Genomic DNA, 232,295 nt, shown 5'->3' with positions numbered 1-232,295 from the left:
GAAAGGTAGAAAACTTGGGATTGACAAATTGTTATTGAACTTTACTGCTGTAGACAGGAGGCATGTTGGGCTTTTTCCTTTGTCCTAGCTCTCCTGTGCCATCAAATAAGGGCTGCATAGTCTCTCCCAGCATATCCTGATGCCAGTTTTCTATCCCTTGTTTCTATGTAGCGCTTCCCTCCACCACATCCCCCCCATGATCTGTTCTAATTACAGTAGAACATTTTGTTCAGAAATGTCAATGCATCTTAAAATATTCAAATATAGGCAAATTAAGACTTCTGTAAAAACACCAACTACACATACAGTGAGGAAAACAGACAATATGTTGCTATAAAAGTGAAAAGTGGGTCATCCTAATTCACAATTAATCACGTTGATTTAATCCTCTCCCTCTACTTAGGAGATTGTTTCTCTCACACATCACTAACAGGTCAGCAAATCCTCTGAAAGTTCTACCTACCTTGGGTTACATCACCAAACGAACGTCAACTCCAAACCTAAACACAAAAGTCATCGCTGATCAATACAGCTTCCCTCAGCTCAAAATCATACCTTCCTAATCATGCTCTCATGACACACATGCCCACATGAGCCATTGAATAATCCAGGGGTTCTCAAACTTCATTGCACCATGACCCCCTTCTTACAACAAAAATTACTACATGACTCCAGGAGAGAGGAATGAAGGCTGAGCCCACCAAACCCACCCCACCCCGGGCGGGAGAGCCAGAGCCAAAGCCAAAGGGCATCAGCCCCGGGCAGGGGGGCCTATAACCTGAGCCCTGCCACCCAGAGTTGAACCCCACAATGTGGGGCTGAAGCTTTAGCCCAGAGCCCCAGCAAGTCTAAGCCAGCCCATGCGACCCCATTAAAACAGGGTCGCGACTCACTTTGGGGTCCTGACCCACAGTTTGAGAACCACTGGCTCACTTGCATGCATACATCACTGACTGACTTGTTTTCCAGTGTCAGAAGGCAAACACTTATTCAGGTAATGTCGTAAGTAGTTCAAACTGTCCATATATGGATTTGAGACTTCATTTATAGCTGTTTCCGAGAGGGGTGAGTCCAGCACAGATCATACAATGAAAATAAAGGGAGAACATAACTAGTTTTATTTCCCAAATTTAAATTCTCAAAGAATTCTATTAAACCTCATATCCATAACAGTATTTCCATGACTTCAATTTCAATGATGTTGAAATAAGCTTTCCTCAGCAGCGCTGTGAACCTAAATGTGACGCTGGCAGACCAGGTCACGCTAGAGTGTATTCAGGTCAATTCACTTGTGTCTTAGTACAGATCAAAGTTTTGGGTGTTTAAACTTCATGAAAACTAATGGGACGTTACATGCATTGTTTTCACTTATCTGTCCATGTTACGATGTAATAGAATTTAAATTGTGTATTCCATGTAACTAAATAACTCAAAGAAATCTTGTGAAATGCTAATGAAGGATTTAAGGACTTTAACAGAAAATGCTAATTTCAAAGCAAGTGGCCATTATGTATTGTGGTCGGAAGTCAAAGGATTAAATGCATTCCTCACACATCATCATCAAAGGAAAAGCCCATGTGGGTAGAGACACTGTCAATTTATGTTCTATCAGAAGAAGTTAATATGGATTCAAGGAAAAATCCTTCATCTCCATTTGGACTCTTACAGGGAAGCGTGCCAGAGATCCTGAGACAATCTGGGTATCCTGAAGAGACTTTTGGGAGACTTGTAGTTTATTACAGCACTGCCATAATTTGAATTTACAAACAGGTGTGACTCACCTGTTATATTTTACCTGCTTTAACCTCTCAATAATTCTCATTCTTTTTGTTACCTAATAAACCTTTAGTTGTTTACTAAGATTTAGCTATCAACACAGTCTTTGGTAGAAGATCTAGGGTACCAATTGATCTGAGGTAGGTGGCTGGTCTCTTGGGACTGGTGTGATTTTTGGTTTAAGGGACCTTTTAGCACAAAGTCCAGTTTGTCTGGGTGGCAAGATAGGCTGGAGAGTCTAAGGAGACTGACTGTGACTCCATGATAAGACTGTTACCATCCAGGAGCTTACATTTGTTACTGGCTTGGTGAAATCTAATGACATAACACCCCACCAGCTGGAGTGGCCCCAGGGACCGCCCGAGCAGCGGCCAATGCAGCTGGCCCAGGGACCGCCCAAGTATTTATAGTATAAGTCACGGACAGGTCACGGGCCCGTGAATTTTTGTGTATTGCCTATGACTTGTCCATGACTTTTACTAAAAATACCCATGACTAAATTGTAGCTGTAGTTATAGGCACACTTCCTCAGGCCCAGATCCTGCAAATGAAGCATTTTGACAGACTGCTGTGCCCCTAGGGAAACCCACTGTCTTCTGTGGAGCTCCACATAGGCACAGCAGTCCGTCCACCCACTATCTGTTGCAGGATTGTAGGCTAAGAGAGACAAGCCATCACATGTGTGCAGTAAGTTTTCAGTATTTTGGCTGGTCTCTTATTTATATCCAAATTAACATGAATAGTGTTTTATTTTATCATTCCTAAAAGAGCAAACTTGGAGAGAGAACCACCCTGATAACCACTAAGAAGAGAGAGAACACGGATTAAAGGTAAAACAATCAATATTAACAGAGGATTTGTTAAAGTGTTACCTTTATTAACAGCAAGAATGAGCAACGGCAACACAAATGTGCTCTTTCCATACGGAACGGGTACAATTTTGTGGTTTGAATTAAACAGACTGTTTTTTCTCACATCAGAACTCATTTCCTTCCAGCCCAGTGTCAGCATCTGGATAACAGCGCAATGCTAATAGGGTTTTTTCCCCCTAGTGATTCTGAGCAGGTCTGTGATTAATCATGCTGTCACCCATGTCAATGAGAGCAGGAAGCTGAGCATTATTATTTATACCCAGAAAAGTGCTGGGCATTTGCCGTCTGGCGGCAGTGGCCACTCAGTTGGCACACTGGTTGTCTTGCACCTTCTCTGAAGGATTTACACAAGCATAAGAAAAGTCAGAAGAGAAACTGGGAATTTGGGAACACGTACATGGTGAAGAGAAAATGTAGACGGGATCAAACCAATCCTCATGACGTGCCTACAAAAGTCCCCATTACTCAAACAATAGTTTTAGGATTGGAAGAGAGCAATGTAACATCGCACTGTACATTGTAAAAGGAAAAGGGAAAATGTGAATCCCTTTTGTACCATGGGAATTCATACCAAAGGGGGCAAATGAGGAAATATTAACATTAATGTGTTCAGGAGGGGAAAACTCTAGGCCATGCGCTAATGAAAGGACAGAATGTGTATATAGAAAATTCCATGAGCACAGCTGAGCACAATTTGTAAACCAAGTTATAACACAGGGATATGTTTCTATGGTGATTCAAGATGTCCAGACCCTGGATACCGGAATTTATTGAGATACAGTAAAAACTGCCAAAAATGGGAAGAGTAGAAATGGAATTATTAGTTACAGACCAACTAATTAAACCAACTATTCCCCCTATTATCACAAGCTCACAAACAAATGTAAACTCCACTTCTGAAGTTTCCCTATGTCCAGTAGTAACACCAGGACCAGAAAGTGGATTAAAACTTTCCCCTCTCAAAAGCAAAACCATTGCCTTACATGGTAAGGTATGTTTGTTCATTGTTCCAATTATTCTTAATATAACCCAATGGGATTTCCACCAATATTGAAGTTGGTCAGGGAAGTCAAGTTGGGGGATTATAGAGAGAATTTAACAAACAACTTTGGGAAAACCCCAGAAGCAAAGGAACAGAATATTAGAAGAAAGAGAGATGATAGTGGGATAACAGGAACTATTATGGGTTGTTTGGGACAGGTATGTCCGTAGTAACTCACGTTGATATTAGAGGCACTGCAAAAGAAATTAAAAGAAAGTATTAAAAAAAAAATCCTCCATCCTCTTGCTAAGGCAGAGGGTAGATTAATTGAGGAACTACTACTTACGGTAATAAATGTGCATGATATTGCCCAGGCATTAAGAGAAAGCCAGGAAACAGTTTATCAGTTAATTAAACACAATAATGATGAAGCTGGAAGTCATACTGCAGATGAAGAAATAATGGGTATATATATATTCCTAGCCATTCAAGACGTTTTAAGAGATCTCCAAATGGGATAATAGCTAACCTCATCCACCAACAAATATTCGCTGGACTGATACAGGAATGAAACCGAGCTATTCAAGGAGGCTGACATCTTGCAGGATCTAGGTGCTATAGTTAGTTACCTCTTGATTACAGTTAATTTATAGAAAACTTGCAAGTCTATTGTTCACTTTCCCGCCAGTAATTGAAAAGAAGGTCATTAATCAGACAATAGCATGTGTCCACTCAATAGGTCGTAGAATATTCCATTTTTAAGGAATGTGCCCAGGTCCATCAGATACTGGTAAGAGTCACATGGAGAGTGACAGGCACCCTCTCTGGCCTGCTGCACAGAGGTGCAAGCCAGATGGATTTGCTGATGTGATGCCCTTTGGGCTATGCAACCCGTTTGTGGTATAGATCATAGTAATGAGACAGAAATCCAAGAAAGGACTCATCTCGACTGCCCAGTATGGCTGAGTACTTGGAATGGACATCAAACACGGGTGGGAAATGAAGAGTACCGTGTGGTCGCACACCAGTTAAAATACCATGATGGAGAAAAATCATGCCTGAGTAGTCAGTTCAGTTGGTGTTTTATCTCTAAACTGAAAACTGTAATTAGGTCAGTCAAAAATCATACCTATACCCAAATTTGTTGACCCTTTAGTATAAAAAAAAAAAAAAAAAAAGGTTGACCAGGCTCTGGTCCTGAGGCTATGCGATTGTTCCCTAACTTTACAGTACCTATTGCTATATTAAACTTGTACTTTGTTGTACTTGAAGTCTTTGTTAAGATTAAATACAAATCATTTTTCCTGCATGTGGATTAATTAGATCCAGTGAATAATCAAATGGAACAAAGTTTAAAACCAGTTAACTGGTGGGATCAGGTTAATACAATTGGGGAACATACAGCTGTGGCATTAAGTTTTAAGATGGGTTAAACAAACATGTATTATGGATACAAATAATTGTAGCACTGCTTATAACGCATTCTAAGATAAGCTGTATGTTAAAGGATCATCAAAAGAAACAGGAAAGCAAACAAGCGTTGGTGTACACCACCTTACTCCAGCATGTAAAATAAGCGAAACCCTTTGAAAATATATTTTCGAGGGTACTGGTGTAGGGGGATAACGGTTGGAGAACAATTGATTATTAAGGCCCTGAAATAAAGACACCCCTCAAAATGCAACACTGGGAAAATTACTAACAAGGTGGTCATGTTTTTATTTTTTGGTAGTGATTTGGAAACCCCACCACTCAAAGAACCTGTGTTTAAAGAAGATAAAGTAGTATTAACATTTTGAGATGGGGTGCTTTTTACTCCTTCCTCCCCCAGTGGGTATGATAATCTATTGAATTAAGATACTATTTAGCTATTTTTCATTTTTATATTTCTGTAAGATTTGTTAGTTATATTTTAATAATTTGTAATTATGGATAGCGATATCCCAAGGCCTCAGCCTCCCTTGCTGATATAAGCATAGTTTTGCCAGTTGTTACATAGAATTGCTGATCTGCTTTATATGATGTTATTGCTGACAGGACAAAGGTAACATTGTGCTGGAAGATTTAAGCAAAGGTACACAAAACTGAAAAGACTAAAAAAATCCCCTCTTTACTAGAAAGCCCAGGAGCACGATGACATGGAACAGAATGATACAGAAATTGTCTCAACAGCAAAACCTGTGTAAATCGAAAACTGTGCATTCGCAGTGTACAGTTATATAAGAAAATGCCTAATGTGCTTAAAGCTGAATGGAGAAAGGTTAAGAAACGTGTAATGAGGAAATGTACAAAAAGACTCAAGTGAACAAATCAGAGAAACAGCAGACCAGAAACCGAAAGAACAGGACTGAAAGATCAGACGAGAAGTCAAAGGCAGCAATGACCATCATCAAGTACAGCAGAACTTTCAAGGTCCCTGGAATGTAGTAACTTGGGTCCCCTACCTAAGCAGTCAAATATATGTATAAATATGTGTATAAGTGACAATAATTCTCTCTGAAATTGGATTAAATAAATGCAAAGATTGATTAAGCCTAAATTGGGTGGATTTGTGACTCAGTTTCCCATCTTCCACTCCCAAACAGACTATGAAGTAACGTATCACAGGATTTTGGGGCATCCTTACCTGACTGAAAAAAAAAAAAATCTTTAGCCTTAATGAATCAACCCATTTGAAATAGTTTTCACAGGGGTGCTGGTTAAGTTTCAACTTATTTCCAGATGTATAGCCTGTGGCACTTGGCAGCTGGGTCAGAGTTCACTCTCTCAGGCTTAGAGCCTCAGAATTGACTCTGATAATTGCTGTGATTATATTGCTAATGCCATGGTGACAGCAGAAAAGTAGATTGAAGTTAGTCTATTTCGCTGACACCACAACCCTCAGCCAATGTCAGACGACTTATCAGCTCCTTTCTGGTCAAAAAACCTAATCAAATTATAGTTCTGAATGTCATTTGATGTTAGCCTGCTAATCAAGGAATCATCTCATTTTCATGGGCTTTCACCCACACAGCATACATTCAGGACACTATCTGGCAGAGTTTCAGACGCTTATTATAAAGGCAGTGTTCGTGAAACCAGTTCCATACCTGCAAGTCATGCTTCCTTGGGCTGTGGTCTTGTCACATCTTAAATGCCGAGAAAGCCAATGGGAGATATGAATTTAAAACACCAAGGTGTGTCAGGTGACTGCGCTGGGTATTTGGTATGTGTATCTCTTTGCTCTAAGCCAGAGCTTTAGCAGAGTGCTGAAAAGCCCCTGGATAAAATTCCACCATTAGATGGAGCTCCATGTCTGCCTCTCCCACATTTATCTGTCAGGAAGAGATGTGTTGAATTAAAGCCCTGATTCTCCAGCCTCCTCCCCGAGGAGCCACATTTACTGCTGTTTGCTCTACAACTGGAAGCTATTACCTTTCTACCTGCTACACCTATCTTTGCTCCTCTGTTTCCCTCATTACATCATCATAAGAAAGAGTGGAGGTGCCATTGAGGGACAACAGCCACTTGCCACATATGCCCCAAACCCTTGTATTTTCCATCTGGCTTTAATGCTTCAGTGATGGGAGGATAGAGAATAGGACAGGGGTTGAGAAAACCCAGGACAGAATCTCAAGAGGGAGCAGGCAGGAGAGGGATACTCCATGGCCTACACAATATGGAGAAGGGAAACATTCAAGAGTTAGATGGAGTAAGTGACTCCTAAGGTGAGGTGGTAACTCAATGTGAGACAGATAGCCCAGAGTGAGAGAGAGAGAGCAGAGGAAGAGACCCAGGAGCTGGAGAAAGACTGAGGGGAAGAGACCTTGGGGAGGGAGGGGTGAGAGAAAGATACGTACAGCTAAACAGGGACTACAGAAGAAAGGAAGTGTAGTGGAAGAGGAAACAACACAGATGAGGACAGGACGGAGGCTGAACACCACAGTAGCAACCATGAGAATAGAGAATGAACCAAAGGGGGGGAAAAAAAAAAAGGAGATGTTGCTCTCTGAAGAAAGAATAAGGAGTGACAGAAAGGAGAAATGAAAAACCCTACCTGGGGAAAAATGGAGTGGCAGTAGAGGCATAGAACTAGTATATAACACTTGCATCTTTTAGGACTTGATTTCAGCATACTATGCCTTCGGGTTTCCTGGAGCCTGCTGGCTCTAGCTTCTATTTTATGATGCATAGTTTAGTGCCGATAGAGGACAGACGCACATACTCTCTCAGTGCTTCCACGTGAAGACTTTATTTTTGTTTTCTTGTTTTAGAAGAACTAAACCTCAATCAAAAAGTCATTCAGACTGAAAATACGCACTTGCTGTTTGTGTGCAGAGAAACATGATGAGAATAAAAAGAAACGATAAAGAGAGAACAAAGAAACTTTTAGTTGAGTGAATTTTAACTTTAGAGTCTCTTCTAGCTTTTCTAATTGTTATTGCACTCTAAATACGAGTGTTTGGAGGAAAGGGTTGGGATGGAAGGACTCTTTTGAGCACTTGTGTTAGAACAATGCCTCTGACTAGCTACCTATTCTGGTTGTTGTGGTAAAGAACCTGTGTTCTCTTGGTTGCTAGCCACTGTGCATTCTGCAGTTAAAAAATTAGTGGCTCAGTTTGCTACTCACCATTTCCATGTGGTTGACACTTTGTTTAAAACTATAACCTCAGTGTTTACATCTTTAGGTTTTTTGCATGCATATATGCAGGACTGGAACTAAAAAAATTAAAAGTGCTCCTGCTGAGGACAGCTAGGTAGTCTTTCTCCAGATATACATTTTCCAGGTCACAGAGAGTCCGCTTTTGCATGAAAGCCATTATCATAAATGTGCAATGATATCATTGCTACAAAAGCAATTGTTTTAGTAATTGGTTCGAATTCTTCCAGGAGATGAATCACATCTTTTATACAGATCTCAAATATTACAAGCCAGATCCTCAGCTTGTGTAACTTGTCCTTAAAGTAGCCACAGCAATTCACCTCAGCTGAGGGTCTCACCCTAAGTGCTTTAGCACACACGTAGCTTCATAGGATTCCGAGGCCAGAAAAGACCATTGTGATCAAATAGTCTGACTTCCTGTACAACACAGACCATAAAACTCCCCAAAAATAATTCCTAGAGCAGATCTTTTAGAAAAAAAGATCCAGTCTTGATTTAGAAATTGTCAGTGATGGTGAATCCACCACAATCCTTGGTAAGTTGTTCCAGTGGTTAATTAGTCTCTCTGTCAAAAAATGTATACCTTATTTCCAGTCTAAATTTATGCTTCCATACATTAGATCATGTTATACCTTTTTCTCCTAGATAGAGGAGCCCATTATTAAATATTTGTTCCCCATGTAGATACTAACAGAATGCTGTCAGATCACCCTTTAATCTTAATAGTGGATATACTATTCCAGCAGCAGTTGCGACAGAGCCAAATGCAGAGATTAAATAAGCTTTCTACTCCTAGTACAGATTCCTGTTTATGCATCCAAGGATTGCATTAGCCCTTTGGCCAAAGCATCACACTAGGAGCTCATGTTCAGCTGATTATTCACCATGATTTCTTTTTCAGCATCATTACTTCCCAGGACAGAGTCCTCCACCCTGTAAGTATGGCCTACATTCTTTGTTCATAGATGAATACATTTACATTTAGCTGTATTAAGACGCATACTGTTTACTTTCACCCAGTTTACCAAGTGATCCAGATCACTCTGAACCATGTGCATCATTAATTTTCTAAATATCAGACTGATGTCAGCTGAAGGAAAAAGGCACATTTGAAAAAGAAAATTACCAGTACCTTTCCCCACAACAGACCCCCCACCCCCCTATACACAGAAGCCAGAGCCTAGAGTGTGGCACAAATTATCCGAGCCCCCTTTGCAGTTGAGGGATGAGCTTTGCATTACAAAAATTACAAATTAAGTTTTGGTATAAACAAATCCATCTTTGGATGTGTCATGATGTATAGTACCATAAACAAAGTATCAGAGTCATTCTACTTACTGCAAATTTTAGTTATAGGATTTGGAGGGTCCTCTATCAAAATTAATGCAACTCTCTAATCACAACCTGCTTTATGACAAGATACATCTTGCATTACAAGGGAGCTTTTACAAAATTAAAAACAATATACAGGGAGCATATCATTTCTTTGAGCTTCCTCTGCAGTCTCAGGCAATTTGTAATTAATATGCAAGCACAGCAAATTGAACTCTGGTATTTAATACCACGGGCATGTCCTTCCTTTAAAAGCTGGCAATTTTAATGCCATTATTATAAATATGACTCAAGGTAGATGCAAAGGAACAGAGGGCAAATCAAAGTAAGCACTCTGCTTCTTTTAAATTCATACTGAAAGGAAAGTGAATGCTTTCTGGCCTGAGATTCCAAAAGGGAAGAGAAAACTCTAAGAAGTAGAACTGCTACTTGTTGAAGAGGATTGGGAGATGTCACCCTTTAAAAATGAGTTTGTTCAGCCCCACACACAATCTCTTCTCTGAATAATGCCATCAGAGCAGTGTGGTTCTGGAACAACCTTCGAACAGGGCTAGTGCAGGCAGACAACCTAACTAGTATTAAGATGGTGCTTGGTGAATTTATGAACAGGATTATATGATGAAGTTGCTTGCAATAGTGGGGGCCTGGGCTCCATGACCCAGGAGGTCCATTCTAGTCTTATGTTCCTAGGCTAAGATTGTGAAAAAGGCCTTCAAAGGATTATTAACAATGAACAAAAATGCTTGCTGTAAAGGACTTTTAGATTGACATCATCTACATTTTTGGGGGTGGGGGAGAAGAGGAAAAGGTCGAATTTACTTTTCTCCCTGTAGCATATGATTTAGGCCAAAATTTGAAGTATCCACTAATTCTGGGTGCTCAATTAATGACAATAATTTGGGGCCTGGTTTCCAGAAGTCATGAGACCTCCCAGGTGAAGTTAGTTGAGGCTGCAAGTGTTCTGCATTTCTGAAAGTCAGTCCCTCAGTGTTTCAGGTTGGGTCCTGAAAAACAGAAGCCCCCAATATTAGTGGATCTTTCTGAAAACTCAGTCTGAGTTGTTTGCATTTCACTCTGTATCACCAATGTGTTGTCAGTTTCGCTTTTGTTACTCCATAGTACTAATATAACATAATACTCTCGCACCAGAAGACGGGTGATATTGGAAACAGCCAGGGAATATCCAAAACTGCTTCTCATGGACTAAAACTATTTGGTAGTGACTTTTCAGGCACAGGTGATGAATGTGTATTGGGAGGTGGGGGTGGGGTGGCATGCAGGGTCACATGTCCCCTTGGCTTTGCATACTGAGCATGCTTAGTAACGTGGCTGAAGCCAGCTGCTCTGACTCTGCTCCCCCCTACCCCCACCACTATCGGCAGGCATGGATCCCCTCTACTTTCAGCTACCTTTGTTTTCTCCCTCTAGAAGCAGAGAGTAATGCTGGGCACGCTATGGAAGGATGGCAAGTTTTAATTTCTGCCTGGAAGGGGATTTTTAGGTCAGGATTAAGAAGAAGGCTGCATCCAAATGCCACCTGAAAGATGAGTTTGTTGTAAGATTTCTAGCTAACAGTTCTCAGGTAAAGGCAGAGTACCTAAATGGTCACCATGGGCCATTCACATATCCTCAGCCAATGGAGAGGGGCTGCGTAGCTGGAAGAACAGAATCCCGGGGAGTGCCCTCAGCATCGGGGAGGCTGGTGAGATGGCTCCGTTCCATCTGCATTGGCTAGGGAAGAGAGGGGTGCATCTGGGGGCAGTGGAGCTGCACTCTAGCTATTCTGTACTGTACTGACTCATGGAGACCCTGCAGCAGAGCATGATTTACAGCAGCCCCTGTTCTGGGTCCCAGGCACCTCCAGGATCCAGAAGGCTCAAAACCCACTTTTGTCCAATCCCCTCTGTATGGTGGGCTTCAGCTCTGCTGGAATTGAGAATGGGAGGCTGTGCCTGTACTTAGCTACAGAAGCGACACAAGTAGTGTCGGACAGCTGCCTACTCTTTTACAAGTGCAGTTGGGGCCCTATTTTGGTTTCTATTTGCTCTTTAAATATATAAAACAGCCTGGGCTGAGGTGACCCTCTAGTCCAGTCATTGTTTCTATTTGATCTCCACCCTTGAAAGCCTCTGAGGCAGATTTTCCCTTCCTCTCCCTGATGAAAAGTGGAGCAAAGAGGTTCACTTCCTCAGCAATACAGCTCTTGCCGGTCATTAAATTCCCTTCATTCAACCTCAAAGGGCCTATAAATCTCCCGCACCAACTTTATATATTTGTCATAATTGTATCAATCATCTTTACTTCAGGTGCAATTCCCCCCCTCCACTTTGATCTTCAACCTTACTTGACTTGATCATTGTCTTGCATTGTTTTTAGTCTCATGGCCAGAGATTTTGATTTGTGATTGGCACAGGACACAAGTAATTAGGAGAAAGGAGGAGGAGGAAACTTTCAGAGATCTTGCACAGGGCACAAGTTAGATGCAATGAAAAGGATTCCAATTACTGATGGTGCAGAGAGAAAGTGAGGGTTGTGTTGTTAGGCAAGAATGACAGCATTCAAGGAGCACACAGCACATATCTGAGGCAGAGATGCTATGCAGCTATAATGAATGTCATCCACTGAAGAATATTTGAAGGAAACAAGACTGTCAGTGCTTCCTTCCGAGGGTAGTGGATAAGAAATGCTAGAATCACTGTAACCAAGAAATGCATGAGATATCATTTAAATCTTTAAAAGTATATTTCAGGCAAGGTGAATGGCTCAGTGAAAAAGCAACGTGCTATGAAAATTTTCAGCCCTTCATAGCCAGTTAAAATCCTGCCCAGGTCAGTGGTGACAAGAGCTTTAACCAGCCAGTGACTAGGTCATTCAACATAAACACACACACAGTCCACTAGGCCCTTTCATTTAACAATTTTCATGCTCAGAAAAGCTTGCTTCACTATTTGAGAATTGATAACGGGCAATGTGGTACTAAAAATAAAATAACTTTCATTGCATCGCAACTTCATCAGCTTCCCCATATCAACTTCAGGGAGAATCCCTCGTCTTCTCTCACATCACTTGTCTGTTAGTCTATTTAACTTGTAAGCTCTTTAAGAACAGGGACTGGGGAACCTATTCTAACAGCTACCGCAATATTAGTAATAATACAGTCACTGCACTATCACTGCAATCAGCTGATATTCCCTTACCATTTGTAATCCTGATCTGCATCACATTACTTGAGCCAAGAAAACATTTTGTTTCTTACCAACGCTCCTGTGTGTCACATCTTTATTGAAGTCACCAGGGCAGACATGGAGGCCAGTTCCTCTACTCTTATTACAATTGCCATGGCAGTTTTAATGACAAGTAGTCTCAAAGATGGAACGATACAACTATAGTCCTCTCCAGTGCCATCCTGGGACAGTAGTTTAGTACAACCTCACAAACATGGCTGCTTCAGTAACCCACACACCTTCTGAGTGTGGTGTTCTGTCCCATCTAGTGACACCAAGACCACTTAGAGAGCAATTAATGAGTGCTCTACAGCCTTAGCCAACCAGTTGGCTTTTAGCTCATACAGTAGAGGCTCATTCACTGAGCTCCAGAGGTCCCAGGTTCGATTCTACCCGCTGACGAGCGGGGTCTGTTGGCGTACACTTGCATCATCCCAGGGCTTCCCTATTTGTCTATTACCTGAAGACCAACCTGGTCTCTGCTCCATTTAAGCTGAGAGATTTGACAAGTTCACAGCCCAAAGTGCCTGCAGTAGACTCTAGGATTAGGAGATATCATTAGATGTGATATGGTCAGTACGAATAAGAAAAAAGAGGAAGTAGCGTATCACAGTACACATGTAAAGAGACATGATGTGGAGAAAGAAAGAAAGAAAGAAAGCAATATACACAAGGTTATAATTGTGACTTATACTGACATGTTCCATAAAAATAAAAATCACCGAAGTCTAGAGAGCATAGAAACTACTGAGAATAAGAGCAAGATTCCCCAATGTTATATGAGTTTAACTGTCTAGAGAAGAAGGGTGTGATAAACTTTGTGTCTTAAACAACATACAAGATTTCATAGAGACCAGGGAGGAGACAGTCACCAGCAGTTGCATAACCAACTGTCCAATTAAAGGAAGTTGGTCATTTTAGGATGGAAAAAACTGCCGAGGAATGGCTAATGATCCGCTTCTATTGAAAGAGCAGCATTCAGTTCCAAAGGAAAAAGCAGCTGTAAAGAAAGGAGCCATCATAGCCACTAAATGTTCCCTTCTCCCTTGAGAAACAGTCCAGTGAAAAAAAGAAATCACTTTTTAAGCACATCAAGATCTTGAATGGGGAAGATGAGAGTAGGTAAAGCGCTTTCATGGGCTACTGTAACTGTAAATCAGAGGGATTTCACATCTCCCAAAGAAAGTTTGCTATGAAATGAAAAATCATTCTTTTAATGAGCAGAGAAGACAATGAGGTAAACCAAGTTGAAGTTTAAAAGGAACTAGGATGAACATGTCACACACAATGTGTGGAGATTAAAAGGGAGGCAACTGGAAAACATCAGCCTAATGGTGAACATAACCATAAAAGAAAGTTCAAAATTCTATACAAAAGTATATGAATGCCTTTGATGGGGACAGTAAAGGGAAGCAGAATAGTCTTAACTTCAGTGCCTAGTAGTGGGGGAGAAACAAGGGTTACTCACCTTCTCGTAACTGTTGTTCAAGATGTGTTGCTCAGATCCATTCCAATTACGTGTGTGCGTGCCACGTGCACAGTCAAAACTTTTTTCTCCTAGTGGCACCCTTAGGGTTGGCTGTGGAGCCCCATGAAGTGGCACCTTCATAACGCTCCATATATGACCCTGCCGGCCCGGTGTCCCCTCAGTTCCTTTTTGCCAGTTACTCCAACAGAGGGGAAGGCGGGAAGGTTTGGAAAGGATATGAGCAACACATCTTGAAGAACAAGAGTTACGAGAAGGTGAGTAACTGTTTTTTCTTCTTCCAGAGATTGCTCATATCGATTCCAATTAAGTGACTCCCAAGCCTTACCTAGGTGGTGGGGTCAGAGTTATGGAATCACTGATTGGAGTGCCGCTCTGCCGAAAGCCACATCATCTCTGGCATGCTGGATGATGGCATAATGAGAGGTGAACTTATGTACTGAGGACCAAGTTGCTGCCCTGCAGATTTCTTGGATCGGGACCTGGGCCAGGAATGACGCAGATGAGGCCTGGGTCCTTGTGGAGTGTGCTGTAAGAGCCGGGGCTGGTAGTTTGGCCAGCTTGTAGCACGTGCAGATGCATGACATGATCCAGGAGGATATTCTTTGAGATGAGACCATGAGTCCTTTCATCCAGTCTGTCACCACTATTAACAACTGGTTCAACTTCCTGAATGACTTAATGCGTTGGATTTAGAAGGCTAGCGCTCACCAAACATCGAGGGAGTGCATCCTCTGCTCATGGCTACTGGCATGAGGCTTAGGATAAAAAAACAGGTAGGAAAATGTCTTGACTAGTGTCGAAGTGTGACACCACCTTAGAAAGTAAGGCTGGGTGAGGTCTGAGTTGCACCTTCTCCCTGTGCAAAACCATATCAGGTGGGTCTAAGGTAAGGGCCTTTAACTCAGACACACTCCTTGCAGATGTAATGGAGACCAGAAAGGCTACCTTCCACAACAGATAGAAAAGGGGCAAGTCACCAGCGGTTCAGATGGGGGCCCCATGAGCCTGGAGAAGACCAGGTTAAGGTCCCAGCGGCGATAGGCTGTCTGATCTGGGGATATAGGCATTCCAGACCCTTGAGGAAGCAACCAACCAGAGGGTTGGCAAAGACAGAGTGATCAGATGCTCCCAGTTGGAAGGTCGAGATAGCAGCGAGGTGTACCCTTATGGAGGACGCTGCCAGGCCTTGCTGTTTCAGGTGCAGAAGGTACTATAAGATGAGAGGTACAGGGGCCTGGAGAGGGGGTGTACAATGTTGGTCACACCAACAAGTAAATCTCTTCCACTTTGCCAGATATGTGGCTCTAGTGGAGGGCTTTCTGCTGCCGAGGAGGACCTCCCTTACTTGTTCTGAGCACAGAAGTTCCATGGGGTTCAGCCATGAAGCTTCCAAGCTGTGAGGTGGAGGGACTGCAGGTCGGGCTGATGAAGATGACTGTGGACCTGAGTGATCAGGTCGGGAAGGAGAGGCAATGTGACTGGGAGTCCACTGAGTTCTAGGAGTGTGGTGTACCAATGTTGTCGAGACCACACTGGTGCTACCAGAATTATCTCTGCCCCATCCCTGCAGACCTTGAGTAGGACCTTGTGCATGAGAGGGAATGGGGGAAAAGGCGTAGCTCAGGCAGCCTCCCCAGGGTAGCAGGAATGCATCCATGATTGATGCTGGCCTGTGTCTCTGGAAGGAGCTGAACATCAGGCATTTCCTGCTGCTCTGGGGGCAAACAGGTCGACCTGGGGAAACCCCCACCTCTGGAAGATGGAGTGTATGACATCTGGCTGGAGGGACCACTCGTGCGTGCAGAAGGACCTGCTGAGATGGTCCACCAGTGTATCTTGAACTCCTGGTAGATAGGAAGCTTCCAGGTGAATGGAGTGGGCTATGTGGAACTCCCACAGCTGAAGCACTTCCCAACATAGGGGAGAGGACTGGGCTCCACCCTGCTTGTTGATGTAAAACATGGCAGTGGTGTTGTCCATCAGAACTGCTACACACTGACCTTGTATTCAGGCCTGAAAGGTCTGGCATGCTAGTTGCACTGCCCTCAGCTCCTTGATATTAATATGGAGGTAGAGCTCATCCTGCAACCAGAGGCCCTGCATATGGAGGTCTCCCAAATGCGCACCCCATCCCAGAGCTGACATGTCCATTACCAGGGACAAGGAAGGCTGAGGGCTGTTGAAGGGGACTCCTCTGCACACTGCTCAAGGGTCGAGCCACCATTGAAAGGACTCAAGCACCTGCCCCGGCACCGTGACTACTGAATTCAAGCTCTCATGTTCCGGGCAATAGACCGAAGTGAGCCACGCCTGTAGAGGCCTGAGCCTCAGTCTGACATGCCGGCTCACGTAAGTGCAGGCAGCCATGTTGCCAAGGAGACTCAGGCACCCCCTTGCTATAGTGGTTGGGTATTGGCAGAGGCCTTGAATAATGCCCATGATGGCTTGGAAGCGGGGCTCTGGCAAAAGAGCTCTTGCCTGAACCGAGTCTCTCACAGCCCCGATGAAGTCTATTCTATGAATCTATCCCAAAGAATAGATAAGTTGGTGATAAGGTTGACTTGTTCAAGTTGAGGAGGAGACCCAGTTGCTCAAATGTGGATCTAACTAATCAGATTTGAGACTCCACCTTCTCCCTAGTACGGCCCCTAAGCAGCCAGTTGTTGAGGTAGGGGTATACCTGCACCTGCCTCCAATGGAGGAAAGCAGCCACAACCAACATGCACTTGGTGAACACTCCGGGGGGCTGTTGAGAAGCCAAATGGAATGACCGTTAATTGATAATGCTTGTGGTCAATCACGAAACATAGGAACCGGTGCACAGGTCCAGTCGCTATATGGAAGTATGTGTCTTTCACATTGAGGATGGCATACCAGTGTCCCGGATCCAGGGAGGGAATAATGGTGCTCTGGAAGACCATGCAGAACTTCAACTTTACCATGAACTTGTTGAGTCCTCGCAGATCTAGAATGGGTCTGAGACCTCCCTTGGCCTTGGGGATTAGGAAGTATCGGGAGTAGAATCCCTTGCCCCTGAGGAACCTTCTCCACCGCTCCCATGGGGAGAAGTGTCTGCACCTCCTGATTAAGGAGTTGCTCATGAAAGGGGTCCCTGAAGAGGGACAGGGAAGGGGTGGGTGGGAGGGAGGGCAAGAGGAGAACTGGAGAGAATATCCCACTTCTACCATACTGAGGACTCAGCGGTCTGAAGTTATTTAGGATCAAGCATGGTAGAAGTGGGACAGACTATTCAAAAGAGATGGGGAAGGATCCGGAAGCGAGGCTGGTGCACTGTCCTCGGGCACCCCTTCAAAAGGCCTGCTTGGAACCAGACGATGGTTTACTCAGGCCCTGGCCCTGCTCGGACAGGGAGTTGGAAGTCTTTCATCTGCCATTCCTGCCCCTTCTCCTATAAAAGTCCTGCCTCAGCTGAGGAGGACAGGAGCGCTGCTGCTGCAGGTGCTTGAAATGTTTGCGTTGGGTTGCCGGGGTGTGCATACCCAAGGATTTCATGGTAGCCCTTGAGTCCTTTTGGCTATGCAGCCTAGAGTCAGTCTGCTCCACAAACAGACCTTCCCCATCAAAAGGCAGGTCCTGCATGGTCTGTTGAACCTCAGGTGGGAGTCCCGAGGCCTGAAGCCATGAGCTAAGCCTCATGGCAATACCGGAGGACAAGGTGCGCGCTGCTGAGTCTGTAGCATCCAGTGAGGCCTGTAAAGAGGTCCGTGCCACTGCCTTGCCCTCCTCCACTATCCTCCAAATTCCTGCCTGGACTCAGTTGGCACGAGCTCCTTAAACTTGAGCACCAGGAGTTGAAGCTGTGCCCACTCAGAATTGCCAGCTGGTTGGCAATCCTGAGTTGCAATCCCCCCGTAGAGTACACTTTGCACCCAAATAAATCCAGGCACTTAGCGTCCTTGGATTTAGGCCCTGGGGATTGTTGTCCCTCCCTCTCCTTCTCATTTACTGCAGCCACCACCACCGAGCAAGGCTGCGGGTGCGTGAAGAGGTATTTGTACCCCTTAGATGGGACAAAATACTTCCTCTCCACACCCTTTGTGGTGGGAGGGATGGAGGCCGTCGTCTGCCAAATGGTCTTAGCTTTGGCTTCTATGGTCTTGATGAGGGGTAGAGCCACCCTTGATATACCTTCCGGGGCCAGGATGTCGACCATCAGGCCCTCCGACTCCACCACCTCCTCAGCCTGCAAGCCCATATTTCTCACCACCCTGAGAAAGAGGCCCTGGTGGGTGCGGCTGTCTATAGGGGGTGGTCCCGAGACAGAGGTGTCTGCAACCGTCTCGTCTCGGGACGAAGACGAGGAGGCTACTGGGGGAACAGGGTCCTCCTGACCCTCTTGGTCTCCAGGGGCCTCCTGTCCTCCCTCACTGACTGGGCCAACACCATCTGGATCTGGCTCAGGAACTGGGGTTCGTTCCAGGGGAAGACGAGGAAACAGTACTTCCTCAGCACCCCTAGGGGTGGGGTGACTGGCAGAAGCCTCCGGCACCTGCGGTTCAGAGGTCGCCAACCTGTAACCTTTAGACTGAACGCCCTGGGCCTGGTGGTATGCCCACGGGGTCCAAAATGGCCACTGTGCTAGTCCCGGCCACTGCGCAGGCCATGGCCCTACCCCCAACTTCAGACTTTCCATGGCCTGACCGGTGCCAGCCCCGCTTAGAGTATCTAGACCCTGTCTCAGAGTCCGAAGATGGGGACCAGGACTGTGATGGCTAGGGTGGTGCCGAGCGGAGGAAGACTGGGGAGCGGTGCCGCGATTGGGATCTGTGTGGGGTCACAGATCGGTGCCGGGATGACCAGTGCCTGGCGTGGGACCTGCTGCTTTCCAACACGAATCAACGTGAGGATCAGCGTCATGAGCAGGAGTGCTGGCGCAACCTGGAGTGGTGCTGCAAGTCTGACCGGTGCCATGATTGTGAGCGGTGCCGGTACTCCAAGCGGTGCCATGATTCCTTCAGCAGTGCCCAGGGATGAAGCATCACTTGTTTGCCTTGAGACAGTGCCACACATTGCGGTACCGGAGGCTTGGTGTGAAGGGTGGGGGACCTTGGTGCTGTCATTGTGATGAGGTCCCTTGGAGCCTCAAAGGTGTCTAGGGTGAATGGCAATTCCACCTCCTCAATGACTTGACCCGGGGAATCCAACAGCACCAGACTCAACAGTCCCCCTTGCAGGGCCAAAGGCGATGGTGCCATCTCCAAAGACTTTGGCACTGGGTGCCCCATGTTGGGATGCGCCCTATTGGCCAGCTCCAAAGGGGTGGGTCTCTGAGCTGGAGATCCACTCCTCCCCTGCTTCTGGTGCCACTTCTGCACTGGGGTGTGGGACCGGTGCCAGGTCAATCCCTCTGGTTTCGGTGCCGGGAAGCGGTGGTGCCACGGGTCTCTCCCAGAGTCCTTCTGTGGTGCCACTTCTACCACTGCCGCCGGGGTGCTGTGCACCGAGGAGCTCGGTGCCAGGTCTTGCTGCGCCGACGTAGGTTGCATTCTGAGTGTCGCCTCCGTAAGGAGCTGCTTGAGGCAAAAGTCTCGCTCCTCTTTTGCTCTGGGGCAAAACCCTTTACAAATCCTGCACTTGTCTGCTTGCTGTGCTTCCCCCAGACACGTTAAACAAGCGTCATGGGGGGTCTTCCATTGGCATGGGCTTATTGCAGGACTTGGGCATGTAAGCCCCCGAAGGAGAATGCGGTTGGGGTGGAGGGTAAACCCCACAGCCCAACAGCTAACTATAAGAACTAAGAACTCCAAAGTATAAACATGCCAGGGAAATGTGGAGAGCTTGTGAAGCAAGACGCCACGGTTCCAACGACCATCACTGGCAGTAAGAAGGAACTGAGGACGTGCCGGGTCGGCAGGGTTGTATATTGAATGCCATGAAGGTGCTACTCCAGGGTGCTCCACCCAACAGGTGCTGCTACGGGAAAAACTTTCCAACGACCGTGCATGCGGCGTGCGCACACCTAATTGGAATCGATATGAGCAACCACTCAAAGAAGAATTTTGATTTATATGCAGTAGCAACTTTTACTCAGAAGGATCCCAAAAGTTGATAAATCACATAAAAATAGTTCACCCACTGCTAAATTTCAGCTCCCTTGAAATAAAAATGTAGCAGCTATTTAACCATGCACAAGAGTTTAGGACAAGAATTGAGAAATCCAAAATCTCTTCTGGGACGCCGGCTGTCCAAAGCCATAATTCTGATTGGCTGTTTGACCTTCTTGGTGTCACCACTGTGCACTAAGGCTGATCAAATTATTTTTTATTAATATGCATTCTGAATTTTTCTTCTTGCCCGCTCCTATGCTAGATACTAAGATCACTAGACGCAGCCATCTTTAGCTATGGTCTGAAGTTCAAAGTTAAAATGAGCACCTATGTTCTGTCAATTAAAGCTTTTGTCACTTTATAACAGGGAAGAAGCCAGGAGGGAAAAGAAACTTAGTTCACTGGACTCTCCTACCTCTGAGTCCAGTAAGCTAAGCAGCATTCCTCTCTTTTTCTCATCAGAAGTAACAGAAAAAAAAAGTTAAACCACTGTACTTAAGGTGTCATCATTTCTGTAACTCCTTGTCACAGTCGCTTCACATTTTATAAAAAAAAAACCCATATCAACTTCTGGTCTAAGCTACCAATTTTGGGGCCATTATGACTTTTGAAAGAGCAACTGAGTTTCCATAACAACTATGGAGCTTCTGGTCATCACTCATGCAAATAATTTAATAATTTTCCTGAATTAAAGGAGCCTATGTCCCAATTTCAAAAGGGACCCTAGGCACTTAAGACCCAAGTTCATTTGACTTTAAGTGAGAGACTCCTAACAGCCTAAATCATTTCTGAAAATAGGACATTGGTACTTGGAGAGTTTTAATCCTTAATTACATTTCAAATAGGCTTAGTTATGTCTTTGTTTCAGCCTTAAATGAGACTTTTCTCTAATTATAAGGATTCAGGCTAAGCTTGTCTGTGTGAAGGTTGTTCACTGAACAATCTCTACAGCTAAGATACCACTAGACATGGTCAATTTACACGACAGATAAAGTTATATAATTGTAGGGCATTTTGTTTTCAAGCTCCTCAAGGTGACAAAAAGAGGCAGTGTGGCTAGATACTGAAAAAGGACCAGATTGTTTGTAACAACTACTATAAAATGGTGGTTATGGATGCTAAGATAGGGGTATTCAAATCTGTTACATGGCTGGTCACCACTACCTCCACCATACTGCATTGCACAATTCTGTATAGATATCATAGGAGGGCCCTGCCTATGGCACCCTCCAGCAGCTAAGCTGCAGCATGACAGGTGCACCTGCCTCAGTTTCCTCTTTCTGCCACCCACAAAAAGAACATAAGACAAAAGCTAATGGACAAGACTGCCACTGGTTTTCGGTACTTAACATTTAAAAAAAGAGAAGCGACAAAAAAAGAAAAAAGAAACGAGGAACAGCTATGGAGGAAAGGGAAGGAGAAAAATATGAGACAACCTTTTGAAGAGAGGCCATGCCCCTCAGCACACAGTCAATTTGGACTGCTAGTACAATAGGTGAAGCTAATGACGCTTAGTCTGTCTATTCAACACTTCACTGGTGATCATAATAGCATAATCTACAACAGTTTGACTTTCCTTTGAACTAAGTTGATCTAATTTATGTTGTGTGGAGATCAGATGTTTTGCTGGACTTAATGAGAGAATTTGGACTGAAATCAGTACGTGACGTGCCAAGGTTTTGTTCCATCACTTCTGTGCTGCCCTGTGACCAGGTGCTATAGAGCAGTGGTTTCCAACCTGTGGTCCAAAAATCATGTCTAAGGGGTCCATGAAAGGTTGTCGTTACCCTAGAAGAGTGGTTTTCAACCTGTGGTCTACAGACTCCTGGGGGGTCCACAGACTATGTCTAAGATTTCCAAAGGGGTCTGCACCTCCATTCAACATTTGTTAGGGGTCCGCCAATGAAAAAAGTTTAAAATCACTGCTCTAGAGAGTTTTAAATAAACTAGAATAAGGAAGTATTCTACAGATTTCTATATGCTTTTCCCCACCACTTTTTACAAAATGTACACCACCAACCTCCAATATCAAGAGTACAAGTAAATTTGTTACTTTATATTGTGTAGTTACATTTCAATTACAGTGTAATTCAAGGGTGGCTGTGCCTCCCACTAACTACCACCAATTAACATAACCAGAAGTTTAGCTACATGACTGAATTGTAGCCTATTGGATAAAGCACTAGGCAGAGACTCAGGAGATCTAGATTCCATTCCTGGCTTTGCCACTGGCTTGCCAACTGACCTTGGGCAAGTCACTTCACCCCTATGTGCCTCAGTTTCCCCATATTTAAAATGGGGATAACAGTACTAACCTTCTTTGTGAAGCGCTTTGAGACTTATGGATGAAAATCGCTATATAAAAATTAGGTATCATCGTGATCTCTATGGTGTTATTCTGAATACATACATTTTAAAAATCCAAGATTATCAAAAGTGATCTGTGATTTTGGGTGCTCTACTAGAGACACCTTAAAGGAGGCTGGGTGCTCAGCAAATCAGGCCTCAGATTGAGTGTCCAAAAACAGAAGCATCCAAAATCATTAGTGTTGGCCAAAATGTATGAGCATTAGTGACGTATTTACACTAATTTTTCTCAGTTATGTACAGGAACTCCTCACTTAACGTTGTAGTTATGTTCCTGAAAAATGCGACTTTAAGCAAAACGATGTTAAGTGAATCCAATTTCCCCATAAGAATTAATGTAAATGAGGGAGTTAGGTTCCAGGGAAATTTTTTTCACCAGACAAAAGACTATATTTTATATTATATACACACACACACGCAAAATAAGTTTTAAACAAACAATTTAATACTGGTACACAGTGATGATGATTGCGAAGCTTGGTTGAGGTGGTGAAGTCCGAGGGTGGGATATTTCCCAGGGAATGCCTTGCTGCTAAATGATGAACTAGCACTCGGCTGAGCCCTGAAGGGTTAACTCTCACACTCTACAAGGAAGCAGGAAAGGAGGGAGGGCAGAGAGAGAGAGACACACCATGTGTGTGTGTTTGTGTGTGTGTGTGTGAGAGAGAGAGAGAGAGATGTGAATTTACCCTTTAAGGACACTGCCTTGTTAATTAGATCAGCAAGCTGAGCCGCAGCTGCTGCCTGGGCAAGCTCCCTGCCGCCTGTGATGTGTCCCTGCTCTAAGGAAGATGGGGTAAGTGGGGTGCAGGAGCTGGGGGAGGGGAACACCCTGACATTAGCCCCCCACTTCCTCCCCTCCCACCCCCCAGCAAGCAGGAGGTTCCTGGGAGCAGATCCAAGGTAGAAGGCAGGAGCAGCGGGGGAAGGGACACCTGAACTGCTGGCAATTGATAGCCTGCCAGGTGGCTGCCGCACAGGAAAGGTAGGGGGGCTGCTGGTCCACCCTGGTTCCAAGCCCCCACCAGCTAGCTGCAAGGGGCTGCTCTTCCTGCAAGCAGTGGACAAAGCAGGCAGCTGCCAAATGACATTAGAAGGGAGCACTGCGCAACTTTAAATGAGCATGTTCCCTAATTGATTAACCGAGAGGACTTTAACTGAGGCGTTCCTGTAGTTAGTCTTCTCTAGTCATGAGTTAGTGGTAATGATAGGCACCAAAAAAGCAATCCCACAGCAAGAGTACAATGTTATTGCTTTGCAATTACAATCATTGCACTGAAAATGAAACCTAGATTTCTATATGAGGGGAAAAAAATCTAATTACCGTTTGAAGTTTTGCATGGAGGAGAAGGAAACGGTTAACTGGGCTGGAACAGTGACAAACAGTACAATATATGGGATAAGCAAATCCTTGATAAATTGTGTGAGTAATGTGTCTTGATAAGGCTAAATGATGTTCCTCTGACACCTAAGATTCCGGGTCCAGATACAGTGCCACCACACTAACTCACATGCTTTCTAATCCTTGCAAAGATTTAAGAGCAGGTGCTGTGCTGTAGTGGGGGGGGTCTCAATATTATTTAGATTTCATAGGTTCTACAAAACTACTACAGTACATTTACTATAGCATGTTTAGGTTATAAAACAATTGACAAACTAAGGAGCAAAATACATTTTTGTCATGTGTTACCATTGTTTGCTTCCTTAACATTCACTCATCATTCATTTGGGGGATTCAGTAAATTGCAGGTTTTCCAGTCATTAAGTTAAAAATATCATGACATTTCCGAATCCTAGCTAAATATTTTATGAGGAACAAATAAAAATCGGTTGCCTTTCTGTATTGTGGCTTGAAGTGAATATGATTCAGTATCCCCTTTTAATGTTTTTAATTATCTACCCATTTAACTGCTTGCATTAAAAATTATTTACATTTCCCATTTACCTCCATTGGAAAAAAAAGTTCATACAGGGCTTTGTGCTACATTTCCCTTGCTTTCCTTTTAACATCTTTACTATTTTTTCAGGAGGGAACATTTGCTTCATCTTTCTTCATTTTTATTCCTTTCCTCTCACTCTTTGCAGCTGCCTCTGTCTCCCCCCTGCCACATTTCCTCTGATTTACAGTTTTGTTTTGTTTTTTAGGGTTTTTTCCCTTCCATCATTGGCTTACCACCAAGAGATGGATAATGTCTGCTTGAAACACTGTAATTGCTATGTCAAAAAGACAGCATTGGTAAGCTGGTATGATTTTAGTAACTGACTAGAGAGCAGAAGATTTGTCAGCTGTTTAACCAAGGAGGAAAAAAACAGCTGGAGAGCACTACTTTCAAGCCCACCCACCACCCTATTCCACAGATGTATAAATAAAATCCATTTGATTTTAACAGCTTTTTTCCTTCCATTAAAAGAGTTTGAGATAGTTTCCAAAAACTGATAAAGCCTTTCCACTATAACAAGAATGGCACTCACAAAATCAACACATTTCCAGCTCACTCTCCTTTTCCTTACCAAAAAATGAAAACCAACCATGTAGCCCCCCCACCCTAAGGCAGAGCTTTCAATAATCCAAACAGGGAGGAGAACCTGAGACTCCCTGTGGTCCACTGGGAACTGTGCCACTGCCATTGATTTTACATGGAAAACGTTCAGATACCACGGTGAGAGGCAGCAATACAAAACCCTAAGATAGATTGTTTAAATATGAATTGCAACCCCACCAAAACGAGAAAAAATGTTTTATAGTCAGTCATTCACCCTTCCCTGAAAATTCAATACTAATTACTAATGGGAAACTTTACATTTAACTGTTAGTATACAGAAAAGGTGCGAGCACTGAGGGCCAGATCCCAAATGTATTTAGGTGCCTAAATAGCTTTGAGGGTCTGGACCCAAGTTCTTATCATTAGGACTAGAGAGAAGCTATTAATACCTGCATAGGGCCATTGGGTGACACCCTCACTCATGCTGTGCAGTATCTTACTCCTCTAGTTATTCCAGTGAAACCCACGGGGCTATCAGAGGAGTAAGGTATTACTCTACATGTCCACGCATGACAACTCCTGATCCTTGGAATCCCTTATGGCTACAGCCAATAGAAGTCTAAAGTTTCGACACTGCTGCAAAGTTAGATGCTGAACTGAAGTCAGGAACATTTTTGGTGATATTTTCACCATTTTTTGCCCTCTCCCCAAACCAGCTGTAGCTTACCGAATATAAACTGGTCCCATCCCCACAGTTCTGTTTATCTTCTGGAAAAAGAGGTTTCTCTTCCCCAGAAAGCCCCTTGTTTCCCAGGCTGGCTGCAGTACTCAGGCCTTACAAATCCAGTTCCTTCTGATCCCCTAGCAGCCTTGTTTTCCCTGAGTAGGGCAGTCCCCTACAGGAGCTGTTCTCTCTTTTACTCTGTTACTTACCTGATTATTTACTGCAGCTGGTGGGCCCTCCCCTCCCTGCAGGCTTGATTCTGGCAGGTGTTGTGGGGGCTGGAGTGATTTAATTCCCTATCTCCAGGGCAGAAAATTAACCCTTTCCTATTCTGGCTCAGCCTGCAGCCTGTATACCCTACCATGGAAAATTAGTGTAGCTGCACAACACACTCAATATTGTCTCACTCTACTAAGCAAGGACCAGGTGCATGTACTGCATTACCAGAAGTGTTTGAGTGTATGGCTTCTGGAATGCTTTGTAGACATCCAGCTTAGATCTGACAAAGACCTGGGTGAATGTGGCAAGGGCCCGAAAAAGCAAGGGAAGATCACAACTGCAGATTTCAATAATAAAAGGAGTCACCTACGACTACACTCTTGGGATGCTCTTGGGCAGATGCGATCCATCAACAGATAGATCAACCTCAGTTTCCTTCCCTTACCAGTTATCAGGCCCATCTTTCCTACACTGAGCCACAGCCAGCTCATTCAAGTCCCTGCCTCAGCCAGGCCCTGGGAAAACAAAGAACCAGCAACAACCAGATCTGGTTAAAAGCAGAGAGAACGTAAGAGTCAACTTAAGAGTAAACAACCACCACAAATAACTTGCACAAGGAGACCCAAGAACAAGGAGGATCATAAAGGTCTCACCACCCATTGGCAAAATGATCCAGAAGTTGTACGTTACCTTCCCGCTAAGAGAGCTTTGAAGCATTGTTGTATCCACCAATCCCTGACATCAGACCCCTGAAATAAAGTATTTTATTTTGCCCTAACCAGTCAGGACAAGCACCCACCTCAGTCTAGTGATTTCATTTCAAATTAATGATGCAGCATGACCTAATGAATAGAGCACTGGACTGAGACTTGGGTTCCTTAGGTGGCTTAGGGCAACTCACTCCACCTCTGTGTCTCAGTTTCCCTATCTGTAAAAATGGGGATAACGGTACTGACCCTCCTTTGTAAAGCACTTTGAAATCTACAGATACAAGTGCTATATGAGAGCTAGGTATTACTATTATTAATTGATGTGTTTTATGAAATTAAGCTTTCCTTTCTCTTCTCCCCCAACACTGGAAATAATGAGCTCCAAACAGGTCTTGAAATATAGTAAAAGGTCAGATTTACATGTGACCCCTCCCCCCAACAGTTCAGGATACTATAAACCATGTTTGCAAGGCAAGCATCGTACTCTCTAATGCAGACACTGGCCATCTCAAACAAAAGGGTTGTTCCTATTGGGATTCTTCATTAGCTGTTTTGAGCATCCCAGAAATGTGCTAATTATCTCCCCCAAACAAGAAAAGACTCCATCCCTGCCTGGAAGAGACCAAACTCAGCATGACACCACCAGAGAGTTATAAATGGGGTGGGGATGAGGGTGACAGCAATAAAATTCCTCGATTAGACACATACACCTTTTGATTACTGTATTCTTTTCTAAGCAGGAGAGATTTGAAGGAGGTGACAGAGGAGTTCTGACAAACAGTTCCACGGGGGCATTCTAAACATAAAGGGGAGCACGGAAGGAAGCCCATAGGTGATGAGGAGGATAGCATGGCTAGTGTCATGGACAGAGGGAATTAGGAGAAAAAGGGAAAGGATCAGAAATGTGGACAGGTGTTGTGTGGTCTTGAAGATAGGCACCGGAAGTTACATACAAGGTAATAGTCAATGGAGTGACTCAAAGGTTGAGAGAGCAAGGAGTCTTAAAAAGGATTTTGCCAGCAACATTTTGGGTGGTCTGAAGCAGAATAAGATTGGTAGCAAAGAAACCCAAGGAGGAGGAGACTGCAGTATTTGAGGACAATGAATCAACAGGATTTGGCCCCAGCCTGAACATGGGGGAAAAGGAGAGGGAAGTGTCAAATACAACCCCCATGGGCCTGTGTAATAGGGAAGATTGTGGTGATAACAGCCATAATAAGGAATGTAGGTAGCAGAGAGAGTTGGGGGACACTATTTGGCCCTTGTTCAGTTTGAGATGATGGTGAGTGCTCTGAGAAGAAGTGTCTGAAAGATGGTATTTATGCAAGGTTGAATTACAGGAACAGGTCTAGAGCAAAGAGATATATTTGGACACCTGATGATACAAGCGCTTCCCAATCCTGGGAGTTTGGAATATTTAACCAGCAGATGAAAATAGGAATTCCCTATTGCACTTTTATTGTGAGGATAAACATTTACAGGACAATCTGAAGATAGTGCTATTATCGCTTCCAGTGTCTTCCTCCTAATCATTATACAGATGGATAGAGAAGGGCAAGCATATGCATCTCCCATTCTATCTGGGGAGAAAACTTGGCCCTTGGCATTGACCCGGGCTACTACAGGAGCTTGATTACTACGCACACTCTGTTCAGCTGTCCAGATGGAACAGATGTTTAAGGGGAATACAACAGCCTAGTTTTACTCCAAGTCTAATTCTTTAGCAGGCATTGGTTGAATCTCTTCCCCACTTCCACGTCATTCGATTAACATACACACAACCTACACACAAATCAATAAACTGAGCTTTTTACCAGGAGGATTTCCTCCAATACACCATATCAGGCTCCTGGTTATTTTGTTAGGATTTTCAGGTATTCTACCACTTGGCATTTTTGTCCTCTGATGCTTTTAATGCCATGACATTCTGTTGCACAGCAGACATCTCTTCAAAGAAGATCTCTTTGAGGGAAGATGCGCTAATTCAGGATTGGAGCATTTATGCCAGATATTCTCGAAGAGGTTCCAGATACTCAAGCATTTCAAAACAGTTCATAATGAAATATTTAAACTTGAAAATATGCCCATCGCAACAGCTATATTTTGTATGCATGTGAGAAAGACAGGCCTAGAAATCTGAATACAGGATTCTCCTTCTTCTGTGTGAATACCTTATCTCCCCCAGGCTGCTCGTTACCAAAGCAGTTATCTCAAACGAAAAAGGCCGACTAATTTATCTGAAACCAATGCCAATGTAGTTATATTGGCTGGTTCCGATATGGTGGCTCTATTACAGGCAGCTATGGGAAGCTCAAAGTCTCCTTTAGGATGAATTTTTTTCTTTTTTTCTTTGGTAAGTAGGCCTAGGGAACAACAGCCTCCTGCATACAATCTCATAGCCTTGAAATTCCTTCTGTCCTGCAGGGAGGGAGTGGGATTATTTATTAATTTTGAATAGGAACTCAATGGAATTTACCCTAAGGGGCAGGAAATATCCCTTAAGGGCAAGTGTAATTTTTAAAGCTCCAGGATTGCAAATTTTATTTCCAAACCTAACTAAATTGTCTTGCAAGCGACCCGCGGGTCCGACTGGAATGCAGGGTTGCAGTCATTTCATCATAGGGGATAAGTGGATCCAGTCATTTCATCCAGAATAAAGTGACTGGGTTTCCAACCTCAAAATCTCCCTAAAAGATTACAAGTGGCCTCAATTACTCACACTTACCAGAGGCAAAACATAGGAAGTGACCGAAAATGAAAACATGAAAAACCACTGCTGTTGTAAAAATATAAACCAAACTGGCTAATATCTTTGACACTGTATTCATACGGCCAATGAACTACAGCACCCTCTCCTCTGAAAATGGCTGAGTGCGTGCAGGTGGAACCATTGAAATATCCGCATTCCAGGCCTTAGCTTACCAGTGTAACTGGCAACGTGGCAAATGTTGCGTTTTTAATGGAGATCATCGCATTTTCCTCTCCGGAGTGTATCTCCTCTAAACATTTTCAGAATTTGAATGCTATGTAAAGGGGAAATCCAGCTCACCTATGTGCACGGGCTATTTTTTTCCAATGGAACCTGTGTAGTAAAGCAAGCAGGATTTGATGCTAAGATTTTATTTCAGCCACAATAGTGGTCTCTGATGCACTTTTTCTCAGCAAAAATCCAGTTACCTCATTGTGATAAAGTACTTTGCCTTTGGCCTTATAGCTTCTTCTCTTGGGAATTTCTTTAGCACCTCAGAAAACAGAATAATAAAGATGCTTAAATAAACCACTGTCTAAGTATTTATAATTCAATATCCTTCTACTGTACAGATACGTTCATTCTGTAGGGCTTTTAAGTTGTAAAAGGTCATTTAGGTTGTGGTTTTTTAATTAGGTTTTTTTTTTAATTTATTAGCGGAATTTGGAAAGTGAAATAACTGGAATGTAGTTGATACACGAGCAATGGGGGTGGTTCTAAATGCTTTGATTCACCATATTTTAATACCATTTCACTTGTCTTTCTGGCTTTTAAGACAGTGCCCAATCTCTATAAAGTATAATCTAGGATAACTATGTTCTTCTGAAGCCACAAGCAGCAATATTCAGGATCATAGCCAAACCACTGAAAATCAAGGACCAACTTGGTATTCTGTTAACATTCATTTTATAAAATATCTTACAAGAACAGATAAAGTACTCGAGGTTACATAATAACCAGAATTGAAAAAGAATGTTGAATAAAATATAAATTAATTGAACACGTCACTATGTTTATCACGCTAGACAAGTTTATAAAAGGCATTTTCTGATAAAATAGTTATTTGGAAGAAAACCCTTCAAAATGGAAACTATTGCAGTCCTTTTCAGGAAATCATTCCTAGAAGCACTAAATTCCAGGTCAACAAGCAGTACCTGAATCCATTTAAAATATACCATTCATCTGGTTCCAAATCTGTCCAGCTTTAAGACACAAATTCAAATGGTTACCAGTTCAGAATAATCAGTGCAAAGTAAAGCTTCAAGCTGAAATTATGAGAGGAAATGATTTGGATACAAAAATCTAAATTCACACTATGAAAAAGTCTTTGCCAGATGTGCACTTGGATTATGCAACATTGACCCATTTGATCAGTGGCCATTTTAGGTTTCTAGCCAACCCATTAATTGGCTAATCACATGGAATTCATTTATTTCAGCGCAGTTTCAGTTTTTAACCTATCATCTTTGGAAAGGATCCATGCCGTTGATGTTCATAAGTATTGCTCACCTTCTGATTCAGCAAATCTGATTAAAATGCAGCAATTTTGCATCAAGGAAATAAATGCAGATGTTGGCATGATGGTCTAAAGGAGGCTACTGTAGAAAATAGATCCGTAGGCCCCACTTTTACACACACAAGCATTTGCGCAACTTCATTCGAGTATACCCAGTACAGTCAGTCGTGTGCTTAAAGTTACATATGTTCACAGGCATTTGCAAGATTAAACCTTTATTTTTTAAATTGTTAAAGACATTTTAGGGAACCAAATTGTCAGATTTACCTCTCTCAAGCCTATTAAGTCCTGTGCAGTAAACATCAACAGTCTAGCAAGGCAATTTCACTCAATTTGGCTTTAAATCTATTAACTGAAACAGGTCTGAGGCATCTCATGTTCCATTGTGTAAGAGTATCTGATTCGCTTTATCGTCTAAAGATGAATGGAATTTTTAGAGTGTAAAGCCACTACCTATGCTATTACATTATAAAGGTTTTTAAACACATGTACAAAAAACAAGTCATGCCAAACAGGCTGGGAATGCTATTAAAAAAACTAGAAAGAGCTTGTGTAGAAATAATTTTAAAATATTTTACATGACTATTCTTCTTGCTTCTTAATTGAAACACGGTGGTGTCATTTATTCTAAGATCCTGAATAAAATTTAGAAAATAAGAGAATCCGTGCCAGTTTTATCCAATATGATTGGAAATTCCAACACATGATCTGCAGATTGTTTGCTTCTCTGTGCAATGCATTTTTTTCCATCGTTGCTATTACTGGCAGTTATGTTAGAGCTATAATTAAGCAATTCTAATAAAATCGCAACATTTATCTTAACAGCTTGTATCATTTTGAATTTATATTTGACTGAAATGCTAGAATGTTATCAATATGATGCAGGAAAGAAAGCAATCGAAAGAGCTGAAAACAGCATACTTTGTGACAAAAAAAGGGGGGGGGGGGGAGGGGATTTACTTAAACACAGAATACTGAGTAAAACTTCAGCCAAAAGCTTTTGTTATCCCTACCCAAAGAATGAATACTGAAAGGAAGCTGCAAATGCCCTTTTCTAGTACATGAAATCATTTGCTTAGATTGAAATAGAACAGAAACTCATCCCTGTAGCTCAAATACCTCTGATCATCTTGTTTCACTGGACCAAGACAGATTAATGATGGCCATCATGCCATGCTTTGTGATCCTGAAAAGGAATGATTTCTTTAAAAAAAAGAAAAAAAAAGAATAAGCTGTTAATGAAATGATATGATAATGGCAATTTCCACTGGGTTTTCTAGTGACTTTGAATTCCTTACTTGAGATGTTTGGTTGTCCACAAAACTTTAAAATAAATCCATTTGTCGCTGAAATTCGATCTTCTAAGTGGTGTAACTTTTACAACTTGCCATGAGTAAAGGAGAAAACCGAAAGATAAAAAGGAAATAAATATATACCACAACCTAAGTTTATCACAACTTGAAAGATCATGTACTGGCCATATTTTAAAATACTGAAACTACTCTACCCTCCACGTGGTTCATCTGTTCAACAGTAAGGGATGGGGGGGGGGGGGGGGGGGGGGGGAGGGGGAAGAGAATTTCAGTGTTTTCCACAAAAATAGGAAAGCAGCAATATGAGAATTACTGTGGAAAGTCTGGACTCTTAATTTGAGTCTCTAGTAAGAACAAAAAACAAAGGACTTGATTTGGCTTGCATCAATCCGTGCTTTAAATTAAAAAAAAAAAATAAAAATCAGACTGAGGTAACACTGTTCCATCCCGGGCAAAGAGATCTAAGATGTTTACATCTCTGCAGGGACAGTGAATGAGTGAATTTGGGTATGAAACACAGTCTAATGCAATAGTGTGAACAGCGAGATTACTAAAGAACATTGTAAAAAGTATTCCAACAGTAGCATTAGGACTTAACAGTGCATCACTCATGTCAATATGAACTGGTCCCTAAAGCCATGATGAACCAGAGGACAATCACTCGAACAGGAAATTAAGTGTCATCCACTTTTCAGAAGATAGGACTGTAATTTACCTGATCATTAATATAATTCAGAGAGATTCCCCATTATTCAGTATGCCTGAAGATACTTAAGGCATGAACAACAGGTGCCCTTGGTATGTACCTTAAGTACAACATCGACGTTTGCATTCAAATTTTTAAAAGCTGTCACGTCATGTTCTTTAGTTTCATTACTGCATGTGTTTTTTTTTGTTTTTTTGTTTTTTTTTAAAACTGGAAATTACATGGATCAAGACCTTGAAGACTATAGGTCACAAAATCCATAATAAAAATAAAAGCTGCCCAATGTCACTGTCAAAATACCTTTAAAAAGGCAGTTCATAGACAAAAAATAACGCATTATACATTCAGATTTTTCTTCCTCTCAATAACAAAGCAATATCAGAAGAAAACGCTCAGTAGTGAAGGCCACGTACTTTTTTTTTTTTTGCGCATTTGTTTGATAAATTGAAATGCAAAAACCACTAAAGCCTCTTATAAAAGGAGAAATGGAAATACAGAGCTTCTGGAAAAAAATGATTTAGTTGATGGGGTGGTCAGCATGGAAAATGTTGCAAATGCTACAGCTGAACTGACCACCATACAAGGGAATCTAAACAGGAACACAGTACAAGTGTCAACTAGAAAACGGTTAACTTGCCAACTTGTAAACAAGAAAAAAAGCAATTCACAGATTCAAAGTTCAAGGGAAGTAAACTTCTTAAAATAATTTTGTCAGTTCAACCCTGATTTTAAAAGTATGGCTAGCAAAAATACAGAAGCCTCAGACCATCTATGAGTCTTGATCAGAGCAGCCGTCTTCCTTTGATAAACTGCTGGAAACAGACCCTCTTCTAATGATGACAAGAGAAGAAAACTTCTCTCGCAAATTCTCTCTCTTGCTCTCAGTTCCAAACATACACACACAATTCATCTGCTGCAGGGACTTGCATGCTGCTATAGATTGAGACGTGGGGAGACTGGTGGAGGAAAGCAGGCAAATTCTCTTAAAATACTACGAGCCACATCGACATTATTCTGGGCTATTTCAAGTGCCCTCTTCACTTCTTCAAAGGAAAAGCCCTCTCCCATAAGTTTTGCAATTTTTGCATCCACATTTTCCAAGGAGGTGTCAGAGTTGTATGCTTTTCTATGGTGGATTTCTGGTGCAGTCCTGCGAGGAAGTGGTTTAGGGGGTCTGGCTGGTGCTTGCGAACCGTCTGTTTAAAAAAAAAAACAACCAGAGACACAATCACTACAAACTGGTTTAAACATGATGTAACGAGGTAGTACCCGGTAGTTCAGGCCTCAAATTTAGGGAGAACTCAAAACCAAGTTTTACGAAGCCTATTCATAGGACTGTTTTAATGATTCCCTTCTTTAGTTTTGAAAATCTTGTAGAAACTGTATTAGAACATTCGCCAGAAGTGTTCACAACCTAAACAGTGCAGCATTGTGTTAATAATGCAGTAAGAATCTGAAAGTGGAAATGACTAGTCTATATTTGCATTGTCCAAACTAGGCAAAAAAAAAGTTTAAACACAGCATTAGTGGTAAAAATTAAATCTGAATTTTAATTGTCACTCACTCTCAACAATCTGAGATTTTATTAACATGACCAACAAGGATTTTTTAAAAGAAGCTTTTCTTTTTAACCCCCCCCCCCCCCCCCCCCCCATCGTCTCACATTTTATGCACTGGTTTATTCAGGAAATTGCACAAATCAGTAAACTATGTAAAAGAAGACGTTCACCAAATAAACCTGAAGAGGAGAAACTAGCACTCACTTGTACATCATGAGAACATATTTCAGTCATTTGTAGTTTATTTCATGCATGTCACGGGTGCTTGCTACGTAGAAAAATCATTATTTCCTCATTCTGTTCCTCAAAAAAAACTAATAGTCCAATGAATTTCAGTGGCGAGAAAAAGATCCCTAAATCTTTCTCCCCAAGTATCACAGTTCATACATTTCAGATGTTGGCTGGGTATGCTACTGCCTTTCTGCAGTGCTCCATAAGAACGTTAACCTTCCCAGTTAACACTGCCGCTAAGAATCATGATGTCCTCATGCAAAGAGCGAATAACCACAGCTTCTAATCTTTTCAGAGTCAAGGGGTTAGGACTCAAGTAAACTTGGTACTTTGCCCAAACCTCTTTATCCTTGCTGAGGCTACACTAAGAAGCTTAAATACAAGATGGCATAGAGCAGAAATGCTTTGAGTGGGAAGTATGTGGTTGGGGTTTTTTTTATTTTTTTTTTTAGGCTTTCAATCCTTTGAGAAGAATTCTGAAAAGTTCTGCTGACAATAAATAGTGCTCCAATGATATGGAATTAGAGAAAGCTTATGGCAATAACATTTTCCAGTTTATTTACACTGGTGGCAATAGCATTTTGTTTTTTCAAATCTTCCAGATATATCTTGTAATGCAAAGGAGCATTATATTTTCATTATCGAAGTCATACAGCTATTCAGTTTTGTACAGGGAGACTATCTGGATTGTAATCCCACAGAGCACGTTAAACATCTCCAGTGGATCAGCCTAGTCATTCATATAGCTCAGTTGTTCTTAACTTTTACTGCAGCCTGCACCCCTTTGGTTCTCAAAATATGTTCTCGCATCCCTTATCAAGAATCCTTGAAGTAGGTCAGTTCTTTAAACCCAAATATGTTTTTGTTTGTATATTACAGTAATCGTTAAAAAATGTATAATGTTAATAAATACATAGGTTTGATGAAACAAAGCAGTTGTGCTTACGTGCCTCTGCTTAAATTGTGTTTGATGATTTACCTTCTAAAAAAATCTGGCATGTCTCACACCCCCAGAAAGGGCATCTTGCACCCACAGGGTGTGCGTGCACCCCAAGTTAAGAACCACTCATATAGATCGACTCAAGATGCATTTCCTGACTCAGTTTTTATGCATTCAGATAAGCTTGTTTGCATCAGTACAGGAATTCTATTGTTAAGTCAGACAAGATCCAGGAAATATTTTTCTAGAAAGATGGTGGGATTAATGTAACAAATAGATGAGAGTAATTTTATTCAGATTTCATCTTAAAAGACTGGGTTGAATCTTGTGCTGGAAACATTGCTTATTTCTGCACAACATGGTGATGAGAAAAACAGCAGATTGGATTATTTTGTCTTTATAAAGGACACTGAAGATGAAAAGTGCTATATAAATGCTAATGATAAAAAAACAACACAAGACAGGTTTGAGGCTACTAGGGAAAGGGGTGTGAAATACTTGTAGGATTAGATGATTAGCAATATTTCAGGAAGTTTAGTTACCAGTAAGAGAGGAATAAGTAAAATCAGGAATTCAGACTTATTTTACAAAACTCAATTTACAGTATTATTGAAGAATATGGTCCATAATTAAAATCAAAGTATGCACAATACTAGAAAATTGCAAGACAAATAATGTAGCATATGTAAATCTGAGGCTAAAAATATGACTATCAAAGCAATTTTAGAAAAATGATTATGGAAGAAAAGTATCTAAAGAACAAATAATACAATTAAATTTGATACAGTTTGGGGGGGGTGTCGATGGGGGGGGGGGGGAGAGAGAGAGAGAGAGAGAATGTGAATGAATGAATAACTAGTTCTGGCAGCTCCAATCTGAACCCAAAATTGGAGTTTTTTCTTGACTAAAAGCTTCATGCTGCCTAAAACCTGCTGAAACAAATATCATTTAGGGAAACCATTTTTAATTCTTTCTGAAGATTTGCAACACATATTTTCTTCTCATTCCACCGATGTCTCTATAGCACAGGTCCTTTTAAATCTCCAGCTCTCACTCTCTGTGTAACTCAATTCCCCATTTTTTTTAAAATGCTGACACCTCTTCTCAATATCTTCACATCCATATAAAATTTTAGCGGACTATGGGTATCCTGTTAGATTCTGAGTTTAAAAATACTAAGCTTAAACTGCACTTCCATCTGGACACAAAGAGTCAGAGGCATTTAAACAGGCCTTTCTTTCCTGCCACACACACACATGCGCCAGCCACCTTGGATTCTTAAAAAAAATAAAAATCTCTAGATGAATTTTCAGTTAATTGTATATTCATATAATTCAATTAATTGTTTCAGTCTCTGAGCAGGCAGCCTCAATCACTCACATGTCTGCTTCCATGCTGCCTTCAACCCTTAGGAAACTAGCTAATCCCAAAGGAGATAATGCCTGGGGACCGGCTAATTTAATAAACAACTATGGTTCACTAGCAGAAGGTTAGGGGGAGAAAGTCTGTGGTGGCGAGAAAGGGACCTCCTAAGCTGCTGAGAGGCAAGGATAAATCAGGACTCTCGCTGCCTGGGTAATGATGTCAAATAGTTTCATTTCCCCCTGCAGTGAGCCACCCACTCTGTTCCCTTCCTGCTTTTTAAACATGTCCCAGCTTCTGCTGCTGCCAGTCTGGGAAGCAGCAGGGATAAACAGCACCATGCAAGCACGCCTGCTGGAGGGTGAGAGTGAGGAAGCAAGCTTGTCATGTGAGGGTCTCTGTGGAGTGGAGGAAGGCAGACACGTCTATTTGGGGTAGAGGAAAAAACACCTTTGAGGGGATATTAGAGAGGCAAGGGGATCTCTCATTTTGAGGAGCTGAGGGAGCCTGAGTGAAGAACTTTGCTGCCTCACTGTAGAATGCTAAAAAAGTGTAAATCTTCCTCAGAGCCCTAAAGCCTGGGGCTCAACAAGCCATCACAGTTCTCAAGCAGATGCTTGCAGACAAGAGGAGTCTGAACTATATTTAAATCAACCTTTAAGTATGTAACAATAGCAAAAATGCACCAAGCCGGATGAATTTTTCCTTGGTCATTTATAAATAATTTGAAGAGGGGCAAGCACGATTTTACATTTATATTTATTAGCGCACCCCAGAGCAATGTGGACAATGGCATAACAGTGCATTAAAAAGGCCAGACTGTAGGCAGGGCTCCGAAAGCCACACAGCTTTGAACCCATTTCGCACAGAGCATTTAAGTGCAATACTAAGGAGATACAATAAATGTATACACATTCTCCTCTACCTTGCATCTTGGGTAGTCATTTACATTTGAGCAAAGTGAGTGTGGAAGTCAGACTGCTCCATTCACTCATACCCAGTGATGAGCTGCCAAAATCTTAATTGGTTCCCTCCTCACTGCATGAGGGGTTCATTGTCCACCCCCGGCCCCCAGGACTCCTGCCCCATCCAACCCCCCAAGTTCCTTGACGCCCCCCCCCCCCCCCCAGGGCCCTGCCCCATCTACCCCCCTCCCCTGTCCCGACTGCCCCCAGAACTGGGCAGGAGGGTCTCGTGAGCCACCGCAGTGGGTGCCCACCCCACCCAAGAGCCAGAGGGACCTGCTGGAGGGCGAGGTGGGGAGTCCCGGCGGTGCTTACCTAGGGCACCTCCCAGGAAGCATCCGGCAGGTCCTTCTGGCTCCTAGGGGCGGGGAAGCATAGCTATGGGGGGAGCAGCTGCTCCCCCCACTGATCACATCAAAAGTGGCGCCTTAGGCGCTGACTCCCTGGGTGCACCGGGGCTGGAACACCCACGGGGAAAATTTGGTAGGTGCAGAGCACCCACCGGCAGCTCCCCACCCCACGCCTAGCCCCAGATTACCTCCGCTCTGCCTTCTCTCCTGAAGGCACCGCCCTGCTTTGCTTCTCCGCCCCCCACCCCCAGCTTCCTGCAAATCAGCTGTTCGACAGGAAGCCTAGTAGGGCTGAGAAGCAGGCGGTGGCTTCACACTCAGGCTGAGGGTGGCAGAGGCGAGCTGAGGAGGAGAGCAGTTCCCCTGCGTGCCCCCCTGCCCCCGGGGTTACCTGCTGCAGCGTGGGCGGCCCTCCTCGCGCCCCCCCCGCCCCCGCTCACCTCCGGCTCCCTGGGCTTGAGTGCGAAGCCACCACCTACTTCTCAGCCCGCCCCGGTTTCCCGCGCAAACAGCTGATTCGCAGGAAGCCGGGGGGCGGGGGGGGGGCGAGAAGCAGAGCAGGGCGTTCAGGGGAGGAGGCAGAGCGGAGGTGAGCTGGGGCTGGGGGTGGAGTGGGGAGCTGCTGGTGGGTGCTCTGCACCCACCAAATTTTCCCCTTCAGTGCTCCAACCCTGAGCCTAAGGCGCCACTTTTGGCCAGTTCTGAAAGGGCTTCTAAATTTAACAACTGGTTCTAGCGAATTGGTGGGAACCGGCTCCAGCTCACCACTGCTCATACCAGTTGTAGCATGTAACACCCGCTTTCCACAGGTGTAATTGACTGCACAAATGTCCTAGGTAGTGGAATCACAGCTGAGCAAGAGACGAAAAGGTGATGGTGTATGTGAATATGAGAGAGTGTGTGTGTGTGTTCTAGAATCAGTGATTTTTCCCCTCATTCTATTCATTATTTTTACCTGAACTCCCTCAGAAATTATACCATCACAATGTTTATGTTATATATAAATCCTCTGGAACAATGAAAAAGTGAAAAATTGAGAGCCATTTTTGAAATTTTCCCTGCTACATAAATTGCTGTGTTTAGTACTTAGATGCCAAAGTGATAGATGTCAGAGACAAACAACATACTATATTTCACCATATGCAACCTACTTTCTTGATATTAAAGAATTCTAAAGGGCTGTCAAAATATACCTGATAGCTCTCTTAATAATGAGAGATACATTTGGCCTTACAAGTCAGCAGTCAAGTTGAACGTTATAGTAAGGCAGGTATTCCCATTTTAAAAATAGACAGCCTGAGGCACAGAGGGGTCAAGTGACAAGGTGTACCCTGAGTCAGTGGCAGTGTTAGGAATAGAATTTACTCTAATTAGTGGACTACATTCACTTCCTTTCTAACACAGGTCCAACAGCAATCCTAAAACAGGTTTGGAATGAACAACTGCTGGCTATCAGAGATGAATGATTAAGGAATACCTCAAACACGAAGTTATATTCTCCATACAAGGTTGTCTTTTTGAATCCTGGAGTAAGCTGAATCTGTTCATTCTGAAACTTATTAATTCCATAGGATGGAATTACAACCACTACAAATACAACTTTCCAATTATAGCATAGCATGATTTAACAAACAGTTGCATTTAATTAAAATTAAACTGAAAACTTTTATGTACATAGCATGCTGGATTAGTATATATATAGCGGAGGTTAAAGCATATGGATATTTTTAGAAGATGTTTATGCAAATCATCTAGGTAATGAAGTATTTACTAAGCAATACCAAGAAACTATTTGGATCCTAAATAGCAAGAAATTAAAAACTTCTCTACATCAGCTTCCTTTGTAGAGGGCTTTAAAATATACCAGTCCCATGAAAAAGGCATATCCATTAAAAGACTATGCAGAAATGTAAATTACCGTGTGAAAAGCAAGCAAATCCTTTCTAAGTGAGCTTTAAAGAGAAGCCTTAGAAATAATATAATCGATGAAGCAACCATTGTGTTTTTATATTGGCACAGAGGGAAAATGGTATGCCTTGTTGTTGTTGCTGTGTCAGTCCCAGGATATTAGAGAGACAAGGTGAGTGAGGTAATATCTTCTTCAGAAGAGCTCTGCGTAAGCTCAAAAGCTTGTCTCACTCACCAACAGAAGTTTGCCCAATAAAAGGTAATACCTTACCTACCTTGTCTCTCTAATACCTTTAGGGTAATCAGTTTATTATATTATCACATATGTATATTAAAACAGCACCCAGAAGCCCTTCAGTCAGAATCAGGGCCCCATTCTGCTAGTCAGAAAGACAAGAGCCCTTCCCTGAAGATTTTATAAACTAACACGCACTGTAAAACCCAGAGTGCTATCTAAATAGCGAGCACCAGCATTCTGTTAGGGGAATTGTAGTCTTGAAAACGCTATCGGTTGAGACATCAAACTGAGGTTCTAAACAGTGGTGATCATTAAAGATCCTCTGGCACTTTTCATGCTTAATCCTACCTGTAGTTTCAACTGGAAAATGTGTTCTTCACTTCCTGATCTATAGTGTAGTATACCGGTGTAACACACTGTTAAAGGAACAATGTCAACTTTCCCGTATTTAAAAAAAAATAAAATAAAAAAAAAAATCACACTTTGGTTGGAAAATCTATCACCTACTGTCGTGGCAAGTAACACCTACAATTACTAAAACTGACAGACAAGAGGGAAAAAATCATGTTTTTCAATGTGTTCACTTTGTACATTTGAGAATAGTTTGCATACATACAATTTCACTGTTTGCCCTGAACAGTTCATCATGGCCCAATCCTAACAGCTAGATGCACATGACTCAGTGCAACTACTCACATGATTAACTCAGGGCCTCTGTTGGCCAGTTTCCCCTGATTGTATGGGCTTTCATGCAGCAAAACGAGAAAAAATACATTTGTAAAGAACAGGAAAACTGACCGCAAATAGGCAAAGGACTCAGGGATTGGGGTAATAATGAAACTACTTTTACTTTATTTCTTTTTAAACTGACTAGGTTTATGGTTGACAGCGTCCCTTTAACTAGCTGCTGTGTTGTACTGCAAAGGCAAGTACATTCATTGGTGTATTAAGTGATTTCTACTGCACATAAAAGGATAGAATCATAGGACTGGAAGGGACCTTGAGAGGTCATCACTCGTGGCAGGGCTAAGTATTATCTAGTATTATCCCTGACGGGTGATTGTCTAACCTGCTCTTAAAAATCTCTAACGATGGAGAGTCCACAACCTTTCCCTAGGCAATTTATTCCAGTGCTTAGCCACCCTGACAGGAAGTTTTTCCTAGTGTCCAATCTAAACCGCTCTTGCTGCAATTTAAGCCCATAGCTTCTTGTCCTATTCTCAGAAGTTAACGAAAATTTTTTTTCACCCTCCTACTTGTAACAACCTTTTATGTACTTGAAAACTGTTATCACGTTCCCTCTCAGTCTTCTCTTTTCCAGACAAAACAAACCCAGTTTTTTCAATCTTCCCTCTTAGGTCATGCTTTCTAGACCTTCAATAATTTTGTTGCTCTTCTCTGGACTTTCTCCAATTTGTCCACATCTTTCCTGAAATGTGGCACCCAGAACTGGACAAAATACTCCAGTTAAGGCCTAATCAGCGCCGAGTAGAGCGAAAGAATTACTTCTCGTGTCTTGCTTACAACACTCCTGCTAATACATCCCAGAATGATGTTCTCTTTTTTTGAAACAGTGTTACACTGTTGACTCATATTTAGCTTGTGGTCCACTATGACCCCCAGATCCCTTTCTGCAGTACTCCTTCCTAGGCAGTCATTTCCCATTTTGTATGTATGCAACTGATTGTTCCTTCCCAAGTGGAGTACTTTGCATTTGTCCTTATTGACTTTCATCCTATTTACTTCAGACCATTTATGCAGTTTGTCCAGATCATTTTGAATTTCAATCCCATCCTCCAAAGCACTTGCAACCCCTCTCAGCTTGGTATCATCTGCAAACTTTTAAGTGTACTCTCTCTGTCATTATCTAAATCATTGATGAAGATATTGAACAGAACCCGCGGGAAACCACTTGATATGCCATTCCAGCTTGACTATGAACAACTGATGATTACTCTCTGGGAACAGTTTTCCAACCAGTTATACCCCCACCTTACAGTAGCTCCTTCATAGTAGCTCCTTATAGACTTTCAATCTGTCATTGGATCTGTGTGGGGGCAAGGGTCCAGCCATGTGAATCCAACTGTAGGATTGGATACATTATAACTGGACTGAAAATTTGAGGTTCCTTTTGGATCAGAGATGCTATATATTATGGCCATCTTTTTAATTTGTTACATTATGTTGACTGGGTTGTTACAAACTAGATATGCTATTTTAGTTGCTTTTGGGTTTCCTGTGTATTTTAAAATATTTTACAGTGCCCAGAGCTACGGAAGGCACATTGGTACATATCTGAGAGAACAATATATAGGTTTAAGTTGTATTGCTCTGTGGACAAAATAGAAGAATAAAATTGGAACCAAGAGGCACAGTGGCCCCTGCATGACTTCTGACCTCTTGTGATCCCCAAAGGAACAGGGAAAATGCCTTATCAAAAAAAAAAAAAAAGATACCAGAATTCACATAAGCATTCAATGTCTATCGGTAGGATTAAAAGGACTAATCTTTAAAAGGAAAATTCTTTTCACTTTTAGTCTACCCGACCCTTCAGATCATAGGATGGATGAGCCACTCTGGGACTTTATGTCCTTTCAGAAGATCCATCTCTATTGTTTCTCTGATGGTTACCTATCTGTTTTTCATAGGAAGAGAACTGCCAGCTTTTGTTGTGAATAACAGCGGCCTTTCCTCAAAAACAAGATAGCAATGCACTGGCTCATGTCTGCCAGTTTGTCTGAGCTAAGATTACTTGCTTTCTTAGGCTGCTACTTTGTCTAACCACGGTTTTGCATCTTACCTGAGGAGGATGGAAGCTGATCATAGTCCTGTGATGTTCTATTAGTTTTGACATTTTCGCCTGTTAATCTTCGAGCAGGAGGCAAAGGAATTACACTAGTAGCTGGATCAAAAAAGAGATCTATAAAAACGAGAGGATACTTAAAGTTAAAAATGATCGCAAGGTTCATGCACACAGGACCAGATTAGAGCTGTATGAACAAGCAGCTTCAGGAGAGAAGGGATTGTGAGTGCAAATAGGAGAGGGAGAGAGAGAGAGAGAGAGAGAGAGAGAGAGAGAGAGAGAGAGAGAGAGAGAGAGAGTGTGTCAAAAGGAACACACAACACACACACACACTTGCATTCATGCAGTGGGGATGTAACTATGCCTAGCGATAACCAGGGGAGGTGGTTAACTTAATATAGTCTCCCTCCCCAACATATATTAAAGAAACTAGTGATAGGGGTAAGCAAGCTTTGTGTCTGTCTTTGCCAATTACTGAAGACAGATTAAAAAGTCAAAGCAGAAGATTAGAACATTTCTCTTCTCCATTTTTAGGCCCCTATTGAAGATAGTACTCCAGCAAGTGCTTAACTTTAAGCAATGCTGAAGAGCTATCCTGAACAGGTTGCTTTCCTCAACTGAGTCTTCAATCCATTTACCACAGTGGGTGGAGGGATATATATATATTTTTTGTGATGATCAGGTCCTGACTGTACACTCACTAGATCTGTTGCATGCCTGTGAAATCACCTGAAGGCTTGTACTGTCACCAATCATAATATGGCTTTGGAAATCAGTGTCTAAAGAAATATTCAAAAAAAAGAATGAAACAGCAACCACACAAGTATGTGTCTCCGTGTAATCAAAGGCACTTATAAGATTAATGAACAGTGACAGTACAGATCATATCTAATATGTACATATGGAAAATGTTAAGTGACCATAAAATGTACTTTCCAGATTTTATGTGAACATTTATAAATTATATTAAATTATTATGTTATTTCCAAATAATTTTCCACATAACCTTGTAAATTGCAGATAACATTAGTTTATCTTCAGTACTCCATTTTAGAGTAATTTCTGTCCCTGCAATTCAAAAGCATGAAACTTGGATTCTTGTAACCTGCAAAGTCATCCATATCCAGTGGCTTATTTGACAAGATGGATGGTGAATTGAATTGTGTCAAGAAAAGTACAGAGTACTAGCACATTACTCAACTTTCAAATCTTGACAGATAGCAGAAAACGTCAGAAAGTGTCACTTGGGTTCATCTAATTACTCTCAGGTACTTGTACTGTAACACATTTACTTGAAGCTTTTAGGTGACGGGTATTTTTTAAATGAACTTGCCATTTCAGAAGAGTAGTTATGAGACAAACACTTCCTGCATTTTTATGCTTTGTTATTTTTTGCTATGTGTTATGGTGGGTTAAACCTGTCATATTTCATTACGTGATTGATGAAACTCCTTGCAATAGTGTGATGTGAACTGAAAAATGTAAACTTGATTTCTAAATGTTTCAGTTTTTTTTTGCCTCGTTTTTTGCTGAGCAAAAGGAATACAGCATTTAAATAAACAGAAAAAGTGCAACAAAACTATTTGTAGCATTCAGTCTGTAGAGATGTTAAAGGTATTGAAAATACTATTCTACCTGATGGTTTGGTAGACCCTGTAAATAACTTTGTGCTAAAGCATGTCAACACCTCTAGAGCTACATATCTTTCAACGTGGTATTTCACGGAGAAACATTTAAATATCCAATACATACACGACTTTTGGATTGACCCTTACAGTGATAGACTGGGGCATGAACTATCTTTTTGTTGTGTTTGTATAGCACGTAGCACAACAGGGTCCGAGTCCATGCCTGGGGCCCCTAAACACTACTGCAGTACAAATAAATGACAACACACTAATCACTGATGCCAAGATTTTCAAAAATGTGTTATCTTAGGCTCCTAATTCAATATTTAGGTACCTAAATTGACATTGGGATCTGCTGTGAGGTCAGTTTTGAAAAAATCAAGTCTGTTTAGAAGTCTAATTTTGCTACCTATGTTTGAAAAAGTTGGCTCACTAACTACTGTCCCTGGGAGACAAACAACCTACAGAAGGTCATTCCAAAAACAACAAAAACATTTCAAAACCCAGTTCAGGTTGCTAAGTGACAACATCCTTTACATATGACAACAGTAACAAAACCTGAGCCAGAGGTTCCCCAATTCACCCGCCTTAGGAGATTCATGTCCTAGGCATGCCTCCCATTAGCATAGGGGAAGGAGAATCTGGATAGTGCCGAGTTCAAAGCCCGCACGGGGGTCAGGATGGGTGTTACAAAATCTCCACGTGACCAGCACGTGTCGGGAGAAGGCTCATGTGCCCCACTTGAAATCCCGCTGCCAGGAGCGGCACTAGTGCATGTGGGAGGCGGCTCTGCCCTCTCCCTGTGTGCACAGGCGCACGCTGGGGGTAAAGACGTGCATGTGGTAGTGCTGCCACCATGCTGACTCCCAGCACAGCCAGAGGGTGGGAGGAGGGTGTGCGTGCACAGGTGTGTGAGAGAGACCATGTGCGTGGAGAAAGGGAAGTGAGTTTGCACGAGGATCTGCTGTTCCTGTGGGAGCTGGCCAGCACCAGGTCCTTTGGTCCCTGCTGAAAACTTCATCGCACCCCCTACAGCAGGCGCACACCCCACAGTTTGAAAAATAATGACCTAAGCACTTAAATATAAGGAATGAATACTTAAGGACATAATAAACCTTACACTGTCCACAAAATGAACAAGTTATTGTAAAGGAACCCACATTTAACACAACACCACCACCTCAACTCTGATCCATGGATTCTTATTGTGTATTCTATTTTATCATCTTGATTTTGGAATTTAACTATTTCCTTTTAAGTGATGCAGTTAAGTGGGAAATATTATCCAATTTTTAAAGTGTCAAATTATGGTAGAATTTTTCAATAAAGTATTTCTATAATTGCTGTTCCTGGAGAATAATGTTGTGTCTAATGTAATTTAAAAGGAAAAGTACATAAGACTGTCGATTTATGGTAAAAATTATGCACTTATCGACTTGCAGTTGAGGCAGAACAATATGTATTATTAATGTGGACACAACATGTTTCTTTTTCAAACAGATTTTTCATTGCGTTTATATTTTGGGATTACCAGTAAAAGAACAGTATTCTGTATCAGAGCTGTATCAGTGTGGGGTTGTGTTAAAAATAAAATAAAGTGTAACTAATTATCGATCTTGGAAGGATGGCATAGATGAGGTCCAACAGAACCTCTTAATTTGTGAGCCTATTAGACAAGAGAGGGACAACCAAAAACCTCTCTGACAGGAAAGCAAGCCATCTTTCAGAATCATTTATGCCACCCACTCGCATCACTGCTAATTTATCTGGCACCTCAGCCAGCTTGCTCTCAATCTAACAACCAATGTCATCCATATGCTGGGAAAGCAAAGACTACACACCAGCAGGGTGTGATGAAAACAAGACAGAACTGCCTGTCAACTGCATACCACTGACACCAGTGCCCAAAATGCCTTACTGTATCCCTCAGGAGCTTCACATACCTGCTGAAAGAAGATACGTGACAATACAGAGCCTTGCAGATCACCACAAAACAGAATCCTCAGGGTAGGCAGACAATTGGCCAGAAACATCCTCTGAAACCTCCCAAAGAAGAAAGAAGGGAACCCCTCAACAGCTATAGTATGTACCCCAGCCCACAAGTAAGTCCACAATCATTTTGGGAGTAATCTACATCAGAGGCAGCAAACAGAACCAAGTTAATCAGCATGGAGGACCAACCACTGTACATTAACAGGCCATCAATCAAGACAGTAGCACAGTTTCTGTGCCATATGCAGGCTGAAAACTGGACTGAAAGAGATAGACAATCATTTGGGGATATGAATTTCATGAACAATGGGATGAACTGAGTTCCTTGCAATCAGGGGGGTTTACAATTTTTATAGTTTAGAAGTAAGATTTGACAGTAACTGTTCTATCAAATATATGTTGTTGTTCTTTGCCCTTCTTTTCTAGTGTTGTCCCCATTCAAAAAGAAGTCTAAATTGTATATTATATTGTCCTAAAGAAAGAAATACTCTGTGGTGATCTGACAAATGATGCATACTGGCAACACAGAACTCAATGGAAAACTTGGCACTTCAAAATAACTGTTCCTATTAGAAAAATGTTATTTACCAAAATGTCATGTCTAGTATGAAAATATTGATTTTATCTATTACATGGGGAAAAGAAAAGTAGAGACTATTTTATATTCTCTGAGATGTTTCATCTCTATAGTTTTAAAAACTAATCTCTCCAGTTTTTAGACAGTTAGCTATGGGCAAAGGTATTTCTAACAGACAATGACAACTTTATCAGCTCAGATAAGCTTCTGCTGTAAACAAATACGTTAAAAACTTTGTTTGCTTGGTGACTCTTACCCGAAGGAGGAAGGAACAGTTCATGTCCTGAAGAGGGTCTGCTTCCTGAGCCCAGAGGTTTGGAATGCTCAGTGAGGCTGTGCCGAGCGGGAGGTGGTGGTGGTGGTGGAAGTGACGGTGGTGAGTTGTCAAACGTATCTTCGCCTGCATTTAAAGAGCAAAACTTCATTAAGAACAGTACAAAAAAAAAAAAAAAAGAGTGAAGCTTAAAATTGATTTTCCATGGCTGCTAACAGAGGCTCTCACTCCTAGCGTTTTCTAGAAGTTCAGTGACTCCAATAATTAAATTGTAAGACTGGCTCTTATTATGCACAACTGAATGCTTTACATGCTGTGAATGACCTTTCAGTTTTGAGGGGGGCGTTTTGGAAAAAGGTTTACTCTAGGTTGTAAAATAAGCAGCGTCTTGGTGGCCAATCTGCAGATGTTGCACTCGAGTGAAATAAAAGAGCACACTGAAAAGTACTGTAGGATGATCTCTATGTACCAGTGTGTATGTGTGTGGGGGGGAATGATGATGTACGGACCATGCTGGATTTGATATATACTGTGTGTCACCTTACATAGGGATAAGCAGATCTGGCCCAAGAGGCCAAGAAGTGCAGTCCTGGGGATTCATGGGAGACTTCACCCTCTACATTATGAGAGAGGAGCAGACAGGTGTAGTTCAGGGCTGTCAAACAGTGCAATTCCCACCTCTCCCCCTTGTGCTGCTCTCTGTTACTGCACTATGTAATTGGAGTGTGAGCTAATACACCTCATAATGCATAGTGGGTTAGCATGCCTAGTGGAGCCAACACTTCACAACTGAGGTATGGGTAGGCTACAGAAGGTGGCAGAGGGCAAGCATAAGACCCCCAGCATGACTGAGAGGGTGGCTTGGTTAGTGTCTGCTGAACTGGAGAAGTTGAGGGGCTCTAGGAGAGGGAACCAGGGACTAGGATTGGGAAGGACAACGTTTGATGATTCTGGGCACTGATCGTACTCTGCCTTAAACCTTAGTCTCTTGATATAAAGGAAACAAATTCCAGATTTATTATCTCCAATGGTGCTATTAGTCACTCCCTTTTATATGATAAAATGAAAACTCAAATTAACACACAAAAAGTCAGCGCCCCCCCCCCCCCCCCAATTTAGAAAACTTGAAATTTGACTAATTCCAATATTAAGTGACTAAAATCTGATTTTTAGAGTAAAAGCTTTCTCTGTTAACCATCAGAAGATGAATTTAAAACTGCCTTTGCATCTGTTTCTGGCATGACACTAAATCCTGATACAACCATGGTAAACTTTCCCATTTTGCAGGGAACGGGCACAGCACCTTCTATGACATGATCAGTCTTCACCAACTGACTAATGTAGGGACTTGCATGTTAATGTGTAAAGGTGATAGAGCTCAGTGCCTGGACTGAGACAGGCACTGACTGCAGATCACAGCATAATTACACTCACTTGTTTTCTTCAAATAATCTAGCTCACAGATCATTTGAAATTCTTAATAAACCTATGAATTTATTTTATTTTGTTTTGCAATAAGCTTGGTATTTGGTTAATCTTAACTATGTTAACCATTAAATATTTAACAGCAGAAGGTCGGCTACCTAAAGGGGGCACCAGAAGATCATAATCGGAGGGCGTCCTGTTGAGCAAAGAGCTGTGTTTCGGGTTGTCTCTGGTAGGAGGCCGTGCAGGTGGTAAAGATACTGGAGCAGTGGATGCATCAAAGGCATCTCCTGAATAACAAAGCAACAAGAAGTGAATGCTCTCTTATTGCACCTCTAAATGCGTCAGACTGGTTGTCTTCTTCTAGAGTTAAAAACAAATAAATAAAAATGAAAAAAACATACCTAACTCCGGGGTTTTGGATTTCTTCATCTCTGAAGTAGCATTGTGTGTTCCATTCATTATACCAGCACACTGACCATTCTCGCACACCCTCAAAGCAGAGATCAAAGGAAGAAATCAACCAACCACCCAAGTTTTCATCCCCCAAATCACAAAATGAACACTATAGCACAATAGATTACATCAAAACAAATGGAGGAATGCAAGTTATAAAAACTTTTTAAACACTCCTAGTGTTTTTCACTTTCAAAGCATGTTAAACACAGTAACAGATTAATCTTCACAACAGCCTTCTGAGAAATTACACTATTCTGCTGATGGGAAAATTGAGCCACAGAAATTAAGTAATTTATGCAAGCCTCCATTGCAAGATAATGGAAGAGCTGAGATTAGACTTTAGGAGTTCCTGACTCTCAACCCAAAGATCAGTCTACTAGAATACGCTACTTCTCCATATTGTTAACTTACATATGTAAATTTATCCTTATTTTATTACTGAAATCAAACAGTAAATACACAGGAAATAAAATCCTTTAAACAAGAACAAACCCATGGAAATAGTGCATGTCCATAATATTCCTAGTCAAACTCTTAAAATAAAATAATTAATTAACTCTGCCCAAAACAATTTAGAGGGTCTCCATTAGATCCTCTGTTGTCAAAAAAGTGGTGTATTGCTTTGTCTTTTATATTTAATTTTATCTTTTCCTCCAAAGGGAAACAAATTGTTCTGTAAAAAGAAGCCTAAGTCAAATTGGATGCTAAAACTTCCCAGTACTAGCAATCCTGGTGATTCAGGCAGTAAAGTAGAAAGCTACGGAAAATCCTGGCATAAAAATACAAATTATCCTTAATGGATAATATATGATAGCTCTGCTAAAAGGCTCAGGATACAAACAGGAAACTAAAATCACCCAATAGTGAATTATATGCTATTTGAACAAGTGTTTAAAACAAACTGAGGAATGGAGGCATCTCAACTCTATGACAAGAACTACAACGTTTATATAGGTAGGAAGGATCAAAATAAGCTTCTTCAGTTAGAGGAAGGCTATAGGTCACATTACATACACCATTCTCACAAATCATTGACCCTTTCAAGCTAGAGAGATCTAGAGTTTCACCATTAGCAGGAATGTAAATAAATCTATACACGCTGGCCATATGGAAGGGATGGATGAATAAAGCGTGTGCAATTATTTAAAGCATATAAACAGGAAAGAGGAAATGGAATTGTGTGTGGTCCCAGGAGCTATAAATAGGAATAAATGAAATGAAAATAAAGAATAATTATTTTCCTGACTAGCTGAAGAAAAACCTTCCTATTGGTGAGACCTATTATACTCTGGAACAGTCTTCCAATGGAAGTGGAGGAAGAAACATTGCTTGAGTCCTTTGAAGCTAAACTGATTAAGTCACCTAAAAATATACTATAGGGAATAATCCACCCTTGACTCCTTATCAAGGAAAAAACAAGACAAGACACTTCCAGCCCTATTTTATGAGTCTACTCTCCATATTCCATACGTTGACTAGCCATAGACGACAAAGTGCCCTAACACAACTCCCAGCCAATGAGGATGTCTTCAGTGTGACCAGGCACTAGAAATACGAAGTAAGCAAGTATTAAACATCCTACATCCCAGCTACTTTTTTTCCCTCTTTAAGGAAATACTTTTTGGAGAAACATTGTAAACAGAATGATACAATTGTGTTATATTAGTAGGGACTGTTCTACTGAGACACTTGTCTTTTCTCTCCTTTCCTTTCCATAACACAGACAAATCTGGGAATAAAATAAAGTCAGCTACAAAACAAATCAATTGAATAACAATCTAGACAGAAACCTACAATGCAATCCATTTGGTATATTATAATATGACTTTTGGAAGTGTACTATAATACTAATACATGGGCACAAAGTCTTAAATTAAACATGTTTTCATTAAGCGCAGAATAGGATGCTGGAATTCAATAGCCATGAACTACATGACATCCACAATAACAACTGCAGTCTCTTTGTCTCCTTTAAAGTATCTGGACTCAATCCAGAATTTTAATGAAGTCACCCCACGATTATTTTGGCCCCTTATGAAGTCTTTGTCACAGCCAGAAAACTAGACGCTCTCATGAAGCAGCCAGCCAGAGTGTAAAAACTCCAATTTAAGTTCAAAATGGAGAGGCCAACAGGCATACCCATGCTTACCAAACATTTGTGATGTGTTTTGAAGGTGACAACGTTAATTTGGTATGACTCCACAAAAAGTTACAAACTCTTTCAGCATATGCATATTACAAGTAAATGTATACTAGTTACACAGCTGAATAAATTCACATTTATGAAAAATGCATTGAAAAAAGCTCCTAATAGAGCTTGCTGAAAACCAAGAGGTGAGAAGGGGTGCCAATTTTTTTATTAAAACAAAAACAAAAATAATTTTTTTTCTAATTTTTGTGAAAAAACTGAAATTTTCAGGCACTGACAAACAAAAAGATTTCAGTTTTTGTGTTTTCAACAGCAACAAAAATTAAAGAGTGATTTTCCACAAAAATTGTCATTTCTACAAAATAAGCCTTTTTTTGTCAAAAACCTTTTTTGAATGAAAAATATTGCCTAGCTCCAGTTCCTAAGTATATGCTGTTGGTCGGAATCAAGGTTGTTTGTGAAACGTATAATTTTGAATGTTTACACTTCAGCACTGACATTAGCTAACAGCAGAAAGTTAATGTAACATTTGGAATATTTATATAAATTCATTAATAGATCATTTCTGTACTCTCTGAAGTGTCACAGGTTTTTATTTTAGGCCTCACTTTCTTGTTATATATGTAATTTGTACAAGGGTTATTACATGAAATCATTCCAGCAACTTTAACAATTAAGGAAGTTTTCTGTGTGGGATGTCCTGGATTAGTGCTAGGCTAGCACTGTTGGTCTAAAGGACCCATGACCAGCTGAAGGTAATCTCTCTTATGGATCAAGAAGGCTAAAAACAAATGGCCAGTTGGAATGGTGGGAAAGTCAGCTTTGAAATCTGTAACTGTGATGGTCTGCAAAATACTGAACAAGATTCTCAGCCCCACTCCACTCCTTTTGTGCCACACAGGAGGTACCAAGGGAGTGGAAACTTTCTATAATTCTTTATCTGGGGACTTCCCCTAGTGTAGGAGTCCTAAGCAGCTGTAGAGCCAATGGAGTTTATTCCTACGCAGCACTCTCCTTCTTTCTTGCATGTTCATGTTTCATCCATTCTTCCTCCACTCATATAGGCAACTCATCTCTCTACTACACGGCTGACTTGGTGGAGAGGTTCCCAAGTGGGACAAACAAAAAAGCCCCTGATAAACAGGTCCATAAATGTAAAGTCTTAAAATCCTGTCTGTCCCATAAAGTCAATTCTATTCAGTAACATCGAATGTCTATTAAAAAAAAAATCAAAAAATCTTTCCCCAGAAGAATAGGTGGGAGTTTAAGGGTACATGACTAGAAAACACTCAAAGACCAGTTGAACATTCACATCTTTGCACAGAAGGTCGTGTCAGCATTTCTGTTAATAACAATAGCCTATATTTCCAGGAATTTATAACTTCGACAGAAGTAGTGATCAGAAAGTGACCTTTTCACCACACTGGACTAAATCTCTTTTATTAAACATGTGTAAAATCAGACCTTAATTGGTTAAGTCTGGAATGAGGAGAATGTTGAGTTTTATTGCATTGACATCACATTCTGAAAGGAAAAAAAGTCCTAATGTATCAATGAATTTTAAGCTGCAGAAGAGTCAGAACTTAGTAGATCAATAATTGATTTTAAGATAGTACTTTTGACCTATAAGACTACTAGTAATTGGTCCCTTCTGATATTTCAGCCTTCCTCCTGATTATTATCTTCATTTCGCACACTCAGATTAGCTTTATGAGTCAGGGACCAAGAGGTTTGCCATGAGCCACACAGCCTTCAGCTGCAATGTCTCTTGAGTCCAAATCTCCTTGCCACAACCCTTTAATGATTCAGAGACTGGCAGTTCGCAGATATTATTTTAAGATATATTTAAAGTGAAAGAGAAATATTAAGCCTGAATGAAAAATGTTTTCTTCCTGTGAAACACAAAGGAAGGTCTTCTGTGAAATAGGTTCTAAATGTTTAAAGAAGTTGCTATAACTCTGGTACACACAAGGCAAGGAGAGAGTGCAACCATGGGAAGTACTGCTGTATTTTGATAGTCACAGTATATTGATTCAAATGTGTTCTGCATTTTGTTACTGAAATTCTGAACCACAGAGTTTAATGGCTTCTATTCTCCTTCAACTCCATCAGAGGAATAAAAGGGCATGAATAACCCAAGCATGAAAAGATTACACTTTAGAAGGCAGACAGCTTCACCATGATTATAACCAATTAGATTTTAGAAAACCTGTCAAAAGTTCATTCTGAAATGATTTTATTCTCCTCTCCAAAGCAGTGCAATGCTGCAAGCTACCTTACCTAGTATGAAGTTTTATATTATGACAGTGAGGTGGATGGGAGCTCAGGGATACAGGATGGGAAGAAGGAATCTTGTACTCATCTTCTTCTACATGTTCCCTTGACTTCTCAGCAAGGGAATTTGTTACAGGAATGACGCACCTAAGAGAGGGGGGAAAAAAACAAACAAACATGCCCAGCATCAGTTTAACTGTTGAAGAACCATGCTTGATCCAACACTAAAGAAAACAATTTCTCGTAAATGTCACCAGTTTATAAGACAGTTAACACAGAGAGATTTCCTGTCAGACTAAACAAAATTATGAGATTGTTTTTCCCCTTCCCGTATCACCCATTCTTAAGACTGTACAGTGGAGCAGTTGGTAAACCTTGGACAGCCAGAGAGCTACTCTGTCATCAAATGGAGTAGCAGAGAGCCATGCAGACTTAAATAGATTTAAAATACAAAACATCCATGTAAGAAGCTTAACCTGATTATATTTATCAAAGGAGCTAAATGAAGGTTACAGTAAGGCAACAATATTTTGAGGGGCTCAACAAGAGATCTGACATTCACCAAATCTGATTCTAGCAACAACTCTGCCCTGTCACAGGTTTGTCTGTGTTTTTTAGATTTAGTTTTTGAATTGTCATTTTATCTTCCTACACAACTGCCCTCATTGTTACAAGGATGTGGTGAATTCTTAGAATAGAATCATAGAATATCAGGTTTGGAAGGGACCTCAGGAGGTCATCCATCTAGTCCAACCCCCTGCTCAAAGCAGGACCAATCCCCAATTTTTGCCCCAGATCCCTAAATGGCCCCCTCAAGGTTTGAACTCACAACCCTGGGTCTAGCAGGCCAATACTCAAACCACTGAGCTAACCCTCCCTTCCATAGAATTCTAGTAGTCTATGAAGATGTCATTTGTAGTTGAGGAGCTACAGGTTGGAAATCAGTGCTGGTGTGCGGCCTGACTTACAAGATTTGGCTGCAGATCCAAACTTTCCCAGAATTCAGGCCTCTCTCGCTACTGAAGCAACAGAGAAACCTGCTTTTTCTGATCAGACTGAACACATGCTACACTGGAGTTAACAATAAAAATACAGGCACTTCTAGGACCCTGTCCCTTTCATCTGTCACACGCCTATACTGATGCAGAGGGCCCCGATCCCAGCAAACCCAATTAAGTCATACTGAATTGTGGAGGAGGAGCACAGAAGTACTTTCTGGGGACTGCACACTGCTTGTACTCTGCAAAGCCCAGCTCAATGGAATCTCCTTTTACACTCATGTGGAGGGGATTGGATCCGGCAGGAATAAGAAGGAACACTGGCAGTGGGTCAGTAGCCACACAAATCCAACAAGTCCCCTGCTAAAGGAAGAGGAATAAACACAACCAAAGCAATCGCTATTGCAGTGCTGGAGGTCGCAAGAGCCGTCAAATATTACCACTGCACAACCTGGGAAAGGTTTCCTCCCATACACAGTCAGTCCCATGTTCTTCTACCTGGCCGTGGTAACAAGTATGGGATTGGCTTTAAAAATACAAAAACGGAAGAAAGTACTCTAATCATAAACTGAGTATAAACAAAATTATATACAAAATGTAATTCCTCAGCTAGCAGCGACACATGGAAAGTGCCACTATGAAAAGAGAAAACCTTTACGAACAAGGCTGACATTCGGTCCTTTGATCTTGGTAAGTGATGACTGGACACGTTCTATCTCTAGTGAACAATTTTGTTTTGCTCTCCACTCCTTACTGTAAACCTATGTTTATAATGATTACATTCCACATCTAATAAAAAAATTCACAAAACACCCTCAGTAGGAAATGGTAAAGCTTTCTTATGGTTGTCATTTACTTCCAACCTTAAATGAAACGGTCATAGACAATGTTTAAGTCTTAAACTAATTGAATAATAATGGTAAGGAGTGAACTGCCTTAAAATAATCTGGATAACAGGTTATGAAATATCATGCAATCAATAATGGGTGTACCGCTCATTCTGAAAAGGTGCACAATTGATTTAAGAGACCTAGAACAAATGCACATATGGTCCTGACAATTTTTATGCATTGTATCACTTATATGGACAATATATTTGAGATTTTATAGACCTTCAAGCCACACTGCCAGGCACATCTGTTTAATAGGGTACTGCGGGAGGGCTGAGAGTCACAGAGAGACTTGAATTTGAAAGGGGAGTGGGCTTCATTTCTAGTCCTTTGGTCCAGCTGATTTTCTTAAGGGAATAGAGCTGAACTGAACTCCCTATCAAGCCATTCCTGGCTTCCTGTTTTCACAAAAAAAACCCCCAAAACCAAAACAAAAAGTATTGAAGCATCTGGCACAGTGCATTTGTACTTGATGGAAAGCAGTGTTTTTTACCGTTTATACTAAATAGTGTCTCATGACTACCAAACTCCAGATGCTACTTTAAAAGGATAAGTGTGGCCACTATAGATCTAGCAAATCACGAGTGTGCAAAAGCAGAGAGAGAAAGCAAAAGGACGGCTGCACTAGAATGAAGTATGTGGGACATTTGCTAAACATATTCAAAGTCTGGAGCCCCTTAGTTCTTTGAAACCTCTCAGATATCCTTTCCTGCAACCACTAATACTCTTTTGACTTTAAAAAAACAAGCTGTGAATGGCAGGAATCCAATTTATTTTGTGAATACACAATAACCGAGGGCAGATCTCTACTGAAAAACAGAAGAAGATTTACGGAACTAAATTCTATAGCTGTCTGCACTGTAGTTTTCAGCCACCTTCTGTAGAGGGAGCAAAAGGCCTTTTGTAAATATAATAGTTCAGGCTGACATGACTTTTTCCAATCTTTGATTTAAATATTCCTAGTTAAAACTGACAAGATGTTTGTGTCACTGCCCTGTGCCCACCACATAAGGGATGGAAAAATGTAACAGAAGGACGAGGAAAGGTCAGAATCCATAGAGAGGAAGTTCAAAGACCTGCACAAGAGGACTTCTCTCAGATTTGTGGATCAGTAGGTACTGCTACCTTGCAGCTCAAGTTCCTCTGAAGACTATTTTATTACTTGTTAACCTTTAAAGCCATTCTAAGTTAAACTCTTGCAACACCATGGTTTGAAAAAAAGATGTCCAATGCTGACCAGTATAGAAATAGTTTGCTATTCTTCGTTTTAAGAAATCATATTGGACTTCTGGTTTATACTCCACATACTATAAATTAACCGAGAATAGTATAGAAGGAACAGAAGGCTATTCTTGAGAAAGAAACTGCCTGTTACTAAGCCTTCATTATTCTACTATTAGCATAATGCTATTCTAATAAGGTAGATACACAGAAAGCAGAGCAGGCAGGTATTTCTATGGAATTTGTAATTGTTAGATAAAAATTATTTTGTGTTTCACAAACAGACGCTTGTGCTCAGAGCAGGATTTTATAATATGGATATCTATCATCGATTTATTTGAAGTTATCCAAAATTTGACACTTCAGGAGAGGCTTTGATTGCTTCCCTCAGATTAGTTCTAGACATTGTTCAGAGATTTAATTACAAAACTGGTTAAATCAGATGTACACTCCACTATATCCTGTGACACAAAGTACGTAGCGTTCCTATATTTGGAAACGTTATTTCTAAAATTTATTTTTGATATTTACATTTTTTAAAAATTACTAATACTTTGAAAGTTCTGGAAAGATTTGTGTACAGGTAAAAAGAAAAATAAACAAAACCCACTGAAGTAATTTTTAGTCTCACCCCTTCTCTCCCCCCCTCCGCCTCCCCATTTGGCAGTGTTTGAAATTTGAAAGGTTGAGTCAAATCCTTATCAATGGTGTCTCAATATTTTCTGGTTGTTTGAAAAGAAGCCAGATGTCACCCTCTTTTTCATGAAGAGTATTGATGGCCAAAGGCAAATCAGGGAAAGCTATTAAATCAAAATAGGTTTTTGTCACTAGTTGTCAAGTCATTCTGAGGCCAGATCAGTTTTACCGGAGGAACTCTGAGCACACTGACAGTTCACAATTATTTACATTGCAAGCTCCTGTGGGGCAGGGGTCTCTTTATTTATGGGTAAAGGGCTTCACAAACCTTGGACGTTGGGGGCTCAATCCTGCAAGGTGCTGAGCACTCTGGCCTTCATCCAGCAAATCATGCAAACCAGTATGACTCCTCAAATGCTTAAAGTTAAGCATGTGCTTAAGTGATTTCCTAGATCAGGGCTAGAGTGCTCAGCATCTTGCAGGCTTGAGCCACTGTATACATAATGCTACTTCCAATGCCATTGCAGGAACAATCACAGTGAATTAAGGGTGAAATCCTGATCTCCCTGAAATCAAAGACAACATTCCTATTTAATTAAGTGGGGCCAGGATTTTACTCTAAATATTTATTTTCACATATAAAACAATGGAAATAAATAAAAGTAACAAAAGAAAAGGTAGTGGTGGGGGGACATCCAGAGTGCTTTATGCTATTTTCCCCTAACACTCTCAAAGCAATTAGACATGTGAGATATATTCATTAAATAAAGAGCTCTTGGAAGATCGAAATTCTTTACATTTTATTACAATTTTATTGCCTTTTCTCACAGAAAAAAACCTGCTGTGGTATACCACATATTACTAGCAAAAAGGCAAAAATGACTTACTCACCTAAGTAAGGCAAGCATGATTTTGCTAGAAATAGGACAGCTTTTGAGCAAAGATGTCTTATTGTATGCATGATGTGAAAAATTACTTTCATACTTTTCTTCAGTGCAAACTAGCCAATTAGTCAAAATTGCTAAAAAAGAGAAAGCAGATTTTGAGAGTATGTAAGTCATAGGAAAGGGAAAAAAGTTCACACTAAATTCCACTTAACAAGGAACACAGGCATAAAAATGATGCAGTTCATTAGTGATCCATACAATAATATGGATTTTGAACAGTCCAATACCAACAGCATAATTATTTTTCACTTCGGGTCAGAAATTCAGTCGCAGAGTGGAAAATACAAATTAATACAAGTCATGTGCTTCATGAAGATGCAACCAGTGGGGTATGCATTTTACTTAATTATGAGGGGAATGTTCTTTTGCAATATAAAGTCAACTCAACACGTTCAAAGGCCATTAGACAAAACTTGAGATTCTGCAGGAAGATCAAGGACCTAAGATGAAGATGAATCAGCAGGACACAGGGAAATCACAAAGTTAACAGCAGCCCAAATGATATGGCACATCTGATAAAAAGAAAAAAAACAAAAACAAACCCACAGACAAGGAAAATATAAACCCTTCTGCAACTAGTGACAATTGTTTGCAACTGCAAAATATTGTTAAAGTTCTTTCAAAAGTTTTCCTGTACTTTTTTTAGAATACTTAAGACTACCGTATTCAAATATGGCAGAGGCAGGGAAAGTGAGACATATGGGAATATCTTCCCAACGCTGTAGGCAAGGTACAAATGGATGAGGGATATACAAAATATATGAAATTTCAGAAGGGAGACAGTGCAACCTAGTGGAGGAAGCACTGAACTGGATCTAAGGAGGCCTGGCTCCTATTCCTGGCTCTGCCAGAGGTCTGCTGGATGACAATGAGCAATACATATCGCTCCTCTGTGCCTCCGTTTTCCCATCTGTAAAATGGGGATAATGATACTGACCTCCTTTGTAAAGCACTTTGAGATCTACTGATTAAAATGCTACATACGACAACTATTATTTAGCAGCTTATTTTAATCACCTTTTTCTTTTACTGAATTAATCATGGCATTTTGGTTGCAGTAAGTATTTTAATCTGTTTCTAAAACAGTTATCCACAAGTTTTAAAAAGTCTTAATTTGTTCATTTTGTGCCCCCCAATATTTTTCTTTACTACTAGACAGTTTAAAAATTCAATCAATTTGTATTTAAAAAGGCTCTATCTCGCAACAAATAGCAGCGGTGATTTTTATCTTAATCATATTTAATACTTAGTAAAAATATTTTCAAAATATTTCCTGAATTTCTATGTAAATTTACTTTGATGTCTGATATTTCAGGTGACAAACATTGTGCCTGATTTCTCATTTACATTTGGAAGTGGAAAGGGGTCTTAGTGTAAATGAGATCAGGCTCCGAGAACATTGAATTAAAAAACCTAGTCCCTGACTTCGCAAGATCTGGTTTCCAACTGGGAACAGAAAACAACAAAAGGAAAGGATCTTAGTGTCCGTAGTCCTGATGCTGGAGTTACTTTTATGAAAATAATTGAAAAAACCCACTGTTCTGTATAATGTGACCTTGCTGCCAGCCACGGCTAAACAGAGGCTTGAGAATAGAAAAGATGGGGGATTTAGGTCAGACCGCAGCAGAACATCTATGGAAAGCTAGAATATCTTTGACCAAACAGAAAACAGTCTGACATATTTATGAGGGCTAATGGCTCTCAAATTTTAGAGAGAAAAAAATTTGTAAAAATATTCTCTCAACCATTTCAAATTTCATCAGGCTGAACCTTATCCATGTTATACGCTCAAAAGCGATTTTTGTTGTTGCAAATATGATCTGAGTTCATTAAGCTGATTAGTTTTAAAAAGCGCAACACCTATATCAACCTGGTTTCATATACTTTGTCAAGCTTGGGTCTAGATTATTAAGATCTTTAATTGGGTCAATTTGAAATGGGACATATGTAGTATTTGCTATTATGCACAATGATAATTTTTCTGCTTTAGCACCCATACCATGCGGCACAATTATAGTTGTATATCCTGAATTTTCTTAACATAAAACCTTATACACACCAAGGTAATATTTTTTTAACTTAAAGTGTGCTTGGCTTTTAAAACAAACAAAAAACAAAGTGAGTCATCATGAAAAACTAGAGCTGGGTGTGTATTTCTCATCAATTTTTTTTTTGGTGGAAAATGTTTCTGCAAAAGAGAAATTATCTATGGTAATATTTCAATTTTCCATCACTAGAACTGAAACAATATAGTTTCTGGTCAGATTAACTAAACTGAAATGTTTCTGTTTGTCAAAGCAAATTGACACATTTCATTTTGCATCAATTCAACAATTTTTGTCTGCCTGAGCTGCAGCGGTGCTTCCTGGGAGCTTTAGTTCGGACACTCATGCACCCATTTGCCTCTGTCCATTAGACACCCTGGTGGAACTACAACTCCCATGATACCCACAATCTCATCTCTGGCTGACCTGCTGTGGTGCACAATGGGAGTCATGTGGCTATGGTGCATCATGGAAGATGTGGTCCAGCCAGGGAGCTCAGCCCATAGAAGAGAATGGGGCCCTGAGGCAACAGTGACAATTTCAGCAGAAACAGATTAATGTCAAACTAAGCCAAAACTAAACATTCTGACATTTCCAAATTCAGTCATTTATGAACTTTCTGTTCAGGATGAAAATAAATGCTGAAATATCACAATTTTGTCTGGAACAAAAATTTCCATTTTTAACTACCTCTGAAATAGTCACTCTAGCCAATATTCTTTCTCACACAGACTGTGGGAATCAAACATTCAAATATATGCATGTACTGTTCTGTGTTTATTTGAAACCATGATTGGAATATATATGCCTGCGTTTATTACAATATACAGATGTCCAGTTTCAATATTGAGATATCTAGCTATAAGCAAGCTTCCCTCTCTTTCCCATGCTCAGACAACAATGAAAATGGCTAGAGCATATTGTGTTTAGAAACTACCCAAAATAAATTCACCTTTGAACTTGGATTAAATGCAAACAATTTCAACTCAAAGGGTGACTTTTCCAGAAAGTTGTGAGCAAATGAAAATGCGTTATAATTAAGGCTGCATGTTTGTCAGAGGTCACAGAAGTCGTGGATTCGGTGACTTCTGCAGCAGCCGGTGTGCCTGGTCCGGGGGCCACCTGAGCAGCTCAGGCAGCACATGGTCAGTCGCACTGGCCGCTGCTGAGGCAGTCTCGGGCTATCAATACCCCCCTCCCCAGCAGCAGCAGGAGTTTGGGTGTGGAAGGGACAGGGGTTGGGGCACAGGACAGGGTGAGGGCTCCGGGTAGCACTTACCGGAGGGGGGGGGGGGGCCCTCCCAAAAACTGCAACATCACCTGCCTCAGCTCATAGACAGAAGTGTGGCCAGGCAGCTCTGTGGGCTGCCTTTGCCTGTAGGCACCACCCCCGCAGCTCCCACTGGCCACGGTTCCCGGGGGGTGGAGGCAGCGCGTGACCTGTCTGACTTTTACTAAAAATATCCAAGACTAAAACGTAGCCTTAGTTATAATTAAAGTGTCTCCTGTCAACTGCAGTTTTATTATAACCTTTATGCTTTGGTAAAGAGTGGCAGAACAATGACATTCTGAGCTACATTCACCCTTAATGCTGTTCTCTTCCTGCTGTGCCTAAATGTTACAGCAAATTGGGTTTACAAAGATTTCAAAAGACTTGGCAATGTCACATTCTACTGTTAGCATCTACTGAAAGAAAAAGAATTGTAAGTACGTTGACAGATGTCATTATTTTATTGCACAACTACAGCTACGCTATTTCAGTGCCTAAGAACTACATAGTGTAGGGGGGCTGTGACATGTCATTCCATGTTCTTTATGAAAATATGCTTTTGATATTGACATAACTGAGGGATACTTTATGCAAGATGGCTCATGTGAGATATCATTGGAAAAGTTATGATTTAATGAATGTGATTATCCTATTTGTATGCATGTATCATTTCTGTATCTGAAATTAGGAATATTGACAACATATCTGTATTTCAGCTATGCTACTTTGGGTGACGCCCACTGCCAACCCTTCAGGTACAACAGTGGAAAAGCCAGACAGTGCTGATGGCCCATCAACAAGGACAATGGACAGTAAAAGAGCTTAGTCTTCTTGTGACCCTGTGGGTCAGTCTGTGAAGAATGGCTACCAGGGCCTTACAGAGTCAGGTGGTCTTGTCACCTGGATATGAAAACATTACCTGGGACTTCTTGTCATTTTCCCCGGTAAAGGACGGGGGGCCTAACTAGGGAAACAAAGGACTCCTATCTTATGCAAATCCTATTTAAGGGTGGGGAGTGAGGTAATCCGGGTCGTCAGGTCTCCCCTGCTACCCCACCCAAGAGGACTCCTGAAAACAACTAAGACTGAACGGGGGAAAGAACTGGGCACAGGTTAGAAGGGCATCTGGCCAGTGAAGATTATTATTAGATGCCATGTTTAGGGAGAGAACTCGCATGTAACCAGTTTCTTTAGTGTATTAAGCTTAGTTTGTGTGCTCTCTTATTTTCTTAGTAATCTGCCCTGTTCTGTCTGCAACCTCCTTAACTACTTAAAATACACCTGTAGAAGTGAATACATTTATTTGTGGTTTATAATATAACCCAGTTTATGTGATTTCTACCTGGGGGAGTGGGGGCGAGAAATTGTGCATACCCTCTTCCACACTGAGGAAAGAAGAGAATATAATATATCTTTGTGTTTGTACTCCAAGAGAGGTGGACATCTGAATGTTGGAGCAAGTCCCTTAAGCTGCGTCTTCCCAGAGCTGATCTGCAGCTGGGTGTGGCCCTGCCTATGTGTGTGTTAGAGGAGGTTTTAAGAGCCCCGCTCAGCAAGATAGGTAAAAGGGGGGCCCATGCTGGCAAAACAGATACACTTGGTGGTATCTCAGTACATCAGGTGACTTCCCGTCACAGGGGCCATCAAGTATTGTGGGATAATACGATTTACAAAGAAAAAAATCCAGAGAGTACAACTTATTTACAAAAGAAGGTTTGGAGTGCTGTAGAATCTATTGCTTCTGTAGAAAATCCTGGCGGAAATCACAGCCCAATCAGAAGATTCACTTGTTGCTGAGAGCAACATCTGGCATCAAACAACAAATCATACAACTCAAAGCTTAAGAGATAGCCTGCAACTTGAAATGACAAAATTCACCAGACCACATTCTGGCTAGTGAGAGGAAAGTGGCATCTGCTGATCCCAACTAAATGGGTGCCCATGCTGTACTCTGCAACAATGGCCATACTGTGGGATCATCATCTGGCCAGCAGGAACTGCAGGTAAAGCATTAGATGCAGGAATAAGCACAGAAAATATAAACACCATTGCTGGGTTGGGGATGATACGTGCACGCACACACACACACACCACACTCTTTACCTCTAGACCTTGTCCTATATCTCCTCTAATGAACGGCTTTGAGTAGCTTCTCCATGGGCTTAGGAGGGGAACTGAAATAGGAACGGCTAACTTCTATTCTGCACTCCCACTGCCAGGAGCCTATACACAATGCCTACCAGAATTCATGCCATCTTACTATAAAAATGTGTGACGTGTTAAATTAGCATTACAATTACTCCCATTTAGTCAACACAATTTACCTTTGAAAAACCCCATTCAAGTTCATGGGAAATACATCCACCAGGAGAACTTCGTTAATGCTCTTTTTTACAGTGGTTCAGAATCAGTGCGATTGTCTATGTAATTAATGCATTTCTTTTATAATAAAACACCAGATAAAGATAACTTACTTTATACTAGGGAGGATGGAGGCAGCTGTGAGAGGAGGTGAAAGTCGAGGAGGGACATCATATTCTTCATTTCCTAGATGGCCATTTGAAAATTCCTGAAAAATGGACAGAAATGTTACTCGGATATTGTTACTTATACAGCATCACAGGAGTGTACCGTTTTACAAGTTCAAAAAGGTCTACTCGCCCACCCCCCAGGAGTTTGAAGCCTGAACTGATGGACACAACGCAAACACTTGCTGCAGACTTGTGCTCCTAAATCTTAGCTTCCATTAAATTATACATAGAGATTGAAACATTAATCAAGTATTAAAACTCATGCAACGTTAACTTTGAGAACTGGCAGACAGACTTAAACAGCAATGCAGAGGTGTGAATGGCCTTGTTCATAGAAATGGGTTAAGCCTGAAACCTAAAGATGACAATTTAGATGCCAACTGGTGAAAGGGCCAGTATATGGCCTCTCCAGAGCTCAATGGCATGGCATTTTCATATTGGTTGACTACTCAGATTGAGTAACATGACACCTCTACTAGCCATGAGTCTGGACCCATGCAACATTACTACCAAGCTATAATCGGAACTGTAAATGTAAACCCAATACTCTTAAAATATGACTCAAATTAAAGGGCTTTCAACAAGAATCTAGCTGGATGTAAGGGTTGGTACTTTCTCTGTGTGAATTTGGATGGGAAAACAGTCACTCTATAAACAATATCATGGACTTCTAGAGCTCCTGTCACTGGATCATGTCAAAGCACTTTACCAGCACTTATTAAATTCCCACCTCACCCCTTTGAAGTATGTATAATATTCACTTTACAAAATGGAGACAGAGGTTAAGCAGCTTGCCCCAAGTCACACAGCAAACAGACAGAAGAGGCAACCCACGTCTTTCAACTGTAGTGAGTTAAATCACAAATCCATCCTCTCTCTCTTCATAATACAAGTTATATATTTTCCACGTAAAAGAAAGTTAAGTTACAGTAGAGCAGCTCAGAGTTAGACTGGTCTAAGAATCACTACTGAACCTCTTGATAAAACTGATTACAGTAGAATCAGGAATATTTTTCTTAGGTCATTGCAAAGGCCACAGCTAACTAATGTCTTAAAAATTATAGCTGGACAGCTTTAAATCATCGTCTTCTACTTATGGAAAAGATTTCTCAGTTTTCATGAAAACCAGGTGCAGATCGTTAAGAGTAAAAAGGTTTTAGGGCAAGATACAAAGCCCACTCACCCCAATGGCCTTAGGATAGGGCCGTCAGCCAATAAAATCTCAAAGCTATATGTTTAATTTTAAATATAATTAATATTTTTATGTTACAATACTTTCGCTTCACATTTGATAGCCAAAAATGTAGCAACATGTGCTAGCAATCAATATCTTCAACTTGTGTGCCTTCCTGCAAATAAAGAATACTGAAAATACAAAAATGGTAATTTTTCAGTTTTAAAAGGTAAAGCTATACAATGTTCAGGCAATAGATTTTAAGCCCCAGGGGCATTAAAAACACTTAACTCACATGAAAAAGGTAGTCTCTGATATCAGTAGGGAAGTCGAACATTCCACTCTGACGAAGGGCATGTTCATTGCCTTGATGCCTAATTTTAGAACCTACAGTGTTCAGGCGTATACAGCGGGTGAAAATCAACTCCTCAGAAATAATATTTTCCTAATTAAAAATACAACATTTTTTCACCTGCTTGAAAAGCAAATGGAGTAATTCAAACAGTCTTCATTGGAGAAAGTCTCAAATTAGTAATTTTAAGTACTTGAGAAGTTCTCTATTTTACAGTGTTAAAGATGATCTCCAGTAATTACTGGAAAATTATGCTAGTTCTCTTTATTCCTCTAAGGCACTCTATTACCACCTTAATTTTCAAATCCATCCTTTGGAACTAGCTGCTCAAGTACTACAATATAGGATTCTAGCTATTTGTTTTGTCTTGTTTTAAAAACAGAGTTAGCAAATAAATAATGGATATACTCTGTTTTCATGAAAGTATTCTTCTCACCTGTCAAAGGACCAAGAAATTCAAGCTAAAAAACCTGAACACAGAAATACCTGTTAATCAAAAAACAAAACCGAACACTAAAAAGGGAGGGACCAATTTAAGTTAGGATACACACTTTTCTAGTTAAAAGAAAAGGAGTACTTGTGGCACCTTAGAGACTAACCAATTTATTTGAGCATAAGCTTTCGTGAGCTACAGCTCACTTCATCGGATGCATACTGTGGAAAGTATAGAAGATCTTTTTATACACACAAAGCATGAAAAAATGGGTGTTTACCACTACAAAAGGTTTTCTCTCCCCCCACCCCACTCTCCTGCTGGTAATAGCTTATCTAAAGTGATCACTCTCCTTACAATGTGTATGATAATCAAGGTGGGCCATTTCCAGCACAAATCCAGGGTTTAACAAGAACGTCTGAGGGGGGAGGGGGGTTAGGAAAAAACAAGGGGAAATAGGTTACCTTGCATAATGACTTAGCCACTCCCAGTCTCTATTCAAGCCTAAGTTAATTGTATCCAATTTGCAAATGAATTCCAATTTAACAGTCTCTCGCTGGAGTCTGGTTTTGAAGTTTTTTTGTTGTAAAATCGCAACTTTCATGTCTGTAATCACGTGACCAGAGAGATTGAAGTGTTCTCCGACTGGTTTATGAATGTTATAATTCTTGACATCTGATTTGTGTCCATTTATTCTTTTACGTAGAGACTGTCCAGTTTGAGCAATGTACGTGGCAGAGGGGCATTGCTGGCACATGATGGCATATATCACATTGGTGGATGTGCAGGTGAACGAGCCTCTGATAGTGTGGCTGATGTTATTAGGCCCTGTGATGGTGTCCTCTGAATAGATATGTGGGCACAGCTGGCAACGGGCTTTGTTGCAAGGATAGGTTCCTGGGTTAGTGGTTCTGTTGTGTGGTATGTGGTTGCTGGTGAGTATTTGCTTCAGGTTGGGGGGTTGTCTGTAGGCAAGGACTGGCCTGTCTCCCAAGATTTGTGAGAGTGTTGGGTCATCCTTCAAGATAGGTTGTAAATCCTTAATAATGCGTTGGAGGGGTTTTAGTTGGGGGCTGAAGGTGACGGCTAGTGGCGTTCTGTTATTTTCTTTGTTAGGCCTGTCCTGTAGTAGGTGACTTCTGGGAACTCTTCTGGCTCTATCAATCCGTTTCTTCACTTCCGCAGGTGGGTATTGTAGTTGTAAGAATGCTTGATAGAGATCTTGTAGGTGTTTGTCTCTGTTTGAGGGGTTGGAGCAAATGCGGTTGCATCACAGAGCTTGGCTGTAGACAATGGATCGTGTGGTGAAGGCTACTAACCTACTGACCGCTATTCCTACCTACATGCCTCCAGCTTTCACCCTGACCACACCACACGATCCATTGTCTACAGCCAAGCTCTGCGATACAACCCTCTCCCCTCCCCGCCCCGACGTTCTTGTTAAACCCTGGATTTGTGCTGGAAATGGCCCATCTTGATTATCATACACAGTGTAAGGAGAGTGATCACTTTAGATAAGCTATTACCAGCAGGAGATTGGGGTGGGGGGAGAGAAAACCTTTTGTAGTGGTAAACACCCATTTTTTCATGCTTTGTGTGTATAAAAAGATCTTCTACACTTTCCACAGTATGCATCCGATGAAGTGAGCTGTAGCTCATGAAAGCTTATGCTCAAATAAATTGGTTAGTCTCTAAGGTGCCACAAGTACTCCTTTTCTTTTTGCGAATACAGACTAACATGGCTGTTACTCTGAAACTTTTCCAGTTATATTGGCAATAACCACAAGGCCAAGTGTGGTTAATAATTGCCAAAGCATTGTATTTTGGGAATGCAGTGTACCTAGTTTGTCGTTTTAGTCTTAAACTGCGTTTAGAGACTAAAAATAAGGGGAAGTGTCAAAACTGTGCATTACTGATATAGGTATAACACATTAAGTGCAAATGAGAAAACTTCATTAAGCCTCAAATTCCTAATGTCACTTCACAAATCAACTGTAATGTCCTCATAGAAGGACAATGCTAAGAAATCCCTTGAGGGTGGGGTTTTTTGTTTGATACCAACATTGACCTTTGGCAAAGAATTTTCCAATGTGAATTGTTCATTTTAATCCACTTTTATTTGAGAGTGGTTTGCTGATGTGTGACAACAACAATAATGGAACAGTACACAGATACAAAATAAAAAAAAAAGACATTGCTTAAGGGACAAATTTTAAGCCAGTCCTCCACATAATTTATTAAGTGCTGGTTCTGAACTTATTCATGTGCAAAACTGTGCATACATACATGCCTCTGCATTTTACAGGTGCAAACATTTGCAATGTATACATTAAAAATTCTAACATTGACATGCACCATGATTAGAATTTGCACGTGTAAAACCCAGTAGCACAGATGCATGAAAGCACCCACGAAATTTTCCACATGCACAAATCAAGGCCTAATGGCTGAAAACCATATCCTACTCTGCCAGTGGACGAAAACTCTGCATAATGTATTCATTTTCCTGAAGGATGCAACTGCACCTTTTGTGAAAGCTGTATTTTATGAGAGAGAACCACAATGATACTTGTGTAACACAAACTTGGACTTCTGACAAGTTTTATGATGTGCTCCACATTGATGTTGGCCACAGATGCTATATTTTTGCTTTAGGTACCTTGTAATAGCAGTCAACTGGGTAAATCCCTAAGGCTCTGTCTGATGTTCTATATTCACTGAAAGTATATTACCAAAAAGAGTTTTTGCTGACTTGTGTGAATGCAAGTTTGCCACAGGAGTCAATAGGAGTCATGGACATGCATCTGAGGGCAACATTTGACCCTTATGGAAGAGATATTCTATTATTTTGAAACATCTAAATATAACCTTACATCAAACCACTATAGAGGACAAGACTCTTAATCACACTGGAGCAAGAGAATTAAAATTCAATCATTACTAATGTAGAAGAACAGCTCTAATATGGGATGTTTACTCTTAGATAAGAAGCAAACTGTATCTGACCTACCTCCAATACCAGGAGTACCTGTGGCACCTTAGAGACTAACAAATTTATTAGAGCATAAGCGTTCGTGGGCTACAGCCCACTTCGTCGGATGCATAGAATGGAACATATAGTAAGATATATATACACACACAGAGATAAGTTGGAAGTTACCATAGAAACAGTGAGAGGCTAATTAGTTAAGATGAGCTATTATCAGCAGGAGAAAAAACTTTTGTAGTGATAATCAAGATGGTCCACTTAGACAGTTGACAAAAAGGTGTGAGGATACTTAACATAAGGAAATAGATTCAATACGTGTAATGACCCAGCCACTCCCAGACTCTATTCCCACAGTCTCTATGCAAAAGAATAAATGGACACAAATCTGACATCAGGAATCATAACATTCAAAAACCGGTAGAAGAACACTTCAACCTCTCTGGCCACTCAGTAAAAGATTTAAGGGTGGCAATTTTGCAACAGAAAAGCTTCAAAAACAGACTCCAAGGAGAAACTGCTGAGCTTCAATTAATATGCAAACTAGGTACCATTAACTTGGGTTTGAACAGAGACTGGGAGTGGCTGGGTCATTACACATATTGAATCTATTTCCCGATGTTAAGTATCCTCACACCTTCTTGTCAACTGTCTAAATGGGCCATCTTGATTATCACTACAAAAGTATTTTTCTCCTGCTGATAACAGCTCATCTTAACTAATTAGCCTCTCACAGTTTGTATGGTAACTTCCAACTTATCTGTATGTGTGTATATCTATCTATACATTCCATTCTATGCATCTGATGAAGCGGGCTGTAGCCCACGAAAGCTTATGCTCTAATAAATTTGTTAGTCTCTAAGGTGCCACAAGTACTCCTGTTCTTTTTGCAGATACAGACTAACACGGCTTCTACTCTGAAACCTCCAATACCAGCTACTGGCCTTTAGATGGCCCTATACATAACTGTTCTCAGGAACGATGCAAACAGTACAGTAAACATGCATCATTTCTTTTATGAAGCTTGTAAGACAATGAAAGGTAGTTAAAATAGAAGCACATTTTCCAACTTAACAACTGTGCTGGATATTGTTTCCTGTTAAGATTCATTAAGATATCAGCAGAGATCTCACTAGCTTTTCATTGCTTTGTGTACTTTTTCTAAAGCGATTTTTGATCACATCAGAATGTCAGCTATAACATGGCTCTGCCTCACCCACCAATTCCATAGCTTTCAGTATCAGGACTCTAGTACTAAAAAGCAGCATTAGAAGTTTGTTCCATTTTCAAAATTAATCACATTTATTTGGACATATTATATGTAATTTTCTAGAGTTCCTATAATGGATCTTGAGCCTACTTGCAATTTTGGAGGCAGAACTCACTGGCTCAAACTGCTTGTGGAGCTAGAAATAATTTGAACAGATTCGTGCCACACTTTGTGGATTGGGCTTAGCCACTTGATTCCCTTTCTTCTTGATCCTAGTATGGCAGACAGCCCAGGGAGAAGCAGCATAAAGCCAAAGCCAGCCCCTCCTGCACCTAGTGTATGGAAAGGGAGCTCTGCTAGTTTTGTGGACAGGGGAAGTTGCCCATGCCACACCATACTACTCAGGAGAGAATCACACAAGCCTCTCCCTCCGTCGGGCCACAAGAAAGCCAGAGCAGCCCAGAGCCTCGAAGGGAAGTTGCAAATGGCATCACCCTCCATCTTCCAATCCCCTTCACTATAGAGAGCCGATGAGGCATCCTCTGAGGCTGGCTCCTTCACATCAAAAATTACTATCTCCAAGCTACCCATGTCTGCCTTACCAGCCACTGCTGGTTCCTGCAGCTCCAACAGCAGGTGCCCTCTATCTCCCTGTTGAAGGCCACAAAAGGAGTACAGAGAACCAGACAAAGATCCAGCTGCCAAAATGGATGTTATTGCAATTAACTGCAACAAGAATGAGCAGAGATACAAGCATAGCTCAATTCTAGTTATCCTAATACTGCAACCTTATGGCTTTCCTTCAGTGAGGTTTACAGGAGTGATAATATCAAATTGAGGATTGCAGTGCATGAGGTTGTGACTAAGGGCACTTTGGGTATGTCTACACTGTGATAAAATACCTGTGGCACGGCGGCAGCTGGCCTGAATCAGTTGACTCAGGCATGCGGGTAGCAGGCTGCAGAGTTATACAATTGCAGTACAGATGTTCGGGCTCAGGGTGGAGCCTGGGCTCTGAGACCTTACGATAGGGGAGGCTCTCGGAGCTTGGTCTCCAGTCTGAACAAATACACTGCAATTTTATAGGGGCACAGCCCCGGTGCTGCAAGCCCAAGTCAGTTGACCCAGGATCAGATACTTGATGCTGTGGATTTTTTAATCACGATGTAAATGTGCTCTTTTTACTGTTAAAAAAGGCAATTTATACATTAGATTTATATGTATACACACATACTTTATATATATATATATATATATATATATATAATTATATATACACACACACACACACACTCATATACAAGGTATCTGTTTGATAATTTGTTCTAAATTTTTTAAAATGTATAAGCTATGACATGTGCATTTATTATTTACACATTTCGTGGTTTGCTGTGGTTACAGAGTCCGCAACTCATCTAAGACTGGAGCACTTATCAATAAACGTATGTGTAACTTTAATATGGTACTTCCAAAGCTGAATGCCAGACAACATATAACTGAGGTCAGTAACAGCACCAACTCTAAGGATCATTTGCGAACGGTTTTTCCTGCGCTGCCATTTTTGTGATGGCTTCAAGTTAAAATTAAATCCTAACTCTGAACCTCATTTACTGCTGCTTTAAATTACAGAATTTAACAAGCCTCTCTTATTTACAGCCTATTAAGTATCGACAGGAAAGCTTCAAATGAAGCAGATCGACATCAGCCAACATAAAATGGCACTCTAACCAACATGAGATCTTCGCATTGGATTAACACATAAAATTAGGCTTCACGCTCTGTGCCACGCATTGCTTACCTTGGCACCTTCTAAAGGCAAATCATGGCGTCTATGTTTTCTCATAAATCCTGGGTCAGAACCCATTCGGTTGTGCCTTCCATTTATATTCAAACTTGCAGTGAGTCCTGGTTTGGGGGAATTGTCATTTAGGATTCGACATCCTATTAATGGATTTGTCCCAAACACATCTCTGGGGCACCAGGCTTCAAGTGGCACAGGCTGGTCTCTGGAAGGCACACTTTCAGGATGATGCAAATGTCTACTTATCCTGTTGTCCGGCGGGATTGGAGGGGGTCTCTCAGGTGGAGGTGGAGGAGGATCTCGCAAGGGAGGTGGTGGTGCTGGGAGGGGTTTATCTTGTTTCCTCACCATACATGGAGAAGACTAAACAAAACCAGAAATTAAAATAAATTTAGTCTACGGATGCACAACTCATGAAAACGTACCGCTTTACCTTTTTCGTCTAAGGGACAAACTTCAGGCATAGGCTAAGCAGGCATTTGTCTAAGATGCGAGATATTAAGGTGGCATCATAATAGTGTTGGGATGCCAATCCCAACCCCCTTCTTCTCCAGCAGTGGGGTTCTTGATCAGCAACTCTCTCTTCAGAAAACATGTTCCTCTTTCTGCCGGGGGGGACGGAGGAGAAGAGCTGGTATCTCTGGGTTATTAAACTTCTCCAGAATCCTCCTTTGCTCTGGCTTCCACAATATCTCCTTTGAAGCAATGCTACAGGTCATGCAAAGGATTTGGAGACATATTTGGGAACTCAAAATGTCTTTTGCAGAAAAAAGCATTTTTGGAGTGGGGAATAACACCGTAAGATGGACTGGGTGGTGAGGGAGGGAGGGAGGGAAGGAGCATGGAGTAGCAGCGGTTAGGGACCAGGAGGCAGAATGGACAAGTCCCATTTTTGTTTAGAACGCATATGCACCTACGGTCAACTCTGCTCTTTACATGCTGTCATAAACATAAAGGGAAGGTTAACCACCTTTAAATCCCTCCTGGCCAGAGGAAAAAACCCTTTCACCTGTAAAGGGTTAAGAAGCTAAAGATAACCTCGCTGGCACCTAACCAAAATGACCAATGAGGAGACCATATACTTTCAAAGCTGGGGACGGGGACAAAGTGTTCTCTCTGTCTGTGTGTTGTTTTTGCTGGGACCAGAGCAGGAATGCAGGTCAGAACTCCCGTAAAGGGCTAATAAGCAATCTAGTTATGCATTAGATTCTGTTTTGTTTAAATGGCTGATAAAATAAGTTGTGCTGAATGGAATGTAGATTCCTGTTTTTGTGTCTTTTTGTAACTTGAGGTTTTGCCTAGAGGGATTCTCTATGTTTTGAATCTGATTACCCTGTAAGGTATTTACCATCCTGATTTTACAGAGGTGATTCTTTTACTTTTTCTTCAATTAAAATTCTTCTTTTAAGAACCTGATTGCTTTTTCATTGTTCTTAAGATCCAAGGGTTTGGGTCTGTGGTCACCTATGCAAATTGGTGAGGATTTTTATCAAGCCAGGAAAGAGGGTGTAGGGTTTGCAAGGATTTTTTTTTTTTTTGGGGGGGGGGGGGGGGGGGGGGGGAGACATTTCCAAGCGGGCTCTTTCCCTGTTATATATTTGTTAGACGCTTGGTGGTGGCAGCAATAAAATCCAAGGGCAAAAGGTAAAATAGTTTGTACCTTGGGGAAGTTTTAACCTAAGCTGGTAAAAATAAGCTTAGGGGGTTTTTCATGCAGGTCCCCACATCTGTACCCTAGAGTTCAGAGTGGGGAAGGAAACTTGACACATGCCATCTACTACTAGAACAAACTTGTTCAAGTCACACTCAGGTGACATGCTAACTATATTTATGCTTGCAGTTCACACACAGTACATTTCCTCTGTCAGAGCATTTTCTTGTTCAGATTTGAATAGCATCAGAAATTAAATAAAATATATTTTAAAATTGTTTGCAAAAATAATGAACCCAAGTATATTTTAAAAAGCAGGAAACCTAGTGATCAAAAGAATATATCTATGGAGTTACAAAGCTCCTATAAAAGTAGTATATGGAAAAAAAACCTTCATTTTCATAAGAATTAAATTATTAACACCACCTTGCAAAATTACGCTTGTCAAATCATCTGAGGTGTCCACCACCCCGGAAATCATTACTATTAATCATCACGGTAAAAAGTAAGCATATTTTGTGCCTGGACGGTATAGCATTTTGCAAGGCTGAACTGTTTTTCTGAAAGATATGCTCTAGGAATAATTTTGGGTAAGTTTTATAGCCTGTATTACAGTAGAACCTCAGAGTTATGAACACCAGAATTACGAACTGACCAGTCAACCACACACCTCATTTGGAACCGGAAGTACACAATCAGGTAGCAGCAAACACAAAAAACCCCCAAAAAACGCAATTACAGTACAGTACTGTGTTAAATGTAAACTACTAAAAAAATAAAGGGAAAGCAGAATTTTTCTTCTGCACAGTAAAGTTTCAAAGCTGCATTAAGTCAATATTCAGCTGTAAACTTTTGAAAGAATAACTGATGTTTTGTTCAGAGTTACGAACAAACTTCATTCCCAATGTGTTCATAACTCTGATGTTCTTCTGTATACAGCATGCCAGACTAGATCACAATGGTCCCTTCTGCCTGGGGAATCTATGAATATTAACACTACAAGAAAAATAACCCACAATTTTGCTGAAAGGAAGAAAGCACTACAGTTAGCCTTACTCTGCAGGTACTCCCTCAATGAATTTCAAGGGCAACAGTCTATCACACTAAATACTAACTTATTCCACTAGTAGACCCACAGAAATAAGTGGAACTACTTCTAAGGTGCTATGCAACGTGAGTAAAAGTGACTAAATCTAGCTTCCTCTTAATGAAAAAAAATTCAGTGATGAACTTTTTCAAGAAGGCTACAAGGTAGAGCTAGTCGAAAAATTTCTGTCAAAATTGTTTTTCTAGGAAAATTGGGTTTTTAACTAAATATTTTTTTGTGGAAAGTGTCTTTCTGTGAAAAATTCCAACTTTTTGTTGCAAAATTGGAAATTCAGTGTTTGGGTTTTTGTTTTTCGACTAAAAGTCAACTTTTTTTTTTTCCAACCAGCTTTACTGCAAAGTTTTTAACAAAATGTAATTTTCTAGTAAATAGTGGTATTTGGCTGCGGTAGCTGAATTTTTTTGATTTCACAGAAAAACAGTGGACTATATACAATACTGAAAAGTGCATTTTCAGTGTGGGGTGCAAAGAATTCAATATATACTCCAAAAAGAAGGAGCAGTGTGTCTCTTTCCCTTTGTACTACACTAAAGAGAGGTTACTGTGCGTCAGGGGTGCATGCACCTCTCGAGCCCTTGTATCACAGATTTTCAGTTAGAGTCCGTTCAGTCCATGCATGGGCCCTGTGCCTCCTTGTGACGGATACCCTAGGGGTACATAAGCAAATTGCCCGTAGTTCCTTCTCTACTTAAACATCCCCTAAAGAAAAGTCCAAAGCAGAGGGGAAGTAGGACAGGTAGTGGCGAACCCACAGGGCGACACATCTCAAGAACAATTATTGCACAAAATGAGTAACCTCTTCTTCTTTGAATAGTGTCTTTATGGGTGTTCCACTTCAGGTGACTTCTGAACAGTAACCACAGATGGAGGAGGGAACTTCACAATAGAGTGCAGAACTGCAGAACTAAGTGCCGCATCAGATGTGACAGCATGGATCAGGGAGTAATGATTTGAAAAAGTATATACTGAAGTCCATGTAGCAGCCCTACATATTTCAGATACTGGTACATTCTTCAGTAATGCCATAGGGCGGGGTGGCCATACTGGCTCGTGAGCCACTTGCAGTTTTTTTTCCATTAAAATGTGGCTTGTGGAGCTCCCTAGCAGCCCCGGCCTCCTTCCCACCTATCAGGAGAGTGGTGGGGGGAGGGGCAAGGCAGGGGTCCCAAGCTCTTCAGAGGGGTGGTGCGGTAGGGACTTCTGCCCTGCAGGGGCGAGGGGGAGTCTCGGGACTTCTGCCCTGCGGGGTGCACCTGCCAGAGCTCGGCGCTTCAGCAGGAGTGGGGCTGAAGCCCCAACCCCTGGCTCCCAAACTTCTGAAGATTGTCATATGTGACTTGGAGGGCCAGTAAGTTTGCAGTCCCTCCCCCCCCCCACCACGGAAGGGGTGGCCAGTCTGGTTGAATGTGCTCTCTCTCTTTGGGGGTGGGGAATGAATACTCAGCATCATACCGAGTGACAACAGATCCAGATATCCATCTTGATAGTCTCCGAGTAAAGATTGAGGACCCCATGGATCTATCCATGAAGGAAGTTAAAAGCCTAAGTAACTTCCTAAATGGCTTGATCCTATCTGAGTAGAAGACCAATGCCCTTCTAATACATAAACAGGATTCCTGTAGAGAACTATGTGGTTTTGGGAAAACCAATGGTAGATGAAAGGATTAAAGTGGAACTCCAATAGAATCTTGGGTAAGAATTTAGTGTGTGGACCATAAAGAGGGTGGGATTTGCCATCAAGGCTCCAATCTCCCTAACCCTATGGGCTTGCTACTAAAAAGGCTGTCTTCACAGATAAATGCAACAGAGAACAGGTTGCCATTAGTTCAAATGGAGAACTCATAAGGTAACTGAATACCAGTGTAGCCATTGCGGGGACCCATATAGAAGCGGAAGTGGCATGCAGGGTTGGTTTCACCACCCTTGATAATAAGCCTGATGGATTCCTGAAGGGATATGTTGGAGAATCCTCAAAAGAAATAGAGGATATTAACTGGAGGTCTCCTTCATCCTCCTCCACCTCATCTAAAGAAGGAGCACCCACAGAAAACAGTGGAGAGTCCTGTGGTACCAGATGAGGTAGTCCAGGGCTCCGGGTCTCAGTATCGAAAGACACTCAGTACCCAGGAGTGGGTTCATCCATTATCAGGAGGTCCTTAGTACGTATGAACTCCTGCAGTACCAAATAGGGGATCGGCACTGATTCGGAAGCCAAGGCCACAGTCACCAAAGCTGACGGTACAGCCAATAGTGGACATACCAAAGCAGGCACTGATGGTGTCTAGTGCCATTTCTTGCTCGGTGCAGAGGGTGCTAAATGCCTGGGTACAGACAACTGAGCTGAATGCATAGGTACTGACATTTGGCTGGACTCAATGGTGCTAGTTCCGAGTGTCTATGCTTGCTCTCCTTGCTGGTAAAAGATACTAAGGCCCTAACGGCGCCATCTCTCTCCTCACACTCTGGGATTTTACTGCCCCGGTCATACCAGAGGGGTGTCCTTAAACTCAACAGTACCAAGTTGAGAGATTAAGCCTTCAGAGACTGTATATCTCTCGAGGAACCTTGACTTCTTCTGAGCTGGCTCCTTAAAGAGACTGTCCGTGCTCCTCTTTTTGGAAGTCTTCCCTGAAGCCTCCAAAGTCTCATCTTTCTTAGGGGAAGTCTGCGCCAATGTAGAAGAGGCACTAGATCTGTCAAGAGACAGATGTACCGAGGGGGGGGGGGGGGGCGCTCTTGATGTGACTCAGAAGCTGGCCAAAGGGAGCAATCCATCATTAGGTATCTGAGTTTAATCTCCATGTTTTTCCTTACCCTGGACTTGAGGGCCAGGCAGAAGCTGCACGTCTAGGAGACTCCCCCAAGCAACGGACATGTTAAAGAGGTATAGCCTCTTGGCAAGAAAGGCAACATTTGAAACCTGACAAGCCAGGCATGCCCTGCCAGGAAAAAAAATCCTCTCTCAGCTTATCTAGCTAACTATAACATAACTATATATAAATATAAAGACAACTGTAACCACTATAGGAATATTAGAAAAACTGAGGAGTGCTCAAGGCGGACATGCTAGGGCTGCATCTCAGGCCAAGGCAGTTGAGAAGGAACTGAGGATGGTTCATCCTTACAACCCTATATAGCCTCAGTAACCAGCACAAGGAGGTATAGGACACATGCTTGGGTTGAATGGACACTGCTAACTAAAATCTCTGAACAAGGGCTTGAGAGGCATATACACACCTGAAGTGGAGCTCATAGGGCCGCTACTCAAAGTTTGTGCTACTGAATGAATTTGAGCACTAGCTGTAAGACCATAGCCTCTTTAGCTCCAGTTTAAGCTAAATGACAGAGTTAATTAAAAATGATAGGGACGAGGAAACATTTTTATATACCTCATTTGTTTTGGCTAAGTATTATGCTGCTAGAATTAAATTTAATTTCAAAAGAAAGCTGAGTGTCAAGTGTAAAGGCAAAATGCTGATAAAAGAAATAGCGTGTTTATCATTGGACTACCATGCACACAAACATGCGAATACAGATTTCAAAACAAGCCTTCAAAATTTAAGCTAATTCTTACGTTTGTACACCAATTACAATAAAATGGTTCTCTCATAATAGAGAAAATTCAAGACACTTAAATCCAGTATTTTATGTATGTTCTCCTTCAGACTTTCAAGTAAATAATTTTTAAAACTGTTCTAAATTACCAGTTTTCTTCATACACAAACTGTATGTATTCATTTTGTACAATTTATTATTTCCTTTTCTAAATCCACTTGAAACATGGATCCTAATTTATCACACCTTAAGTTTTTGATAGCAAGATATTTGCATAATTTTTTCTTGCTAGGACATTGTGTAAATCATCATTTGATTACAGCATGCAATTTTAATGCCGATAATGACCTTTTAGATGTACTTTTTTAGAGTATTTTCAGTTGCTGTTTAATATTACAAATCAGGGACTATTACAGGGACTTGTTTCATCAGAGTAGGTCAATACCATGGTTTTAAAATAGTGAAATATAAGCATGGGGCTAATCATGTGTAACATTGCCATCAAAAGAGAGAAATATAAGCTTGGAGCTAATCCTGTGTGACACTGACAAAGTAAGAAATCATGTTTGTGTGTCATTAGCTGATTCTACAAGATGTCCTATAGGGGGACGGCCATCAGGTCTGATCCAAGGTTCACTGAAGGCAACAAGTCTTTCCACTGATTTAAAGGAGGCTTCAATCAGGCCCTTATTTAGTGAATTCTGGCATGTTAGAATTACATAGGGACTTGGTAGAAGGCCTAGGGGATATTTTGGATATAACAAATTTTAAAAAAAAATGCACTAGCCAACCTTTAAAAAAAATGCACCTTTAAACTAACAACCATCATCTCTCATCATTCAGTTAGACAGAAACATAGTAAAATAAGATTTACCTTTGGTGAGCCAGTAGGGCTGGCACAAGGTGACCGTGCTACCCCCTTCTGAATGAGATCCAGACGGGGAGGCACCGGTGGAAGACTAATATGGGGAATTTGCCCGGGGTCTGGAAGTGGCTTTCTTCTCTGTGCAAGCGGAGAGGATCCTGGAGAAGTCACTGGTGAATTCTGTCTCTCATTGCACTTCAATACAAAAAAGAGCATATTACAAGTGTTTACCTGATCCATTAAGATTACAGCTTTCATTGCTTGATTAAGGCATTTGATATTGGAAGGTGCTTGCCATTAGCCATCTGCTAGAAGTGCTCACTACCCCACTTTTCTTGATTAACAGACACCCACTTTGCAAGGACAGCATTATTTAATGAACTGCTCTAATGTCACTCTTCCACCAAGTTTTACTGAGACCCAGTTTAAGTTAGATTATTGAAAGATTTAAAAAGAGACACAAAGAAATTAAATTATATATTATTGCAGTAGCTGAAACAGAAAAGAGGAGCAGGGATGGAAAGTTCACTATAGTACTAGTGTTTTCCTCTTGGTAAATGTTTATTTTATACGCAGCATCCCATTTAGGATTCTATTTATTATTTTTAAAAGCTATTCAATGAAGACTGAATCTTTCACTTACCACACTACATCATAGGTCATTTTAAAAATCACACTTCAATATAAAGCTGAATAAGTTCTTCTAAGCTTTCAGTAAACAAAATCTTCAAGCCGGGATGCATCAGAACAATCATTTCTGATTCATTTGATTTATAAGTTTCCCTTGACCAAATTCAATTTATGTAAACCAATATTACATTTAGTATAAGTTTTTTTAACGTCCACAAGTGACAAACGTTAAGCTGATTTGTCTCAGCCTGTTTCACAAAATACACATTGCCATTGAAAATTAAGTAGTTTTCTTTTAAAAGGCTAATCTAAATATAGAAAAAGGAATGCAAATGTACCTTGCAATCTAAAGATAAATCCAATTCCCCAGGTTTCAATCCTCATATTAGGCCCTGCCTGTGCTACTAATATACTCAGTTTTGCAACCCATTCCTGAAACTCATCTCATTTATAAACACAGACATTTTAGTTACATCTATACATCTTTACTCAAAACACAGATGTGTGTAATGCTTGTAACACCATATCCTGGAAGGAAAAGACAGAATACTTGGGGGACATGCACACAGAGCAGCAGCACCTGGAGTGCTGGTGCACTCTGGAACTCATACCACACAGATGGCCAAGAGCCTAAACAAGTTACAGACGCATAAACGAACACTCCCGCCCCACCTTTAAAATGAATACATAAAGACAAACACTTTCCAGCATAGGCTGCTGGCAGAAGTGAAATACCAAATTGCTAGGACAGATCAGTTAGCTGTAAAGTTGTTTTATTATGTTTTGTTTTCATCTAATCTGCGCTTAAATAAGAGTCTTGCACATGATGAGATACTGACAAAGGCTAGATAACCTATCTTCCGTCATGAACTCAGGACTTGACTACACTTGAAATGCTGCAGCGCCGAGACATGGTAGCTAACATGGTAGCTAGGTCAACGGAAGAATTCTTCCATTGACCCAACACAGTGTCTACACTGGTTAGGTTGACTGAACTATAAACATAGAATATCAGGGCTGGAAGGGACCTCAGGAGGTCATCCAGTCCAACCCCCTGCTCAAAGCAGGACCGATCCCAAATTAAATCATGCGCTGGGGTGCAGATTTTTCATGCCCCTGAACAATGTAACTGGGTCGCCGTAACTTTTTAGCATAGACAAGGCCTCAAGAACTTATTCAGGAAAGCACTTAAGTATGTGTTTAAGCTCACTAATTAAACAGGACTTGAGCACACGCTTAAAAGCCATGCACGTGCGTACCTATACTCCTCACTCTGGAACCATAATCTAAAAAATCCATTTTACTAGAACAGAGGTGTTCAATATTGCAGGAAACAAGTTTATTCTTAGTCTTTTTATCAGAAAATCCAGTGTTGTGTTAAAACTGAATTGTTTGGTAACTTCAATTGAAGTAGTCAACTATTGCGTATTGACCCCTGTACAGGGGCAAGGGATCTCCAATATTTGAACTGTCCAGGAACGGGCTGGGTAATGCTTTTTGGGAAAATCAGGGACTGAGAGTGTTTTGGGTTCATCCTGAAGGTAGTAACCAATGCTGTTGGGAGCCAGAGTGTGGCTGGTGTGTTGTTGACAGGCTGCTAGGGTCAGAGTGGTTGGATCAGGGCTGTAGCTATACACAGACACTCAGGGAATGACCTGCATGGTTTCAGAGAGGCCCAGGTTGGGAGCTACAACAGCATAGCATTGTGAGGCAACCAAAGTTGCAGGGCAGGTGGTGATAACCCCTCACTGGTCTGGATTGCACCCCAGAATGTGACACCTATGTGCCTTAAGGCCATACCGGATAGAACAACCATCTTTAGAATGCATCTCCAAGAACACTCATCAGTGTTTCTCTTGTTATGACCTTCTCTCACATAGTTCTACTCTGAAAATTGACTATGTAAAATGACTCCTCTTATTTGCTCATTGTGACCTCATCTGCATTACACTTTTTTCACCCTCTGTACCTACCTTCAGAGCAGGTCCACCAATCATTGCAGAAAGGTCACTGGAAGCTGATGGTGTTTTAACCACTGCATCATGTAGATCAACTCTGAGCTGTGGTCCCACACAACAGTTAATATGCCAGCAGTCAGTTAATACGAGCACTCATGCCTTTGCTACCATGGGGGAAGACTGCTACCCCCTATCGTATCAACAGTTGCAGGGGGGATGGTTAAGAAAGAATGACTAGCACAGAGTTTGCCCAAATAAGTGAGAAGAGTGTTGGTTTCTATTAGCCCTGCCAAACTAGCACAGCTAAGAGGGAGTGAACTGGTTACTCCGTTTGCTGGCATACCATACTAAACAATTATGTTTAAGTTCTAAACAATTATACCTGTGGAAACCAAACTGAAGATAATAGCGTTACACAAGCATCAATGAGAGTCTAATTTGGCCTGCAGAATCTTTATGGGGGGTGATGAAACATAACAAAGGAAGAACCCAGCTTGAATCTCAGATTTCAGTTTGCGCTTAGGAGTTATGGGGAAAAAACAACACCTGACTTGTACATTGAGCAAATGCATAGTTAAAATCAGTCAAACACAGAAACCAGGGTTAGAGTCAGTTTTCAGAGTTGCACTTTCAGTATACCATTACATTAACTTAGCTGAATAAACTTTTTAAAATTTTTTGTGCGAAAAGAACTCTGATATGAGGGTGATGAGCACTATATGAAATGCCTAAACAGATGAAAGCAGAAAATCTGAGTGCAGTGAATTATTTCTGATAGCAACGTGACCTGGGTTTTTTACATGCCACTTACAATCTATTATACTACATGAATCTTTTTCTAGTGCTTCTATGTGAAGTTTTTTTTTTAAGCACACTATTGTGAATGCTCCTCATTTTTTTCTTGACTCATCAGCCCAACACTTTATTATCTTCAGAATTCAAGATGTTTTCCCATCTGTTAGGTTATTGTCCCATTTCACTGTGTGATAAGCTTTAAGCTCCATATCTATTCATTATGTGACTATTTCTAATCCATATGCCATGGCTGGTAACTCACAAGTGTCAAAGTAATAAGGACTGTTTCTTCTGATCCTTCAGGCTTTGATCAGCTTGGCTGTTTGAAGTCTCTGAGTGGATAATCACTCCCTGATGGTGAGGGGCGGAGCTGAGTTGAGCTAAGCTAAGCCGGGAAACCTGGTATATAAAGTCATTTGCTAGGCAAACAAGAACTGTGAACAGAGGTAGCTACCAGGAGAGCTCCAGAGGAAGCTGAGAGGGAGTGTGAAAGAGTTTCCTTCCAGTTTCAGCTCTACATGTGATTTCAAGATGGACGGGGATGGAATAGTGATGATCACCTGCAATGGATACACCATCTTTTTTCCGCTGCCTGAAACCAGAAGCAGCTTCCTGTGCCTGAAGTACAAGGTGGTGACAGTACTGGAGGAAAAGATTCTTGGTTTGGAGGAGCAAATAGAGATGCTACTGAGAAACTGAAGAGTTCCCAAACTGCCAGGTTTGGGAAACATCAGTACCTCAGGTTCAAGGAAGAAAGGAGCTGGCTACCAAAAAGAGTCTGTGTGAGTGTGAGTGTGAGAGAGAGAGAGAATGTCAAAGAGGAGGCCTGGCAGTTTGTAAATCATATTGGCATTCCACATGGCTGGAGACAGGCAAGACTGGACAGGCTGTGCGCACTAGAAAGAAGAGAAGCAGGAGAAATTACACATAGCTGGAAGTTTCCAGTCAACAACAAGTCCTCACGTGGAAACTGTGGAAAATACTTCTCAAGATTCAGCTGTTCCAAGGAAATGGTGATATGTACAGAACACACCTCTCAATGGTAGTTCGGCCCAACCTATAAGAAACGCAAGCTTACTCACAAAGACTTCTCCAGCCATGCAAGGAAGAGACACCATCTTTGCTGGGGATTCAATACTCAGAAGAATCGAAAGAACATTCTGCAAAGGACAGGTCAATAATAAGACTGTGTGCTGCCTTCCTGGAGCCAAGACACGAAATGTCACTCAAAGATTGGATAGTATTCTGAAGCTGACGGGCCAGGATCCATTGGGGATGATTCATATCGGCACTAATGACACTGCATCATGGGATCTCTCTCAGATAACAGATGACTTCAGAGAACTTTGAAACATGCTGAAGAAGAACGTCTGAGTGATGTTCTTGGAGATCCTTTCTGTCCCATGAGCAAAGGAAGACAGAAGGTAGAAGATTCTGAAAGCAAACCACTGGCAGAGTTAGAGGGGGTTTTGATTTTGTGGAACATTGGTCCACTTTTTATAGGGAAAGGGAGCTGTATAGTTTGGATGTTCTTCACTTCAGCAGAATGGGAAGCAATCTCCTTGAGCACAGGCTGGCTAGAGTAGACAGGAAGGCATTAAACTAATAACAAAAGGGGGAGGATAAAACGAGGGAAGATATGAGCACGCAGAACCAATCTGACATATTGAGAACAAAATTAATTAAGGAACCAAAGGGCATGAAGAGAAGAAATTCCTTACTGCCCATACAAGAGGAATTGGAATTGCCCATTACTGGAATGTTCAAATCAATGGCAAATACCTATTTAGGAAGGACTGTGTGGGCAAAAGGGGAGGGAGAGTTGCACTCTAGGTCAACGATGACATTACGTGTTTCCAAGTCACTGGTAACTTGGAAGAAAATAATCTTGAATGCTTAGGGATCCATGTCCTAACAGATAAAGCACAAGATGGGCTATTAGTTGGTGTCCGCTACAGACCATCATATCAGGCTAGTCAACAGGATGACTGGCTCCTTACGCACCTGTTTATAATGTTTAGGGGGGGAAATAGCTGTGTAACCCTGTGGTACTTCAGTTTGAGTGATATAAGCTGGAGGTCTCATACTACCAGTACTAGAACATCCCTGGAATTTTTAAGTATTATAGACGGCAAATTCGTGACTCTGAAAGGGTTGCATTCAACATAGGTGAATTCTATACTAGGACCTTGTCTTGACAGATAAAGAGGAACTGATCAGAGAACTAAAAATTAATGGTAGCTTAAATACAAGTGATTGTGACTTGATAACATTTATAATGTACAAACAGAATAAAATCCAGATCAGTAATATTATTGACGCAGCAGCGCCATTGTAGGTAAACTTGCATCACAATATCTGTTTAAGGGTCAACTTTCCAAGCCCTCTAAAATGGGATTTCTTTGAAATTTCATGTGCCTCAGGAGGATGCAGATCAGTGATCCAAATGTGGAGTGATTTGACCCGGGGTTTTAGAGAGAAGCCCTGAAAAAAATTGCCATTTAAAAAAAAAGTTACAGGTGTAATGTGAGTCAAAAGAATAAGTTAATTACAAGCCCCCACCTAAGAGAAAAGGAGGAGTTTTGGATTAAATGGCTAGAGGTTGCATACTTTGAGTCATGGGTGGCAGTTTCTGAAAGCCAGGAAGTTCCTAGCTGAAGTGTCCATGCAACCTTAACACTGCCCCTCTTTCAGCAATGCCGCAATATGCCCAGTTAACACACATACCTTTGTTCTGCTAACTCCACAGTTGCTGAGCTGTACAAACCCTTTATCTTTTTCTACAAACCAATCAAAGGAAAAAAAAAATGTTGCCCATGCCATTTTCCCCCTCTACCCTCTTCAAACACCACCTTAATATGTGTGTGTCTCTCTCTCTCTCTCACACACACACACACTAACCAACCCTCGGCACTTTAATGTTCAGGGAATTCCAGGTCTTGGAATACACTCACGCATTAACCAACTCCCCAAAAAGCATACCACATGGATACCATTTCAGAATCTTTCACAACCTTTTACAACTCCCTTACACTCACAGGATACCATCTCAATCTACACTTTCACTTAACCATCCCTAAAGCACAAGAATCCTCTGATATTCCACCTCACCGTTGACAATGTCCTTAGTAATAAAAGCCCTACACCCGGATACTGACATAATCTACACCATTCTACACATAGAGGTGATGCACACTGGATCCTCGTTTATACGTGCACCTCTTCCCTTCGCTCACCCATAACAATCATAGCTCTGTCACAAACTTCAAAGTAATCCACACATGTCTTCATATCACTGACACTTTTACAAATCAGACCAAAAACTACTGCCTCCACTAATTAGTGTAGGTTCACCTAACACACTGACTACACGTGGAGTTTATGCAAATAACTCCCTCTGGCTACTTATTGTTATCTCCGAGGAACCAGAGGGAAGGTAGTGTGGGCCCATTTTGGTTTTTTCCCCCTTTTTGTTCTTTAGTAGTGTTATAAGAAGTCCTGTGGGTGAAGTGAACCAATTGAGAAAGGAAGTGAAGAGCCTGTACATTTCAACAACTGTGGGGCTGACAGAGCAAAGGTATGTGTGTTAGTGAGGCATACTGGGGAACTGCTTAAGGAGGACAGAGTGAAAGCTGGATGGGCAACCTTAACTGAGCATTTCCTGGTTTTCAGAAGTTTGAGTTTTGATCAACTTAACATTCTGCAAGGGGATGACAACACCAAGCAATCTTAGCTCTGTATTAATGCAGTATTTTTGCCACTGACTATATACTTGTTGCTTAAAAGGGCCAATTTCACAAAGCAGAAAACAATATGGCTAAAAAAAGGGAGATGGTTTAGAAGGGAACTGAAGGGAGCTATAATTTTATATATATAACAAATGGAAAAAAGGGGAAATTGATAATAAGATGTATAAGTGAGAAGCTAGGAAATGTAGAAAATTGAAAAGGGAACCAAAAGGGATGCAGGGAGAAATCTATGGCCAGCAGAGCTAAAGACGATAAGAAGAAGTTTTTTAAAGTATATTAGGAAAAGAGAGAATACTGGATGGAAATGGTAGAATCATCTGGAATGGCAGAATCGTCCATAATAATTCAGATAAAGGAGATGTGTTCAATAAATATTTGTTTGGTATTTGGGAAAAATGGATGATGTAGTCATATACGATAACACTATTTCCATTCCACCATTATCTCAAGAGGATATTAAACGTCAGCTACTAAAGTTAGACAGTTTGGGGATAACTTGCAACCAGGTGCGTTTTAAAGAGCTGGACCATTAATATTAATTTTCAATAAGTCTGGGAACATTGGGGAAGTTTCAGAAGATTGGAAGAAAGCTAATCTTGTGCCAATATTTTAAAAGGGTAAATGGGAAGACTCAGTTAATTATAGGCCTGTCAGTCTGATATCGATCCCAGGCAAGTTAATAGTGTGGCTGATAAGGCACTTGATTAATAAAGCATTAAAGGAGGGTAATATAATTAATGCCAATCAACATGGTTTTACAGTTTGATAGGATCCAACTACTAACTTTATATCTTTTTTTTTTTTAAATGAGATTACAAATTTGGTGGATAAAGGTAATAGCGCTGACATAATATACTTAGACTTCTGCAAGGTGTTTCACTTGGTACCTCACATGATTTTGATTAAGAAACTAGAATATAAAATTAACATGGCACATATTAAATGGATTAAGAGCTAGCTTACTGATAAGTCTCAAAATCTCATTGTAAATGGGGAATCGACAAACAGGTCCAGTTCTAGAGGGGTTGCACAGGGATTGATTCTTGGTCTACGCTATTTTACATTTTTATCAGTGATTGGAAGAAAAAATCATCACTGATAAAGTTTGCAGAGGACACTAAAATTGGGGGTAAATAATGAAGAGGACAAGTTGCTGAAACAGAGCCATCTGGATCTCTTGGTAAACTGGGTGCTCCTTTCTAAGCTGAACAGTCCCAGTTTCCTCACATGGAAACTATTCCATACCCCACTCCTTTTTATTGCCCTTCTCTGTCTTCTAATTTTCCAATTCTAATGTATCTTTTTTTGATATGGGGCAACCAGAGCTGCACACAGTATTCAAGGTGTGGTGTACCATGGATTTACATTTTGGCATTATATTTTCTGCTTTATTAGCTAGACCTTTCCTAATCATTCCTAACATTAGCAGCTTTTTCGAATGCCACCGCACATTGAGCAGATGTTTTCAGAGACTATCCACAATGACTCCAAGTTTTCTTTCTTGCCTGGGAACAGCTAATTTAGATCCCATCATTTTTATGTATAGTTGGGATTTTTTTTTTCCAATGTGCATTACCTTGGACTTAACACTGAATTTAATTTGCCAGTCTGTTGCTCAGTCACCCAGTTCTGTGACATCCCTTTGTAACTTCACAATCAGCTTTCGACTTAACTGTCTTGAGTAATTTTGTATCTTGTGCAAATTTTGCCACCTCACTGTTCATCCCCTTTTTCAGATCATTTATGAATATGTTGAACAGCATAGGTCCCAGTACAGATCCTTGAGGAATCCCACTATTTACCTCTCTCCACTGTGAAAAAAACGGTTACTCATCTTCTCGTAACTGTTGTTCTTCAAGATGTGTTGTTCATGTCCATTCCAATCAGGTGTGCTTGCGCTGTGTGCATGACAGTAGGAAGATTTTTCCCTTAGCAGTATCCGTATGGTCAGCCTGGGCACTCCCTGGAGTCACACCTTCATGGTGCTCAATATAGGGCCCTGCCAACCCTACCCCCACACAGTTCTTTCTTTCTGGCTACTCCGATAGAGGGGTAGGTGGATGGGTATTGCAATGGACGTGAACAATACATCTCAAACAGTTATGAGAAGGTGAATAACCGTTTTTTCTTTGAGCGCTTGTTCATGTCAATTCCAATCAGGTCACTCCCAAGCCCAAGTTCAGGAGGTGGGGTCAGAACTGTCTACGGATTGGAGCACTACTCTTTCAAAGGCTGTGTTGTCTCTGGCCTGATGGGTGATTGCATAGTGCATGGTGAAAGTGTGTATGGAGGACCACGTTGCTGCTCTGCAAATTTCCTGGGTAGGAATCTGTGCCAGGAATGTTGCTGAAGAGGCCTGCTCCCAGGTGAAGTGCGCAGTGATCATAGGAGCAGACACCCCGCCAGGTTATAGCACTCACATATGCAGGACATGATCCAGGACAAAATCCACTGAAAACAGACAGGAAGACGTTTCATTCTGTCCACCACAGCCACGAATAGTTGGATGGATTTTCAGAACAGCTTTGTTCTCTTGACGTAAAAGGCTAGCGCTCTCCGGACATCCAATGAGTGGAGCCTCTGCTTCCTACACTTGAGTGCGGCTTAGGATAGAACACCAGGAGGAAGATGTCCTGGTTGATGTGAAAGTGGGAGACAACCTTCGGGACGAAAGCCAGGTGAGGCCTGAGCTAAACCATGTCCTTATAGAACAGTGTAGGGGGCCTCTGATAAGGTCGAGATGTGGGGGGGGGGGAGGGGAGGCGGGGGCGGGCGCTGCCGACACCAAGGACAGTGTGGCAGCCGGCGCTGCTTTCTGAGTGCCCAATACTGAGGCCACCGATGACAATCTGGAACCCTGGCTTTGATGATAGGCCCACTGTGTCCACTGGCCCTGCTAGGGAGCCAGGTAAGGATGATGATCACAGCGGGAGCGGGAGGACTCCGCCTCTGAGGTCTCTGATTGTGATGACCAGGGAGGAGTGCAGCTTCTTTGTGCCTGGGATCGGTGCCAGCTTGGGGACCGAAGAGGCTCCCCCACAAAAACCCCGGTGCTGGTGGTTGATGTAACAGGGATGGCCTCATGGCAGACATCATCGCCAGCCTGCCCACAGAATGTACAGGGACTGGGATTAGTGCCGGCTACCTGTCCCTCCTAGGAGGTGAGGGCGGCACTGTGAGTGCCAATAGGTCTGCTGCTGCCTCGAATGCCTGCGGCATGGAGGGGAGTTGTATGTCTTCGTGGTGGTGGCCCGGTGAGCAGTGCAGGTCTGGACTCGACTGTACCCCTCCTGGGGCATAAGTCAACAGGATCCCGGCCAATTGAGCACCCAGTGAGGGTTTGCTCGTTACTTGGTCCTTAGACCTAGCTGGGGAGCGCCTTCTGTTGGCCTCCTTTTTCTTACGGGGCACTGGGGAGTGAGAGGAGTGCCGCACCGATACCTGCCCATGGGTAGAGCCGTGGCAGTGCAGAGGGTCTCTGAGTCCTTCCTCGGCACTGGCTCCCACATCGACAGTGTCAGAGTGCTGCGCACCAAGGATGCGGCGCTCGAGGCCAGGTCAGACACGGCATGCTCGACTAGGGCCGAAGAGGTGCCTCCGTGAGTAGGACTCTGAGGCACTGCTTTCTGTCCTTAAGAGTCCTGGGGCGAAAACCCTTACAGATCTTACAGCGGTCTCTGAGATGCCCCTCGCCCAAACACTGAAGGCACGATGAGTGTGGGTCACTGCCACAGACCAATCACAGTTTAAAGCACAGGGACCGAGGCATACCCAGTGCCAGGGAAAAACGTTGGGAGGGAAGACCCCCTGCAAGGAAACCTATATGAAAAAACTACACTAACTATAACTACTATGCTAACTATGTACATGGGGATAGAGATACTGTGAAGCACGTGCTTGCCAAGGCAAGAGCGGTACAGAGTTCCGGCAAGCTGTCACAGGTGGTAAGAAGGAACTGAGTGGGGGTTGGGTTGGCAGGGCCCTATATTGGGCGCCATGAAGGTGTGACTCCAGTGGGCGCCCAGGCCGACCGTATGGATGCTGCTAAGGGAGAAGTCTTCTGGCTGTCTGCATGCAACGCATGCACACCTGATTGGAATGGACTTGAACGTACACTCGAAGAACTGACCATTTATTCCTAGCTTTTGTTTCCTATCTTTTAATCCGTTACTGATCCATGAGAGGACCTTCCCTCTTATCCCATGACTGCTTAATTTGCTTAAGAGCCCTTGGCGTCAAGACCTGCCAAAGGCTTTCTGAAAGTCCAAGCACACTCTATTTACTGGATCACTCTTGCCCATATGCTTGCTGAAACCGTCAAAGAATTCTAATAGATTTGATTACTGTACTTGATTACTGTCCATACATACCTACATGGGGAACAAATATTTAATAATGGGCTCTTCAATCTAGCAGAGAAAGGTATAACATGGTCCAATGGCTGGAAGTTGAAGCTTGACAAATTTAAACTGGAAATAAAGTATAAATTTTTAACAATTAGGGTAATTAACCACTGGAACAATTTACAGGGGTCATGGCGGATTCTCCATCACTGGCAATTTTTAAATCAAGATGGGATGTTCTTCCTAAAATATGTGCTCTAGGAATTATTTGGGGAAGTTCTATGGCCTGTGGTAAACAGGAGGTCAGACTAGATGATCACAATGGTCCATTCTGGTCTTGGAATTTATGTATGTATGAAAATCTTCATACCATCATTAAGCCTCATAAAGGCTCTCATTAGTTTTTACTTAAATTTCCTGGTTGAAAACAGCAGAAAAATTATTTAGCCTATCTGAAACTGTCATTGCTTACAGCCTTACTATTACCACTACATACACGAGACTCCAGACTAAAGTGAGCTGGTGTTGGCCAGAAGTTGGATGATGACCTACAAGGAAAATCCAGGTGCTGCAAAAATACTGCTTCTCTTCCCTCCAAGGCAGCACTAAATCAACATTACTACATGGTGCTAAGAAAAGGGAGACTGGAATGTTGGATAAGTCTTAAAGTTGAGGTCCTGACTATTTACAGTAAAACATCCCAGGGTACTTTAGCCAGGACAGGCTGTGACGCTGAGTGTTCTCACAAAATTCTAATTTCTGTAATTACATTAACGGTGTTCTCTGGCTATATAGGTGCTTGATGTTAAACTTTACGACATTCCGCCACAGAGATGGCTGCACTGCATTTGCATGTGAAGTAATTATAGCTGTACACAGATATCCATGCATCTTAAATGAAAGCTGACTGGTATGCAGACCAAGGCTTCTTGGTCATAGCATGAGTACACATATGAAGCTAGTAGCTGAGCTCTTTCAAAATGCTTTCTTAAGAGTAGATACAAGGCAATGGGTTTTTGTGTACGTCTCTCACTGGAGATTTCTGTGGTGTATGTTACTCAGTGAAAGGAACAGAAGGAGTAATCAGGTTAGTCTAGGACAGGGGTAGGCAACCCATGGCATGCGTGCCAAAGGCGGCACGGCACGCAAGCTGATTTTCAATGGCACTCACACTGCCCGGGTCCTGGCCACCAGTTTGGAGGGGCTCTGCATTTCAATTTAATTTTAAAATGAAGCTTCTTAAACATTTTAAAAACGTTATTTACTTTACATACAGTAGTAATTTAGTTATATATTAAAGACTTATAGAAAGAGACCTTCTAAAAACGTTAAAATGTATTACTGGCACGCAAAACCTTAAATTACAGTGAATAAATGAAGACTTGGCACACCACTTCTGGACAGGGGTTGGCAACCCCTGGTCTAGGAAACAGTAAAGTAACTACAAAAGTGAGTTTTCCTCCCTTGGTATTCACCCCTTCTTGTCAACTGTTGAGAATAGCCTACTTCCACCTTAACTGAACTGGCTCATTAGCATTGACACCCGCCCCCCCCCCCCCATCTTGGTAAGGCAACTCCCGTCTTTTCATGTGCAGTGTATTTATACCTGCCTACTCTAGTTTCCACTCCATGCATCTGATGAAGTGGGTTCTAGCCCATGAAAGCTTATGCCTAAATAAATTTGTTAGTCTCTAAGGTGCCACAAGGACTCCTCGTTGTTTTTGCTGATACAGACTAACACAGCTACTCTCTGAAACCAGTAAAGTAACAAGTGATTAATAGACAAACAAGCACAGATAAATCTGGCAATGACAAACTACAGAAATCTTTACCCCTCAGAGGGCCTGCTGCAGTATAGACCTGTGCAATAAATATTCTATTAAGGAAAAGAGCACAGACTTCTTTATAACAATATGAGCTTCATCAATAAGGCAGAAATGCTGCAAAAGGAAAGCAGTTAGGACTTAATTTGCAAGAGTACTGCAGAATGGTCTTTCAGGCTTGCAGTGAATCAAAACTGTGCTTCTCAGTCAGATATGTTAACTAGCAGCAAAATGTGATGTCTATTCTCTTAGTGGATCCAGACCTAAGGAGAGAATAAGAATGCTACTATTACTGACTACTACAACTTCTGCAGGATCTCGTTCTGATCCAAGTGCTAAAGCAGGTGCTTTTGAATCCAAGAGTCTTCTTTACAAATCCTAGCATGGCACTTTTTTAAAGCCTGAAAACACGATTGATTCAGTACAATGGTGAGGATCACAATGTATTGCAAGGAGACAACAATATTTTAAGGATTGCATCAAGAAATGTCCAAGACGTTCTGAGCAGATCTGCACCAGCACTGGACTTTTTGGGATTCCTAAATGAGTAAGTTTCCTTGAATCTTCATTAACCTAACTGGAAACTTGGCTTATTTTAGAGCAGCTCATGTTGTTTTCATAAGGGTGATTATGCCCTAGTTGCATTAAATATCATCTGGAATTATTTCAAGGTTGTATGAGGACTTAAAACTACATAGAAACAAAGCAGCTAGGTACACATTTTTCTATGTAAATAGGGCTGCCTATTTGATCTTTCCCAGTCAGTCCAACAAAATGCATTATTTATAATGTCTTGGGTTTAGTATAAATTAAATTATTTCTAATCCAGAGTTTAAGGTCTCTTAACATTTAGCATTTCTGGTTAGAGATCACCTATATTTTGTAACTGAGCATTTCCCTCTTTCTGAATCTATAGCCATGTAGCCTCAGAATAGCACCACTAAAGTAGTTAACATCACTATTAATCTTAACTGGCTTGTGAACTTCAAAACCTACTTGTCACCATGCGAATCTAAACACTATTAAATAAGTAACAATAAAAATCAAACTATGCCCTCCCTTTTGAAGTAATTTAACTGTGAAAAGGACAGCTGGATCAGATTGTTCTATCTGGTCTAGGTCTCATGTGAGCAAAACAAAACCAGCACAAAATGAGATCCAGCTGTCTACTCCAGCCTGCCAGACCCATTTATTTATTTATTAAATAAAACCCTATAAAAGTTTTTAAAGTTGGGCAATTGATGTACAGGTTAGCCAGCCTGCAGTAAATGAAAAACAAGTGGCACAAACTTGCGTTTATGCTACATCAGAACGTGGAGAGGGTCTGCACATCTGAAATGCGCCTATTGAAATTTATTTTATTACCCCTTTCAAAGAGAGTATTTGAATCCTGTGCCCCTGGCTTTTTAGCTCAGAAGTCAGAATGGTCTGAGGGAGGGAAGGGGTAATTTAAAAAGTTAATTATCATTTAACTTTTATATAGCACTGTAAGTTTTGATGGGGCTTTAAAAATTAGGGAAAAAAGCAAAGTCCCCATCCGATGAAGTGAGCTGTAGCACACGAAAGCTTATGCTCTAATAAATTTGTTAGTCTCTAAGGTGCCACTAGTACTCCTTTTCTTTTTATCCTAAAGTATTTACAGTCCAACATCATGCACTTAAAGTTAAGCCTGTGTTGCAGGATCATGAGTAGAAACTTGGAAGTCAATGGAATTACTTACACACTTAAGTTAATACGTAAGGCCCAGATTTTTAAACGCATTTAGGCATTACTGTGCTCAGCGTCAGAATGCCCAGCTGACTTAGGAGCCCAAACCTCATTTTCAAAAGGTATTTAAGGACTTAGGAGTTTGAAGTCTATTGACAGTCCCTTTTGAAAATGAGATCTGGGCCTATGTGCCTAAAGGGTAGAAGGACTGAGGCCTAAATTAGACAAGATGGAGCAGAAGACAGAAAACAAATAAAGACAACCACCCAAAAAATAACAGGGGAAGGAGCGGAAGAAGGTTAATTACAAATATAAGTGGTGGGAGCCTTACAGGGGGATAAATTGAGCCTGTTAGTCAGAGTCCACTATAAGGGGCAGCACAATACCTACTGAAACTCCTCAGTTACTCTCAGACACTGTGAACGATGAAGTCAAAGATTTTCCAGTTCTTTGGTACAATCTTTGAATCAAAACTACAATGAAATAGGTGAGTCATCAAGAAGACACTGACCTGTGAGGAGGCAGGAAGTCAGCTAAGATAAATGTTTGAGTCCATTTTTTTCCCCCCAATTGTTTTCTCTTACACATTGTGTCAAAGCTGAAACTCTAGCATTATGGCAATAAAGCATTTCAGAACATAAATGTCACCGCAATTAAGATAAAATTAATAACGCACAAACAATAGGTTTGCCATCAGTTCAAGGGGAAGTAGAAGCCCTCCAAATTCTTGAGAGCCCAGATCTTTAGGTCATGCATGATTCATTAAACATACACTTACTCATCCTCTGTACAGAGCCTGCTCTCATGACAAATAGCAGCTTTCAGTCTTGCTGACTTCTCATAACTACTCTGAGGACAACAGCGTGAATCGAAGTCACTTTTTGGTGCATTGAGACAACTATCAAATTAATTCTAGAGAACTGCAGATATCCCCAGACAAAGTAACTTTTCACATGGTTTTGAAACAGGAAAATGTGCCCACCGTATATTAATTTATTTTGACCTACTAAAATCTGCATGGGGCTCCTATTCTCTTAGTGCTTTCCCTCTGTGGTTTACCATAACAGTAATGTTTTTATTCAGCTGATACAATTATCCTAGCATCAATAAATCTAAATGATTTGTTCCTATCCATAAACTTTATTTGGACTTTTTTCTGTTTCGTTTAATTTTTTTTTCCCAACCAGCCTGCAAATCAAGCCAGGTCTGGTGATGATAATATGGCAGATAACTCATTTTTATTTCATCCATTGTGACAATGGAGTACTAAAGATTATTCCCAACTTCAAATCATCTATTGGAGATTCAAGTATCTTCTTTACAGGGATTATTTATTCTAAATGTAAAAGGAGAAACAGCGTTTTATAAAAACAACAAGGAGTCCGCTGTTTTATGTCTACCCAGACGTGTATCATACACATTTATAAAGGTATATTCCCTGATATGCATCTAAAGAAGATACAGAAAAGAAAAAAAAAAAAGAAGTCGGACAAAGCTCAATTAGAACAAACAAAACACTGGTGAGAAAAGGAATGTCACAAGCAGTGACTGATTTAGTTGATCTGATTCCATGGAGACAGAGAGCTCCGTAGCCTAGAGTCACAATGGACACAGCATTATCTCCCATCAGCATTTCATAGTGATGTGATCTAATGATCTCAACACACTTTGGAAACATTAATGAATTAAAGCTTCCTGGTGAGACAGACAGACTAGGTGAACACGCAAATTTTATTGGATCTTTCAGCAGACTTTAGTACAACTGATGCTGACGATTCATTTGCAATACAGTAGATCCTCAATTTTACGAGCACCAATCTCACAAAAGACCAATTATATGAAGCATTTTTTCCTCCAAAGGAAAGAATAATAATTGCATGACAAAATTGATGTTGATAAACATCCCTTCACATTCCAGTGCCTTCAATGCAATTGGAAATTACCTTGCAATGGTTCGAAGAATATGAAGAAAGTGATGTAAAGCATCGTATGGCTTATGCACCGCACCTGCTGTAATTTTGAGATGTTCAATTTTATAAACCTTTTCAAATTATGAATTTCTCAATATCCAATTAGTTTGGAAAAATAGGAGCTCTCCTGTACCTAGCTAAGATGACTGGGATCCACAAAAAAGTGAACTGTTTATTCCACTCATTCCTTTAGAATGACCAAGAAGATTTGTGATAAGCAACTACTCTTCTTCCCCAAAGGATCTCTACTGAGGGGTTATTTTATCTTGCCACCTCCACCTGGTCGAAACATGTATATCAAAGCTGCTAGGTCATGGTGAGCAATTCTGCATGGCAGTATCATCAACATGCTGTTGACACGCAAGTCGGTGCTTCCTTACTCAACTATGATGCTGTGTTCTCTTTGCTTCCACCGTGCCCATCTGAGATAGGGCTTTGGAAGACAGACAGATGACTTACCTTCAATACAGATAAGATGGAGCTGACAATGGTGGGTAGGAAAATATATCTTGAGGGAATGACAAAGGCTATAATTACTACTGTCTCAGTTTAGAGGCCTTAGCAGATTCCCCCAAAACAGTTCCCAGTGTTTATCATCTCTGGCTGGCCAGAGACTGCAGACCTTGTCACAGCACACAGGCCTTTCTTACCTCTTGGCTGAACAACAGCAATGTGCTCTATTCAGAGTTCCCAAAGGAGACCACTCAGGAGCTTCAGTTAAATGATGAACATAGCCATCCATCCTTTCTCAGAGCAGGACGATATGAGCATATAGCATCTGTGATTCATGTTCTATGCCAGGGACGGCCAACCTGTGGCTCCGGAGTGCATGCGGCTCTTCAGAAGTTTATATGCGGCTCCTTGCACAGGTGGCGACTCTGGGGCTGGAGCTACAGGCGCCAACTTTCCACTGCTCAACCCCAGGCCCTGCCCCCATCCACCCCTTGCCCCAAGGCCACTGCCCCTACCCCTGAGCCTGCTGCATCCTTGCTCCTCCTCCCTCCATCCCAGAGCCTCCTGTACACTGCGAAACAGCTGATCACGGCAGGCAGGAGGCATGAGGAGGGAGGTGGAGGTGCTGATCGGCAGGCCTACCAGCGGGCAGGAGGTGCTGGGGGTGGGAGCTGCTGATGTATTACTGTGGCTCTTTGGCAACATACACAGGTAAATTCGGGCTCCTTCTCAGGCTCAGGTTGGCCACCCCTGTTCTATGCTATCTCCTAATATGCTTCCAAGTGCAATTCATGAGCTTCATCCTGACTGTGCTTAGCTCTAAGACTGGCTCTCCTTCTATACACCACCAGGACATTAGTGATCGAACAGAATATTCTTGCTGTTTATCCTCAGGGATGAATGCTGGGGCAGATGAGCCTTCCCAATGGAGTGGACATATCTCCGAAAGTTGCCTCCTCTGGTGTGCCCATCACAGCCCATATCTGGCCACTGCCAGGACATGATGCAAGATAGTTTAAAAATAAAATAACTGCAGCGTTCTCAGCTCGGTGAGCTTCACTGGCCAGTGTGTGATTTAGGATAGAGTCAATTTATTAGCTTTTCAGGGATGATGTGTTTGTGCTTTAATTTAACGGTGCACAAACAGGGAGCTACGGAGAGACAGCCCTTACAAATCCCCGTAATAAATGAGCATGTGTGAATGAAGTAGTAAGAGCTAGATTTATGCTGCTGCTTTTCATATTCAAAATAAGTACCCTAAACTTGCAGGATTCTGGATCAGCAATGTAGGTTTGTTTTAAAAAAAAAAATCATATATGCCGGGAGGCCAACCAACAAATTGAATTAAGACAATAGAAAAAACACAACAGTGTTAGTTAAAGAAAGCAAGTATCCCGATACAGCAATATTCTACAGCAGTAAGAAGAAAGTCTTTACTACCTTATGTGATCCACTGCAAAAAGCAAACAGATCATAGTGATTTTAAATTTCTAGGAGCAGACATAAGGAATGGGTGGTCACAGTTCAGCCACAGAGATGTGAACAACAGTAAAATCAGTTTCAGTGCCTATAAGTGGCTTTTCAATTTTCTGGAAATACACATGATCTGTTTACGGCGTTGCACTCTGTGATTTTATAAAAATATGCTAATGAGCGTGAATATAATGTAACTGGAATATGCTTCATTCAAGGGGTCTCTTGTAAGGCATCATTACAAAGCTTATAATCTACTGAGTGTGGTCATCCTATTTGTATAAATGTATCACTCTTATATCTGAAACTAGAAATATGAAATATAACTCTGAGGTCCTATTGTAGTTCTGCAAAGTGTGGGCCATTAATGGTAGTTTGGAATCTTAATGGCTCCCATTAACCAGGACAACTGACTGTAGAGGGCTCTGTTTTACTTGTAAGTCTTCCTGTATACCTGTGTGCTGGCAAGTGGGTAATGAAGTCTTACAGTGACATGTGATCATGTCACCTGAACTGGAATCCATCTTTAACCTGGTGCTTTTCCACTGAGGAGGGGTGGGAACCCAGAGGGACAAAGGATTCCCACCTTATGCAAAAGATATATAAGTGGGTGGAACAGAACAAATGGAGGGCCATCATGAGAAATCCCCTAGCTACCACCTGAGCTGGAACAAGGGCTGTACCAGGGGAAAGGATTGTGCCCAGACTAGGAAGGCGTCCAGTCTGTGAAAGAAATTTATTGAAATATCTGAGGGTGAGATTTTATCTACATTCAGTTTTATTACTGTACTAGGCTTAGACTTGCGTGTTTTATTTTATTTTGCTTGGTAATTCACTTTGCTCTGTCTGCTACTACTTGGAACCACTTAACTCCTACTTTCTGTATTTAATAAAATCACTTTTTACTTATTAATTAACGCAGAGTATGTATTAATACCTGGGGGTGCAAACAGCTGTACATCTCTCTATCAGTGTTATAGAGGGCGAACAATTTAGGAGTTTACCCTGTATAAGCTTTATACAGGGTAAAATGGATTTATTTGGGGTCTGGACCCCATTGGGAGTTGGGCATCTGAGTGTTAAAGACATGGACATTTCTTAAGTTGCTTTCAGTTAAGTCGGCAGCTTTGGGGCACGTGGTTCAGACCCTGGATCTGTGTTGGAGCAGACGGGCATGCCTGGCTCAACAAGACAGGCTGCTGAAGTCCCAGGCTGGCAGGGAAAGCAGGGGCAGAAGCAGTCTTGGCACATCATGTGGCAGTCCCAAGAGGGTTTCTGTGATCCAACCCGCCACACTGTTCTGAGAATATGGAATATGGGAAGGCACATGCATGGATTGGCTGGAAGAACTAATGAATGAGTTTACCATCTCATCTCCACTGCACAAGCAACTCAAGTGACATTGTGCAATAGAGCCATGAGGGACAGAGCCATCATGTAGCCTCAAACACATTAAAAAGCACTTACTGAAACCAAAAAAGAATGCAAAAAGAATAAAACCTATGAAATGCCACAGGGAAAAGTGTTTCTTCTAACAGGCTCGGAAGAAATGTTGAATATGAAGTGATTTGAAGAGAGAGACAAACTTTTGAAAGAGCAATACCAAAAGGCTCTGTATAAATCCTGAAGCTGTCCCCCCACAATCTCACAGGACCCTGGGACCCCCTCTCTCTTGCTCCAGAACTGTGTGGGTAACGCTCCAGACTGTTTCTGTAGCAGCTGTACTGATTTAGTTTGGGACTACTGCATAAAAGCGGTTGGACCATGTCTTGTCTCTGGCTCTGCAACCCAGGAAGACGGAGCAAGTGCTAAAACCTTGGGGAAAAGGGTATTTACACCCCTTAACTGGCACTGAACCCAAGCAGAGGCCTCATTTGCAAGAATACCTTCCAGATCAGGAGGGAACACTGGTCTGAAATTCATCCAACGCACTTTACAATTCTGCATTTGCCACTTGAAAGTTCAGGGGCAAACAAGAATGGAAAAGGCTGGAGTCACTTTGGAAAGACAATGTTTCCAGCCTTTAGAACTTTAAAATGATTAGCATCTGCCCTTTGCTGAATGTAAAGTAAGATTCACGGGCAGCGGGGAGGATGAATTTGAAAGCTTTTAAAATAGTTTTAAAGCAACAGAGTGAAATGCTGAACACGGACTTTTCAAATTAACTAATCTAGTTTATGCTTGCTCTTCACTGTACTATATACTACTGTAGGGTACTTAATGGTTTGTGATTGTTTTTTAATTAATTTATCTCTGATAAAAGTTTATTGTATTATACCTGGTCATAAAAGTAACATTATGAAAGCCGATCAACTTAAGGCTAAAAGTTCTTTAGTACCACATATAGAGGTTAGGGTATGGTTGGCAATAAAAAAGGCAGAGAGGTGGATGGTGAATAGGTTCCTAACATCAGGCAGTTTTTCAACATAGAGAGATGATGTTTCTGACACAAGAGGTCTGGAAGAGTATCAGAAATGGCAGATAAAACCCAAAACATACTGTACGTAAATGAGGACATTGATTGACGTACATTCTGGGATAAAAGAATGGAGTGCTCTTTAATAGAAGCAAACACAATGATTGGGAAATGATAAATTAAGATGTTATAGGTTGAAGAACTAATTCCAAAATGAATATTTGAGCTAGTATGTGGCCTTTGTACAAGGCTTTGTACGAAAAGCACATTGTAAAAAAAAAAAAAAAAAAAAAAAAAAAGACAGTGATGCAAAAAAGATAGCATTCCATTCCATGACAGTATCTGACCTGGACCACAGTATAGTAATGAAATCTGAATACTACCAATTTAAAGTAAATTTGCATAAATGTGTAAATAAAAAAGCAATAAGGTTCACAATATCCAGCCAACTATACCAAAAATGAGTACAGAGGATTCCAACCAAGTTCAACGATTAAGGGGGAGAAGAGCCAAAGACAAATCTGCTACAAATAATTTCTAAGTTGATTTTTTCTTAAAAAGCCTAATACCAAAACAGGGCCAGATTCTTAACTGGTATAAACTGATGTAGCTCCACTTTACTCAAATGAGTTAACCCAATTTACAAAAAAAGAGAAGACAACCCATTTTCCCCATTCAACAAACAAGAATATTCTACTCGTTTTGATTCATTTTTATGGCTACAGTTTTTATGAAATGCATAGTGCTTCACCATCCTGAGATCTATTCAGTAAACTACAAGAACTTTTAATGTGCAGTTACACTACTTACTTACTACAGATTACAAACGTATTTGATTCCACATGATGCACTTGTTAAACACTTACCTTTCGTACTGAAGCCAACCGATTCATCATTAAAGATTCTTCTCTGTCATCATCATCGTCCAAGTCTAGCATGGGCATACTAAAACTATCTATAATACTGCAGCACCTGGAGTTTTCATCCCTCGGATCAAAAGGGTCTACAATTATTGGTTCAGTTCCTTTGATTTCACATCGGCAGAAAGGACAGCCCTGACCATCGGATTCCTGCACAAAAGCAAAAGTATTCTTTTAGATAGAGGGTAATATTCTTGTTTATGCTAAGGTCCCTTTACTGGATTCTGGCAACGTGTAAAGAGGTCTTGGTGCAAATCAGAAACAGGTCCACCGATATTTTACTGGACAAAGTAATTCATTCCACTAGTGGCCTGAATTTTATTTTTATATATTTATAAATATAATATATATTTATATAAACCTATATATTATATATATTAACATGGTCATTATTGCAAATTAGTTTTTTTTTAAAGTTGACTTTTAAATAAAATAATCAAAACATAATTCTTTAAAATGTTAGCTTAAAACCACCCAAATGCCAAATATAACACTTTGCCTTTTAGGCTTACATTTCAATGCTCATTCACAGACATCAGAAAATCCAAAACCATAGTTCTCGGGGATGTTTGAATGCATTGTTAACAAACACATGAACAGAAGCATTTGTTAGCTCTACAAGAAATTAGGTCAAGAGCTTTTCATACACATGATTTGTGTGTGCAGTCATCAAAATCTTTGATAAAACATCTCTAAGAAATGCCAAGGTAGTATGCCAAGTGACTTTCAAAAAGCCAAATTCGGTTCGCCTAGTAATCCCACAGACTTCGTTGGTGAGTAAAGCAAGCAAGATTTGGCCCTTTAACTATATTTTAAGCTCTAGTGGACAAGATCACGTCTTACAGAGAAGCAGTAAAAGTAACTACAAAAAAAATTGCTTTTGACTGGCATGATGCATATGTGACCACTACTGTGTTGTATTGATTTAGATCTGCATCTGAACTGTAGAAGTCAAAACTAATTTGATTTAAATTCAGAAATTATGTCAAGGTTTCAGAGCTTCCTATCTATAATTTTGACACCTTTTATTTGTAATGTTAGATACAGCGTTGGCGAAAGAGCGATAAGGGCATCAGTATTAACTCACAGTTTACAAAAAATTACCCTGAAATTTCAAGCAAGCTCAATTCAATTCTTAAGGATGAAAGAACAGACCTTATTTTATCTGGCAATACTTTACTGTAGCCTATAGTCTGTCATCATTAGTACCCTGACAAATGCTTTACAGTGTATCAGTGTACCACCCCTTAAGGCAAGAAAACTAGAGTGGCTGCATCATGTCTGCAGTAACTTTTTCCCCCCAAGCGCTTCCATTTACAAGCTTCGTCCTGAATTTCACTTCTGTATCTGAAGATCCAATCCATTAATTACTAACTATGGGGATTAGGCATGTTACTCACCGACTTAACAGAGTTATGTAAAGCAAGCCTGTATATTTATCCTTTAATGCTAGATAAATAAATAAAATAAAATAAAGACTTTCATCCTTGGCCTATTTTTTGAGATAGTATCCCACACATTTCTTGATTTACTGGGCTGACATCAGTACTAGGGCCCAAAACCCTAACAAATTGCTTAAACCAGGGGTCTCAACAGGGGCCTAAACCAGGGAACGGGGAACTGCAGCCAATGGGAGCTTCGGGGGAGGTACCTGGAAGAGCAGCCAGGGCAACACACAGACCCCTGCGCCCCCTCCCCCAGGTCCCGGCTGCTTCCCGGAGCGGCACGGGGGCAGGGAGGGAGCCTGCCCTGACCCTGGTGTGCACCGGGCCGGAGCCACTCTAGGTAAATGCTGGGGGAGCGGGGGTGCCGCAGGGAGCTGGCGGGCTGCAGAAAATAATCCTGCAGGCCACATGTGGCCCGAGTGTTTGAGACCCCTGGTTTAAACCCAACTTCATTTCAGGGGAATTTCTTTTGTGGTTGGATCTATCACGTATTTCTTTTACTTTTCTAGGCAATTAACATGTTGCAGAGCAGACCCCCCAAAAAGTTTAATTACTACTCTGTTTTCTTTGCTACCTACCAATGTCAGTAGTTTGCACAATGGACTGTAGACACACTATGTGCCTCACCTAGTCAGGGGATGCTTCCGGTCAAACTAGTTTATCTTTGCCAAGCTAACTACAGTACAAAGTGTCAACATTTTTCATGTACAAAACTGCCCATGACTGTTGTGATGCTGAATATGAGCAAAGATTTATGAAAACTTTTAATATTAATATACTGTACAAAGTAATACACGTTCATAGCATTTACAAATTCAGCGTACAAACCCCTATTCAGGAAGGTATTTAAACACCTACTTTTACGCACAGGGAGTTCTCCTATTGAAATCAATGGCCCTAGTCATGTGCTTGAAGTTCAGGGTGTCCTTACATATCTTCCTGAACAGGGTCCCTAGAGACCCTAAAATTGAACATATTTCTGACTGCAATCAATCAGTTATACCAGAAAATTTTTTACACAAATGGTAATACCAGGAGACACAAGTATGGTGTACCTCAGTAATAATCAGCTAAGGAAACTGCCTTGAAATATGTAGCCTTTCACCTTCAGAACATTGGTTTCAATCGAATCCAATTTGTGTTGAATGTAAATTGTCATCTAAGTACCATTGGGCTGCCTTTGTGAAATAAGTTGAACTAATTACTTTTATAGCACTTGTGGCCATATCACAAAAGAAACCATCACAATTGTCATCACTGTTGAAAGTCTAAGAAGAGACACCATGAACTGTACGGACGTACAGTGGTTACCATTATAAAGTCAACAGAAATATCTTCCTAGGGCTATTTTCCCTTGCACAGTTATATCATAGAAGTAGCCCTACAGAACAGGGTTAGTGCATGCTAAAATGGCAGCGCTAGGAGGCTTCTATTTATGCTGCTTGTACTGTACTTGGCTTGTCAGAGAATTCCATTTTCCATGACTGCCTGTCTGCCCTCAACTTTTCCAAAATATTAACTCATGTCTAGTAACACAAAAATAAAATTACCATCAGCTGAGCTCTGCATGCTAAAACAGTAAATGAAAACAAGAAGTGATATCTACAGGCATACACACGTCAAAATATACCTACCCATGCATATACATGTAGATAGCTATGTTATTGCAAAAACTGAATATGCAGCTCCCATAATCTGCATAAGTTTAGACATGATGCAGAATAATGCAATTTTGTATACATATACACTCCTAACAGAACAGATTGTTACAGTTCAGAAAAAATAGTTTTCTGGGGGGAAAGAATTGTTAATCACGCTCTTACTGTCTGTGTAATGTAAAAGTAATAAGCTAAATTAAAGATTCCTAAATAAAAGACTGTTGCAAACTGACTTCCACTGTATCATATTTAGCATTCTATGAAGATTTGAAGTTGCTTATTCAATTTATTAAACAACACAGATGTTTCACTGAGAGGCAAAAAAGTATTGGAAATCTCTCCTGAGGCATGTCTAATGAGCCATTATGACAGCAATTAAACAATAACCCACTGGCAGCCTGTAACAACTGACATTGCTACAGTATGTTTCTTCATCTTCTCATTAATTATACAGGAGTTAAATCTGCAATGAAGTTTGATTAAATTGAAAATGTAATTGCTAATGGAAGACAAACCCAGCGCTCATTTTTTCATTAAGAGTTGGCTTGCTAATGATTACACTTTAGATGGGAATCTGAAAAAGATTTCTGATCAGATTTTGAGCCAGAAGGAGCTCCACTGAAGTTAGTGGAGGTATGCTGGCATAAAACCAATGAAAATGAGACAAGAATCAGGGCCTCTATTTCTATTCTTCTTATTCATTATTTGTATTACAGCTGCACCCCGAGACTGGCATCTTATTGTGGTATACCATGTACAAACACATTAAGTGACAGCAAAACAGAGGCAGAGGAAAGGTGAGGCAACTTGCCCAAAGTAGTAATACTGAAAAGATTCATTTTCAAAAGAACCATCAGGAGAAATCCTAAAGCTCCGATCTGTAATGAGGAATAACCTCTCTGCATTTTTAAGGGGTTTGCAAACTGCTCTCTCTGCAATTTTTTAAATCATCCTGTTTGTTAAATATGCTGAACTAAAGGTACCTATGCTCTTTTTCCACAGAACTGATATAGCGTGGGCAGGAGCTGGACACACTTCCCCAAATTGTGCCACCACAAGCTCTTTCCAGCACATTCACTTCTGTAAGTGAGAGGATAATTTCACAGATGGCCAACAACTGTAATAAAAAACTGTGGAGGTGGGTTTTTGTGATGCTGGCACTATCCACTTGGAAGTGGACCGAGATCATGAACTCATTTTTCACAGGCCAATCACTATCAGAAGGTAAATATGTTACTACCATCATGAGTGCAATCTGAACCAGTGACCTAGTGGTTAAAAACACTCAAACACATTTTGTCCCCTCGTTCAAGTGAGCTGGTCACTAGGGAACACTATAAAGACCTCATGCATCACAAAACCCTGTATAGTCAATCATACAACTCCCAGCTGCTGCCTGCCCTCACCTTTCCCTCAGCTCACTTCATAAAGCAACCCACGTGGTTGAGTGGGCAACCAGGGTCCCAGCATTCATCTCCTCACTAGGCCCTGATCTGGCAAAAGGTTTCCAATAGCAGCAATCAGCAAATGCAGCCACCAGGCCACTCAGCTCAGATGCTAAGGATTCCTGTATTAGCTTTCCCAGGTGCAAGAATTAAGCCCATAAATGTTACTGAGTTTACCATTTTAAAAGCGTATCGCTGGTTGTGACCTTACTAAATGCTAGAGAAGGATGAGGTGAACGGTCAAGACATACTGAAAACAGCAAGAGGAATAATAAAGCAATCTATCCTTACTATCTGCTGGTTGAATTATGACTGTACCTGCCATGCTGTAAGACAAGAAGTGCACATGAGATGTCCACAAGGCTCAATCTTCACATCTTTATCATTCTCTGCACAGATTTTACACAGCTGGAAAGTGGAACCCATTTCACAGTACAATTCGTATTGTTCCTGGAACAAGAGAAAGTCAAGGTCAGTATCACTAGTATGATCAGTAAACAGTGAAATATGCTTAAATTCTACTTATGGCAAGCACATTATACTGGACTTCCCACCTGGCTTACCTTTCTTAGCAGTACACAGCACTACTGTAACATCTATCTGACAGCAAAATGGAGGTTTCACACAATCCTATTTTTTTTGCTTCTTAAAAAATACATTCAATAGATCTGTTCTTCTAATGGCATTTCTATAAACATTATCAGTAAAACTTGTGTTTCTAAACTATCTCACTATTATAAATATATACAAATTATAAAAAAAGAAACATTTATTAACTCCATCATCAACTTTTAGAACAAGTTACTTTGGAAAATTTAACGGGGTGGGGGGGGAGAAAATCTAATAAGTATCATTAATAAAATCAGAAACATGAAAAACCACTGGATTGCACAGCTCTGTTCCTGGCTCTCAGATATTACATGTGTGAGTAGCTTTGAGGTTGCTTTAACTCCATCAATCCACAGCTTGGAGTTTGGGAAACTGTGACCTGGCTTCTCCCTGTAATCAGTTATTACAGGAGGCTGTGCCTTTCTCAATGGTCATTTCAATGCCAAGGAAAGAATACTGCCTTCCTTGTCTGTAATTTAGAAGAGGAAAATGAACAAGGGTCTGGAAGTCACAGGGGAGAGGATGAACAGGAGGTAAATTATGAGTGTCAGTAACAGTGATTTTTATATATTTTATTTTTAGTGTGAATCTAATGCTGGTGCAAACTCCTAGACTGACAGCTGCAAGAAGTCAATTCCTTTATTTATCCAGAGAACAGATACAGTATGGTCAATGAAACATGAGCTTCCTCAATCTGCCCTCACGTGCCTCAACACATATACAGAGACCACCCTTGAGCATAACAAGAAAAGCTCATTCTTCACATCTCATTCAGTCCTTAGCCTCCCCATAGGAGTGCCAACATGGGTGCCATTTGGTTGTTGGTGGTTATGGTGATGTGCTCACCATCTATTTGGGAATGGTGACTGAACTTCAGTTCTTGTATGCTACTGAACAATAACTGATGGCACAGACTCGCTGAATGGCATTTACCTCATTCCCTCCCACCTGTCTATTTCAATTGGAAGCTCTTGGGGGGAAGGGTCTCTTTCTAGCACTGTGTATTTGTTCAGTAATCATCATAATGGGGCCCTGATCCCAGTAGAGGCCACTACGAGCTATTGTAATACAAATAACTCACTTACCATGAAGCCATAAACTTATTTGGATAACGAGCATGCCAATTTTATGGCTGTGTGTGTGTCTGGAAGTATTATGTATGCTCGCTGTGCTGTTGGGGCAGGCAGCCAACTGTAACAAACTGTAAACTGATGACTTGGGCAAGTGTGTGTAGTTCTGGGAGATTTTTGCTGATTTGTGCAGGTGGCGAATGAAAGGTGTGTGCTGAGGTGAGGGGCTACATGTATTTGGTGTTAGTGTGTGTGTGTGTGTGTGTGGTTGTGTTCATTTGTGTCTGGGGAAGGTTGTGCTTGGGGATTTTATGTTGATTTGTCGTGGTAGCAAATGAGGGGTGTGTGCTGCAGTGAGGGAGTGTGTGTGTTTGGGGTCACTGTGTGTGTTAGTTCAGGTGATTTGTATCTTCAGATTGTGCTGGGAGAGTGTTGATTGCCCTGGGAGGTTTCTGTTTAGTTGTGCAGGTGGCGAATGAGAGGTGTGTGCTGCGGTAAGGGGCTATTGTGGGTCCTGGTTGTGTTGATTTGTGCAGGTGGCAAATAAAGGGGTACGCTGCAGTGGGGGGCTACTGTGTGGGGGTTATTGTGCTGGTTTGTGTCTGGGGGTTGTGCTGGGGAATTTTGTGTTGATTTGTGCAGATGGGGAACGTGGGTGTGCACTGTGGTTAGGGGCTACGTTTTATATATATATGGAGGTATGTTGTGTGGTTCTGTGGGTGGTTTTGGAGAACTATGGCAGTTGGGCCAAGTAATCCATCATTTGTGCAGTCTCGCTCATACAACCAATGCAACTGTTGCGTGTAAATTAGCTGTAAAGTGAGCATGGTGATTGGTTGAATTACCTCCGATATCACATTGGTCTAGGACTCTTGGCATGGCATAGATACATGCCTTACTGCAGCTGTTCACAACCCGGGTGTAATACTTAAGGTCAAAGTGACTGTGAAATTAAAAACTGTATGATAACAGACCACAAAGCCCACTGATGATTAAACCTGGTGATATGCTGAACAAAACACTCTCAGCCATGCTGGTAGCAGTTTCCATCGCTTCACACTGACTCAACGGACATTCTATCTTCAGAGTGATAAAACAGACAAGATAAGACAACCCTGAAATCTTTATATATAATAGATGAAAAACAGATGTAGCAAAAGCTTCCAGAACTGAGAAAGGGTTTGAAGGTTGGCAGGCACATTATTTACACTGTGATACAGTTTTTAATACTGAGAAAAGGAGGTACACAAGTGTAGGAGAAATGGAATAAATTAAAGACCCAAGTCAGATGTCAATAGCAGATGGAATAATGTAGTGAGAAAAAGTAAAGAGCATGCCCCAGACTCTCAGCTGCAGCCAGTATACACCAAGCACAGTTGTGGTGCTTCCCCACAGATGAGCCATGAGCAGCAACTTGGTCCTGGAGCCAGTTCTAAATCACCTGTGTCATAGTTTCTAGGAACCCCAGTGTTGCTCTCAACTATACCAGTTAGGTATGCTTGAAGGGATCCCATTAGCAGCAGCAGCATTCCAGCCACATCCCCAGTACAGTACTGGAGAAGGTGAGGGAGAGGGTTCTAGAATAGAGCCAGCTATGCTGGATTTATGCCACCTCGGGATTCCCTCATACCGGGGAATCAGCAGCAGTCAGTTAAACCAGCTTTCCAGCTGCCAGAGCCGAGCAATGAGCTAGAATAAGAGGTAAGGATTTGTCCTTTCAACTTCACTGACCTTTGGAGAAGGGAGGAACTATGCAGAAGAGCAGTAGGGGGTTCTTAAACAATCAAAAAGGGCAAGAATTTTGGGCCAGATGGCCTTTTCCCACACAAAAACATCTACATAGCCCTAGGCTTTATTCTTTCAACATTAGCATAAACAGGAGAAGAAGAGTGTCAGCCTTCTGGAAGTTTCCACACGTTCCTCAAACAATCATTTTAGATAGTCTCCTACTCAGGGATAGACATTTTAATAATGAGTTCCCACTAATCCAGTGTGTTGCAAACAACATTTTTCTTCCTGTAAATTCTGTAAACGTGGTATGCAAACAGCATTTAGAACTGCCAAAGACCTAATAGGTCATCTGAGCCTTCCTCTGCAGCCAACACAAGAATATTTCATCAAACATTGTATAAAGTTGTGTCTGGTCAATATAAAAGCTTTCCAGCACTTCCACAACTTCCCCGGAGACTATCCCAAAGTTTATAGAAGTTGCTGTCAAGAAGATTCTCCTAATAACTAGCCTATAATCTTCCTTTCCTTCTAATTGTGTACCATGGTACAAAGGGGTACCATTCCCTTTCCTCTAGTTTCAAATATCTGCAGACTGGTGTCATGCCAATGCCTATCCAAACTATACATATATTTAGGTATTAAGTTTCCCAAATATGCCATTCCCTCCAGCCTTTTAATAATGTGTTCCTTTCCCCTGAATTCCCTCCAGTTTGTATAGCACACATAGGGGAAATAAGACACACACTAGGAAATGGTAACCTTCTGATAATACCCCATGTATTTTCTTTCTGCAAGCTCTATACAGTTGGATATTCAGACTTCAAAGCAACTTCCAAGCCTTACTTTATTTCCCTGTCCCCACATCACTATTACAAAATATTAAACTTCTTAACCCTTCAGCACACAAAGAAAATGTTAGCAGCTGTGAAAATATTTCCCCCTCCCAAAACATGGTTAAAATCAAAACTTAAAAGAGAGACATCTGCATTACCATCATCTTTAGATTTTAAGACTTGCCATCCAGTTCCTTCTCAAACCCCTTTTTTGTCAATCACAATCTCAATAATTTTTCTCTAATATTTTAATAAAAAACCGTATCACTGCTGGATAGGGCAGCAAGCAAATAAGGAACAGAATTTGTAACATGCAACATACCTGTGTAACTTTTATGTGATCATGTGGAGTAGGTTCATTTAATCCTGTCAGATCAGGATTATAACTTCGTCCATCTGGGTATAGATAGCTGAATTACACAAATTATTATTAAGATTTATATTCCCACAACTTTCATTGTTAAAGTAAATTATGAAATTATGGTTAGCCAATAAGGGAAACATCAGATATTAATTAAAATGTATCTTATTTCTCCTGAGCCATATTTCCCAATTTCTTTTAACAACTGGCAATTGGTTAAACAGAACTTAATTATACTAAAATTATCCTTGGCACTATCTGAGGTTATCTTGCAACAGAATATGCTTAGTTGGGCCCGCATACCCACACAGAGTCGCAGTGATCTCAAAACCATCTGCATGGTTCTAGCTGCTCAGTGTGACGCATGTAGCTGAGAATTCAGCGCAATGGAACACAAATGACAGCAAGGGAAGAAAATTGTATCTATGTTTATATTTAAGTAAATAATGAAAATAAACTATATTTAGAATCCATGGGCTTAAAACGAGAATATCTAGGGATATTAAAATAGTAGGGTAAGGAAGAAAACTATTTTGATGTTAGTTAAGGTTCAGTTGAGTTTTATACCGAAAGCAGGGATTCAATCTCATTGAAAGTTACATTTTATAGGGACACGAGTTATTTAAAAAAAAACACCCACACACCCCTTTAAAAATCAGTTTAATCTCATCTGGGACCATATATTAAAATGGATAAATCATAATGATATGGTTATTGTATGGTGCCACTAAAGGGCAGAGTTAAGGTTGCCTGGGTTTCTCGACTAGGTATTTCCATACCTTAACATGTCTGGGTTTAAAAACTTCGATTTGGGATAATTACAACATTCCTGTAATGCACTCACCCTAAATTACTGATATGTACTCTCAACCTTAACTCTATTTTTCTGTCGTTCTTGTCTAGGAATGTTATAGGAGCAACAATAAAACATCTTCTGTTTTACAAGACAGGAATCCTGATACTTTGTTCAGATAAAACCACTTAGCATTCAAAATTTTAAATGATACTTTTAGGAATAGAATTAATTGGGTGAAGTAGAGCAGCAATCTCTGATTTACTTTTAAAAGTAATCCCAAAGTGTAAAAACACAAACATATACTGACCCTCTCCTCCCCCCCCCCCCCCAAGAGTGATACAGATGCCTATTTGTGGCACTCGCCACAAAGAACCAATGTACTCTTAGAAAAGTTACAATTTTGCACAGAACTTTTAAATTCTTGAGACCTTCATAAAAAGATCAAAGTTCTCAGGGAAAATCCCAGAAAACCTGAAGTTTGGTGCGCACATGCACGTGCGTACACACACACACACACACAAATAAAATATTAAAAACCTGGAACATTTTTGGCCTATAAAGCATAGGCAAAGCTATCAAATATATTTAATATCCATTTTCCAGTATTACACAGGAGCAATTAGCAGAACTAATTGCATGATCAGCTTATGCACTTATGACTTTTATATTAAACAAAATTTAAATTATAACTCCCCAATCTCATTTTCCCCTGGAATTTATCTGCCATAAAATATGGTCAACTTCAGTTAACTGAATTATCTTTAAGTAAGTGTTTTATAGATGAATAAAAGTAATAGTCATGGATTTCCAAACGACTACAAAACAGCCATATCATCTACTACTTCTGATGCTTTAAATTATGAATTAGCAAAGCAATACATCAATATTTTATAAAATGAAAAAGTTATCATTTGTACTCACAATCCCTCCCGGCTGCCATCAATTAGAGCTTGAAATAAAGGCTTATTGTGAGGTATAGTCTGCAAAATGTTTCCATCACCAGTTACGTATCCAATGGCCCACTGCCCCAGTCGAGTGCAACTCAGTCTGAAAATGTAGCTGGAGGACAATGGGTTACAAAGTCAATTCTAATAAAAATGCTTGGCAAAACAAATAGAGAGGAAAGGTGGTCTTGTGGTTAAGGCACTGGATTGAGACTCTGGAGATCTGGACGGAGTTTCCACCTCTGCCACAGACTTCCTATGTGACCTTGGGTAAATCATATAAACTTGTCTGTGCTCAGTTTCCCACATGTAAAATTGGGAGGATAATGGTTCCCTTACACTACTTTTGGTATGTTGTCTACTTAGGCCCCAATCCTGTAAAATCTTATACACGTTTAACTTTACAACTGAATATTCCCATTATATAACGTTATGTGTACACTTAGGTCTTTTTTAGGATCAGGGCATTACGTTGCCAGCTATTCATGGCAAGGATCATCTCCTATTTGTAAATAAAGGCCTAATGTGATAACTGATCTCACTTGGGTTCAGTAGACACTACTGAAATACAAATAATAAATTATATAAAATTACGAGAACATTTTGTATGTATAAGAGCTGTAAAAAATATAAGAGATATCATTGATATTTCAGATAAACGAATGGAAGTTCTTTTGTATTAACAGTTGGATTTTTCACTTTCTGAATTTTATGCAGGATTGTGTGTGTCTGTTAACAAAAAAGCATTTGCAAAATCTGTAATTTTCAAAAAGGATTTTTTTTAATTTTGGAAAAATACCATTATTAATATGTAAGTTAATTCAAAACAGGCAGTACAGACAACCAAAACACAAATCTCAAAAAACAAAAAAGAATAAAAAAAGTCACAGAGCAACCTAATGGAAAAATTTTTTAAAGGAAGAGAAAATTAAGGGGAAAACAAAGTTAATGAAAAATTCCTTAATAAAAAGGGCCTAATTTGATTTAAAATTCACTTCAAAAAAATCCTTATCAGCCCCAATGTTTATATAGCTTATTTTACTCTGAAGTACTGTACTCAAAAGAGCTTCTCTGATAACATATACAGCATGACTGAAATTCAGCCACTTTTGTGTAGAACAGGTGGCAGCCAGGAGTAAAAACCATGCACAGCACATTGCACAATAGAAGAGAAAGGAAAATTATAGGCAAGAATGCGGGAGCAAATTCTTGCTCTTATTAAAAATATGGAATCTTCAATGTCAGACATCACACCTCAGGTTTTTAATTGCTCAAACAGGAAATCCAGCCACAGAAAGGTGATCAGATTTGTAGTGTGAAATATCACTGCTTAAAGTTGTACATCCTCCACAACAAACATAAAATGTGAAATCCTGGCATTATTGAAGTTAATGACAAAACAGCCATTGACTTCATTGAGGCCAAGATTTCACTGGACGAGTAACTTGTTTCTATTCACTGGCTTTTGAACAAAAACTTCAGAATTGCCAGAACATTTTAAAGTGAACAAACAATTTCACTTTATATCAACTATTTCTCTCTGGAAGGTTCAGTACTTCACGTAAGTAACCTAACAAGTTCCCTAGTGATACTAATCAGAGAGAGAGAGAAGTTGGTCTTAAAATTAATTCTATGTAACAGGGAACATTAAAGCAGCTTTGGATAAGATTCTCTTTTGAAGTCTTCAGTTCAAGATTGAATACCTTTCTGGAAGATATGTTTTAGCTAATCACTAGTTATTGGACACTTTAAAGGGATAACAATGAAATTCTACGGCCTGTGTTTTATGGGAAGTCAGACTAGATGATCTAATGATCCCTTTTGGCCTTAAAAATCAATGAACTTTTAAAGACCTTTTTTTTTTTCTTTATAACCTGACAATCATTTTTACTTCATTAATGATCAACTAAAGCACACTACTCTGAAAATCATCATGACCTCTTTATTTGGGTTTTATCATACGTGCATGAGATCAGTATCAACTTATCTAAACTGGTAAAGCAAGATTCCTTTACAGGCCAGGTAACAAGATATGATTTAGGTTTTGTTAAAAGAGAAAACCCAATATTGGAAATTATTTTCCAATGACATTCTCCTCATCCTGCCAATTTTCAGGATATTTCTCCGGTCAGACATAAAAGTGTGCCCCTAAAGTGTTAGGGACCTAAACATTAGAACATGAAAAGTGAGAAAAAGAAAGTGAAACTGGTTTAGGGTGACCATATGTCCCGTTCTGGCCAGGACAGTCCCTTTTTTAATCCCTATCCCAGCTGGCCTGACTTTTTTGGCAAAAGTGGGCATTTGTCCCATTTGCCCTTGCTAACTGGTGATCAGTGGGCATGAGCAAACAGGATAAATGCCCAGTTTTGTCAAAAAGAGGTGCAGGAGGGTGAGCGGCAATGCCAGCTTTGCAGGGATGGGGAGAGAGGCAGGGCTCAGGCATGGGTATGGCTCGAGCGAGCAGTGACACCAGTCCCAACCCCATGCGAGTGGCAGGCAGGGCTCAGTAATGATGCCAGCTGAGGGGTGCAGGCAAGTGGTTCGGATCAGCCCCACGTGGGATGGGGGAAAGCGGGGGGAGAGGGGGGAGGGGTGCCTTGGGCTAGTCCCATGCAGTGTCCCATTTTTCCATTGGAAATATGGACACTCTACACTGGCTAGAAAATAACTGAACAAGAATGAAGTGACTCATGTATTTGCATTTGCCAAAACTGAGTGAAGGGGAAAACACAAATAGTACAAAGTATAAACATAAATAGGGAAAGTTAGCTCAGCTGAATAATTCAATAGGTATAGTAACACAAGTTTTTTAAAATTTACACACACACACAAATCTGATCATTTTTAACCTTGTCAATGTACAGTTCCTATGACATCAGGCAATTACTGATGAGCCAAGTATGTGCTTTTGACAACATATTGTAAGTAATACTGATTAAATTATGATAGTGGCACTGGAACACTTTTTACAGTGGGGGCGCTGAAAGCCAGTGGTTCCCAAACTTTTTACTTCGCAACCCCCTCCCCGTCCCTCCTTATCCGTCCGCACCTCCTCTCCCCAGAGCTGGTGCAGGACCGGACCATGGCTCCGGGAGGGTGAGGGGGGACACAAACAGAGGTAAGGGGGGGTAACGAAGCAAAAAGTTTGAGGATCACTGGCTTTCAGCACAAGTTGTCACTTTAAACTCCAGATGCAAGATCAGTCATCCCTCTTGTTACTAGCTCTCCTGATGTTATCCCAAGCCTCAAGATGTTACTATTTATTTATATTACACAAATACATTTGGTGTGTTTCTTAAAGTGAGGGGAATCTCAGCATTTTCTTAAAGTAAGTTTCTAGCCCTTGAGGGTACAGAGAAAAAAAAGCTTGAGGACTGACTCTCGTTTTTTGAGCACTCGGGGTGGCAAAACTGCATCCTGTTACAAAAAAAAGGGCTTGAAGTTTGCTTCAGCTACAGTCTTTATATAGAAACTGCTATATATTAGAGATCATACAGCTTTACTTTGACAAACGGAAAAAAAGATGTTGGCTAATCAAGTTATGAATTCACACCCCCAGAACCAGACAACAAATGGATGTGACCCAGGAGTATGGATCCAGTATAATTACTTAGCTTTAGAGACAGCCAAGTTTATTTGTAAAGCAGTAATCAGTGAAACCTCTTACCTCCCAGGTTTGGTGCTGTATTTCTGTAACCTTGCTTTGACTTCATCATATGTTAGGAATGCCATATACCCAGGGTGTGTCACAGCTAAGAAGTTCCAGTTCCTTAAGATTGAACCCCAAGGCTAAAAAGAACACAAATAATGAAATGATAAATCCAATTAGATAATTATAAGTATCTGTTAGAATAAAACTCAAGACTACTTGTGACAAAGACAAATTATTTCAGGCCATTTCACTTAAAATGTACATATCTGATTTCATATAGCTGTTTAAGGCGCTGCTCCTTCAAAGACTTTCACATGTGCATAACTTTATGCATTGTGAGGAGTCCTTCAAAGTTCTTCAATGTGTCAAGTTAAGCACTTGTGTAAGATCTTTGGAGGATCAGTATCTCAAGGTTCACTGATAACATATGTAGTCCCAGTAAACTTATTAAGTGTTATGACTGATAGTAAGTGTTCACAGAATTGGGCCCCGAAATAGCATCAAAAGTCTCTCATGAAAGCTGCACAGTTTGTATGAATGCACAGCAAAGAAGCATGTTACAGCTTTACTTTTTCAGACAAGACCCTGCATTATTATACTAATAGACTAAGTCTAGTGGAGCACTGATTTTTGAACTGTCATCCTTTTTATTACTCTACACTTCTTGATCCTGTCAGTTGTCATACCAGTATTATGGCCAGGGAATGAGATGAACAGTGACAGTGTTACTTTCAGGGTATTGACAAATCATCATTGCCATTTCACTTGAGTCACAATTACTTCAAAGAGCTGGCACTGAAGCACACCTGACATGTCAGATTATAACCTCAATCAAAAGAAAACATCTTTTATTTCGGTATTTAAGGTACCAACATAAAAAAAGTGAGTGTTCAACAACCAACATTTTGAAAGACAATAGTCCCTCTCAGTGGCTAAAGGATTTGTGTGTGGGGGGGGGGGGGGGGGGAGGAGAGAAGGAGTGCGCGTGTGTCAAGGAAGAGAATAGAAGAGGGAAATCGGGATGAGACAGTCTATCTTGAGACGTGTTCAACTCTCTCTTATGCAAATTCCATTTACAGGTGACATTTTTTAGAAACATGCTGCTTGTGCCGGGAAAGTGGGGATAAAATGTGTCAGTTATGAAGGTTTTTGGAAGCCCCTCTCTGTCAGAGTAACAATTCTTCAGGAGAGCTCTCCAGTTCACGAGTCAAAACAGCTCTTAACCAAACCTAACCTCCTAACAATCTACAAGACACCGCAGGGCCAGAACAAAATGTATTTCTCAGCTCACTGCCTTCACTTTCCATAATTATAGTTAATATATAGAAATTAAAAGAGCAAAAAGGTCTGTGTCGGATTTGTAAGCAAAGAAGGAAAAATAGGATAGCTTTCTTATAAAGAGTAATTGTACGTTACTCCAAACTATACTAATTTATGGTATAGTTAGTAGGAGTGTTCCTCTTAGAACCTCTTGTAATCAAACCCCCAAGCCAAGGTTTGGGTTTGTTTACTGTGATCCTAGGCACCCCTGTATTCACACCCGAAACACCGCTGCATATGCTGTGTGAGGTATTAGCTAGCATGTTACTCACATTGATATATCAATATCATTGTAAAATGCATGTATTAACCTTATATGTGAAGTTATGAATTCTCTCTGTACGATGTTACTGGAACATGTTTAAGACCTGACAGTCTAGCCTAGGTAAAGGTGATAAACACATCTGTCCTAGATAAAGGAATGTGGGTTAACCTCAATTTACGTATTAACCATAAACAAAATTATGAAGCTAAACCTGCCTGAACTCGAGAGACAGCGAATTAACATGGTTCCTTCACCCTAGACTTCACTCAGGAGACTGAATTCCCCAGGAGGCCTTCCTGACTTGTAAGACAAAGGCAATCCCTTAGGGAACAGAGAGAGACTCCTGTGACATCCTGTATCCCATGTTCACCATATTTATAAGGTTATGATATATTTTGTACAAAGTATGCCTTGTGAGGTGTGATGTGAAAACTCAATCTACTGAATATTAGTAACCTGTTGAAATGTGTGTAACATCACTGCATATAAAATTATGAGATTTTGCTGTATCATTACTGAAAAATGTTGTAACTCCGGGTAACAGTTTTCAGAGACAAAGACACACTAGCAACCCCAGACAGGTTTCACCAAAGTCAAGTGGGCTATCATTTCCTTAAGCAGCCATTCTTCAGCAATGGAGAGATGTTAACAAGAAATTTACATTTCATCCCAGACATAGTTCGACTCTCAAGTACAAAGGGAACTGTTTGTCTATACCCTGGCAGGGGTTAATCCTTGAAGAAAGGAGACTATGAAAATAAGGGACAGTGACCTCCACGTAACCCCACTCCGTCTTCCATCTCTCTGCTCATGAAAATGACGCTCAAAGCACTGAACAAAGGGGCGGGGGGGGGGGAGGGGACAGTGGTCCCAGACTGGAAGGAGATGCAGCATGTGAAATGTATTGCAGCTGATGGTGAGATAACCCTTTTTTGCTTTTAAACCTATGAGCCTTGGTAAAGTTTAGGAATTAATTTGTTTATCCATTTGTTTCTTTTGTAAGCAATCCTGACATATGCATCTCTACCTGTAATCATGTAATATCTATCTTTCTATAATTAATAAACTTGTTTTAATGTTTTATCTAAACCAGTGTAGTTTGGTTGAAGTGTTTGGGAATCTCTACTTAGGCTGGTGCATAATCATTACCCAGTGTTGGAATGATGGACTTACTATGAGCTTATATGGTCCAGGAGGGTACTGAACAGTGCAAGATGCACATTTCTGGGGAACAAGGCTTGGATTGAAGAATATGTAGGTGTCGCCCTGTCTGGAATTCATGAATGGCTGGGACAGCATTCATGTAACACAGCTGGAAGTGATTTTACATGCTGGTGGCTGTATATGCGCAGGCCAGGAGTGGCTGTTCTGGCTGCAAAGCAGTGCAAACGGCACCCAGGCTACAGAATTAAGGGGACACTGCTGTTCAATGTCTCAACTCCATCTTTATCCTTCACCTAGAAAACAAAGCCAGGTGATTTGATCTTTGGCTCCTGGCCTGGCTGGACCATAAAAAGCTGCAAAGGAGACGGCTGGTGAGAGAACCCATCTTGAACAAAAACAGTATCTTGCTAGACGAAGTTTTAGACGCGTTTTCACTTTTATTTGCTTGTAACCATCTCTGTCTTTATCTCTTTTACTTGGTATCACTTTATCCTTGCTCTTTTGTTGAACTTGTTTTATTTTTACTATAGGCCAATTCAGTGCTGTGTTTGAAGGGAAGAGCGTATTTAATAAATTGTGATGTACTGACTCTAAGAGCAGCAAACTTAATATATTCTGTAAATGCACAGCAGAAGGGGCTGAGGATTGCAGAGAAATATCTCTGAGGAACTCATGGGCTGGAATGCTGCAATTGTTACCTACTAGCAACATTTGGGCCGGGAGAGCCTCAAGAGGTTTGCTTGTGAGGAAGATAAACTGGAGGGACAGGCAGCTGACACAGTCTAATTGCCAGCAAAACTCATTCTTAATGAGGCAGAGGTAACAGAATGCCCCCACAGCTCTTGGTATCCCCAGGAACCTTTTACAGTTACCAACCTGAAAACCAGTTCAGCTTCAACAAAAAGGTTTCAGAATTTTCTGCTGAACACAGAATAAGTTTTTGTTTGGAATAGAAACGTATTCAAACCAGGCAAAGTTTAGGTGTTTCAACTGAATTTTGCCATGAAATGTTTTGTTTAACTCAAACCCCAAACTCAAAAGCAAAGCTTGGAAGGTGCAAAACCATATGAGCCGAAGATTCACACAAATCCTTGAAATCCAAAATAGCTGAGTTTTGCACTAGCTCTAGCAAAGGCACCAGTAAAAAAAAAAATAAATAAATAAAAAAAAAATCTTGAAATATAATGATAAAAGATGCATTTTGGTTATTTCTGTAAGGGGAATGCTTTGATTGTGTTTTGAGACTCTGAGTTTGGCCTCAGAACAGCCTAAACAGAGATGGGTTACACCTGAACAATTTTAACTTTGACTTTTATTGGTTCTGGCAATTTCACTTGGTGAAAATGAGATGATAAAGAAACAAAAGCCCTGGATTCAACATACCCTACTATCATCCAACTTTTGCAAATGGTACCTAGCCCTTTAATGGACTATACCAAATCCCCAGAAATGAACACGCCAGAATATTGTGGGTGTTCAAAAAAAAATCAGTTCTGGATCCAGATTTCACAGTGAGCACATCTTTAACAAAATAATTTTCACAAACAATTCATTAAATTGTCAATGTACACTTCAGACAAAGAAGAAAAACAGCCAATGCCTGAATAAGTGATAGACTTCATTTACCAGAATTGCATCCTAATAATTACTCCTATATACAATATATAGAGAGAGGCTAAAGTGAGCAGCCCAGGCCCGTATTTTTTGAGAGAAATCTAAATGCAGGAAAAAATGCATGAGTTGCCACAACTGCATCACAATTAGGGTAGCCATGTCCACAAACTATGCACATATTGTTTCATGGGTGTATCTTAAAATATAGGCTTTGATACCAAAAAACAAAAAATAAACAAAGTTAGGTCCACGGTCTAATGTTTGAGTCATTCACTATTTTCCAACCATCTGACTTTTTTTGTCCATTTGGTGACTCACAGATCTAAGTTCTTCCATAACGCTGAAAATTTTAAGAATCTTACCTGAAATAGTCTAGTGAAGATATCAAATTCAAAAATTGAAATGTAGTCATTGCAGGTCAAGTCAATGGTAGACTTCAGAGCCATTGCTTCCAAACCAGAGCTTATCTGATGAATCTCATGAAGGCACTGCCGGAACACTTTCCATGGCACTATAGTTCTGTGAGGGGGAGAGAAACGATTTAATAAGATGCCATATTGAAGAAATTTTCTTATTTAGACAGCACAACTCAAGCCTGACATTAATTTAATTATGTTTGATTTTGCTACAAAAACTGAAGCTCAGTTTTCTGCAAGGATTCAATCAAATGCTAGTACATCTTATTTTCCATTAAATGGATGTTGTTAAACTCCCTCTTATTTTATTATGCAAAATATTCAAGCCAAATTATTTCCCAAAATGGTGTGGTGGTGAGTTTTTTGTTAGTTTGTTTTTACTGTAAGTGAATTTTGTGCACGGGAAAGTTGATGGAGTCTCTGGTGCCAAGATTAAAATCCTCTATTTATCCACAGAACAGGTACAGCAAACCACCTCACATGATCCCAATCTTGACTTGAAGGAAACCTCTGAGATGGATGGGAAGTTCCCTGGCCTCTGTTCAGACTAACAAGTATGCTACTTAGTGCCTACCGTGATTGCAGTTTTTGTGATTAAGGCTCATTTATACCAGTTCACTATGTACAGGCCAACAACCTTCAGATAATAACTGCTATGACACCACTACTCAAGGCTCAGTTCACATCAGCAACCTAAGGAAGGGAAAGGCTCTTTAAGTCACTGCCAAAGAGTGTGGCTTGCTCTATTTGACTATACAGCTGTTCTCCCGATCCCCTCCCAAAGAAATTGCTTTTAGAAATAAGAACATTGTTACAGAATTGAGTAATAGTGACAAACAAAGGAAAAACTGCAGGATGACAGCAATGGTAACGGGTTATAACAGTTACATGGATATTAGAGTGCAGCTCTTACCATGTCTATATCTGCACAAATTTGAAAGCTCTTCCAATAAATAATCCAAACTGTACTTTTCTGAATCCAATTTAGTAGCTAACTTTGAAGCAACTTTTGAGACTTTATTGAATAAATGACTTTATTCAACATTTGAGACTTTATTCTCTTTTCTCCTGACTAGAAACAAGGTCTACCTGAGCATTTAAGGAAGGGATTTAGTACTTGAGGACTCAACAGTTCAAGATGCTACTAGGCTGAGAGCCTGCTGCTGGGGGTGGGGGGAAATCCTGCTTCCCTTCTGAAGAATGCAACGAGAACTGGGGGAAGGCACCTCTCAGCCCAAAGTCCTAGCAGCATGGAGAAAAAGAAGGAGCCTGTTGATGCAAATGAATTCAACAGAGGATGAATAGGTGCTACCATTAATGAGGAAGGGCAGCTGAAATGCACTGAAGGCCTCATTCAGCTAGACAGAGGCCGGTTGAGTGCTTTGAGTTGTCAAGCGTTAACAGGGAATGAGTCCCTTACCCCTGTGCCACTGGCAGAACCTGCCCCTACTTTTATTTGTAGCTCTGGAGCAGAGCATGGCAGGCATGGAAAGAGCAATTCAGAACGAAGACATACTAAACTGATCCTCTCTAGTAGAGTCACATTTTGTTCACCTCAGTTCCTCTCCCCATCCTTCTGTATCCCACGTCCCTTTGAACTCATCTGCCGCACAAACTGGCAGGTTCTTCTGCCAACCACTGTCAGTGAAGATGGTGAGATCTGGGACCCCACGCGATGCCCATCACGTGGAGGAACCCTTTACAAGCCATGGCAGACCACCCGTCAACAGCTACTGCTGCTGCTTCTTCACCAGACGTCATTATAAAGGTTACTATCTAAATTCTGCAAGGCATTAAACCCCTCCCTGCAAGGTGGACTGACTGACCTCAATGCCCCCTAGGAGTAGAGAATAGCCTACTTTACAGGATCACATTCTCGGTGATCTGTAGTTATATGCAAGACTTTAAAATGTGTACGATTTTGTGTTTCTAAAGCCAGTTTGTGTGTATGCGGATACTAAAAAACAGTCTAAAGAGCCAAAGAGACAACCCTCACACATGCTACAGATGCCTCATGGGCTTCTGCTGTTGACACTAACTTTAGAAAACCCCCACAACATTTTTATTCCACAAACATTTTCACATGTCCTTTTTACATGTACAAAGTAATTCAGATTACTTAGTAATATGGAGTTATAAAAGAAAATGATAGTTATATCTGACTGTTCCACACTAAATAAATACTTGCCAATTCACCTAACTTTAAAAAAAAGAGCTTTCAGCTAAAAGCAGAACGCTGAGGACTTGAGTTCATATTTCTGCTGCAGGGAAAAATCCTAATGTGGCCTTTACTGAATTCATAAAAGCCTTTAGACCTGGAAATCTAAATGTCATTTTGAAGCTTGTATTGAGAAAATCATAAATGATAATATATGATGAAGCTGAATAGATCTCCGCAGATATGTTCGTCTGTGTATGAAAAACAGGAAACCACAAAGAACTGAAGAGATACACCACATCAGATGCCATTTAAAAAAGAATGCACATCAAATTTTGATCACGGTAAAGAAAGAACAAAATGCTGCACTGACTTTTAAGTACAAAGATAGAAAACCTCTGTGCATCCGTGGTGTTAAAAACTACAGTTATATATGAATTTAGGTGTCACAATTACAGGAATTAAACAGGTAATCATAAATTAGACTTCCTCTTTGATTCTCTCATTAAACTTTCTGAATGGTGACAGCATCAAGATCACAGTACTAGAGTAGCAAGGGTTAGAAGAGGAAATCTAAACTCTTAAAGCTAAAATTAATCTCATATGCAAGTGTAATCTCAATACAAAGCAAGCAAAAACAAGTGATGTGACAGGATTGTCAGAACTCCCTCTTGGTTCTCCACCTGCGATAGTTTCATGAAGAAATTATTGATGTGACCGATACACAGGGCCTACCATCCTCTATTCACTTAATGTTATTACCCCTCACCTGATTAAAAAAATAAAATAGATACAAAATTTCAAGGTCAGACACCTTAATGCACAATTCAGCCCATCTGCAACTCAGCCTATGACAGACATGTTCATAGTTGAGAGATTAAACCAGTGAAATAACATCTGAAGTTTATCGCAATAATCTTCCAGGACAGGCGTTTAAAAAAAAAAAAAAAAAAAGGGGTGTTCCTCATCTATAGTCCACTGAAATCCATCTGAGCCCTTTCAGTGAGTTTTGGATCTGGCCTGTTGTGCCTTGACCATCATTTACTGTCCCCAGGAGAGCTGAGAACTGTTTGTTGCTGAAACACTCATTTCTGCTTCTGATAAAGTCACTCTGTAGCTTTTGGCACTAACCAGCTTGGGACCAGCCTACCTGAGGGACTGCCTCTCTCCCGGCGCCATACTGACAGCAAGTGGTCAAGAGAAGTCCTTGAGCAGGAGGCCGCCTTTCATAGAAAAGAGGGAGTTTGCTAGCAGGGTGTTCTCTGTGAGGTCTCCAGGACTATAGAACTTGTTCCTCCCCCATCTATCCTCCCCCTTTAGTCCAAAGTAGCCTGAATTTGGCATTCTCCCAGGCACACTGCAAAAGGTGTGGGTAGGAGTATTTAGAAAAAGCTGAGAATAAACTTCCCACAACAGTAAAGCGGTGGAAAGGAGCTTTGGTAGGTGGCTGTCAGATTGAGTTCCTGTTTGAATGATCATTTTAATGCTGTTGTGATTTCCGGTATATTATTACACGTTAGGGATCTACAGTTTTGTACAGGTGTCTTTATTATTTAAATCCAAACACATTACTTCAGATGCTGTTTATAAAACGAATGCTGAGATAAGGATTTATAGAGAACAGTATGTTTGTCAAGCCTACTAAATAATGTTAGAGAAAGCTTGTTGCCTTTACAATAAAAGAAGACAGGATCTGGTTTACAATCAAATGCAATCTGCCTCTTTTCCATCTTGAATTGTACAAGGTATTTACAGCTAATGGTTTCCAGGCTCTTTGTCCTTGTTTTGTTTGTTGCTTCATGCCACTAATGATGCCCAGCATTAGATGTCGGCAGGTATTTCTGCACATGCCTGATGAGATTAGGCAGATCAGTGGGAACTTGTCTGGAGAAGGAGGGGTACGCACCTCTGCTGTGTTCATCAGGAAGATGCAATATGACACCCCCTACCATGTAAGGCTTTCTGTATAATTAGGATGAATAAGTGCATTGTCTTATATTTAATAACTATATAAGCTGTCATTGGCTGTATGATGTACTGTTACTGAGGCATTATTCTGGGGAGTATTTCATATTAAGAATACTAAAAGATAGTACAAAAACGCTATCCTCGCTATAAATTCACTCAAACTGTTTGCTGCCCAAAAAACGGCTTTTTTCTTTTTTAAACATATGTTCAGCAACAGTTTGTCTCTTTTCTGATGTCTTCTAGGAAGCAGTACGAATTTCAGAAAGTATCAGGCTGTACGTTTGTTTTAGTTTGTTTTCATAAACATGTATTATATGTGCTATTTTATGATGCTCTTGGACGTGCTGTTGTACAATTAATTAAAATCAGAGAGAAAATATATAAAAGGAATAAATGTGAAGTGGCTTGAAACGTACACCTGAATTAAAACACTAGGGAGCTAAGGACGACCATCTCTTATGTATTTAGGTGTGTTTTATTTATTTGAGACAGAACTTTTCTAAATCGAAAGAATTTAAAGCTCACTTAGGGCCTGATCCTACTCACGCTGAAATCAATGGGAGTCTCTGCACTGATTTCCCTTTCAATTGCAGTCAAAGCATACCTATGCTGGTTTAACAACAACAAAATGGTCCTCTTTAAACCTTCAGGAAGCTTGTTTGAGACCCTAATGCAGAAAAAGTTTCTCACACCTAAACACTCTGTCTCTTGCTGCAGACCTGACTGTATCTGGATAATCACCTCTGGTCTTCCTCTCATCTGAGGCGCCCACCAGAAGAAAACATTCCCCGTGGAGACTGCCTTTCTATTTTCTCTGATAGAGTGACAGTAGTAATTGCATTTATAACAAATTGGTGGCATGAGGTCTGTTCTGGGCAGAGTAAAAGTTTTGTTTTAGACATCATCTTATGTAAAAAGCAGTTTCAATAAGCATTTGCCCCAAGGGTAGGGTTATTCAGGATTCCAAGATATATCATACTCTAAAACACCAAGCCAAGCTTCCTCCAAGCCATTTGAAGGATTAGAGCTCAGCAAGTAATTCACAACAAATAATTTAACAGATGGATTTAGCTTCTTTTTCTGCTCATGGAATATCAAAGAGCAAACTGGGATGTTCCTCAAACTTTTTAAGTATTTGCATGTTTTGCTTGAAAGAACCAACAACTATGGATTAAAAAAAATTATCTCTGTGAACATTCAATGTGCAATATCTGAGCTGCACTGGTCAGATGTGCACATGCCATTGTTTCTTCTCTCTCAAAGTAGAGGAGCTCAGAAGCACCTGTGGTGTGAATATGTATGTGTGTAACTTGGAAATTGACATTCTGCCAACATCCGTGCCAGTACGACTCTCTCAGAAATGCTGCAGAATGCAAACACAAAAGGGGCATGACTGTCCAAAGTGAATTTATTTAAAAATTCAAGCAGTCACCCAGATCTAAACAAAATTCTTTGAATGTCAGAGGCAACTGATGTGGGTTTCAGTTTATCATCACTGAACACAGCTTTCTTAGAATATTGCTCCAAACACCCTCCAGTATGAAAAATGGATCTCATGCTTCCTTTGGTTCTGAAGCCCAGAGCAAACAACTGTACAAGTCAATTCAAAAAAGGCCTGAGAAGATCAGTCACAAGGGGGAAAAAGCACTTCTGCTCCACCATGCCATCCCATTCTATACAACAGTTACAATAATGACCCCATGTGTCAGAAGTACAACTGACGCCTAACACAGGAGGGTAGGGAAGGGAAAGGAGGGCGAGACTCTGGGAATAAAGAAGGAGCAAAGGAGTACGTATCCCTTGCCTAAGCAGTCTCTCTTTGGAGACTACAGGTTAGTATTTCCTGAGGCAGCACATATCTGTACAGAGCTGCCTACACACCATGGCTTCATTAGTGAACAATGGGTTCCAAACACCCACAGTCATCAAGGACCACAACCATCTGTGGGCATGCATGATCTGGAACAGCAAGGGGCTGGAAAAAAAGAGCTTTCTATATTTATGTGGGGTCGGCCCCCATTTCTCCAAATTCCTTTCTCTGTCTGCATCAGGGATTGCAACACACGCTATCAGGGATCCAAGTTAGGCCTTCTGCAAAGTCAGTCTCAGATCACTGTTTTTCTGGCCATACTCCTGTTCCATTTGAAAGTATTTGGGGAAACCCATGTTAGAGGCTGATTTACTAATTCAGTACAAAGGTTTGTTTTTTTTTTTGTTTTGTTTTTTTTAAAGGTCAGGAAGAGGCAGTGCTAGCTGCCTCCATGCTAATTTACATGAACATGGCTGCGACAAGGAATCCACCCCATCACACAGAACTGACTGCTATAGGCCTAGTGACATCAAGACCTTAGTGCAATGACTGACTGTGAAATGGCATAACAAACCTAGTCTTACTTGTTCAAGGCTTGTCTCTCTGGTTCCAAACACCATCATTAAGATCATCTTTCTGCCCCATTATTTTGACCATGTCAACCCTTTGAGCCCCTGCACTGGCTCAACTTTCCCCATTGTGTCATATAAAAGATTCTGATCCTTACATTTAAGCTCCTTCATTACTTAGTCCTGATCTGTAATTGTCTTTATTATTTAATGTGCTACAAACCTTCCACTCACTTTGGTCCATGGAGGATGGCAGCCTCCATTTCCTATTTGCCTGTTTCTCCCACAAACATCTTCACACATTCTTCCATGCAGAAGTCTTTCGTGGCCCTTTATCTGGCCACTGTCATTTGGCAGTTTCCTTTAGGAACCACAGAAGAGGATTTTGAGGAGGGATTTGAAAGAGGAGGGAAATTAATGGAATGACCTCAATGAATAAATCTGTTAAACCCGGTCTTCCTTCAAATACCCCCGTGAGACCCACTTCTGTGGTGCCTAAGGGAAACTGTCAACTGATGATGGCTAGATAAATAGTCAGTAGGAACTTCTAATAGTTATCTTCGCTATTAATGTATTTTTAATTAAACAATTTGAAACCATCTGGCTGTGCACATAGCTGGCTGTAAATTCTGAAGGAAGACAAGCATGCTATGATGCATATATTGGAAACCTGCAGAATGTGCCTTAAAGTGGTTGTAGCGGCCCTGATGGTTGTAAAAGAATGAGTGCAGCAACACGTGTTCTTGGAAAAACAACACTGCTTATTATAGAGCAACAAAATAAAAAGTTTCCAATCCATTTGGGAAGAGCAGTCAAAGAGAAAAATAAGTGTTCAGCGCAGACTGGATGCCAGGAATTGATCTTTGAGAATTTACTGTACATCCACATTAAAAAAATAAAAAGCAGCATGCCTTACTTTGCTGCTAGACAAAGCCCAAAAGGCACAAAAATCTAAAGAGCAGGCCTAGGACATAATGGATCATGACTTTTGTTAAAGCTTCATTTATATTTCAAAATTTAGTCAGAAAAAAAACCCTACAAAACAAGGTGGGATTGTGGGATGGTTTCCAATTGTTTTTTCAGAGAAACTCGAAAATGTTTATATTTGTATTCTGAAAAATCGTAACATGATCAGCTATAAACAAAGAAATAATTGCATCTCTCTGCTCAGGGACACAAAACGTAACATAATTATTTCCATGTTTCTCATTTTAACCGCTTATTATTTCTCTAGGAGCCAAATCTCAAGGTAATTTACTTAGTGTTTACCTGAGCAAACTCCCATTGTCCTCAGAATAAGGACTGAGTAAAAATGAGAAGAAGATTTCTGGATAAGGTGTTCTATGAATTACGCACATACCAGAACCCTCGTATGTATCTGACAGCCCTAATTCAGGAAGGCAATTAAATAGATGCTTACCATGAAGCATGGGCATAAGTGCTGCTCTGAATAGTGCCGTTTTCGTAAATTTTAGTTTGTTTAAACAAAAAATAAAGATTTTTGTTCAAGAAGTTATTGGAGTTTTTCCCTCTGCAATTAGAATCTCACTCGCAATGTGCTCTATTTAAAAGTGCTGATGCAAAAGGAGCTTGACAGAGGAGGTCAATGAACCAGTATCCATCAAGGCAGCTGTATCTAAGTTGAAGCAACATACTAATATGCTTACAATGCATATATGTCTGTAATAGTTCTGAAGGGCACCTTAATGAAGTTGGATATATGGGCCAAAATTTTCAGACTTAGGTGCCTAAAGTTAGGCTTTTAAATCTGTATTTGGAAACCTAAATGTGTGGACTGTTTTTCCATAGGTCCTGGAACTCCCACTGACTTAAACGAGATTTTGGGTGGCCAACAACCCTGAAAAATCCTATCACTTTTATTGAAGTCTCTAAGGACCCAATCCTGTCCATTTGTTTTTTAGAGGTAGAATTTTGATCACATGTAGATCCCCATTCACTTCAGTGGGGTTCAGCATTGACACAGGAATCTGACAGGAGGAAGCCAGTAGCAGAATTGGGACTTAAATTTAGGTCTATGGGGCCAAACTTCAGCAGGCGGGTTTGAATATACTATCTATATTTGAGCAATTCAATATTGAACATATTTACCAGTATGAACACTGGAGATGTCATCATTTATTACATCTCGTCCAACACCCTAAAGCTTGAAGTATGCACTATGTCTAGGAAAGGGATATGTAAATATTTGCAGACCAATTTGTCAAAACACGCCCACCTTAAAAAGATGTGACCCCCAAAGGCATATCAGTGTGTGATACTCAGTGAATTAAAAGACAATTCATGCCTAAAAGGCTTCAAGCATTTCAATTCATAAAGAGATTAAATGGTAATGCAAGACAATAACTTTTACTCATCTATGTATTCAACATTCATGCTGTTACATGCTTTACAGTTACTTAAACACAATTAACTAAATCTGGGTGAATGCCAAGCCTGCTGAGCGCAAATTAACTGTTTACTACTGAGAAGTGAGGTTGTTAATCATGGGCAAGTGGCAGGTTCTTAAAAAGTCAGCCTACTAAAAATAGCAACTACTTATTGAGGTCTGTCTATGCTTGACACCATGCAAAATATAACACACATGGTCCAAGCCCCAAGAAATTTACAGTTGAAATTAGAATCCACCTGGAAAGGTGGTTTTTTGTTTTTGTTTTTTTTTTTAAATAGAGAAATTAGATCACCAGGAAAGTGTGGCACAAACAGAGGTATGAAGACAAGAGACAAGAAGGAGAAGAGAGGCACTAAGTCAGGTGGCTCAGGAAAAGCAGAGAAAGAGGAGGGGTCAGAAGGAAATGAACAAGCCAAGGGTGAAGTTCAGAGTTGGATTTAGATTTAGATTTATGGTTGCGATCTGTAAGTATTCAGCAAAGAAATAGACGTTGCAGCCAGAATAGCAGGTAAAGTTACCCAAGGATAGCACAAAAAAGGAAAAAGGGGAAGGGACCAAGGATCAAACTCTAAGGATAACTAAGAAAAGAAGGACACACGAAATGAAAAGTAGAAGACGTGTGGGCATTTAAAAAACTTGATATTTACAACTTGGTGTTTTTAATTGACTTTTTTTTTTTAAAGGGTGCTCTATCACAAGAAATTTTAAGTCACATGCCCCGAGCCTTGACAATAAAAATCCTTAAAAAAAAAAAACACACATTTTTTTTCTGACCCTTGATGATGTTTTGAAAGATCTTTTGAGCAGGGCCAATGGCAGCATAAAACATGCTCAGGTTCACTTCTCTTAACAAAAAGAAAAGGAGTACTAGTGGCACCTTAGAGACTGACCAATTTATTTGAGCATAAGCTTTCGGGAGCTACAGCTCACTTCATCGGATGCATCCGATGAAGTGAGCTGTAGCTCCCGAAAGCTTATGCTCAAATAAATTGGTCAGTCTCTAAGGTGCCACTAGTACTCCTTTTCTTTTTGTGAATACAGACTAACACGGCTGCTACTCTGAAACTTCTCTTAAAGAAGATCAAGAGATGGCTTGATCAGGAATTGATCAGAAATAAATACTTATATGGGGACAAGATTTCAGATAGAGGACTATTTATTTTAGCAGGCAAAGCCTAATGAGATCCACTGGCTGGAAGCTGAAACTAGACAAAAGTCAGATGAGAAGTAAGGGGCAATTTAACAGCAAGTGTAATTAAACACTAGACCCATTACCTAGGGCCATAGCGGACTACCCATCCTTTGAAGTGTTTTAAATCAAGACTGGGTGTCTTGTTGAAAAGACATGCCTTAGCTCAAGTAGAGATTAGAGGCTTGACTCAGGAATTGCTTGGTGAAATGCTATGGCCTGTGTTATGCAGGAAGTCAAACTAGATGATCATAATGGTCCCTTGTGACCTTAAAAAAACCAAAAACACAAACAAAAAAAACTATGAATCTCACCAACCTTTTTCTGTTCCTGCCACTATAAAAGTGTTTTGCAATGATAAATACTGATAATGAAGGCGTGACAAGACTGTATCACATATTCATCTACAGCCTGCATAAAGTCCACAAAGTATTTTTAAAATGTTACAATTTGTGTTTGAAGTGCTCTATTTAGTTGCCAGTTTTTTAAACAATCCTGTACGCTCACAATACCCTCCTTGTACAGCGTATTCTTCTAAAAACTCACTTCTTTCATTAAGCCTCCCAGAACTCATCTACACAGATATGTTGTTTCCATCTATTCCTGCACTTTAACTGTTATTCCACATGTCATATCAGAGTTGGACTCTAAGGTCCTCAGTACAGGGACTCCATCTTAACGTATTTGTTAAGTAGCGCACATATTCAAGAAACCAAATATAGTCAAACATTACTAATCTGAGAGTATGCGTTAGGCAGTAAACTTGTTCACTGAAAATGTAGCAATATGGGCAGGGAACATCAGATTCAGTTAAAGTTCCTAATTCAGTCTATGGTAAATCTCTTGTAGCAGGACATGTAGGCAAGAATATACATCATACAATGCATTGTGGTTTTGCATATCTTAAACATATCTTAAAATTCACCCTAGATGCAATGGCCCATAAAAAATGATAAACTGTATTTATTCTACTCCAAGAGTATCCATTAACCTAAAAAATATGGTTTAGACAATCTTTGGAGTGCCAGTATCTAATTAAGGTGAAACTATCTTTTTCTGACTGTACGGAGCAAGTGCCTTGTAGTTTACTAGACGGATAGAAAATATTTCTGGAGTGACAAGACAGCAGCTTCTTACCCTCACCTCCAAGGACCTAAATCATCTCACCTCCACCTGCGTATCTTCTCTCATTTTGACAAATTTAGCTACAGGTGTTTGCAGGATCAGAAGCAAAGTATTCATATTCACCTTCAAATTTAATTTCTCAGATGTAGAAGAGTGATGAAATAATTTAACGTACTGTGGTCAATGTTTAAGTGAAAATAATTCCTTAAACTGAAATGAAAGGGATTATGGACAGGAATAAGTGTGCTGTTGTTTTCAGGATGGGGCCTCTAATGTTACACTGGTTAGCAGAAGAGGATTTCGAGACAAGTACTGGTTTTAGTCAGATTAGAGATTACTGTAATTTATATTCCTATCTTGCTTGAAAATTTGGTCTTAGCTTATGTTACTTTCCAAATTTAAAATTTTGCTTAACACACAGAAGGACAAACTGGAAATGGAAACCAACAGGAAAGTGAAAAGCAGACAGGATTTGTTTATGGGATTTGGAGAAAAGGATCAAAATTCATATAATTTTAAGAAAACAAAAAAAAATTTCATCATGGGTTTTGCACCTTCTACAGCAACACAATTTGAAAGACTAAAAGGAAAACAAAAAACTTTCTTCCTAATTTTCCCTTCACGCCATCCATAGTTCATTTTTCTTTACATGTATTTTACCTACAGAAGAGAACTACTGCACCCAACCTTTACTTCTTGAAACTAAATAACCATAGAGAAACTAAATGCGAAATCATTACGGCAACTCTGGCAAAAAAAATTATATCTATTCTATTTGCATTATTTAAAACAGTACTTCTCTGTATGCCTGTTATAAGACAGAATTCATAATCCTTCTAACCAGCAATACTTACTTGTCTCCAAAAAATTTTCTCCAGAACTCTGCAGCATCTGCTTTTGTGATACGAAAGTTGTCACCCTGGAATTGGCCATTAGGAAAGATTGCTTTGATTTCTGCCAGCATGTGGCTGAAGATCAGGGACAGCTTTGTAAGGTTTCGCCTGCAATTATAAGAAAAAGAAAGAGGAAAAACCTTAAAACCATTAATGACAGGTTTCAGAGTAACAGCCGTGTTAGTCTGTATTCGCAAAAAGAAAAGGAGGACTTGTGGCACCTTAGAGACTAACCAATTTATTTGAGCATGAGCTTTCGTGAGCTACAGCTCACTTCATCGGATGCATACTGTGGAAATTGCAGAAGACATTATATACACAGACACCATGAAACAATACCTCCTCCCACCCCACTCTCCTGCTGGTAATAGCTTATCTAAAGTGATCATCAAATGGCCCAACTTGATGATCACTTTAGATAAGCTATTACCAGCAGGAGAGTGGGGTGGGAGGAGGTATTGTTTCATGGTGTCTGTGTATATAATGTCTTCTGCAATTTCCACAGTATGCATCCGATGAAGTGAGCTGTAGCTCACGAAAGCTCATGCTCAAATAAATTGGTTAGTCTCTAAGGTGCCACAAGTCCTCCTTTTCTTTTTGCAAAACCATTAATAGGTCTTTCAACTTGTGTTTATATAAGGTGTTTGTACCATCGGCTGATAAAAGGGAAACAAAGAACCCCCAATTCAAGCCCCAGTAAATAAGTGACTAACACGTTTTATTATTTTTTCATATTTAACATGTATTTGCAATGCAAGTATTCACATACATTCCACTGACAATTTATACTTAGCTTTAAGCTACAACTTTCAACAATGGAATAGAATTTGATTCTGTTTAGCACCTGTTTGTGATAGTTCATGGGAATCTCAAAGTTCTTTAATCAATAGAACATTGTATATCTTAGGATTGCCTACAAGCCCCATCCTTGTACTGTTTAATTGCTGAATATTAGACAACTACTATGGACTTGGATAATCACTAAATACATTTTCACGTGTGACGTACCACCTTTCAATCCAAAGTGTAAGGACAGTGTTAATTGTCCACTCTATCACATCCCACTCATTCTGCCCAACACTTTTATTCTCTTGATTCTCTTCAACTTTTCTTTACTGCAGATGCTTCCTATTTCTTGTTTTCTTTAACATGCCTCCTCTAGTGTTAACGTTTCCTTCAAGTTTTCAGTGGCAAACAAAATCAAGACTTTTGCTACTAGTTCACTTCTATAAATTTTCAGGCTTCACATCAGTTCGTTACCAACAGCAATTTAGTTTCGGTGACAAAAAATCCCATTTAGTGTAGTAAAAAGAACAATGCATCCTTCAACTCAGATATCCTTTCTGGTGAAAGAGTTTGTCAGAAGAGGCTTTGGGAAGAAAAACTCCCACAAGGCTTTCATTGTGGGAATATCCTTGATCACCCTAGCTAAGAAAGAAACAGGGTTTTTAAGGCCTCAGGGCCAGCCCAGATATGTAGCAGATAAGCAGATGTATCTGGATACATTTTTGCATCTAATTTATCTTTAAAAATTAAGGCAAGAACCATTTTTAACTACACAAGTTAAAAACCTCCCTTATAACTCTATAGTGCTGCAAGCAATTAAACCAAAACATAATAAAATGTTTACTATTTTGTAATTGCTTGTAGCTTTTTTTTTTTTAAAAGAGAAAAATTCAAAGTTACTTAAGTTACAAAGTTCCTTTTTAAATACATGAGAAGTACAATTGATGAAGTTACCCATGACAAAATAAATATTTTTCAGAATAGGAAAAAGTATATTTTCCCTGCTCACCTAACTCAAATAGCTGCAACTTAGGACTGAAAATAAACATGGAAAATTTCAGCCCAAATAGAAGAATACTGAAGAACTCAGGAGCAACTGAAAATAGAGTTAGAATGGAAGCTGAATTGAAGCTTTTTCTATAGGTTTTGCTATCAGGAAAGCGATGATAAAAAGAATTACAATAAAACCACAAGTCTTTAAAAAAAAAAAAAGTGTAATTAATATACTGCATTGCCTCCCCCACCCCTCCAAATGGCTGTGGGGTTAGCTCTTCAGCAGTCTTTAATTAATCCAGTAAAATCAGATGCCTATAATTCGGGTGTCCAACTGTTTCTTATTTTCTGGATTTGTTCCTCACCACCTCCCCCACTCTGTTTCCTTTGTTCTTTTTAATTAGGCCCATATGTTCTTTATTTTTAAATCTCAGGACTCAGGCCTGAAACACAGTGCAAGCAACCACCATCTTACAGTGACTTTTCAATCACCAGGGTCCACCTCAGACTAACTTATATTTTTTAAGTCACGTTCTCCTTCCACTTCCCATCTGCTCTCCACATCTGGAGGACTGTTGCCCATACCATTACAGATTCAACCAGTTCGGGAAGAGCTAACTGGACAGACAGTTTGACGTGGTCAAACAGTACATTGATTTCAATAAGACAAGTTGCACTGAAAGTGAGGCAAGTGATAAAGTATCATGCTGAACACGGGCCAAGTATTAGTGTCTGTTCTATGATCAGGCAGCCACTTGAATTATACAACAGTGGCTCTGCCCTGCAAACAACTCAGCTACAAAAAAATTGGGGAAGTAGTCAGAGGCATTATTTTCAAAGGAAAAAGTTGTTCTTTGGTTTCATTGAAAATATATTAATGCCCATCTCTTATTTAGTGTTTTCATCAGTAGACCTCAAGCACTTTACAAGGGGAGGCAAGTATCATTATCCCCATTTTAAAGATGGGGGAAACTGAGGCATGGGGTGGTGAAGTGACTCTCTCAAGATCAAGCAGGCCAATGAGAGAACCAGGAATGGAACTTGAGTCTCTGTCCAAAGTCCTATCTACTAGACCATGCTGACACCTACACATTTGCTATCTATCTGATATCCATAATGAAGCCTCCCGAAAACCTGAAGTTATTGGTTAAAGTTATAAAGCTTCATATTTTTACTGAAATAGATTGGACATAGTTAATAAGTAACATGGATATGGTGAATTACTTAAACTGAGAACTAATCATCTGTAAGTATTTTAAAAATATACTTACAGATCATTATTATTAATCAGTGGCTAAGTCACCGAGTTCCAATTTCATAAAATAAACTTTTGAAGCACAATTAGTGCAACAGGTACTTAATACATATTCTACAGAAAATCTATAGCAGATAGCGGCAGCCCTGCTGAACCACTAGAAATCACAATTGACTGGGAGAGTCTCCAGGATCGACTGGTTGGTGACCACTGGCCTAAGCTAAGGCATGCTCCCTGTCTGCCCCGACGCCACACCGCTCCCAGAAGCGGCCAGCACGCCCTTGCGGCCCCAGGGCGGGCGCTCCGCACACGTCTCCTGCCTGCAAGCCCCGCCTCCGCAGCTCCCATTGGCCGGGAACAGAGAACTATGGACAATGGGAGCTGCGGGGGACGGTGCCAATACAGAGGGGTAGCACGCGGAGCCACATGGCCCCCCCAGGGGCTGCAGAGGAGCGTTGGCTCCTTCCGGGAGCGGCATGGGGCCGGGGCAGGAAGTGAGCCTAAGTCCCCGCTACACCATCTACCGGGAGCCGCCCGAAGTAAGTGCCGCCCGGCGGGAGCCCACACCCCAATCCCCCTCCCGGAGTCAGCACTCCGAACCACCTACTGCACCCCAAGCCTCTGCCCCAGTCCTGAGCCCCCTCCCAGAGCCAGCACCCCAACACTCTGCCCCAACCCGGAGCCCCCTCCTGCACCCAAACTCCCTCCCCAGAGCTTACACCCCTCACCTCCTCCTGCACCCCAACCCCCTGCCCCAGGCTCAGCCCAGAGCCCCCTCCCACACTGCAAAGCCCTCGGCCCCAGCTCAGAGCATCAACGGTTGCTTTTCCCTAATCTTTGGGGAAGGGCCCTCTCCCAGCAGAATTTAGAGCTGCTCTAAATCATGATCAGTTGCACAGTCTCCCTAACAGGCTCTATTACAGCAGGGGATTGTCAGAGTGTAGCAGAACTCCAGCCATTACTTCATCGCTATGCTCCCAATATGCCCCCTATGTGGTGGTCAGAAGGAAAGAGTATACTTGTATACAAAGCCAAGTATACAGATTCTACATCTTCTGGGGATTCCTCTATGCTAGGGGAATAGCTGAATAGAATGGCTTTCTGCCTGCCTTATACCACCAATGCAGCCCTCAGTAGATGGATCAGGTGGCCAGAATCTTGCCTATGGTGTTTATATTTGATGGATCAGAAGCTAAAGCTAAGACAGGGGGTGTAATGTGTTATCTAAGGGTGGTGTATGGAAGTAAGACTGAACTTTAGTGCTTCTTGTTTTCTTCTCTGGGGGTGCAATTCACCTTGATTTGGAAAATCTGTTACCACCTCATCCCCCCCATAGGAGCTGCACATAGGATCTCCCTGTAGAGTGGCTTTACCGAAGTGGCTGTGCACTCCCTGAATGCTGTGGGAAGGCTCTCTGTGACAGCCAAGTAGCCACACTGGTATAGTACTAACTGCAGACGAGAAAAGAGATTTCAAATCCACATTTATGTGGCTCCAGAAGTAACTGGCTTGCAGGTCTACAACTACTATTTAAGCATACAGGCACCCTGGTACTGGCTTGGAGGTGTTAATTTCCTCTCCTGGACTGTCCCACACTCCACTTGTATAGAGCCTAAATATCCCTGCTTTTTGTGAGTGCAGTGAATTTTACCCTGGATGCAAATGTCTTTTCTTCTTTCAGGAACTGAAGTTGTGGTGATGACTGGAAAACTGAACTGTCATCTTATAAACAGAGCACAATTCATTATAATACATGACTGCAGTACCCCTGCATTAATTAGGGTTAATAAACCATAGTGTAAGGAAGATTGTCCAGTCCCCTAGCCACTAGACTGATTCCAAAGACCTGTTTTCATTTCCCAGCTCAGCCACAAATGTCCTGTGTGACACTGGGCAAATCACTTGGTTTTTAATACATCCCGACTTCACAGTGGTATTGTGAAGATAAAATCTATTAAGGATTGTGAGGTAAGCAGATGCTAAGGGCCCAAATATTGAACTATTTTAATAATTAACTGGTCTAGGAGATAACACTTGGGTTTTTAAGTTCTCTATAGATCCAGACTGCCCTTCTTTCCAAAGTCCCAAATTCAAATAGGAATCCCATATTGTACTTCACAGAAGGCACAATGCAAGTGAGGACATGACAGTATGCCTATTCTACAAGCACTACACTGGCACAGCTGCTGCACTTCACCCACACTGCTGTAGCCCTGTAGCATACACTTATAACAGCGACAGAGGGGTTTTCCATCACTGTAGTAAATCCACCCCCTTGAGAGACAGCAGCAAGGTAGATGAAAGAATTCTTCTTTTGACCTAGCGGTGTCTACACTGGAGGTGAGGTTGAACAAACTACATTACACAGGGTATGACATTTGTCACAGCCCTCACTGATGTAGCTAGGTCAAGCTAAGTTTTAGGTATAGACCAAGTAATCCATGGCAGAACAGAGGAAACCATGATGGGTTCATATCCTTTTTTCTGGATTGCCACACTGAAATCAGAAGTACAAATTTCAATCATCTTATACCAGAAAAGAGTTACTCTGTGGTGACACTTAGGAATATCTTGCCACTAATTAATTGTATATAGACTACATTTTAAAGTCCGCATGACTCACTCCTTCCCTGTATCATCTGCCACCTGCCCAACACCTACTGTAGATGCAAATACTCCTCCACTGGGTCAACCTGACTTCCAACGCATAGACAATTAGACTTTTCCATTCCCAGTTCAGGCTGAGTTTCCACAGCCCACCTGAACCCACCCAGTATCTTCAACGTCTACAGAGAGAGAGTGCCCTAAAGCATTGACACAGTCAATGAGCATTCTGGAAACAGATTTTGAAAAAAACCCTGTATGCTGCAGTAAAGGCTGTATTTTGTTAACATTGAACATATACATCTAGCTGTAGATAACCTATGGAGGGTCAAATTTTCAGGTGGTAGTGTTCCAGCACAATCAAGGGCTATGCATGGTGGTCAATGGAGCTCTGCTGACTTACACCAATTGAGGATCTTCTCCAGAGACTACACTTTTTTTTTCCATTTCTAACTGCAAAAGTATATAAATGTTCAAAGCAATTAACATACACTATGAAGCAACTGCTTGTCAGAAGCAGTTTTCTAAAACAAAGCCATCTGAGATGTATACACTTCAGCCCAGAAGGAATTTTCATCACTCCATTGTAATCATTTGAAAATAGGGCTTAATAAAGAAAATATTATGGTATGTTAACCGTAATAGCTAGCAAATAATAAAGATTTTTGAAGAGAAGTTCTACCCCTCAGTTTCTATAAAACAGGAAATTTAAGTATGCCTGGCATGGAACAACATTAAAAATTAGGCTGTGCCAACATTTAATTTTATTTTATGGGAGGTGGTGCGGTCTGGCTGACTTGGAGTTAGAAGACCTGGTTCCATTCGTGGTCCTGCCACTGATCCGCTGTATGTTTGATAAACTAGTACACTTTTGTGCCTCTGCTTCCCAGTCTGTGAAATGAGAATAATGATAAACACTGAGATCTACAGAGAATACACTCATCAGTCATTAGATAGGACCATTATGTACATAAATATACAACACGAAGCAGAGGTCCCCATGTCTTCCTCCATCTTTGTAATCACTGAATGGCGCACAAAATAAAATCAGACAATTTTTATTACAAAGACACTTTGCAAATAAATTGAAACAAAACACATCTGCCTGCCTATTATTTTCTCTAGCGTCCATTCTTGTCACTTCTATGCAGAGAGCTTTTATTGTATGCTACCAGTTGTCTCTTGATTAAGGTAACTGCTCTGCCTCTCATTTTGAAATAAATGTCTGTATAGTCCTAGAGATCTCCAACCATGTGCAAGAGAATCAGATTCTCTAAGAGGTATAACATGAATGACAGATTGTTTAATTTTGCAGTTACGTCATGCTGAAAATTAGATTACCATGAGATTGCTTCCTTTGAATCATTTAATAAATGATTTTTATCTTTGCACAAGAGTACATATTATTTGTTAGGCTGCAATCTGCCACAGTAAGTGATGTGATCACTCATGCTGACAGGTTTTCAAGTTCAAAAAATGCAACACAATTCCCCTTTCATAAGGAAAGCACCAGAGTGAAGTCTATTAGATCTAGAATGTCTTTAAATCAAGACTAATCAAACTTTTTTTGTAAATCATGTCTAAAACAGAAGTAGTTCAATCTAGTATTAAAGAAAAAATAAGCTACTGTACAATATTTTTATTTAGAATACATATATATACACTAAGAAAGCTCTTTTTTGAAGAGCATTCATAAGGTGAACTGATGATTTTTTTTTTAAAACTCTACAATATAAAAAGCAAGCTGATAAAGCTTGAAAATCCAAAGCACACACAAAGCTCATTTTCCCATGATCAGTTATATTTAAAATAAACACTTCAGGTCTGCATGTTCCGGATACAGTAAGACTCACAGGATATTGCACTAAGCAACAGTAAGGGAGGAAGGATGGTCTTGGGGTTAGGGCACAGACCTGGGAGTCAGGATGGCTTGGGTTCTCTCTCCCTAGCTCTGCTATTCACCATCCCTGTGTGACCATGTATGTCACTTAACCTTTGTTCCTCAGTTTCCCAATCTGTAAAGAGGGGATAACACTTCCTTATCTCGCAAAATCATTGACACACTTAATGAAGAGTTCAGTGTAAGTTTGAAAGCCTGTCTTTCACAAACAGAATCTGGTCAAATAAAAGATATTACCTCACCCACCTTTTCTCTCTTCATTAATATAGTATTTTTGGATGTTCCACTACCATGGTGATTAGAACCACAGACATGCCAATAAAACTAACTGTGCCTTTTCTACAAATGTCTGAGTATCTCTTCCTTCCCCTTCAACCCCAAATTAACACATTTCTTCAATACCTGCCAGCTTTCCTCCTGCAAAGAATGAAATATGGTCTCCTTCTGACATGAGTGCCAGGCTGTCAATCACCAACTGCCAATGCTGTAAGAAATGCTATGATCAGGACTGCACTGGAGTTTATCCATAAATTATCTAGGATGAATGTCAGATGATACACATAATGTGGCTGCCACCATCTGTGATACCAGCCAGGAACATTTCACTTCGACGACAACACACAACAGGGGACAAAACCAGAAGGTGGACTCGTGTCCCATTCCATGTAATTGTAGATTATTGGTTGTGTGGGATACATCATCTAATGTTAACAAATTAACCCTACTTAATGCATTGAAGGAAGTAAAAACAACTGAAGATCGCTTCCAGTATGCCCTGAGAGAGAAAATTGTTTCTAGCCTCTGGGGGGGTCAGTTCAACTCTGGGATATGTGTAGAAATCACTTTTAAAAGCATGGGAAGGGAGGGAGCATGGTTCAGTATCTGAAGTATGGGTCTGGGAGTCAGAATAACTGGGGTTCTAATTCCTAGTTCTGCCAAAACACCATGGGAAACTCGTTTAACCTCTCTGTGCCTTAGTTTACCCATCTGTAAAGTGGAAATGAGAATACCTCCTTCCCTGGGGTAGTGTGAGGTTTAACAAACGAATAACTACACTGAGGACTTTGAATGAAAAGCACTGCGTAAATGTAAATTGTACTGTGTCATCTCATTATGCATAACAAGTCATTTATACAGAAGTAATTACCATTTTTTTCATGAATCCTGGAAAAGCTGAGTTTGTGAATAACAGGAAAGAACTTACTCATACATTTATCCTCTGGGTAAATGCTTAGCCAGTGCTTTTCTGCCAAATGCTGAGAGAGCATCATACAATCCTCAGTGCTTGAAGAACTGGAAGTTTCCTAAGGGGGTGGGGGAGTGCTGAAACAAAAGAAGTTGCTCACCATTGTTACCTCACACCTTCATTCTTCCTCTCATAATTTTAAAACAATTTTAAAGCCTCCCCTATCGGTGTTCCTTCCCTTTTCTTATTTCTATAGGAGGAATGATGAAAAGAAAAAGCCAAAGAAACAAGGCAGGTAAAGAGTGAAAATCCTTGCCATTGGAAACTCTTAGACCACAAGTACTACTTCTAGAATACTGCTTCTTTCCTTAGCAGCTCTTCCCCTCTCTCCTCTTCTCCAGTCAGAAACTGCTGTGGTAAGTGTTTCTAGTTACCGATCAGGTCTTTTATCAGTGGACTACATTTGGGGTGCCTAAAAAGCAGCCACTCCAAACCCAAAATAAGCTTACCTTTGTTAGCAATAAGCACTAAAGGTTCTCCTGAAGTCTGAGGCTGTGCAGCCCACAAGCCAAAAAGCTGATTACCCAGACAGTAAACATTATGCGGCTCACCCAACACAAAAATTGAGGTTGTTGAGGCAGTGCCTAATGTATTTATGCGAATAGGTCTCATTGCCACTATACCACAAGACTATCCATGGGATGAAAATATGTAATCACTATCATCTCAAAGAAAGAACAGTAACCAAAATTAAACTTAGTCCTAACAAAATAGAATAACTAATTCAGAGGAATTAAATTTTTAAAATGTAATCAGTTTTGTGCTATTATCCAAAAACCTGAATCATTTTCCCACAAGTGGCCATAAACTCTGTATGCTTCTACAGAGCTCAGCACCAAGCTACCAAAAAATCCAGAGAGCACTAGCCATGGAAATAAATATGAAGTGTTGACTAAAATTGATTTTGTGGGCAGACTTCATAGCTCAAGTACTAGGTAATGTATATGGAACCTTTCACCTTTAAGATTCCAGTTTAAATCCAGCCTATAAAATGCATCATACCTATCTGATGTTCTATGTGATATTGGTTAGCAGCCTTAGTTCGGTGTAATGGTAAGCATTCACATCAATAAAACCTGATTAGTCTTTAAACCCATATCAATAGTGTAAAGAAGACAAACATTGAATGTCTATGAAAACCAAAGCATGTGCTCATCTCTCAGGTCACACTAAGAAACAATCATGGAGTAAGGTGAGAAAACAAACAATGCCATGACATGTGTTGTAGCTTTAACGTGTGTATACATATATGCACACCACTCACACACACTCTATATACAACTCCCTCCCCCATACAGCTGAACAGATACCATACACAAAGTCATGTTAAAGAAGACCCAAAAACTTACTTTAGTACACTTAGTAAGTCAGTATGTTAGGTAAGTAACAGCTTACAAAGACAGTTGATGATCAGCCAAAATTAACATCCTAGTTAAAATTGGGGGTGGGGGGGTGGGGGGGGAAGGGGGAGCCAAACTCAAATCCACTAATTTGTACTGACTAAACAAATCGTTTAATATTTACAAATCTAAATACTTTGAAAACAATAGTCAATCTCATTTCATTATAGGTAACAACAAACTAAGCACTAACATATTTATTGATTTAACCACAGTAGCTTTTAACTGAGCTGACTATAAAACTGTCTACAGAAAGCACAGGATTTAACATAACTAAAGCTGATGTGTCTAGAAGCAAAGCCTGGTGGATGTTAATTTTTCTAGTTCAATTCACCAGTCAACCATTATTACACCCTTCTACTTGTGAACAGTTGCTTAGAATCACTCTTTCTGCTCCTTTGGCACTCCTCTAGACAGCCTTGATTAAAATGAATATTAAGAGCTGAATGAATTAATTTAATATTGATTTATGTCATAGGCCCAATGATGCATCTATAAACAGTTCTGAAGTTTGTCCAAAGTACCTGAAAATTAGGACAGGTGCTTTCTATTAATATATTAATCGAAATAAACAATGAATATGTACAGATGTGACAATCATATTGTTTGCAGTGGGCTTTAAATACATTTACAATCATCATGACCAGCAGGAAAATAAAAAGATGATTTTCCTAACATGCTCTCAGCTCACAAGAGAGTTGTACTAAACACAACATAAAATCTTTCAAACAGCATTGCTGAAGTGAATTATGTTGACATGGCAGAAACCATGTCTACCTATGTGTTTTTACAGTAAGTGCCCAGCACAATGGAGCCCTGATCTTGACCGGGGTGCTACAAATAATACATACTACCAATATATTCTAGTCACAGCTGGCAGTACCACTTGTTAAGGTTGCCCAACACTTACCATTACAAGCCTCTGTTTTCAGTTGCTTATAAAAGTTTGCCAGATTAGCTGCTCAAAAATTTTACAGGCCAGGTGTCTCCCTTAGTAAATTTTTGGGGCAAAATTTAAACCAAAATCTCTAAGTCATTTCCAAGAATGCAGCAAAGGTAAAGGAGCTTGCTGAGGACCTTGCTGGACTACTAATGCTGATTTTCAGTAAGTCTTGGTGCACAAGGAAGTTCCAGAAGAATGGAAGAAAGCTAACGTTGTGCCAATTTGTAAAAAGGATAAACAGAATGACCCAAGCAATTACAGAACCATCAGCCTGACATGGGTCACAGGCAAGATAATGGAGCAGTTGATATGGGACTAAATAATTAACTAAAGGAGGGTCATGTAATTAATGCAAATCAACATGGGTTTATGGAAACTAGATCCTGTCGAAGGAACTTGATTTCTTTTTTGTTTGACAATGGTAAACGTTTGCATTAGCACACTTAGACTTCTGCAAGGTGGTTTGACTTGGTGCTAAAAAATTAGAGCGATATAAAATTAACATGGCACACATTAAATGGATTAAAAACTGGTTAACTGATCGTGTAAGTGGGGAATAGTCATTGATGTGGTCTGTTTCCAGAGGGGTCCCACAGGGATCAGTTCTTAGTCTATACTATTTAAACTTTTTTATCAATGACCCGGAAGAAAACAAAATAATCACTGATAAAGTTTACAAACACCACAAAAATTGGGGGAGTGGTGAGTAATGGAGAAGAGGTCACTGATTTAGAGTGATCTAAATCACTTGGTAAACTGGACATAAGCAAACAATCTGCATTTTAATACAGCTAAATGTAAATGCAATAAGGGCAGGACCCACCAAGGCCAAGGAGGAACTTTGTCACAATACAGACACACACAGAGAACATGAAAAAAAAAAAATGGTTGTTGCCATACCAACTCTAATGAGACTAATCAATTAAGGTGGGCTATTATCAGCAGGAGAAAAAAAAACTTTTGTAGTGATAATCAGGATGGCCCATTTCGAACAGCTGACAAGAAGGTGTGAGTAACAATAGGGGAAAAATTAGCATGGTGAAATAGTTTTTAGTTTGTGTAATGACTCATCCACACCCAGTCTTTATTCAAGCCTAATTTAATGGTTTCCAGTTTGCAAAATTAATTCCAGTTCTGCAGTTTCTCGTTGGAGTCTGGTTTTTGAAGTTTTTTTTGTTGAAGAATTGCAACTTTTAAGTCTGTAATTGAGTGTCCAGGGAGGTTGAAGTGTTCTCCAACTGGTTTTTGAAATGTTATAATTCTTGACGTCCGATTTATGTCTGTTTATTCTTTTCCTGACTGAGGAAGCTCAAGTCTGACAGTTCCTAGTGCTGACCAGACTGATCATGCTCCATCTCCACAGAGTGACTGAACATGCTGCAGCTCAGGGCTACAGCAGTGAAGCCAGATATTCCCAGAAATGGTGGCTCTCAGCTGCTCAAGGCATGGGTGGGGCTGGGCACTGAAACTGAGAGCAGCATAGAGTAGGATGCCATTTGATTCAAATGGAGAGGAGAGAAAACACAGATCAGGAAGGAGGGCAAAAAGTAAATTGGGACAAGAAATCTAATGATAATGGGCTGGGGGTAGAGGGGAGAACAATAAGGATTTGGGAGTCATGGGAGAAGTGGGATTGGCTGGGCAAAGAGACAGACAAGGAGCCAGGGAGCAGGGAGATTGAGATTAGATGAGGAGCCTGGGGATGGCAGCAAGGTGTGGGAGGCAAGACAGGGCAGATAAGAAGCTGGGGGGAGGGACTAGGATTGGCTGTGTCAGAAAGTGTGATGGGATGGTCAGGCCTACCAGTTGGACCCATGGCAGTCGAGCCTATGGTCGAGTCAGAAACAGGAGTAAGAGAGTGGGGTTAGAAAAATGCTGGAGCAAGAGCAAGTCTTGTGGAATTTGTTACCACTATCAGTCAGAGGAAAGTTCCAAGCCATGAAGTGACATTGAGCAGACGGAGATGCAGTTTCTCCTGTGAGGCTTATATACCTGCCCTGAGAGTCACCAGACCAGCTTTGGAGTAGCTGGAGCCTAGCACAAGAATGACAACACATGTGGCTTAATTTTAAGCTCTAGTTCAGGGATCATTCATCGCCTTACAGGCTGGGCAAGAAGAAAATGGGGATTGGATGTGGGAAGGAAGAGAGACTGGGGAGTTTGTGTTTGGGATTTGGACAGTGTCAGCCCAGAGGAAGAAAGACTACGATGGTTGCACAAGGCGTCTGGGATGAGAAGCCTGAGGAGTGGAGATGGAAGGGATGGGGAAGAAGGAGCTGAGTTTGAAGGTAATGGGCAGAAGAGTGAGTGTCCCCACTAGCGCACACTCCCCTCTAGAGCCTGGTTCATAAGATTCATAAGTCTCACTATTCCTCTTGCTGTCAGCAGTGAAACACTACGGCCAAGTATGTTCCTCATCCCCTTCTTATTCTGTTCTTCACAGATTATGACAACCTGTTACTGCTAAAAGTTAGTCCATTTGCTCAAGTAGCAGAGGTCTGTGCAGTGCAGCTAAAGGTTCCAGCTCTGCTGATGAACTACTTGGGTGTCAATATGATGCTATATGGTATGGAATTTCTGGTTTTTCAGTTCTCTCTCTCTCTCTTTTTTTTTTTTTTTAAAACCAGCAGCTAGCAAATCACACACAAAACTATTCTAAATGAACATCCAAGTTTGCCAAGTCAAATATTCAGAAGATAGGAAACACCAGAATTAAGACTGCCCATGCAACCTTAATTTAGCTGCCTTGTGCATAGGTATTATACAGTCTTTAATTATATGATCATATACTATTTTTTGCAACAAGATCCCTGCCTCATTCAATGCGTAAGATGGATCAGGCACACAGGATGAATCAGAGATGTGCAGTGAAGGAGACTTCTCTCTGTAGGACCCCAGTCTCATTTGTTGCAGAATCTAGAAGGTGTACAGTAAATGAGGCAGGACGCTTCAAGAAGAGAAAGGAAAATCTCATGGTTAAGGTAGCTGAGTGCTGTTCTGGAGAACTGGATTCCCTCCTTACCTATGCCAGAGTTCCTATGTGATACTAGGCAAGTCACTTATGACAACTTTTCACGGGTGGTCACTAGTTGTGTGTTCCTCAGTTTTTAGGTGCCCAAAGATCCTGAGGTCTGATCTGCAGAAGTGGTGGGCAATCAGAGCTGAAACTGAAGTTGATGGGCGCTGTGCTTTGAACATAAAGGGCTATATAATTCTAGGTATTCTGAAAAGTCAGGTCCTAGGCATCTCAAATTGGGGACCCAAAGTTAATGGAAACTTTTGAACTCAATTGCTCTGTGCCTCAATTCTCCATCTGTAAAGTGGGGACAAGACAACCCCCTTATCTCACAGGGATATTGTGAAGGTGAATTCACTAATGTTTGTGAGGCACGCCAATACTATAGTCTAAGCACCATAGAAAAGTCCATGAGAAAAAAATTAATAACTTCAGAGCAGGGTTTGAATAGCATGTAGTAAATAAGCCCAGGGCCCACGCATTCAACGAGAAGGAAAAAAAAAAATCTAGCAGTTGCTCATAAGTTGAGCACCCAGTATCGTGGGCACTAAATGAGGCAGGCTCCTGGGAGGTAAAATTATAGGACACCACGCAACTGAACCCTATCATAATGCATATGCACAAGGTGGGCAAATAAAGGTTGTGCAGGCAGTCTTAACTCTGGCATCTCCTAACTTCTGAGGACTTGATTTTGTAACCTTAATGTTCTATTAACATAAAATAATGTGTAATAATAATTATAATAGTTCTTTTACCTGGATCATATACACTGCTTGACCTCGATAAACGTTCTGAGTAAGCGTTGGGTGGAAGAAACACTCCCATCCATGATAGTCTCTTCAGTTTTGAAAGGTCTACTTTTATACAAGTCATTACTACATATGCTGTATTTTTTTTTTTTTTTAAACACGCCTTATCCAAAAGGTGCTGATAACCCACTGTGCTGTGCAGTTACAATTTCCACTGAGTACAAGTCACTAGGATTTGCAGCTGGTCAACATTAAGGGTCTGGCCCGAAGAGAATATTACGGGAATGAATATTCCTGGGGTTTGATCTAGAGATGGATCTGAGCTGCAAATTTTGGCTTGGGAGCTGAACTTCTCCAAAGTTCCGAGGTTTTGGTGTAAGTCTCTATTAGTAGTAAGTGGTACTGCAGGAGTGTCAGGAGGCCCTAATGAGGATCAGAGCTATGTACGGTGCCTAAAACAAACAATGGGCTCTGTCTAGTAGATTTTTTTTGTTCATGCACCTACATTCATTAAGTGGACAGCAAATACATCCCCTCCTCCGCATCCATGCCCCTTACTGTTCTAAGTGTTTTGCATCATTCTTGATTTCTACATATTTTTCAAAGCGTTTAAAAATGCTTACACCAGAGCTAGAATCTTTGTTTTCGCCCAGACCAAAATTTTGTATTGTGCTTTCAAGAGCAAAAGTGCTCTGTTTGTGGTATAACACCAGCTCCCTTGAATTGCACCTGGTGTCTGAGTTCTAGCACATGTGACAACATTTTGAAACCTCACAGAATAGATTATCTTTAGCTCAACAGAAGAGATCTAACAGATCAAATTAATTTGGTTTTGCTTTTACTTAGAATTGCTGCTGCTGCTACGATAGAATTATTTCCCTCTATCAAGGGACTTCCGCATTGCAGCTGCCAATTTGAAACCTATTATAGAAATATCTGTAATTCTCCTTTCAATACCTTTGTGTTTTGTTACACATAGTAGTGATATAACCCATCATGTGGATGTAGTTTGTGAGGCAATTTACTTGGAATCTGGTTTATGTTTACTCTGTTTTTAATCAATGTTTACATACAAAAGAGTACTAGCTGCCCATGTCTAAGTACCAGAGATTCTGTTTTGGCACCAGTACTATAGTACAATTTTCAGTAATACTTATAGTCATACTGTTACATGTCAAGAGATCCATTTTTATTTCAAAATTCCTCTGTGCCTCTTTCACATGGAGACAACTCAGCCAGTGAACTTCACATTTATGGTACTGTAATAGGAATGCTTCATCTTTTTTCCATAGTCTAGAATACATTTACCATAATAAGAGTCCAAATGAGAGTAAAAAATATTGCCAAGTAACTCATAGAAATACAATAACCGTCCAGCAAGCCACACTCCTACATCTTAGAGTCAAAGGTTATAAGATAGCTATCAAATATACATAAAATTTCCCACTGTTCAGATCTACATTTATTTATTATAATCAAATCCACTTGAAATCATTAATTTACAGTTATTTAAACAAACATTTTCCCCATTACATTTTATGGGGTTTGGATGAAGTGTGCTTGTTAAATTCAGTAACAGAAATCTATGGGTTACATATCTAAGCTATGACTTGTGCATGCAAGTACTACATGCAAAGGCACAAAATAAAAGATATATTTAGGGTAAGGAATGTGTTTTGGTTACAGAATGATCATCATGTATTTTTGCTGAAAGAATGTAATTGGCTCTCATTCAATGAGTAACATTTGTTACAGCTCTCTCCACCAAAGCAACAAACAACCTGAATCAGCCCCATTGTTACTACCCTGTTATACGGAACAGATATAGCCTGTACCATTCTCCTGTCCCTTCAGATGTTGAAGTTTACTTAAATCTTTAAAACCAGAAATGTTGCTTCCAGGTTCTACTGTGAGCATTACATGCACAGCATTCCAAGAACGGTAACTCAAAATGTTTCAACAGCCATCAACGACTTCAAGCTACATCTGCTAAAAAGTTATTTTATGATGGCATGGCCAACAGAAGTCTCCTGCAAGTTGCCAAACTGTCCTGTAATTAAACCCCCAAAATCTACATGTCACTCTCAGAACATTCAATGTTTCATGAGAGCTCCCTCATCTAAAAGGGTTTCATAAGGCTGTGGTAGAATGGGGCAACCAGGAATTAAGAGATGTACAGAAGTAACAGAGATATGCTATGTTTGAACACAATAGCTGCAGCAAGGTCCAGTTGACATGCTGTAATCTGAGACCTGGGAAATGGGCAGTGTTCAGGGAAGAGGGCTGACCAACTTCATTTCCTCCAAGAGATACCTAAGGTCGAAATGATAGGTATAGTTGGCAAACCAAGGGGAGGCATCATGGCAAGGGGTATGGTAGCTGGGATTTGCTGGGAAAGGGAGCTGTCGGGGGGGACAATAGGGAGAAAAGGTTGCTGCCTGAGGATTGGGGCAGACAAAAATCCTGAGTTGCTAACTGGTATCTTTGAGTTGTATCCAGTGCCAATTCTAATATGAGAAGTTATTAAAAATGATATGCTCTAATAGGAACACAATTTTAAAAAGCCATAAAAGTTACCCGGAGTAAAATTCTTTTAATAAAAATCAAAAAAGCATTAAACTTGTAAGAGTTGCACCTAATTCTTAGTTCCATGAGGTAAAACACTTTCACTTCTGGTCAGCATTGATCTTTACTTTGATACTTCCCTTTTAAAAGTAAACACTTTGTGGTGATTATGGACTCCTGGATGTATTAACTAACCTCTCTCAATCAACCCAAATTACTATGAAACAGAACCTTAAAACCAAGGATGACAGAATTTTCTGTCAAAAGCCCAAAACATTTTAGCTCTTGCTACCAAGGCAAACAAGAGCAGGGAAAGTATCAGACATCAATTCATGTGTTTTAGGCTAAAAGTAAAAACATGAAATCTCTGGATACCGTAAAATCCAGCAGTCAGTTTCTAAACAGCAAGATTTTTGTGGATCACCTTAAGCTTGCTTTAGTTCTTTTGCATAGTCTGCATAGAACTACTTCCTGCCACCTGCAAAGTATGGGAAAAAATTTTATTTAGGTTAAAATTATGGGAAGCGGTATATAACCATGGGTCTTTTTCTGTTTTTTAAAGCAATTTCATTGCAATTTCTCCAAATTGCTTTTGTGTTGTGGTTAAAGGAGCAAAGAAGTGTGTGCATTTTAGTAACAAGGGGATGAATAATTTTATGATCAACATTTTCAGTTATATGCACTAACGAGCTTATCATGCTTCAGGGCATCACCGCTGGGGTGAGGAAAGAATGTTAATTCCCCATGTATACTATGCTTTCAATTCCCACATTCACTCTGTACTACAGGGAAAGCCACTATGTTTGTTGCATGTGAGGAGAAAAGTAGATGAGGGTCTTCCTATCTGCCATATCTGGAATAGGCTTTTGCGTCATGGCAGATGCACAAGGTCTGCAAGGGGAAGACAGCATATTGTGCACCAGATACTGCTCAAGGGAGCCGGGGGGTTGGTTAGCATGCCAAGGAGGATGGCCTGCTAGTTAAAGGGCATGGCACACTGAGACCCCTTGGTCCCGTTCCTAGCTCTCCCGCTCACATTCTGTGTGACCTGGGTCAAGTCACTTCACCTCTCCATGCCGGTTTCCCTTCCCATCCTTTTTTAGCCAGTGAGCCCTTTAGGGTAGGACTGTTTCTTTTTGTGTGTTTATACAGTGCCTCGTGCAACAGGGCTCTGATCCTGGGTGGGCCTCTAGACATAATGTAATACATATTATAATGGCCAGCCACTGTGCATATATTACAGCACACACTGGTAGGAACCAGCGCAGCTCCTTTCTGGTACAGAGGTGAGATAAGACCACATCTCACATTCCCTATGCCAACAGGCAGTTTCTGGGAATTTTATCACAGCTCAGACCACTCTGTTCAAAAATAATAAGGGCAGGATTTTGCCTAATATATTTTCAAACAGTTTTTTGATTATGACAATCTAAATATTTTATCCTATTTTCCATTGTGTTAACACTCATCTGTCATGTAACTTAGCAAAAACCACCATGCAGGGCATTTCCTGAGGTTTAATGAACTAGTTAGTTCATTAGCTGCCAGCCAGGAAATGCCAAACCGTGATTACTATAAGCAGTACAAACTCAAAATAAGAGAAAAAGCTAACCTGTATTCCTGGTCTGTTGCCTCTTGAGGTGTTTGTACTGCCGGAAGTATACGACTGTTCTGCTAGTGAGATCAGGTCATTTTTAGCTACACTTAGTACTTATATAGAACTCTGCGACTTCAAAGCACTGTAAAAATAATAGTTTACTCTTCATAACACCTCTGAGGTAGGTAACTATTATCCCCATTCTACCAAAGGGGATACTGCGATAGAGATGTGAAGTGACCTGCTCAAAGCCAGAAAGAGTCAGAGGCAAGTGTGACAACTTCTGAAACTCAGCTTTATGCCTGGTGTTTAGACAAGAGTTTCTCCAATGCAGCCACCATGGCCACATGAGGCCACCAGGGGCTTTTCTTGCAGCCACAGCCTCATGGGTAGCGATTTGGGCTGGGAAGGGGCAAAGCAGCAGTCCCCCAGGGTTGTCAGCAGGGGTTGGCCCCTGCCCCCGTCTGGAGCCATAAACACTGTTGGAGCAGGTGACCAATGTCAGTTCCTGACCTTCCTGGGGGCGATGGGGCTTGGGCTTCAGCCCTTGTGTGGTGGGCTGCAGGCTCTGGCCATACAGCGGCAGGCTCTGTCCCCCAGCCGCAGGGCTTCAAGCTCTGGCCCTGGGCCTACTGAGGAAAGAAAATCAAGCTATCCATAAATTTCATCAGTTAAAACTACATTAAAGAATGTCACAGTTGCAAAGTGAAACACTTGAACTTGCCAGAGTTCCTCTGTGCATATCTCATTTAAGGATCTGGCTCTTGATTATGTAGTGTGGGGGCCTGATTCCCCACTGCCTTATACCTGCACAATCATTTACACATATTCAAGGTGAGTGCAAAGCAAACGTAAAACTCTACCATTCCAACTCTGGGCCTGACTCTCCACTAAACTGCACCTGTGAAGTTATTTACAGCTGTACAGAGTCTTTAATTGCATGATCGCATGCTACTACTGCAGCAGGAACCTTCCTCACTCAGTGCAAATGTTGAACTGTGCACAGTGAATATTTTTATCATCACTGCTCAATGGACGGACCTTTGACTTGTTCAGCAGACAGTCTGTCCAACTTACACAGTGAAAGTCCAAATCTCCTCTCATTTACAGCATGGCAATTTTTAAGTACATTGGTTTGCACTTGTTTACACTGCACACAAGGTGTGGCTCAAAATGATATGCACACTTGCAGACCCAGTCTCTCTTCCGCTACATACCCCCTGCCTCATTCACCTTGTAAAATCCAATCTGTGCACTGAATGAAGCAGGGTGCTGCAGAAATAGTAGTATATGATGATGTAATTCAAAACTATATTATAATGCATATCCCAGTAGGGGTTGGGTAACTCCATAATGTGGAACTTTATTTGCTAGATAACATTAGAACATTCCGTCCTGCTCAAGATGCAAATTCATTGAGGAAAGTCTTCCTGAGGACCTTCTGCCTTATTCAATACACATTAAAAGATTGAATAGAAACAATCTGGAACCCTCTGGAACCCAAACTCTTTCAATAGGCACCTTTTCCAATTTTCCATATTTTGTCTGATCTAAAATTCTACTCTTCCGCACATGTGACCAATGTTGTCATACTATTATGGATTTTTTTTTAAAAAAATTAATTTAAAAGTTAGTACACATGCATGCTGCAAGTATTTTAAATAGAGTTATACCTAACCCAAATCAGAACAGATTTTTCTGAAGACCACCAAAAGGCAAATATCCCAATTGCAGATTTTCTCCTTGGTGGATTTCAGCTTTCTATCCCAACCCAGTGATGCCACATAAAATTCCACTTTAAAAAAAAAAACACAAAAACAAGTTTTTCCACACCGCTTCCCCTAAGCAAAAATCGCCTATTCATTTTTCATAAGCAAAAAAGATCTAGAAAATTTCAGGCCAAACAAGTAAAAACGGAAAAAAGTTATAAGCCTATAAGAAGAGGGCTTTAGAATTGAAATGATCCGGGAAACTAAATTACAGCTGTAGCTACACACTCCAGCTACAATTTACAAAACTAATTTTAGCAGTCTAGATGTGCTTGGTAAATCTACCGGTTTAAGGAAACCTTGGAAAAAGTGTTGAAGGAGACCTTTCAATTACTTGTATCAGTTACATTTTGTAATATTTCTATCAGTATAACTAAATCTGGGTAGGACACACTGTCTAGGCCAACATTTTCAGCAGTAAGCAGAAATTTTGGGTACTTCAGTTTTAGGGTACCCAACTAGAGACTTCTTGGACAGGATTTTTAGACATACAGATTACACACACTTCTCTCACCGATATGAAATGAGGTAATGATCAATCAGTGCTTCCTGAAAATCCGTGCACTCAAAAAAAGCACTACGGAAGGCAGGGTGCAAGTCACTTGATGCAGTGTTCTGCAAGTGCATGTTTGGTAAAGGGAAAAAAAAACTCAAAACAGGCAAGAAAACGGTTTTCACACTCTGAGGAAGGTATTACAGCAATAGAAATATAAACACAGTTGAAGAAGATAGTTGAATGTATCCCTTTATGAAGGAAAACACCCATTTAGCACAATCCAGTAGTTCAAGTAGGTAAGAAACACTCACTCAACATGAAGACACTGGGGAAATTTATTTTGAAGTTACATTTTTTTAAATGATGTTTGGCCTTTCTGAGCTTCAGGCTAGATGCCAGAGTGAGCCCGTGACACCTGTAACACGCATCAAATAAGAAGTCTTGCGCACACTGGAACTACGATAGCATGATTCTATCTGCAAGGATTGCTAATGGCTGACAGCTTTCTAACTGTTAGCACAGTTTCAGTATATAGGCTCACTCTTTCTTTTAAAGAACTGTGTTAGCTGAAGCCATGGTATAAGACTATTCTGCAAGGTCCAGGAAGACACCACTTCTGAGCCTTATCTTATTTGTGCATACACACGCCCTGTTTACAAACTCGTTCCATCATTGCAATATTTGTGAACAGTTTCAAATACAGGTGGGCAAGGTTTCAACAACTGTAAGCAACTGTCCACCCTACTCCACTAATAGAGTAGTGATGATAGTATTAGCAATTTAAACATTATCCAAGAACAATGATTAATTCCTCACAAACAGTTCACAGGAGAGTATGTTTAATCACAGATAGAGCGGATAGGGACAACCTGACTATTTTAGTGGCAGCCAGTAGATCGAGATGTAGAAAGGATTTGAGGTTAAATATTAAAGTGACAAAGGTGCAGTATGAGGCTGTCTCTTCACTGTTAAAAAAATAGGAGTGTTTTACCTCAGGTTAACTAATTTACAGCACCTATCCCTCTGTAAAGTTCCTAGTAGAGACAAGGCACTGTAGATTTTACTCCAAGGTGAACTAGGCAAGGTCAACCTCAGATGGGAGACGGGAGGTGTAGTGCTGACCTTAAAATCTACAGGTGCCTGTCTCCACCAGCGTTTTACAGTGAGGTAACTATCACATGTTAAAAGAAAAGGAGTACTTGCGGCACCTTAGAGACTAAAATTTATCTGAGCATAAGCTTTCGTGAGCTACAGCTCACTTCATTGGATGCATTCAGTGAAGTGAGCTGTAGCTCACAAAAGCTTATGCTCAAATAAATTTGTTAGTCTCTAAGGTGCCACAAGTACTCCTTTTCTTTCTGCGAATACAGACTAACACGGCCGCTACTCTGAAACCTATCACATGTTAGTTATCTTGCTGTAAAATCCCCGCCTTTTTTGACAGCAGAGAGATAGGCTAATCCTGTTCCCACAGAGTTCTACAGCACAAAGATGCCCCATTGAAATCCACCCTGTACATAACCACTACAAGGCAAGCCAATCCCCTGCCCCCACTTCCCCCAGTGAAAAGGCAGAGTCCATGAGCCAGCACCCCTTCAGACCCTTAAAGGATAATATCTGGAAGGCACAATGCATGTGCAGAGCCTCTTGATTCCAAGATGATAGTTCTGCAAAGATGACTTGGTTACTTGCAGTACTGTTGAAAGGGCCACAATGCCCAAACAGCCGGCCCAGCTGGCTATTGCAAGGTCCCATAGGACAACTAGAGAAGGGATCAGAGGGAAGAAGAGGTCCCCAGAGTCTCGATTATGCCTATAAAGGATTACGTAATTCCCCCATCTCAAATACAATCTTTCCTACCCAATCCCCACTTTAAGACCCAAACAGCTCTTCTGGGCTTAATCCAGCCCCAGACCTGCAGAAGTCTGCAGGGGAAAAGGCTCAGTCAGTGGTGGGGAGTTCATCTGTTGTGGGATCTGATCACAGAGACACTGTGCACCCCTTCAGTGCCAGCCTTACTGTCCTAGAGATACATGACATCAGAAAAGCTCTCCTGCACATGGAAATAAGAGGCTTTTAATTCCTGCTTAGCACAGAGTCAAGATTTCACCATAATAATCCTGAAGCCTTTATTCATACATATATAGTAGAACCTCAGAGTTACGAACTGACCGGTGCCAACCACACACTCCATTTGGAACCGGAAGTACGCACTCAGCAGCAGCAGACACAAAAAAGCAAATACAATACCGTGTTAAATGTAAACAACTAAAAAACAAAGGGGAAGTTAAATTATTTGACAAGGTAAGGAAACTTTCTGTGCTTGTTTCATTTAAATTAAGATGATTAAAAGCAGCATTTTTCTTCTGCATAGTAAAGTTTCAAAGCTGTAGGTCATGTAATGCTCAAGCATTGGAAATGCACCTAAATAAACACTCATGAAAATGTAAGAAAACTCCCCTCTTCCCTGTACTTCTGTACAAGGTTCAACCATTATAGCAGTACATGTGCTTTTGGAAGCATGGCGTGCTGGTTCATTTTCACTCCAGGGGTACAGGGCACCAAAAGGAGGTCAGGGCCCCATAGTTCCATCCCAGCAACAGACCATGGAACAGAATCAAGTGCATTGGGGAAAATATCTGATCTAACAGAGCTAAAAAGACTTCATAGGAAAATTTGACTCTTATAATTATATAGATAACACATCTGAAGTGTGGTGAGCACTCTATATTCTCAAACAGTTCCAGTGACATTGAGCTGAAACTAAAGGGTTTAAAAGTTTGTCAAGATAGCTACGTTTGTTTTAGCTAAACGTTGATACCAGTTTCAGCTGTACTTTTGATATGTTCTGGAGTAAATAATAATACAAAGATTTAGTTCCTAAACATTATGGAAGTGAGGAGTTTAAACAAGATTTCGACAGTTAAAGCAAGTTAACAATTTGGTCATATTAAACCAGGATAGTGAAAAATCATGGAAGATATATCTGTGCTGAACTGAGCACTAAGGCTCCAATTCAGCAAAGTACTTAAGCACATACCTCAATGATTTCAATGTGAATTTAGCATATAGAGCTAACGGCTAGAGATGAATTTAAACACATGCTTAAATGGTTTGCGGAATTAAAGTGCAAAAACTTCCAGACTCACCTGTAACAAAGTAAATACTAATTCAACTCAAACTTCTGTAGCTACTGACTCAGCTCTTGGTGCTCATACCCACAGTACTGGTATCAACAGAAAAAATAATAAACAAGGGGGGGGGAGAGAGGACAACTTGTATTTTTAATTAGTCAGTGTGAAATGTTGGCATGCTCCTATTCCAATAAAAACGTACTGGAAGTTTTCCAGTGTAAAAGAGGATTCAATGTGTGTTCTAAACATCACTTAAGCATCTATTTAAAATACTGCATTATTCCAGTTAAGATAAAATGTAGATTTTGACACACAAATATGCAGTAAGTAAAATTACATATGTACTTTATCAAGACATTTTGTAAGAAACTATCAAAACCAGGAGGAAAACATCAGGATTTGATAAAGGTGGAAACATTCTAGGATTTACATTGTATTAAATTATGTTCTAAATTAAACCAGACCAGCTTTTATCATCAAAAAGGAGAAATGTCAAGCCTCCAAGCAGTCCATACGGGACTCATTACTGCTATTGATTTTACATGGAAGGTACACAGATAATATAGCAATGGGTGGCAGCATAAAATCCTAAAACAGAGGAAGGATAGGTATTTTCTCCATTAGACGCAAGGATGCACATGCACAATTTCTGATCCAATTATCCTTAATGAATTTTTTAAAGGATTAATGCAAACCAAACTCTAAATAGCAACAGTACCTTAGCTTTTACTATAAAAGCAACATTAGGAGATAAACTAATGCTTAAACTGTTAAGGCTGTATGTTATTGGAGCACATTTATTGAAACACTTGTCAGAAAAGACTAACAAGACCTCTTCCTCCAAAATGACATTTAATCATATCATACTGACCAATGTCCTCATTCCAACGATTTGCCCCTACATGCAAGCTGTTTGAAAACACATACCATTTAAAAAGTAGTAGTAACAAAGGCTTGGATTTCCAAGGGAGTTTGATACCCAACTCAAACTGAATTTCTTTTGAAAATTTGATCATTTATTATTTGTATTACTGAAGTGCCTAGAAGCCCCAGCCATGGATGAGGGTTCTGTAAAAACACAGAATGAAAGAGATGGTCCTAGCTCCAAAGTGCTTACAAGAGACAACCGATGAATACAGGCAGATAGGGGAGCACATGTGAAGAATGAGACAATACTGGTCAGCAGGACAGATGATGAAAGAGCCCACTGCCTATCACTTTAACTTGTATTAGTAGCTGAAACAAACTCAGAAATGTGGCATCCTTCCTTGTGACACTTAGCATTTTAAATCAATAGCAGTTTTCATACTGAAACGTAGTATATGAAACCCTGGTCCCATTTATGCCAATGGCAAAACTTCGGTTAGGGTCAGGATTTCACCAAGTATGTTATATATCAAGTAATGCATTTTTACTGGAAGGTAAGCACTGAAGAAGTAGCTAGTCACTTTCCCATATGAAATAGCTTCAAACAATACCTGAAGATTTTAGAAAACTTAAACTAATCACCTGTTAAATCATAATGTATTTGTTATATGGCACCATTAAGAGCTTTCAGCCCAAATAAAATGCTTAAAATCCATCTATATTTCTCCTTTGATGAATATATGCAACAACTTCTTGAGTGCTCCAAACCAAAAACACCACACCAAAAAACAAAAAACACACTGTGCATCGAGTGCTATAATGGGTAAATTACAGTGCATAACTTCCTTGACTTCCCCCACCCCAAATGAGTCAGGCACATACCAGAAATCACATTGAAGTGTTGTCTCAACATGGTCTATAGTAAAAAGAAAACCGCTCTGAAGATTAGGCTTTCACCTTCGGAGACAAAATTAGAATAAGGAGAGATTTTAAATTGACCATACCCTTTACTAAAACAAAACATTTTAATTAATTTTTTAAATTTATTTAAATTTAAATTTATTAAAATATCTGTACTTTAGTGAATGTTTGAGTACACCAACTTCCAATTTTCCCTTTTGCATTTTTGTAAGCAATGCAAACGCAGCTTTTTTTCCCCTGTAGTTTTACTACCAAGTTGCAAACTTCTGAATACAGAAGTATCTAATGGAAACTATGACATACCCTTAATTACAGCCAAACTGGACAGCTTGGCTATATTGCTTTGTGAGAGTTTTCCATTTAAAGGAAGTTTTCTTCCTTCATGCATAAAAGATTTTCTCTGTAAAATCCTATGTATCCACAGGACATTTATTTTCCTTTGTGTGTAAAACCGTTGATAGTGCCTTTGACCTCAGGCAGGTTGAAGGCTATAATACAGACTAAAAAAAGTATATTTATAAATAAAGAAAGAGACATTTGGATGTGTTTATGTGTGTGTGTATATATATATATATATATATATATAGCCATAAGAAATGAGAAAAATCAGATCTGATCCACCACTGCCCTGCATTGCTGAGCAACATGAGTGCACAGAGAGGATGTAAGACACTCACTGTCAATTTAAAATGGTATGGTTTTATATGCTCACCTTGCACAAATGTAGTTACCAACACAAAGTGGCAGAGAAATAGGCACTCAAGTTCCATGTTGAGGATTTACATGTGAGACTCCTATTAATATTAATCTAAGAGATGTGCATAATTTCCTACACACCAACAGAAGAATACTTCCTTAAATAAGTACTGCATCAGCATGTCACCAAAAGGTGGATCACCTTTTGAACGTGTTCATTGCTGAAGGTCTCAGTCAATATCAGGAAACAAAACTCAGTCTCCAACTACAAGATGGTTGCCTTTGCCAATGAATAATTTTTATAATTATAAAATTTAGCAGAAAATATAAGGCAGTGAAAACTAAAACCTGTCTTTCTCCCATACTCAATTAACATTAAATCCAAGGAGACAACCTACTAGTTTTCTAATCTTTCATAAATCCTGACGGAGATTTCTTTTAAAGTACCTTCTTTATGCACAGATATGGCTGTGAAGGCAGTTCATTTATACCTCACATAAGGGAGTGAGGGACTCTTCATGTTGAAAAAAGTGTGACCAGTCCTTTGATCAGTTAAGAAGCATCCAAGACCTGCTCATCTTTGTGTACAAAGAAAGATCCCTATCATTGATTATGAAATGAAAAATAGATGGCTCCCAGTTGCACTGTCAGTTTGCAATGAGACACAGACAATCACTAGAATATATATTTTGCAGAGTCCTTGTTTCTATTACAAAAAATACAGGAACATTACTGTGTGTTAGCTGTGTAAGCAAGCCAAGGCGTTCTAAGATCTACCTGCTCTAAAGCTATGTAGTTGCTTTTCTGTTTTATATTCTGACTGAAACATACCAGTGTTTGTAAATCAGTGTTTACTTAGGAAAAAACCAATACACAAACACAGCTACTTTCTCAGAACACAGAACAACTTTTCTGGTGCAACTGAACTTCCTGTTGACATCTCATAGCTGAACTTTCAGAGTTAGGAAACTTTTATGTTACAAAAAATGCTTTATGCGGTCTTTTGATTTGTGCGCAATAAAAAGATACCACTGAAACAAAATTTTGAATCACTTTTTTAGTCATTATTCAAATGCTAAATTGACTTCTGAAATCTTTTTTAAAAAGCTGACCTTTAAAAATCTACTTTTTATTGCTCTGACAGAGACCACGTAAAAGAAATGCACAGCAACCCCAAGAGAACTGAGTTGAGGTATAGGAAAAATGCTTGGGGGGGGGGGGGGAGGGCGGGAGTAAACTATTTCTGAAGTTGGACTCTCAACTGGGCAGAATTTTCCATTTATTCCTTTTCAGTGATTGACATCCTGAATTTAGGAAGGTCCTTAAGTCTGATCTAGATTGACTCAAAAGGACAGAGCTGGGTGGTAAACAGTTGATGCCTAGCCTCTATGGCCTAGTCTACATTTAAAAATTTAGGTAGAGGTACCTATGGCACTCAGGATGTGAAAAAATCCACACCCCTGAGCAGGGCAGTTAAGCCAACCTAACCCCTGTAGATGCAGCTAGGCAAATGGAAGAATGCTTCAGGCAACCTAGCTACCACCGCACAGGTAAGTGGTGTTCCTACAGTGATGAAAACCCCCTTCCATCTCTGTAGGCTGCATGTTGTCTATGGTGTTATGTGGGCATAGTTACAGCATCACAACTATGATGCTATAGTCCCCAGTGTGTAGAAACGGCCCATGTCTCATTGCTACTTTTACCAGCTTCTTCAAGGTATCTTGGGCTGTACCATGTATAAGTGGTGTGAATAGAAAATCGTACTGTAACTTTATCTGTAGCTTCTAAGAGGCATGTTTCCAAGTCTCATGGCATTAGACAGTGCAGAATACTAACTTTAGAAACATTTATACTCTTGGAGGGGATCAGCTCAACCACATAGGTAAATACAGGTGATTTTTCCAGCAAAGTCTTCAGAGCAAGTGCAGGAATGTGAGGGGTTTTAGGCTGGTCTAGGGCAGCTACGAAGTTTAGCGTTAGCCCTAACAGTACATTTGCTGTCTCATTCCTAGGCTAACAGATACTCCAGGGAAACTCATAGAACAGGAGATAAAATTTTAAGAAATCCTCCTCTCGTCCCCCCAAAAACCTCTATTGTTTTCGAATATTTCAGAAAGGGAATATTCAGAAGAGACTGACAAGTTACTCACATATATTTTTCCAAGCTGAGGAGGTATCGGAAATTATTTCCTTTCAAATCTCCTTAGAAAATACTCTTTGAAGTTTGGAGAGTAGTCTAAAACAAGTACTTCATTTGAGTACAGATCCCTGAAACATGGAAAGACAAAACTTTCCTTCCAGAAAAACAGCCAGGGGCTCTAGAATGTTACGCCTAGTGATGTCCAGAGTGGAACAGGCCAAAGAGAAAATGAAAAATGGCTAGCGACCAAAAAGGAGAGGAAACACCTCTCAGAAAAATCAAGAATTGCTTGGGATTTGGAAGCAGTTAAGGGTGAAGGCCTGCCCTCATTAAACCTCCAAGAAGGAAGTTAGAAGCTTAATATTTGCGTTCTACAAGCAAGAAGCATCAAGCAGTGACATTTCTGCCATCGGGGCAGCCGACATACCAAATCATTCAGAAAAGAATTAGAAGAGAGTAAAATAAACTAACCTTCATTCCAATTCTTTGCCCCATTTACAGCTATTTAACAGAATCTCCCATCCAAGGTAAAAGATCTAAATGGGGCCAACTGTTCTTATGCCCAAGTCCTCAAATTCCAATCTACATTCCAGTAGGAGCAAAGCACCAATGAATGGATTTCATTGGTCCCACGAAGAACTTTGATGTAGTGATGCCACTGTTACAGAGGAAGCTTGACCAAGAGTTGCCTAGAGAGAACCTGAAGGCTCTATGCTACCTAGTCTTGAAATAAGTGACTATTTGATAGGGAATTCAGAACTTCACTATTGAAAACTGCGCACCGACCTGCAAAAAGAATCATTCCCCCTGTAAAGCTGGTTTTTCACCATGATATGTGAAGTATGTCTGCTCACAGAGACTGAAAAAGGACCACAGAGATCCAAAGGAAGAACACAATTAGGTACCACTTAGCTAGAAGTTCTGGCTGCCTGTTTAACAGAAACCTAAAAAGTTCCCACTGGTATAGGGAATATCTATCCATATATGAAGAATAGTATATGCATACCCGTTTGTGTACACAGAGCACTAAATTAAAGTAACCTTATTGCTTTACATAAAACAGAACTGTCAAACTGTTGCTTTATGCAAATAAGCTAAATGCTAATTTTATTTTCAGTCAAAATGAGGTAAAAATGAAAGTGAATACACACCAATTACAAGAGCTGCTCACCACAAAATAATCCAGCAAGTGAAAAGCAAAGTTCCCAGTACCACCACTACTATAAATACCTAGCTCTTATCTAGTGTTTTTCATCTGTAGATCTCAAAGCACTTTACAAAGGTCAGTATCATTACCTTCATTTTACAGATGGGAAAACTGAGGCACAAATAAATAAAGCTACCTGCATGAGGTCACCTAGTAGGCTGGTGGCCGAGCCAGGAAGAGTACCCAGTTATCTTGAGTCCCAGTCTACCCGTTAGGCAGCAAATACTGGTAAAGAAAGTACAATTTATATTGTTCTTTGCGAATGACAGCCAGAATCTAGTCACTAGTGTGTCAATGCTAACAGTGGGAAAACTTCTGACCTTTGTATGAAGTTAAAAAAAAAAAATCAAAAATGACGACAAGTGGGAATCTCATTTATCCATGCTGTAACATAAAAGTTTACTCATATAGTGTGAGTTTTAAAAGATAAATATCCTTAAATAAAGTTAAATGATTATTAAATTGATGCTCACATACTAAGGTAACAGGTGCTTTAGATAGTTAAGGTAACTAGAGCTGATAACGTTCCTGTTATTTCCACTTCTACAACAAAAGGTTTTCAAGACAAAAAATCAGAGAAAGCCAAACTACATTCACCAACTTTCACTTGCTTGCTTCTACATCATAGGTTAAGCAAAAATAATAATTTTGAATAAAATTAAGTAACTATATTACTTTCATCACATCCTTTAATGGTCATGAATGAAAAAGTTATAACAAGCATCTAGCTATTTTAATGCAAGAAAACAAACTTTTTTTCCCCATGCAGTTTTTAAAAAGATAAGGGAACAGGAATAATAGCTACTAACAAGCTTAAATATAGCAAACTATTCAAATCACTTAGTGATTGATACTGATCCCTCATTAGTTACAGGGTATTCATGAATATTCATGTAACTGCACCTGTTCTTTGATAAGCCATACCTGTCCATTTAGGTCAAATTGTGGCTTCAGATTTCAAGTTAAAAAAATCCATTCTGAAACACTACAAAAAGTGCAACCATGATCAGTTTCATACATTTAAAAGTGCTACTCAAGCTGCAGGTGTACATTTTATAAAGTGTGATCTCATTGGCATATGTAAAATTAACTTTAAATTAGTGCCATTAAATCCTATTGAGCTAAATCTTGAAGCCAGCACTTAATGACCCAAGCCAGGGCCAAACACCAAAGCTACAAGTTCTCCTCCACACCCACCCACTTCTCCACAGGTGGAATCCAAAATTCCATCCCCCACCCACGTCTCTGCATGAAGGCAAAGACTCCCGAGTTCAGTGGCGTGGAATTCCTCCAGGGATAGTGCGATTGAGCTACCCCTATTTAGTCTACAGTGACACAGCTGTCAGACAAGGCTGAGGGGCCTACATATCATACCACCCAAACACCTGGGGGTGCAGACAGGAAAGACAAAGACCTGCCTGCACATGCTGTTGCAGGCACAATCCATTTCCCCTTCCACACTATACTGACTCTCTTGAAGACTAGTCAGGACACCATGGAGCTCTGCCACAGAGAAGCAAGGGGTCTGGTACACCCCTCAGAATTTGGGGTATCTATTATTCATCAGAGGGCAGCAGCATCCTTGCAGTGTCAAAAATCAGTTTAAACTAATTAATTAAAACAATACATAATTTAATTAGTTTTGTTAATTTACAGCACCAACTTACAAAGTATGCTATTCACAGAAAGGACATTTTCCTGCCACTTGCAGAGAATGATTTAAGGACTAGACTGTGCAACGTTTACTCATGACTGAATTCATTTACACTACTTGTGTAAGTAAATGCACACTAGCATAAGGGAGGATTACACAATCTTGACCTACTCAATGGACTTCGCAGACTGTTGAGGATATAACGTACACCAGGAAGGAAAAGGACAGGAGTTATGGACACGATTAAGTGGTTGCACTGTTTTAACACACGTATGTCTTGATGGTACAACTGCTTTTGTAATGGGACAATGTCCACATCCATTTTTAAGATTTCTTGGAAGTATCACGCAGTTTTTAAAAATGTTTAATTATTTTAATACCCTTGTCTGCAATAAACTTTTGGGATCTGAAAAAAATCAATTTCCCTTCAGAATTTTCTTCCTGATTCAAATTACATTTTGCTGTTTATTTTCTCTTTAGCCGCAGAAACAATTACTTTGGGTATACTGCTTTGTTCCAAAAGGTCAGAGACTAGGTCACCAGAAATGTCCACAATCGCAGCCATGTAATAGCCAACCGACACACAGAGAACTTATTGTTTTGTTTTAATAAGTGTTTCCTAGTTAGCTACTGCAGTGGAGCAGTAGATGGAGCTCAGGCAGTGACAGTATCTTCCACATGATATAAATGGACAATCACGCACAAAATGTAGCAGTTTTATCAACTGAGATTATATTTATTTATTAACAGTAAGTATTTCAGAGTCCCCAAGGACTATAGTTCACTTAACTGCAATTTCACAAATTATCTCTAAACACTGAGTCCAAGAGTATTTCTAGGAAACATAACTGTAATAAACTTACACAAAAACCAAGTCAAATAATGTTAAGGTTGAGACAACTTTCCATTCTGAAAGAAAGTGGAACTATTATTATACATTAAAGTTCTCATGGCATTCTTAACTTACCCGATGGTGCCTACGAATTACTGCACATGCAGTGTCAGAAGTGACCCTCTGATTAAAGTGACCCATAGATGCTGCATACAGAGAGAGATAAGATGTAGCTACTTTAGTTCAGTTTCCTAATTTTTATTGATTGGTGCTTAAAACAATTTCCAAAAGGGGAGCTGCCTTCTCTGAATTTAGGGCCCATAATGTATAAATATATATTTGAGTGAATACTGATATTTGTCCTAATGAAAGCTTTGTCCTAATTTATCCCATATTAAAATACTAGCAATTCATTGGCCCTAAATAGTTTCCATGGTGAGCAAATACAGGGGGCTTACTTGCAAAATAAGAATTAAGTTGCCAGAAACACTATTAAACTTTAGATTTTTTTTTACCCTGAGCTGTGAAATTTGAAAATCTCTACTCCCATTTTATCTAAATTAGATGAGAAATTGTATTTGAAAGTTATACTGTGTGTGTAATTCTAGTCTACTGATTTGAGTAAACTTGTGAAATAATTATTCAGGTACTTAAATTACTTCTGTGATTCAAGTAAAGCTAGCACTAACGTTACTGCTTATATGAGGCTGAAATTAGCAGGGTGTTACCCTGTAAACAGCCAGTATCAACTATTAGACTTTATTCTTTTTGTACAGACTTAATTATTTTAACAGCATTTCAGAGCTCCTGCGTGTGTATTTGGAATCATAGGAGAGGACATGAAGTCAGCTCCAACTACATCTTGTTTACATTTGCCCTTTAAAATGGCTAACTTTCTTCAAACACAGTTTTGAAATATCCTGATGTGGCTGAACTGTGGCTTTTTGGGGTGCGGTGGGGGGGGGAGAGAGAGGGAGGTAAGAAATGTTTTCTATCTGATTAGCACATAACAGGTCTTGCCTCACATTAAAAGGAACACAATTTTTGTTTTAGCTGAAACAGCACTTCATTACTTGTATCAATCTATTAGTCAGTTTGCTATATGAATAAGATCTCTAGACATGCTTACTTCAACTTTAAAAAATAAAATCTGTTAAGTCAGTGAAAGTTTGGCACAGAAAATGAATGACTCCTTACTTTAATTTTTTCTCTGCGTTAGAGGAAGCTTTGGAAATAAATAGGCTAATTTTTTAAAAAAAGGAACTCCAAAGAACATTTTAGTCAAACCTGTGCCTATAACCACCTATTTTTCCCTTCTATGTGACAAATGAAAGCATAAAACAGTAGAGGACAAATCAACTCCATAAAACAGGATGTTCAGCTTCGTAACCATGTAACATGGCCTCCTCCCTCAGCAACACTCAGCATAAATGTCGGAAAACTCATCATCCATTGTTTGAAGTAGATTATTAAAACCTGTAACTGGTTGCGACAAATTTATGATCAAGAAAAAGTTAGTCACAAGACTGCTGCTATCATCAGTTTTAAAATATTTTACAAAAGTATTGTAGACAAACTGCTGTACTTAAATTCAAAGTGAATTTTAATTTGATAACGCTGAATCCCTCTCTTCTTTACTTCTGTTATGGATTAAGTCCAGTAAAAAAATCCACTTAAATAACTGGCTGGCAGGTTAAGTCTCTTAAGAATGTTTACCTCCCAAAGAGAAATACAATAAAACTCCTATCACATTACTATTTGGTAATAAAGCAACAGACCACTAAAAATAATCACTGTCCAATGCAACTAAAGTTAAAATAGAAATGTCGAATATGTATAGTATTCAGGCAAAGTTACGTGAAAAAGGGTAAAAAACTTTCTTCCATTAAAATATTTCTGGATAGTTGAAGCAAGATGAATATTTAATACCTGAAGAGCCCTTGGTATACATTAAAATTATGTAGCAAGAAGGTTTACAGAGAAAATAATGAGCCATTTCAGCCTATCCTCGATCTGTGATGGGAACTGCTGCATCAGTGTTTGTAGTTCATTTGGAAGGCTGCCCTAAGACAGGGGTGGGCAAACGTTTTGGGCTGAGTGCCACATCTGGGTAGGGAAATTGTAGGCAGGGCCGGGACAGGGAGTTGGGGTGCAGGAGGGAGTGCAGTGTGCAGGAGCGGGCTCAGGGAAGGGAGTTGGGGTGCAGGACTGCAGCAGGGAGCTCAGGGCAGGGAGTTGGGGTGCAGGCAGGGGTGCGAGGTGCAGGCAGGGAGTTGGGGGCGGGGTGGAGGAGGGGTTCGGGCTTCGGCCAGGCGCTGCTTACCAATGGGCACTGCGGGAGGCGCTGCCTGGAGGCAAAGGCAATGAACAGAGCCCTTCTGCCGCCACCCCCCTCCCTCCCAGGGGGCACAGGGACATGGTGCCAGCTGCTTCTGAGAGTGGCATGGGGTCTGTGGCACCACAGGGGGCAATCCCGCTGGCCGGATCCAAAGCCCTGATGGGTCAGAGCTGGCCCGTGGGCCACAGTTTGCCCACCCCTGCCCTAGGGTGCTAGACTGGGACACAAAGGCCCAGAGCTAATTCCCTGCTTCACCATAGACTTGCATGAACTTGCACAAATCACAGTGGGTATGTCTACACTGCAACTAGACACCCACAGCTGGCCCGAGCTCACAGGGCTGTTTAATTGCGGTGTAGACATTTGAACTTGGGCCCAAGCTAGGGCTCTAGGAACCTGCGAGGTGGTAGGGTCCAAGAGCTCAGGCTCCAGCCCAAGCCTGAATATCTATAACTGAAATTAAACAGCCCTTAGCCCGAACCCCTTAGCCCGAATCAACTACTCAGGCCAGCTGCGGGTCTCTAACAGCAGTGTAAACATACCCTCAGTGTGTCTGGGCCCCAGTTTTATCCCATCTGTAACATGGGAATCACAATATTCTGATTTATCCTCCCAACACCCCAGGGAGATAAAAACATTACAGATTGTGAAATGCTAAGAAGCTATGTTAATGGATGCTATTACAAATATGTAATACAGACTCCAAAACTAAACAAAAACAAAACCCCTCAACTATGTTTCATTCATTTTCCTTCTAAGAGACAAAGCCTGCTTCTGAGGGTTGCTCAGATGTTGCCCTCTTTTAAATCATGATACAATTTGCAGACCCTGCAGGGAGTCACCAAAGGTTTCCTTTCAGAAACCTCCCACCTACATATTTTGGTATGATTTACGTACTTTTGCCCATGAAAGCTTATGCCCAAATAAATCTGTTAGTCTTTAAGGTGCCACCAGACTCCTCGTTTTTGTGGATACAGACTAATATGGCTACCCCTCTGAGTACAAGCTAAGGCCACAAAGCATCTGCTGAATCTCCCACCAAACTATATGATACTTTCCCGTATCATTTATTTAACCGGAAGTTAAATAATGGTGAAAAGGGGCTTTGCAGTAGCTGAAATGTAAAATATATGTTCATTAGAACTGTCACATGTGTAATAAAGTAATTAGGCCTGCAAGTTGGTCACAGAAAAGTTTACGTAGCAATTTCTGTAATGAGGTGGAAAATCTGACAAGTACAAAATTATCTCTGCATTCCCAGGTTCTCTCACAATATTTTTAGGATACTACACTATCCACTGGGTACTTCATGCTTCCATTCTTTCGGATATTAGCGTCAGCCAAGGATTCTTTCACTTTTCTGACTCACAGACAATACCTTGCTGATAGCATCTCTTTTCTTTAAGTACATAATGCTTAGGCCCATATAACTAGTCCACTATTCTGATCAAGAGTGCACCTACAGACATATTACTGATTCTGTCCTCTAATCTCTTGTGCTTTTATGCAGGTTGTCCTTCCAAGACTCCAAAACTGTAACAGCTCACTTGTAAAGTCACACACACACACTAAAGAACATACAAATGTCTTAAATCTGATTACCACTTCCTCCCATCCCCCACAAAAAAAAAAAAAATCATCAAATCCATTGTCCATGGCAGCAGCAACAAACATTCTTTCTCAATAATAAAGCTATTAGCGTATTTTCTATATTAGTCTGGGACTGCCATTTTTGGCCATTTCACATGGGGCATTCGGTCTCTCATGCCTTCAGGTCATTATATGACATCTCTGGGATGGGGCTCCATTTTCCTCTGGAACATTTGTAGACAACTTTATATTAATCCCTTTCTTACTTTTCTATTGTCTCAAGTTTTGGGAAATGCTAAGTGACTTCCAGCCTTTTAACAAGTATTTTCATTCAAATTTCTTCTCAAAAATTAAAATATACCTACCACTATTTGAAAGCATCACTCTGAAATCCATTGATTAACAGAGCTTTTCAAAGGGAGAAATTGGAAAATTGAGATATTTTGCTTAATAAATAGGGACAGTTCCTCTGAAATAAACATCAATGTCATTTTTAGAATTAATCTGACAGGACAGCGAAGCACAGAGGTTTTCCTTTTTATTACATTCTCTCTTTTCATCTTTCTTAACTTATTAAGTTTAGCTTACAGTTTAATTTATTTGTAGATCCTAGTGAGAAGTCATTTTTTCCATTATAACTATTTGCATCCATTAGTAGTTATTTATTTCCTCTTTCATAAATGTAAACTTGTGTTGTTTTTTTGGCCATTATCAAAGTACAAAAAAAAAAGAGGAACTCTAATGAAAAACATTTTTCTGTCTACCCAGATTACAGGCCATTTTATACCACAATGCAACCTCCTACACAAAACATCTGTTACATACACTTCTTCAGAAAAAGCTGTGGAGGTCTTTCATAACATGAATAGGTTTCCACAGCATATGTGAGCAATTTAGCTTCCTTGAAGTTACTGAGAAGAGTTTATTAATAGGTTATTTCTCAAAATGCAAAGCAGTTAGCAACATTAGAAAGCAACAATTCCCCCCAAACTCACACACTTCATATATAAACAGACTTAATCGTCCACTTTCATGCAAATAAGTATGTTGGAGAGGGGATGTGCTACACTAGGGGAACACTTATATACATCTCCCTGCATCAAGCTCAGGTGAATAGTTAGCCAGGCTTCAGTGGGAGTGATTGGCAGCAGTTTTCCATGGTCATGGAAGTATGGAGAGCAGCGTCAAAATTGACAAAAATCTATTAATTTAGGTAGTTGAAGCCTTCCTTCTATAGGCGAAGGGGATGTCAGCAATGGGGAAATTCCCCCGACTAGCTCATTTTCAAATCACTGTTAGAAAAGGGAGCAAGCTACATTGGGACACTTGGCAGCACTCTAGACCAGGGATCTCAAACTCAAATTTCCAGGAGGGCCGCATGAAGATAATACATTGGCCGGAGAGCCACATCACTGACACTGCCCCTCCCTCGCTGCCGCTGGGCCCACCCCTACTCCATCCCTTTCATGAGGTCCCACCCCCACCCCACCTCCTTCCACCCCTTCCCCGCCCCTATTCCAACCCCTTCCCCAAATCCCCGCCCCTGCCCTGCCTCTTCCCCTGAGCACGCAGCTCCCCGCTCCTCCTCCCTCCCGGAAACCGCTAAGTGCCACCGAACACAGCTGTTTGGCGGCAGGAAGCGCCTGGAGGTAGGTAGAGGAGCGGGGATGAGGTGCGCTGCGGGGGGTGGTGGGGGTGGGGAGCTTGGCGGCCACAGGAAATAACCGGGGGCTGGAGGGGGAGGGGGCGCGCAGGGAGCTTGGCGAGCCGCAGCAAATAGCTCTAAGGGCTGCATGCAGCCCGCCGAGGGCCATGTGTTTGAGACCCCTGCTCTAGACCCTGGTGGAAAGGAAACAGTGCTCACAGTAGCACAGAATCAGTGACACCCACTGAGGGTGCCATTAGCCAGCAGACTTGTGCAGTGGTACCCATTACAGAAGTTGTGCCAGGAACCAGTATCTATACAACAGAACAGCCAGACAGCACAACAGCAACTGTTAGCGCAGAGCACCACTCTTACACACTTCCTGAGAGGTCAAACATTAAAAAAAATTTACAGCAGCCTGAAAGTGCTTTACTCTCCAAGCTCCTTCATATCGTACTCTGGTGTGAACATATCTGAGTCTGTACAATACATGTTTCTGTGCCACTTGGCTAAGCATCATGTGTGGCAGAACCCTGTTCCCTTGGCCATGTCTCAAAATTTCCATAGCCACTTCTGCCATTTCAGGAGCAAGATGATTTTGGCACAATCAAGACAGACTTCCAGAAGCACCTGCCCCAGTACTCATAAGGACATAATAGTGCTCCCACTCATTTGCTTTGAATATTGCTTTAACTTGGTGTCTTATTTCCTTTCCATTTCCACCATATCAGTGATTCCAAATTTTAACAACCTGTGGATCCCTTTCACTAAAATGTCAAGTCTCGTGAACCCCCTCCTAAAAATGAATATTTCCAGGGATTTTCTCCTTTACCTGGGTATGAATTATAAAAGCAGTGATCTTGGGAATATAAAATTTGTTTTTATGACATGCTTATTACACACTGTTATTATTAATCATTACAGTATGTTTATTACCTTATGAAAACGGCAACACCCTTCCAATATCTCACTTTTGTAGCTTGTATCACTTTGAATAAGCCTGTTATAGGACAAGGCTCCTATGTTTCATGAAGGAGTATCAGATGTGAAACAGCATGAAGGTATTTAAGAAGCCAACTCAAAGAGTTCCTCCTACACAAGCATTCAGGTCTTGAGCAGTCCAGGCAAACAACGCATGTTACAACAAAGCTTAAACTTGTTCTTCATAATAATTTTAAAAACAATAGTAGCTGCGTATTTAATTTTAAAAACCAGCAAAAAATATCTACCTCCCTTTCTATTTCCTATAAGAAGTCTTGAAGTTTAAATCTCCTGAGCGTGTTAGATATGCTTCCTTTGATCTGCTTAGCTCTTGGAAGTCCAGGGGCTCTGGGTTGCTGGCCCCATGCTGCCTGGGGTCCCTAGGGACAGCTCTGTCCGCCATTAGGGAATTTTTTCCCAGAGAACCACCTGTAACATTTTGCAAACCCAGTTTGGGAACTACTGCACCATATACTACCCAGAAAAACTGGCCCTCAAATTCTACCTTTAAAAATTTTGTACCAGTAAAACAGGGACTCAAAAAAAGGAGGTTCACCCCCTAGTACTAAATATATAGTTTTAAAATAAAGGTCAGTAAAACTAAACTCTTCAGGACAGAAATGATGTCTATCCATGTGCTTGCATAGGGTCTAGCATGTTGAGGAACCAAGTCTCACTGGGGTATTTGGCCTCTGCCTCATTAAGTTCACAGAATAGATGTACTCTGGAGATTAATCAAGGCTGTGTAGTGAAGGAGGCTATTGTCAATAGGGCCCCGTCTAATATGATTCAGAAGTTGGAAGGTGAGCCATAAACCATGCAGGGGATCTATTCTATTCAGAATTCTATTCTATCCCTGCCTCTGCCACAGAATTTCCTATGTGATGCTGGGCAAGCCACTTAAAAATAACGTTCTCGCAGATGGTCACTGTATTTTGTTTTTTGTATACCAAATATGAGACACCTCGGGCCAAATTAGTTGAAGTGCCGAGCACTCTCAACTACAACTGAAGTAAATTAGAGCTAGTTTGAATACATGACATGCTATAAAAATTTTAAATATTCTGGGAGGTGGGGGGGGGGAGGGGGGAGAAGAGAGACTCTATAGTTCAGTGGTTCTCAATCTATTTACCACTGTGGGCCGCATATGCAGCTTTCTGTGTGTTAACATTGGCCACATCCACACAATCAATTATATATAAAACACACACACACACACCCACCCACCCTGTAAGGCCCTGAGGAGGTCACATGAGTCGCAGCTTTGTGCTGACTGGGCTGCAAGCAGCCCGTGGGTTGAGAACCACTGCTCTAGTTATGCCTTTAAAATTAGCAGACACCTGATAATTTTGCCCTTAATCTCTCTGTGCCTCAGTTCCCCACTTACAAAATGGGTATAATACCAACACCTAGCCTCCTCACAGGTATGTTGTAAAGATAAACTAATTAACATTTGTTAAGCACTCAGATATTACAATGACAATGCCAGACATATGCCCATAAGGAAATTACTGTATGTAGCTTTGTTGTAGCCATGTTGGTCCTAGGTCTCATTCACCTTGTCTCCATGAGGAAATTATTAATTTCATATTCAGTGCAGGATTTGGATGGCATGCAGTAATTAAGACATGGGGCCACACACCGAAGAAGGAAAACAAAGTACTCAGTAACTAACCAGTCACTGAACGAGACAGGGATAGTGTGGAAAAAAATAGTATGTGTTCATGTAATTTTAGACTGAATCATAATGCATTTACTTATAAATCAGCTGAATTAAGATTGAACAGGCAACCTCATTTCTGGCATTTCCTACATTCCGAGTACTTGACTTTGCAACCTTAATGTTCTTTTCACATTTTTTTTTTTTTTTTTTTTTAAATATTACAGGAGGAGAACCTCCCATCAAAACCAGAGACCCCCTTGTGCAAAGTGTCCTACATATAATAAAAAGCCAGTCCCTACCCTAAACAGTTTACATTCTAAATAGAGAAAGGGAGGGAGAAAAATTATTTCCCCCACTTTACAGATTGGAAACTACACAATGAAGAGAAGTGACTTACCCAAGCTCACACACAAGTCAGTAGCAAAGCAAGGACTTTAACCCCAGTCTCCCGAGTTTCAATCCAGTGTTTTAAGCTCCAAACCTCCCCCTCTCTCTTTGCTTAAAGAAGATTCAGACAGGTAAAAGGTATGTAAATACTCATCCTGAAATAATCGCATGGAACCATACCTTGCTTTTGCAGTGAGATGGATGCGATAACCTAATAAGTATTTTCCATCTAACTATGAGACTACTTGACAGTACCAATTTTAAAAAATTCCTATTTTACAGTATGGTATGCATCTTGCTATGAGAGAGATTGGCTTTTGGGCCTGACCACGCAAGCCGATAAAATTTCAGAAACTGATCAGCCAAGTCCAAAAGCAAAGCAGTTTTTACAGAAATCAGTCCTGTTATATGGAAAATTAACTGGTTCTCAAGAACTGCCTTTCTAGAAGGGAAGCAATGTGAATACATGATTTAGTCTGCATGGGTAAATTCATTTACATGTTAGTCACCAATGCATCTATAATGCTAAGTAACTTTAAATGTGGAAACACTGAAGATGATATTTTGTTAATATCCGCAATTAAAATCAAATTAAGCCTCACAAAAACTCAACCCACTGTATTCAAAAGTTCCAACTTCTAGCTTCACGTTTCATTTAGTGCTTCTGTACAAGACGAGGTTTCTTCCATGTGTATAATTTGACAACCAACCTTAGCTTTTACACACGAGTTTGCCCTTCTCCTAGTTTTATGAGATTATTATTTGTACTAAGGTAACGTACATAAGGCCCCAGCTGAAATGGCTCCCTATTTGCTAGGTACTATACCAACACCTAGTAAGAAAAAGTCTTTGTCCCAAAGACCCTATAATTAAAATAATGGTGGGAGGGGAAAATATGAGTACAGAGAGGTACCATAGGAAGTCACTGGCAGAACCAGAAATAGAACCCTTATGTCTAATCCTAGCCCTGGGTCCCCAGCACCCTCACCACTAACCATGCTCCTCCCCAGGACAGAAAGAATGAGGCTAAAATGATAGAAACAAAAACTTCTATTTCCAAAACAGAAAAATATGAATGATTAACAAAAGAACGACAGGTTTCAGAGTAACAGCCGTGTTAGTCTGTATTCGCAAAAAGAAAAGGAGCACTTGTAGCACCTTAGAGACTAACCAATGTATTTGAGCATAAGCTTTTGTGAGCTACAGCTCACTTCATCGGACGAAAGCTTATGCTGAAATTGGTTAGTCTCTAAGGTGCCCCAAGTACTCCTTTTCTTTTAACAAAAGAATGTATCTTTCGTACTTCGCTCATATCATATTCACACTCTCTCACAACACAGACAAGAAAAAACAGAAGAGGAGCAGAACTAACCTTCAAAGAGGGGAACTAAACAAAAACAAAAAACCCACTACGGAAACAGACCACCTTCAGTACAAGTTTAAATTAATGTGACCTTTTAATTCCAGCTCCCCTATAGACCAACCTTCCAATTCCTACTCAGCTATGATTTACCTCCTTCAGCAACTTTACAGTTTTAAGATTCCATCAGATCTTCACGATAACGTACAAGGCCATAGAACATTTTTCACTTTAATTATATTGCATTCTTTTTAAAAGGGGTGTTATTTTATATTTTAAAGGGTATAAGCATGTATGCCTATGGGATATAAAGTATCTCTACCTGAAAAATCTTTCCCGAGTGAACTGGTGCAGGATTGGCATCACTTCACATAGTAGCCACACTGCATGACTTGAGGGCCAGAAACAAAAATGGTTGGCTTAAGATATTTCCAACACCTTCTCTACTCTTGCTATTTAGGGCACTTAGTACATAAAATTGGATGTTTAGCAGGTTTTTTAAAATATGTATTTACAGTTCACTTCGTAAGTATATATAACTAAAAGGAAAGCTAGCAGAAGGGAGGTCTTGTGGTTAAGACACTGGCTAGGACTAAGATCAAGTTCAGTTCCTGTGTCTGCCACAGGCTTCCTGTGCGACCTTGGACAAGTCACTTAGCCCTGGTCTACACTGGGGGGAGGGGAGGAGAAGAGGAATCTATTTAAGTTACGCAACTTCAGCTACGTGAATTTAGTACCTATATAGAGATAGCGACATAGGCATGGAAAACTAGTTTGAATGTATTAGATCTTGGAATAAACACACACAACTGGATCACCAACTCACTCCAACAGTAATTACAAAATTAATATTAGTGTGCCCTGATTCTGAGGAGTTATAAATAGCAATTAGCATTACTGGTAACTGTACTGCAGATCTGAGGATGTAACAAAAGAGAACTGATGAAAGTACAAATATTTATGTCAAGAGGGTATTTTCTTTTGTATAGTTTGCTTTTTGGCGGGTGGGAAGGGGAATCAAAGTGAGTGAAGGTTGAAAATTATTTTAATATTTGTTTAAAGGAATGTATGTTGAACAGAAGTCCCAGTGCACATTGGGACCTAATCCCACACACATACACAGGAATAATCCCACTGAAGTTAGTGCGTTTACTCACATCAGTGAGTTTTTGTAGGACTGGAGCCTCTGTCAGAAGAAATGTTTATTTTATTTAGGCCCCCGATTTAGCAAAGCATGTACTTAACTTTAAGTATGTGAGCAAGCTAACTGACTTCAAATGGGACTGCTCATATGCTTAAGTGTCTTGCTGAAGGATGGACTTGCATGCTTGAAGTTAAGCAAAGTCTTAAATGCTTTGCTGAATTAAGGTCTTAATTGGTAAAGAGATATTTCAAAGAGAGCAGTACCCCTTGTGTGTACCTTGGATCTCAGCTTTTCTGTAGCCTTCTCACTCCCAATATTAAGAACATTTTAACATTAATTCCCCGCAAGAGAGTACCCATGAATCAAAGGTTTCAACAAGATCTCAGTTTTAATTATATTTTAAAACCTTTGGCTGTTTATGAACACTAGACATATGAAAATGGACTTAATCCAAGAGATAATGAGTAAGGAAAAGGAGTTACAAGAGGAAAAAAACATGGACAGGGATGCTTTGCTGGCGTACAGAAATGAAAAAGGTAGAATTTTTCATGAAAGAAACATGAGAAAAGAAAGAGCCAAGCCTGTCCACATTGGGCTTTTAGGTTAAGATTTTTATTTTATTTATCCATTCTGTTTCCTCGGCTTCATTTTTTTCTGGCAGAGAGCCCACTACTTCACAACATTGCAGAAGGGATTCAAATTATTGCTCTTGAGACTTAGCTCATACTGCTGCTTACTGTTGCACAGGTAAACAGATTAATGTAGTTTTAAAGATGGGAAAAATGTCTCTTGCCCCCTTTCTAAATTTGAAGCTCAGCAGGTCATGCGGGTTTGGAGTGGAGTGCTATATAGTAAGGGCCAAACACGGAGAGAATTGTGTTACATTGTGTACTGACATGAATTAGCCAAAAAAGGCCAGAAGGGTAATTGTTTAAAAAAAAAAAAAAAAACATGGAAGTTCTATTTAAATTCAATCCATTTTCCTCCTCGTTATAATGAATTAGCTATTTTATGAAGATTTTTATTGTTCTAATAGGAAGAAGTTGTTGGTGGAAGGAATGGATAAATGTAGAAAAGAGATAAAGGGAAAATATTTTGTGTACTACAAAGTTCTTCTCAGGCTGTGTAAACTTTGAACTAAAGTTCTTAAATTAAGGTGGATACACAAAACTATTTTGCACTCTGAATAACACCAATATGCAGAATGTATGTTCTGTTTACACCAGACACATTCAGTTTTAAAAAAAAAAAAAAAAAAAGATTGAGTTCTTCTCTGAAAGCTTCCAATAATATAATTTGTTACTATAAAAAATGTATTTGTTTTCTTCCATCACAAGCAAATGTTACCAGTTTATTATTGTTCTTAAATACTGAGCTTATAGCTTTGATGGAAGAAGAGAAAACAATGAAGCATTTACTTTGTCCCTTCCACACAAACCTCACTTCAGTTTAGACTGGTTAACATTTTTCAATCCCTATTCCTTTCACCTATAGTGACTGTAATTAAGGTTGTGCGTGTGTGTCATGGAGGTCATGGATTCTGTGACTTTACGTGACTTCTGCAGCGGCTGGCGCTGGCCCAGGGGCTCCCTAAGCCAGGCAGCTCCTGGGCCAGCAGCAGCAGCAGTTTGGGTGTGTGGGAGGGGGCTCAGGGCTAGGCGTTTGGGTAGTGCTTACCTGGGGTCGAGGCCCCCCTACAGCTCCTAGGTGGTGGGAGTATCTGTGCCACATGCTGCCAGCGCCCGCAGGCCCCGCGCCCGCAGCTCCCTTTGTCTGTGGTTTCCAGTCAATAGGAGCTGCAGCAGCCGGTGGGAGCAGCGGAGGAGCCCCTGCCTCCACCGCCCTAGGAGCTGCAGGGACGGAGCCGGTACGAAGATCCACCACCACCACCCGCCGAAGATCCACCACCACCAGGGGTCCCAGGCCACGCACCGTCCCAGCCCCCCTCTCCCCCAGCACCCACAGCACCCCTGGACCGCCCCACCCACCCAGAGCAAACCTCTTCCCCACCCCCCAAGTTTTAGTCACAGTGGATATTTTTAGTAAAAGACATGGACCAGTCGTGGGCCCATGAATTTTTGTTTATGGACCGTGACCTGTCCATGACTTTTACGAAAGATACCTGTGACTAAAACGTAGCCTTAACTATATTTAAGGCCAAGACCCTAAGGCTATTTTTAGTAAAAGTAATGGACAGGTCATGGGCCCGTGAATTTTTGTTTATTGCTCATGACCAGTACTACAAACACCCCTGACTAAATCTTAGCTGCCCAGGGGCGCAGTTGCTCAGGTGGGGGAGCCTCGGGCCAGCTCCCCCAGCCGCTGCTCAGGCAGTCCCCAGAGCCAGGCGCACTGGCCAGTGTGGCTGGTCCCCGCCAGTTGCTTAGGTGGCCCTGGGCTCAGCCACACTGGCGACTGCAGTTGCGGAATTTCACATTGGTCACGGAAAGTCACAGAATCCATGACTTCTGCAATCTCCATGACAGATTCGCAGCCTTAACTATAATCTCTAAGGCAGACACACCTATCTAGTTACCTAGGCCTAGCAAAATTTTGGGTGTTTTGTAAATAATGATACATTAGGCAAGGGAAATAGCATTAGAACCTTTCCAAAAACAATCAGGTTGAAACATATGGAATGGATTGCTATGGAGACGTCCAATACCACTTCCCTAGCTAACAGAAAAAATTAGTTACACTGACTTCTTTGGGTTCTAAGAACAGCAAAGGGAGAGTGTAAAAGGTCAAAGTTACCCACCTCTTAATACTGTAAAAGACTTTACATTATCCACAGAAAAGTGGCAGTAGCAAATATACAAATGCAAATGGCACTTTTCACAGGCCCGCAAAAGTCCCTTTTTTTTAACAGTAAGCATCCTTTCAAAAGAGCTATGAGCCTACAAAATTAGATCTAGTGCAACATCCCAAAGACACAATCTCACTCTGAATGACCAGTTAAAATACAACATAGTTCTGACTTGTGTTTTCCTAGTTATACTAGGAGAGAGGAAGTTGGGAACTGAGACATGTACATTAGGATCAGCATGTACCATAACAACAGATTAATAGCAGGTTGTCCTTACAGAGTCAAGATTTAAACAACGGTATTTGGACTGCAATGCTAACTGCAGTGCTAGCAGAATTCACCAAAACATGTTACAGAAGGAAGCCAACCATGAAAAATATTTCTCTTTTTACTGGCACCATACATAGTGGTGAACAGCTGTTGTGGCGAAGTACAAACTTGCCTTCTATTTTAAGCAGTAGCAGAAGGAATGCAAGAGTTTTTCGGAGCTGTGACCTCTCCAAAAGGCAGAAGAAGTTGCAATGTCTTCTGTGCTGCTGTTTGGCACAATTTCAGTGTCTGCAAAACACTAGTTTTCCAGATTCAACTAACTTGACCTTTTTCTAGAATTAAGAGCACACTGGAGAGATTCTATAAACAGACTATTATAATCAATGAAACGTACGCAAATATCAGTGTTAACAGCATGTCAATAACACACTGAATATGAAATTAAGATGAGCTAGCACTGACAGACCTAAGCTGATACACAACCCCAACTGATCATGTCCAGGCTACAGAATCATCCAGCAAATGTGGGAGCTGAAGGCACTCACTCATTCAGCAGCAGCAGACAGCAGTCCTGCTCATTACCCTCCTACTCTAGTGGGAATAGATGCACCGCTGGGAGGCAGATGCGATCACTCTTACCATTTTAGGCAACACTGCACTTTTAGGCCATGGATTCTCTCACAACCTGCTTGCACGATTGATCTGCTTGTTGCAGCGTATTTGGAAAGCGTCTTCATACTTGTGAAAAGAACCATATAAACCATTATTGTGACTATTTGTTGCTTAGAAAGTGAGAGAGTACAACAGAAGAGCTACTGATTTTAAAAGAAGAGTGTTTTGCTAGGGAGCACCAGCAAGGAAGCCTGCAAATTACTGAGGCACGAGATTCCCCAGATGTTTTCAGGGAACATGGAAAATTATATTAAAAGAAGCACCAAAAAAGCTGTAAGTGAGCCAAGTGTTCTAATACACCACAACACACTATTAATAAGCATTAAACTAGAACTCTATACTGTAGACTGAGTGATTATATTTATTCAGATACTGAATATTATGCCTGCCCCGCAGAATGAATTCCTTTTAATAGCACAGAAAATCCTGTTAAAATGTATATTCCCATGTTTGATATTTTAAGTATTATACTGTCCAGAGATTGCCAAACAGGCATATGGGTGCTAAATTTCTTAAGTTAAGGATGGAAAAATAAACTGAACAGCAGCTACGGATCTGGAGTCATGATTCTTAAAAAGATCATAGCTTTTAACCAGCAAAGTGTTAAATGATATTATTTAGTCTAAGTATATTCGTTGAGAAAGAAAAATGCATTTAACCAATTGATCCTAACTATCTGATAGCAAAAAGGGCATTTTTTCTTTGTAATAAAACACTGAAGTTGAAGGAATTTTTCATAGCATTATAACATAAGGAAAATATCACCTTATATGCTGAGCCCAACGTACTTGGAGATTGCCTGGAAAGAAACATTCAGTTTTATTATATCCGGAAATTAGGAATCTTTAAGGAAAAATGTCATTGGGAGTAGGATATAATCCGTAAAAGTTATATTTATTTTTAATCAGACAAGTCTGTTAACTGGTTTTAAAATAAAGTTAATGAGATGGAATAAATACACATTTCTTCATGGAAGAAAATAAAATTAATATAAATGTAATTTACAACAATAATTAATTTACTGTGGGACACATTTTCAAAGTTAAATTCCTACAGGTTGCACACGTTTGTGTACATCTTACTTACACAGAGAGAGACACCCTTACACACACACACACCTCTCTCCCCAATGTTTTTACACATGTAAATCACATATTTGTCCATACACACAGCCAGTTTGGTAGTTAGCCAGAAATGCATGAGCACATGTAACCTGATTTTTCACACACACTTATTTATATTGTGGTAGCTTCTATAAACTCCAACTAGGACTCCATTGTGGTAGGCACCATACACATATGTAGTGAAGAGATGGTTCCTTCCCCAAAGAGCTTTGCATTTCAGTATGTGTCTAGGTACCACAGATCAATGCAGACAGATGGGGAAACAGAAGGTAATAGTGAGACATGCACACACTGTAAATTATGGAACTGCAAAAATATGCACTCGGTTGTGCAGGTGTAAATTTGAAAAGCTGGCTTTTAATTTTTTTTAACCAAATGCATTTTCAACCAAAATGACCATAATATTTTATGTACATACCTCTGTGATGATCAATGATCTAACACAAGGGTTCTTAACCTTTTTCTTTCTGAACCCCCCCACCACCACACACACACACACAGCTATAAAAACTCCACGGCCCACCTGTTCCACAACAACTCTTTCTGCATATCTGGCAGATTAAAAGCCAGGGCTGGCATTAGGGGGTAGCTTCAGCCCCACGTCCCAGTGAGTCTAACACCTGCCCTTCTCTCTGATTTATTCTGGCAGACCCCCTGAAACCTGCTCATGGCCCCCTAGTGCGCCCCAGACCCCTGGTTTAGAACCACTGATTTAACAGACTGGTGTGATCTCACGTCAGTCCAAGTTCAAACAAATCTGCAAGCTCAAAACCTTTATGAATTTATTGATTTTTCATTAAAAATTACAGTATAAACAATAGACTACATCTTGACCTTTAAAATATCTTTTTTCCTCCCACCAACCAAAACAATTGGATCATTTATAGATTAGACCCTGACATTTCTTAAATCTCAAATTACATTTTTTCTAAATTAAATAGTGAGTATTTTGAATAGGGCAGGGCTCCCACAAAGCTCTCAATGGCTACTGCTCTATCACACTAATTTCTTACCCTTAATTCCCTTCCCTAGCTCCAACATTTGATTCAAACTAAAATAAAAAAAAGCCAGTTTAAATTGCTTTCCCCTTCCACCTCCCAAAGTCAAAATTTCTCACTTCTTTCAGGGCACAAACGAGATCACTATGATGATTTACACAATTCCTTTCCCTCCAAACTATAGGGGAAAACTGTTACCCTGTTCTACTGCTCTTGCTCTATGTTTAGCTCTTGGAAGCCACAAAGTCCAGTTAAGGACAATGAGACATGAAATCCTTTTTAAGGCTTGCGCACATGCGCACACACTGCACAATCAAAAAATGTACGAAAACTACACTTATTTTCTGTTTAGTGAGTCCATAATTCCCAGTCTTACACATGTAATGGATCTGCGTGAATTAAAGCACATATACCTTTCTGTATGCAACAGATGCAAATTAAGCAGACAAAATCAATGTATCAAAAAAAAAAACCCCACATCACTTGCCTCTCCCCCCAAAATGTAATTATAAATACTTAAGTTTTCACAGTTTGTAGATTGCACAAGAATTATGCTGCCTGAGCCACTTGTTCATCACTATGGAACATTTTTTTTTAAAATACATCTTCTCCCACACACAACAGTTTCCTCTGTTCCCACAACACTCATTTCTCATAAGTCACATTAGTCAGTCTAAAGGTTGCAGTGAAGGGTCCTATCCAGCCATTTGAAGCTCAGGCCTAAAATATCTCCATGTGGTTAAGGGAGTTTTCACCAGTATATGTATGCTGGGATACTGATGCCCAGCGGGTCTCTATTAACACATGTAACAGATGATTGGTCAGCGAAGGCTACAACAGTCCTCCTTCAACCCCAAGCTCTCTACCCAGGCGGGCAAGGGAGGGTAGGGAGGGGGACAGGAAATCTCTGTTATCAATAGACTACATCCTGTTTAACCTCACTCACACAAGTCTAAATAATACTCAGTTGGAGTAAGAGTTAAACAGAGATCCAAATTCTATGGAAGTCTTTAGTTTGAGGATCGGCTGGTGTTTTTTTTTTGTTTTTTGTTTTTTTTTTTAAAAAACAAAACAGTACATTTGAAAAGCCAATATTTGTGAACACATTTATACATCACTGTAAACTGTTCCTTGTAAGCAATGAAATCATGTGAATGCACTGGATCTTTCCCCACCCCCAGGAAGACAACTCATTCTCAGTTATACAGAGCTCTAACACCAGCATGTACATTTGAAATGCAAATCTTCCACAATGCAAAATGGAAACACTGAGTTCTCCAGCACTAAAAGGAATGATGTTTGGGTGGAATGGACAAACTTCCACTCATCAAAAAAGCAATCTTAAGTCACACTGGGCTGAAACACAAGCTTTGAATTCAAGTTTAAAACCCCATTATCCTCTTCTCCCATGCAGAAGGTCAGACTGTGTAAACTTTGGTTCTGTATTCACTAGACTTAAAAAAAAAAAAATTATAGCAGCAATCTTAGTGAGGGTAACATTCAAGATCACCATAATGGTTTTTAAAAGAACTAAACTGGCTTTTATTTGACCCATAGGGCTAAATCCATGAAGGGAATTTAGCTGAGCATTGCAACACCTAACTTTAAGCACCCTGCTGCCCAGTGGAATTCACAGCCTCAGGTTAGGCACCCAGGCTCCCTAGTCCATGCAGAGAGTTAGGCTCCTCAGAATGGGATTCACAAAAGCTAGCCAGCAGAAAATGCAGAGGAGAGCGATGGGGCCTAAGATCAGGCCAGACAGATGAGGGAACACTTAATTTTTTAATCCAGCCAGGGGTTAGACATGAGCTAAGCACCGAAGCAGCTTGGTTACTTTGGGGAGCTTTGTGGATATATATTAGGAAAAGTTTAGGCACTTAGAGAAATTAGCCAACTATACTGTTAGGTTGCCATTGGGCAGAGGCTGTGAGGATTTAAGTTTTGGACACAGGCACCTCTCATGGCAATTAGGTACCTAAATCTCTTTTTGGACCCCGCACCTAACATTCTAAAGCGTGTTTGGAAATATATTCGGAACCTATGAAGGACAACTATCTGAAAATTATATTCTACTTTCCATAAATATTTTTTCTTCAGGTGGTACAAGGTTCGCCATGGTTCTCCCAAGGCCTTGTCTAGGCTGGGATTTCAAGATGTGATGTTAGAAAGTGCTAGGCTTAGTCTATGCTTAAAAGTTTTAGCAGCATAGTTATGGCCCCCAAACTAACATAAGCTATGGCTATGTCTATAATATAAGTGCAACAGCTACAGTACTGTAAGCATAGGTGCTTCCTACATCTATGGAAGAGGTTTTTCCTATTGATGTAGTTAATCCCCTTCTCTGAGAGGCAGCAGAGGTAGATTGATGGAAGAATGTTTCCATCATCTTAGTTGCATCTACACTGGGGGTTAGCGGGAGCTAACCCCAGCTCTCGGGGTGCAAAATTTTCACAGCCCTGAGCAATGTAGCTAGGTCAATCTCACTGTTAATTGTAATTATACTAGCATATGCCTGGTCTACTTTTATACCACTATAACTGTGTATACACTTGGGCTTATACAGGCACAGCTATGCCAGCAAGAAGACAAAAGAAATCTCACTCTCCCCATACCAAAGTACCTATGCCAGTAAAATTTAAGTGTCGACCAAGCATTAGTCAAGACAAGACCCAAATGATTTATAACCACTAATTAAGCCCTGCCCCTTTGAGGTATACAGAAATTGTACTATTGCAAAAATACATAAACTTAGGTACAGAAAGGTTGAGTGACTGTCACAGGGTCTTACAATTAGTGGCATATCATTAAAACCAAGAACTTTCCTCTCAGTACTAGTCATTAGACCACGTTCCCTCTTCCCATAAATGACACTTTTTCCTCCAAACGTATCTGCCAAAACCCAAATACAGGTTTCTCCGTGTCCCCTCTAAGTACTGAGGGCAGCACTAACATCTGAAGAGTGGGTGAAAACATCCCTTTGCAGGGAAACCCCCACTGAATTCCTGATAAATTATCCCAGGGCACAGCCTCAAAAGGCCATTGAGCAGTACAAGAAGAGCACCAAGTGAGTCTTCTAGGACCTCATTATTTCTGAAGCAGCAAAGAATGGTGGAAGCAGAGGATACCCTCCTCTTTTCCCCCCATTAAAGAACAGCATATTCATGGGGTTTGGTCCCTCAGTGAATGCGTCCTCATAGAAGACATTCAGGCCCTGAATGAGAAACTGCAGCTCCCCAAACCCTTTCAAACAATTTCATGTTATCAGCAATTAAAGCCGGGATAAAGACCTCTGCTCTCAGAGCCTACGGGTACATCTATATTACAAAATAAATAAATAAATAAGACGGTGGCAGCAGCGTCTCAGAGCCCAGTTCAACTGAATCAGGCTCACATTACAGGGCTAAAAATAGCAGAGCGGACATTCCTGCTCAAGCTGGAACCTGGGCTCTGAGACCCAACCTGCTTGCTAGGTTTCAGAGCCCGGGCTCTAGCCTGAGCAGGACTATCTACGCTCCCATAGCGCAAGTCCCACAAGCCTGAGTCAGTTGACCTGTGTTCAGACTCACTGCCACAGAGGCTTGGTTTTTTTCCCCTCAATATATACACATACCCTAAATGTTTCTCAGGCCTGGTCTACACTAGAAAATTAGGTCAGCATAACCACATCACTCAGAGGTGTGAAAATTCCACACCCCTGAGCAGCGTAGTTAAGCCAACATAAGTCCCTGTGTAGACAGTGCTAGGTCAATGGAAGAATTCTTCCATTGACATAGATACTGCCTCTTAGGGAGGTGGATTACCTGTGCCAATGGGAGAATCCCTCCCATTAGTTTAGGTAGTGTCTACACGGAAGCACTGCAACAAGCGCAGCTGCAATGGCACCGCTATGCTGCTGTAGTGTTTTAAGACCTACCCTCAGACAAGCTAGACATAAAAATCAAGTTGGACAGCACCACTGCTTTTCACGATGTGGCTGGCAAAGTCAAAACCCAATATAATTTTGCTTGACAGGTCTGAATTCCTGAATTACACCACAATCTTTTTTTTGACCTATTACCATTTGTTTTTAAAACCCTTTTTTCTTCCTCAGTAGACATCTGTCTGCTTCTGTAAAAAGGTCAATAGTTACAGTTTTCATCATAAAAAGAACTGCTGTCAATGCTTGCTGCTCCACTTTGTTTCCTTAATATGTAAAGGTTTTGTACACGTTTAGTGTGAAAATTTCACAAAGTATCGCTTAGAAGACACTTTCCTCTCCTACATATAATTTAACTCCAAAACTGATGGATTTTCATTCATTGCAACAGACACTAAAATTTCTCCCTATCAGGGGACCAGTTCATAGGTGGTCGGGCCAAGTGGTCAGAGCAGGAGGTCAGGACTAGAGTCAGAGCGTGAATGCCAGAGCCACGACAGAATCGGAACCAAGAACCAGGGCCAAGGGTCAGAACTGTACTCGTAGCCACGGGGTGAGAGAGTCAGAGCCAGGAATCAGAGCCACGAGCCAAAACCAGGTTAGCTGGAGTCATGTAAAGCCGGAGCAGGGCTGGTGCTGAGGCAGTAGCAAGGCTGGAAACAAGTTCAGGTGCAAGGCAGGGTCTAGGCTAGAGCAGGGGAGAAATAAGGAAGGAGAAGGGCTAGGAGTGAGGCAAGCACAGGAAAGCAGAGAACGCACAGGCATGTACATTGAGCAGCAGGGGCTGAGGTCCCCTGGGCTTATAAATCAGGCAGCTGATCTTGTAGCCAATCAAGCACTGCAATTAATCAGAGTTCCAGGCAGTGTGGCTGGACCTATTAGTGGCCTAGCAGCAAAGTTAGCAAGGGAGCAGGCCAGTAGCTGGTTGAGCTGTCCTGATCCCTGAAACTCCCTAAAGTCTTCTTGCATAACAATTAAAAACAGCCACTTTAAAATGCATCCCAAGTCATCTCACTAGGCCACTAAAGGGCAGACAACAGAAAAATCCACAGGTTCTTCGGAATTTCTGCCTTGTTTTACTTTTACTGATTATACACCACCATGTGTGTGCATGTATAAATTAAGTTACATTTTTGGCAACTATCCACATAAATAGCAATTCTCCTCTGCTAAAGATGCATCTGATGTGCTTCTCTATTCCCCTCTCTAACCCTTCTGGAAAGGTCTGGAAAGAGTTTTGCTTTAGACTCACTTTATAATCAGATACATCATTAACATTTGTCAAGTGCAGTATTCCAAGTTAAAGCAGGTATCTCTTAACTCATCCTGTCCTTCCATGTCCTAAACCTTTGTAGATAAAAAAATTCTCAGCATGGTCCAGTAGTAGGATGCTAGACTAGGAATCTGGAGTCCTGCATTCTGTTCTGGCTGTACCACTAACCTGCTTGTGACCTTGGACAAGTCACTTAATCTCTCTATAAAAAGAAAAGGAGTACTTGTGGCACCTTAGAGACTAACACATTTATGTTACCCATTTTTCAAAGGAAAAAAAACAATACTTTACCCTTCATTGTAAACTGCTCTGAAATGTAAGGATGAAAAGTGCTGCAAAAAGTTAATTATGGGTAAATCCATAGTTCATTTACTTCAGTAGGGCCAGTATCCACCTTATATGTTATTAATGGATGGTCCCTCACTCTAGATATCAAATATACTGAAGAATTAAACAATTCAAAACTGTTTGCAACAAGTTCAAGGTTCATAGATATTAATTAATTTACTATACTTAAGTAGTATGGTGAGACAGCAGTCAAATACAAAAATATATATTTCAAATAAATCAGTTTTTGCAGCAGACTAAATTAAAAAAAGCAAACATAAGGTAATACTGTAGACAGTATGTACCCATGAATCTTGATAAAATTTAATAAAAGCTAAATTTACACATACAAGAAAAAATAAAGACAAGCAAAAATATGTATAAATACTGGTGAGCATAAAATTTTTGCAAAACTACATGTAGGCTCAGTGTTGAAGTAGACAAGCAACACTACGCTCATCTCTAACAAAGAAGTGTAAGAAAGCACCTAAGCATCGGAATCAAGAGGGTGCATTTCTAGTGGGGTCCTATAGGGATCTGTTCTTGGCCCTAAGATATTTAACATTTTTATCAATAACCTGGGAGAGAACATAAAATCATCACTGACAAAGTTTGCATATATGACAGAAAAATTGCAGGAGTGGCAAATAAAGAGGACAAGTCACAGATTCAGAACATCTGGATTGCTTGGAAACTGGGCACAAGCAAATGGTGTTTTAATACAGCTAAATGTAGAAGTACACATCTAAAACAGAGAATGTAAGCCATACTCTCAGGGTGGGGGACTCTATCCTGAGAAGCAGTGACTGAAAAGATTTGGGGGTCGTGGTGGATAGTCAGCTGAACATGAGCTCACAGTGAGACACTGTGGCCAGAGGGGCTAATGAGATCCTGGGATGTATAACCATAAGAATCTTCAGTAGAAGAAGCTATTTTATCTGTGTATTTGGCACTGGTGCAATTGCTGCTGGAATACGGCTGAATCCCTCATTATCTTTATATCATCTTTTAATAACACTATGGCAAAGCCTTAATGTCGTTTGAGATTGCTGTCAATCAATGATGTTTTTGTAGTGGATGATTTGTACACAAATGTGACTACTATGCATCTGAGATAAGAATTAACTATGTAGTGGTATTCTAATATAGTCATATTTCTATACAGTCTTTTGTTAAAAGGAGCTCAAAGAGTTTACCAACATGAATAAATTAAGTCTCATGATAACTACTGGTAAGTATCACAATTTGCAGATGGGGAAACTGGGATACAGACTGCCTGAATGTGAGATGCTGATTCTGTGACCATAAGTGTAGCTGTGGCACACAGTGCCATTTCCCATCGAGAGTTAACGTTGAATCTATCGCTCTCCAACACAGACCTTTACACAAAATATTGTGTCTTCGTGACTGTCAGACTACATGACAGTAATGTGGTCTATCTCTGAAAGGGACTCAACCTTCCGCTAGTGCAGAATACAGTGATTCACTCACCTCAGAGGGCAATCTGCTTGTGAGCACAGAATATCTATGTACTGTGACTTGAACTGGCTACCCAATCACTCCCCAGTTCAGTTCAGAGAATAGGTTTAGTCATTAAAAACTTAAGACCCTGTTATCCAAATCACCTTTTCCTCTATTAAAGTTACAGTCAAAGAGGCCCCCCTACTCTTTATTCCAGGGTTTAAATCACATTCAACTCCATTCAAGGGTTCAAGCAACCTATGCAGTATTTGTCCAGGAAAAACTCATTTCATATACAACAATACTGCAACATGGGAGCACCGAACAAGATACTTGGTAATGTGAACACACTGACTGTATGGCAGAATGGATCTTACCTGCAGATGCTGCATTCTGCTGAGCCAGCCTTTCCTATCAGAGACTTACAGAGGAGCTGCTTCCAGCAGTGTCAACTCTGAACTAAAAAGATTTTAAAAACTGGAAGAGCCTTGATCTACTTATCATATTGCATGTTTGTCTAGTCTGCCTGCTGTTGCTGAGATCCATACCCACATAAAGACCACTTCAAACAGTGCTAAAACCATACTAGTTCAAAACAAAACACTGTTGAGCAAGTATAAACAGACAGATGCAATTCCCAGACTTAAGACTTCGTATAAGTAAGAACAGATAGACCATTATAAACATTACTGTATCAAAAAAAATAATCTACAATTAAATGTTAGAAGGTTGGTTAAGTCACAGCAAAAACCAGCCTTAATCCTTTCCCATATACGTCACCCACAGATTACAGACTCAACATGAATTGCCACACTTAAATTGCCCTGCTGAGTGTATTAATTCCATCAAGATAGTCTTTAGTTGTGTGATATAACCCAGCAGAATGGATGTGGATTATCTCATATAGAAAGACCTCTGCAACATATCAAAAAAAGGTCAAGGCTTTTTAGAATATGAATGATTTAAAAAAAACTCACTATTCAGTGAGTTTCTAATGGATTAATTTGATGTGCAAGAGAGACTTCAATTAATTCTGAACTATTGATATGATAAATATAAAAAAAGTGTGTCCTTCATGTCAGTAAATCAGCAGTAGTGGAATCCGCAGTGTCATTTTATATAGTTTGAAGTTCCTGAGAATTAGATACAATATACAATTGTTAGAGAATCAATACACTCCTCTAGAACAAGTAAAAATCTCATTAATGAGGCATGCTAGTCACTGACATGAGTTTAGTATTAACCAAAGAAATATTTAATTTGAGGACTAACTCGTATCTTACCTCAGCATATTCAAAAGCTGAAGATTTGATGAAATGGAGCTAGTGGAATTTATGCAATTCCTTTCATCCCGAGACACCCTTCCAAAACACTTGACAAACCAATTACACACTGGACAGGCATCCCTTTTCCACAGTCATCACAGAAATATAGCTAACAAGGGAGGGTGGGAGCAGTGAATGAAAGATGACAGAATTCAATGAATTAATACATACCAGAGAAAGTTTAGGTCAGAAAGTGACCAATACTGAATCCACCTGAATCTACTGGGGAATTTTAGGAAGGCACAATGCAGTTACCCAATTGGAATTTGGGCAGAACACCAAGGACAATGCGCCTCCTCCTCTGCTAAAAGTGTTTTAGAGCTCTTTGAAAAGATGGCATCTTCTCAGATTTCCTTCATACAGACGCAGGTGTGCCGATTTAGTACGAAACTGCAGGAAGGAGGGTCACCTACTGAATCACCAGTTCTGCCCCCTTGTTTGGGGGTGTCTCAGTGACATAGAGACTAGACCCAATCTAATCTAGTTTATATAATCTAACAAGATTTACAACCAAAGATAGGATGGCTGTGACTACATATCAAGCATCAACCCAGAGCCAATTTTTGTAACTAAAACAAGGCCCTTAAAACAGGGAGTTATTCTGGAAATGCTGACACATCTTTAGGAGTGTGAGTGGGCGTCACTACAACATACACATTGTGTACACATATGCTGCTGTCTTCATGGGAAGTTTAGCTCAAAGCCCAGCTGGTTGATGTGGGACAGCAGAAATGCCTCTTAAAACACTCGTCTGGCCAGTTTATAATCTCAAATGAATCTCCAGTGCATATACTACAATTATGCTCAACAAAGAGTGGGCATGACAATCCTTTTGAATCAAGATTGTTAGCCCTGACACTTGAGTGCATACCAGATTGTGGGTGTATTTTGAAGCCTTATGTGTCAATCTTCATTAAACATATTGGAAAAAAAAATCAGAGAAAGGTAGGAGTTTTTCAGCTAATCAGTACAGTTTACGAAATTAAATTGCATCCGTTAAATAAAGTTTGTTATTTTTAGTTGTTTTTGCTACAGTACACACCCACTACGTTGGGCCAGACTCCCAGAAGACTAGTGGAACAATAGAAAGACCATCTGCTACAAAGGAAACTGAAAAGCCAAAAGCTACAGTATTTCTGCTAATAGTACACACTAAGTGCAGAAGGACCAATACAATAAGCAATACCTGTACATTTTCTCCCACACAAGATTCCCATCTCCGCCAAGTTTTAAAGACTGAAAAGGTCATATGTTTCCAGGCATAAATGCACAAGATAAAATAGAAGAGGGGGACATGTTCTTTGAAGAATGAAAAAACGAATAAACAAATGAGAGAAGAAATGCAATTAAGACAGAAAGGGACAAATAATTACTATTTTTTCATGTTTAATGGGACAGTTCACAGATATCTGCATAATTCTGATGCAAGATCATGCATGGATTTTACTGGTGTTGCATAACTACTCAGCACAGCCCACACTCACAATTTTATCATGGTTAACTGAAGGCACCATACAAAGCTCTTAAAAATACTGCTTATTTGTACAGGTTAAGATTTAGGGCAGATGGTATTCCTTGTCAAAGACAAAGTCAAGCACTAACAAACAATAGCCTGAAGATTTCCTGGAAAAGAAGAAATATAAAGAACAGATGAGACATACTGATTTTACACTTGTGTAGCCACCATGCATCCAAAAGCATTGCTCAAACTGCTATACATACCAGTGGTTACCACCATTCCTGTGTTCCATGGGTACCTTCCACCTTAACCTGACAAGCGCCACTGTTCATTTTCTCTCATCTAAGTTTTGTGTATGTTTCCCCTCCTTTCCTAATATTTCTGATAGATTCCCTGCCAGGGAATCTAATTATAGCAAACCTCTTTCAGTATCCCCTCAAGTAATGCATTACATCTATAGAAATCCCCAATTTTAACATTATTGCCCTTTTAAAACATGAGTAATCATGTGCCTGCACATAGTTAACATAAAAAGAGCAGCGACAGTTGCTTTGTATGTTGACAATGTGAGAGTTTTGTTTATTCATGCTATAGTCAAACACTACAGAGGACAAGACCAAAAAAACCATAACATGTATAAATATTTCAGAGGGGCACTCTATGCAGATACCTTTACCAGACAGCTTTAAAAACCACAGTCCACACGCTAAATCCAAACTCACTCCTTTGCTGGAGTTCGGCATGATTAAAGATTAGCTCAAATCTATTTGACCAGGAGTGGCTGCTCAGCTCTCACCTGAGATCTTCTCCCCCCACGCCCACCCCATAGCCACGGCCAAATTCCTTTTATCCAGCATGGGAAAATGAGTTACCTGCCTCAATGAATAAGGAAAACCTACTGAGCCCTCTCTCAGCAGGATCGACACTTTAACAACGCAAGTTTTTCAGGCAAACCTTGCTGGGCTGTTACAAGCATATAATAAGGTGGCTAATGGCCGCATTTATGAGCCTACTGGAGGCTAGCTGTTTACTAACTGGTATCCTAGTGAACCCTACTGCTGAACGGCCTCCCACTTGAACACTGTCCTTTTCCATTACTGTGCTCTGCATGTGATTAGGACCCATTCCTCATAGGGCATTCATTAAGAGGATTAACAGAAAAAGGAAACATATGAACAGGATGTTACTTACTTTTTGCTTTGAATCTTGGTTTATTTGCCTAAACTGCAAATTACAGAGGAAAGAGATATGCACACTGAGTTGCAAATCAAATAAAGTAATGCTAACCTGCCGTTATCCTATTTTAAAACAGAGTGTGAACAGAAAATGATTTCAGTCTGACAATAGGCAACTCTCTCATTTAGACAGAAAACAGTTTGGAATATAGTTCCCCATGTTATTTCCTAATGGAAAATCCGCTTTACGTTGCACACAACATGCATCAGACAGAGTATAGCAGGGGTGGGCAAACTTTCTGGCCCAAGGGCCACATCAGGGTGGCAAAACTGTATGGAGGGCCGGGTAGGGAAGGCTGTGCCTCCCCAAACACCCTAGCCCCAGCCCCCTATCTGCCCCCCTCAGAACCTCCAACCCCCCCTGCTCCTTGTCCCCTGACCGCCCCCTCCTGGGACCTCCCACCCCTAACTGCCCCCCCCCCCCAGGACCCAACCCCTGATTCAACCCCCCTGCTCCCTGTCCCCTGACTGCCCCGACCCCTATCTACACCTCCGCACCCTGACAGGCCCCCTGGGACTCCCACGCCTATCCACCCCCCCTCCCCGTTCCTCATCCCCTGACCGCCCCCCCCCACCCTGACCCATCCAACCCCCCCTACTCCTTGTCCCCGACTGCACCCCCTAAGAACCTACACCTCATCCAACCCCCCCTGCTCCCTGACTGCCCAGACCCCTATCCAGACCCCCAACAGGCCCCCGCAGACCCCATGCCCCTTATCCAACCCCCCCTCCCCCCCCGCTCACTGCCCCCTTACCGGCCAGAGCCAGGCACGCCGCCGCACTGCCCAGCAGGAGCTTGCAGCCCTGCCGCCTAGAGTGCTGGCGGCGCAGTGAGCTGAGGCTGCAGGGGAGGGGCTGGGGCTAGCCTCCCCGGCAGGGAGATCAGGGGCTGGGCAGGACAATCCTGCGGGCCGTAGTTTGCCCACCTCTAGACTATAGGGTATATACCGTTCTAAAAAATTGGCAGAATTCAGCCAATAAAGAGGTGCTGCTAGTTCCTGCTTGCAAGATATTTATTCATTAAGCAGGAAAGCAAATGAGAAAATTATGAAGTTATTACAGTCCTGGGATGGAATTGTGAAAATTTTGCCTGTTTTGCTTACTATTTGGTTACCACAGCAACGATCACATCACATTTGGTACACCACTGTATCAAAGAGTACATTATTAAAACAATACTGTCTTTAAAATTGTTTAAAACTTATACCTGTATTAAATTGCTTGTTTAAAATGTATATAATGCCTTTTGTCTGGCAAGAAAAATGTTCCCTGGAACCTAACCCCCGCTGTTTACATTAATTTTTATGGGGAAATTGAATTCGCTTAACATCGTTTCGCTTAAAGTCGCATTTTTCACGAACATAACTACAACGTTAAGTGAGGAGTTACTGTATTTTAAGAGCTCAAAAATATGCCAGTTAAGAGTGAAGAATGTAACTAGGGGTTATCACCTTTATGTTCTATTTTTTGGATTTCCACAAGGGAAAAAAGTGCTCTCACATAAGTCCATTTACTGCTATGCACCTGCGTGAATATAAAGGGGGATTAGCTAAGAAAAGATAGCAGAATCTCCTTTCTATGAACAGAGTCCAAAAGCAACTGACTACATTTAAACTGCAATGTCTACTTTTGGCAGGATTTCACCCTTAGTAAAGTAGGTAAGAGACTCCCAATGTGCTTCCATTGCCATAATCAAGGTTTATACGTTCTATGGATTCAAAACTAGTTGAACCATTTATTAAATGGGTATCTAAACCTAAACGCTCCAGGCATAAACCACATTTTGCTATTGGGCAAATTCAACTTATGCATCCCTACATTCAGGAATCACTTTAGCAAAAGATCCACCCCATTACTTTGGCTGAAAAATTAAAACTAGTGAGTTTGCAAGAATTGTTGGCTTTTCTTCCTTCAAAACTAGGTACTAGATCTCCTGAAAGGCAGTTTGCCTGAAAGATTCAGTGCATGGCAAATTTGGACTCAAGAACAGCCTGAACAAAAAATAGAATGTTATATTAGAAATTTTATATTACATAAGAAAACATTGTATCATCTCACATTTAACCCTTTGTATCTACTTTAAATATTGAACACAAAACCAAATAACTTCTGGATGTTTCATCAACCCCACCTATTCAATAACATATCATTTGAAGTGTATTAATGTATTATACCCGCTGAGGGTTTGCTTTAACTTGCAGGTTCTTATACACTGTGTCAAAACTGAATACACAAATAGCCTAAATTCTGTCTTCAGATACACATCTACAGCTCCCACTAATGTGAAGGCAGATTCGGTTTTGTGATAACACGTGACTTTAAAACAAATCTTAGATGTTTAACTAAAACGTTTCACTTTTATACTACTCTGCTATTGATATTCATGACTAGGAACCAACTCTGAGATGGATAAATGGAATGTTTTGTTTACTAACCTACTCCACTGCAAAACAGTTCAGAAACAGAAATGAATACAAGCATGTCTGAGTTGCATTCATTCTCCTTAATTAGTAATAATAATTGCACAGATTTTTCTAGTTTAGTCATTTTGGAAACAATTCAATACAGATTAGAAGTTATCTTACTTAAAACAGGACGTTTCTTGAGCTTGAAATCAGGTTCCTAACAACGTAATGTAACCTCCTTAACTGAGTCGAACATTTTAGATGAGGAGACTGCATCTTTTACTGGACAAAGAAGAGAGGCTGGTAGAAGCTGATAAGATGCCACTGACATCTGGTACAAAAAAAAAAAAAAAAAAAAAACACACCACACCAACCAGGAACATAGTCAACTTATTAAAAAGGTTTCTCAATTTCTTTTTCAGGTGAGTCTAAAGTTTCCAACAGCAAATTTTCCTACCCAGATACAGAAGTCATTAGGGCTCAGCTATCAGAGCTATACACAAATTGCTCATTTGCATATACAAATATGATTTTTGCACAAGTTTAGTCTGTGGATATTTAGAAACAGATGAAAACTGGACCCTTGATATAATTAGTTAGGCTTGTAGAGACCCCAGACATTCACTTACTTCACCCACTTCTAATCAACTGTGTTGACTCTTTCCTTCATTACCTACTCAGGGCCCAATCCTGCAGACTGCATAGTACTTCCCAGATGCTGGGCATTCTTAACTCCCATTCAATTTCATGAGAACGAATGGTGCCCTGTGCCTTGTAGGATTGGAACCAAGCAAAGGATCAATACCGGTTCATCTAGGGGTCATGAGACTTTCATGAACAATTACTCTGGCTGCTGCTTTTCCTCCTATATATTATAATCTTGCATTTTGATGCAAATCTAAGGCCAGCATGATAAACAAGATAAGGTTGTGGGTTTGGATTTGTATAACCTGTTTAGCCCCAAAGCTCCAGAAGAAAGTATCTGAACCCCTGTTTTATCTGTTTAGTAGAAGCATACTAGGATTACAGAACGAGGGGGGGCAATTCTGAAGACAGAACTCTTCTGATAATTATTAATTTTTACCCCAAACCTCAAAACCATGTAGTGTTGTTATTTTATCCTAGGAGAAGGGAGAGAAAAGTCTTGTGAATCATCTCCCCAATTCTAGTGAACAGTGTAACAGTCCTGATTGCTTGTTATGGAGAGAGATTTTTCTGTGCCATTACAGTTACAAGGCTCTTGTAGGATCATCGAGATGGAAGAGTCCATCCCTCAGAGGGTACATAATGTAGTCACCCAGAAGAGGATGCACCAGATGCTAAATTGAAATTACACTTCATCTGGATAGTTCAAGAGCCCTTTCTAAACAATATCTCTATAGTGGTGAAATGGAACATGAGACCATTAAAATCTCACCTGCGCAGAAGCTACCCTATTAAATTTAGTTGAGCTGGATAAAAATAATACCTTCCACCCTTAATTATAACCTCCTTTTACTACCTTTCAATGCATAGTCTCAAGAGGTTGGTGTTTCCTCAGTAATAATGTACACCTGCAATATTTAAGATTCCTCCTCAGTGTATAACACTACATCGTATAGAGAAAAGCCAACTGAATTTCAGATACGCTAGAAAATTGGTAAAAAATTGTTATTTTATGACCAAGTATTATTTAATAAAAAATTGTTTTAATTTAATTCTGGTATGTCAAAACCTTACTAATTTCACAAGGTCAGTCCACTTTTCTGTATCAACTCAGTCATGTGGAAGTACACACTGAAAAGAATTTAGGTAGCGAACAGAGATCACGGTTAAAAGTCTTAATACAATTCAGGACCACTTACTCCCCTCACAGGTAATCTGATCAAATTATGGCTGAAATGCAGAGTGTTTTATCATATGCCAGAGACAAATCTAAGAACATCTAAATAATAAAAATCCTTTAGCGCCACATCGGCTGCAAAACAAAAATGCCCTGAAATGTATTATTCATGTACATTACAAAATGAAATAGAGATGACAGTAAATCGGCTCACTGCTTGCTATGTTCTCTGTTCCATAAAAGAGACACAACCTATCAATTTGTTTTTCACTATTTTATATAGTTAAAAATACTCAAAAAAAAAAGAAGAAAATTCTTAAGAGTTGCTTTCCTTACTCTTTTCATTACATTATTTTCGGCAAATAGCACTTTTCCCTTTAACACTGATCTAGCAAACAAAACAATGTTCCTTGTAGACAGAAAGTGCACTGTTAAAAGAATATATATAACATATTTGAAACTGTTCAACAAAGTAAATGAAGGGTGAATGAGAAAATGATGAAAAATGCCAACATATTAATCTCACAACCTGTGTAAAATAACAGAGCTGTAAAAGAGAGAGTGTCAGTTTTATACACAAAATTTTATTACATCTTGATATTCCGAATTTTAGCACAAGAAAAATCTCGCTCTATTAGATAAATATTTAAAATGTGATGTTTTTGTAGGTCTTACCATCACAAGATTATCCTGCGAATGTGTGGACATCATCAATAATGCAGGTGCACAAAATAAAATTACTCTGCCATAAAAGAATCCTTTGAATTCGACTTGTTAGACAGTAACAGCTATGATAACTCAAGCCTTATTAAAAAAAGGTAAAAGAAAAGAACACTCACTTAATGTTAAAGGACATAACGAGGGAAAAATGTTTTTTCACGGCGTAATAGGACATAATAAGACTCTATAGAAACAATACTTAATAGTACTTTAAACTTTCTTGCACATTATATTTCAGTAAACAGAACTGTCAATCCCTAACATTTTCCATCACCACACAATCAACAGTGGGTGAAAGGAGGACCTTCATGAGAGAGGTAGAAGACTCCGCTCCAGTTTCTGATAAGTTTAGGGGTCAGTTCTGTCAACACTACTAGGCCACAGTATGTTGTCACCACTGCTCTGACCAAATCCCAGAACACAACAGTATTTGTAGTGAGCATTTGGCCACCATTGGAAGACAAGATACTGGGCTAGATGGACCATTAGTCTGACCCAGTGTGGCCCTTCTTATGTTCATCTGTGGCTATAGATAGAGGCGCATTTGCACAAGCACAGGTTAGTCTTGGATGGAGCTATTCTGGTGTGTGCCACAGAAAAAGGAGCAAGGGCTGCCACAGATCAGGAATGGGTATTGGCACTTCAGGCCCCAAACCAGATTTAAACATAGTTGAGTAACCAAAAGTGTGTCATTGTGACACTGGTAAGTCAAGTGCCAGCTCTGGCCAAGGCCATAGGCTTTAGCTAAGAACTGATAAACTCATAGCTGGAAACTAACATACAGGTGACCTGGTTTGGTTAAGTTCAAAAGAGCTACCAGTCTTATAAGAATGTATTTAGTGTTTAGACTCTATGAAATGCTTGTGAATTGCTGTATGCATCAATCTCACTTGTAATGTCTGTGTTCCATACAAGGTAAAATATAAGCTTGTTTTATAATTGTAAAAATGCCTGCTCTGTACTTGTGAATTCCCCCTGCACATCCAAGAGGGCTATCAAGAATTAAGTGGGCCATTATAGGACAAAAGCTTTGACAGCCCCATACACCCATGGGCAAGTACACGCAGAAGGCCTCGTCCCACCAGGCTGAATGCTGGAAGAGGGAAATAAAAACAGTTAACATGAAGACTTTTACATCTCTTTGCTGTTTGGAGTATCTCAAAGGAGGGAGCTAGGAAACAAAAAGTAGAGATCCCCAGGAAAGACCCTGGGTTAAGCCATGAAAAGACATTCACTACTGACAGATCACTATGTCTCTGTAACCTTTTGGAACCACAGACTGAACTCATTTGTGCATATATGTTGCCTACTTTAACCTTTTTCTCCCCCTAATTAAAAAACCTATAGTTAATTACAGGATCGGCTACAAGCATTGTCTTTGGTGTGAGACAATGCTTGTAGCTGATGTGAGACAATGTGGTGTGAACCACAGTTTGAGAACCGCTGATCTAGATGATCCCTGAAAGGTATTTGTCTAACCTGCTCTTTAAAACCTCCAATGACGGAGGTTCCACAACCTCCCCTTATGCAATTTATTCCAGTGCTTAAGCACCCTGAGAGTTAGGAAGTTTTTCCTAATATCCAACCTAAACCACCCTTGCTTAAGCCCACTGCTTCTTGTCCTACCCTCAGAGGTTAAGGAGAACAATTTTTCTCCCTCTTCCTTGTAGCAACTTTTTATGCACTTGAAAACAGTTATGACCCCTCTCAGTCTTCTCTAGGCCATACAAACCCAATTTTTTCAATCTTCCCTCACAGATCACGTTTTCTAGACCCTCAATCATTTTTGTTGCTCTTCTCTGGACTTTCCAGAAAAGAGGTAGATAAATGGAGAATGTGGCACCCAGAACTGGACACAATATTCCAACTGAAGCCTTATCATGGAGTAGAGTGGAAGAATTACTTTTCGTGTGATACTTACAACACTCCTGCTAATACATCCCAGAACAATGTTTGCCCTTTTTTTGCCACAGTGTTACACTGTTGACTCATTTAGCTTGTGATCCACTATGACCCCAGATCCCTTTCTGCAGTTCTCCTTCATAGGCAGTCACTTCCCATTTTGTATGTGTGCAATTGATTACTCCTCTTAGGAAGAAACACTTTGCATTTGTCCTTATCAATTTCATCTTATTTACGTCAGACCATTTCTCCAATTTGTCCAGATCATTTTGAATTTTAACCTTATCCTCCAAAGCACTTGCAACCCCTCCCAGCTTGGTATCATCTGCAAACTGTGTGTGGGCTCTCTGACATTATCTAAATTATTTATGAAGATATTGAACAGAACGGGACCCAGGAACCATCCTTGTGGGACCCCACTTGTTATGCCCTTCCAGCCTGACTGTGAACCCACCGATAACTACTCTCTAGAAATGGTTTTCCAACTGTCATGAGCCACTCCAGGCAGCATGACAGTCATACCCCAGAAAACCACTCATTTTTCTCCAGCTGAAACCCTTTCAAATACCTTTTTCTCTGCTGAAACTCCACAACTAGGATGGACATCAAATGGAGTTGCCTTTCTTAGTCCTAAAGCAAGCAACAGCTCTGCATCCTTAAAGGAGATTAACAAACAGCAAATGGAGAGTCTAGAGGGCCCAATTATGCACTACTGTATGAGTACATTTATTTATACCTGTGCAAAGTGGATGTATAATGCTACCATTCTGATTTGACAGCGTTTTATACCCACTTAGCACAGTGTAAGTGATTATGCAAGGTGCAACCAGTGGAGAATTAGGCCCTGGATTTCCCACCACAGATGACTGAACCGTGCTCAGTTTTGATCATCAATACCATATTCAGGAAAACTCTTAAATGAGAGCTTATATGAAAGCCGAAAATGCTGCCTCATGTTTATAATAAAGTTTCATATGAAAACAGCAACTAGGCAAATGTACCATCTGCCCTTCTGGATCTGGAGTTAAGGCAATAAAAACATTTTCAAATCAAAAAGATCTGTGGTTTTAAACCTTGTTCTTCCTTCTCTCCAATTTGAATTAATAACTACCATTTGGTTATTTTTGCTATTAATACATTGTTCTCATTTTGCAATGTAACCTACTTGTCCATAAGTAGGCTAGAAACTGTCATAAAACTAACTCACTATTTTGTGGCCTCTACATGCTCTCACCTGCCCTCTGCAATAAAACTCTCTTTGTCTGGCTCTCTGAAGAGTGTGTTTGTCTAAATAACCTCTCGTTTAATTTACATTAGTGCTATAGAAAACAGCAAGCAATTTTTACTTCTGCAAAATTCAAGTTCAATTATTCACATGCTTAGGGTATGCAAAAATGATTTCTTACACTGTTTTGTTCCAGGTCAGGGGGTGGGGGCGGAATCTCATTGCAACTTAAAAGCTGTCAGAGAATCTAATTTCCATTTTCACCTCCTGCATACCCACCCACCTGCCCTCCTACCTCAAAAGAGGTTTTCTTCACCTTGCATTTTTATTTTACAAAACATTGCTAATTATCTTCCAGTTACTTAATCTATTTTAAAATTGATACAGAAAATCTTGCCTGTGGTACTGAAAACGAATTCAAGATGTTGATAAATATCCAAAATGGGGGACAAGACGTGGGAGGGGGACAAGCAGGAAAGAAAGAAGAGGAAACCTTCCTATTTTCCCTTAAAAAACAAGAGAGATAAACTTGTAAAAATGGCAAGTGACTACTTAAATCACAGGAAAGGGCTTTGATGCCTAGATTCCAGTGAAAGCTGCTCAGCTTTCTTTTCAAAGCTTCTCTTTCTGAACTAATCAGAATAAAACGTGTTTCAGAAACAAAATTTAATTTTTAGACTTAGCCTCAATATAGGAATTGCCAGATCACAACAGAGCACAGATTCATCCTACTTTATGTTACGTAACTCTGGACTGAACAGTTCAGTCCAGGATTTACTGACGACTAAAGACATCAACTGTCTGGAAAACTGGAAGGCTCTGGGGACTGCTAATGGGATGTGGAATTTTTCACCTCAAGGTCACAGATTCAAATCCAGCGTAGGTTGGCTGACACCAAATGTCATTACCTTTCAACAGCTGCTCAGCAGTCTATGTGAAATGAACTGGTGGCCAAAGACTACTTCTTTAAGGACAGCTGTGAGTATCCCAATTAGTGTCTTTCTTGAATGTCTGTATTCAATTTATATAATGAATCTGTTGATCGAAGTCTAAGTGCCTTTACTAAAGCAAAAATCGGCCAAAACAATTTGAACTTGAATTTCGAACTCCCCTAAACTTGATATACCCTCATAAACATCTCAACACGAAACTCTGACTTTGTCACAGTAAGGAAGGAGAGGAGGAAGATGGTAATTTCCAGAGTAGAAAGCTTTTCACTGAGAATACCATGTCATCAATATCTGGATGTTCCAGTTCAAAGTCTGTTAATTCAACCAGTGTCTACACTACACTTCCCAGATGTCCAGATTTCATATGGATAGTCCAAACGTTTGGGGCTTTTTCTTATATACGCACCTATAACCCCCTACCCCGTCCCGATTTTTCACACTTGCTATCTGGTCACCCTAGTCTACACTGCCACTTTCAGTGCTAAAACTTTAGTCATTCACAGGTGTGGAAAAAACACACCCCCCCCAAGCGACAAGTTTTAGGACTGAAAAGCTACCACCGCTCATTTGGGATGTTTTTGTTTTGTTTTTTTTTAAATCGCTGGGCGAGCTCTCCCCTGGAGATAAAAACGTGTCTGTGCTGCCGCGGCCACGCTGTAATGTGGGCAGTGTAGACATACCATACATAAATGTAACTTGCCTTAGTTGATCTCATCTATCAATAGAGACTGCATGGAGAGAAGAGGAATACACTAAAGACCCTAAACCACTGACAGCTTTATAGGGGACACCACCATCCAGAAACAAAATGGAAGCTTTTCCAGGGTATGAAGTATAGATATAATGCAAAGGCACCAGCGAACAAACAGTTGCATTCTGCACTAACTGACATGTCCAAGTGGGTTGCCTGTCTGAAAGCGCCAAGACTCAAAGAACCCAAAAGACTAAGCGGCCATGGGAACTGAGAGGGATTGTGTCCTCACCATTGAAGTCCTACACAATTCTACTCCTATACAACTCTACTCCTCCCTAATTACTAACTTGTCTCTTCTCACCTCACCCCAGCCTCCCCTACCAATAATACCAGCCACAACCCTCCCTCACCCAGTCTCCCCATTTGTCTCAACCATTTTCACACCTTCCCATTACACCAGGGACACCCTATCTCAGCTGATCTCCAAAGGCCACCAGCCTCTCCTCCAGACGCACTTTTGTTGTGTCGCCTACAAGAGAGTAGCTGACACTGGCTAGACCAGTGGTCTCCAACCTTTTTAAGCACAAGATCACTTTTTGAATTTAAGTGCAGCCCAGGATCTACCCCACACCTTCCCCAAGGTCCTGCTCACTCCATCCCCCCCTCCCTCCATTGCTCACTCTCCCCCACTTTCATCTCCCACTCACTTTCATCAGGCTGGGACACGGACTCTGGGCTGCAGCCGAGGGATTCGCAGTGTGGGAGGGGGCTCTGGGCTGAGCCTGGGGCAGGGGTGCAAGCTCTAGGAGGGAGTTTGAGTGCAGGAGGGGACGCCAGGATGGGGCAGGGGGTGGTTTGCGGTGCTGACTCTGGGAGGGGGATCAGGGCTGGGGCAAGGGTTAGGGTGTGGGCTCCCCCCAGACAGCGGCACAGCAGGGCTAAGGCAGGCTCCCTGCCTGCTCTGGCCCTGCGCCACTCCCAGAAACTGATGGCACATCCTTGTGTGTGTCTGGGGGGGGTAGGGGGTCTCTGCGCACTCCCCATCCCTGCAGGTGCAGTACCTGCAGCTCCTATTGGCCACAGTTCCCCATTCCTGGCCAATGGGAGCTGTGGGGGCGGTGCCTAGGGGCAGGAGCCATGCACAGAGACCCCCTCACCTCCCCCCTCCCTCACACAGGGACATGCTGGCCGCTTCCAGGATTGGTGCGGGGCCAGGGCAGGCAGGGAGCCTGCCTTAGCCCTGCTGCACTGCCAGACTTTTAGCGGCTGGAAACTGCAACCTACCAGCAGAGGCTCCACGATTGACCAGTTGATCGCGACCTACCGGTTGGTGACCACTAGGTTAGACTGAAGGGCAGTGACGGATTTATAAAAATAGGTATATATTTTGACTGTATAGTTTAATCACTCTCAGTTACCCTTCACTTGCTGATTGTCCTCTCAGACTGCCAGGTATGCATACACAGCACGAACCGCAAGGCAGTCACTGCTGGAATATAAATAACCTACGTCACTCGGAGGCATCTCTTCCAGGACATGATTTGCCGGGTACTGGAGGGAAACTCACCCTGTCATCTCTCATACTACACTGGAACTAAGTGGTTTTAATCTCCAAGCCTATAAGTTCAACATCTTTAATGAACATAAATGTAACTTGCCCTTCACCTCTTTTCCAAACCCCATCTTTCTTTTTATGATAATTCAAATTCTGTGCCTGACTGAAAAAAACAGACAGCCCGCAGAAGTCTTATGTTTTTTGGATGGACAATTCTAGGATGCAGCAAGCCAAATGGAATCTTATATTTCACATAAATGATGCTTTCCAGTTTTAGTCGGCTTCCTAATAAATGAAAAGCAAACACAAGGCCCATCAAAGCATACAAAACAAAAATGGCAGTTTTCTATCTGACCCAATAATTTTAATAGGCTTTTTTATAACCCCCTTTTTAAAATATAAAAGAAAATCTATATGAAGAGTTATGTAATGTACATAGTGAATTGTGATGAATAGAGCCCTTATTTTAGATACTGACTGAGCAGAAGTTCTTTTAGATGAAAAGAGATAGTTGTATATCCTACTTCATAAAAAAAGAGGAATATATGGAGAAAATAATTGTTTAATACAGGAGGAAGTGAGAAAAGGATTTGGATCATTAAACACCAAATTATAAACTAATTAATGAACATAGGTCATTTATTCTCTTTTACCATCAATGTTTAGCAAGACGTTTATCCCATAGGACAACCAAAATATACATGATAGTCATAAAAGCGCTTACACAATGGTCATGTACACTGTGGTATGAAATAATTAGTTTACCAGATACTATAGTTTCATCATGAATTTTTATTTAAGATGCGCATATGATCCAAATGGGTGACTACATTACTTCCTTCACAGGATCTTTTGGGGCTAATATTTATTACCCGTTCTTTATCATAAACAGTGTTCACCTCAAATCAAAAAGTCATTATTTCTATCATCATTTTCTTAAGCCTACTATATCATTATAAGTAACATTACTAAAACTGAAAGTTCAGGGAAAAAAAGGTTATTTCTCCAGTCAGTTTCCTTTTATATTAAAAGTAAACAAAGAAATACACACACATATTGTCAAACTGTCAGTTTCCCCTTTTCACAAGGGTCTTTTTCACAGCAACAAGGGAGACACGTACCGATTACAAAAGAGAAAGTGACTGTAAACCCACAAAAATTGGCAAATTGGCCAGGGGTCATCAAACTGCTTTTAATCATTTTTGTTGTTGGTTTTGGTTTGAGAACTGACTAGATTTCAAGTTGACAATATCCTTTAAAAAGGTGGGGTGGGGGGAGGGGGAAATAGAAAAAATTAAGTTCTTTTATGTTCTCACAGCATTGTGAAATCCTGTATTAGCCTGAAACAAATACATTTAGAAACAAAAGTTAAAAATAACATCCTCCTTTACTTACCTGCCAAGACCATAATTGTTAGGTAGGGGAAAGACAGCCCTGAAAATGGGACTTGGCAAGTTAAGCAGTTTTCATTCAACTTTTTAGGCGGGACACTCACATATAGAACTAAATATCACTGCTAACACATTCTTGGTAGATGTTCACATACACAGGCAATGCACTCACAGAATACAGAGTGCACTGAAATAGTTTAGGAAATCTAGATTACCATTCATTTATGGTATTGTCAACAAAAATGCTCCATGAGGCATGAGTTGTTGAAGTGACATCTCAATCTTTAAAGCATTTAAAAGCTTAAAGTCTTAAATTATACAGTATTTCAGAATTAAGTCCGTGTAGGAAAATCAATATCATTCCAAGGATTAGTCTTTTAGCGGTAGCAGCTTTTCCCTGGTTAGGTTCGTATATGCATGTTATCTTAAGACTTGTCTACAAAGAAAAATTGGACTTCTTTAAATATACTAGCATACAGTGATACAACTACCTAGCATGGACGCAGTTATATCAGCATAAAGTTGCTTACAGCAGTTTGCGTATTCCAGTCAGAGAAGGGGGAATAGGCTATACCAGTATGACACACCTTTACGCCAATATAGCTAGATCCATACGAGTGTGGGGGTTACCAATTTAACTATTTAGGTAGAAAAATCATATCCCTAACTGAAATAGCTAAATCAATACAAAAATTGCATGCAGACCACAAATTCCCTTTGTGTCTACTGTACACACACCAGCACTGCCTATTTAAACACAAGTAACAGGTGTACCACTGAAGATTTGGTATTTTGATTCTTCTATACTGTAGTCGTCCCATTTCCTACCTTCACTTCATATCAGACAAGCAGAAGAGGAGAATCATTACTTCCAGGAGGTACTAATTCACAACAAAACTTCAAGTAGCTACTGGTGGCCAGCACACTGCATTGATATGGCTTGCTTTTCAATACTTTTTCTGAGGTCAACTTATGAGACTGACCAAAAAAACCTTGACAGTTAGTAAAAGGTAGGAGAAGGAAATGTGGAGTTCGATACACCACCTGCTTCACAAAATACATTTGTGTCACCAACATCATTATCATCCAGGGTTTGAAGTAGAAAACTGAAGGGAAACCCCTCTAACATCCATTCTAACCTATATAGTCACTAAAGGAAGGTTTGAGTGTCCGTACAAACCATATCAGGCTTTGTTTTTGAAAGAAGGGACCTGAAAATTGCTTTAATTTATTGCAAGTATTGTAGCAAACCCACAACTAACAATGCTATGGGGAAGTCAAAATAAAATCTGTTTACATGGTGCAGTCTTTTAAGTCCAATCTCCCCTTACCATAAAAGTTTTCATTTCCTTTGTAGCACAATGACTTCTGCACATGCTACCAACAGAATGCTAGAAATCACAGTGTGACCAAAATGCAACACCCTTCAGATGCTTATGGACCCATACTGAAGACGGCTAAGACAGAAGAACTTCCTTACCACTAAAGTGAGTCAAATATCACATTTTTTTTTCTTTCAGTAAATTAGTCTGAAAGTCTTCGTAGACATGCAGTCTCCCAAATGTAATCAACTGCAGGTGTGAGAGTGGGCTATTTTTTATTCTCTAGAATTTAACTAAGTTTGAGCTAATATTTGGGATTGCAGTACATCATAAAGCTGTGGTCTTTTAACACTCCAGCAGATTGGTCAGGAAAAAAACAGTCTAAATCAGTGGTAGCAACAGCAGAGACATCTACAAGAACTTTCAGAGTAACAGCCGTGTTAGTCTGTATTCGCAAAAAGAAAAGGAGGACTTGTGGCACCTTAGAGACTAACCAATTTATTTGAGCATAAGCTTTCGTGAGCTTGTTCATGAAAAGAACTTGTTCATTTTCATTGCTTCTGCCCATATAGAGTTTCATCAGCACTGAAACTGTTGTGCTGCCGCACTGGTCCTGAATTCAGGTGCAGAAAGAGGGGGAGGAAGGCAATCCTCCGTTTCCCCCAGTAGACTATAACCCTAAAAATACATCTTGTGTTTGTTCGGATAAGTCTAAAGACGAGTCCAGTGAAGATTCTTGCATTATGGAAGCGCAGACCCATGATACAAGTGCACCCTCATACATACTTTTTCTAAACCAGAAGTGAGCACCCAGTAAAACTGAAGAAATAAGTTAAGCTAAAAGCTACCAAGAAAGTACTAACTGCTACACACATTAACAGCACAACAGTGTCCTGTTAACAGCACCAGCTCTCAGCAAAGCAGAAATCAGGTAGACCTTTCAAAAGGCTACTCAGTACTCATCACCATTCTGAAGGATCAGCACCCTATGCAACCTGTGATCTCTCCAAAAGTTCTAAGCATTACACAGTTTTGTTCCATTTTATTGCGGGGGAAAACATCTCTCAATTTCTCTTTGTGAGAAGTAGATTACATCGGCAATGCTCTAACAAGAGGGTCGGTCGGTCTCTCCTAGGAAAGGAGCTACATACTGTAAGTCAGCTGAAGGAGTAATTCTACAGAAATAGATATTTTATAAAGGAAATGCACTTAGTTTTAAGTTCATGTACAGTGACACAGAGTACCTAGTGGAACAAAACCAGCTGAATTACAGATTGACCTGCAGGGTCACTGCATCCAAACAATAAATATTTTCCTCTTTAAATAACTAAAATGTCAAAACATTGTGGAAATAAACAATGTTAAAAATGCAGACAAGCAAGACAATCTGCATTGATGTGTAAATATTTCTCTTACCTGTCCTGAGACTGTTCCTCATACATCCGCTCCTTGCCTTCTTTAAAGAGTCTTATAGCCCGTTTTGATTTTTTCATGAGACTGTCAATGTAGATTTTAAAATATTCATTCTCACTGAGTTGTGCAAGTTTCTGGTTGTCGTCACAGTTGCCCAGTATAAGTCGCAAATGTTGATAAGTGTCTGGTAAAATGTCAAGTATGTAAGGTGGGCTGTTTTTCAACTGAAGTTTGGGATTTTGGCACAGTCTGACCTAGAAGCAAAAATAACAGTGTTTAAAAAAGCACTCTCTGATCACTCCACATCTGAAAGAAATGTGTAGGGACAAAAAATGATTTGACATCTTGAAATAAGCAAAGGCAAGTATACTTCTCAGGCCTCCAAGCAGGGAAGGTTTACAATTCTGCTTTAACTTATATACCATATGATGCCAATGACATCATTGTTATTGTCTAGTTTATGGAGAACTTAACCTTCTATTGGCATTTGTAAGGATCAAGTAGTCCTAGCCACTCCTCTCCACATTTTATGCATGTGTTCCTTTAACAGGAGCGCCTTTGCCTGCCTGCTCTGCACCACATATACTACAGAGACACTAAAAAAGGCTTTACTATAAACTCAACGTTTGCAACTTCAGGGTTCTACTAAAAGATGGCATCTACATGCACCCTGAGTCATTAAGTTTTTAAATGGGACCCATTATATATAAACACTTCAGTTAATTTCCTTTTAAAAACTGACAAATGGAATATGCTTCAAATGAATAGTTAAATTTCTATTTTGTACATATTTATTTGAATCAAATCTACCATACAAACTGCTTCATACACCAACCACGACAGCCTGCTCCTCTATGGGGAATGTATATACTTATTTAAACTACTGCCTTCACAATGACTTTTTTAAACTGTCTTGTGATCTTGTTAGCTCTCGTAACTAAGTAAGTTTAGGCTTGATCAGTCTTGGATTTAAAAAAAAAAAAAAAAAAAAATCCAGGTAAATCCAGATGCTGTAAGAAATTGTGGTAATGACCCAGTGGGCAGCATTCTTCAGTCCAAGCTAGAACTAAACTAATGTCCCATATGTTTGCAGGGGGTACTATGCCACCAAAGATGCAAACTTCAAGATGATGCTCATTATCCACTTTGAAAGAGTAGAATTTTAGTCCTGCGTTCTGACCATATACCAATTAAAGGCAGTTCTATTCTGGCTACCTAAATTCTCCTGTAATTTCAATTGAAGATGGTATTTTACTTCATTATTCTGTTCTAAATTACTGTATAGACTTGACACACAGTTCCCTAGAGCTGCTGCATTCCACCCTACAGATGGTTGTATTTCACTAATGAACTAAGCGGTCCCCGTATATGAGATTCTTTACGTAATTACTGTAGTATACATATGTAGAGTGTGTGCATATGTATGTAGTAAATCAATGAAAATACTTATGAGAAAGAAAATAAATTGAAGTGTGATATACAGGTTTTATACGCATGAATTGAGGATTACTTTTTTTTTTTTTTTTTAAGGTAATGTGGCTAAATCACTAATATGTAACTGTGATGGGTAGACTAGGCCCAAAGGCCCCCTGCTGGAGCCTCAGGGGCCTGCCACACCCATCCCAGGAAAGGAGCAATAGAGAGGTCCTCCAAGCAGTCTACAGTGGCTGAGGAGAAGCAGCCAATCAGAGAAGCTGCAAGCTCATATAAAAAGGAGCTGTAGGGCCAGAGTGAGTGCAGTTTGCTTGCTAGGACTGCGGGAGCAAGAGATGCTCCTGGCTACCTGCGAGGGCTAAGGCGGATAGTTGCTAGCAGGGACCAGGGAAGCGAGGGAATAGTTTCTGACCAGTCACCAGGACTCACTGAAGACAGGCCCAGGGAAGAGACTGTCTGTGGAACTGTTACCCCTGGAAGGGAACTGATCTAGACTGACCCAGTTGGAGAGCCAGGGTCAGAGAACTAAAGGGCAGGTGACGAGCCCCCAGGAAGGAAGCCATGGGGGTGCTGCTCCACCCCAGAGTAGGAACCTTCATATGCAAACTCATCAACTAGGGTATTGAGATAGGCCCCATAGGGCCGACTGAGGACCGGAGCCCAGGGAGGGCTACAGGGACAGTGTAGGTGGCTGGGCCAGAGGACTGAGTCGCTGAAGATGCGACGAGAGATCCAATCAGCTGGAGGTGTAGCTTGCGAGAGGTGTGTGCCGCCCTGCTGAACAGAACTAAGAGATTGCAGGCACTGAGAAAGGGAGTGCTCACGAGAAAGGGGGTGCTCACGAGAGGCAGATGCTGACCCTGTTACAGTAACTAAATATGTATTTTAACCTTCAAATATTGCCTGGGACAAAATTTCTATTCATACTAATTTCATGACTTCAAAGTCCAATATCGTGGGCAATTCCAGTGGAAGAGACATCCCCCTAGAAACTCTAAGCTATTTCCTGTGATACAAAGACTGAATTTCTAGCCCTCCAAAGTCATGAGATACCAAGCATACCTTAAAATTGTCACTAATTCCATGCTGCAACATAAACAGAGTGGAAAATTCCATATTTGGCAGGAGTGGAGACAGAAGGAAAGCACGTTGCAGTTTTTCTGAATGGAAGTGTTATGCACATATATCGTAAAACAGGGTCAAAATTTAATTCAGTTCCTACTTTTAAAACTTATTACTAACCCTAGTAGGCCGCAAGAGCAGAACTCAAACTGACAACTGTTGATGCGAAATTTTTATATTATAGAGGGGAAGCATTTAAACATTTGTAAGAGTTTTCTCCCTTATTTTTCTTGGCCCTCATTCACTTTGTGTATCTTTCAACAGCAGTTTTCCTCTTTAAAGACTCACCCTTTCACTTTATCTGAAGTAAAAATGATGTGTGTCAGTTACTTGTTATGGGAGGGATTTTAGAATCACAAATAGAGGGTGATGACATCCTTGAAGCTTCTAGCCCGAGAAAGAAAGAGTGCTTATTTGGACAACATATCAGCAAAAAACAAACCCAGAAAGTTACAATCATGCTAAATTGATCCACTTTTTAAAAATTAAACTGAAATTATCTACTCTGAATTCCTCCTAAGGAAACTGGATGATTAAAATAATTAGTTCTTATGTGGAAAGGCATGCTGCACAAGGAGAAAAGTCATACTAGTATAAGTGGAAGAAAGGTGGCTTTATGTATACCAGAAAGGTGAACACACTATTTCACAGGGTATGCTGCCTGTATATACACAAGTTGCTTATTTTGGTTGAGGATTTTCTGTGGCTGGATGGCCAGACAGTTGAACAAAGGACACACTGTGAAAAAACAAGACTCAGTTCCTCTTTCTGGTGCTTTAGAAAGTCTTTTTTAGTCCAATACAGTCATATATAGCTAACAACAGGATTCTGTGGTCAATCTGGTTTACCATTCTTCACTGTCTGCAGACTATATGGAGACCAATTACAGAACAGTACTAGACACCTCAAGATTAGTAAAGTCCTTCAGTTATACAAAAATATTTCTACAATAACTCAACTCCTCTTAACTTTATCATTTTAATTCGTTTATCACAAAACAAGTGATAGAGTTTAGTTCAAATGCTTAAGAGTCCAAGCACCCACGCACTAAGGTCGTGAAGGATTTTCTACACTTATTTTTATAGTGGACCAGATTGCAGTATGGAGGAAATGTGTCTGTAAAGAGATGGTTGTGTAAACCATATGGCTCCTAGAGTCAGGATGTCCTGAGACTTACCACAAGGGTTCACATTAACAGTAATCAACAAGAAATGACAACAGCTGACGTAAAAGGCTTCCTAAAACAACCAAGCTCTCGTAGTACATACCTTTCTGAAAAACAAAGACACAGCAGGCTGAGCTTTATGATGCAAACCTCACATTAGCACTAGCATAGGGTATGAGTCAAATCAGTGATTACTTTTGTATTGTGACTTGGATTAAGCATGTAGGTATTTAGTAAGCATTTAGTCTATCAAAAAAAAAAACAACATTCAGCAAGTTGAAAATGAAACTTTTCCTTGATTGAGGCATGTTAACGTGTATATAAGATCCTTGAGGTAGCCTACTCATAACACGATGACAACATATACCACCATGTTTAATCACTGTGATACTGGGGCACCTACTTCCTTCTAACGCATGGCCAGAGTATGCACCCCATCCTATCAGAAACAGATTTTGTCATAGTGATCTTTCTATATCTGTAACCTCCAGGCTTGACTACTGCAGTTCACATGGAATGACACTCTCACCCTGAAAAACCAACTCCAGTTAGAACAAAAATGCAACAACCCATCTATTCATCAACATGGTTCACTGTGAACACATCACTACAATTCTCCATGCTCTCCATTAGATATAAGAGGGCAGACTGATATCTTCTCTCACATTGAGATGTATCTTAACTCCAACAATGAAATAAACATGATTACATTAGTAAGATGCTACCCAAAGTGCAGAATTAAATGGGGTTCTTATATTGAAAGGTTTCCATGGGACTGGTCAGAGCTACCCTAGACATCACATCCTCTTTTTTGCACCACTCTGACTTCCCTTCACAGCTTCTTTTCACTAGCTCAAACAGTCAGCGTGGGAGACCCTCATGAGACTGGAGACAAACTTTCAGGGGAACTGGACCTAGACTATGGAATTTGTCTCCGCAAGAGACACGGAATACAACTTTCAAGGGCCTTAGGCCCAAATGCAAAGCCTATTTCTTCTATGTAGCTTTCCCTCCCAATAGCTCTTCTCAAAAAATTAATCCTACACATACAAAAAAAGGTGATACCTATTCGAGTTCTATCTTACTGGCAGGGAAGGGAAAGAGAGCAATCACTTTGTTTCTCTTTAACTACATGGGAGATGCTCAGTAACTATGCTGATGAGAGTCATATACAGTAAGTACCTAGACACAGAACACTTTGAAGAAGTAGGATAACATTTTTTAAACAAATATGACTAAGTTAGACAGTGTTTTAAAGTCTCTTCAGATTAGAGGGAAGAGATTTCCATTGCACCTATATATCCATTTGATTTCATCTAGAAAACTGTGTGTGTTCTGTTTGTTCCACGATGATCTTTTTGAAAAATTGTTTTTAAAGGTCAGTTTTAATGCTTTGATAAAACAGCTTTACACTGTCAAGCAAAGCACGGCAACACTTACACACCAGGATATGTTTAAATGCCAAAATGCTGGTCGAGGACCATGTGAGAAAAGTTACTAACAGCAACAGAATAAGTTATCTGCTGATTATGACTCCTACTAAATTCTCTCTAATCAGCTGAACCCAATGGACAGGACAATTAAGAGTATCAGTGACTAGTATATTTCCAAGGTTACAATTTGAAAGGCTCTACTTAACCCGCATCTTCTGCCACACAGTGCAGAACCACCACAAGATTCAAACAAATTGGCTCAGAATACCACACATGGGTTGAAAGTGGCTACGCAGCAAGATATTGTAACACTTCTGATCTCCAGAAAGCCACAGCACACACAATCCCAAAGAACGAATCCTGAAGAATGAAATGGCGGATTGGCTACTGGGAAAATGGGGAGATCACAAGGTGCAGAATCACCCATCAAAGCCCACTGCCCCCAAGACAGCATTAACTATCAATGCATTGGCATTGTACATTGCAGATGGGTAAAATTACCAAGAGGTAGAAAAAAAAAAAGACATCTGGAAGAGGCCATCTCACCAGAATGGATGAAGAGGCCTTTGCTATGTGACTTCAACCCGAGAGAACAGTGGGTTCTCATATCCTGGATTCGACAGCTTCCATACTGTAACAGTGCTTGTTTTAATATGGGCATGGGGATGCAAATATAGCAGTGTTACTTTAAAAGCAAAAAGTGCAGTGCTTTGATAAGCTGTTCATGCCTCATATCTGCCACATAGATATTCAGAAACCAGCAATGGGAAACTCCCCTGGTTTTTCACCTGATTTTCTGTGAAACTAATGTTTTATCCTTTTTTCCTCCACACAAGAGAGGTGTGTGGACATAAGACTTTCAATCAATATTTAAAACACAGTGTAACGACCAGTTCATATACTGAAGAACGCTGTGGTTATGATTTACTTAATTGGTTCCTTTGTGGTACTGTGAAGTTAAGTGACTTGGGAGGTTATACATTTCCAATGTTACATTGAGGGTTATAAAAGAATAATGAATGTATACATTGGGTTTCACACTCGTTAACTGTACTCAATAGAGACACTGGATGTTAGAGAAAAAAATTGGATTTTGGCATCCCCTCATTTTTTTTTAAAAAAAATGTATCACTTTTAGTAATGTGGTTTTGCATAATTACAAAGCCAATAGCGCAAGCTTTGAGTACACATTGTGCTTTGCTCTTAGACTATATTAAATAGCAAATCAAATTGCTCTTCCTGCTTTCCATTCTGGATAAAATTTATGGTGTAGACCATGATAAAGCAACAATACAGTTTATATATGAATTTTACTTCCTATCCTGCTACTTAACCGTATTTCCCCCTAGCACTTCAGAGTACCCTGTAGTGATCGAAAGTTGAAGCACTCATACATGGGAGCACAAATACAATATTCTTTCAAAACATTTCATAATTTCACTAACTTGAAACACTTAAAATTAATGTGAACTCCCAGCTCTTAATAGCCAGACTATTAAAGGTGTTAATCTACTCTCATATTTACATTGTAGGTGTTTCCCCTGCTACTCTCAAGATAAAGGCATGCTCCTTATAGGAATGCACTTTTGTTTTCTAGATTCTGAAATCTATTATGCTTATGATTTTGCTGCAATATCATCAGATGTTAGAAGGCCCTTCCAACGTATCTTCAATACATTTTATAGAAAGACTTAAAATGATTTGTAATTATAATTTTATTATTGCACCAATATTAATAAATTTCAGATTCAGTTCTCATATATAGGTGCTACACCTTATTTTGAGAAAAACAGTCATCCACTATATCAAAGAATTAACTTTATTATGAGTCCAAAGATATCTGATGTATTACTAGCACAAAACTATCACTGGAAATTATGTCCAGCTTTCTGGAACATGAAACAGGAGCATCACCCAAACCTTGGTATTATACAAGGTAATGAAATAAACCAATGCTCAAAAACATTTTGATGTAACTACTGCTTGTCCATTCAAAAACAGGAGTTTACACAGAAATACAAAAAATTGATATTAAATCTACTGTTAATCAGGAGTTGTTAAAAAAACAGAACTTAACTCTCTTTTTTGTGTATCAGTAAGCTTTATAAAAAGTAAATTTAGATTCAGCTTGACATTGCCCCACATGCACTGATTTGTTTACTTGTAACTACAAGACTCAGTAGAGACTGCATCAGGAACAATTAATTTTGTATTTTTCGCAAGTAGCCTCAGTAGTAAATATTTACCTGAGGGGACTTTATCTAGAATGTCATGCCATCACATTTTGTTCTATCAATTTTGACAGGATTCTTTCAACTACCAAAGGAAAGTTGTGGGGGGTTTTAAAACTGGTACCAAAGAGATTTCAAGGTGAAATACTGTATATGAAGTTGCAGCCTTAATCCTGTTCTCAGAGCTAAAATATAAAACCATGAAAAACAGAGTTATGAAGTCTCAAAATTGACAGACCCTTAACTATAACAATTCCAAGTCATGGCACGTAATATGCACATGAAGATTTGCATGATGTTGCTAATGAACTTTACATACAGCATTACGTATTCTCCAAAAACCCTAATCCCACAATATAGTTATTTTACTTTGCATAATTTTGTAGTATTGGATAATCCCACAATGCTTGTAAATAGAGCAGCAAATATGTTTTGCTACTCAAGTTACTTCATATATGGAATCTCAACTAGTGAGAAAGAGCAGGGACAGCATGGAGATGAGCATAGGAAACAAACGCCCGAGATCTAAACCCAGTCTTGACAGTGGTTCTCTGTGTCCTTGGGCAAAACAACCTCTCTGTCTTGTTCTCTACAGATAGAGAAAGAGGAGAGATTATAGCTAAAGACCAATATTACCACTAGTTATTTAGGCCTTGAAACCACAGTCTGATCGCTGAGTGGAGATCCCTATGATTATGCAGAGACCCACTGAGTTCACTGGGACTCCGTGTGGGTATGTATATGCACAGATTCACCAGACTGCAGGATACAGGCGCACAACAGTATTTAAACCAACAGTTACTTGGGAAGGTTTCTAACTATTTCTGGTTTTAATCCCTGGTTTTGATTTAGATAGAGGAGAAATTTACCTTCCATTGCCTACTGCTGAGAAGACTTAACATTGGTTATTTGCCAACACGTTACGTTTATTCAAATGCACTCTCTTCACTATAAGTACCAAATGCTTAACTCAAGCAAGTTACACCATTTGGACACCATTACATCACCCTGTCTCGTATACTTTAATGTAATTTGGAAATAAAATTTGATTAACTGACAGCATCTTAAAGAAGATACATCGAAGACCAAATTGAGGACACTTATCCAGTGAAACCAAAAAGAAACCAAAGTGCAGCCTTTCCAAATAATTCTGCAGAACAGGCCACACAGTCTGTTTTGATGCACTGATGTAATAATGACAAAGTTATTCTATGCAAGCTGAGTGACAGCAATCCCTAATTCTAAACAGTGAGATTAAGATTCAAACTAACCAAAGGAAAAATGCACTATAAGGCTTTCTGCATGGACATATTATTGCAAAGAGGGAAATATCAAACTGTACATTCCCTCTATTGTTTCAAACATGATATAGACAGATGCCATCTTTTCAAGATGAAAACATCTTGAAAAGTGTGAAGAGTAGTGTCTGCCTCCAAGTGCCTATATTTTTTATATTAATTATGACACATTCCCTGTTTACAGAACTTAACCAAATTCAGATCTGGAAGTAATAGAAACAACTCACTGAAGTCTTTGGAGTAGTACTCATTTAGGTTGCCTTTTAGAATTAGCTTTAGGGGCTGTTCTAATAAATACAAGTAATATTCTAGTGTAGTGGTTCTCAAACTTTTGTACTGGTGACCCCTTTCAAATAGCAAACCTTTGAGGGTGACCCCCCCTTATAAATCAAAAACACTTTTTAAATATATTTAACACCATTATAAATGCTGGATGCAAAGCGGGGTTTGGGCTGGAGGCTCACAGCTCACAACACTCCATGTAATAACCTCGCGACCCCCTGAGGGGTCCTGACCCCCAGTCTGAGAACCCCTGTTTTAGTGGTATAGGCATACAATGGCAAATAAGGTTCCAATAAATGATTCTGATCATTCTAGTTTAGCAAGATGCATCAAGTTTTCCTAATATTAATAAATATTTTGCATTTATATACCACCACAGGGATCTCTACATTAAAATGCTTATATTTTAAAAATAAGTGAAAAGAACCACAGGGAGTTAAGTTAACTTTCCAAAGTCAGAGTCAACATCAGAGTTAGATCCTTAGGACATGTCTAAACTACAATCTTAAATCGACCTAAGTTAGATTGATTTACGGCCAATGCAGCACTTCCACTGACTTACAAGGGGCAGTGGGGACGGGCTGAGAGACTGCCCAGACCCCAGCTGCCCTCCCGAGCTGCTCGCCTTCCTGCTCCCAGCTGGGAGCAGGGGGAAGCCACCAGGGGCTTCTCATTTTCAGTTGGGAGATCCACAGCTAGAGTCTGGCTGCTGTGCTCCCGGCAGGGAGCGGGGATCCCGGGGAACAATAGGGCTCCCAGTGGGGAGCCTGGGTGACAGCTCAGCTTGGAGCGGAGACAGCAATCTGGCCCAGAGCCATAAAATTGACAAGAATGACAGCTAACCGCCAACGTAAAGAAGACACTGCGTTGCCCTAACTACAGCAACATATGCCCTACGTCTCTTGTGGCGGTGGAGTTTTATGTGCATGTAGTAGGGCACTTATATCTGCAGGAGCAAGGCTGTAGCATAGGCACTGCACTTAACACTGTAGTGTAGCTGCGTTATGTCGACCTAACTCTGTAGTTTCAGAGTAGCAGCCATGTTAGTCTGTATCCGCAAAAAGAAAAGGAGGACTTGTGGCACCTTAGAGACTAACAAATTTATTTGAGCATAAGCTTTTGTGAGCTACAGCTTATGCTCAAATAAATTTGTTAGTCTCTAAGGTGCCACAAGTCCTCCTTTTCTTTTAACTCTGTAGTTTAGACCAAGCCTTAGAGTCACGTCTCCCTTGGTTCTAGGGCCTCAGACTACCAGGTATTAAAGCCTCAATCATTTCAAAGGAAAGCTTCCCTGTGTTGATTATCCTCAAAAATCAAGCTCTTACCTACCAAATCACTCTGCCTCGTGGGACTGTTACCCAAACTAGTAAACAAACTATTCCTAACTTTAGTACAGCACCTTTTTAGCTAATTTGAACTTAGTCTATAGAAAGCTGTCACTTCCGCTGTATAGTTTAATAAAAATGTGCGACTTTGAGAAAGCAACATGCAGACGCTACAAGATCTATAAAGCAATGTTCCCTACCCCCAACCAACAATAACTGTCAATAAAATACATTTCCAGTTCCAAAATAAATAGTTAAGCAAAGAAAATGTAAGAGTACTTTTTAAAAAAAATCCATGCAAAAAATGCAGACAAAGGATTTAAAAATAAAGGATTTCTAACTAATCTGTTTACTCCATTAAAGGATAATCAGAGAGTGATTTCCTCCTCAGGCACAATTCTTACAAACAAACATGTACAGTATGCATATGACTGTCATGAGAGTGCTTTATAGCATGATTAGCTTAACTGAAGTTACATGCGCAAGAGGTTTTGTTTGCAGACTGACTAAACGGGACCCTCTTTGAAACATAAGGAATATTTGATGCACAAGAAATAAATTAAGCAGTTTTTTCACAACAGCTCTACAAGTCTGAGTTATTTTGAAGGACTTTGACCAACAAGAGCAGCAGGACTTAAGGCAAACATGCATTTCCCCACTCAAACAAGATTAAAAAAAACCCATAGCCAGAGGCCAGCAAAATGAACAAATAGGTTTATCTGACCTAAAATGCAAGTCCCTCTCTTTTCAAAGAAGGACACACATGGCAAAGGAATAAAATCTGCAGGATGATGTAGATTCTCACATGGACCCATGTAAATAACTTCCTTCCCCAACAGGAGAATACAATATGTACACACACAAAACTTACCACTTTGTCCATTAGCTTCCAAGTCTTCTCCACAGTTCTGCGGTCAGCAGCTGCTTGCTTGGGGGGCCCCACAGCATCCTGAATAGCATCTATGATGCCCAGAATACGCCCTTTGCGGGGGTTTCCTCCTCGGCCACCTGGGTTCCGGCCATTCAGGGAACTGGCCATCTGGGATCCGATCTTAATAAAAATAAAGAAATAAGAATTATCATAAGGTGTCCTAAAGACATAAAAAAACAAAACCATACAGAGAAGTACCCTTTCCTTTCCCCAGTCAGAAAACAAGAAGAGTATGTTTGGGAACTGGCTTAACTTTTTTTGATGAAGAGTATAAACCCACCTGGGCTGAGTTTACACTGACAAGTGACCCTGGATTTGTCATCAATGTAAACATAAACAGGGTAAATTTACACTTGTGTGTGGACACAGACTTTTACCCCATAAACAAAAACAAACAAACAAACAAACCCACACCTACACTTTCTGCTTCCACCCTTCCTAGCTTCCTCATAAAGAAATAAAAGCGACTGGTGAACCTAACACTACTGAAGATCACTTTACACGCCCCTGTTGGGTTTTCCAAAGACTCCAATAAAGGTACAGATGATCATGTACACACACAGCTCACCAGGGACACAAGCTTGTCACCAGACAACAAAGGCATATGGACTGCCATTTGCCAAGTTTAAAAAAAAAAAAAAGCCAACAAGCCTGCGAGGAGCAAATATTTAGGACAACAAAATGAACCATACATACGGTGTATTATCTTGTATAAAGAGTGAGAGAAAGTGAAGAAGGGGGGAACCCTAAAGAGCAAGAAGGAAATTTCTTCTGTAAATCCAAGCTCCCTGAAGCTTTGTTTCACAGGAGCGACAGCTTTGCCCCCTTCTCTGTCCAGTCTGAGCAGATGGTGGGCGGGGGGGGGGGGAGCCAAAAAAGTATTACCCCCAATAAGTCTTCCCCTCCTTCTTTTCTCCCTCCCACCTTCTGCGCCTGGCTTCAGTCCCAGAGGCAAGGACGCGTCCCCCCAGCCACCCACCCACCCACCCAGCAGCGTGTTAAATCCCAGCCGCGCTCCCGGCTCCGGAGGTTCTCGCTCTGCCCCCTCGGCAGCCACACGCGCCCCCTTCCCTTCGCACGCACCGGCAGGCAGCGAGAGCAGAGCAAGTGGGACGCTCCGGGGCGTCGCTTGCCGCTCAGGGGCGGCCGCTGCCCCCGCAGGAAAACACGGAGAGTTAATTCACACCATGCCGCCCCCGCCCCGGGCTCTCGCTAGCCAGCCATGTGGCTGGGGGCCTGCATAAAGCGGGGGGGTGACGGGGGCACCGCACAGAGACACCCCACCCCGCGCTCCCAGCCTAGGCTACCCCGCTCCTGGAAAGTGAGGCGCGCGCGCGCACACGTACGGGCTTCAGCGAAAGCGCCGCTCCTCCGCTGGGCTCGGCTCTTCCCTCCTCCTCCTCCTCCTCCTCCTCCCCCTCCCGCTGCTGCTGCTGCTGCCGCCGCTGCTGCTCCTGCTGCTCTCCTTGAAACATACACACACTCCCCGAGCCCAGCATTCACTCCCACGCATGCGCGCTGCAGAGGAGGAGGAGGCGAGAACGGGAACTTTCCTGGGGGGGTTGGGACCCTAAGGCTCAGAACGTTAGCCAATCGGAAGGGGGGGAAAGGGTTTGCTTGACAGGTCAGGCAGCAAATGGATGGGAGGCAAGGCTGGGCTGTACGGGCTTGAGCCCCTCGGAAGGCAAGGGAGGGGCGAGGGGCGGGACAATAGGCTGGCCTCCGGAGTAGGATTGAGGGGGGAAGGGGCCAATGACAGTGCTAGCCTGGGGGGGAGGCGAGGCTACCGGTGCCACCTCTTGCCTTCTGGCTTCTATCTCTGTGCTTCTTGATGGAGGGGCGGGGAGGGAAGAAGCAGGGGCTAAGGGGAGGGGGACAGCTGGGGGAGGAGGGGCAAGGGGCAAGTGGAAGGATGGGGGAGGAAAGGTGTAGGAAGGAAGGGGTTGGTGGGTGGACTAGAGAGCCTGAGGTGCTGCAGGAGAGGGAAAGGTGAATTGGGGAAGAGGGGACAGACAGAAAGAAAGAGGAAGGAGTTGATGGGGATAGATCTAGGTTTTCTATAGGGTGAGGGAGTCAGTCAGTCCTATGGTGAGCCAGGCCCAGAGTATCTGCCCTAAGCCTTCTTACACATTGGGAGAGGGCTTTGCTGTTTTACACTAAGGATCCTGCTTCTGAGTAGGGGGCACTTTTTATAATCTGTCCCTGGGATAGAAAGGATGTTGTTGTGCCTGTTTTACTGACATACACTGTGTTGCCAGCCTCAAAGTCAAAAAGTTAGGTCCCAAAAAGTCATGAGATTTTTAACAATCAATTGGGATATTTTTATTGGCATGCGGGGTTTCAAACCTCTTTAAGTGTCACATTTACAGGTAGAAAAGGAGTAATTGTGGCACCTTAGAGACTAACCAATTTATTTGAGCATAAGCTTTCGTGAGCTACAAACTTATGCTCAAATAAATTGGTTAATCTCTAAGGTGCCACAATTACTCCTTTTCTTTTTGCGAATACAAACTAACACGGCTGCTACTCTGACACATTTACAGGTATTTCTCTACAGCCATGAGGGCTGGAAACTTACTTTTTTAAAAATGAAAGCTGAGAGTCCCCCTTAATTATAACTTCCAGGACAGTTAAGAAAAACACCAAATATTGTGAGTTGATAATAAAATTGTGATAGGTAATAACAGTGAACACATAAAAACCCGTTCTACATATTTATTTGAAAATATCTCTTTTACATCTATACCCCTTGATTCTCACCAGAGCTCTCTCTGAAGGTTTAGTACTAGTACTGAAAGCTTCTTATCCTCACATTAACTAAACTGTATGTCTCTGAAACATGAGCTTCATGCATAGGACGGATGCAGAATATTGGAATTCAGACTTACCATGGAGATCTGAGAGCATCCTTACATTGTTACTCTTAGAGGCTAAAAGTTAAACATTCAATATTTTGATGCAATTTTTGTTTTCATGGAAATCCAATTAGTTTTGGGATGATTTATTTCCAAGCTTTAGTTTTCTTTTTCTGAAAATCATCTTCAAAAGATGTTCTTTCCTGATTGCCCCCTCCCTCAGGATTAAAAAACATTCTGCCTTTTTTCTCATTTTAGCTATTATAATAGTAATATTGGACAGGAAGAATGACTTGAGGAAGCTCTTGACAACATCTGTATTTCCAAACTGAGATCTGCCTCATTGTCATTCTTATTTACATTTATCATTTATTAAATACTGTAAATCCAGGTGTCCTTTCTGTTTATTTAAAATGTGTCTAGTCATTGCTTTGGGCACATGTACAACTATAAAATCCTATTCATAAAATCTGTGCTCAGTGGTTATTGTTTCTCTGCATCTTTAAAATGGGAACTGGGAAACACAGTCCTAAGTCCATTGAAAAGTTTCCCATTTCACTATCACCTCTGCAAATAACTCTGCTTCCTGTGCTGATATCCTGGTTTATGACTTTCTCTATAGATGTAGTTTCTAACCTTTTTTTTTCTGTTGGAGCCCTGTGTAAGATACGCTGACTGGTGGCACCTTTCATAACCACGCCCTATTATAACTGTCACCATCTCTTGTTTTGGTTAAATTTTATTATATATATTATATTTTTGGCCTTGTGTGTGTGTGTGTATATATATATATATATATATATATATTGTGACAGGGTCAGGCCAGATGGCTACAGGAGAGTAATTTTTTTTTTAATCAAAAGGTATTTTTTCTATTTGCATAACACACTTACAAAACAAAACAACAGCATATGCAATGTGTAACACAGCAACCAATCACAATTGTTTTCTCATTAGCTTCAGGGGAGGGAAATGTTCAAGCTTGCCTGGGCCCAGAGCGGGGGGCTTCCTCAACTCTCGTGGTCTTCCACCCTTCCGAGTTACCTGGTGGTCCAGAGCGAGGGGGCTTCATTGACTCTCAAGGTCTGCCACCCCCTCGAGTTACCTGGCGCCATGCGCGAGTGTCACCAACAATTCCCTCCTCTGAAAGCACCCAACAAAAGGGGCAGGCTGTGGGGTGGACAACCGGGGGGGGGGCGGGGGCACGTGCACCCACGTGTGAAAGGACCCCTCTCAGGTGGTGGTGTCCGCAGCAGCAATGGCTGGGGCTTGGGTCCCTTACTCTCTCCCCCAGTCAAAGGGTCAAACCAAAGGGAGCCGGACGGGGACACCGAGCAGAGAGCCTCGGACAGCGCCCACCGCTCCTCAAAAGCATCAAGGGAGTCGGTGGACGCCACCCAGAGGAACTCCGCCCGGATACGTGAATGGACTGAGGATCGGAAAACGGCCCCACAGTCACAGGAGACTCCATCAGCCAACCTCCTCTCTCTGGTTTTATAGATGGTCGTTTTAGCCAGGGCCAGGAGGAGGTTAACTAGGAGATCCCGCGACTTTGTGAGGCTACAGATGGGGAGTGCATAAATAAAAAGGTGAGGGGAAAAATGCAACAAAAAACGTAATAAAAGATTTGTGAGGAGCTGGAACAGGGGCTGCAGCATGGCGCACTCCAAATATACGTGCGCCAGGGTTTCCCTCACACCGCAAAAGGGACAAGTATCTGGGATGGGGTTGAACAGTGCCAAGTACGTGCCCGTGCTCACAGCTCCGTGAAGGAGCCGCCAACTGATGTCCCCGACGGGCCTCGGAACCAAGGTGGAATATAGGCTGGCCCACTGGGGCTGCTCACCCTCCAAAGCTGGCAGAAGGTCTCGCCACTTTGTGTCGGGGCGGGACACTAGGGTGAAGGCGTGAAGGGTGTGGAGCACAAACGTGTATAGATGTTTCCTTGGCGCGGTTTGGAAGCGTACCGGCTGCAGTTCATGCAGCCAGCTCGCCGTAAAGAGGTGAGGGGGTCAATTGGGTCTACGGGGAAGGGGTCCAATTAAAAGATCCGGTGGGCCTGGGGTAGAGGGTGGGCGGGGCATGCCCTCGAGCAGGACCTGATCGAGGTAAGCTCTAGCAGCGGGCGGCAAAGCGGCCTTCGCCTCCTGAAGTACGCGCCAGGGGCTACGAGGTCTGGAAAGCCCCATGCGCCGAGCGAGCGTCAGGGGATCTAGCCAGTTTCCCCGGTCGTAGTCCAGGAGGTCTCCGACTCTCGTGACTTCTGCCAGGATCAAGCTCTGGTGCACCGAGTGGGACTCCGCCACCTGCACACAGAGTTGGGGGTTGTGTAGCAGGGGCTCCGTGAGGAGATCTGCTCCCACGGTGGCCGCCACGGACCTGGTCGTGAGAAACAGTTTCCAGGTCCGGAGGAGGTCCTGGTAGAAGACCGGCAGTTCGGAGAGGTCTCGCGGAAAACCTCTCGGACAAAGATAAAAGAGCTGCCGGTCGTATCGGAGCCCGTGGAAGCGGCGCAGGAAGGCGTGCGCCAATATGCTCCACGTCGAACTACCTGCACTGTAAAGGAGCCTCTGCAGGGCCTGGAGGCGGAAAACGCGGACCTGAGTGTACAGACATTTCAGGCCCTGCCCTCCTTCCTTCGGGGTAAATGAAGAACTCCGACAGGGGCCCAGTGCATTCCTGACCAAAAGAACTCTAGAATCAATCTCCGGAGGTGGGACAGGAAACCCGGGGCCGGGGCCAGGGTGTTGAGCCGGTACCAGAGCGTGGACAGGACTAGTTGGTTAAGCACCAGTGCTCTCCCTCGGAGGGAGAGACATCGGAGTAGCCTTGTCCATTTCCGGATCCGCTCTATCACCCCGCCCTCTAAATTTTGCCAGTTCTCCGGCGGGGAAGGGTGCGTGGCGGAAAGGTAAACGCCGAGATAGAGCAAAGGACCCTCGCTCCACCGGATGGTCTGAAGCGCGGGTGGGAGGGAGCTTGCCTGCCGCCAGTCCCCTACCGCCAAGCCAGAGCTCTTGACCCAGTTGACTCGGGCGGAGGAGGCTGCCGAATAGATGGCCTGGCATGCCTCCACTCGCGCCAGGTCGCCCGGATCTTGGACCACGAGAAGCACGTCATCGGCGTACGCCGACAGGACCAGCCGCAGCTCCGGCTCCCGCAGCACCAACCCCGTCAACCTCCTGCGGAGGAGACAGAGGAAAGGCTCGATCGCAAGAGCGTACAGCTGGCCTGAGAGGGGGCACCCCTGTCGCACTCCTCGCCCGAAGTTGACCGGTTCGGTCAGGGTCCAGTTGAGCTTAACCAGACACTCTGCGGAAGCGTACAGCACGTGGAGAAAACCCACAAACTGGGGTCCGAAGCCAAACGCCCGCAGAGTGCTCAGGAGGTACCCGTGGTCCACCCTATCAAAAGCCTTCTCCTGATCTAGGGACAGGAGGGCGAATGACAGACCGTCTCTATGCCCAAGTTCTAAAAGGTCCCGAACCCGAAATAGGTTATCAAAGATACTGCAGTCAGGGATGGTGTAGGTCTGGTCTGGGTGGATCACGTCCACCAGCACAGACCCTAGCTGCAGCGAGATTGCTTTCGCTATGATTTTGTAGTCCGTGCTGAGGAGCGAGACGGGACGCCAATTTCGTAAATCGCGGAGGTCCCCCTTCTTCGGCAGTAAGGCGAGCACAGCTCGCCGGCACGAAAGAGGGAGGACCCCGCTCTGCAGAGACTCGGCCCAGACGGTGACTAGGTCTGGGCCGAGGACGTTCCAAAACATGCGGTAGAACTCCATGGTCAGCCCGTCCATGCCTGGAGACTTATTAGTGGGCATACGATGGAGGGCGTCCGAGAACTCGGCCAGAGTGAGAGGCAACTCTAGCCGGTCTCAGTCGCTCGCGCTGACCATAGGGAGCTCCTCCCAGAGCACTCTGCAAGCACCAGGGTCGGTCGGATCTGGGGAGAAAAGACTTGCGTAGAAGGCTTGGGCCCTCCCGCACATCTCCACCAGTTCCATGAGGGGGTGTGGTCTTCTGCCAGGAGGCAGGTGACGCATTTCTAGGCCCTCCTCGTTTTCTCCAGGGCATAGAAGAAGCGGGAGCCGCGATCCATCTCCCGAAGGAGGCGGATGCAGGATCGAACAAAGGCGCCCTGGGCCCAATTGTCCTCGAGGGCCCGGAGCTCCTCCCACTTCTCCTGGCACACTCCGCAGAGGAGCGGGTCCTCGGGGCTGGCGGCCAGACGCCTCTCCAGCTCTAAGAGCTCCCATTTCAACTGCTCTGTCGCCGCATTTCTCCGTCGGCTGGTGCCCTGGGTGTAGTCACGGCAGAAAAGCCTGGCGCGCACCTTCCCCAGGTCCCACCATCGCTGCGCCGAGGGAAAGGCACACTGCTTCCCTCGTCAGGCCAGCCAGAATTCCCGGAAAGACGTCACGAAGCCCTCATCTTCCAACAGGCTGTTGTTAAAATGCCAGTAGGCCGGCCCCAGCCTCTCCACACAGAGGGAGGCTGTCACGGTGGCTAGATGATGGTCAGAAAATGGGGCCAGCCGAATGCTGGAGGAGTGGGCTCGTGAGAGATGGAAGTGTGACAAATAAATGCGGTCCAACCTGGAGTGGCTCGACCGATGGGCTTCCACCCGGACAAAGGTGAACATGGAAGTGTCATCCGGGTGGTGGTCGCGCCAGATGTCCACTAGGGAGTGATGTTCAACTATCTCCCGGAGGGTGTCCACGGCGGCTGGGGTCTGCTCGGTCCCCGAGCAGTCCTGTTCCTCAACAGTGGTATTAAAATCCCCTCCCAGGACCAGGCACTCGTGAGAATCTAAGGTGCCGAGGAAGGTGGACGCCCGCTGGTAGAATTGCAGCCGCTCCAGGCTCGATGTTGGGGCATAGATGTCAACGAGGTTAACCACGAGCCCCTCCATACAGACCCGGAGATGCAGCAGGCGACCCGGCACGGCCTCGGTGACCCCTAGCACCTCGGGCTGTAGGTCGGGGGAGAACAGGGTCACCACTCCAGCCTGTCGAACCGTGGCATGGCTAAAGTAGACCCTGTCCCCCCACTCCAGCCGTCAACTGTCTTCGGCGGTTAGGTCCGTATGGATCTCCTGCAGGAAAACAACAGAGTACCCTCCCTCCCAAAGGAAGGAGAGCACCTGGGACCTGCGGAGAGCCATCCTACAACCCCGGGTGTTCAATGTTGCAATGGTGAGAGGAGTCATGGGGAGGGTCGGGGGCGGTCCTCACTGGCAGGGACGCTCGCATCTTCCAGCGGGACGCACAGCAGTCCATGACCCATCCCATAGGTGAGTAATTGTTCACGGAAGACGCGGACCCGCCAGTAGGCCGCGGCATCCTGCTTCCCCGTCCCTTTACCTTCCCCCATGAGGGCCCTTGTGGCCCAGAGGATTTGAGAAAAGTCCCCCCATTGCTGGAAAGCAAGTTGTACCTTGTTGCGGGAGCCACGGACATCCTCTAAAAACTTCCGCAGCTCTCCTCGCAGCTCATGGGGGGGTGGGGTTACGGTTTCCTGGTTGTTCCCCGGTGGGGCCCTTGGTGCAGCCCTCTGGTCCACTAAAATGGACAAGCAGGGTGCGGACCCCCAACGGGGTACCTGATGGGCTGGAGCTTCTAGGCCCGCCTCAAGCTCTGGGGCGATAGGGGGCGGTGGAGGGAAAATAGCAGCTCCTAATGGGTCGGGGCAGGAGAACACAAAGGCCGCTCCCTGGGGGTCATCAGTTGGGAAAGGGAAGGAGACAGCCCCGGGGGTGGCAATGACATTGCAGGAGGTAAACTGGATAGGGGTAGGGGCAGGGGCAGGGGCAGGGGCAGAGGCGAGGTTCTGGGTTTCGGGAGGCAAGCAGCTGGATGGTGGCGCCTCCCAATCAGGCTCAAGGGTTAAGGGGGTGGGGAGGGAGCTCTCAGTGACACTGGGTGCGCGCTCTGTGTTGGATTTAGCGGCCACAGCATCAGGAGGTGGATTATCTTCTGTAGGGCCCCCGCCCGGGAAGGAAGTCGATTGCTCCGCACCAATGGGGGGGTGCCCCTGGCAACTCGTGTCCCAGTCGCGTGGTGCCGGCTGTCACCTGAGCAGGCTCGGTGGTCATCAGCGGGGTGCCATCAGCGGCTGGGTCTGTGGAGGAGTCCAGGGGCTCCTCGGAGGTGGGAACGGAAGCAGCAGTTAAGGGGAGGGAGCATGGGGAAAAGAGGGGTGGAGTAAGGTCGCCCAGATCGAGATTTGCTGGCAAAAGGTCGTCCTCCTCCTGGGCGACCGGGGTCAGATCTAAGGCCTCAATCTCCTCGAACATGGAGGAGAGGACGCTTTCCGCCACCCCGGGGTTCTCCCCGCTGGCACCCGCCACAACAGTTGCCTCGGGGTTCACGGGGGCTTCGGGTAGCGTCAGGACAGAAGGGGCTTCCTCGAGGGTCTCGGAGGGGCGGGTCTCCTGTGGAGGGGAGACACTACCCTCCGGTGCTGCCACGTCTTTCCCGGCTGACACCGGTGGATGGGACGCACTTGTGGGCAAAGCGGAAGGTTCGGCATCGGTGCCCCCCTTCCTGGTCTTCCGGGGGGCCTCCGCCTCGGTTAGATGAGGTGGAGCTCGAGCCTTCCGCTTGCCTCGCTTCCCCTGGACTAGGGCCCAGCTTTCCTTGGCATCATCTGGGGGCTGGTTAGCAGGGGTCGTGTCAGGGGGTAAAGGCGATGGCTCAGGGACTTGGGGGGGGAACGGTGGGGCAGCATAAAGGAGGGAGGATTCTCCCTGGGGCAGGCTCTCTCCCATGCCTGGTGGTATCTCTGCCACACCCTCCTCCATAGGCCCTGCTAGCTTGTCAGCAGCAAGGGCGGGGCTCTCCCGCTTGTCTGGGCGTTGTAGGGGAGGTGCCCCTTGGGCCTGAGCGAGAGTAGTGGTGGTCCGAAGAGGAGGGGGGGGCGGGTTCGGGTATCGGGTGGCCAGGGGCATTGGCAATGATGGGGCTGATTTTCTGCCGAGTCTCGGGGATCCCAGGTGCCCCTCCTTGCCGGGCTAAGGGGCAGTCCCTCCGGACATGCCCCAATGCCTGGCAGAGGTAGCACCGGGCTTCCCCCGTGGAAAAGTACACTCGGTAACAGGCCCCCTGGTGGGGAACTAGGAACGACCCTTCGAGTGCCACTCCATCACGCGCCGCTGATGGCAGTAAAAGTTGCACTTGCCGGCAGAAGGAAAAAATGTGATGGAGGGTGGGGTCCTTGCAGCCCAACGGGAGAGGGCTGATAACAGAAACAGGTTTCCCCAGGGTGGAAAGGGCGGGTAACATGGCAGCATTGGGGAGAAAAGGAGGGACAGAGGTCAGGACCAGGTGGACGCCCAACTCCTCTAGAAGCTCTTGGGGGACAAACACCCCCCCCCACCGCCAGGCCCCTCTCCACCGCTTCCTGGGTGGCAGCCTCGGATGCTAAGAAGAAAATGACCTTCCCGTACATTTTGGAGGCCGCCACAATGGCCGAGGGCCCCAACACCCTCGCCAACGCCCGCACGTAGGTCTCCACGTGGGGCGAGGCGGGCACCAGGAGGCATCGGACACCGTGCTTCCTTGTCATGGTGGGAAACGGGCCCCGGCCGCTATTGATGGTGGCGGAGGCGGTGGGTGGGAGAGATGACGAGGCGGCAGGCGGGGGGGCTGCCGCCGCCCGGGCATACATCCTGGGGGCTGAGGGAGGGACATCCGCGGAGCTGGTGGAGGGGGCACCGGGGGAGAATGCTGTGGTCGGTGGCAGGGCCACAGCAGTGGGGGTGGCCCCTGCCATGGAGGGCCCGGTGGTTTTAGCGGGGCCCTTCCCCTTCTTCTTGCCCTGGCCTTTCCCGCCGGCTGGGGGGGCTTCCCTAGAGTCTGGGGAGGTGATGGGCATGGCAGCAGCAGAGGTCACCCTGGTGCCCTCCATTGCCGATGCCCCAGAGGGGGCAGTGGCAGGTGACTAACAGGAGTTGGGGTCAGGTAAAAAGGGACAAGCTGTGGGGTGGACAATTCGGCGGGGGGGCACATGAACCACCGTACGCTTGTCCAGAGAGTCCTGTTTGGTTAGCTGGTGCTTCTGGCCCACGCGGTGGAATCAGGGCGAGCAGCTGAGTCCAGAGGCAGATGTTAGACAGTCAGCAAAGATGGTGGAGGGGGGGGGGGTGAAGATCATAGTGTGGGGGTTGGGAGGACACAGATGGATCCGGGGCAGCTCCGTGCCACACCCCCTGTGTCCCTACAAACACAGTTAAGACACAGTCAAGGCCTCCCCCCACACGAGAGCACAGTTCGAAAGTTACTCAGTCTTAGGCCCCCTCCACGGCGATTTGTAGATTCCCTGGGCGGTGTTCCTCTGGTGGACAGCTTTTTCTCTGTCTGTTCCGGGCTTTCTTTTTTGCAGCAGCAGCATTCCAGAAATGCCGGAGCAA

General features: G+C 41.3%; 1 protein-coding gene across 8 annotated transcripts; it reads right to left on the bottom strand.

Moving 5' to 3' along the window:
• Nucleotides 1-30,526: 30,526 nt before the first annotated feature.
• Nucleotides 30,527-222,710, bottom strand: CBLB (Cbl proto-oncogene B). Of its 8 annotated transcripts, none has more exons than XM_037907747.2 (20): nucleotides 222,372-222,567; nucleotides 220,966-221,145; nucleotides 209,808-210,058; nucleotides 133,623-133,769; nucleotides 121,486-121,642; nucleotides 116,776-116,897; nucleotides 113,086-113,223; nucleotides 111,330-111,417; nucleotides 107,083-107,214; nucleotides 102,163-102,366; nucleotides 79,989-80,174; nucleotides 72,798-73,163; nucleotides 66,314-66,463; nucleotides 64,788-64,882; nucleotides 54,313-54,453; nucleotides 49,829-49,917; nucleotides 49,583-49,714; nucleotides 47,982-48,125; nucleotides 43,526-43,645; nucleotides 30,527-34,368 (listed from the first exon to the last, which is right to left on the bottom strand). In XM_037907747.2, exons 1-20 carry the CDS (start codon nucleotides 222,522-222,524, stop codon nucleotides 34,106-34,108), a joined length of 3,258 nt encoding a protein of 1,085 aa, XP_037763675.2. In that variant the 5' UTR covers nucleotides 222,525-222,567; the 3' UTR covers nucleotides 30,527-34,105. The 8 variants fall into 8 exon arrangements, with proteins under 8 accessions (XP_037763675.2, XP_037763682.1, XP_043394475.1 ...); XM_037907754.2 differs by lacking the exon at nucleotides 222,372-222,567 and adding an exon at nucleotides 222,109-222,325; XM_043538540.1 differs by lacking the exon at nucleotides 222,372-222,567 and adding an exon at nucleotides 222,013-222,030.
• Nucleotides 222,711-232,295: the final 9,585 nt, after the last annotated feature.

Source organism: Chelonia mydas, chromosome 1 (genome assembly GCF_015237465.2).
Source record: "Chelonia mydas isolate rCheMyd1 chromosome 1, rCheMyd1.pri.v2, whole genome shotgun sequence".
Taxonomy (NCBI): Eukaryota; Metazoa; Chordata; order Testudines; family Cheloniidae; genus Chelonia; species Chelonia mydas.
Note: the sequence above shows the minus strand (reverse complement) of the source record. Positions and strands in the feature narration are given on the sequence as shown.

Bases quoted from the DNA above. Each gene is read 5' to 3' on its own strand.
- CBLB (XM_037907747.2), bottom strand. From the start codon at position 222,524: ATGCTGGGCTCGGGGAGTGTGTGTATGTTTCAAGGAGAGCAGCAGGAG. The intron at 54,454-64,787 runs GTAAGTTATCTT...CCCCTCTCTTAG, and splicing joins TCCATCCTCCCTAGTATAAA to GTGCGTCATTCCTGTAACAA. The intron at 48,126-49,582 runs GTAGCCGACCTT...CTTTAAATGCAG, and splicing joins TCTTCTGGTGCCCCCTTTAG to GCGAAGATACGTTTGACAAC.